Raw genomic sequence first — 288,358 nt, 5'->3', positions numbered from 1 at the left:
CGACTTCCTGTTGGAAATGAAGATGATGTGGTAGAACAAGATGAGAACTGGTCAATTGCTACTGTAGATGAAGCTTGTAATGGCGCTATTAGTTTGGAAATATGGAAACAAGCTGTTCAGGATGATGTAACATTGAAGGAAGTAATTGCACGCTTAACAGCACCATGCAATAACTTCTCTTGGAGCAATTCTGACTTGTAAGAATATAAAACAGTATGGGCTGAACTTTCTTACGATCTTGATATTGGTGTGGTTAGGAGAGCCGATAAACTTGTAGTACCATCTTCCTTACGCAATAAATTACTGGATCTTATGCATGAAGGACATTCAGGCATGTCAGGCATGAAAAGAAGATGTAGGTGTGATTTCTGGTGTCCAGGTATGGACAAGGATGTCAAAAGGTGTGTAAGGAATTGTGCCGCTTGTACATGTAGTGATAAATCTCATGTTTCTCAAGAAACTATGATTACCTCTGTCCCATTTCCTGACAGACCATGGCAGAAATTAGCCATGGATATCTGTGGTCCGTTCAGCGTTGGTAGTATTACTGGGAAGTTTGCCATTGTGTTAATGGATTTTTATAGCAAATGGCCAGAGGTTGCATTTGTCAAGGAAGTTAAAGCTTCCAGTATTGTTAACTTTTGTGAAGAGGTTTTCCATAGGGAAGGTTTTCCTGAGAGCATCACAACTGATAATGGCCCACAGTTCATTGCTTCAGAATTTCAAAGTTACTTGCATTTATGTGGTATAAAACATATTACTACTGCTGTTTATTGCCCTAGGGAGAACGGCATGGTAGAAAGGTTCAACCGTGTTTTAAAGGATTGCATACAATTAGCTGTGACAGGTGGTAATGATTGCAAGGTTGCTGTCAAAAATATGGTTTGGAGTTATAGGAATACTCCACATTCTGCTACCATGGTGTCTCCATTCCATCTTTTAAAGGGGCGTTCTGCTGGTAATAAGGTGACTCCTGCATGGATGCTTAAGATTTCTGCTGGTCGTGATTATAAAGAAAACCTCAACAGTAGAATGAATACTTACCAGAAGAAGTATGTGGACAGGCATAATGACAAAATTATGAAACGCGTAAGTAGTTTTCATGTTGGTGATTTGGTAAGATCTTCTCGCTTTGGGTTATCAAAGGATGGTTCTTCCAGATGGTCTCGTCCCAAGAAGGTGTTAAAAGTATTGGGTAATTGTGTACTGCTGGATGACGGGCAAAAATGGAATTTATGCAATGTTATGTGCAATGATTTGGAACGTGATCTTTGGTTGGAAAAGATGCCTAACAGTTCTCTGAAGGAGTCTGGTTCAAATTCTGCTTCAAATTCTGTTCATTCTCCCCTTGTTCAATCCATGTCATCTGAACTTCCAAAGGAGGATGTTTCTAAGCCAAGAAGATTGTCAGGACGAATTATTGTGAAACCTGTCAAGCTTAAAGTTTATATGCTGTAACTCTGTTTGTATATAGAATGATCTCATATTTCATTATATTGTACATAGTTTTTTTTTATTTGTTTTTTTTATTTAAGAGAAAAGATGTGTTACATTCTCCTGTTTTAATGTTTACTACTGTTCCTTTAATTCTGGTGGAATGTTGGTTACTCCACTGTGTGTACATTGGAATGTAAAGGTCAGTTGGAGCTGGGCTTTTCTTCCAGTGACATCTTAGGGTCTAACTTTACGAATAAACTACTAATCTACATCAGCTTCCTGTACTTCTTACTTGCAAAAGCTGTGTCATTGATAAGGTGCAATCATATCGCGAGTTAACCGTCCAAATGCTGTTACAGTAATCATTCTGTTCCCATTGTCTGACCCCCCAGCCACGAACATCTCACTTACATCTCCCACTGTGCTCAATTTCCAACCTGTTGCCTATTCACCGTGTGCCAGCAGATACACCTGCATAGGCTCCCAGATGTCTCTCTGCCTTGCCGACAGGGGCAGCTCTTCGCATATTCGTTGAGGCAATCTCGACAATACACCAGATCGGTCAGCCAGGCCTTTAAGGCAGGTTGTTTACCCCTCCCCCACGTGATCGCCACCCTCCTAGCAGCCATAAGTAGCGCCAGTCGCACAAACCTGCGATTCGCACCCCTGACATGTGGCACACAACACATAAGAAGTGTGAGAAAACAAGGACCCCCTGGGTATCGGTAATATACAGACTCCTAGGGCAGGGTAATCACCTATATGAGTAAAATATGCTAGGCCATCAGCAAAGTAAGTGAGCAATTAGTCTAGAACCAGTGGCGAAAAGGAAAAACGAAAATGAACTGTATAAAAATATATATTTAATAGATATAAGTAAAAATCATATAGAGATTCAAAAAATCAAACTATATGATAGGATAAAAGTATGGTTCATAAGGAAAACAACAGCAGGCTTTATAAACAATGAGTACAGATCATATAAATTATACATGTTACAATAAAAACACTACATTCACATTAATTAATGACATGAAAAACACTGAAGAATTATTCATAAAAACTCGACGCGCGTTTCGGCAGAAAAAACGCCTTCAGGAGTCTCTGCTGATATTCTGGAAAAATATTTACAAGAGAAACATATATCAGGTCAATGGTTTTGTTTTACATAACTAACAAAAAATGATTATAATACATGAAGAATTTTTACAAAAAAGGACACATAATAAAACAGGTACATATTCTAAAAATCAAATTCGTAAATCTTCGCCAGCTATCAGGTTAATGACTTTAAATTTGGTCACTTATTGTCATATGATAGACAACGGTTACCTAGGTAATGGTGTGCATGAATAGCTACCAGCCTTTTTAAATCAACAGCGCACATCCATTTCTCTACGAATAAAGTTATGGAGAGGTGTGCCTGCTGTTTTTAATGCACTTTTTGATTGTCACTAGCAGACTTCTTCTGCTTCCACTGTTTCATGCACTTCTTGGTTTGTTGTTTTGGACACTTTTTCTTTTCTTCTGAACCGGATGACAACCGATGATTAGACAGGGGCCCTGTCTGGAGATTACATACCAGTTGCCCCGTTGGTGGTGTTTCCGTGAGGTGTCATTCGTTTCTTCACATTTTTTCTTAAGTAGAACTTTGTCTAACCTTATGTGGTGGACACCTGGTACTGATTAAACGTGTCACAGTTGTCTGTTTGTTCTGTGTGACTGTCAAAGAACTTTTGGCCAATTGTTTTTTTTCTTCAGTTTTAAAGAATTTTGGACGGAGTGCAGTGAAGCGTCCCCTTATCAAATGAGAAAATGTTTAGGGAGTATAACAGTTATCATTATTAACAGACTGTTCTGTTATAAAAGTAAAATTAACTGACATAATTCACGTCCTTAAGACAGGGTTTTTGTTGTTGAACTACTGTATTCTGAAACCTGACTGTGTATGAAATTAGGGATTTTCATGTTTTATTAGAATCATGATTAAATGTACTTTTCACAGGCAAGAGAGCGACCATCACAAGAATATTAAACTGTTGCTTTATTACAAATGCTCCTATTCAAGGTTGTATTTAGCTGTTTTAGCAGAATTACACACATTGTAACATGGGCATGGGAAGTTCCATGTTGTAGAATTATGAGAGACTTTCTAAATGTATTTTCTCGCAACTGTTCACTCTGCTTAATTCTGAGTGGCCTAATTTGTGGACACAATGTACAACTATAGTGAATGTATAAAATCTTTTGTTTATAACCCTATAAAAGTGTACTCTTTTTTGATGTGTTAGAAGGCCTTTTCCATACTCATACGTGCCAACAGACCCAATTCAGTTGTGAGATTCCCAATTTGTAAACCCAAAAATAGCTTTATATTCGCTGTTTCCTGCCTAAAATTAGCTTTGCTTCAATATGTCAATGAAGAAAATGTATTCCTCAATTTATTTTCCCCCAAATCTCCCACTTTTCTGTTTTACAGTGTTGGCAGGTATACCTACAGTCCCTTGGAGGTGAATCCATGCCAGATTGCTCTTTCATTTTACACTTTGTATTTTGCTGACCTGGACTTTTCAGGTTCTTTGAATGATTTTGTATACTAATTGAGTTTTGGTCTCTGCTTTATTGATTTTGACTAAAGGCATTGATTCCTGTATGACTTACAGTCTGAAAATACACATTTAGGATGTAAGACCTTTCTGTAATTTTTATAGCAAAAAAATGTGTTCTATTTGCTCAAATGAAATAATTTAGAATGCATTGAAGTTGCACAGGTTCAGGAAGGAAGGAGCACCAAAATTCATAAAGAGATTATCACAGCTCTGAGTCCATCAGTCATGCAAATAGAGCAAGGTGGAGCCTCTAAAAAAGGATCTATCTCACTAAGTTTCTTTACGGCTTGCAAAATTTGATGTTCGCAATTCCTGACCGCATCTTTCAGGCAGTGGAGGCAGAGGTTCGAACTCTTCTCTGGGATGGAGGCACGCCACGGGTCGCTTTAGACTCTAGAGACTCTGACAAGACAGACAATGGATGGGGCATCGTTCTGCCAGACATTCGTCTCTATTATTGGTAGGCTTGCCTGTTGGTGGCTAATGATTGGTCCTATGCAGATGTGTGGGAGCCAGCCTTGATGGCTGAAAGTTAGGAACTGGAGTCGCACAGCTATCTGTGAAGGCTCTGTGGCACGTCGAATCTGACGGCCCTCAGGGAGTCGCCAGCGGTGGTGGTCCGGACCCAGAGACAATCGACACGAAAGTAGTACTGGGCTGGACACACCCCTGTGGGACTCGAGTTTGTTGGCAGAGCTGCTTGTGGTGTCATGGTCCCGGCAATGGGACAAGATTGGTTTCTCAAAAGTGGGAGCGCTATGAGGAGACATACAGAAACAATGTTTACTTCACCTACAGGTCAAGTCTATCCTAACATGATGGATCCCCAAGTCCAGGACTTGGATGAGGAGAGCCCCTCGGAATACTGACTACTGGGTGTCCCATGGGTGCTCTATTGCATAAACATACAATTTCTCAGCATTGTAATTCTTGCCAATAGTCAGGCCCACAATAGAAGCTACGTGATAAATGGTAGGGAACTTGGGCAGACAGACTAGAGTATGATGAATGGGGGTGGCGTGTAGATACCCAGGAGAGGTCACCATCCGGGTGGGGTTCCAGCTGATACAGCTGAAATTGCTGCGCAGGGCATATTTCACATGCATGATGCTTCCTGCCATGGTCTTGATTGACATCGCTCGCTGCCTGAGAGGATGCGGGCTGCGGGGTATACTGCTACATGCACTCTGGGAATGTCTGAGGGAGTGGGTCTTTTGGATGGGAGTATAACACAGACTCTCTGAGGCAGTGGAAAACGCCATGGAGCTCACCCCCTAGGCTGGTCTTTCTGGGCATCTGTGGGGAGGTGACACTGGACAGATATACTTTTCTTCTCTGTAATACAGCACTGATAGTTGCACATCAAGATGTGACAAGGTGTTGGGGTGCTTAAGGACTCCAACATTGAGGGACTGGCATTTTATTTTTCAGTACTCCTCTGCAGGGTCGGGCTGGACTGCCCACAGAGCTGGGGGAGGAGTGGCTGTATTGGGCCAGCCAAACCGTCATGCACACTTGGCATGTTCTCCATCGGGCTGTGCTGTACAGGATGGGTGGAGAACCTGCCCAGGTTCCCAGTCCTAGTCTGAGTGCCGAACCATGGCACTCAGACCAATGTTAAGGGAGTCTGAAAGCCTGGGTTCTTCCTGTTCCTATGTCGATGGAAGAAGAGGAGGACGGAGAAGTGGTAGCCGTCAGGCAAGTTTTACCTTTAATTTCCTTTTATTTTTTCTAACCTTTCCTGCCCTGTAACAGCCAGTCCTGCTTGTCTTACGCATGAATAATATCTTGACTAGATTGGAAGAGTAACATATTCAGTAAGAAGATCTATACAGCAGATTGGATAAAACAAAATCGGATTAAGTTAATTTCCCCACTCCCAATCAGACTCTATTTAGGCGCTTCTCCAATTGCCTTCCTTGTTCCTACCTCGCGGGAAGAAATTATGTCTTGAGTTACCTACTCCTCACCCATTGCAACTATACCTCATCTGTTTACACTCCTTCAGATGCCATTATAACTTTTGCACTGAACACCTGTTTTTAGCCTTATGTGCTTCTCATGCGGTCATTTCTAACCCTTAAACTATTGTATCTGTCACCGCAATGGAGTTGAGTCCTAATGATAGTTATCGGGTATAAAAATGGACACTTGTAACAAATCTCAACTTTTGGATAGATTGATTATGGTATTCTCAAAAACACAATGTTTCTGTTGGAATAGCGGTATATATCTTTCATCCGCCCCTACATTGTAGTTGTGGCAGTTATCATTGAATACCATAAGACGTGCTAGGTGCCTGCCTCATCCAGAGGCTCCTCTGGTCTTGATTTGCAGTGTCCAGAGATCAAAAATAAAGTGAGGTGGAAAATAGTTATAGGGACCCCAAAAAAGTTGATTTAAAATTAGGTCTACACCCAAAATTTTTATTGATGGTGTGGATCTAAAAAATAAAATGAATTGGTACTTATACTAGATCGCGTAACTGGATCTAGAAGTATGGCTTAAAAGGTGGTGTCGAAATGTTTCAGCCCCCTATGGCTCAACGGAGTCTGCAGGGCTTTCGTCAGGACTAAACAAACATACAAACATAGATTAGTTACTTACACCATTTGTGTAGTTACTACGATGGCTATCTGGTTAGTTATTCAGTGGCCATTCATGCTCTTATAATCTGAAAGAGAGGGACAGGAAACAAAGAAAAGCAGTACATATAATGTCGTTTTTGTATGTACTTAGGCACCTGAGTACGTATTAGTCTCTACTTAGGTATGTGAAATTACAGAAATTTTCTGATGTGGAGTTAAAAGAGGGAACATGTTAGGCAGAGAACTGAGAAGTTGGATTGAGCGACTATGATGGTAAATTGGGTCCTGCCTTATCGAAATACTGTTGGCATATCATAATAGCTGTACAACTGAAATGCCCGGGAAAGTGGCGAGGTATCGCTAATGTCTAAACAATACACCGCTATTGAGGTTAATTTAGGTAGTGCGATGATATATAAGACACTGAGTCCTGCTTTGTATGAGCGGACCATTGGAATACTGCCGGCATATCGTTATAGCAGTACAGAAGAAATGCCAAGGAAAGTGGCAAGATATCGCTAGTGTCTATACAATACACCGCTGCAGAGGATAATTCTGGTAGTGCGGTGATTTTAAAGACACTCGAAATGTGAAACATTCATATGTGCTACAGAGAACAGTTAGCAAAAACAACAAGTGATGGACCGAATGAGGATCAATATCACACATTCAACCCAGTCAAAAGATCTGGGTCCTAATCCATCGTTTTTTTGCACCCCACACCACCCTGGGTTAGACAATGGCAATATGCAAATCAGCTCTGACCCTGTGCCCCATGGGAACAGTCCAGTCCGAACTACAAAAGCCATGTCCTTCCCAGAACGGAATCAAGCATCCGAGACCGGACCGGTTTCGAGGTAACACCTCTCATCAGCCCGGCTAGCTTGACTCCAGTGGTGTGGAGAGCCTGGGACCCACGTCTGGGCATCCCCAGTACACTTATAGCGAGTTTGCAAAAACAACAAGTGATGGACCGAATGAGGATCAATATCACACATTCAACCCAGTCAAAAGATCTGGGTCCTAATCCATCGTTTTTTTGCACTCCACACCACCCTGGGTTAGACAATGGCGATATGCAAATCAGCTCTGACCCTGTGCCCCATGGGAACAGTCCAGTCCGAACTACAAAAGCCATGTCCTTCCCAGAACGGAATCAAGCATCCGAGTCAAGCTAGCCGGGCTGATGAGAGGTGTTACCTCGAAACCGGTCCGGTCCTCGGATGCTTGATTCCGTTCTGGGAAGGACATGGCTTTTGTAGTTCGGACTGGACTGTTCCCATGGGGCAACAGGGTCAGAGCTGATTTGCATATCGCCATTGTCTAACCCAGGGTGGTGTGGAGTGCAAAAAAACGATGGATTTGGGCCCAGATCTTTTGACTGGGGGAATGTGTGACATTCATCCACATTCGGTCCATCACTTGTTGTTTTTGCAATTGCCGCCCTAAGTGCGCTGGGGATGCGCAGACGTGGGTCCCAGGCACTCCACACCACTTGGAGTCAAGCTAGCCGGGCTGATGAGAGGTGTTACCTCGAAACCGGTCCGGTCCTCGGATGCTTGATTCCGTTCTGGGAAGGACATGGCTTTTGTAGTTCGGACTGGACTGTTCCCATGGGGCAACAGGGTCAGAGCTGATTTGCATATCGCCATTGTCTAACCCAGGGTGGTGTGGAGTGCAAAAAAACGCTGGATTTGGGCCCAGATCTTTTGACTGGGGGAATGTGTGACATTCATCCACATTCGGTCCATCACTTGTTGTTTTTGCAACAGAGAACAGTTAGGCATGACAGGTAATATAACTCTAGATTACTGGCTTTTATGTTAAGCAGCATATCTTGTATGCGAGTGGTCATGCTGAATGGGACAGCTGTTGTAATATTGCAGTAGTGCGAAGCAAAATACACACATTCCCCTCTGGGTTGAAAAGCTACAACGCGTATCAATTTAAAAATGACAAGCCTGGCGCGCGAGCGCTCTTACCTATTATTAAGTATTAAGAGGCTTCGTCAGGGATACCGGCTATGTTATAGCCACAGAGCTGGGAAAAATGATGAAAAACGAGTTAGTTTGGAGTCACCTTACCGCTAGTTTTTACTGAGAGACAGTGAGGGATAACACTCGTCCGCCGCCATTACCCGCGTGGGAGGAGACTTCCACCTCTTGTGCTGACTCTGCCCCTGGACGCCGGGTAGACGCCAGCGACACGTATTTGTAGTGAAACACGTGATTGTTTAGAATTGAATGTAAAACTTTATAGACAACTCATGGGCTATGTTGGTAAGCTCAAAGACAAAATATATATGGCAAAGAGGATGCCGAGGTAGTTCAATATAGAACGCAGTCTCATGGATCCCATATCAGAGCTGGCCAGAGAGCAATCATAGAGTGCGCTGCTCTGTACTGGTGTTTAATAACCAATGCGGTTATACTGGTTCGCTAGATAGAGTGTTTATGATAATTTAATGTGTGGCAAACTGATGCCAGGGTATATTGTCATTAACTCCCCAGACGTGTGTTCTAAGGCGATTTACCCACCTCTGCTCTTTTTCGTAAAGTTTTTTCTCAGCGTTGTGTATTTTGTCAGTGAGCATCTCAAAGACTGTCCAGCGTATATCCTCACAAGTGTGTCCTGCTTCAATGAAATGGGCAGAAAGTTTTGTGGTGGTTTTTTTTAACCTGATGTTGCTCCTGTGTTCACCAATACGGGTTTTGATTTTACGGCATGTCATCCCAATGTAGATTTTTTCACAAGGGCAGTTTGCCATGTAAATTACGTGGGTAGAGTCACAGTTTGTGTGTTGTCTCTGGGTCCATATGAGATTCTCTGAAAGCTGTAACTGTTTAGAAGGAGTTGTGTACTTGCAGGCTATACAGTTACCACAGGGATAGTGACCTGTAACTGGGGCCATCGTGATGTCTCTTGTTAAATTCGCTTGTTGTCTTTTCCTTGGTCGAGTGTGTACCAAAGTATCACGCAGGTTTTTTGTTCCTTTATTGGCGAACCGGGGTTTAGGCCATTCAAATTTACCGGTCATCAAGATTTTCCAGGTTTTGTTTACCAGTTTTTGCATTTCATAAGTGGCTGGACAAAAAGTTGTTACGCAAGTGACTAGATCTGCCGGGGGTTCTTTTGGATGAATCTGCAGGAGACATGCTCTTGGTTGGTTGTTGGCGCGTTTCATACACCTGCGGATTGTTGCCTGGGTATAGTCACGTGCTTGGAGTTTCTTGCTGAGTACCAGTGCCTGCTCCTTGTAGTCCTCATTTTTGGTACAGTTTCGTTTGATTCTGAGAAACTGACTATAAGGAAGATTGTCTCTTAGTGGTTTGGGATGAAAACTTTTATAAGAGAGTAAACTGTTTTTCGCAGTGGGTTTGGTGTATGTTTTAGTCTGTAAGGTATTGTTCTCAACAAAAATGGTTAAATCCAAAAAGTCAATTGTGGAATCATTTGCTGTATAAGTGAATTTTAACCAGGGGTCACGTTCATTTAACCAATTAATGAAGAGTTTGAGATCATTTTTGATGTCCCATATGAGGAGAATATCATCTATGTATCTCTTCCAGTATAATATACTGGAAGAGTACGGATTGGAATCGTTGAGTACATGTTGGTCCTCAAACTGACTAGCATACAATCCTGCCACCGAAGGGGCAAAGGCACTGCCCATGGAAGTACCATGATTCTGTAAATATAACACTCCTTCATATTCAAAAAAATTCTCTTTAAGCGCTAGTTGATAGCATTGTAAAATAAAGTGTCTTGGGGTGTAGAAACTCCAGTTCTCTTGGAATAGTACGTCTTCAAGCATCTGAAGAGTGTCATCTTGTGACAGACTCGTGTATAATGTTTCTACATCAAGGCCCACCATGAGCATAGAGTTCTGATCAAAGTGAATGTCCGAGATCTGTAAAAGCAAGTCTCTTGTATCTTTTAAATAGGTGGGGTTTATTTGAACTAAGGGCTTCAGGTATTCATCCGCAAATTTTGACAAAGGTTCGAGGAGAGAACCTATACCAGCAACAATTGGTCGTCCTGGTGGAGGGATTTTGTTTTTATGTATTTTTGGGAGTGAATAAAAATATGGTGTCTTAGGTTCTTTTGCCACAAGGTAGTCTGCCTCTTTGCTTGATATCCATCCATTTGTTTCTGCTTCAAAAACCATCATAGAAATGGTGTTTTAGAGTCTCTCAGTAGGGTCTTCAGTGATCTTTGTATAGAACTTGGTGTCTGAAAGAAGGGTTAAACATTGTTGATTGTATCCTTCTTTACTAAGGATAACAAGCCCTCCCCCCTTATCTGCGGGTTTGATTACTATATCCTCATTCTCTTCCAAGGTTTTGAGTGCTTTACGTTCCTTATTACTCAAATTCTGGAAGGGGGTCTTCATCTTTTGATCCATGGTATCTACACCCTTAAGTAGGGCTTGCTCGAAAGTTTGAATCTCGGGCGGGACACTACCAGTAGGTGGATTGAAGGTGGATTTTCTCTTCAGATTAGTGTCTCCTTCAGTAGGTGGTAGTGGGGTACCTGCGAAGAAAGCTTTCAGTTTAAGAACACGGCAGAATTCTGCTCGTTCACATTTGAGTTTGAATGAGTCGAAAGGAGGGGTAGGAACGAATCCTAAGCCTTTGTTGAGAACTTTTATTTGATTGTCTGTAAGTTCTATCTCGGCAAGATTAACTATTAGTGTTTGTTGTTCTTGCTGGTGCTCGGTTGAGCCGTTGCCATACTCCTGGTTAATATGTTTCTTTGTTGGTCTTGCCATGCCAGAGTCTTTTTTCTTCCTCTTAGTTGATTCTTGCCCCGGCCTAAAAAAGGCTGTTGTCGTTGTTGCTGATTTTTATGTTCCGTTGGTTGTTGATTTTCCATTGGAGGCATTTGTTGCATTTGTTGCATTCCATAGTTGTATGGTGCCATCCAGCCACCATATTGCGGCATATAGGGTTGGAAGAAGGGCATATTCATATTAGGGTAATATGGTCTTTGCCACCTATTGCCCCTTCTGGAACGTTGGTATCGGTTAGTACTCCCTCCCCTTCTGGGATTATAATCTTCAGAGCTGCTGACTGAATTATTCGAAGAAGTTCTGCCTAGAGATTCGCTATCTGAACCCAGGTCATTGATGTTATACTCTTCTTTTGAGTATGGGTGCATTTTTTCTTGACTGAATTTCTTGAGGTCCTTGCCAAGTTTTTCTAACTTACTCTGCATAAGGAATTCCTTTGTTTCATCCATCTCTTTATTTAATTCTTCCAGTTTCTTTTTGTGTGTCTGCGGGTTAATGCCTTTTTTGAGTTCAGTTTCCAAAATTTGGATTTCTTGTAGTAGTGCTTCTGACAGTCTTTTTGCTGTTTTGATAATCAGTACAAGGTAATCCAAAGTGCACTTCCATGAAATGGAAGACCAGTCTCTGCGGAATGCCAGATCATGTAGAAAAATTCTTGGTGCGTTGTTGACCCAAAGACCCCTTGGTGCTGTTTTGTGTCGCAAGTACTCGGTCATAATAATGCCATGAATGGCAGTTCGTATTTGTTCTCTTTTCTTTTCTGAGAGAGAATCCCAGTTGTCTGTTTGGGCCAATGCCTCAGTAAGATCTGAATTCTGTAAAAGTGGCTGTGCTGCCAGTATTTCTTCTATATCATTCTCATCAAAACTCAGTCCAGTATTGCCTTCCATTGTTCCACTCCACTATAACCAAAGATAAATATCTTCTTTGAATTATGTGAATCTCCCTCAGCTGCACGCTGCTTTATTTACAAAGTAATCAATGGAATAGGGAGGAGGAATGGGTGTCCATTTGCTTCCCCTGGGTAAGTATGAAAGTTATCAGGTATAAAAATGGACACTTGTAACAAATCTCAACTTTTGGATAGATTGATTATGGTATTCTCAAAAACACAATGTTTCTGTTGGAATAGCGGTATATATCTTTCATCCGCCCCTACATTGTAGTTGTGGCAGTTATCATTGAATACCATAAGACGTGCTAGGTGCCTGCCTCATCCAGAGGCTCCTCTGGTCTTGATTTGCAGTGTCCAGAGATCAAAAATAAAGTGAGGTGGAAAATAAAGTTATAGGGACCCCAAAAAAGTTGATTTAAAATTAGGTCTACACCCAAAATTTTTATTGATGGTGTGGATCTAAAAAATAAAATGAATTGGTACTTATACTAGATCGAGTAACTGGATCTAGAAGTATGGCTTAAAAGGTGGTGTCGACATGTTTCAGCCCCCTATGGCTCAACGGAGTCTGCAGGGCTTTCGTCAGGACTAAACAAACATACAAACATAGATTAGTTACTTACACCATTTGTGTAGTTACTACGATGGCTATCTGGTTAGTTATTCAGTGGCCATTCATGCTCTTATAATCTGAAAGAGAGGGACAGGAAACAAAGAAAATCAGTACATATAATGTCGTTTTTGTATGTACTTAGGCACCTGAGTACGTATTAGTCTCTACTTAGGTATGTGAAATTACAGAAATTTTCTGATGTGGAGTTAAAAGAGGGAACATGTTAGGCAGAGAACTGAGAAGTTGGATTGAGCGACTATGATGGTAAATTGGGTCCTGCCTTATGTGAGCGGACCCTCGAAATACTGTTGGCATATCATAATAGCTGTACAACTGAAATGCCCGGGAAAGTGGCGAGGTATCGCTAATGTCTAAACAATACACCGCTATTGAGGTTAATTTAGGTAGTGCGATGATATAAAAGACACTGGGTCCTGCTTTGTATGAGCGGACCATTGGAATACTGCCGGCATATCGTTATAGCAGTACAGAAGAAATGCCAAGGAAAGTGGCAAGATATCGCTAGTGTCTATACAATACACCGCTGCAGAGGATAATTCTGGTAGTGCGGTGATTTTAAAGACACTCGAAATGTGAAACATTCATATGTGCTACAGAGAACAGTTAGGCATGACAGGTAATATAACTCTAGATTACTGGCTTTTATGTTAAGCAGCATATGTTGTATGCGAGTGCTCATGCTGAATGGGACAGCTGTTGTAATATTGCAGTAGTGCGAAGCAAAATACACACATTCCCCTCTGGGTTGAAAAGCTACAACGCGTATCAATTTAAAAATGACAAGCCTGGCGCGCGAGCGCTCTTACCTATTATTAAGTATTAAGAGGCTTCGTCAGGGATACCGGCTATGTTATAGCCACAGAGCTGGGAAAAATGATGAAAAACAAGTTAGTTTGGAGTCACCTTACCGCTAGTTTTTACTGAGAGACAGTGAGGGATAACACTCGTCCGCCGCCATTACCCGCGTGGGAGGAGACTTCCACCTCTTGTGCTGACTCTGCCCCTGGACGCCGGGTAGACGCCAGCGACACGTATTTGTAGTGAAACACGTGATTGTTTAGAATTGAATGTAAAACTTTATAGACAACTCATGGGCTATGTTGGTAAGCTCAAAGACAAAAATAGATATGGCAAAGAGGATGCCGAGGTAGTTCAATATAGAACGCTGTCTCATGGATCCCATATCAGAGCTGGCCAGAGAGCAATCATAGAGTGCGCTGCTCTGTACTGGTGTTGAATAACCAATGCGGTTATACTGGTTCGCTTGATAGAGTGTTTATGATAATTTAATGTGTGGCAAACTGATGCCAGGGTATATTGTCATTAAGTCCCCAGACGTGTGTTCTAAGGCGATTTACCCACCTCTGCTCTTTTTCGTAAAGTTATTTCTCAGCGTTGTGTATTTTGTCAGTGAGCATCTCAATGACTGTCCAGCGTATATCCTCACAAGTGTGTCCTGCTTCAATGAAATGGGCACAAAGTTTTGTGGTGGTTTTTTTTAGCCTGATGTTGCTCCTGTGTTCACCAATACGGGTTTTGATTTTACGGCATGTCATCCCAATGTAGATTTTTTCACAAGGGCAGTTTGCCATGTAAAGTACGTGGGTGAGTTACAGTTCGTGTGTGGTCTCTGGGTCCATATGAGATTCTCTGAAAGCTGTAACTGTTTAGAAGGAGTGGTGTACTTGCAGGCTATACAGTTACCACAGGGATAGTGACCTGTAACTGGGGCCATCGTGATGTCTCTTGTTAAATTCGCTTGTTGTCTTTTCCTTGGTCGAGTGTGTACCAAAGTATCACACAGGTTTTTTGTTCTTTTATTGGCGAACCGGGGTTTAGGCCATTCAAATTTACCGGTCATCAAGATTTTCCAGTTTTTGTTTACCAGTTTTTGCATTTCATAAGTGGCTGGACAAAAAGTTGTTACGCAAGTGACTAGATCTGCCGGGGGTTCTTTTGGATGAATCTGCAGGAGACATGCTCTTGGTTGGTTGTTGGCGCGTTTCATACACCTGCGGATTGTTGCCTGGGTATAGTCACGTGCTTGGAGTTTCTTGCTGAGTACCAGTGCCTGCTCCTTGTAGTCCTCATTTTTGGTACAGTTTCGTTTGATTCTGAGAAACTGACTATAAGGAAGATTGTCTCTTAGTGGTTTGGGATGAAAACTTTTATAAGAGAGTAAACTGTTTTTCGCAGTGGGTTTGGTGTATGTTTTAGTCTGTAAGGTATTGTTCTCAACAAAAATGGTTAAATCCAAAAAGTCAATTGTGGAATCATTTGCTGTATAAGTGAATTTTAACCAGGGGTCACGTTCATTTAACCAATTAATGAAGAGTTTGAGATCATTTTTGATGTCCCATATGAGGAGAATATCATCTATGTATCTCTTCCAGTATAATATACTGGAAGAGTACGGATTGGAATCGTTGAGTACATGTTGGTCCTCAAACTGACTCACATACAATCCTGCCACCGAAGGGGCAAAGGCACTGCCCATGGAAGTACCATGATTCTGTAAATATAACACTCCTTCATATTCAAAAAAATTCTCTTTAAGCGCTAGTTGACAGCATTGTAAAATAAAGTGTCTTGGGGTGTAGAAACTCCAGTTCTCTTGGAATAGTACGTCTTCAAGCATCTGAAGAGTGTCATCTTGTGGGAGACTTGTGTATAATGTACCAAAGTATCACGCAGGTTTTTTGTTCTTTTATTGGCGAACCGGGGTTTAGGCCATTCAAATTTACCGGTCATCAAGATTTTCCAGTTTTTGCATTTCATAAGTGGCTGGACAAAAAGTTGTTACGCAAGTGACTAGATCTGCCGGGGGTTCTTTTGGATGAATCTGCAGGAGACATGCTGATTATCAAAACAGCAAAAAGATTGTCAGAAGCACTACTACAAGAAATCCAAATTTTGGAAACTGAACTAAAAAAAGGCATTAACCCGCAGACACACAAAAAGAAACTAGAAGAATTAAATAAAGAGATGGATGAAACAAAGGAATTCCTTATGCAGAGTAAGTTAGAAAAACTTGGCAAGGACCTCAAGAAATTCAGTCAAGAAAAAATGCACCCATACTCAAAAGAAGAGTATAACATCAATGACCTGGGTTCAGATAACGAATCTCTAGGCAGAACTTCTTCGAATAATTCAGTCAGCAGCTCTGAAGATTATAATCCCAGAAGGGGAGGGAGTACTAACCGATACCAAAGTTCCAGAAGGGGCAATAGGTGGCAAAGACCATATTACCCTAATATGAATATGCCCTTCTTCCAACCCTATATGCCGCAATATGGTGGCTGGATGGCACCATACAACTATGGAATGCAACAAATGCCTCCAATGGAAAATCAACAACCAACGGAACATCAAAATCAGCAACAACGACAACAGCCTTTTTTAGGCCGGGCCAGAATCAACTAAGAGGAAGAAAAAAGACTCTGGCATGGCAAGACCCACAAAGAAACATATTAACCAGGAGTATGGCAACGGCTCAACCGAGCACCAGCAAGAACAACAAACACTAATAGTTAATCTTGCCGAGATAAAACTTACAGACGATCAAATAAAAGTTCTCAACAAAGGCTTAGGATTTCTTCCTATCCCTCCTTTCGACTCATTCAAACTCAAATGTGAACTAGCAGAATTCTGCCGTGTTCTTAAACTGAAAGCTTTCTTCGCAGGTACCCCACTACCACCTACTGAAGGAGACACCTACTGGTAGTGTCCCGCCCGAGATTCAAACTTTTGAGCAAGCCCTACTTAAGGGTGTAGATACCATGGATCAAAAGATGAAGACCCCCTTCCAGAATTTGAGTAATAAGGAACGTAAAGCACTCAAAACCTTGGAAGAGAATGAGGATATAGTAATCAAACCCGCAGATAAGGGGGGAGGGCTTGTTATCCTTAGTAAAGAAGGGTACAATCAACAATGTTTAACCCTTCTTTCAGACACCAAGTTTTATACAAAGATCACTGAAGACCCTACCGAGAGACTCCAAAACACCATTTCTATGATGGTTTTTGAAGCAGAAACAAATGGATGGATATCAAGCAAAGAGGCAGACTACCTTGTGGCAAAAGAACCTAAGACACCATATTTTTATTCACTCCCAAAAATACATAAAAACAAAATCCCTCCACCAGGACGACCAATTGTTGCTGGTATAGGTTCTCTCCTCGAACCTTTGTCAAAATTTGCGGATGAATACCTGAAGCCCTTAGTTCAAAAAACCCCCACCTATTTAAAAGATACAAGAGACTTGCTTTTACAGATCTCGGACATTCACTTTGATCAGAACTCTATGCTCATGGTGGGCCTTGATGTAGAAGCATTATACACGAGTCTCCCACAAGATGACACTCTTCAGATGCTTGAAGACGTACTATTCCAAGAGAACTGGAGTTTCTACACCCCAAGACACTTTATTTTACAATGCTGTCAACTAGCGCTTAAAGAGAATTTTTTTGAATATGAAGGAGTGTTATATTTACAGAATCATGGTACTTCCATGGGCAGTGCCTTTGCCCCTTCGGTGGCAGGATTGTATGTGAGTCAGTTTGAGGACCAACATGTACTCAACGATATCAATCCGTACTCTTCCAGTATATTATACTGGAAGAGATACAAAGATGATATTCTCCTCATATGGGACATCAAAAATGATCTCAAACTCTTCATTAATTGGTTAAATGAACGTGACCCCTGGTTAAAATTCACTTATACAGCAAATGATTCCACAATTGACTTTTTGGATTTAACCATTTATGTTGAGAACAATACCTTACAGACTAAAACATACACCAAACCCACTGCGAAAAACAGTTTACTCTCTTATAAAAGTTTTCATCCCAAACCACTTAGAGACAATCTTCCTTATAGTCAGTTTCTCAGAATCAAACGGATCTGTACCAAAAATGAGGACTACAAGGAGCAGGCACTGGTACTCAGCAAGAAACTCCAAGCACGTGACTATACCCAGGCAACAATCCGCAGGTGTATGAAACGCGCCAACAACCAACCAAGAGCATGTCTCCTGCAGATTCATCCAAAAGAACCCCCGGCAGATCTAGTCACTTGCGTAACAACTTTTTGTCCAGCCACTTATGAAATGCAAAAACTGGTAAACAAAAACTGGAAAATCTTGATGACCGGTAAATTTGAATGGCCTAAACCCCGGTTCGCCAATAAAAGAACAAAAAACCTGCGTGATACTTTGGTACACACTCGACCAAGGAAAAGACAACAAGCGAATTTAACAAGAGACATCACGATGGCCCCAGTTACAGGTCACTATCCCTGTGGTAACTGTATAGCCTGCAAGTACACAACTCCTAAACAGTTACAGCTTTCAGAGAATCTCATATGGACCCAGAGACAACACACGAACTGTAACTCTACCCACGTAATTTACATGGCAAACTGTTCTTGTGAAAAAATCTACATTGGGATGACATGCCGTAAAATCAAAACCCGTATTGGTGAACACAGGAGCAACATCAGGCTCAAAAAAACCACCACAAAACTTTTGTGCCCATTTCATTGAAGCAGGACACACTTGTGAGGATATACGCTGGACAGTCATTGAGATGCTCACTGACAAAATACACAATGCTGAGAAAAAACTTTACGAAAAAGAGCAGAGGTGGGTAAATCGCCTTAGAACACACGTCTGGGGACTTAATGACAATATACCCTGGCATCAGTTTGCCACACATTAAATTATCATAAACACTCTATCAAGCGAACCAGTATAACCGCATTGGTTATTCAACACCAGTACAGAGCAGCGCACTCTATGATTGCTCTCTGGCCAGCTCTGATATGGGATCCATGAGACAGCGTTCTATATTGAACTACCTCGGCATCCTCTTTGCCATATCTATTTTGTCTTTGAGCTTACCAACATAGCCCATGAGTTGTCTATAAAGTTTTACATTCAATTCTAAACAATCACGTGTTTCACTACAAATACGTGTCGCTGGCGTCTACCCGGCGTCCAGGGGCAGAGTCAGCACAAGAGGTGGAAGTCTCCTCCCACGCGGGTAATGGCGCGGACGAGTGTTATCCCTCACTGTCTCTCAGTAAAAACTAGCGGTAAGGTGACTCCAAACTAACTCGTTTTTCATCATTTTTCCCAGATCTGTGGCTATAACATAGCCGGTATCCCTGACAAAGCCTCTTAATAATAGGTAAGAGCGCTCGCGCGCCAGGCTTGTCATTTTTAAATTGATACGCGTTGTAGCTTTTCAACCCAGAGGGGAATGTGTGTATTTTGCTTCGCACTACTGCAATATTACAACAGCTGTCCCATTCAGCATGAGCACTCGCATACAACATATGCTGCTTAACATAAAAGCCAGTAATCTAGAGTTATATTACCTGTCATGCCTAACTGTTCTCTGTAGCACATATGAATGTTTCACATTTCGAGTGTCTTTAAAATCACCGCACTACCAGAATTATCCTCTGCAGCGGTGTATTGTATAGACACTAGCGATATCTTGCCACTTTCCTTGGCATTTCTTCTGTACTGCTATAACGATATGCCGGCAGTATTCCAATGGTCCGCTCATACAAAGCAGGACCCAGTGTCTTATATATCATCGCACTACCTAAATTAACCTCAATAGCGGTGTATTGTTTAGACATTAGCAATACCTCGCCACTTTCCCGGGCATTTCAGTTGTACAGCTATTATGATATGCCAACAGTATTTCGAGGGTCCGCTCACATAAGGCAGGACCCAATTTACCATCATAGTCGCTCAATCCAACTTCTCAGTTCTCTGCCTAACATGTTCCCTCTTTTAACTCCACATCAGAAAATGTCTGTAATTTCACATACCTAAGTAGAGACTAATACGTACTCAGGTGCCTAAGTACATACAAAAACGACATTATATGTACTGATTTTCTTTGTTTCCTGTCCCTCTCTTTCAGATTATAAGAGCATGAATGGCCACTGAATAACTAACCAGATAGCCATCGTAGTAACTACACAAATGGTGTAAGTAACTAATCTATGTTTGTATGTTTGTTTAGTCCTGACGAAAGCCCTGCAGACTCCGTTGAGCCATAGGGGGCTGAAACATGTCGACACCACCTTTTAAGCCATACTTCTAGATCCAGTTACTCGATCTAGTATAAGTACCAATTCATTTTATTTTTTAGATCCACACCATCAATAAAAATTTTGGGTGTAGACCTAATTTTAAATCAACTTTTTTGGGGTCCCTATAACTTTATTTTCCACCTCACTTTATTTTTGATCTCTGGACACTGCAAATCAAGACCAGAGGAGCCTCTGGATGAGGCAGGCACCTAGCACGTCTTATGGTATTCAATGATAACTGCCACAACTACAATGTAGGGGCGGATGAAAGATATATACCGCTATTCCAACAGAAACATTGTGTTTTTGAATACCATAATCAATCTATCCAAAAGTTGAGATTTGTTACAAGTGTCCATTTTTATACCTGATCACTTTCATACTTACCGGGGGGCGGAGCTAGCCAGCGTCGATGGCGGTTGTGTGAGCTTTCGGCTCCTCGCCTAAGCCCCTAAAATATCCTGATAAACTATCCTATCGCATGCCGACGTAGCTGTGTTCGGTGCCTGGTGACCCCTGGTACCCCCAGACCTGATTGAGCGGTCCGGAGCGGCCGTGGGTGGCGGAGAAAACCGGGAGAAGTCCCGGGAAGGAGAGAGATAGCGGACCAGGCCTGAAGCCGCGGCCTGACTTGCGGAGCAGTCCGCACGACGTCACCCGACGTGCGGCCCCAAACACTGGAGGAGCCGGGGCGAGCGGTGCTGAACTCGGCTCGCTGCCGCCAGGACACACGGGAGGCCCCCACCCCAGCCCCGCCGCACCACCCTAGAGCCACCGCCACAACACCCCCTCTCAGCCACGCCTCAACGGAGAGGGCGAGCTCGGTGCCGACTGAACTCGGGCTGCGGAACCCTGGGAGGCACGCCTTGGTTCGCCTGGGAGCACGCGCTCAGCGACATTACAGCCAGAAGGACACCGTCGCTAGCAAACCCGGAGGGGTTGGCATAAAATCCGCGGACTGCGGGGGCCTACACAAGAAGCTTACCGGAGGGGACGTTCTCGACATAGCCGCCATTTTGGCCCGCATGCTCCTCCAACGCTGGTGTGGAAGCCGGGAGTGGTGAAGGGGTGAGCGAAGCGCCACTCTCACGGCCCTGTATAAACTGCGACGAGGCGTCTCTCAGCGGCAGAGCCCCCCCTTCAACTGGGAAGCCGTCATGGGGAAAAACGATGCGACGCAGGCCAAACTCTCGTTTGAACGCCGGAGGACGAAGGGGACGGAGCCACCAGCACCAGAGGCCTCCCCGAAAGGGGCAGCGGCGACAACGGCACCTGCAGACCTCCGGGACTTGCTGGCGGCGATGGAGAAGGGCATCCAGAACAGCATCGAGGCTGTGGGATCCAAGATAGACGCTTTGTCGTATCGCATGGACCGCATGGCGGAGCGAGTAGACAAACATGCGGAGCGCCTAGATATGGCGGAAAGGCACCTCACGGAGGCCGAGGAGGCGCAGACTGAGTGGGACAAAGACCGTCAACAATTCGGCAGGCTGCTCCAAGTGATCCGTGACAAGGCCGAGGACTTAGAAGCGCGCTCCCGCAGATCGAACATTCGTATAACGGGAGTAGCGGAATCGACTCGGACTGGTAAGATGGAGCTCTATGTGGAGAACATGCTGAAAGTGCTGCTTGGGGAGGAGGCTTTCTCCCCAATGTTTATCGTGGAGAGAGCACATCGCACTTTGGGCCCTCAACCTCAACCTGGCGCGCCTCCCCGACCCATCATAGCAAAGCTCCTGAACTACAGAGACAGGGACACGGCCTTGCGGCTGGCTAGGGAAAAAGGCCAGCTCCAGATGGAAGGCATGAACATATCGCTGTACCCCGACTTCACGGCCAAAGTGCAAGAGGAGCGCCGTCAGTTCGTACCGCATAAGAAACAGCTCCGCGAGCTGGGACTTGACTACGCGATGCTTTACCCGGCCAAGCTGAGGATTAACACTGGAGGGAAATCGTACTTCTTCACAGACCCTAAGGAACTGCAGAAGTCGCTGAAAACGTGGGCCAGGGAACGTAAGGAACATCGACAGCAGCACGGGGAGGACTCGGGGGCAGCATCGAACTTGGAGGAACAGGACTGAAGCGGTGCACCCAGTATGTGTCGCTCCCCACTGCGGATAGTGCCGTCGGACATGCCGCCACAAGGAAACTGCGCGATCCCATAAGGTGAGCTGTCCACCGGAACCATTTTGGAACACTAGATATGAGACGGGAGTAATGTCCATACCGCGAAGTAACCTGTTTTGCAGGGACAGACTACAAGTGCCGGAGTGGCGCTCAAAGTATTGACATTGAGAACGGGTTTGGGGGGAACGGGGGAACTGGGCGAGCTCAGTGTAAGGCATTGGATTACTTTGGGGCTCGGCAGGGGTGCAGAACTGGAGATAAACTTTGGAACCGTTAGTGGTTCTATGCAGTTTTGGCACGCTTTGCCCCTGTGCTTTTGGTTGAGACACTCCCCAGGGAGTTGGGACTTGTACTGCCTAACAATTTGAGGTTCTTGAGTTGATGGGGATTTGCAGGGGGCTCTGTCTGGCCGGGTTGGGGGAGGTCAGCTGTGGGTGGGGAGGGGATAGGGGGGCGGGTTCTGGAACCGGGTTTGGAGGGTTTGTTGTTGTTCGAATGTTGGGAGGTCCGTGGTTTGCTAGGAGCAGCTGGTTTGGAGTGAATGCGTGTGAATGGAGTAACTGTCTGACTGCCTTGGGTACTGGTGCCCTGGGATGTGGCGCGCCACCTGCCTACGGGGTTACTATGATAAGTTATGATCTGCGATGTCGGCTGCTGTAGTGTCTGAGCACCCACAGGCCCGACACGCACTGACCCTGCTGACCTGGAATGTGCGAGGGTTAAACGACCACCGCAAGCTGAGAAAGGTTCTGAGCTTTCTCCACAGACATCATGTGGATGTAGCCCTGCTGCAAGAAACACACCTACCTGTACATAGTAAGATGTTGCAGTCTAGAGGGTTGGCGGGAAATATAGCGGCAGCAGGCTTCACCACCCTCCTCGAGATTGAAACTAACCCCGATACATGTGGACACAGAGGGTAGATATGTGATTGCTAGGTGTACGGGTAAGGGGCTAGACCTGCTATTAGTGAACGTTTATGGTCCCAATCATGATAGTCCGGAGTTTTATGCAACACTGTCTACCATATGTAGGGCACACGCACACTCCAGAACGCTATGGGGGGGGGGACTTCAACTTTGTATTTGACCCTGACAGGGATCGTTCCGCTGGCCCTGCTAGAAGGCCAGTGGCGTCTGCTGTCTACATGAGAGCGGAGATGACAAAACTGGACCTAGTGGATGTGTGGCAGGACAAACACCCTATGCAGGGCGGATTCACGCATTACTCGGCCTATCACAACATCCATACTAGAATTGACTACTGGCTAGCCTCCTCTTCAGTGCTTGGCGGCATCAGCTCGTGTACAGTCCTCCCGCGCACACTATCAGACCATTCCCCAGTCCTGATCAGTCTTTCCACCGCCAGAAAGGGGATCCCACCTTACACTTGGCGTTTCCCGCCCTATGCTCTGCTAGACGACGCCTTTCGCGGGGAGATGGCGGAAGACATAGAACGCTACTTCGCCACCAATCCTGAATCGGTTGATAGCTACTTCACTGTATGGGAAGCCTTCAAAGTGTATATACGAGGAATGGCCATGTCCAAACACTCCAGCGTGCTGCGCTCCATTAGGAGGGACCTCTCTGACTTAGAAAGCAAGCTAGCGGACCTAGAGAAACGACAACTGGCTAACTCTGGGGAAGGCGCTGGACAGGCGCTCCCACCCCTGCTGGCGGAATACAACGCGCTTGCGGACAGAGAGGTCCTTTACATGGGCAAGTACGCCACTGCCCGAGCTTACGGGGAGGGAGAGAGGCCGGGGGCATTGCTGGCCCGCATGGTCAAGGGCTCCCGGAGACCATTAGTGATAGAAGAACTGCAGACCCCGGAGGGTGACAGGGTAGTTGAGGAAGACCAGATACTGGAAACGTTCCGGCGCTATTATACGGAACTTTATCGTTCCAAGGCGGGGGGTACGGAAACGGAAATTGATGATTACTTGGACTACATCTCAATGCAGTTCCTCAAGAACTCAGACAGGGAATTTCTTATGGCCCCCTTCCACGAAGACGAGATCTTAGATGCACTGGGAAGCATGCGGTCGGGGAGCGCCCCAGGCTCTGACGGTCTCACGGTAGGCTTTTACAAGGCATTTAAAGACCTCCTGCTACCGCACCTGATCGCCCTCTTTGATACCATCTGCGAGGATGGAGAGATGCCGCCCTCCATGCGAGAGGCCTTGCTGGTTACGATCCCGAAACCGGGGAAATCTCCGGACCACTGTGGGTCGTACAGGCCGCTCAGCTTGCTGAACGTGGATGCGAAATTGTACGCAAAGGTGCTAGCCAACAGACTGGCTCTACTGGTACCGGACCTGGTGGCTCCGGAGCAATCTGGTTTTGTGCCTAGCCGAAACCTGACTTATAACATCCGTACGATACTGGGTACGATACAGCATGTTAAACAGGAGAATCCAGCGTTGGCGATATTTCTGGATATGGAAAAGGCGTTCGACTCCGTCGAATGGCCGTTCATGATCAGAGTGTTGCGAAAATTGGGACTGGGAGAACCGTTCTTGCAGAGGATAGGGGCACTTTATCACCGCCCCTCGGCCCGACTGCGCCTGGGTGACAGGGTTTCAGACCCGATACACATCAGTAGGGGAACCCGACAGGGATGCCCCTTGTCACCACTGCTGTATGCGCTGGTGGCTGAACCGCTAGCATGCGCAATGCGGGAATACCACAGCCTGGAAGGGGTCAGCTTCCCCACCTACAAGATTGGCATCTCGACATATGCAGATGACACCTTGCTGTATGTCCGGGACCCAGAAACCAATTTGACCTCGATTCTCAGGGAAGTGGTCCGATTTGGAGCGCTTTCTGGACTTAAAGTGAACTGGGACAAGTCCATTGCTTTCCCCCTGACCCCTGTCACGAAGCCTTTCGAGATGGAATACCCCCTACAGTGGACTGACGACTCGGTACGATACTTAGGTATCCGCCTTCACACGGATCCTGAGATCCTGATCAGGGACAACTACGGGGTCGCGTTCAACAAACTGGTGGATGATGTGGATGTCTGGATCAGACTCCCCCTCTCCTTGTTGGGTAGGATTGCCCTCATGAAGATGGTAGTGCTTCCCCGGTTCCTCTTCCTCTTTGTTAACATTCCGGTTGTATTGTCGAGGGTCTTCTTTAAGCGATTGACACAGGTCTTGGTAAGACTCGCCTGGGGCGGGAAACAGCCTCGAGTCAAATGGGCGACGCTGACACTCCCATGCGAAATGGGGGGACTGGGGGCGCCAGACTTGGAGCGCTACTATCGAGTGGCTCAGGCGATACACTTACACTCATGGATCCATGGAGATACACGTACACCACATCTCATCCTAGAGCGGCTGTTCGCTGACCCTCTCCCCCTGCCGGCCACGATCTGTCTTCCGTCGGACCGAGCGGTCGGACAGATGGTCTCGCTCAAGGCGACCAACCATGCATGGCATGCACTGATGAGGGAGCGGGGATGTGAATTGATGTACTCCCCACAGATGCCGGTGGCCTGGGCCCTATGGCTTGACCCGCTCAATGAGAAAGGGGTAACGGGGGCCCTAAAAGCCCTAGGCGTACAGACTATGGAGGACTTGTTCTTGGACGGTACTTTGAAAACCTGGGAACAACTCCCCCCTATCACCCCGGCTCCCTCGCTGCTGCAAAGGTTCCAGTTTCATAGGATCCGATCAGCCTGCTGAGAAATACTGGGCCCTTCGCTACAGGAGCCTGAGGAGGTCCCTGAATTAACGTATATCATTAAGACTAAAACTCCTACTAAACTGGTCTCTATGGTCAACAAACTGGGACCCTCGCACCAGGCGTTGCCTGTCTCTGCTCCTAGAGCGGCGTGGGAAACGGATCTCCAATCCCCTATTGATGACGCTATGTGGCGCTACTGCTGTGCCAACACCCGTAAAGTTTCTCTTAATGGGAGGCACCGGTTGGTGCACTTTAAATTTCTGCAGAGGGTATATTATACCCCTGAACGGCTACACCGCTATGGCTTACGTGGCTCCTCAGAGTGTGAGCGCTGTCGGGCCCGGATTGCTGACTTTTTTCATTTGGCCTGGCTTTGCCCGGGGGTGAGCTCCTTTTGGGAGGAGGTCTTTGCGGAGCTTGGCGGGATTTTGGGGGAACCACTGCAGAGATCTCCAGCGCTCGCGCTGCTGGGCTTCTCCAAACTACTGGCTCCTTCGTTGCGCAGGATTGTGGATGTAGCGTTGCTGCTGGCCAGAAGGGTTGTGGCATCGTGCTGGATGCGCGGGCCACTCCCCACCAAGACGAGATGGCTTAGGGACCTCCAATACTGCTGCACACAAACGGAATTGTACAGCGAGCTGCTGCCGCCCAGGAGCAGGCCGAAATCCTTCTGGGACCTCTACAGGGAACACCTACTAAAGGGGGAGGGGGATGACACTGACTTGGCGCAGGCAGATGAACCTCAGGCCGGGGAGTTGGAGAATGATTTGGACCTGGGACAACTGCCGCAAGGGGAGCTCTGAAGTTTCCTGGCATGACGTGGATACGGGAGGGTGCTGGTGGTACACGGGGAGGGTGGGTTGGGTGAGATAAGAACTAGTGGATGGCTCGGGCGGGGGGTGGGTGCGACACACACTTGGGACACACACGACACCATTCACATAGGACGAATAACAGAGGCTCCAGCAACGTGCTCGATGGCAAACGGGGAGGGCCTTGGGGTTGTTTAGGGGTAGTTTCTTTCTGGTTTTTCATTTTCTTTCCTTTCCCTTTCTTGTTGTTGCAAGACCTCAAAACTACACTTGAATTGTATGTTTGCTGACTGTCTAATTGCTCAGCTGCAGCCTCTCAGGGTACGATAAGATGGGCGTATACTGTTCTGTTACATCACCTTGCGCCGCCGGGCCTCCGGGATGCCGGCACTCAGGCTGTGTATAATGCTCTACAGAATTGCCCACTGGGCCTTCGCGAAGTGTTGTGAACTGCGCTGTTGTAATGCAATGCCACTTTATGCTGACGGTTGGAGCTATCAAAAAAATAAAGGTCTTTTATAATAAAAAAAAAAACTTTCATACTTACCCAGGGGAAGCAAATGGACATCCATTCCTCCTCCCTATTCCATTGATTACTTTGAGTCCTAATGATAGCCTGATATCATAAGCAGACCGTAATGCTCTTAAGATTAAATACCCACCTAACCTATCTTAAAAACACAGTCAAAAACTTCCAACATAAACTATTGTAAAGGAATGCTGAAACACTCCTCTCTGTTTACTTGTTGTGCCAATAAACGATCCATGGTTACTGATTTGATTTCTTCATCAGATGTGAGGCTTATCTAAAGAATGCTTGATGAAATATTCTTGAGGATCAAAAATAGGATGTCTCCATCTCTTCCAAAGGTCTACTTCTCATCTACAGAAACATATCACCTAATCCTTCCCAGGAACAATCTCGCTGTTCCATCAGTGAAACTATTGCCTACCCGCACCAAGGGAGGACCCTTACTCTTCCCCCGGTAGCCCACATATCTGCTCCGCCCCAATCCTTGGCATATAGAAGTAATAATACCCATAAAGTGAATACGGACAACCTTAGCCCGGAGATGATCACAAATACTTAGCTGCCTTCCTCGATCACTAGTCTACCCTATGGTACCTCATCTGCTTCCCAATAATCGGCCCACTCAATCACACAGCTAAATTGGCTTTAATGACCACCCGGCACCATGGGCTCACTGATGATCTTTCCAACCCTCTTCCTATCACCTCCATTGGTAGACCCTCTCTTAACCCTCCTATCATGTCTCCTATCTCACTCCTCTCCTCCCTGTTTCTGGCTGTGCTACTTCTAACACGTCAACCTCCAGCGTATGGGTCTTCCTAGTCTTCTGTGCCTAGATTTCCATAAGCACTGACCACCTCCAAGGATGATAAACTTTCTGATATCAGTCAAAACCTTTAGTTAGTCAAAACCAGTCTTCAGAACCTTATTCATTCCAGCTCACAGATCTTGAAATTCAACCTGACCCCTTGTGGTTAGTGGAGACCCACACACTAAGCAACAGACCTTACCCCAAAACGGATGGGCGAACTTCTCCTGGCACGAGACGTCTTACATCAAAAACTCTCTGAACTTTAACTGGAAAAGTAATTAAATAAAACAAAAAATGTAAGAAAACATGGATGTTTCGGATTTTGTTCTAAGAAACACCCTACTAGAAATAAAAGATTCCTTGAAAAAGGAATATATGTCATTTACAATGATCTAAACAAAAACTCAGAAGCAGAAGCTGCAGAAAGAATTAGGCAAATAGATCAGGAAAATTTGCAAGCAGCCCTCAAAATTATGGACAATGGAATGCAGACACTTTTTTTTAAAAAACCTTTATTGGAAGACAAGCAGGAGACAGCAGTGGCGCATATACAAAGCTTACACAGATTCAGGGACAGTGCAATGCAGCAGTAGACATGAAAAGTCCAGGTGCCATGTCCAGGCATAGTACAGTGTAGACAATTTTGGAAACATAATATCTGCGAGCAATCGGAGTGCAATACATCTGCACAGAACATTCATTGACTGCAGGAGTACGGACCCAAAGCACACACTCGTCAATGAAGGATAACAGCATCAACATAGTGGACGTTTAACCATAGCTCAACATTTGTTTGGTTGAGGGACCCCCAACACCACCACAAAAGAGCAGTTATTGGCCTACCACCCTGCCCCCAGTGACAATACAGTATAACCCACACAAGCAGCATAGCAGTAGAATATAGAAACCTCTCCATTTGCTGCGGTACATGGTGTCTGGTAGGTGTAAGTGGATTTCAGCAAACGTCGCACTGCTAACCAACCCCAACCCGATCCTCACTCTCCGATTCAGAATCCTGCACAGCCCTAGTAAGTAGGTACACCTGCAACGGGCTCCAAAAGTCCCTAGGCCTACAGCGCACAGGCATCATTTCCGCATATACATTGTACTGGTCCTGACAATAAATGACATCACCCAGCCAGTCCTTGAACCGTGGCACCCTGCCCCGCCCCCAACAGCAGGCCACTCGCCGTTTTGCCAACAATAAAGCCACGTCCACAAATCTACGATAAAGTGCCGGCACCTCCTTAGTATATCCTAAAAGCAGGACCACAGGGTTGAACAATACCCCATCCTCAGTCATGACCTGAAGGGCGTCATGGACCTGCACCCAGTACTCTGAAATGGCCCCACACTCCCATGCCAGGTGAAGGAAATCGGCACCCGCCGCCCGGCAACGAGCACATCTATCGTCCTCCGCCAACCAGAATCTAAGTTTCCTGGTTGGAGTGTAATAGAATCTTTGTATGAATTTATAGTATATGATCTTCAAACGGCAACTAGAGGAGATATTGGCAGTCACACCACAACAGTATGCCCATTGCTCATCAGAGATGAAAATTCCGAGCTCAGCGTTCCATTGTTCACGTACCCGACTAGCCGGTGTAACCCGTTGTTTCCTGATGGCGCCATACAATTTAGAAACCAGATGACGCCCATCGGAGACTAACATCACGTTGCGCGGTAAAGCCACGTCCGGCTCCTTGGGGAACTCAGGCAGTAGCGTCCGCAGGCCTTGTCGTAACCGAACATAATAAAACATCTCTAAAGGGGAATACTCCACACCCCCAAAAAACTGTTCCCGGGTACGAAAGGTGCCCTCGCGAAAAAGGCCCCCCCACGTAAGCGTCCCAAGACGCTTGCACATACGCTGGAACCCTGTCTCCCGCAACAAGGACAGGGCAGGATGATATGCTAGAGGCAGTGCAGGTGAGTAGAGGAACGCAAGACCCAGTGCCTTCGCAACACGCTTGCAAGCATCAACCGTGCATGTTACCGTAGTCTGGTGTGTATCCACATCTCCAACATTTCCCATTACCATGCCCTCCAATGGGAGAGGATGAGCAACCCACTGTTCAGCAGCAATCTGAGGCATAAACGGCGTGGGACGCATCCAGTGGTATGCATAGTGCGCTTGAGCGCTCACATAATAAAGTTCAAAATCAGGAACGTCAAAACCTCCATTGACATAGGGCAACGTTAAGGTAGACCACGCCAATCTCGGTTGTTTACCCCCCAGAACAGACGAATCAGCTCCGAGCGGAGACGTTTAAAAAAATACGCCCCAGGGTGATATGGAATATTCTGAAATAAGTACAGGAAGCGGGGTAATACCACCATTTTTATCAGGGACGCTCTACCCGCCATGGACAGAGGTAAAGACATCTATCTCGTAATGTTATCCGCCAGTTTAGTGATAGCGACGCCATAATTAAGCCTAATAGTCTCCTCCTTGTCCAGAGATACCACAATACCAAGATAACATAGCTCTGAATCACACCACTCCAGAGGGTAGTCCAGCGGGAATCGATGAACCGCTGCAGTGAGCGGGAAGAATTGGGATTTCTGCCAATTGATATGTGCTCCAGAAATACCTCCAAAGGCAACAAGCTCTCGCAATAGCGCGTTAAGATTCGCCTGCGGATCTCTCACATATAGCGTAACATCATCCGCATACAAAGAGATCCCTATTTGGCGCTGAAAACAATTAAACGCACTCTGTTGATGTAATTGGCGAATCCTACATGCAAGAGGCTCTATGGCAATGGCAAATATGAGGGGAGAGAGAGGACATCCCTGCCTGGTCCCCCTTGTGATTGGAAATTGGGGGGAAAGCACACCATTCACGACCACCCTCGCCACCGGCTCAGTGTACAGCAATTTGACCCACGAGATAAAGATCCCAGGAAACCCCATTCTACATAAAACATCTATCAGGTAACCCCATTCCACTGAATCAAACGCTTTCGTAGCGTCCAAGAAAACGGCGGCTACCGGGAGCTCCGGCGCTATCGTCGGGATCAGGGAGAATAGTGTTCGAAGATTATGAGATGTCGCCCGGCCAGGTACAAACCCGGACTGATCAGGTAAGACGATAACGGGCATAAGCTCCGAGAGCCGTGCCGCCAACACTTTCACCAATATCTTGACATCACAGTTAAGCAATGAAAGAGGCCTGTAGGACCCCACGTCCAGGGGATCCTTACCTGGTTTAACTAACGAGGTGATAGATACTTCCCTCATAGACCCCGGTAATTTCCCCACCTCAAGGGACTCCTCAAAGACCTCCCGGAGAACTGGAGCCATAATATCCACATAGCATTTATAAAATTCGGCGGGGAGTCCATCCAGCCCCGTCGCCTTCCCGTTATTCAGAGACATGATGGCACTTCTGATCTCCTCCACCTCAAGGGGCCTACCTAGGAACGCCCTATGATCGTCTGATAGCCAGCAGAGCGCCAGATCATCTAGAAATCCCCCATACCTCACATCTCCCGATTGCTGTGTAGTGTATAATTGTGCGTAGTGGTGCATAAATGTCTCCTGGATCTCCTTCGTGTCTCTACAACGTGTGCCATCCGGCAAGACCATTTCCAACACATCCAAACTATACCTCTGATGTCTCGTGAGCGCGGCAAGTACCTTCCCAGGGCTCTTACCCTCGCAGTACCTCCTCGCCGTCCAGTATTTCCCCCTGTGCTTCGCCTCCCTGGCCGCTTCCTCCTCGTACTCTGAAAGTTTACCCCTAAACTGATGCATGAGGTCAGGATCAGAGCCAGCCTGCATTCTGCGTTCCAGCTGTTTTAATTCAGCCTCTAATCCTGGGAGAGTGCGAACAATAGTCCTAAGCACCCCACAGCTCTTGGAGATAGTGACACCCCGAATTGTAACCTTAAATGCCTCCCATATCACCTCCACACTATCTACAGAGCCTCTATTCCTTGGAAAAAAAGCCTCCACTTCTTCGCCAAGTTCCGCCTTGAAAATGGGATCCAACAGGGCAGAAGGGAAGAGCCTCCGGGGTGGCCGCGGTCTGTGCAGCCCCGGCAGCGATAACATAACCTTAACCGGGCAGTGATCAGAGTACGTTCTGGGGAGGTGTACTACATCATGTAACCCTGCCACCAGTCCCCTGGAGAGGAAGACATAGTCCAATCTCGCCCAGGTGCGAGCCTGTGCCGTAAAGTGCGTGCCCTCTCTATCCGTCGGGTGAGCATACCTCCAACTATCAATCAGGCCTGCTTCCTCCACAATGCCCTGTAAGACATCCCTGGCTTGTACATTGTACTGAGAGCTCCCCTCAGACCTATCCTCCAGAGCCCGCACTGCTAAATTGAAGTCGCCCCCCCATACAATGTGTGAGGCTTCCACAGCAAGGACATGACCCCAAAGTGAAAGAAAAAAAGCAGGTGTATCAACATTCGGTGCGTAACAAATCACAAAGAGCACATTGACCTGCCCAAGCCTCCCCCACAATAACACATATCTCCCTTCAGGGTCCACCCGTGTCCCCAGCTCTTGAAATGAGAGTGATTTCTTGATCAGTATAACAGCCCCACGTGCGTACGAGGAGTATGATGAAAACTTCCTCACTGCGGCCCACTTCCCTCCAAACGTAGGTGCAGGCGTACGACGCAGATGCGTTTCCTGAAGTAAAGCTATCTGTATTGCATGTCTATCCAGATAGTGTAGTACACTCCGACATTTCCTGGCATCATTAAGCCCACGCACATTCCAAGACAAGATCGATATCCTATCCAAAACATCAACTGACATCACCCGTGATCAATGTGCAACGGGGCATACGTAAGCATTGCACAATCCCACATCCTCGGGTCAAAGCAGTGGACCGTTCCCGTCGCACACACCATCCCCCTCGCCAACCTCACACCACATTCACCCCTGCCATCTTCCATCCACAGAACCAGACACCCCCCTCCCAGCCCCAAACAACAACAACCGGGCAACAGGCACGCAGTCAGTCCAAAAAACAACGCGCGTCCTACACATCGTGTTCCACCAGCAGAAACAATGATCGTATCAGGGGGAGCTCGCCTTCGTCCAACCCCCCCCTCACAGCAATGGTAACAATGAGCGGGAAATTCAGGCCCCCCTCTATGCACAAGTAAACAATCCAGGCCCGATACGGCCGTGGACGAAGCAGAACAGCAATCCCAGGACATCGCCATGACAGCAGTACAGCCGCATCCAACATTACCCCAACCACAAGTATCAAGTGGAACATGCACCGCCAGCGCAGCGTCCCCCCCCCACCCACCTGACCAACCCCAAACTGTCAGGACCCCCAGTCACCCTCCCCCCCCCTCCCTCCATTTATCCATCCATTCAACTAACAAGTCAGTCGCACAAAGAAACTCAACAATACTGGGGCATTCCCGGTGGGGTGCCCACCAGAGGTGCACATTACCACCCCCTCACACCACGCCGTACTCCTTCCCACAGGGCGTATACACGGCCCAGGTGCAGTGTGGGGGTGGGTGCCCGGAGCGTATCATCATCATCAACCATCGCCCCCTCAGCGACCCTCAATAGCGACCACTCGGACCAAACCGGTGACCCTCACATCTACCCTCAACAGTACAAGGCCGGGAGAGTTCAGGCCCCAAGAGCAGCCATCCAAATGTCCGTGCAAAGCGTGCACCACAGCTTCCGTGCCGAAAGAAATGGATTCAAGCGTCCTCCTCCTCCCCCGCCGAGCGGTGGCCTTCCCGTCCCTCCACATCTTGCCGGTCGTTCGCAGTCCGTTCCCTCCTGAGGCGCTTCACAAAGTCCTCTGCCTGTTGCGGATTCGTGAAAAAATGCTGTTTTGCCTGATGGGTCACCCTCAGCTTCGCAGGGTACAGCAAAGCATAGTCTACCTGCAGTTCTCTAAGTTTTTTCTTAACCGCCAAGAATTTGCGCCGTTGCTCCTGCACCATCGGAGTGAAGTCCGGGTATATGGTGAAGTTGACCCCTTCAAAGGAAAGCGTACGGGTAGTGCGAGCCGCCCGAAGAGCCGCGTCCCTGTCCCGATAGTTCAGGAGGCGCGCAATGATAGGGCCCGGTGCAGCACCTGGGGCCGGCCGCGGCCCAAGGGAGCGGTGTGCCCGTTCCACAATGAATTGCGTAGAGAACGCTTCCGCTCCAATCGCGCCAACCAGGAGTCTCTCTACATACGTCTCCATTTTCCCCACATTCGTCGTCTCCGGCACACCTACCACGCGTACATTATTACGCCGGCTTCTCGCCTCCAACTCCTCATTCTTAGCGGCTATTACCCGCAGGATATTGTCCATTCTCGCCAGTTGAGCAGTATGAGTGGCTGTAGTATCGTCATGATCCGAGATGCGCTGCTCCGCCGTGGTGAGGCGCTCTTCATGCACATCAAGTTTTTGCACAACCGCGTCCATGCGCGAGGATAATTTGTACACTTTATCCACAATGGTGGCAAAGCTTTGCCGCATTTCCTGCATCATCTGCTGGAAGTCCGGGGTGGTAGGCTGCGGAGCAGCATCAGCGACAGGCGGGGGGGGGGATGGCGAACTCCCGGCCTCCTGTGCTAGACGAGAACCCCTCCTGGCTGCCATAGAGTCAAAGGACAGCTTAGGCTGTTTATTGTCCGGTTTCCCCATGTTAACACGCACACAGAGTGCGGCAGCTCCCACAGAAATGTACAAGGAGAAGCAAAGGGACTGCAGGGTCCAATGCCACGGGCTCCAAACGGTGTGTTTCACCAACCAGAATACGCAGCACACCAAAGTCCCAAACCGGGGTGTGGCGATCAGCTAACCGCACAATGTCGTCGCACTCTTCTGAAACCAGCCCCCCCTGGCAGTCTCAAAGGCAGCCGCTCCTGAAGTGGCAGAGGATAGCCCCTACAACAGTAGGCGAAATAAGTTTGAGGGGGCACAACAGTAGCCCAGCATATCATACCATAGCGCAGGAAAGTAAGCGCCACTTAAGAGCTGTACCAAGGGTGGTGCGCATGAACCAGCACCAGCGATGTCTCCCAAATAGCCGATCAGTACACCCAGGGCCATGCAGCATGTGGCGTAAAGCAGGAGGCAACAATCGACAGTCTAGTCAGCTGGACATGGTGCTATTGTACACAAGTAAAGCTGCAGCGCATCAACAGCAAGCGCTATCTATCATGGCCGGCTCCGCCATCCAGCAGCTGCCGCGATGAAAATGGCGCCAATTGATGTCCAGGCGGCCCCTCAGCAGTGCGGCCGGCAACCTCCTTCAGCACCTGCACTTCCCACTGCTCCCACCGCTGCACGTGTCAGCCAGCTCCCCGGCGGACAAAGAAGCACCACAGATGGGGGCACGAGCAGGCGCGGACACCCCGCCACTCCCGCCTGCGCTATGGCCGCCACTTACATCAGACTGCAGACCGGTGTCCTCGTCGCGCTCCACCTCCGCAGCCCGGCGCGGTTCCTGCACCGGCGCTTCACACAAGCCTCTACAGGACACGAGCACCGGCCACAGCCGCCTGCTGCGGCAGAGCGTCCAGCCGCGAAAACTCTCCGAGGGGGAGGAGATAGGGCCTCCACCCCACGTGTGACGCCGCGGTCTAGAGTAGGCAGGGACGCCGGACCACGGAGCACCTGTCCTCCAGCGTGTCTGGCGGGGGAAACTTCAGGCCCCCGTATCTTCGGCCAGCAAGCTCCGCTCACCGCAGGAGTTGGACCGAGTGCGGTCGGCAGCTCACCCAGCTAGAATCCAGGGTCAGAGAAGGGACTGGCGACGGTTGAAAGGATCAGTGGACGGATGAAGGCTCCGGGCTGCAGGAGCCTCACAGCAGTGCGGCCATGCTGCAGTGCGCCCTCTAGCGCCCCTCTGCACACACTTTTTAAAAGGCTGTACTCATTAAACCATATTCTGCCCTCAACATTAGACCTAATAAAAGAGCATCTGGAGTTATTACAACAAGGACAAGCTCAGTTAATAACTATCATTCAATTAAATTGGACATTACAGACACTCAAGTCAGGTTTTGTGCCTTGGCAACTTTTAAACGGAACAGCTATTTTTAAACTGTATAATCTGACACACAGATAACACTATTAAGTAATGAGCAAATGGAAGAAGTACCATTTTCAGTTAGCGATCCACTACATGTGACATGTTTAATACATGGCATCATTTCTCTACCGGTTATGTTTCATTTTCACAGCTGCTAAAAATATTAATCTTTAGGCTGGTATGATACCACATAAACTTGTCCCATTAGTGAAAGCAGATGGCCTTGTATATATTAGTACAGCTATTTGCAGAAAACATCTGGGTCACACCCTGCTGTGTGATACTATTTCATTGCATGGAATATGTAGCCCTATGATGCCTGGGTTAAGTTGTGTCTGTGACCTACACATCATGTACTGAATAATGGTTCTCATCTAGTTTTTTTTTTCTTTTTTTTTAAACAAATGCTACCTCTGTGGCCTGGAACTTGGAAGCCATAAGTGAATATTCAAGTTTCAAAAACAATAAAGAGTTATGGAAGGATATTGTACCTGTCACCTTGAAACATAATTAGATATACCCCTTTGCCTAGTATTAATTTAAAAGACATGCGTTTTGACAACACACGAAGTATTGTCAGTTTTGCTTCAAAAAGAAGTCCCTTTGGCTTCTGCAGCTGAACTATATAATCTGCAGACAGCCAGAACTGCTTCAGAGATTCACAGGCTGTCACACACCCAATATCCAACACTTTTTGCTGATGTTGTGCAAACAATTTTCAATTCGTCTTTGACAACTGGTGTTGTGCATCGTTTTAAGACCATTGGATTTGGTCTGGTGAATGGATTTAAAGCAGTATTTGGACTGATACTATCATTTTGCCACTCTTTGCTCTCCAGTCTGTAGTGAGTCTTGCTGTTAATCAGCTGTGGAATTGTCATCTTTTTTCCAGCCTGTTTGGAGGTTTTCCAACCATCTTACTATTAATCAGCTGTGATATTGTCATCGTTCTCCTGTTCCTACAAGGAAATAAAGAACATGGAGTACATGTATCCAGCTGACTAAAGATGCAGACAGACTCTAGTATATTATTTGTGACATGTTTGGCTTTCTGGTCTCAGCGAAAACCGAGGCTATCCCTTCACAAAAAGGACTAATGCACAAATGAATCCTGTGCTCTGGTGCATAAACTGTCTCGAACAGCCCCAGCGTCTTATCTTGATATGAATGCTATGCTGCAACAACTACAACAGTACTAGAGACAATGTTGAGCAATGCATCTGACCCTCCTACAGGATGCTGACTAGGATACATCAGTCTCACCAGTGACACTTTGACGCAACACTTAATGAATGGCTTAGTTCACTGTTAATGTTCGAGCCTCCAAGGGAAGAAATCCAACATTACCATGTGCCTCAGAATAGCAACCAGTTACTGGTCAATCAAATGTGCGAGATAACAAAAACGCAGTAACCGGTTTCTTTATTGACCACACATATGCTACATGTGCATCTGATGACACGGGCATCTCCTCTTACAAGGAATAACGACCAGAGGCATGTATCTGATTTTTTTCGTATCAGAGACTGCAGAGAAACAACATTATTTATTTTTCATTGCTCAATTAACTTTTTTAAATGTTGCCCCTTTTTTAAAGCTGCAGTATTTTTAATTGCCCAATTTAATATCATGACTGATATGTTTACTCACCAACACGCTTCTCTTTTTTGTCCGCTTTTGTAAGATGCATTTACATCTATACATCTCTTATAAATTGCTTGAAACATGCAAGGCTTATGGAAAAGATTCATGCTTCCCTCATGGCATAGTTTTTCGCTGTGTTATATAACCAAGTATATATTCTCCGAGTAACTCATGACACAGTGTATGCATAAGGTTTTAGATTTAGAATTTGTCTTGATATATTGACAGCACATATTTTCCTATACATTAGATCAGGGATTCTCAAAGTACGGCCCGGGGGCAGTATGCTGCCCTGAGTGCCCTCCTGACTTATATATGTGGCCCCCTGATCCACAGTAGCATTGGGATGCTGTTCGCTTGACTCAGCAAGAACATTAAAACATGTTAAATAATCACGCAAGCCTTTACATAAAGGTTAATTGAAATTGAGAAAAGAAAGTAACTAACTAGATTATCCTGCACCACTTAACTTTAGGAACAACTTCATTTTCAAAGCCATCTTGCAGCAAAAGTGTAAAAATATGATAAGTTCTCCTCAAAATTCAAAAAGTGTATTTCATTAACCTGTTGAGCCTTTTCACCTTAGTATATCAGATTATATCAGTGCATGAGAAGTATTTTATTAAAGTGATAGTTTTAAAATATGAATTTAGAAACATTCATTCTTACCCCCAGACTGACAATGCCAGCAGTGAACTAAGAGGCAAGTCAGTTAAGTGCACTCTTAGGGTGCCCTGGGTACCTATGACACATGAACAATATAGTTTATTACATCAAACAAAGGAGAAGATTTTGTACAGCCCACACCCTGAAGTAAAGTATTTTGAGATCCCCTTATATGTGCTAATGAAGAAGAAGGGAGAGTGAAAAAAACAAGTGCCAAGGATCATACAATTTGGTAGACTGGGGAAGCTGGGAATAATCCCAGGTTTTCTGGTTTCAAAGTGTGCAATTCAGCCACTAGATGTTAATGCTATGTTTCCCTTACACCCCCCTTACCACCCCTTCTCCCACCAGACCACCCTCCTGCTGGCATCAATGCAGCCCTTGGTCACATTGCAGACCAACCTTTGTGGCCCTCTGGAAATTTTTGCAAGTACCCATGCATTAGATAAATCCCTACATGTGGATAAGCCCCTATGATGTCGCAATATATGCCGGAGATGTTGTGAAGTCCATACGACTCAACTCCGTCTTGGGTAAGCCGCGACACCTATTTAAGGCAAACTGAATCTCCATCCTCTCTATTTCTGCAGAACCGTTGTGTCTGCCATTGTCACAAATGTCATCTGACCTCATCTTTCCAAGAATCGTGAAAGTGTCAAGTCATTCAGACAATGACATAGATTAAAAAAACCTGATGTGACATCAGTCTGGGACAAGTGTTTTATTATCACAATGTAAAATAAGAGCAAATACAGATGAACAGGAACAATGTTGTCATCTGAATTAACGTCCATTTACCCTATATGATCATTTTGTTATGTCTATGACACGCACCTTGATGCAAATCTATGTCAGAAATTCCAATCCTTAAAAAGAGATCAAATAAAAGAGCTATTACTTAACTTGTTAGGAGAGGTCCTTTGCCCAGATTATTTCACAAAATACTACCGGAGACGGTTTTGACTGCTTCCAGCGCACCAAGAAGATGCTGCTTCGCACCAGTTGCAGATAACAAGCTGTGGCCAGGAGAAGAGACACTGCTGTGTCATGCGTTTTCCTTTCTCAGGGAACACTGCCTTCAATCCTCTTTGATAACCACAGCTTATGCTGTCAACAGAGTATTTGCAGTGAGTTGCTTCTCCTTAAGAACTCTAAATTGTGAGTTCTACTTTCAATGTCCCCCTAGTGTAGGGCATAGAAGTAGGCTTTAGGGTGTTAGATTTTAAATTACATTTTAATTATGTTAGAAATGCTAATTTTATTCTCGTTGTTCACAACATGCTTATTTGCTGTTTTTATGATACTGAGTGGTTATTTTAGATTTGCTGAGAAACAGTTCACCCTGTTGCAATACATGCTTTTAGTTAAATGTCTATTCTTCTTAGTGTCATTTATGTGTGATGTAAAGAGTGAAATCGTTTTTTTTCCGGTGTCCTGATGCCCCAGATCCCGGTTTAGGGATTTTTTAGTAACACAAAAGCAAGGATTCCACTTCAACAATGCATTGGGTGGAATTCTGCAGATCTACACTAACCTGTCTTTCACATTCATTGAACTACGTTCACCTGTGTCACCCATGGGTGCTAAAGCTAACCCTGTAGGACTACACCAGAGCCGAAGTTTACGCAACACTTAGTCATTAAACCACACATAACATTGAACTATCACTTGACTACCAGGGTAGCAAGGGCAAACAGTTGCATGCTTCTCAGGAAGGGATTGAGAAGGGCAAGAGCTTGGAAGTCAACAGCCAACTAGGGGATGCAATAAAACAATGTCCAACCCAGTGCTTAGCTTTATGAAAAAGAATGTACTTCTTAATCTCACTCCAAAACGTAATACAGTACAATTCAATGTGCATGACAACCGGGTTACAGAACACTGCGTTTTAACAATGAGCCACTTTCACCATACCCTTCTCAGTAATCATCCTGCTGGTGCTAAGATTCCCACTGTTATAGTTTCAATCCCATCTATACGGTTAGGCTCAGGTGCAGTTCTCTTAGACATGCTACCGGTTTCTCATTCCTTGACCTTAGTTCAACAGTTTGGGATCAGATCTTCAAACGTCTGCCACATTACCAGTTTGTTTTCCATTATCAAGGGGTTGTACTACACAGAAGAACATTTCCAATTAAATAATGTGTATATGGACCGTTATGCTAAGGTCTAAGTAAATTTTCAGCAACTTGATGACATAGCAAACAAGCTTTTAAGCACAAGGAGTTTCTTTATTAGTATGAGTCTTAGATGTTATATTGCTTGAAATTATTATTTGTTTGCCAAATAGTAAACAATCTCTTGCGTGAGGAAAGACACATACGTAGGCTGAAATTGTGGTATCTCTTCACATTTTAATTGTCAAAGGATTAATTTTTATCCGAGTTTTAACATTTTGCTGCACCATTTTGACCTTCTTGCTGCTCCAAAGAAACCCTATTATCTTGTGGATGCCAGAGAAGAATTTTAGAGAGCTACTGCAAACAAGATGTCCTTCTTTAGGAGGATGCAGAACTCCATTCTGTCCTTTATCAGGAGTTTGAACGCAAAGGACATGCTAGACGTTCCACCAGTTTATATAAAAGTTTAGCTCTTCATCTAAATTCTGCCCATAAGTCAGCCACCCTCCCCTGCCCTAACAAGACAGCTATTACCCAATGTTATCATTAGATCTGATTGCACAAGGTGGGTTACTTACTGCTCTGATTCTGGAGTATTCTGTCACTCATCTCATGAGTTTGGTGAAACACTACAAGGGCAGTGCCACAAACACTCTCAACCTTTCCTTTGACACTTACCCAGAATATTGCAGTGCATACGGGACAGTATGAGATGAGTCTTTCAAGTTGAGCAAGACCACTCAGCCACCCATCAGAAGTGCATCCCCCAGGAGAGGGATGTCCTCATCTTGAATGTTTGGTTTTTAAGCCATCTACTAACTCCTGGAAACTGAGGAGTGGACGGTGCCCTTGTCCTTTTTTTTTCCACTCGCAAAAGGTAGTTATAAAAGCAACTGGAGTGCAAAACAGTCCTCACTACAGCCCTTTTCATTCACATCTGCTACCTCCTCATGTACGAGAAGGCAATCCTTGCCTAGAAATACCAAAAGCTGCAGTCTCTTATCCTGCCTCTGTGTCTCATAAAATTCTATATGAAAAGCAGTTGCTGACTTAAGTATCACGAAATTGTGCAGACTCTTGTGCTTCTTCCCTGCCATGCAATCCTAGACTGGAATAATCCCTCCATGATCCTTGTAAGGATGGTCAGCAGAGCACACCCCACCTCAACTGGCCTCAGAAAAAACCTTTGGGTGGGTGGAAATCTTGAAACGTGAGCCTTATCCATGCTATGAGAGAGGGCACCCTAAAGAGATAGCCCTGGTGCAGCTTCTAAACAGGCAAGACCACCAGCTCATGGTGTCCCTTAATTAGGAGGGGACCTCTCCTCTTTAAAAACATGGTGCAATCGCTGTATCTGTAAAACTAAAATGGCTGACTGGTCCACCCTAAGAGAATACAGGGGGACGAAAGCAACCAATTGTTTGTTCTCTCTTGAATTGGCCAGTATTTTTGTAAGGATACACACATGTAGAACTTTATAAGGGGAGAGATCTAGCTACACACCATGCCGTTCCTTAAAGTCAGGTTATCAGATGCTCTTGTAGAAGTGACTCCCAGAGTGAAGGAGCAAGATAAGGAAGACTAGAAATGCAAGAAAAAAGATAAGAAACTGGAAGACTGCTCAGAATCTGTGTGCCTTGAAGTGGCTTTGATTAATTAATATTGGAAGTAAGGCCTAATATCCAGGAAGTGAGGCTTGTGAATATATTTTTAATTTAATGGGAGGGTTATAAACTATACTTTGGCATTGTGCAGCGTACAGACCGTGTATCCAGGTTTGTATACTCCAGACTATCTTTAATAGGGCTGTCCTAAGATGGCACCCAGCAGGCTAGACTCCTTGGGGCAGATTTACAAGCCCCTTGCTCCACTTTTGCGTCACTTTTCCCATGTTAAAAGTGACACGAAAGTGGCACAAGGAGCTTGTAAATCTGCCCCCTAATGTTTAAGTGATGTTTATATTCGAACTTGCAAGTTTTATGCTATCAACCCGGATATGGAGAACTATGTATAATGTTTTTCTCCAGGCTTACATCCTCAGATTGCTTTCTACAGTTTACATTGATTGCTATCTTATAAAGCCATCTTCTGCTATACTCCTAAAACTCTGCTTGAAAAAAAACTGAACTTGACTTAATTTCTCTTCATTCCTTCAGGCTTGATTTCTCTAATTTCTTTGTTCAGTGACCCTCTTCTTACCTTCCATCCTCTGTATGCTTTCTATTTCAGAGTATAGCCTTCTCTCAGTCTCATGCCGGTCTGCCTTATTCTCTATTTGTAATTCTGCAAAAGGCCGATGACTTATTTCATAGAACACAACCTCTACTGCTTTAAAACCCTATCCCTGCAACTGTTATATGGCCGTTAGAGTCATTCTCAAATAGGTAAGTTATAATTACTGGAGCCATGATGCTGCTTTTGCGCATATTACTACATGACTTTATTTTGCAAGACTTTGTTTGTGCCTTTCACATGAGAACTGTCTGCTTTCTGCATTTTCTGCTGTTCCTGCAGTTTAGTCTGAACACGATGTGCAAGGTCGATAAACATGCCCCTTGTTATTCTGTTCAGTCCCTAGCACCTAGACAAATCATGCTACACACAGCTGCACTGCTGGAGAGCTCGTGCTTTGATATTACAGGGATGCATGTTGTTCACACACACTTGGAGGGAAAACTTTCCTTGGAGAAGAGCTATGCTGTTCCTATGATGTAAAGCTAACATCTAGGCTCTAAGGTATGGGGCCTGCTGACAAAGCCCAGAGATCTTCCTTTATTTTATAATAAACCTCAACTTACCAAGGGGAGGGTAGTTAGGCCTTATAGTCCTTTGTCCTCTGTCTGTATATGATTACATCCCCCTTCATATTCCATGGTATTGTAACAATGCTAACTGTTCTAGGTTTATGCATTTTGCTGCTGGTAGGGGCTTGTATACTGCATTATAGAGCACAGTAGTTAAAGAAAACATTTTGAACGATACAGTGACTCTGACAATCCTTATTGTGGACTAGTACGCGTGAGCGAGCGAAAAGTTATGTCTTGCTACCGTGATTCCTGAGAGTCGGGAGGGTTGTGTTCTGGGTTGTCTAATCATTTGTAGCTTTGTGATTATATAGGAGAATGAATGAGACACTATAGCTAGTTGGTTTTGGGATTTTGGATACTAAGGTGGTAGGAAGGGGCACCCCCTATGCATAGATGTCCTGTTTTCCTGATGCCGGTGTAGTGCTAATCTTTGTTGTTGAGGCGAATCCAGCATTTCGCTATGAGGTATTTTATTCTTGGGTCACCTTTCCGGCAGTCGATGGGACAATTTGTTTCACAAGTATACTGCGGGAATATAGAGCTAAAAGCTTGGCATCACCAAATATAGTTTAATGGCGCCCTTCCACATCCTATAACACCGGTCCGTTTTGGCCCCTTATCAATTGATGAGACCACTTGGCCCGTTTTGGGTGGGTACACCCCACACCCCACACTCAACTTCTCTCACTGCTACAGTCCTTGAGCTTCGCATATTACAAAAGTCTTTAATAAGTATACATAGAGCTGTTATTCAGTTTATGTCGCGCAACTTCTAGGTGGGACCACCTGGAGATGCTGCGCAACCACCTGCACCTGGTGGTGTGACCGTCAGTCCTTTGATGGTTAATTCCGTAATGGGAAAGCGTCCCCAGGATAAACTTCCTTATTGGCATGTCGAGAAATTTGGGCAACTCAAAGCTGCTTTTCCTAATACCACACCTTTGGAGAAGCACAGGATTTTGACAATAAGTCTACTGAAAAATCTGGTTCCCGAATTAGCTGATTGTAACACTTCCAAAGTAAAGTGTTTGCAGCGGTGTATTCGATGTGTTTCGGCACCCCCTCAATGACCGTTCTACCATCCGTAATCAAGCGTGCTCAGGTCAGGTGGAACATGGGGCAGAAGCGGCCCTGGAGTTTGAAATGGGACTAGTGGGGGTGTTCGACATTGTTTGTGATATGATCCTTGCTAATATTAATAGTGATGCTGTATGCTTACAAATGGCGCAACGCTTGGAGGCTGTGGCAGACGCAGACAAACAACGCGAAATGCTCAAGATTATTGCTAAAGCGTATAAATCCAGAGGGCACAAAATCAAACGCAAACTTAAATTCAACAAAAGGGCCAGACTGATGAAGATGGGTGCCCATACTCTCCTAAAAGGAACTGGAGAAATAAACAAGCATTTGCAATGCAATAGGTCTCGCATTTACGCAAGTTTGAGCTATTGACATTGCAAATGACAATGCCTTTTATTTTTGTTTTCCTTTTTAAGACATAAATAAAAGGCATTGTCATTTACAATGCCGATAGCTTAAACTCGCGTAAATGCAAGACCTATTGCATTGCAAATGCTTGTTTTCCTTTTCATCGCATTGTGGAACTCGAAGTAATGTTGATCCTACTTTAAAATGAGCGGTATAAGTCCTAGAATAAAAAGGGAAAACCTGGACTGGATAAGCCGCTTACAAAAGGACCTGGAAAACACGAGTGTTCCCGTCTGAAGTAGCCTTCGCTGGAGCGTGTTCTGTGGCCTCCAGCAGACTTCTCAAACTTCCCAGGTCCAAGCTTGTGTATTTCATCCCCTCCGGCTTTTGGCTTTCCATTTTGGAATCTATATTGGTATAAATGGGACTACGAATCCCATAATGCACAGCTAAAGCCCAATTAGGATGAGCTCCTTGGCAACTGCAAGCTCTGCAGTGTTTGCAGTGACATGCACCGTCATGGATAGGAAACAATGGCTGCCTCTCACAGTCACTCTTGTCAACCGAAGCCTCACCTCCTCTCTCCTCGTGCTCTCTACATAACCTGACCTTAAACAAGCCAATTACAACTGTTTTGTTTGTACTCACGTGTTTCTAGTATTGATACCAAAACAGTTCCAACAAAGGGTGGGTTCCCATGAACTCTTGGCTTTTATTAGCAGATGGTGCCTATTAGGGAAAAACCAATAAAAGCTGAGTGATAGAGCCGGCGGTGTATTCCTACATGCCGCGTTTCTCACTCAGCCACCCATGTGTTTCAATTTAGCAATCAACCCCTAGAGCCCGCCCGCCAATAAACTGCATTCCATGACTCGCATAGTTCTGATTATTTTGATAAATGTAGCGTTTCATAGATAAAAAGGGCAGGGTCCTGACTTGGTCTGCTGGCAGCTCCCTGGAACCCACTCCCAGGTTTCCACAGCTCTGCTCCTTCGGCGCACTTGCCCCTAGCTGGTGGCGTTTTACAGTGTCCAGCAAAGAGCGAAATTGCTGCTATTTACATTTAAAGAGTTGTGCTCCCGCAATGAAATATTCACCACTGCAGCCCAGGGAGTTTCATCAAGTTCCCGCCGGGCCGCCGCGCTGCCTGCGGCGACCCGGAAGCGGTTGGGCAGCCGGCCAATCGCAGCGCGGCCCCAACCGGGAGTCCCGCCCCCATCGCGGCGCGAGACGAGAGAGAAGCCACTGTCCGAGGAGCCCTCGGGCTCCTGATCGAGTCCCGGTCCGCCCGAACAGGTGAGTGTGTTGCGGAGGAGGAGGGGTGAGTGGGGGTGGGGTGTGCGCGTGTGTCTGTTAAAGGGGGTGCGTGTGTGTGTATGCAGTGTGTGTATGTGCGCATGCGTGCGGGAGCCTTTGTGTGAATGCGAATATCAGGCAGGGTGACGCAACGTGCGCGCTCACGAGCTGCAATCTCCAGGAGGAGAGGCTCGTCACAGTCTGATGTCCACAATATTCCCAGAAAAGCGGCAACATAAGTTGTCTCGCATAGACAGCAAAAGCTTCGCTTTTGCTTTCGTCTAGGCGAGACCTAAAAACAGAGGGAGCAACAACAGAAGCAGGGTTCGCGTGCTGGTTCACCCATACCTGAGTCTTCTGAGCGTACTTATGACTTGTGCGGCCGCACAAAAATTAAGACTCCTGATAGATTTCAACTCCCTGATCAGCGGTCTCTTTGTTCGTTACAGAACAATTCGGGCTCTCAAATCGGTGGTGGAGAACGCCAGGATCGTAGCAAAGGTCAGCCCACACAACAGGGACAAGAACAACCTCAACATATTGACGTTAAAGCCAAACAAGAGGATTTGCCTTCTTTTAGACCCACATATCAGAAGAAGAAAGTTGCAACTTTGACAGCGAAATATGCCTCAGACGGTGAGAACATGACTTCTAGACTGGACATGGGCGGTGACTCTACTTGACAGCGCAGCGGAGGTTACCATAGTGCGGGAGGCCCTGTGTCCCTTTCTGGAGGCGAAAGCAACGGATACATTCATTGCAGTAGAGACAGCAGATACACGAGTAGCCCCCCGATAGACTCTATGAAATAGTCTTCCAAATTGAAGGTGATATACAGCGTACAATCACAGCGGGGAATCCTGCATATCACCGATGAATAATCCTCTTTTTCCGGTATCAAAACCTGACAGATTGTATCGCATTGTCTTAGATTATCTAAATTTGAATAGTCATTGTCATACATTTGCGGTACAAAACACACAGCTCTGCGTTAGTGAACACACTAATTCGTAATAAATACAAAACTACACTGGATATATCCAATGGTTTCTATAGTCACAACATGGCTCCTGAGAGCAGTGACTGGACAGTCTTCAATGCCGTCGGAAATCAGAAAAAATTTACATATTTGACTAGGGAGTATAAGAATAGCCATGGGGCTTTTGCTGCACGTGTTGTGTCTCTGTTTAGCTAGACCCTGATGCGTTCTCGTAAGCTGATGACATTTATTTGACGACGAAGAACTGATGCCACATCTTGTCTTAGTCGACCGCAATATTTTATTGTTTGGCGACTATGGATACAAATTCAGTTTTGCAAAATCACACATCCCACATTTTTGGTGCCCTTTTTGGGCTACGAGCTCAACAATGAAGGTAGGGGGTTAGCCCCCCCCCACTTTCTGGAGAAATGTGCACAATTGCGACCTGCTACACTGAAAAAGCTTCAGTCTCTGGTGGGATTGAATTTTGGGGGGACATACATTCCTGATTATGCCCAGGATATAAAACCGCTATATGTGTTGATACAACCTACATTTTCTTCTGGCCAGCTGGCTCCCGGAACAGACCTTGTTAGAATTGGGGGTCTCTGGTTGGCACAGGTATGCACTTGTGACAAACAGGGACCCTCTCCTCTAGTCAGGGCAAGGGAACTACCCCTTAAGAATAACCCCTGCTCACCCTCTAGGTTGTGTGGCGCAAGCAGTCAAGGCTAATCTTCAGGGCACTAAGTTAGTTAAGCATTTATAATCATACACAGTAAAAACAATGACCCCCCCACAAATGGACACCAGGCTGTATTTTTATAAAAATACGTAGACTTTATGTAAATATAGTTAAGTCTTAGGCAGGTATATCACAAGACCATAAATAACGTTGCAAATAGTACACCATACTATCAGGAATCAAGAGTTCTTGGTAATTATGCTTAGTGTCAGTTCAGTGCGACTCGTACTTTTGGGGCGACTCCTTGGGAGTTAAAAGTGAACAAAAATGAGTCTACTAACGATGTGGACCCTTTGGTCGGGAGCGTACACCCTTTGGTGAGGGGCGTACAGTACCTTGCTTTTGTAGCGTTGCTACACTGAATGCGGGTGCAGGGGCGGCGTCCTAAGAGCGATTATGGCAGCTCCGCTCGTCATGGGGCAGGTCCGGCTCGTGCAGGCGTCTTGGTCCGAGACGTACGAGCGGGAGGCCCTTGAGGAGTGGAGTGGATGATCCTAGGCGGAACGCCTGCAAACGGCGCACTGTTCGAGGCGTACCTTCAGAGTTCGTGTAGAGACTCGAGGCGTACTGTCATAGTACGCGATGCTGTTCGAGTCACACTTGTAGGGCGGGTGCTTCGGGGGAGAGGTGCGGTGCAGGACAACTGGTACGCTCCAAGCGTACGAGTCGCGCTCAGTCCTGCGAGGCGGCAAATCTCCGCCGGCGGCTGGGACACAGCAGCTCTGGGCAGCTCAAAGGGGGAGAAGGGAAAACGCTGTGCGGTGCTGTCTGGCTTTGGATGGCGCGTACTTTGGCTCGAAGGTTGAGCGGAGACACACAGTGTAGGCAGTACGGCACGGACTTGGCAGCGATTTAGGGATCCGGGGCGGCCCAGGAAGTGCGGGTCCTGCGGCGGGTCAACAAAGCAGGCTCTACTAGTTCAGTGAAGGCAGCAGAAGAGCCCAATGGTCCTGGAGCTCAGGTCAGGGTGCCAGCTCACTTCCAGGCCCTTGAAGATTTGCTTTGAAGCACAAGTTTTGTAGAAAATAAAAGCAAAGTCTTTTAAAAGGGGGTTCTTCCTCTCCTTTGGCAGCAAGGTTCCCACTGCAGGCCAGTCCCCCAGGATAGGGACAGTCTTCCTCCTTCAGCTTCCTTGGTTCCTTCTCCTCAGGCAGAGGGGTCATCTTGGTTCACAAGCAGGATCTTATGTTCAGGAGCAGGGCTCCTACTGTTATACAGAGTTTCCTTTGTCTTTTCAGGCCAGGGGGCCTGAGCCTGGTTCAGCCCAGTTTTGGAGCACTTTGTTTACAGGAAGCTGCCTTCTTCTTTCAGGGTGCAGGGCCGGGACATCAGACGCTCCGCAGGAGGTGGAGCCAGCATTGTGGTGACAGAGCACAGCCCTATTCAGAGTCAAGGGGCCCTCCTCCCACCTAGCCTGGCGGTAGTCCCTCCATTCACCACCTGGCAGCCCAGACTGTCCCCAGGAATCCCCCAGCCCTGTCACTCACAGAAACCAGACAGCAGATACACATCCTAGCAGAGGCAGGCTGAAATAGTCAGGTAAGCAAATGCTAGCTTTCTAAAAGTAGCATTTGCAAACACAGGATATTAAAATAAACTTTACTAAAAGAAGTATTTTATTATTCTGAGTTCAGGCATACTAAACTTGACCTTCTACCATGTTCCCTGAGCCTGCTGGGATTATAGAGTGTAATAATTCCAGCAGCCAATTCTGGTCTATGAGAACAGGTACCCTTACAATAGTGAAAAACGAAAATGGCTGAAATTCACTATTAGGACATGCCACACACATCAGGGCTTGTCCTATCTTATGCTTACAATGCACCCTGCCCTAGGGCCTCCCATAGGGGTGCCTCACATGAAGTAAAGGGAAGGTTTAGAGGCTGGCAAGTGTGGGCACTTGCCCAGCCAGCATGACAGTACCAGACTGCACACAGGTTCTGCAATGGCAGACCCTAAACACATTTTAAAAGGCTGCTTCTGTGGGTGGCGCAACCAGCGCTGCAGGCCCACTAGCAGTATTGGTATTTACAAGCCCTGGCACTCCTGGTGCACGTTACTAGGGACTGAAAGTAAATCCAATGAGCCAATCATGAAAATCAATTACAGGTACACTTTACATTGGGAGCACTTGCACTGCGGCACGGATTGGCCGTGGCGCAGTGCCCTGAGCAGCTAACACCAGCAAAACATCTGAGGCACATCAGCAAAAAGTGGAAGGGAGACTCACGCCAAGGTGCCAGGTCTAACAGACCTCAATTCTGCAATCTTTGCAATCAGATTTGCTCGCTACTAACTACTTGTTGACACGTGACAATACCACAAACCTGGTGATACGTATAGTACCGGGATGGTTGGTTTCACTTACTTGACGTTCAATGAGGGTGACACAGTACCTATTGCTTACAAATCCCATTTATAATACGGTTTTCCAATACTGAGAAAGTTTTGACAGTGGTCCAGATGGCAATTCTGAAAGAATGCTCTCTGGCGCAAGGTAAACACAATCGTATGGTCACGCCTCTCCCTGCTTTAGAAGCAGTGACTAAGGCGAAAGTACCAAACTCTAAGGCTTTACATCCCTGTTGGATTCAATGGGCTGCATCTTTGACATCCGCTGATGTCACATTTATTTGTGATCCTGCTCTTCAGACACATGAGTTTTTACAATATGAACATGTTCATCCTCCTCTTCTGTCCTTGCTACCTTTGGATAAATACAAATTTAACATCTACACCGATGGAATAGTGCATAGGCAGGCACTTGGGGATTGTACAGCACAATTTGTGGAGCTGCGTGCTCTTGTTCTTGAGTTTGCTGATCCTAATGTGAATACTCTAATTGTATGCTATTCTTACTACTGTGTCCAGTCTTTTAATGAGAACGTACTCGTTTGGTCACAAAAGGATTATAGAGACTCCAAAGGCAGCGCAATTAAGCATAAATTGCTTTGGGTTTGAGTGGCGGAACTTAAAAACGTCTCCCACTCACACAGGTTGTTCATATTCTTGGCCTTCACCATGTGGGAGCACATGCGGTTGGTAATTCTTTGGCGAATGAAGCAGCCAATTCTGTGGTAGCCACATGTTCCGTAGCATCAATTACATGGTCCATGACTAATTCCATAGTGAAGCGAATGAACCGTGACTTAAAGCAATCTTTGACAGCTAGAAACTTAGGTACTGGAAGGAACTGGCTGGCCCACTTGTATGGGGTTCAACATGCACTTAATAATCTCCCTAGAAGATCTCCGGGTGGGCAGACCCCATACGAAATGCCTTGTGGCATTAAAATGTTTGTGCCAGACCTTGATGGTCTAGACCTTGTGGCAGCTGCCGCAAGCTTTGACGTAGATAATTATTCTACTATGTTACAGGACCTACAAAAGACCAGGGACAGCTATGCAACTGAACATTTACCCTCTTCCAATGATGCAGCACTGCTGATTCCGGTAGCCGGCTGGCTTCCTAAAGTTGGAGATCTAGTACAAGAAAAGCGAGGCAACAAAAAAGAATTTGGGGGCATATTACCAAGGCAGGCGAAATGAAATTATCGCCGCTTTTGCGGCCGTTTTCGGCTGCAAAGCGGCGATAATTTAATCGCCTTATTAGCAAGCTGTCGCTAACATCAGTTAGCGACAGCTTTTAGGTGATAGCGAGCGGTTTGGGGCCCACTTTGCATGTCAGCGATATTTATCGCTAATGACATGCGAAGAGGGCGTACCCAACCTGTTAGCGACTGAAAGCAGTCGCTAACATCGCTATCGCCTATTATCAACGTAGGCGTAGCGATTAAATGATTTGGGCTAAGCGCGAATATCGCTGAAAACTAACGCCTGCTCAGACCACTTCTTAACCTGTATATCCAATGGGAGTTGGATATTCAGGTTAAGACCCTATTGGCGTTAATGCCTGAATATCGCTGGATTCCCCGCGATATTCAGGCATTTCGCCTCTATCGCCGGATATTTTATCGTATTGGAGATAAACGTTGTTGATAGCACGTTATGTCTGCGATAAAATCCGTCGATGCGCAGCGATAAAAAAATGTCGCTAAGCTTATTTAGCGATAAATATCGCTAGTTGTTGATAATATGCCCCTTGGTCCCTCTTATCGTGCACCGGTTCCAGTACTTGAATTGAAAGGTACTCGTACAGTCATTTTGCCACCTTTACCTGGTTGCAAAGACAACAGATACATTTCAGTGGACAAGGTCAAGTTACACCGTCTGGCCGATTCTGAGTAGTGTCACACCTGCTGTTTCTTGCAACGCCATTTCATTGAATGTGCTGACTTCATCCTCTTCCACTGTTGCCCATGTGGGTGAGGGAGTGAATGACACTGCTATTGACCTTTCAACAGTCCTGCCTCCATCTTCCAATGCAGACGTCGAATATACTTACCCCACAGATGAGTCTGTGAGGTGTCAATCAGTCCTCGAAAACATCACGCTGACCCAGCACTATCACCTCTAATTAACAGAACTGCAAGCGGCTACTTTGGAGATCATGCCAGCTTCTCTTCTGACTCGTCCTCTTCCAATCTGACACTTCCACCGACAAAATTGTGTATTTTTATCTCTTGGTTAAAAAAGATGTACATGGTCCCACCCTGGACCTACATCTGGTTGGTACTTATACTGATTTTCCTCTTCATGTCAATTGGATTTGTGATAGTGTTTTTCTTACTGATCAATGGTCATTATTTGCCAGAACGCTCTGCTGTGAACTTGGTCAACGGAGTTCTGGCACCTCATACATCGTCCCATGTCATGAAATGTGATCAAGCTCTTGTTAACATTTCGGCTTTCCCAGTTGCAAATGGCATCGTATGGGACAAAGTAGATTTTGAAGTCCACGGCTAGACGGAGGTCCTTAAGATACTATACGTATTTAACGTCTCCTTAGGAGATGTGTTAACACAGGACATACATTCGGATGATTGAGATGTGCAAGCTGTACATTCAATGTTTTCTGATTTGAAATATTATGCTGCTTTTCATGCTGAAGATTTGCCTTTAAATTCTGCCAATTATGCTGATTTATTCTGTTATCAACATTTATGGGCATCAATACTTACAAAAAACAAGAACATTACGACCTGTCTTTAATTACACTCAATGGTAACATTGTCCAACTCCCATCTAAGGGAGTTCTAAAACACTTCGGGATAAGTTTGCTTATTTTACCAATTATAACACGTCTAATGCAGAATCCTATCATCACGGCCCAAATTTATTCTTACCCATACTAAATTGATCTATTCCACTTCCTTTAGAACTGAATTGGCAAAACAGTTATGATCACTGGACAGATACAATTGATTGAAGATCAATTTGGGGCACTAAAGCTTGGCATTTTCAGGGCACTGAAGCTCTGCAATATGCCTGCCTGATTCGGACTCAAATTTTATTTTGAAATGATACAATACACCAGACCACTTGTTTTGGCTTGGCGACTGCTAAAAATTTGAACATCCCATCCATCTCCTCCTTAGCAGAATATGACAATTGGCGAACACAAACTAATTATACGATCAATGTATTACAAGCTTTGTTTCGCAATGACACTTTTAATGTTTCTGAAATTAACAAATCCATTCGGGCCAACAAGTGCATATGCAGGCCAACTGCGTTTTTATAATCATACACTTGGTTTCACACAGACTAGACCAGATCCTAGTTTTCCAAATTCAAACAGTCACCACATTCTCTGTGGGTAAATTGTGCCAACAATTGTTGGAACATTCCACTTTGTCGTCAGTAAAACAACATTTATCACTCTTGTCGACATTAATTTGGCTGATTTTGTCTTATGTCCTAAAGCGCTTGGAAACAAATTTCTGTAAGCAGCTTACAATGAAATTTGGAAACTTTCGCAGGCAGAAGCAGCTTTACATCTGCGTCAAATAGATTAGGCAAATTTAGAAAAACTTCTTGCTTTGGTCGACAATAGCATCAGTACACTGTCTTCACGCATTTACACCTTGGATAATATTGTTTCATCTGTTATTGATATTGTGCAGAATGATGTATCTTTGTTGTATCATGGTCAAAATCAATTAAGATCAGTAATGCAGTTTGCATGGACGTTACAGTCTCTCAAAATGGGAAAAGTCTTGTGGGATTATTTAAATGCTTCTGCTTTGTTTTCACGTTTTAATTTGACTGATCATAATTTATGTCCATGAAAGACGCTACAGACACACTATTACACATTGAACAGGTTTCTCTTCCAGATCTTCCTTCTCTCGGGTTGTACATAGAGTAGTTTACCTGAATCAATGATATTGAAAGTGATGATGTGATGGTAAGACCAGTTACCTGGGAGGATCGATTCCAGTTGGGTGGAGTCTGCTTTGGAGATTACTAGATCTAGAGTTGAGCCTTTTTCATGAGTGGGGCTGTCAAAAATTTGGGATAGGTTAAGGTCAGTCAAGAAAGCTTTGAGGCTATTGACCTCAGGGTCATCGGGGTTATTCCAGTGGAGGTTGAAGTCCCCTAGGAATATCTGCGAGTTTGGTGTCCAGCATTTGTGGCTAAGATATCCATTAAGTGTTCAATAAAGGTAAGGTTGTTTCCTGGAGGATAGTCAAATGAGTGAAGGGAGCATATTGTGTTGTTATTATTAGAGATTTCTAGACATAAATAATCACAGGAGGAGAAAACCGGTGAGATGAGACATTTCATGGAGAGGTAGTTCCGATGTATGCAGGCAATACCACCTCCAAACCTATCAATTCAATCTAGTCTTGTGATGTGATAGTTAGGGGGGACTAGTATGTTTAGGGTGGGTGAGGATGAATCGTTAAGCCAAGTTTCCGTTAAAATTGTGATGTCAGGTCGGTTGGTTAGTAGGAGGTCAGCTATATCAGCGGCATGACATGCGGCCAACCTACAATTTAGTAGGATATATTTTAGCCGGGTCTTGGTAGGAATAGTGTTGGGCTCTTGTAAGATGGGAACTCTCTTGTGGGTTTTTTAACAATACCTCTGGTAACGTCTCGTGGCTCTATCGGGATTGGGAGGGATGGGTTGGATAGAGGACAGTGTCAGTGTGTTGTCTGTGTGCTCATAGAGGGGGTGGAGTTGGGAGCTCGTAGGAATGCAGTAGAGAGGTTAGTTCTTGCGGTGACAGGGTTTTTTTTTCTGCGCTGGTGGGATAAGGCATTGGGGTCAGGTACTGTTTTCCAGCTAGGGGTTTTCTATCTCGTGGAGCTAGCGTGTGATTGTTAGAAGAATTTTGTGTGTGGTTTTGGTTGTCTCAGATCAGGTCATGAAGAGTTTGGATGTCTACTTTGAATTTAATAACTTCGAGTCTAGGGTCAGGAGTCAGAGTAAACATATTCATCGCCCGGTCTGTGGGTAGGTGAGGGAGGGTTACTAATCTGGGTTCCAGGGGCGATAAATGAAGTGGTCCGTTGAATGGCTGCTTTTCAGTGTGGAGGTTGATTGAAAGGGGAGGGGAGCAGAGGGTGTGTGTGAAGGGGTAATGCTGTGCGCTATTGGGGGAGAGGCGGTGAGGTTCGATGTGAGGGGGGAGGGGGACTGACCTCCCACTTCACTTTGGGGAGCTTATACACCAAATATTTAATGCATATGACACCAAAGGCCTTTCTATTTTTTTTTTTTAAGACTGTGACTTATTTTCAGACGATATTTGGAGTAATACCAGCTTTTATTCATTCTAGCTTTTCTAGCGTCTTCTGAGGGTTTCCTTTGTTACTGGCGCTTGCAGGTGGAATACTGATCCTTCTGCTTCTACTACGCAATGGCTGCTCATCATGTGGTAATGCACAGACCAGGCCAATTGCAACTGTATCATGACCAAATGCAACAACTTTTTGGATGCTTGCCATTAGCGATGCTTAGCGGGAGTTATTGACTTTTCACTTTGCCTTCTTCACTCGAGTGCAACCTGTATTCTGCTGTCAGCTGTGCCCTTTCTATTGGGCTTTGGATTTATGCCATTCCAATACAACATGCACAGTCCCGGATTTTCACCAGTTAATGGGTCCCTTAGAGGCCGATGAGGGGTCTTGTTCTGGGAATGGCAACACGGCGCGTGCTGCTGCACTTGGCATCTTGGCTGAATGGGATATCTGCGCGGCTGCGTAGAACCTCCTACAACGAAGTTTCATTGAATATCATGCAAGTTGCCCGGATATGCTCTTGGAAGCTTCACAATACGAGAAGCATGTCTGTTCCTTCGACAAGCTTAATTGGATGGCATCCCTTTTTTATACTAATGAAAGGGATGACCTATTGGAACGAATTGTATTCTTAAGTTCACGTACTTTCATGGATTTTCCACCTTCTTCTTAAACTCGTTTAAATCAGAAGCGACATTTTAAACAACATCCAATAATTTTATAGTTTTTACAAAAAAAATGTTTTCCTCCTACAATTTGGTTTTTTTCAAGCGTTTTTGGACTCTGCTTAACTTTGATCTGTTTTAGTCTTTACTCTATGGACTTCGACCGTACCACGGGGAGGGTGTTATATGGCCGTAAGGGTCATTCCGACATTGCTAAGTTAGCATAAGCTCTGCTGCCATGATGCAGCTTTTGTGAATGTTACTACATGACTTTATTTGGCAAGACTCTGTTTGTGCCTTTCACATGAGAACTGTCTGCTTTCTGCATTCTCTGCTGTTCCTGGAGTTCAGTCTGAACACGATGTGCAAGGTTGATCAACATGCCACTTGTTGTTCTGGTCAGATCCTAGCACCTAGACAAAACATGCTAAACACAGCTGCACTGCTGGAGAGCTCGTCCTTTGATATTACAGGATGCATGTTGTTCACACACTTGGAGGGAAACCTTTCCTTGGAGAAGAGCTATGCCTTTCCTATTATGTAAAGCTACCATCTAGGCTCTAAGGTATGGGGTCTGCTGACTAAGCCAGAGAACTTCCTTTACATAATAAACCTCAACTTACCAAGGGGAGGGTGGTTAGGCCTTTTAGTCCTTTTTCCACTGTCTGTATATGATGACATGGTATTGTAACAATGCTAACTGTTCTAAGTTTATGCATTTTGCTGCTGGCAATAGTTTGTATACTGCATTATAGAGCACAATAGTATATATAGCGCGAACTAGACCCGAACCGAATGATCAGATCGCTTTACATAGCACCAGTTACGTTACATGAGGACACACATTCATTTTAGGCATGGGGAGATTAAGTGATTTGCCCAGAATCACAGGAGGTTTTTGAGCACAATGGAGAGGAGTTGGCCTAAGGGCTAGGGCGCTCGACCTCGGAATCTGGGTTAGAGTCTCAGCAACAACGCCAAAAAACACCTGTGATTCTGGGCAAATCACTTAATCTCCCCGTGCCTAAAATGAATGTGTGTCCTCATGTAACGTAACTGGTGCTATGTAAAGCGCTCTGATACCCGATTCGGTTCAGGTCTAGTTCGCGCTATATAAAACTCTGCAAAAAAATAATAATACATTGACCCTGACAATCCTTATTGTGGACAAGTACGAGAAGTAAGCTAAAGGGTATGTCTTACTACCGCGATTCCTGAGAGAGTCGGGAGTGTTGTGTTCTGGGTTGTCTAATCAGTAGTAGCTTTGTGATTATATAGGAGAACAAATGAGACACTATAGCTATAGCTAGTCAGTTTTGGGATACTAAGTAGGTAGGAAGGTACAACCCCAAAGCACTGAGGTCCTGTTTTCCTGTGCATAGTTCTGTGTGTGTGCAGAATCCCCGCAACACAACCTAACATTACCTAATCAACCCCAGCCTATATATCTCACCAACCATTCACCTGAAACCACATAGCTCCCATTAATGAACACACCTAACTGGTGTTTTTATAATCTATAACAAAGTAACTGGAGTAAATGCATGCAATGCTTTTTCATGGGAGCACATAACTAATCGCAATAACCAAAATGTAGCCACTGTATTAACCACTATACTTGTGTTCCAGAGTAGCATACTACTTGCAGTAAAGCGCTTCAGCGCCTCGTTAGGGCTAGTAAGTTCTATATAAATGCAATAACACCGGAAAGGAGACTGCAGATTCACATTGCTTGGAGCCCAGATAAGGAACTTGCTGCGAGAGGATATAAAGTTAAAGCCCAATTGGAAGATCTTCATAAAGGCAATTACCTCTAATTCACATGGATACTTCTGATTAGGGATGCTGCAACACTGTAGATACTTACATTGGTTTACTCCGCCAAATGGTGCATATGCACGACAAAATTTGCAATGTGCCCCATACAAATAAATACATGGAAAAGAAACAGCGAGCTTTAAAAACATGCCTGCAAAGTCCACACACATTTGGAAGCCTTTCCCTGACTTTCGCATATGAAGCAGCAAACATTGCCAGAAGTGTCAACTTCATACATAGGTTTCCATCTCATGGATAAGCATACCAATGCAGCTAACGATTCTCTGTGCAGTTCCTTCACCCTAACTATCCCCACAATTTTTATGGCTATTTTTTTCACCACGATGATGGTCGCGCTGCCCAGTTCAGGACTCTCATAACTCTTATTTTGATGTTCTTGGTGGATATCATATTGGAACGGCCCTTTTCCGTGACCAAATGATGTATGGTATACGTCTTTACTTTTGCAGCTTATGTTTTTATTGTCTCCTTTCCTTGAAAACTGCAATACATACTGTTTAAAAGTGCCCTTAATAAAACAATGTTAAAAGAAGATAGCCTGCTCGCCGGAGTGTGTTCCTTTTCATCAGTGTGAACTGGCATATGTTTGCCATCCAAGCTGCCAAAATAACATGGTATGTGTACTTACAGAGGGCACGATTCACTCAGAGGGCATCCTGGCGCTAATAAGATGGGGACTGCGCTAGCCGTGCCTGGGGCCTAGGCACAAAGCCATGTTTTCAGTTTTGTAGAATTGAAGCACTGTAGAGTCAGCCCTGATGTGCAGGGGAAGGTAGTTAAAGGCCTAAAGAGCGAGACAGGGAAAAGTGAAACCTCTGGCTTTGCGTATGCAAGGAATGTGTACAAGCCGGAGGCCTGCCCAGCGGAAGTTTCAGGTTGGGGTGTGGAAATTGATGTGGCTGTTGAGGTAGGACAGGTCTACACTGTGAAAGGTGCAAGTGAATGTTTGAGGAGGGCATTGTTTTGAATAGGGATCCAGTGCAGTTCTTTGAGGTGATGTGTGTTCAAGTTGGCAGCCCAAGTGAGATGTCTGGTTGCCACGTTTTATTTAGTCAGTTGTCATCTGGCCAATTGGGTGGTGATGCAGAGTGGTGTCGTAATCCAGTCTGCTGGTGATGAGGGCTTGATCTGGAGCCATTTGAAAATGTTTCTGAGGATCTGGAAATGTAGAAACAGACGGGAGGCAACTGCGTTCACTTAGTATGTCACTGCAAGTCGGCTGTCCACTGCTATTCCTAGGTTCTTGGCTTGATTGGCTAGGCAGTGTGTAAGCCCGAGATGTACTAGCCACAGGTAGAGCTCCATAGCAAGGTGTCCTTGCTGAACAGTACCACATCAGTTCTGTATGTTTTGAGTTTCAGACAGTTAGTCTTCATCTAGCTGCCAACTTCAGACAGGAAGGCGGTGAATGTGGTCCAGGTGATGGAACTTTCATCGGAAAGAATGAGCTAGGTGTCATCAGAATAAGAGATGATGTTGATTCTGTGAGTTTGGGTGATGTTAGCTGGAGGTACAATGTAGGCATTGAACAGGGCAGGACCGAAGGAAGATCACAGGGAGACTCCGCAGATAAGGGAGTCACTGGTCCAGGTATGGGGGGAGAGGGGATAGGGGGGGGGACAGGCTAACTGATTGGTGTACCCAGTCAGGAAGGAGCAAATCCATCAGACAACGAGTACTTGAATGGCAGCATCATGGAGGCGTAGAATGAGGATGTGGTAGGAGATGTTGGCAAAAGCAGCAGATAATCAGAGTAAGGTAAGGGCATACATGGCATGGACACACACTGGTTTCTATATGAACTATTGTTGGATTTCTTTTTTTCCGTTTGCTTGTAAGAAGGAAGATTGAGCCAATACATCAAATGCAGCACATACTCAATATCTACTTCTGGCATGTAAAGTCTTAAATATTAAGCACACAGAAAAGTTCAGACACTTTTTTACAATGGTGTATTTCTTTATTTGAGGTATTTATTGCATTCCAAAAACTCTGAAGCTCAAGCAAGTCAGACAAGTTGCAAGTCTGTTCTGGTATAGCTACTGGCCAGGTCTATCACGTTCTCAAAACTATGTAGACAGAAGAAAACACCATTGATAAATAAGCAGTTACAGAAGGAATAGTTTATGCTTCCCTATAATACAACGGATTCAGGTGTGTATAATAACAAGAAAAGGGATGATCTGTTATCACACAAGTTTCTATTGCAATTTGCTGTTGAACCTAGTTATTAATTCCACATGGATAACTAAAATTGAAATAACATAATCGAACCAGGGCATTAAAAATTACATAAGGACAGCAAACACCCCTAAGGCTCAGCTCTTCTGTCGTCTAGGGAAAAGCAACAATTGTTGTTTGAATCCAAATCAATTTATAGATCAAAAACGCTCTTCCAGAGCACAAGTTGCCATTGCACAGCTCATAATTTCTTGGCAAAACACAGTGTGGCAGACTAGGTCATTCTGATCAGAGTTTTCAAAGATCCTCGAAACGGACAGTGGTTTGAACATGTATTCTTCATTGAGCCATTTATCTTGCAACCATTTTATAGTATATGAGCACAAAGAAAGGGCCCATCTATGATCCGCAGCCCTTTTTTTTTCATAGGGGATGAAGATCAACAGACATCTCTCCACTTCTGATGCACATTCCAGGTAGTCTTCAGCCACTGGATACCAGCAGCCAAAAGCCATAAACAATATGGACCTGCTGTTATTACCAATGTTCCTGTTTGCTCTACCACTAACACAAGCGTTCAGGATGTTATCGGAAGAAACTTGCTGCTGACTCTCGTGGCCACGGGTTATTCAGTTATACAAAAGGGCCATGAGGCATCTATATAGTAATTGCTACTGACAGGTTCATCACCTGCTGTAGAACTGCTCTTGCATGCCAGCACACAAGCGTATCTCAAATCCCTATCACCAGTCAGAAAATCGAATGTTGGAAAAAAAAAGTACAATCATATTGGGAGATAACTGTGTATAATCTTGACACACAGAGAAATATCACTGCATGGTTTCCCAAGCATTTCCCGTGGTTGAAAAAATCCTCCAGTTTTCATAGATGCAAAACTTCAGCAAAGTTTCAGCACACTTGGAATAATGAACCACTCTCCAATGTAGCAAAAGGGTATGCCGTCGGGGAGGGTGGGAAAATCTACCCCATTTTACTTCGATAAATGTACAGAGTTGCACACTGCGCTACCAGTGTGGTCAGGAAGAGCTCTGAGGTTTTTCCTTGCTAGGGCCCATGAATTCCACACCTTCAATTGGGATGTCCTTCTCCTTAATTGCTTTCTGGAACAAAGCAAAAGCATAAATAAGCATGGTCAACATGGATTACTTCCTGAAAACAATGCACAGAAACAAAAGGCAGAAAGTGGTCCTAGCTTTGTATACCTCAGGCAAAACAACAACCCCCAGATGAAAACCTTTTCAAACCTCAGGCTATAAATATTAAAAGCATCTCTCCACTGTTGCAATTTCCACTTTCGCATCCGGGTTCTTCAGCATCAAATGCCCCCAATACTCCAAATCAAGATATCAGAAGTCAAACACCTGCCAAAAGTTGAAGCAACACAAAAGGCTGGTCTAGTTTATTGGGCAAACCACATTTTCTAGACATGAAAGGCAAACAAATAACATTTTGTCAGTAAGGCAATAGCCAAGAACCTGTAGCCCTAACCGAAAATCACAGGGTCTCTTCTTGTCTCAAATTTACCTATACCGTTAGAAAATAAAAACAAAATTTTAAGTTAAATCAGATCATTGTGTTACGTACTGAAGTCATCCAATATAAGGGTGGCCATCATTCTACCCTAAATTAGCACAAATATGAACGAGCAGAACTTTCCTGATTAAGTAAATATATCAGTTCTGCCCAAGGCCTCTGTTGCTCTGCCCACTTCCAGCGGTACTATTTATATGCACCGGAGAAGTGTCGGGGAACTAGGGAAACTGTGCAAGCTTAAAAAAGAAGAGCAATGTCAGAGCAGAACATTCCCTCTCATGGAGTGCTAAATCACAAATGGTAGAATAAAAAAGAGAAAACGAGTTCCTTGATATTAGCAGTGGAAGGATGCAACTTCACAAATCAAAACCAGAAATGATCCACGGACAGAAGAAACTCAAGAAAAAAATAAAACAAAATCCATTGAAAAACTGGCCTGATGGCTAAGGTGAAAATGAGTGACTGAAAAAAATTACAATGTATATTATAACAGGCAGAGAAGAAGGGGAAAATTCGAGTGATGGGCGTCTATTTTGGAGAAAACGGTGTCTAATGGAGAACTGTTTGTGATCTGGAAGTGGAAAGTGTTTTCTAGCATGCACATGCAATGAAAATGTGTCACATTTAGCTTAGAGTGCATATTATTTATTGATGTTTATTATATACAAGGGAACCCCATACAGTTGAACCTGGGGTAGAAAGATAATTTTGTAGAACAATGGTTCGGAGTAGGCCTTATGTGGTCCTTAAAGGAAAACAGGGTATTAGCGAGTATTTAATAAGTCGCTAGGGAGCATTGGTAGTAGGAAAAAATGGAGTTTTTTATTTTTACTCTTTTCTTATATCAAGACACAAAATATTAAAAATATATATACACTGTATTTCAGGTGCTCAGGTGAATAGTACGGTGCAGGATGTGACATAGGTGATCAAAGTGAACGAACTGTCACACACAACAACAAGGATAAACACACTCAACAATTATATACAATGATACACGTGAAATTCCTTGGGTAGGTCGACGGCGTTTCGATCTATATTATTTTTAGATCTTCATCAGGACAGTTGAGCCTCCTGAAACTTGCCAGTGGAGAAGGCAAGGATGGTCATTCGTGCAGTACAGCTGGGCGCATGTCGCAGCTTTGCAAGGAATATTAAATTAAGTTAGATTCCAAGCTCTAATTGGGGATTCTGGTGGTGGCTGTTTTCTCCAGTGCGTGGGAAATACTTGAGAGGAAAATTAGGTTTTAAACATAATCAATACCGCTGCCAAGGCGCGTTCGCCGCTATGGTAGGGAAAGTTGGTCTGAAAGCAATTTATCGGGGTTCTGACACAGCGCATTCGTCGCTTTTGTTGAAGAAGCCTGAAAATTAATTTTTTCAAGACGGTGCAGCAGGCGGGGGGTCCGTGTACCTCAGCTTTGGTGAGCTGCTAGGAAGAGGTACACGGACCCCCCGCCTGCTGCACCGTCTTGAAAAAATTAATTTTCAGGCTTCTTCAACAAAAGCGACGAATGCGCTGTGTCAGAACCCCGATTAATTGCTTTCAGACCAACTTTCCCTACCATAGCGACGAACGCGCCTTGGCAGCGGTATTGATTATGTTTAAAACCTAATTTTCCTCTCAAGTATTTCCCACGCACTGGAGAAAACAGCCACCACCAGAATCCCCAATTAGAGCTTGGAATCTAACTTAATTTAATATTCCTTGAAAAGCTGCGACATGCGCCCAGCTGTACTGCACGAATGACCATCCTTGCCTTCTCCACTGGCAAGTTTCAGGAGGCTCAACTGTCCTGATGAAGATCTAAAAATAATATAGATCGAAACGCCGTCGACCTACCCAAGGAATTTCACGTGTATCATTGTATATAATTGTTGAGTGTGTTTATCCTTGTTGTTGTGTGTGACAGTTCGTTCACTTTGATCATCTATGTCACGTCCTGCACCGTACTATTCACCTGAGCACCTGAAATACAGTGTATATATATTTTTAATATTTTGTGTCTTGATATAAGAAAAGAGTAAAAATAAAAAACTCCATTTTTTCCTACTACCAATGCTCCCTAGCGACTTATTAAATACTCGCTAATACCCTGTTTTCCTTTAAGGACCACATAAGGCCTACTCCGAACCATTGTTCTACAAAATTATTATTTATTGATAGCCTGGCATGTACTTCTAAACTCAGAGAGTCATGAGGAACTGTGTACTTTCTTAAAAGTCTGACAAGCCTCAGCACGGGAGGCTGTGAATAGCTCAGCATTGCTTACGAAACAGACGGCATGTACACAACCAGTCCGGTACAGGTAGGAGACTGTTGCAAGTAGCCAGAATTGGGGTTTGTGGATGTAGTTAACAACCTCAGTGCAAACACTAATGAAGGAGCTGAATTTACACCTTTTCATATTATGACAGCGCCTTATTCGAAACTAACTTCATAGAGTAAGCAGAAGGAACATCAGCAGTAAACAGGAGAATTGGGAAAATAAATTCAAGTGGGTTATAAACATTTTCATTAGGTGAAAGTTGGTGAACTTTGGATTAAAGTAAGCATTAAGAGGAGTGAAGGCTGTCAAAGCAAAATCATTGATTTCAGTACCAAGGATGGCTGTGAAGGTGCAGAACTAAGTAATATTGGAAAAACGGGTCATCTTGAACAGGTTATTTTGTGCTAAGTGTTTTGGGGTAACGAGATGCAATGGTACCAAGTCAGAGAAGTGGGGAGAGTAGGGTAGACATTAAATCACGAGGTGGAAAGTCAGGTTGGTGATATTGGTGGAAAGAATGAAGATGTTTTACAGGGGAATGAAGAACAGATTGTATGTCAAAGTGTTGTTTCACTTTGTGTTGGTAGTGAGAGTAAAGGTGATGTAAGGGTTGTTGTGGGCAAGTTAACCCCTTAAGTGCTGCCTCGGTGCATTGGCTAACGGCAGCACTACCTCCCCAGTGCTGCGCACGACCATTGAACGTCCATTCAGCACTAGTTCTAATGGACAGCGCAGCACTGGGGAGGAATGTATAATAGCAGCTATGAGGTTAAGGGAAGATGGGTACAATAAATAGATGATTGTGTGAAAAAGACTAGAACGAAGTCTTACAAGGAGAAAGAATGGTGGAATTGGAAAGGTCTGCTAGCAAACAGAAAAAAGGAGTTGCCTGTTGCTTCGCTAGGCAGAGTGAATTCATTTGAATTTCATTATTCCATTTTTTGTTTTAGCAAATGGAATATGTGTAATGTTGTCTCTTACTTCATAAAGAAGGCAAACGTTGTAGGTGATGTACTGCAAACAATCATTTGTTCAGGTTCCCTTATGAACCATCTCTAGAGTATAATAGCTGTATCTGCCAACCCTGGATGTCCAGAGGCTTTACTATTAAAGCACTTTTTTAGGTCAAAGCCTCTAGACCGCACAACTGTCTTGTTTGCTAAAGACATCTTGTGGACATTCAGAAAGCTTTTCTGGGAATTCATTTCACCTGTTGCTTACCATTGGCTTTGTGGTTTGTAGCTCACATTTTCTGGTTATTTGCTGGCTTTGTTTTATGCTGTCCATAGTAAGTTTGTACCTCTCAAGGAGCAAACCCTTTTACACTAGCTCGCCTTGTATTCTTCTGCGAGTACTCCTTTCTGTAAACAGGCCTCTAAATCTTGTTCTTATCTTGTCACAATTGCTGTGCATTCAAAGACAGAGGTCAAATGTCAATCAGTTTTCTGAGGTAGCTTTGGATTTACTTTTCTTTCTCTGACTTCAAAGTGAGAGGATTTATGTGACAATCTTGCTAGATACTTTGGGTAGGTAAGAGTTTTTTTCCTTGCACACAACATTTAAATGAACTGTGCAAGTATTGATAAACTGAATAGTTTTATTAGTAAAACTTTGTCTGTACAAATGTAATGCTTATTTCAATTGAAAATATGTTGTCTGTAATGACAGTGGGCTAAAACACCACGCATTCTCCAATCTACACCACTCCTCTGCACTGTACTCTGTACCACTCCAAGCCACTGCACTCTACTCCACTGCCCTCTACGACACTACTCTGCACTCTATGCCACTCAACTCTGCACTGCTGTATTGTGCCAACACACTATGCCACTGTACTCTGCATCACTCCACTCTATGCCAGTGCACTCTACAGTACTCCGCTCCATGCCACTGCACTCATCTACGCCAAGCCACTCTGCTACTGTACTCTATGCCACTCTGCAACACTGCATTCTACACTGCTGAATTTAATGCTGCTACACTCTACGCCACTGCACTCCAATCCAATCCAATCTAAGTCACCACTACATTCTACAACACTGCATTGTAAGCCGCCGAATTCTGTTGCTGCCCCCTATGCCACTACACTCTGCAACACTCAATGCCAATGCACTGTATGACACTTCACTTCACTCTACTCTACATATTCACCACTCTATGCAGCACTACTCTATGCAGCACTACTCTAAGACACTCTCCACTAACTTTTAGCCATGCCGGTTTACTATATAGATAAAACACATTGGCAAAGCAAATAGCTCTTGCGTAAGACCTATTGGCTTTGCCAATGCCTGTTTAATTTTCTTTAGTGTCTGTAGTCAGAGCAAAAACTACAAAATACAAAGAAAAAGAGGTTATGTAAGCTACAAAAAAATCTGTTTTTAATTAGCAAGTGCAGTCCCTTGTGGCTGGGTGTCAGACCCAGTTTAGAAGGCCACTCAGCAGACAGGGGCTCTGGCTACTGGCCCAACCGTAGTGGTTGATTAAGTTTGCCACTGGAGTCCGACCTCATAAGGCTTTGGAATCCATTCCAGGTTATCTCCTTTCCATATGTTACTGTCAGGGTAGTAAGGTTAAGAAGGCATAGGTTTCACAGGGAGGCAGTGTGGGGGGCAAGATCTCAGAACTCAGTCAACCAACTGACAGAATAATTATGATGCCCTGACCCACTGCATATCTTTTTTTAAAAAACTTTTTTATTGGTATTTCATATGCATAGATTCACATACATCAATAAATATCAATCATCTCCAGTTTTGATTACGTAGCACATTACATGGTCCGCTGCATACATGACAATTTACTTTGATCCATCTGTCGTATAGCCTAACAGGTGACATCATTCCTGCAGTGTCCCTTCCACAGCGTTATGGTCGAGTTTTTAGTGTAATTAGACTACCAGGCCCAGTCTATTCATGGGCTATCTTCAGGGGTTGACGTCTCACGTGGAGGTTCACAGATACTCCCCCGGGATTCATTCCACTTCCCCCATATTCTGGACCATTTTTTGGGACATCCCCTGTGGGTGTAAACCGCTCTTTCGGCCACCATAGCGGCATCCATGTCGTTCCACACTGCTGCTGTGTAGGCACCACCCCGGAGCCCTAGTTCCTGGCTATATTTCGCTTGGCCATCGTCAACCCAAGCGTTGCCCAATTCTGTAGTCCCAGGTTAAGGTCAGTAGGCTGCCAGATATTTAATAGGCAGCATCCAGGATCTCGCTGGACCTCCACCCCACCTACCTCGGAGATCTCACCCAACACCTGTTCCCAGTAGGCTTGTATCTTTGGACATTTCCATATTATATGAAAAAAGGTTCCTATTTGCCCGCACCCCCTGAGGCAGAGTGGATCGAGCGTATGCCAAGCTTACGGAGTGTGGTGCGGGGGTAATATACGTGATGTAGTACTTTCAGTTGTATGAGTTTTAGCCGCGAGGGGATCGCTGCTTCTCTGGCTGACGTTAGTGCGTCCATCCAGTCCGAGTCCTCAATGTCTCCTAATTCTGCTTGCCATTTGTCTTTCAGGACCACCATAGGGTCTGGAAGATTATTCACTAGCTTATAGTAGGTCTGCGATATGGCTTTTTTATCCATGTAATCTGTGAGGAGTTTGTCTTACAGGGGTGAGGAGTCCGCTAATTTGGTGCCTTGGGGGATGGCACCCTGGAGGGCAAGTCTGATTTGGACATAGCGGTATAGTTAGGTTTCTGCCATCCCATATTTTTCTTGCAGAGTTGCAAATGGAAGGATTTCTCCCCTCACCCAAAGATCGCCAATTTTCATAATGCCGATGAGGCCCCATTGCCGGAATCCTTTAGTGTTCGCCAGGGTGCCCAGGCGTCTAGTCTCCCAGAGTGGGGTGGCTAATGTGAGCACTCCCTCCCCACCCAGTGCTCTTTGTGCCAGATTTTAATCCTGTGGGCCGTGGGACCTACCTGTGAGTGCATGTCGCCGCTTGTTAGTGTAGAGGGCCTTCATCAAGCGGTCCACGGGTAGTACAGTTCTGTCTAACCGGAATGCTGGGTGTCTTGTGGGACGTGCAGCCATTGATTTATGATTATCAGTTGTGCGGCCCAGTAGTATAGTTTAACACTGGGCAAGGCTATTCCCCCGTCATACCAGCTACACACTAGTTTATGTTGTGCTATCCAAGCCGGTTTCCCATCCCATTATAAGGAGGAAATTTCTGCGTCAATTGCTTTAAAATAGGAAAGGGGGACCAGAAAAGGGGTATTCTGGAGAGCACAGAGGAACCTGGGGAGTGCAGCATCTTGAATAGCGCTGCTCGTCCCAGAAGCGTCAATGGGAGGGATCTCCAGTGTTGAACGTCTGCTCCAAGTCTCGCTAGGGGTCTCATTAGGTTTTCTTCCATAAATTCAGTGTCTTGTGGGGTAACATATTCCTAAATATTTAAATCCCCTGGTCGCAATTTGCAATGCGCAACCCGGAGGTAGCCTGGGTACAGGGCCATGGAGTACGTAAAGCAAAGATTCCTCCCAGTTGATAGTGTATCCAGATACGGCTCCAAATGCTGTAAGGATGTCCTTTAGGACCTCCATGGACTCTGTCGGGGACGTCATATATATTAGTACATCATCCGCGTAAAGCGAGATGCAGTCCTCCCAGTCTGCCTCCCATTTTATCTCATTGAGCGATGGGTCTTGTCGTATCAATGCCGCTAGTGGTTCTAATATTAAAGCAAAGAGGAGCGGGGACAGTGGGCAGACTTGTCTCGTCCCTCTCCTAATGCGAACTCCCTTGATATGCGTCCATTCGCTACCACGTGCGCAATGTACAATAGTTTGACCCACCCACAAAATTTGGGCCCAAATCCCATCTTCCGGAGTACTGCGAATAGGAATGGCCATTCCACGAGGTCAAACGCCATTGTGGCGTCCAGTGAGAGGATGGCCGAATCTTCTTGAATCATCGGCGTCCGGGCTTTTACACCATAAAGACGCCTTAGGTTAAGGGAGGTGTTTCGCCCAGGCATGAAGCCAGACTGGTCTGGGTGGACCAACGTCCGAAGGTGTGGTTGTAGTTGGAGCGCCAGTGCTTTAGCCAATATCTTGGCCTCTGCGTTGATTAGGGATATCGGGCGATAAGAAGAGGGTGACTCCGGGGGTTACCCAGGTTTGTGTATCGCCATGATCGTAGCTAACCTTTGAACTCTGGGCAGGGCCCCTTGTACCAGACAGTCGTTATACATGCTAAGTAGATGGGGCGTGACTATCCCTGCAGTCTTTTTATATAGCTCTACTGGTAGGCCATTAGGCCCCATTGCCTTCCCTGTGTGAAGGGATGCCAGTGCCTTCCCCACCTCCTCAGCCGTAAAGTCTGCTTCCAGGGTATGCATGTCTTCTAGTGGCAGCGTAATAAGCATTGGTATCTCGTGTAGGAATTGTACGCTTTCATCCACTGTTGCTGTGGCGCACGGTGTGAACACCTTTTCGTAGTATGTTGCCAGCTCCTCCACTATTAGTTGGGGATCTGTGGTGGCAGTATCGTCCGCTAACATTATCTGGGCTATCCATCTATCTGCCTTCTCCCTCTTCTCTAGCCATGCAAGCCTTTTCCCTGTCCTGTCTCGGAGTTCGTATATTCTATGTAGGGTGTCGGTGTGCCTAGTATTTGCCATTTCCTCCGCATAAGCTGTAAATTCTCGGGACGCCAGTGCCAGGGCTTGTGCTGTGGTGTCATTGGGGTACATGGAGTGAGCTACCTCTGCCTTCTGTACTGCTTCTTCTAGGGTATCAAGGATTTGTCTGTGTTCGCGTTTGTGTCGGGTTATGGTCGAGACAGCTTGACCCCTAATTACGGACTTGTACGCCTCCCATAAAATGCACGGGGCGTCTACGGACAGCACATTCTCCGTAAAGTATTGTTCAGTGGCTTTAATTAGGGCCTTGGCAATCTTATGATTCTTTAGGTATCCGGGGTAGAGTGGGTAGATCCTCTGCCTTACGGGGAGCTGTGTTTCGTACGTAAGTTGGATAGGGGAGTGATCCGAGATACCTCTCGGTAAGTGTTCGACCGCACTAATTTGTTCCGGGGTTATCGCTAACGTTAATATGTGGTCTATGCGAGAGAGACTGTTATGGGCCCCTGAGTGAAAAGTATTGGTGTTCAGTAGGGCGCTTAAGTCTCCAAATGTCAGTCAGTCTCATAGCGTCTATGAATTTCCTAAGGGCTTGATTTGATCTTGTCTCCTCTCTGGGCGGTTTACGGTCCATAGTCGCGTCCATTACTGTGTTGAGATCACCACCTAGAATCAAGTCTACCTCGGGGAGGTCAAGTAGGAGTTTCCCAAGGTCTCAGAAGGCAGCCTGGTGAAGCGTCGGGGGGACATACACTGAGACCATGTTATATATTTGTCCCTCCCACTGGCAGGTCATTCCGGTGAATCGGCCCTGGTCGTCTGCCCAAGTTTTCTTAACCACCAACGGAGAGCTCTTATGGATCAGGATGCCGACCCTGCGGGATCCCGATGTGAACTCTGCGTAGGCTACCATTTTGAACCCCCGGCGGTCAAGTGCTTTGCAGGTCGTTCCCGTTAAATGTGTTTCCTGACGTAGAGCAACCGTTGGGCCCTTTTGCTTTAGATATTGCAGGACCAGTCCCCTTTTAATCTTGTGCCCCAGCCCGTTGACGTTCCAAGATATGATGGACAGAGGAGGGCCTAGCAATCGTGACGCCTGGGGACTATTACTTTGGTCTTCACGTCCTGACATATTGTGTGTGGTATGACATCAGCAGTAAGCACGCCCTTCCTGTAGTGTCTAAGTGAGAGTGTGCGTGGATGAATTCCAGCATTAGTAATAACTTCCCTTTATGTGCGTGTACCTTCTGTGTAGTCGTCAGTAATCTTCCCTGGAGAGACTGTGGAACCTCAAGCTCATAACATAACCTAGTAAACTTCCCAATCCCCAAAATCCCTACCCCCCCACCCTTCCTCCCTGCCCGGCGGATCTAGAACCGTCCACCTCCTCAACTGCACTTAAAAACTGCATAACACCCCTACACCAGTGTTAGTCCAAACAGTGCTGCATTAAACTGGATAGATCCTACCTGCGGGTGTCCCCGTTCCCATCTCGGCACCGACCGCCAAGGTTTGCTGCAGTTTATAATCATTCAATCATTGTTCCAACCCACCCTCCTGTCCAGCGCCCCACCTCGGGCCGTGTCCGGTCATCATTGCAATGCACCTGCAAGATATGCTTGGACAGTTTGAACTGCATTGTGAAGATATGTGGTACTGGAAGTTCAGCTATAGTTCTCATTTCTCTGTGTTTCGCCTTTCTCCACCTTGATTGTTGCGTGCCGTGTCTCGGTTCCTGGGTCCTCTAGCCAGTCTCTTGCAGCCCCTGGTGACTCGAAAAACCATATTTTCCCCTCTGACTCAACGCGCAGTCTTGCTGGGAAGATCATGGAGTATTTAATTTCTCTGACGCAGAGTTCCTTCTTTACCTCTGTGAAGCTTCGCCGTTGTTGCGCGTCAGCCGCTGTATAGTCAGGGTAGAAGGTGACTTCAGAGTTGTCAATTTTTATCAGTGGGGCGATTCGTGCGGCCTGCAAGATGGAGTCGAGGTCATGAAAGTTGAAGATTTGCGCCAGAATCGGACACGGCGGAGCCCCCAGGTGCGGCCTACCCCCAGGCACCTGGTGAGCCCGCTCCACCGAAAAGAAGTTGGAGAGGCCTCTCGGTCGGAGCTGGCTCTGGATGAGATCCTCAACAAAGAGGTCATGGGTGGGGCCCCCTGTCGTCTCCGGTACACATACCAGGCGTATGTTATTGCGCCGGGATCGACCTTCTTGCTCGTCAAGCTTGGCCTTCAGCAGGGTATTGTCTTCTTCTAACTTTTGCACTTTATTCCGGAGCTCCGCCGTGTCTGCCGATAGCCCCGTCGTTGTTTTCTCGACATCTAGCAAGTGATCGGACATTTTGGTGAGGTCCGCCAGCATGAGGGAGATGTCGTGGAAATTGTGCCCATGGAGGACTGCATTGTCTTCAAGGCCGCCATTACATCCTGCAGTGTGACCCCTTCGGCAGCATCAGGGTTGTCGGCCGGGCGGGTTGTTGGCGGCATCATGTCCCCCTTGGACAGGTCTGGTGTAGCCTTAGTGTATGCATATTTGTCCAGTCTGGGAGTCTGCTGCGTTCTTGGCCCCCTACCACTCATTGTCTCTTAGTGAAGGCATTCCACACAAGTTGTTGTACGGAGGTTAGTGCGAGATTGGTGTGGCCGCACACCCGTGTGTCTACCCCGCGCCGGTGTTCCGATCTTAGGACCAAGGCACCTCTAAGGCAGTCGGAGCTTCCCGGATAGGGCCTGGGGTGCGGTTGCAGACTCTCTGCTGGGAATCTCTCCAGTTGTTTAGGAGTCAGCCGCTGTCCTGGCCAGTCGGGCCATAGTGCCTCAAGCCCACCTCCGGCCCTCCCTGATCCAGTCACGGTGTGGGCTATGGGGGCTTTGCTTGGCCACCACAGGGGGGATCCGCTGTTGCTCGGCGCCTCTGGTGTTCCATCCCCCCGCAGCCGCACCCTTCTCACCGCTGTTCTGGCGACCTGCAGGTCCACTGTGTGCCCCCTCTCTTGGGCAGTTAGACGATCCCCAGTGGTGCAATCACAGGTCCCCGCTGCCCAGGGGCCTCTTCAAAAGGCCGCCTCTCTCGCCGGGGCTTCGGGCTAGTGATCACCCCCACCGGCTGTCGGGGGTTTGCAGCTGCTCGTAAAGTCTATGTGCGGGGTCCCGCACTAGAGATCCCCCGCTTTGCTTGGCGCCTGCTGATAACAGCGCGGCCGCGTTATCGCCGCTGCTTTCGCCAGGATGTTACACCGATCCGTCCGGTCCGGTAGGTCCGCTGTACATCCCCGCTCCTGATTCGTCTGACGATTCTCGTGGCCACCGCCTGCCGCCCGGGAGCCTGTGCAGGAAGTATCGCCTCCACCGCCGCGTTTTGCCGCCACCGGCCGCAGGAAGAATCTTCAACCGCTGGGAGGTGAGCGGCGTCCCCTCTGTCCCAGTCCCAACTTTTGCCACCGGCAGGTCTCAGCGCTGCACTGGTCCGCGCGGATACGGGTCCAAGCTGCACTTTAGGTCCCGGCTTAAATCCAAACTTTAGGCCCCGGCTCCAGCGTCCTCATCAGGCCGCAGTTTTCACGGGGGCAGAGCGCAGGCTCTCCAGGGGCTACGCGGGTGCGGTTTGATGCGTTACGGAGCGGGGGTTCTCCCGCTTCAGGATTTGCACCGCAAGCACAGTCTTCTGACAGGATAAGTACACGGATATCGCTGGGAAGTCCCCGGTGGTCACAGAGCTCCGTTAAGCTGCGGCCATCTTGGCTGGTCGCTAGCCACGCCCCTCCACTGCATATCTTTTAATTAAAAGAAAGTACTTTATTCTCACAGCAACACAAAATACTACACAGTTCAATAGAGGTCTCAAAGGATTCTAATCTCATCTATGATCCTCTGAGGTGCTACAACCCCTCCAGTGGCATCTCCTGGCTATTGGGGGTTCACTAATACTTAAAGCCCCTACTAGCATGGATATTGGCATTAATTAGGCACTGATACAGTTAATTTTGGATTCACCCATTGGCTAGATGTGTAAATCAGGTTAATGACTTTTACCAAGTCGAGTTCACCTGTGCAAAATTCTCCAGTTCGTAGATCAGATTTCTTTGAGTCTTCAGTCTCTGGTTCCGTTCACAAAATTGTAATGTAATCTATTGTGCAATCTATTTGGGCCTTTTTAGGTCTCGCGAAGCGATCGTCGCTGCGAGACTCTATTGCAATCGTTTTAGCTTACAACGAGGTACAGGGAGCGACAAGAGATGTGCATGCGCCGCCTGCCGTAATCCGATCAGGTCGCGCGCACGTTCAACATCTCCTGTCTCTTTCAGCACGAGCGTGATCGTGGCCTTCCGCCTAAAGAGCCTCACCGCTTCCGATGCGAGCGCCTGTTTCCCCCCCCCCCGCATTTAAACACTCACCGCACCTGTGCCTTTAAACACTCACAGACTGCAAGGGGGGCTCCTCTGACGGCGGCAGGACGTCTGTGGCTCTCGCGACGGGGGCAGGCACCGACAATGTGCCTCGCGCCCCCTCCGCTGTCCAACAATGCTTGTTTTTTTTTTCTCCTATTTTGCTCTCCTCAATTGTTGGCATGTTTGCACTAGCCCGTTCTGTACGTGCTAGTTTGTTTTGTGACATCAGGAGCTCGCTTGCACCCTTGCAGACCCCGGGGGCACGCGTGCGCCTGCAGGCTGGTAGGTGACGTGGGTGGGAGGAGGAAGCCGCCGCATCCGGAGGAAAGCGATGCAAGATGGCGGCGACCACAGGCTCGGGTGAGCGAAATACAGAGGGGCTGCTAATGTATAAAGGGGCACGGGCTAAACGGTGGGTTCTGGCCCAGATATCAGCCTCCCTCCTGCCAGGGGTGTCCGGGTACAACTATAGTTAGAATGAAATGTTCCCAGACAGGCCTGCGAATCGCAGAGGCCTGTAGTACACCCACCTAGTCTCTGCTGGAGTCAGTAACGCATTGACTGGATGCATGTCAACATTTATTTGACTGTGTGAATGTGTCCACGGGGATAGGTGAGGGTTCCTGTCAATAAGACTCTTAGTGCTGAGCAGGGCACGACCTCGCAGGAAATGAGCCTCGTTCAGTCTCATTGAAGCGCTCCGTCTTTTAACGGTACAAGTTTGTTGTTTATGGTGTATGGCGAAGCTGGTCCTCAAAAAGAGCATGTACTTCACATGTTTGTTACGTATACGAGTCACCGAGAATGGAACATGCATGTCAGAGACGCATTCGGGAAAGGTGGTGACACAGGGGCAATTTCTAGACCTTAATTCTCACTAATCAACCAGCTGGTAAATAAATAAGCATATCGGACAGGGCTCTTTACGCTTTCTATACGTCAGTTGGTGCAAAGGCACTGCACTGGAGCTAGTTAGACTATATATTGTCAAAGGTACGAATTTTAACATACTCCTCTGGATGAAACCCCGAGTTATTATTTCGGAATTCAAACCTACAGCTATAAAATATTTTGTGTAGCTAGCGCTCAACCCACTGAGCTGTCTTGCTTTGCCTTGGTCTCCTGATGCAATGTACGGTGGAAAGGGTGTAATGTGAAAATGTCAGCGCAGTCTCCGAATGCCTTCTGTGTTCGCCCAGCTGTGCCCCTCCCCCAAGATGCGAAGTAATACATTTGCTTCTATAGCGCTTAAACGTGAAGGCGCCCAGGCACTTTGTTAACGATCTGTATTGCTTCTGGAGGCACCGCTTTACTGTTTTCTTAATCATTCATCCTGTCACCAGGTTCAGGATATGTTGCGAGTACTGTATAAAGTAACCTTAGTGTCACCATTTGATGGATCGTGCGTTAATGTTCTTAGCCACGGGGAATGGAGTACAGGGTTACCACTAGAATGTTAAAGTCCCCACATTTCCAACCCAGAGGGTGTTACCCCGCTTCTTAGAGAGACCGGTCTAGACAGGCGGGGGACAGAGCCATGGCGACAGCCCGATCTGCCCAGGAGCACACTTGTGGCAACAGGAGTCCAGCGCATGAATGCAGATGTGGCTGGGACTCGGAAGCTTGCGCAACGCTCGAGAGACTTAATGCAACTTATATGAACTTAAGGGAGGAAGAGTGTGCACGGGCGCATGTAGAGATTGCACACATTCACCTTTTTTTGTGGGCAAATATCTGTTGGTCCGGCTATTAAAATGCTTTTGGGAACAGGGTATATTACACTCCGCCGGTGCAGGTGGTGGGGAGGCTAACACCCCCCCCCCCTCCCCTTCCCCCCCCTTGCACCGGTGGAGTGGGAAATTCTGCACAGGGCGTCAAGAGCAAAACATTTGCCTGATCAAAGAATAACCTGATAATTGTATTTTGCACGGACAGTCCTTTGCAATCAAGGGTGCAATTGAGCTCATTCTAAGGTGAAGCGCAATGCATATAACCGAGCGCCTAGACAGAAGGCGCATTACTGGATACATTCAGGCCACAATGACGTCATTTGGCAACAACTGCACTTACTTGTTCCTCGTTATGAATGAGGCAGCTTCGGGGACAGGCAAACGTCAGTAACTCGTTTTTTTTACCCGTTGTGATACTGGGGGGTTTGCTCATATGTTAGGTGCCAAAGGGGTCTTATGTTCACTGTCATTTTCAACAAGTGCCCTGATTGGCTTGCTTCCCTGTGATCCATTCATTATTTCAACCCCCTAACCCCCGCCCCCCTCTACTCCCTCCCACACCACCACTTCATGCTCACGCAAACTGTGTAGGCAGTTACGTACCAGGCCGTTTTCTTAATTGCAAATAAAAAAAGAATTCATGCAAAGCATTGTCATTTACAATGCCAGTAACTCAAACTTTAATGCTGCGAGACCTATTGCATTGTAAATGCTTGTTTTCCAATGTTAACAGAGGGAGTACAGGTAGAAATTGCTACAAAATACTAGCAGCTTCCTCACTAAGGAAGCCAAGTCACAAGTGTGGAGATACAAGGGAATTGCATCTGCTTCAGCGAATACATTCTAGCCATGGAACTAGAACATTTGACATTTAACCCCAGCTTTCACACTTAAATATGCAAGAAATAAACACCATTCTCTGAATCTGGGCAGGGCCTATAACACAGTGACATTTTCCTGGAAAAGGTAGTCTCTTGACCTTGCCATTAGAACCAGAGTTGTGGTTGATTGTTATGATGTATGTATTTGTAAAATGCTGCAAATATCCCAAAAAGCATGGTCCAGGAGCGGTTTGTGCACACCACCGTTCATCACTGCTCTTTAATAGTTATAAGGGAACTTAGCAGAGAGGTGCAGCTACTGCGATCCGCAGTTGGTTCTTTTTCATTACAGGGTGATAAGTAGTTTTACCAGCAAATCTTAAAATAGCAGCGGCCATATGAAATAACCTAAGAGAACTCTTAAAGACCTGACTGTCCTAGGAGTTAGAAGCGGAGAGCCGTATTCAGAGAGAGTCAAATTTGAGAACTCACTCCAATTGCAGCTCCTCTAAAGTTCATGGCCCTCTGAAGCCCCTGTGGGGATTTACTGCCATAAATCGAGTTTTAGATACGTTTATAGTCAGTCCAGAAGAATTGCAGAATGAATGGAACCTTATGTGGAGCGTCTTGATACCCACTGGGGTTTTCGAAATCAATAGTGTGTCAACTGCGAACAATAGCGTTGGAATTTGAGTACCCAAAAGCACCGGGGAATCATTGTCACAGCCCATGAGGAAATCGACACAGCTGTTGATAAAAAAAGAATGAATAAAGTAGGGGCAAGGACGTAGACTTATGTGACTCTGCTGCAGACTTCAAAAAGGTCAGTCGTTTCCCAGTTTGCTCCCCAGTGGATTTTTGAGAAGTTATCGCAATGGAGCAGAGTTTACTTTGGGTAATGGATGGGTTCATAGAAATGAATAATAACCTGTGTATGACATAATGTCAAAGCAGAATGATCATACGATGGAAGCGGAAGAGGTGGCACAATTGTTAACCTGTATGGGGCTAAGTGAAGAGCCCTATGGAACACTACTAGCAGAGAGCTGTAGATTTTGAGTGGAAAAGAGAGAGCATTATAGATTATGTTCTTGAGGATAAGAAAGAACAGAGCCACTTTAGTACATCTTAGCAAATACTGAGTTTTGAAAGGTTGGAAATGAGGACCAGTGGAATAGCTGAGGACTGGTACCATGAGAAACGCTTTTTATTATTTCGAGCCTGGGCAGTGCATGTGCTGCTCAGCGAGCCATTCTGTACAGGAGTGTGTGCTTAAAGCCCCGCCCATATTTGTCATTGGCTTGTGTCACTGTCCTTCAAAAATGCTGGCTTCTGACTCATTATTAGGCTGGTTAGTCCCTCCTTAGTACCACCTTGTCTTCATTTGCAACCTCCCATGAGGACTGGCCCTTTTACTCTGGTTGTTACACGGTATGCCTTCTTTAGTCTGTAATTTCTATTTTCTTTAATGAGTTTCTCTCATTTAACCTCTTCACTGCGGGGCTAATTTCCCTGCGGTGCGGGGGGAGGGGGGCCGCGCACGGCGCCGCTGTGCTCATGACGAGACCAGGCTCGTCATGCAGCACGGTGCTCGTGTGCTCATGACGAGCCTGGGCTCGTCATGAGCCCGCCCGCGCAATGGAACGCTCAGCACAGTGGGGAAATTAGCCCCGCGTGTGAGCATTCCACAGCTCATGACGAGCCCAGGCTTGTCATGAGCACACGAGCACCGTGCTGCATGACGAGCCTGGGCTCGTCATGAGCACTGAAGGGGTTAAGGAGGGCAAGGTGGGTCTCCTGCGCAGTTGTGACCACCCGCTTGTTTATTTAACTCGTAGCAAATGGGGAGCTCTTCAGGGGCCATGAAAGACAGAAGAGGGCAACTCAGCGATGCATTTCCGAGAGCTTAAGCTATTGGCATTGTACATGACAATGCCTTTTATTTATGTTTTAAAAACCAAAACATAAATAAAAGGTATTGTCATTTAGAAAACCAATAGCTCAAACTCACGTAAATACAAGACATATTGCATTGCAGATGCTTGTTTAATGTGGGTCTCCCTATCTGAACCTACAAAATACAATAAGGAAAGAAAGGTACAGTCTTTGGAGCGAGGTGTGTCTTGCAGTCTTAAATCTCCTACTTTAACAAACTTTGTCCTTGGGCAAATGTTATCACCTTGTGCCTCAGTCCACTGGTCTGACAACCCCTCGTATTGGACGCACCCTTCCAACATGGTCACCCACTGCAGATTTGCAGTTTGCACTGGTCCTGAGCAACTCGCTTACAGCAACTCCTGTATTTGCACTGGTCCTGAGCAACTCGCTTACAGCAAATCCTGTATTTCTGCTTACCTGAAACTCCTACCCGCCCTTTCGAAATCCTTCCTACATGTCCCCCACTTTCCCCGGAATCCTCACCTGCACGCACTCGCGGTAACCTCTGAAGAGCTCCCCGCACGGATCCGCTCCCCCTTCGCCCCGCAGAAACCTCTCAGAAAACCACCGATTGAAACACTGGTCGTACTCCCGCTTCATTTCCGTGCACTCTTCGCCCACACTGTTCATTGCCCCTGGTTTTTCAGGTCACCGCAAATCTGACACCTCTGATTTTGGGACACCGTAGAGAAAGCCTTTACTTCCGGTCAGCAGGAGACGTGAAGCATGGTTCCGGGTTCGGAACACCGACCGTGTGACAGCTACCAGAACAAGGTTAACGCGCATGCGTCACAGCGTCCCGCCACTTCCGGGTGCAGGATGCTGGCTCCAGCCCGCTGTCGCTGCGGGATCTCCGGGTCGCTTATCCAGTTATGGACTCTCCGGGGCTCGCCGCTCTCGGGTCGCCCAGCAAGGAGAAGCCTGAGGGTGTCGGCAAAGCAGCTGGAGAGTGGCACAGCTCGGGCTAGCAAGGTATGGATGATCATCGACATAGAAGGGAGACTAAAGCAAGCGAAATAGAAAAAATACTGGAAGTAGCCTGGCCTTTTCTAGAAACAATCTCTAAAGAATACATAAAAGAGAAGAATATTTTTTCTGCAGTGCTGCTCAAGTTAAGTTTTCAGTTCGATATTTCAATTTCTTCAGTGTGTTCTAGTATGCCTTTTGTGTAACACTTGAGTGACACTTTATCACGTAGTCAAAAATAATTTGTAACCTCAGAGCTGCAAATTTTTCAGTTAGCATATGTGTGACATTTCCTATTTTCAGGGTCCTTATGTGAGACATTTCAATGTCTTGCGAGTGACACATTTAGTAATGCGCCATCTCGAATAGGTAAAAAAACATCGATTTACATGTAATGTCAAGCTTACGGAAATTACCATTTTCTGCAATAAAATGATCTAGAAACTGCTATTACCTCCATTGGGTTAATTATGGTTTATAAATTCCCTTTAAAATGCTCACAATGCGAAGTATGCATGACTGAAAAGCCAAGAAGTGCCAAAAGTGATATACATAGTAGACACAAAAGGCTGCTTCACCTCTATTTAAGGGGCGTGTAACTTGCCCTTGCCTCCCTCCTTATTTCCCCCCTCAGTTGCACACCCAATCTCTCTCACATAGAAGAAATTACAAATATTGTAATAGTGCTTTTTTTGACTGATGAATAAAAGGCAGAAAAGTCCCTACCAGATTTTGAACCTCCAGTTTATGAGCAAGGGACCACATTTCTGAGTTACCTCATACTAAACGGGTATAAAAAATTTGTTAGCATTCACACCACGAATTTTCCATTCGATTAAGGACACAGAGGCAGGGATTATTCTTTCGCCTTTTTTACTGACAATTTCTGCAGCCATTAAAAAAAGTTCAACATATTAATGATGCCAAGGTATACATCCACCATTCACAGTCTTACGGCCCATATAACTAGGACCCATTACGAATTGCGAGCCTCTTTCTTTGCATCAAAAACGAGTCATGACACAAACATCTGTAACATTCCAGCGTCTACAGCTCTCCTTGCGACCATCTTCGACTTTAACAATAGTCCAAATGTGAACCAGGACATGATGTGTAAACTTTGACCAGAAACTTCAAGTAGGATCACACCCTTTTTGTTCTGCACCTGAAATAACAAGCATTTGCAATGCAATAGGTCTCGTATTAGGAAAGTTTGAGTTATTGGTATTGTAAATGACACATTTTTTATTTATGTGTTGATTTTGAAAATAGCGAAATTAATAGCTTTGTCATTTACAATGCCAATAGTTATAACTTTCGCAAATGTGACACCTATAGCATTTGTAATGCAATATGTGTTGTATTTCCGTGACTTAGATGTATTGATATTACAAATAACAATGGCTTTTATTTTTTTTATAATTAATACTTAAATAAAAGTTATTTTAATTTATAATGGCAATAGCTTAAACTTTTGTAATTAACTTTTGTGAAGATTATGTTCAGTATATTTTATTATGACGAAAATCCAAGAACAGAAGGGAAATATTAACATCTTTTTGTGACATTTGTAATAAAGCTTGAAACATTGAGAGAACATATTTGAACAAGTTGTTGAATGGTTGCACAGATTGATGCTGTGGTGGTGCTGAGTGATGCTGTGGTGGTGCTGAGTGATGTTGGGGTGGCGACGAGTGATGCTGTTGCGGGGACGAGTGATGCTGTGGTGTTCAGTGATGCTATGGTAGCATATAGTGATGTTGTGGTGCCCCTGATTGATGTTGTGGTGCCCCTGATTGATGTTGTGGTGCCCCTGAGTGATGCTGTCGTGCCCCTGAGTGATGCTGTCGTGCCCCTGAGTGATGCTGTCGTGCCCCTGAGTGATGCTGTTGTGCCCCTGAGTGATGCTGTGGTGGTGCTGAGTGATGTTGTGGTGATGCGATAGATAGAGTGAGTGCGATAGATAGATAGAGTGAGTGAGTGCGATAGATAGATAGAGTGAGTGCGATAGATAGAGTGAGTGCGATAGATAGATCGAGTGAGTGCGATAGATAGATAGAGGGAGGGCGATAGATAGATAGAGGGAGGGCGATAGAGTGAAGGAGATAGATAGATATATAGATAGATGGATAGAGTGAGGGCAATAGATAGACAGGTAGAGTGATTGCGATAGATAGACAGATAGAGTGTGGGCGATAAATAGATAGACAGATAGAGTGAGGCCGATAGATAGATAGAGTGAGGGCGATAGATGGATAGATAGAGGGCGATGGATAGAGGGCGATAGATGGATAGATAGAGGGCGATAGATGGATAGATAGAGGGCGATAGATAGAGGGCGATAGATGGATAGATAGAGGGCGATAGATAGATAGAGGGCGATAGATAGATAGAGTGAGGGCAATAGATAGATAGAGTGAGGGCGATAGATAAATAGATAGAGTGAGGGCGATAGATAGAGTGAGGGCAATAGATAGATAGAGTAAGGCCGATAGACAGAGTGAGGGCGATGTGGAGGGTTAGGAGAGATGTGTAGGAGGCATACAGGGAAGGTTAGGAGAGATGTCTAAGAAAGGCAGACTGGGAGGGTGAGGAGAGATGGAGTAAGAGGCAGACAGGGAGGGTTAGGAGAAATGTGTAAGAGAGGCAGGTGGAGGTGGCTAGGAGAGATGGTGTAAGAGGCAGGCAGGGAGGGTTAGGACAGATGTTATAGAGTGGTAGGCGGGGGAGGGTTAGGAGAGATGTGTAAGAGAGGCAGGCGTGGAGGGTTAGGAGAGGTGTGTAAGAGAGGCAGGTGGGATAGGCCTCATGAGAGGATCTAAGAGAGAATGAAATGAATGAGAGGCATAAAAGGGATGGTCTGGGGGAGTGGCAGGTGTGCGAGAGAGACTGCTTTGAAATAAGGATACACAGTGCTGGTAAAGAATACATTGCCTAGGAGAGTAAGAAGGAGACGAAGAGAGAAAGAGACATTGAGTGACTGAAAGGTTAACGGGGAGATTAAAGAGATGGTCTGAGGGATGGAGAGAGGGAAACAGCAGCAGGGTATGGGATGAACTGAGAAATAAAGAGAGGATGGTGGCATAGGGATACACAAGATGTCCAGAGACAGAAAAGAAGGAGCAGGAAGAGACAACGAGGTTCTGAATAAGGGCACAGTAATGTTTTTTCTCGAGAGACGGGACAAACATGAGAAGGAAGGAAAGGCCACACACACTAAAATAAGAAGCAAGAAAATTAGATTGACATTGCAACCAATAAGCAAGAACAACAATAAGCAATGGACCACTTTAAGTTAATATGTTTGGCAACAGACTGAGTACCCCCACAGAATTCGACCACCAGAAACCCCAAGGATTAAATGGAATTAGCCAGGAAATTCGACCAAACCATCAAGAATCAATGCCCAGTGCACTGGGAAACAAGCACCAAGATGCTAGAACGTTACAGGTCACCTGGAATAAACTTTAAGCTTTTAAAGGCTTGCAAAATACCAAACTATGAAAAAAAGCCACTGCCAAACATATCCATCCTAACACAGATAAAACAAACTCAGAAGATCGAATCTGCCAAAAGTCACCAGGGATAAGTTAAGAAACCTTTGCTTCACTATTGGGTCACTAACAAAGGCTGTCCGAAAACATACTTAAAGCCAAGGAATAAAGACTAATAATAAGAAACTTCACCGTTCTAGCATCTATGCCGAAGACTGCAGGGAATGGAGGGATATAGATATGATTGCGAGAGAGAGAGAGCGTATAAAATATGAAACACGAAATAGCACAAACTTAAAATCACTCCCATCGCGTAGAGCCCTTATAGTTGTGTGTAGTGTTTTTGGCTCTACTTCTGGAAAGCTGTTGCATGCACTTGGAAACCTCTCCAATAATCACAACCGATCTGGTCTCATACTGTGACCTTGATTTCAAAGAACACTTATACATCAGTGGATTGATTTCTGAAACATAGTAAAATGTATCTGAATTCAAGCAAAAGAAGCATCCGTGGAACAGTATATATAACGGATAATACTGACACACTAGTCATCTGTTGAAACATGTATGGTAGCGCATAGAACTGTACTGGACAACTATACCTCGCAATCGCTAATAATGTAATACTAAAAAGGTCTGGAATGTTATACTCATGCTAATAACCTCTATGGGTGTGCTCCGTGACTGGATCACATGCAGCTTGTTTTATGTGAGAGAGCCAGGCGGGGTTTCAAGATGTCACCATGCTACCATTTATAATTATGATTTTTTTTAAAGTCTTACATTTGCTAAAAACAGAAGCAGTTGCAAGCAACTTTCAGCACGTGTAAGCTTTGCAGACATGTGCCTAAACTACAGCCAATTTACATTTAAGTAGTCTTTTGAAAATTGAACACTGGAAGTCCCTGGGCTAGGTTTCTTGCAGCAAAATCCAGACTCTGCAGCAAGGGCACTAACTAAACATCCTTCCTTGTTTTTATAACAAGCGTGTCTCCGTTGTGAGTGTTTTCCTAGGCAACCGTAATATGGCACAGTTAGACCACTCATTATTTTTCTAATTAAGTGACAGACACCAACTACCAATTGTTCTACATCCGACCAAACTTAAGGACCGATTGACATTTACATTATCTTCCAAATGTTCAGAAAGACAATCTCCTTAATCACCATCACTCCCACAATTCAACAATAGATGTAGTAACACATTTCTTTAAGCAACGCCTTCCTAAAATTACTTTAAAAGTTATACAGAACAGTTTTACAGTGACATACATACCTTCCAAGACAGAGCCTTTCCATGACAATAATAAAGCAAACCTTTTGAACACGGTAAAATAGGAGAGACTTTTTTCTGGTCCAAGGGCGATAGAAATCAGAAAAGGGTTTACCGTTTTAGTGCTTTCAATGTTTAGAGCAAAAGAGAAAAATAGTTGAAATCAAACATGATGGGCGTTTTTAAAGGTGCTGGTTAGTCAAACAAAAACACTTGATGTGCTCACCATATGTGATGAAACTAAACGAAACGCTTCGGATATATTACACATGCTACGTCCCGAATATTGACAAAGCCTAAATACACCATTCGTTGTAAACGATGCGTGCAACAAATAATTAGCTTTTTTTTTAATAAACAACACACTAGAATTAAATATGATTAAAACAATGAATACAATGACAAATTCAATGCAGCACATGCCTGGTAATTGCACCCGGTCTGGGTAATTCTGTACCTTGGACTCTGACACGACGCGGACGGTGCGAGATACAGTGCAGCTTACTGCATGTGGCAGCCAGGAGAGTAAGGCACTGAAACTGATTACATGCCCTTCAGATGGAGGCTAAGTAGCGCCCTTGAGGAATGAGAACAGTAGCACTGTCAGAGAAGGGAGGCCCTGCCAAAAGTAGGCTACAGTTCTGCCGGTGCATGGGGGCTACCCTGAGGCTGGCAGTGATCATGAGTAAACGTACTCGCCGTGCGCCTGCCGTGGAGAACCTAGGCGCACAAGGACGGTCTATGGGCGCGCGCACCTGCGAGGCTGAGCTATCAATTAATAATCAAGCCGTGGATGGCTGCGCATCGCATATTTGCATTGATTATTATCACTTAAAAGAATTTCATTTAAGTGTATCCGACTCAAAATGATTCAGACAGAGACGGGGAAAGAAAGTCTACGAGCTCGCCATGGGCAGCTGGAAGATGCAGCCGAGGCAGAGCTGTGCCTTGGAGGAGCTGCAGCCCCTCTTCATGCCACTACTGAAGACGAGAAATACTACAGAGAGAGAACACGTTAATAACACAAAACTTGAAGGAAAAGTATTCAGAGCATTGCAATTAGAGCACCCGACATTACAACAGAAATACAACACAGATGTATTCTGCTGTTTTCATCTAAATTGTAATGAGTCCGACACATGAGTAAAACTATAATTTTTAAATAAGAGAAAATGTACGGCAGCAGTTTTTGATGCAGCACATATTTAAATTCAAATATGTTTGGAGCAGTCCTGTTGCTTTAGAGTGCATAGTTAGCTACTGGAATGAAAAACAACGTGATAACTAATTCCCAAGGTAGCGTCGAGTTTTGCCTTGCTGCGTGTTCTGTAGAAAATGGTGTTGCTCTCTCATGACTGGGAGCAAAATCCCTTTACCCCTAGCTGCCTTTCGATCAATGCAGATTTCAGAAGCTTTGGGAGTCTCAGGAATGTTTGGAACGGAGGGGGAGGGACAGCAGAGAGAGTGGGGTGAAGGAGCGAGGGGAGAGAGATGGCAAGGAAAGCAAAACAAGCTCTTGGCATTGCTGTGGGGAGGGGGAAAGGTGGGAGGAGAAACGCGAGACATGGCCTGGCGGCCGTGAAAGTGAAAGTACGGCCGGGAATAATTAGGGGAGGAGAAATGCCTGAGGCAGAGCGCACAGCTTCAGATGCCTGTGGGAGAGAGGCTGGTGGCTTTGAAGTGCACGCGCTTTTTTCACGGGCAATGCATGCCATCGCCGATGGTTAAGCTCTGGTTAAGCCCCAATATCTCTCGCAAGCTCAATGCGCAAGCGCATTGACAGGCTCGCCCTAAAGAGGGACTAGTATTGTCAGTGGAAAACACCCAGTATATAAGGGCGGATAACAAATCATAACTGTTATGACAATGACAAAATGGATGGGATAATCCTCGCCTCCGTGTCCTTAATAGAATAAAAAATTCTTGGTGCGAATGTTAGCAATTTTTTAAATTCTATTAAAGGATCAGAGGGTTTGGATTATGTTAGTTTCATGCTTATCAAAAACCACAAATGAGATGTCGCCCACAGGTTTGTAATAAAACAGTTTAAAAGTAGATTCAGAAGATCAGTCAGCTGATTTCATTATATCCTGGACATTTGAACCCAACATATACCATTTAGACCCCATTGCGCCTCTACCAGAATGAGTACCAAACAGTTGTGTGTCAATACCAGCCTCTGCCATGATGGATATCAGCCATCTTGCAATTGTGGCATATGTAACAGGCTTAAAAGGCTTTTGTAACGCAATTAACACTCTTGTACAACCCTCCGGACTTACTGGTGGAGTGGATTCTTTCTTATGCCTTTAGACATTAAACTACGCATAATTTCTCATTAGAAGGAAAAGATTATACTTAATGGAACGTGAAAACATTTTAGTTCTAGCAGAAATAGTAAATGAAACCCCTTTTGGGGAGAATACTCTACCCGTCAATTCGAGAACTCTCACATCAGAAACACGTTGACAAGCAGATAAGCATAAGAGCATAGCTAATTTGGCCAACAATTATTTTCTTGATAACTGTGAATTGTCTGCCCACTGTTCAAACAAGGCCAACACCTTGGAAACATCCCATAAAAAGGAATACCTAGCCTTAGGAGGGTTCGCTACCCGAATCCCTATAGGCAGCTAGCATATCAATGGATGCATACCTACCGGTCTGGCCTCTACCTGGATATATCCTGCCGAAATGGTAGATCGAACATTGTTTACAAACCTGTAGGTTTTTCCTTCTGATAAGAGATTAGCCTGCCTCCACAGGATCCACATGACTTTCCAAGCACCAACCCATCCAGCCTCGTCCTGCTAACGACTGCCGCTTCCTGGCGGAAGGAGACCAGGCCTGTCGAATGAAGTCTGGAGCTTGTTTCCAAAATTCCTAGCAATGTTGGCTGAAAGCCTTCAGGCCATCAGGGATAGTTGCCCCGACAGTACCAATGGATGCAGCTCCCCCTGAGGGTCCTGGAGCATCGTTGGAGACCAAGGAAGAAGGAGAGGACAATTGCACTCAAACGCCAACAGCATGAGGAACCAAGGCAGTGCCTTCCAAAGAGGGGTGACCTGTGCTTTGCTTTTCAAATAACAGTTTTTTTTGTACCCTGTCCCAGCGTACAAATTGTTATTGGACTATTGCACGTTTAATTAAAATCATTACAATTGAGGATCCCAGAACAGGGGAAAAATACACAGTTAAATAGGAAGTAAAAAATATAAAATCTGTTATAAAAGACATAAAAACATTATAAATAATGGACTGCTCTTTTCTCTGCAGTCTAAAAGGCTTCCCTTTATCCCCCATCAGCAGCTGTTCTCAGTCCAGATGAGAGCCGGATTGGTTGACAGGCTTACCCAAACCCAGCATATCAATCATTATAAGAGTGTACGATTCAGCGTGGAGGAGGTTCACGGGTCTGGGATAGCAAAAAGTGTGGTTGCAGATTTCATAAATTACATGTAACTGGCTTCTAGTTGGGCTGAATCTCTTCTCAAACAGGCTTCTAAGGAGCCTTGACAGATCCTGGCATTTAAAAATGCACCATACCTGCTGAAGCCAGAACGTCCTTAACGGGAACAACTTGTCACAGATGCAAATCGCATGTGTCAATGATTCCTCTCCCTTCGCTCAAAGGAGAAATTATCATAGTCATCCAGGTTCCTTTGTCCGTACCAGTAGGATTTTAAAGGGATTAATCCAAATCACAAGCCCATTAGCTGACGTCTCATGCTCAAGCGAAAGGGCAGAACAAGATAGGATGGAAGGATTCCTGGCTCTTACAGTATTGAGACCATCCCTCCGTGTGCCAATTTCTTTAGTGCTTGTATGTCATATTCCATTGATATTAGTCTCGCTTGTTTGATCAGAAGTTTGGCAGCCAAGGGCACGCCCCAGCAGGCCGCTCTTCCCAATTTCACTTGCCTCCAGTGCCTCTAGGGAGTGATTTAGGTACTTGTGCCAGTTTGTTGTCGGGTACTTATCACTTCTCAGATTATTTTTTTTATTGTGTGATTCTTTACCTGCTTGGCTTTAAGGCTGTAGTCTACAAACTTCACTTTTAGTATCCAGTGGTGCGAGGCTGACCAAAACTCTTTTCGAATGTGGGCCGTGCAATGTACAATTTGGGAGCAAAAATACTCTTCTATAATAGGAGGACTGTGCCATGTTCAGACAGTTGGCCATTTTGTCTCTGAATAGTAGTTTACAGTATGCAACCTTGCTTCAGGCCTTTATTTGTACAGATTTTGTTTGTGGTGGTCCATCCAGCACTAACTCTTTTCTTTGTCAGTTGTCAGAGTATAGAGCAATAATAGCTTTCTGTAAATTTTGAGGAATGCCCTAGGTATTCAGTTTAGACCAGCGTTTCCATCTTAATACACTGTCGAATGCAGTTGGAAAATTGCTTAGAGGGTCTTGCCCGTTGCAGCCACAGTAGCTTCACTCAAGTGGGAGATACAGATGAGGTTATCTTCGAGGTGACAGCCCTTTTGAAAGCTTGGTTGAGACAGGCGGGTTAATTTCTTTCCCTTTACCCAGGTTTGGAGCGCCTGCTTTAAAATGCTATTGAGGCTCGTCCCTTCCTTCGCAAGAAGCAAAATTAGGGGATAGTTCCCAGGGCATGATCGAGAGCCTTTCTTGTGGACAGTGACTAAGAGTGAACCCCACCATGATTCTGGAATGATTGCCCCCAATAGATATTCTTGGAATAAGGGAGCCATTACTTAGGCCCATCGAGTCAGGACCCAGTATTTCCGAAATAAGGGAGCTAATACTGAGGCCCATCGAGTCTGGGCCCACTTGTATACCGCAGCCAGGATGCCACTTGTTCCTGAGGCACCCCTTGCTCTCATCAACTTGATTGCTGCTTCTACTTGACCTAGACTTATTGATTGCATGTCTGAGGGGGCCAGGCTTAGTGATGTAGGTTGCTTGTTGGATCCAATTTCAGGTGTCTTAAGCTAGCTGCAGTTTGCCAGATGGTCTACTAATAGGCCTTTAATGTAAGAGTCCCATTTCGGGGGGCAGTGTTGGCAACAGGCGCCGGACGATTTGAGGAGGAGCCTTTATTAATCGTTTGGAAAAACAAAAATTTAGGAACATGGATTTCAACTGCACACAAACTGACAATGGAGAGAGAGGAGTTTATCTGGCTATGGATAGACAGTACACTGGGGTGTATAGTAAAAAGGATACTTTATTGGTTAATATAATTATTTGGGATCTAACTTTTTAACATTCATTGTTGATCCAAAGTTCATTCTATTATTGTGCAATTTATCTTTGTTATACATCACAATACATTTAGATTTCAATTCACATATCATACATAAATACAAAACGTGCATGAATTGTACACCAACTGTAATCAATATACAAGGATAAGTGGTATTAATGATAAAGGCATGGCTATACCTTTAGCCATGCCTTGCCTTTATGATTAATACCACTTATCCTTGTATATTGATTACAGTTGGTGTACAATTCATGCACATTTTGTATTTATGTATGATATGTAAATTGAAATCTAAATGTATTGTGATGTATAACAAAGATAAATTGCACAATAATAGAATGAACTTTGGATCAACAATGAATGTTAAAAAGTTAGATCCCAAATAATTATATTCACCAGTAAAATATCCTTTTTACTATACACCCCAGTGTACTGTCTATCCATAGCCAGGTAAACTGCTCTCTCTCCATTGTCAGTTTGTGTCCAGTTGAAATCCATGTTCCTAAATTTTTGTTTTTCCAAACGAATCAATCATCCCGATTTAGGAACTTTAGTCGGGGATACCACCTTTCCTTACACACGGAGCCTTTATTAATCCACAGCCAGAATTTCCTCGGATTCTTGGATTTTATTACCTCATGCAATTCGTTCCATATTTGGGCCTAATTGTTCCTCTTTTGGGCATAAAGATCTTCCCTATATTCTAGTTGTATCACAGCCACCTGGGTTCCCAACCATTTACGCCCCCCTGTAACAGCTAAACTTTTTCAAGACTTTGTTTAAGCTTCTTTTATGGGCTGCTATTTGGTTTTTTAGGTCTCGCCTACGCAGCTCACATGCGTTGCGTAGGAGGACCTTTAGCCGTCGCTCTGCTCTTTTTGGACAAACAATAATGGTTCTGTCGGAAACAGCATTTTAATTTCAAATGTATTTTATTGATTTTGGAAGCAGAAATAGGTATCACAATACAGTGGAAAGGTATTATGCATATAAATCGAGCTAGACAGACAAACATGTAATCTCTGGAGATTGAGTAAAAGGCGAGGTGTATATGCCAGAGCAAGGTTGCAAACCCAAAGATGAAAATGATGAGCAGTACAAGAGGACAGAGTGGTAATAACAAAAACCAGAACTCTCCCCCGAACTCCAACCTACCCTTCCCTCCCCTACCCCAACCAGTGTGCCATGTGCTAGAGACAGTATCAGAGGTAGTCCAATAGTGGATAAAGCAATCAAGCAGAAGAGCAATGAGGTTCAGGCGTAGTGTCAGTAAGGCGCAGAATGCAAAGGTATTTGGGGCATGTGATTTCATTGTATTCTTTGGACAGGAGGGATAGCAACGGAAGCCAAACCTTTTGGAATGCAGTGGTGGTATGCGTAAGTGTTGCCTGAATGCGCTCCATCCCCAAAGTGAACCATAGTTTGTGTCACCATCCCGTATGCGTGGGTTTGGTGGGCGAGCCCCAGAGTGACAAGACATGTTGTGTAGCTGCTTGCATGGCAATCCCCATTTGGCGGCCCCTTATAGATTTGAGGGGAAAAGTGAGTGCGTTGGGGAGGCCCAGGACAGTGTAGGCCGGGAATCTCGGGATTTCGGTATAAAAGGTGGAGTCAATGTCGTTCAGGACCACTTCCCAATAGCTTCAGAGCTCGCGACAGTCCCAAAGGAAGTGGGTTAGTGTGCCTTGTTCCCCGCATCCCCTCCAGCACAGTGCGCTGCGCGTCGGATTCCCTCAATGAAGCCGGGCCGGTGTGAGGTGCCAATACATTGCCAGTTTCACCTCAGTTTCCCTGCCCGCAGTGTTACTTGTGGTGTGTGAGGTCCTGTAGTATATGTAGCTCCATTCTTTAGGTGTTAGTGGCCTACCAAGTTCAGCCTCCCATCGCCTTTGACCCGCTGTTTTTCCTGGGATGGGTGGGGGCGTGAGCATCTTGTAGAGGTCCGAAATAAGATGGGTATCTGTGTCTTTCGTCAGTAACCATTTCTCAAAAACTGTCATCGGTCGTCCCACCAGGGGGGTGGAAACCGGGTTGGTGAGCCAGTGACGGAGTTCGAAGTATTGAAAAAGGTGAGGGTTCGCTATCTCCTAGTCTTGCTTGATGTCCGAGAGGGGAAGGAAGCCCCGCAGGTCTAAGAGATCACCGGCAGAACGGCAGGTGGTACCACGCCGTTGCGAAAAGGCATAAGGGTCGTTGCCCGACAGGAACTCCGGGTTATCCAGGATTGGGGTGAACGGAGAAGGAAATGTCAAGCCCTTCTTGACAGCGACCGAATCCCAGATCCGCAGGGTAGTGCGGGTGATTGGGGAGTTTAAGATGTATCGCGGCCGGTGCTGCCGGGCAAGGAAAGGAACCCTCCAGAGAGGCGTCCGAGCCATAGCTCTATCCTGGAAGAGCCGCCTCTTCTCGGACTCTGGCCTGTACCATTCCACCAGATAGTGGAGCTGGGAGGCTTGGAAATATTGCAGTAGATTGGGGACCCCAAGACCCCCTCGTCCATGCTCCTGTATGCCAGCTGTTTATGTAAGCGCGCCCACTTACCCTCCCAAATGAAATGGTGAAGGGCGGCCTGTAGGTCCGCGAGGACTCCCACGGGGGGCGCGACCGGGAGGGTCTGAAAGAGATATAAGATCTTAGGTAGGACTGACCTCTTTACCGCCACGACTCTCCCTATTAGGGAGAGGGGTTGCTTTGACCAACGCGCGAGATCCGTCCGGATCTGGGTAACGAGGGTCTTGTAGTTAAGTGCTATCGTCGATTCCGCCGCAAGTGAGAGTGACTCCCAGATATGGGAGTTGTGTGGTGACCTGGAGATCGCTCCCATACGTAGAGGCAGACCTGTTAGACTGGACATTTTTGCCTAAAGGTAATATCAGGGATTTCCCCCGATTGATTCGAAAGCCCGGGACAACACCGAAGAAGTCAAGTTCCTCCAAAAGGGCGGGTATCGAGCGGGTTGGGTGGTCAAGAGCGGCTATTATATCATCAGCATAAAGGCTGACTGTGTGGGGTTCCCGGCCAAAGGTGATGCCCTGGATGTCAGGGTTGTCCCGTATCCTCTGCGCTAGGGGCTCTATGTACAGGGCAAACAGGAGGGGGGAAAGGGGGCATCCCTGTCTCGTGCCCCGTTGGATCTCAAACGGGTCTGGTCGAAGGCCACCCAGACGGACCTGAGCTTGGGGGCGATGGTAACAGCAGGCAACCCAAGACTGAAAGCGGTCCCCCAGCCAAAAACGCATCAGGACACGTCGCAGGTAGGTCCAATCGACACGATCGAATGCCTTTTCAGCGTCGATGGCTAACAATGCGGAATCTGAGTCCTGGAAATGGGCCTTGTCTATCAGGTGGAGTACCCGTTTGGTGTTATCGCTACATTGACAGTTAGGCACAAAGCCCGATTGGTCAGGCTCCAAGATCCCAGGTAGGCATGGACCAAGTTGTGCAGCTAGAATGCCGGTGAAGAGTTTCAGGTCAAGGTTTAGCAGCGAAATAGGGTGAAATACAGAACAGTGCGTGGGTGTCTTACCCGGTTTAGGCAGCACCACCACTTCGGCTGCTAGCATATCTGGGGGAATGGAGCTTGGGCCTTCAAAGGAATTGAAGAGCCTGGCGAGGACAGGAGCTAACAGTTGGCTAAAGGTTTTGTAAAAACCAGCCGAAAAGCCGTCCGGGCCCGGAGACTTAAGCGGGCGGAGGCGAGATATAGCGGCTAGCACCTCCTCCAGTCGGATGGGGGCGTCCAAGGCTTCCGTATTTGCCTGAGAGAGTTCGATAATCGCTGACGTATCCAGATATGCATCGACCTCCTCAAGAGACACCGCCTCGGCCCCGTATAGTGAGGCATAATAGGCTCGAAACGCCTCTGCAACCTGGGTCTCCTCAGTGAGGACGACGCCAGAATCATCTGTAAGGCCGGAGATCTTGGAGCGTTGGGTCCTAGCTTTCAAGGCACTGGCAAGTAAGCGGACGGTTTTATTACCCCCAATATAATATGTATGACAAAGGCGTAGCGCAGCGAATTCCGCCCAGTCAGTGTCCAGACTGGCCAGTTGGGCCCTAGCTACCTTCAGCTGTCTCCAGACGCGTGGAGCGCATGTGCGGCTGTTGACTCTCTCCAGCTCAGAAACCTGAGAGGTGAGGGCATCTCTCTTCGCCCTGCGGTCTTTGGCCTCTGCTGCGGGTATTGCAATAAGTTCACCGCGTGCTACCGATTTCAGGGCTCCCCATAGAGCCGACAACGATATCTCATTAATGGCTAGGTAGTCAGTGATTCATTTGTGCAGTCGTTTAGTGACCTCCGGTCTCTGTAGGAGAGTTTCGCGTAGACACCATGACCCGCTGGGACGAGGGGATGCAGGGAGTTGAAGCGATATCTCCACCTCATCATGGTCCGATATGGCTGCAGGCACTATGCAAACCTCGTCAAGGGCTGTAAGCAGCTCAGAGGAGCCCAAGTAATAGTCCAGCCTGGCATATGTGAGGTGTACGTGGGAGTAAAAGGTAAATTGCGTTTCGTCAGGATGCTTGGCCCTACAGAGGTCCACTAGGCCTCTCTCCAGCAGCCACTCCGTTCCAGTCGCCGAGATAGCGCCCGAGTCTCCGTAACGATGCCCTGACCTGTCCTTGTTCGTGTCCATAACTAAGTTCAGGTCCCCACCCATGAGCAGGAGCGAATTAGAGGTCTGAAGTGACTCTGAAGCTGCGCCTTTCAAAAACGCCTCTTGTCCCGTATTTGGGGCATAGACGGAGCCGATCGTCAGGCGCATGTTGCCTATTAGAAAAGTATATGCCAAAAGGCGTCCCTTGACCTCACCAACCTTGTCCCCCACCCTTCCCCGGAAACGCTTAGACACTAAGACGGCCATCCCGGCTTTCTTTGTGGGGAGAGAAGAAAAGAACTGCTGTGGGAAAGCGCGGGAGCGCATTCTATGCCAGTCTTTGGGCAGAAGGTGGGTCTCTTGTATTAGACAAATGTCAGCCCCTGAGTTTTCTAGGTAGGCGATGACAGCCCTTCTCTTGATAGGATTATTCAACCCTTTCACATTAAGGGTTATCACTTTCAAAGTGGAATCAGCCATGGTAGAGGGGGTAGGTGGTGTAACGCAAAATCAAAGGTGTGTATCCGCGGCAGGCATGGATGTAGTGAACTATTTAGCCTGCATGGCAGATAGGAGTGTAATGAGCTAATCCGCTCAAGGGGACCCCTGGGAGCCCCGGTGTCGGAGGAGATAATGCATGAAGCGTCAAATATGGTGGAGGACGTATCCAAAAGTGAGCGGAAAAGAGGCTTCAGTTGAAGAGGCGAGCGTTGCAATGGGAGGCAACTGGAACATATAGCAATGTCATCATTGACAAATTCCCTTTGGCACACTGGTTCCCACCCGCAGACCCACCCGTTGTCCCCAACTAACCCAAACTGAACCTGTGTCCCACCATCCCCCTCCCCGGTCCAACCCCAGGAGCTCAAAACGTGAACCCCAGTCCCCAACCCCAACCAGCCATCCCTCCCCACCCACCACCCATTTCCCAACACCCAAACCACAAGAACACATAGTCCCAGTCCTGCTAGTCCATACAGGGCCGTGGTTAAGTTACAAGTTTGGGTCATGTCCATCGTGGCCCCCCGCCCGGCACCCCCCCCCCCGGCCCGTGAGCATGGTATGCGTTATGACCAGCCCCCCATCGGGCATATAGATCATATTATAGAGGGTGACGTTTCCTTGGCCACCTCCGCCACCGCTGTTGCTCTCTCTTGTGTAATGATGTGGGCCTCGGGTTTCAAACATTGTGACAGGGATCTTCTGCGGCCCACTGTTTGCCATCCATTACTAGAGGACCCCTGCGAGGCCCGCATTGGCGTCGCGTCCTCCTCCCAGTCGAGTCCCAGAAGAGCACACGTGTCTTTGAGCGAACGCAGTTGATGTAGGGCCCCATTCCATTTAAATATCAGCCGGAACGGGTGGCCCCAGCAATATGGAACCCCCTGTTGCCGCAGGAAATCTGTTGCCACTTTAAATGTTTTCCTCTTTTGTAGCGTGATAGCTATAAGATCCTGGTATAGGGCGACAGGGTGACCCCTAAATTGAAGCGGCTGTGCCCGTCTGGCCTCTCGAAGAATCCTCTCTTTAAGTGGGAAATCCGGAAGAAAAGCCAAAATGTCCGACGGCGGGGCGGCAGCCCGCCTGGGAAGCCCCACTCTGTGTGCTCTGTCAATCCGAATGAGAAAGTCCACAGGTTCCCCCAAGATATGCCGGAAGAGGTCCTGTAGGTAGCCAGTGACATCCGCCCCTTCTTCTTTCTGAGGGACTCCCCGGACCCGTATGTTGTTGCGACGGGAGCGGTTTTCAAGGTCTTCCGCATGGGCCTGAAGGTCTAGCTGCTGATCTGTAAGTCGCAGGACTTCCTGCTGGAGCTATTAGATTTCGCTACTCCTGGTCTGATCAGCTTCTTCAATGGCCACAACGCGGTCTCCAAGACCCTCCACGTCCCTCCGGAGCTCCTTTACCTCTCCGGCCACCTCCTGTTTTAGGGACTTGAAATCATCTCTGAGGGAATTGAACAATGTCTCCAGGAAGGACCCGGTGATGGGCACATGGTCTTCGGATGACTCCGGCGGCGGTCTTGTGGCCTCAGGAGATGGTGGTTCTCTGCCAGGTTTGCGTTGAGGTTTGGCCAGCAGCTCCGGGAGGGTCTGAGTCGTTTTTTTCCCCTTGGAGTTAGCCATGTTGTGCCCAATCGCTGGGATGGGTCCGCTCGTAGACCTCCAGGGGGCTGGAGCTGGGGATAAAGGTAGATGTCCGGGGTCGCACGTGTGGAAGCAGCTTATGGTGCAGGGAGGCAGCTCCGTCCACGCGGTCCCAGGGGTCTCAGCAGGGGACAAGGGATCGGCCACGTGAAACCCAGACAGCAGGTAGGGGGGGCCAGCCACTCCGATCGCCGTGGTGTGCTTCTCTGCCAGGCACTAACCCTCTTCGTCTGGAGGGCCCCGGGCGGACAGCCACGCGCAAGGCTGGTGTAGGATGGGACCTCAGCATCCAGGGGCCCCGCCAGAGTGCACGCGGCCCCACCACTACCTCAGCAGCACAATCTGGCCCGTAGGCCCATCCGGGCACTACACCTGGAGCTCGAGTATGCCCCCCGAGATTCTTCTCTAGAGATCCTCCGCTGCACTCCTCACCTTAGTCCGTAGGGTCGCTGCGGCCTCTCAGCTGTGGGGGCGCCTTGGCCACACACCCCCTCGGTTCCGACCTCTCGGCCGCGGCCGCAGATTCCTCAGGTCAACCCACCACCTTTGGACGGGCGCGCTGTCCGGCTCACCCCAACGCTCCGCCGTGGCCGCCACGGGCACCACGCAAAGGATCGTCCAGCCCCGGCTCATACCGAGGCTCGAAGCTGGGGGCTCACAGTCGCGCGCCTCCTGGCCGGCTCGACCCACGCCGCCGGAGGTCGCTCTATGCGCAGGCTGTACCTCAGGGCCATCCCCTCTCCGGGAGCGGTCAGCCAAATCCCGCGGTGCGTCTCAGCTAGGCCCGAGACCGGGGCCTCGATTCTCTCGATGCCCGGCCGGCACCCTCGCACACTCTGCCGGCCGAGTCCCGGCGGCGGCGGCTCGCTCTCTGTCACACCCTCGCACCAGCGTCGCAGTCCACGGAGAGCAATGGCGGGCACTGCAAGCAGCTGCCCGAGCGCTGTACAAATCAGAGGCGGCCCATGGGCAGGAGCGGAGCCGATCACCATCACAGGGCGTCCGCCCTTTCGGGAGTCGGAGTCAGATGGCCGGTTTGCGCCAAGGCAGTATCAGGGGTCCCACAGGTCTAGCAGCGATATCTCGGGGTGACAGATAGCTGTAGTCGCCTGTCGGCCAAGATTGGTGGCATTCGAGGGGGGTCAGGCTATAGTTTAAGGGCTTTTAGGAGGGACCAGGGAAGGGAGCCACAGAGACCTGCGTCCGTTCAGGTCGCCATCTTGGCCACGCCCCGGAAACAGCATTTTAATTAAACATAGTACTTAATACCCAAACGTATTCATATACCCAATGACTGATATCTACCGTTTAAATTAATAAATCAACACTGACCCAAATAAGGAGAAAGTTAATCTTTAGTAATCACCTTTCTTCTAAGCATTAATTCTGCAAAGTTTTAGGTATGCTGTCCAAAATATACAATTACAGCGAATACAAATAGGGCATAAATAGTGATGTTGTGACTGAGTGATATAGGTGAAACAACAAATGTACATGTATAAAGATGAACTTTGTTCAGAAATCCACTGTGAAACACAATAGTCTCAAGAGATTAAATTTGTGTCTTTTGTTCTTTGGGACTTTGTACAGTTGGATGTGTGTCAAAAGTACGTCGACGTTTCGACCCTAGTGTTGATGCGCTGATTTATGAGCATCCGAAGAGGGTCTTTATCAGGACTGGGAGGGTTGGACAGCCTATGAATGTAAAGGATATACTGGCCTATGAAGGGTCAGTGCTACAAATTAGAGAAGGGGGCATCCTTACTTTGCTTACCCTCTTGTTAGGTGTGGGATTCATCTGATATAACACACTACATGGGTCGAAACCATCTGTATCTCCATGATATATACACCCTTTTGATTAAATACGTATGATATAATAGTGTAAACATTTAGGGTTAGATTGCAATGTACCCGTATAATCAGATATTAGACCAAACGTACAATTGCTTTACTGTTTTCCAGCATATAACCAATTCTTTTATACCGAGTCAGACGAGTATAAATGTATATGTTGGGAAATCATTGAATATAAATGAGTAGATATAATAATGTAAAGATTTAACGTAATACACCTATGTCAAACCTAGGTTCATGAATGTTTATGTACGGTGTTAAAATGCTTAAGTAACAATTAGTATCTTACACATTGAGGCTCATTAGCTAGACGTTATCTGTTAACAGAGCGGTGAAAAGCAGTAATATATCCCTACTAAATCAAGCGCCGACCAGCGCGCTAAACCACCATTGCGTTAAAATGTCAATCAACAAGCACGCCACGTTCAGCACAGGTCAAATACGACCAGCTGTAGCGCTCGGGTTGGCATTCACAACCAGGACCCGACGCTGACAGACGTCCTCCTTCCTCGCCTGAGTAAGTAAGAATCCCTGCCCGCTCCTCACCATGCGAGTTGGGACTAGAGAGATAATTGAAAGGATCGCGTACAGTTACATGTTCACCTAGTTACTTATTCTGAACACGCTTTGAAACTTCACAATCGCGTGTTATGAGCAAGAGACAGTCACGTTTCGGATCCGGTATAAATTAGGTTTAACACACAAGGAAACGCTTCCCACGGATCGCGTTTCATTCACAAACTAAGACAGCATCACCGCCCTAGATTAAGCAATGCATGCGTTCATGTTTACAACTAATGATATATGTTTCACTGCATAAGCCCTCACTAATTTTTCAGCCATGCCCACGAGGCCGTTTTAACTGCATAAGCGCTCACCATTACTACAGCCATACCCACGAGGCCTCTTTAAATACAATGCAACTCGGGGTATTCAAGACCATAATACTAGATCAGTAAGCCTCACACGTGATGTCCACCTGGAGCCAGCGCTCTGTGATTATGTTGACATTATCCCTAGTTTGGAGACACACAGCTGGGTAATGTTTTTCATATTTCCTTTAATAATTTCTAAACCAGAACAGGAGTAAATCTCCTTAGTTATTTCTCACGCGCTACTAATCCACAGCATGAGCAATGATGAACTAGCCATACATACCGGTTCAGATTGGATGATAGTAGTTTAATAAACACCAACCCGGACTATACTAACCATACACAACCAGTCACACAATAGTTCATCTTGTCTATATCATGTACATTACTAAGTTCAGACCCATCTCCCCCTAGTCAATTGCCACGGCCACCCAGACCCGTGAAATCTCCCCACCGGCTGGTGTAGAACAACCTACTATATAAGGTAGGAAGAGAATCCTTAACTGTATGGACAATAATAGCAATCTCCAATAATAGTAATCCCTCATTGAGCCATGTTGCGCAAAGGTTTCTTTCATACATTAATTATATAAGCAGTGCATCATCTGCACTACATGTGCCTGTCGGCTGACAAGCACCATCATCATGAAAGGAACAGATGATTCCCACACCTAACAAGAAGGTGAGCAAAGTAAGGATGCCCCCTTCTCTAGTTTGTAGCACTGACCCTTCATAGGCCCTGACAGTATGTCCTTTACATTCATAGGCTGTCCAACCCTCCCAGTCCTGATGAAGACCCGCTTCGGATGCTCATAAATCAGCGCATCAATACTAGGGTCGAAACGTCAATGTACTTTTGACACACATCCAACTGTGCAAAGTCCCAAAGAACAAAAGCCACAAATTTAATATCTTGAGACTATTGTGTTTCACAGTGGATTTCTGAACAAAGTTCATCTTTATATATGTATATTTGTTGTTTCACCGATTATCACTCAGTCACAACATCACTATTTATGCCCTATTTGTATTCGCTGTAATTGTATATTTTGGACAGCATACCTAAAACTTTGCAGAATTAATGCTTCGAAGAAAGGTGATTACTAAAGATTTACTTTCTCCTTATTTGGGTCAGTGTTGATTTATTAATTTAAACGGTAGATATCCATCATTGGATATATGAATGAGTTTGGGTATTAAGTACTATGTTAAATTGAAATGCTCTTTTCGACAGAACCATTATTGCTTGTTTAATTACCCGCCCAGGTTCTGAGGGTTACAGGGTTACCCCATTACTTTTAATGCTGCTTTTTTTGGAAGCACATACTCGTGCTTGTGGCGGCATCCACCTTGCGGGAGCGAGCCGGGCGTGCAACAAGCACGAGTATGTGCTTCCGAAAAGAGCAGACTGCGTGCGCACGCCCACACCACTCCCAGGCTTGTTTGTGCCTGTAGCCCAGTAGATTAACGTAACCTCAACAGGCCTCCATTATGAATTTATTTGACATTTGTTCTTGCTTCTTTTCAGCCCATTACTCTCCAGACTCAAGTGGCGCATTGCCTTTTAAGACTCCAGAACGTGTGATTTTTTTCGTCCACGTTCACTCGCAGGACCCAGGTCGGTGAATACCTGCCCTTAGCCCCTGCACAGTAAATATTTGTAATATCTTTAGTGCTTTTTTGTTTTTTTTAATAGTTTTTGGAGACTAGTCATGGTAGAAGAGAATCTGGAGTCTCTTGTATTAGAATTTCTCTTTTGTTGCCTTCATGCCTCTAGCATCAAGTACCTATGTTTGAGTTCACGTGCGCTGAAGACTAAGGTTACCACAATTATACATTCAAACATTCACCGTTCATCATCTCCTTTTAACACAGTTATGCTGACATTCTTGATCAATACAAAATGATTACAGTAAAAACAAGCATTTGCAATGCAATAGGCCTCGCTTTCACGCGAGTTTGAGCTATTGACATCGCAAATAACAATGCGTTTTATTTTTGTTTTTGTTTTAATAACATAAGTAGAAGGCATTGTCATTTACAATGCCAATAGCTTAAACTCGCGTAAATGCGAGACCTATTGCATTGTAAATGCTTGTGCTATTTGCTGCTGTTTTGGAATGCCCATTAGCCTCACTTTTTTTTAAGCATTCCCAAGTTTCCAAGGTGTTTACTTAGATGGTCAGCCAGAAGACCCCAGAGGTTTGGATTGGTGGTTTTGCAGCTTGCTCGCTGAGCCATGTCCAGAAATCAGTCCACAATTGCCCCTTGCCCGTTGTGATTTGTCACAGACCACTTTATTGTATTAATGGGCTCAGGGCCTTCATTGTCCCCCTAAAAGTCTTGTTTTAGGGGGGATAGGGCATGAAACCTGCGCTTTGCATATAAGGATTGCATGGTCACTGGCCAGGGTTGGAGGGGATTCAAACTTGCTTATGCATTAAAAGTGATACAACCAAGAGTAGCCATCCTAAAGTAGCAGAATGCATGTAGGCTTCAGGTGAGTCTGATGTGAATCTACCATTTAATATTCTCAGACCTAACTGGTTCAGGAAGGAAGCTAGGGCATTGCCTTGTTTATCACACAGTTGGAACTGCTTTTCGATCGGGGAAATGGCCCATGTTTGGTCATCAAGGTCTACAAATGTGCTGTTCAATTTCCCGCACATTAGATTAGCATTGAAGTCTCCCATCATGACCCACATGTCATCTGAATATAAAACTGATAGGTCTTTCAGAATTGTGGGCAACGAGGCCAGCGTTGCCTCCCGTCTTTTTTTAGCAGGTGGAGATTAACGCACCCTAGGATGAGGATGAACAATGACCTTACTTTACTGGACTTAGCCAAGGAAATCTTGAGAAGGATGTAGTCGCCGTTCCCTGTGCGGAGCACCGTGGCAGTTGCCGCCAGTTTGTTTTTCACATAAATAAACACACCGGCAGAGGCATGGTCCCATCCCTGTGAAGTCGTTGTTGAAGCTTTGCAAACTGATGTCGGACCAAGGAGACGAGTTGAGTGCCCAGGTTTCCTGCAGGACAATGATGTCGTTTTTCTTCAGCTTCTTGATGGCTTCCTTCTTGGCTTTAGAATCCATTAAACCTCTTATGTCCTATGAACTAATTTTCAGATGAGACCTTATTGCATGTTTAAAATGTTCAGGTGGCTGCGTGCTACGATTGATAGCTAAGAGTATTTGAGAACCATGCTCAGTCCGTGGTTTTTAACAGCTGTGTAACGCATTTGCGGCCATCCCCTTTGTTTGCTGTTATTATTAGTTCCCCCTCCGCGATTGGTGGAGGATGAATTCCCTTTTTGATACCCCTTAAGGCAGAGCTGTTGGTATATCATGACTTACTAGTGACAAAATTTTTCCTTATGAGGAAGGTGGGGTATTCAGGCACTGTGAGGATGATTACTTCCATTCCTCATTTTTACTGCTGCATATTGTTCATCCTCAGTACATTTACACATGCACAGGGCTGGTAAAGGTAATATCAGTGGATTCATTTGACTTTCCAGTTTCTGGGGGAAGGAAGGCCACTTCGTCGATGTAAGCAGAATTGATTTTATCCAGTCTTGGTGTGTTTGCACAAAGTTTCCCAAAGTTCCCTCTGTTGAGCCTCTTAGGGTCCTGGACTGGTGCCTTTGGAAGGAAATGGCATATACAACGCAGACAGAACTATGCAGTGCCATTACAACGCAGGCACTACAACAAATGTGTTGTTAATAAGCGTTCAAACGACTTGCTTTAGGGAACGCATTGTTGGATTTTAAATCCAACACCTTCCCTACTGTTGCACAAACTGGAGTTGAAATAGTAAAATATACTATTCCAAAGTCCAGTGCTTCCCAAATGCAAGTCGTTGTAACGACTTGCGTTGTAATGGAACGTGAGGTAACAATGCGTTTTTGTATTGCCCGTGTTGTAAAGGCTTGCATTGTAAAAGCATGAATGAATACGTCGTACATCCGCCTTTGGAGGGCTGCCTTGCGGTGTTGGCACCATAAGGTTGCCCATGTTCCCTGTTGTAATGCTGGGCCTTTCTGTTGTTTTCCCTTGTTCTGTATAGTGCCTGTGTGTGACAGCTGCCCCTTCTGGTTCTGTAAGGATTGCTGTTGTGTGCGTTCACACCAAGTAGCTGTCGGGAGCTATTGCTGTATTTTCGCTTGATAGAGTTAAACTTACAGTGGCATATACCGTTGGCGGCGAGCCATCCATTTGTGAGCGTGGCCTTAATTCTTAATTCTAAAAGGCAGCTATACCAGTGGGTGTCACCCTTCCAAACATGAACACATGGGAATGGTCTTTTTGACAGCAACGAAAAAAATGCTTCTTTTTGAAAACAAAGCATCAGACACTAAACAAGGTACAGAATACAATATTGAAAATTTCTAACGTCTGGAAAATAAATCTTGTGCTAGGTAAAAATGCAAATGCACCCACCAAGCAATGCTTTGACCTCTGTGCAGCTCTTCTGTCCTGACCTCCTGGCTGTGCACTATGTGACTTCTGCTGTGCTCACTGGCTAGGAAAAGAGAAGTAAGGGAAAGCCACTTAATGTGATATCGGCTTACCTTCCCCCAGCCCTGGGCAAGGAGGCGCTGGCAGAACTTGGAAAAATATTCGTAGACTTCCCGACGGGAACACTAATAGTAGGGGGACATTTCAATATGACTATGAATGACCAGACAGACAGATATCCTCAACGCCCCCTAACTCGCCCATTGACACAAATGGAGGACTTCACTCGGGCAATGGGCCTGACAGACATGTGGCGCTCCCTACAGCCCGACGCAACGCACTATACACTTTACTCTAATGCACACAAGATTATGTCCCGTATCGACTATTTTCACAATCACCCGACAGACATCAGGCACTTTAAGCACCCACGGTCCTTGCCAAGAGGCATATCGGACCACTCCCCAGTGTGGGTTGAGCTCACTTACTTTCAGCATAAACATCGTCCTAACATAGTCCTTAATCCATGGTTGCTCAGGGTCCCAAACATCAGGGAGAGCCTGATCACCCAGTCTGAACACTACTTCACTAAAAACGTTGGTTCCGTAAACTCACCGCAGATAGTTTGGGAGGCATATAAGGCAGTGATGAAAGGGCATGCACTGGCGTCCAAAGTGGGATATGTCCAAAAGCAGAACCAGCAGACCGAGCTTCATCAGTTAGAAACACAAAATACTTGCTTATCTAGTGGAGCCACCGCACATCAATTAGCCCTCAAACAGCTGGAATACAAAACCCTAGCCAGGGAGAAGAAGCGGGCCCGGCTGTTACAAACGCAACATAAGGTTTAAGAGATGGGTGGGACAGGGCGGGGAAGATGTTAGCCTGGTTAGAGAAACGAGAACAAGGGGAGCGCTGGGTACCCAAACTGATTGTACCTACAACTGAACAGATCACTGACCCGCAGGGCATTGTTGACGCCTTTGCAGACCTCCTCAAGAAGGTATATACCTCCTCAACCACATATACGTCAGAAGACTCACGTCAATTGTTAGCAGATAAACCTCTATCTACCCTAACCGAGGTAGATAGGGAGGCCCTTGAAGCAGACATCACAGAAGAAGAAATTTGCTGGACATTTACTAATATCCGATCAAGGAAGACTATGGGACCCAACGGTATCCCTATTGAATTCCTCAAGACCGAGGCCTCACGAGTTGCCCCGCACCTTAAAAATATGTTTAATGAGAGCTTTGATAAAGGCATTCTACCTGACGATCAGAGAGTGGCATCTATAGTTGTCATCCGGAAACCTGGCAAGCCTGCAGACAGTTGCAGCTCTCATCGACCGATCTCTTTGATCAATGTCGAGGCAAAGGTCTCGGCCAAACTCCTGGCTAACCGTTTTACCCCGATAATCTCATCGTTAGTCCATGCCGACCAATCCGGCTTCATGCATGGATGGAACACATCACTGAATATCCACAGTCTCCACAGTGTTCTGGGGAGGCAACAATATGTGAATGAGAATGCCATGGTGCTGTCTCTCAATGCCGCCATGGCGTTTGACTCAATTGAATGGCCCTATCTCTTTCAAGTGCTGGGGTGTCTGGGGTTTGGACTGAACTTTCAGGGCTTAATTAAACTGCTTTACACGGAACTTCGTGGCCAATTCAAAGTCAATAGTCTCATATCCCGGACGTTTGCACTGAGTAAGGGCACCAGGCAGGGCTGCCCACTATTCCCCCTCATCGTCTCTTTAATCCTGGAACCATTAGCATCCTGGGTGCGAGGTGACGTGCTACTTCGAGGACTGAAATGGAAGGAGGGGTGTGAAGACAGAATATCACTCTATGCACATGATATCCTGTTGTATTTGGCGTCCCCCGTGCGTCCCTACATCGACTCCTAAATATATTCACCAACTTCGGCAAATACTTCGGGTATGCCATTAATTGGGCTAAGTCAGTCTTATTTCTTCTCAAGGGCTCGGCTCCTCGGCTTCCTCCGGGATGCGAACTGGAGGTGGTCACTGATGGTTTTTCGCTACCTTGGGATCTTTATCACCCCCGATCCACAACTTTTCCATGAAAGGAACTTATCTGCCCCACTAGCTAGACTTAGGAATGATGTGGCTCACTGGCGATCCCTGCCACTTTCGTTGCTAGGTCGGGCGGCCCTGTTTAAGATGCTCGCTCTCCCACGGTTCTTGTATGCCCTTCAGAACTGCCCGTACAAGTTTTCAGACTCCAATTTTAACAGTATTGACAATGAGGTCAGAACACTGCTGTGGGACGGGAGGGTGCTCCGTATAACCCTGAATTAACTAACTAAGGGGTGGGATGATGGGGGGATTGCCCTTCCGGATATGCGACTTGATTATTGGGCGTCGCAGTTGGTGGTGGTTAACCACTGGCTGTTTCGTTCTCCGTTGGACTCTGCTTATATGCTTGATTGGTATCATATGTGGATGGAGGGATGCCTCGGTGCCCTATATGCAAAGGTCCAAAAAGGGAGATATCTGGGCCCCATGGCCCGCATGGTGGAAATCTGGCACCAGGCTGCTAAATGTCTAGGCTGGGCTGGCATACTGACCAAGTCCACTCCGCTGTGGTGCACTCAGAAGTTAGGACTTCTGTGCCACCAACCAGGGTTCAACAAGTGGGATGCGATTGGACTTTCCAACATAGGCCACCTTGTCCACAAAGGTAAAATCCTAATGTTCCAGGAGCTACAGGAGAAATGTCAAATGGCTCAAGGGGAGTCGTTCTGGTATTCACAGATCCAATATGCCCTAACGACCGCTATTCCAGATGTGGGTGGTCTTCCGCAGTCATCCCCACTGGAGGACCGGCTGCTCTCTGAACCAGTCCCAAGCAAAGCTATTTCTCTAACGTATCGCAAGCTATGCAATAACTTGCCGGACCCTTTTCAGACTCTCCGGAATCAGTGGCAAGTCAACATCGGAGATATAGATGATGAAGACTGGCAAACTGCACTAATGTCACAGAGAGAGGTGGCCATCTCCCTTTGCTTCCGTCTGATCCAACTAAAAATCTTGAACAGATCATACCTCCCTGGGGCATCGCTGGCAAAAATAGGGACAAGCCAAGATGCTTTTTTCTTGAGGGGGTGTCATCAAGAAGCCACCTTTTATCATAGTATATGGGATTGTCCATCCCTGCGATCCATATGGGAGGGGCAACTGTACACTTGTAAGAGCACTGGTGAAAGAGATCGACCTCACTCCACCACTGGGGCTCCTCAACATCTGGGAGGTGACTGATCTCACAGAAGAGGAAGAGCAATTGGTCACATTAGGGTATACATTGGTAAAAAGAGCAATAGCAATGAAGTGGGGGGTGTTGGAGCGACCATCGACAAATGCCTGGGCGGCTGAACTGGACAAATGCATGATTTCAGAAAAGGAAGTGTTTAAATCTAGGGGATGTCCCGAGAAATGAGATAAAAAGTGGAGTGGGTGGAATCTATACCTAAGAAATCTATGTGTATCTCCGACTGTGGAAATGGAAATGTCTCGAATTACTCATTGTACCTTTGATCCGATTGGTTGAGGTTATAGCTGTTTACAATAATCTGCAACTGATGCTCTACAGTCAAATGTCTGTAAATTACTACATGCAATGATTGGAATTTTTTTTTTTTTAGAAATCTTTTTATTAAATAGAAAAAACAACATAAAATAAAAGCATCAGGCGAGCGAATCATGACAACATGGCAGGGTTAATACTGTCAATCGTGCAAAAAATAAATATATAATTACAGTGTTTTGAACATTAGGGATCACGGTGATTCCATGGTTGCATCATCTCTCAGCGTCTTTGGGGGTGTACATATATTGCTGCAGTGATTATTCCAAGCCCCCCAGACCTTCCCCCATTTCTGAGGACAACCCCTCGCCACGTAAACCGCCATCTCCCAAAACATGATAATTGGAAGTTTTTATTTAATAAAAAAAGAAAGGAAAAGTAAACCACTGCTCTCATCGCTGCAGTCAGTCAGTACCATGCTGCACATGGACAGAATCCCATTTTTCATAAAGGGGACCTAATGAAAAAAATCATAAGGGCCCTCCTCACAATTTCTTACAATTATTTTATTAAAAGTGACAATCTTTAAATATGTCTTGACTTATTTAAACATTGCAGTTACGTTTTTTTACCATTTTAAAAATGCAATTAAATACATGATTGCTAAACATCCTATTTTTCTCAGGCAGTCCTTTATAATGTGTAAAAGTATCCACAGTGTGATTATCAGAAAAGGGGGTCGGGGTTTGAAGCATATTTGGAGTTCCTTCCTTTTGCCATATACTATTAGCTAGGATGTAAATGAGAAAATATGTTAGTGGCACATTACAGAGCGGGCCACTCTGTAAATGGCCACGGACATTAGGGGGGGGCGCAGCATAAAAAAGTTTGAAGACCAGTGCTATGGAGCCTTGCCAGGAGTTGAACTTGCCTTGGGACTGGACGCTGGAGGAGTGCTCTGTATTGTGTAGATGCTCATCTGCTACTTAAAGATGGTCAGAGGGAGAGAGACGGCCTGCGCTAACTGCCGCTTGTTACTTGCCGCGAGGGGAACAGCCTGAGAGACCACTGCACCGCCGTGAGGGGAACGGCCTGGGCGACACTTCCAAACGCCGTGAAGAGAACAGCTCCTCACCTACATCCATTGCCGTGAGGGGAACAGCCTACAATACCCAGCAGCCCCTGCCCAGCGTGGGTAAGCAGCGTCACAACAGCGCCTCCAGCCCCATCAAAAGCGCTGCTGCTTTTCCGCAGTGCGGGACACGCTTACTGGCGCTTGTTACTTGCCGTGAGTGGAACGGCCTGAGAGACCACTGCACTGCCGTGAGGGGAACGGCCTGGGCGACACTTTCAAACGCTGTGAGGGGAATGGCTCCTCACCTACATCCATTTCCTTGAGGGGGAATGGCCTACAATTCCCTGCAGCCCCGGCCCGGCACGGGGAAACAGTGGCACAACAGTGCCTCCAGCCCCATCAAAAGCTCTGCTTCCCTCCCGCAGCCCGGGCCAATGGCGGGCCCGTCATCGCCAGGAAGAGGCAGTGCAGGGCTTTCCCCCTTTCATCTGCGGCTTTGGGCTTTTGTGTAGGACTTGGAGTCTGCTTGCAGGTACTGTTGGCTTCCTGATGTTACCGTCATTCAAGCTGGCTGGCAGCACCGGTGTTCCATTGTTATTTGCATATACCCCTACGTACTATGCTCTAATGGACAAGGTGTGACTAAATCCCTTATTTTATACTCGGCTCAATTAGATACATGGGCCTAGACTTTGTCCTATGATTCAGGATCCTGTACTGCACGTTGCACTTTAGTGTTAATATACTGATTAAATGTTTTTATTATTATTGCTGCTAAATAATGTATAAGCACTAAGCATTTTTTTGCCTAAAAATAAGGTCTTGATTAGTTTTTACATCTGGTATTTTATTAGTTTGTGTCTTAGTACTGTATTGTATTTTACACATTGTACATTGCACTAGGCATTTCGCCTTTAAAGGCGGTTTAGCACTTTATTAGGGACCTGTGTAGATAACTCTGTGTGTACAGAGGTAGTCCACATGAATAAGCAGATGCCAAATCTGGGGAAAAGTGTGGCTGGAACTTTAGATGCCTTCATATTGAGGGCAAAATCTGCCCTCATTAATGAAATAAAATTAACTGAACGTAGGCTATCTCTTGAGCCCCACCCTTTGCAAGGTAGACTCTCCCTAACCCCCACATTTCCTGACTCTTTGGTGGTTTCCAACCAGGATGTATCTCCATCCCGGCTGAGTCAGTCCCCACCTTTTGTAACAGTGACAAACTGTTTCCTGCTCATCTATGGAGCAAGAATCTAGCCCTGTTAAATCTAAAGCTACAACTAGAGGGCAGAAAGCAAAATTGAAATCAACTTGTACGAACAAATCCCCCTCTAGAAAAGAGAAGAGTCTGGGATTACCGAAATCAAATCTGCACAGGGCCCATCTGGCAGAAAACCATTCATTTGCTGTCCCTTCTTCAAGCAGTTGCAAAGAGGGTCCCCCTACTTCCATGAATCGGACTATGTTAGGGCAGTTCACTGATAGCATTCAGGAGGAGAATTTCTGGGGCAGGCTCGAAACCATGTTGTCCACCTTACTGGATCCAATTTTTCTAAAAATAAGTTTAGTAGAAGCCAGGTTATTTAAACTAGAAGGGCTGATTAGTTGCAATCCGCCGGTTACCCTGGCAGCTAGCACAAACACAAGCAAAGAACATACAGCCACTGGGGGTAAAGGAATAGGGGCAGGCCATTTTGTGAGGCCTGCAGTAAATAGCGAGGTGCTAGACAGGAACAGTTCTAATAGCATTAGCCCAGTAGTGTAGATTTTCCAGCAATCACACACCAGTCTTTTATAAGAGCGGTGTCCCCTGTGCCTCACAGGGAAGGGATCAATAACAACAAAGGGTATGGCTTAGAAGCAGCAAGACTGAGCACTTATAAACCAACAACCGCAAGAAAATGCCAATGCTGCTGCTAATTTCAAATCATATAAGAAGAAGATGTGCGGACCAACCATCATTTCATCTTTAAGCTAGTTTGTAGCTTTTTTATTTTATCATATCCATCATGCTTATTTTCCAAAGACCATTGGAGTAACCAAACATATTGCGTGGTGTAAATGGCATGATTTGCAATCAGTTTCTTTTGTAATTATTTTGGGTCAACAAATGAATTTTTTTTTAAAAATTGTACAGTCATCTCTCTCTCTTTTTTTAGTATAAGAAGAACTGTTAAAGCAATATTGTTTGGTTTTTTAGTATGTGAGTGTGCTTTTAATATGTGTATGGAAGGATGAATGTAGAACGAGTGGGATGGTGAGAATGGTGTGAACTATTGGATAATTGTTTCTTCTGAACTGTTGTAATATTTGTGGGTATAGTGTTTATTGTATTGTACATGTTAATTAACTTTTTTCGAAAAATAAACATGATGGAAATGATAAAATAAAAAAGCTACAAACGAGCTTAACGATGAAATGATGGTTGGTCCGCACATCTTTTTCTAATATGATTTGAAATTAGCAGCAGCATTGGCATTTTCTTGTGGTTGTTGGTCACAGGGAAGGGAGGCATAAGGGTAGGGACCTACAGTTAACGAGTCTCCCAACTATTGACCTCCCACCCAAATCCAACCCATATGTAGTGGTGTTGGGGAGTGTTCCCTCCCTCCCCAATGGGGCGAATGAAGATTATGGGCAGCTGATAAATAAATTAACTCATTGGTTCATATAAAATACTACCCTGGGTGCCTGTGTATCTAAAACATCCTCATGGCACGCAGGGTTAGCTAGTTTGAGATCTGACGTAAACGGGGCTCTGGTGATTGCGTTATTGTAAATTTTGATAACCCCTACACTGCGGGCCGTATTTTATCTGGGGACATCAGTCTCACCCCCTTAGTAGGATCTGTCATTAGGGCTTTACCTCTGGATAACTTCTACAAGCCAGTCCCTTATAGTGATATGCCTGAAAATGGCCCCAGGGTACCTCCCCGAGGAGGGTGGTAAAATAAACTAGTACCTAGGCAACAGTAGTACCTAGGCAACAGCCTATTCCTATGGTCTACCCACCTCCTGAATCAGCTAGGCAGTTTGGCACTGTCCACACATTGGCGCTAAACAACAGATTTGCTGCTCTAACTGGTATGGAGGATTGTGATTGACTGAGGGTCCTCATACCCCCTGAGCCAGAGCCAGTTGCACTTTTTCAGTCTCCAGGGGAGGTAGCTTTGAGGCACTCAGATGTGAGGCCCAACAATTTCCTATCTTGGAATATTGCAGGGCTGACAAGCTCCAAGATCCACTGTGGGTGCGTTATGTGAAGCAATTCACGGTAATTAGCCTACAAGAAACTTGGTCAGTGGATTGCGATCTATTTCTGGAAGGTTACAAGGCCTTTTTTGTTCCGGCCACTCCATCTGGGAGTGGAAGACCAAAGGATGGTCTAGTTGTATATATTTATGTGGCTGTTGATTGTAAGTTACAGGTGATGCCAACTACACACCTGGGAATCCTGGCATTGTCAGCCAAAAGGGGGGATATCAGATGGGGAATTGTTAATTTTTACAATTCGGTGGCTTGTCTGCATGAGGCTTGTAACATTACTACCTTGGGAACAATTATAAAACAATTCTTGGGCCTTAGTTTACATAACCTTTTGGTTTCTGGTGATTTTAATATACACCCCTGTGGTAATCCAACAACATCTTGCATCTCGGAGTTGGGCTGCCCCTGCATAAGGGGTTGTCACATTGAACATTATGCTCAGGGGGAACTGCTGAACAACATGTTAAATGAACTGAATATAGTGGCCATGATGTATTTAACTGACCCGCACACTAAGTTTCCTATGCCAACTTTGAAAGGTCGTGGTAGGGGGTCATTTAATGACTTCATTTTAATTTCCTCTTCTTTCAAAGGTTTTAATATTGTGGAGTAAATTCAGTGACCATAATCCATTAACAGTTTACATGATGGGCCCACTATCAGTAAAGATTGGTGATCCTCCAAACAGGGGTGCACTGAGACTGACGGATGGAAAGCGTAGACTAACACGGTCTCAGGTGTCCCCAGATAGATTTTATAACAAGGTAAAAATATTCTGTGCCCATGAATTAACATTATGTATAACTGAGGGGTCTCCTCCTAATGAGATTCTTGGTGCATATGAGTCAATAGCAAGAAATGATATGTGCTCCAGCCAGAGGAAACGCCTCACTTGGTCCCAGATGGTTTGATTCCCATTGCTCCAAAGCAGCTAAGAGGTTGAGGAAAGCTCTGTCAGCTAAACCAAGAATTCAATCTGAGGTTTGTGCCTGTCGAAAGGAATACAAGTTAGCCCTGTCCAAACGGAAGTGTGCCCTGAAGGAAGAAGCCTAGAGGGAGTTGATTGATTCTAGCACTCTTAGGAACAGCTCGAGGTTCTGGAGTGTTGTGAACAGGCCCCTTTTTGACCAGGAAGGTGGGGGGGGCTAGATTCACACATCACAGAGGAGGAGTGGGTACTTCACTTTAAATCTATGTTTGACTGCCCTCTTGAGCTTAATCGCAGCGAAAGCCGGGACATAAAGGACGCTGTAATAACTTTTGAAAGGGGTGAGATCCTGGAAGGTATTATAGGACTTTCTATTAACAAAGCTCCAGGTCCAGATGGGATCCCCCCAGACCTATTCAAGTCGGACCCCTCGTTCTGGGCCCCGATACTAAAGTCAGTATTTAATGCAGTTGCAAAGAATGGCTGTCCCCAGTTTTGGGCCTCTTCTACCATAGTTCCTGTTTTCAAGAAGGGCAATAGAAAATAGTACCCATTTTTAATGGACCGATCTCGCTTACTGATTCAGTGTTTAAAGTGGTAGGGTGCATCCTCTTACAGAGATTATCATCATGGGCAGAGGAGCATAAGATCTTGTCAGATGTCCAGTATGGGGTTCCGGACGGGACTCTCTACCATTGCTCAGTGTCTTAATCTATCCATGATAGTGAGCAAATATACTGTTGCTCGCCCCAGAACCATCCATCTTGCCTTCATGGACTTGTCATCCGCGTTTGACTGTGTAAACAGGGTCAAACTATGGCACTCCATGAGGGCAATGGGGGTGGAGAACAGTATTGTCAATTTTCTCGAGGAACTGCATATATCAACTAAAGCCAATGTCAAGTTTTCAAAGGATTCGCAGGTCACTAGGGACTTTGAGATCAAGAAGGGAGCAAGGCAAGGCTGCATTCTGGCGCCTTTTTTGTTTAATTTTTATATAAATGATCTAGATGGTGCATTAAGGGCAACTGGAGTCGATTATCCCTGTGTAGGACGGCGTGGTATTCCCGCCCTCCTATATGCAGATTCCGCCCTCCTCATATCCAGGATCGAATTGGGTTTGCAATCTCTTTTAACCACTTTCTCTAGATTCATGACTGATCAGGACTTGGCAATTAATAATTCTAAGTCCTACGTCATGAAAGTGGGGCAACAATCTAAAAAGTGTTTTAATTTTAGTGTAGGCCCACCCAAAGATCCCCCGCCCAAATGTATTTTCCTACTTAGGGGTTCTTTTTGATGACCAACATAAATAGGGCCCCCTAATATTGAGGAAAAGAGGGGATCTGGCTCGGGTAAATACAGCAATCTTCAATTTTGCCTCTAAAATAGGGAAGAAACCAGCAGGAGCTATGCTGCAAGTTTATCAAGCCAAAAGCTTGGCCATAGCTACCTATGGTAGTGAAATCTGGGGACATACTGCCACAGATTCTCTCCAAGTAGCAGAGAATGACTTTTTGAAATGCTTATTATGTGTGCCTCGTGGAAACTCTAATGTAGCGATCCACGAATAACTAGGGGTCCCCTATCTAAGTGATGCTCTTGCTTTGCGACCCCTGATCTTCTGGCTGAAGTGTTGCCTGAACAAAGATTCAACTCTCAACCCGTATCCCCTGGCTTAGATATATTAAAAGAAGTTTTGGAGGGGTACGGCGGGGTGATCTATTTTCCAAACCTGATGTCATCACCAAGAAGGATGTGGAATTAACTAAGATAGCCTTTTTGATTGAAAGAAAACGGACAGGGAAGCTAAGGAGGTGCTGAAACCTAGTGTTCGGATGTATTTAATGCTTAAGACAACTCCGATGACTGAACCCTATCTTATGGTGTCTCTGTCAACACATAAGAAGTTTTTGTTAACCAGGTTTCGGATGAACCTCTTCCACCTCTTGCTCGCCAGACCTAAGGGTTTTAACAACGGTCAAGTGCTTGCTCGCTGCGACATACAGTCTCCGCAGGATCTGCTGCACTTCATGTTTGTATGCAGACTATACGAAATTCCCAGTAAGCAATTTCTGGTTCCTATTTTAAAAAGAATGAATTTTAGACAGGTTTGTCCGGCTCTTGTGTATCTTCAGATAGAAACAAAGAGGAGCCCTTTGAAACCAAAAGGATTAGGGCACTATACAGTAAAAAAGGGGAAAAATCCTTTGGATTTAGTCAAACCTTTACATTCACTGTTCATCTATACCATACAACCTAATTAGTGTGTGTTCACCATTCATATATAGTCCCGGTTACACTCAAGAAAAGTATATCATACATCTCCCTCAAAGAGTCGCAAATAGTCGAAATTACAAAAAATATAAATCGATTTATTGATTAAAAATGTCAAACAGATAATAAAAACATGTTAAAAAAACAGGGAGAAAAACCCTATATTTGGCACATACTGGGTATCATAGCATCAAAGCAAATTTATAAATAACAAATCCACTATACAATCACAATTAATGAACAGAATAAAAAATGAAAATCACATAGAAGTACTAAGAGAGTACATAACACAGGCAGATATCGTATGCCCCTTGTTTGTTACATATCTGTATAACAACGCAATTTGTGGTAGAAGTCCTGGCACCCCGTACTCGAAGACCTCCGCCTTTGTTACAGATTATGTATAAAAGTAGGCGTCTACGCGTTTCGATGGTTTAAGATTGTTTCCACACCTTTTTCTAGACAAAACAGTTCGTACTTTCAAAAATTCAATAATTGGCTCGATGGCAAGAGTTTCAATAGTCCCAGTGCCTTGTACAGTAATGCTGCTTTTAGTCTCAGTGCCCTTCAGGTTAGAATAAAATAGAATGTGTCCACTAAGCATCCATTTGATAGTATCATCAGATATTTCTGAAAGTTACAATGGAGACAGTATACATTCCAGGTGTCCTGTAGTTGCCCGTTAAGCTAATAACTTGTCCCCGTTGACAGAAAATCTTGTTACGTGTTCACCGCCATAAATCAGGTTCACGTTAACACGATTATATTTTTTTAATACCGTCACACTTACTGGTGAGGGCTCCAAGAGCCCTCTCATACGCTATACGCCCCTATTGTTCTGTGCACGTCAGTCAATGGGCCAGAAAATAGTTGATACAAGAGAATAACTTTTGTTCCCCAGAGAAGAATGTAAATCCATTTAATTGTGGGTGGTGCCAGCCCAGCACCATACATCACAAAGACTGTATGGTGTTGTGAAGGTCTCCGTGGCGGTTGGAGCCTCGGCACCTGTGCTCACCTGGCCATTCCTGTTATGTTTTCTTGTCCCTCACCCCATCGAAGTCCACTTGAATTATAAATCCTGGTCAGGCCTTCATCATTATCAATCTTAATTGCTGCAGGAAAGTGTTGAACAGTTTTGGTGGTACATAAACATTTAGGTATACTACTTTGGAACCTCTGACAGACCCATTAACCATAATGTATCTTCTTGGTCTGTCCTGCCAACAAGGCTGTTTTAGTTTTTAATGTTTTAGTCCCTTAGAAAGGAAATTGTTTCCTACATAGTATCACTACTCCCTTCGCCACCTGGAAAAAAAGCCTACATTCTGGACCTTCCCAAACCAATATCAGACTAAAAAGTCACATACATTGCCCAGTAAGTGGGTTTCTTGAAACATTACGTCTGGACCATAGAACTTTCTGGTCTGCAGCACCACCCACCTTTTAATTTTGTTTAAGAGCACATTTATATTATCTGTCAGGAAATACATTCTTTCCCTATCTCTGTTGTGTTTCTGCTTAAAATCTGAATCTCCCATTAAGGGACTAAGACCACTGTATTGAATAACATAGCAACTAACATAACAGTGAATAAAAACAAAAAACAGCCCAAGAATTTCAATGAGTGTGGCCTCGCTTATCTACGGGTCTCCTGGGGCAAGATCTGCATCTGAGTGTACTCCGTTATTCCTTACAATGAGCCCCACGGTAGTGACCATGGTGAGCCTCTACTTTCTCTGTCCCTCAATGCTTATGGAGGTCCTTCATTTCCGCCAGCCAGCCCCTTGCAAGCGTGACTTCAAGCTTTGCAGGGTAGAGGAGCATGTATCTCAGACCCATTGCTCGGAGTTTTGCATATATTTAAACAATTTGTACTGTTGCTGTACTAGTTTATTACAGTCTGTTTTTAGGCTCACGTTTCAGTCTTTAGTGTTCAGGATACGGGCTATAATATAAGCAGCTGTGCTGAGGCACCGGATGGAGGTCTAAGGCCAACCGCCTGATGATTTGTTTCAACCAGGAAGCATGAAGAGAGTCTTCCCTCTGGTATAGTCCACCTCAGCCAGTGTAACAAGAACATCTCTGGGCCATTGCCCTCCACACCCTTGACTACAAAACATAGATTGTTGAGTTGGTCCCCACATTTCGCTTCTTTAACCCAGTTCCTTTAAGATGACAGCCAGATGATATACCCTGTTTTTCAGTTTTTTGACCAGGTCCGATATTCGATCTTCTGACTCCGTTACCCTCTCAAATGTATTTCTGAGGTCTTGCTGAAAGAGGACAGCGTCCATTCCCACGTTCCCTATTTTGGTTTTTAGGGCAGTATAAATTAACTGAATCACCTGAAGGATGAGATCATTCGTGGAGACGGTCAGGATGACCAGTATCTGAGTTATTTGAATGTGATGTTGCTCCCTGGGGGCTGGGACTATAATATTGTTTTAGAATTCTTGTCTGTCATACATTGATGCGAGATAAGGCTTGGTTTATCATTAGCCATATGTGCCAATTGAGCAGCGTCTGTCAACTTTGAGGCTTCCTTAGCAATCTGTAGGAGTTGCACTTCTCTTGGGGCACGTTATTTCTCAGCCCCCTCCCATAGACTAACTTGTCTTCCTGGCATGGCATAGTTGTTGGACCTCTCCAGGGTAGCACACTAAATGGTATTGACCTCCCACTCTTCTGGATATTGGCTTTATACTAAATTAGAGAAAATCTATGGTGAGTTGCTTTATAAGTAACAAGGCTGACCACCGTACCATTCTGTGATGTCCCTCTCACAAAAAAGCTTTACATGCCTCTGTTCAATCCCAAATCATTAGGTAATGACCACATGTGCTAATTGACACTACACACACTTCACGCTTTCAGATGTTATGCTCCTCACATCTGTACCAGGCAGCAGTCCTCATTCCACCATTCGTGGCTTTAGGCCCCCAGCAGACACCCAGAAAATGTGATGAGTGACACCTTCTTAGCAGTGTTGGGCTTTACTGAGGTGCTAATCCACTCTTCTCGGGCCAGACCTTTTGCCGTTCTAGGTGTCTGCTTCTCTCCGCATGAACACAGCCTCAGGTGTAGGTTAGTTATATTGCTTGGAGTTCTATCACCACAGAGAGTAGAATAATCAAGTAGCCCTGCAATGTTTGTCCGATTTTGGACGCTAAATGAAGCAGGTTGATGCTATGAGGCAGAAGCCCCAGAAAATCATGTCCACCACATTGGCTGCCAAAGTCATGTCCACCATGTTTTTTAGTATATCACAGTTTTACTCGTTTTGTTTACTCATAAGTTAATTAAGTTACTTTCCCTTTTTTGAATAAGACATTGACTTGACTTTAGTTACTGTGTGTTGTTTACTGTGTCATAATGAATGTTCCTGCTCCTGGAGTAATCATGTACTGCTCACCCTGTATACTCTTAAGAGAGTCAAGTACCTCAAGGGAGTACCATGGCTATCCTATTTGGTATGCACCAGCAAGTGGTAAACATTGGTAGCCACATCAGTTACGCTCCACTAGAAGTAGTACATTTCACTGTGACCATTACAAAGTGTTTAAAAGAAAAAATCCAAGTCACTGTGAGAGAATATACATTTGTTTTTCACTTCATGCCTGAATGTTTTATGTAATTTGTTTTTGTATCCAATACATTTGTTGTGATATATGCACGTTTTATACGTTACAAAACTCACAAGCAGAGGGCAGAGGCTACTTAAAACAGCACACAACAAATTGAATTGTGTCCTAAAGTAACAAAAAGGTGCACGAAACCAGGGAGTACTCCCCTCTATACTCCCCACAACGTGGGACAAAGTCCCACAACAAATTGCACTGCAAAAGGTTTCAGCACTCTTGTACATACATATTACTTTATCATATTACAGTCCACAAGTTATCAGCACAATAAAGAAAAACTGTCCAACTCCTGTGGTATGTATTTTCAAATGCAGTTTTCACTTTATTTTTTCATCAATGGATTCACTCCACAATTCCATAAAGCATAGCCAATGCGTTTCGTCTACTGAGAGACTTCTTCAGGGCTTGAATGTATTTCGAACATTACACTTTAACGTGAGTGACGGGCGGTTATCAGGCTGCTAAGGAATTGTGAAACAATAAAGAAACAATCTTTTCGGGGATAGGAACACCACGAAATGTGATGCAACACTTTTGTCGCCATACATTTATCTTTTTAAAGTAAAAACTGTGGCAGAACCACTGTTTGTTTATCATTTCTCTGCATTGAAAGTTTGACGGAGCCGTATGTCAAACTTTCAAGTTTTTCTACTTTCTAAAATTAAACATCAAAGCGCGATTTTGTTTTTGGAGATATCTCCAATGGCAAAGAGGGCATTTTGAAGCTTTCCCTACAACTTACAACCATGATTTTCCTGGTGGTGACGGGCAGTGAAAACTGACCTGTATGTTCGCCCATCTAAATTAGGTGGGTGGACATACAGATCAACCAATGACAGCCCTTAATTATTTGGGCCAACGAAGAGGTGTAACCACGGTGGAGACATAATAGTCTCTGCAATTGTTACACCAAAGCTCCGCCTGCATTTAAATCTGGCAGGCTGACCATTATGTTGGCGAAAAGTTTATTTCAGCACGGTTGCAATGGAGTACACTTTCCACCAACGTATAAATTAGGCCCTGTGTCTGTAGTATAATCAGAAATGTTCAACATATCCTTCATATCCATTAACACTCTGCAAACTTGATCAATATAATTGCAATCTGCTTCATCGCCATACTGTAACTACTTCAAGTCCACTCTTGTACGAGAGGAAAGAAGTATATACATAATAATGGTAAACCTAATAGGGCACAACCATCTGTGCTTAGTTTTACTGAAATATTTCAGTTTGCTCATGTTAACATGCTATTTTTTTTGTCCATTGCAGATTCCCCAGAACCCAACATGGCAAATGAATGAGAAAATGCAGCCTCTCGAGGTACATAAATAAGAGCTTAATGTGTCTTTGCAAACTAGAGCTATTGCCAAGAGCTAATGTGTAGGTCTTCAAAATGGAATCTTTCCTGTACCTACGTTCAAAAAGTGCTGCATGCACCATGCACATTTGCATGTCCTATTACATAGAAAGTGTGTGAGAAACAAGGACCCCCTGATGAGGATAGAGTTCCTGGGTCAGGGCAATTAATTCATGGAGAATAAAGCACCCAGGCAACATGTGAACACTGGCATAGTTCAGGTAACAAAATAATAACAAAAAAATAATAATAAGGCAATAAGTTAGCACAGAAAATTCAATTTAATAAATTGTGTAAAAATATCACGAGATAATTCATTGATACAGTGATTAAAACACAGTAAAAATGTTTCTTTCAGTAAATAATTGACAGATGTATGTTATTTGATTAGATAATACAATGAAGAGATGGTTTCCGTCTACGCGTTTCAACACGTTCAATGTGTCTTCCTCAGGACACTACCATCTTGTTACTGAAAATAGATAGACAATATTTTAAAAGTGTCTCTGTGCTAGACAGTGCAAAAAGGTTAAATACATTTTACTTGAACATTAAGGCCAGTGATTTGATAAAACATCATGATATACCGCATTACATTAGTTCATTATTTTCTTCTTTATCATAGAAAGACAATTAACAGGACTAAGTCAGGTTACAACAAACAATAGTCATTTCATCACATAAAAACATAATTCGAGACAGGAGGATCAAAAAAAGTTAAGAGAGAAAATGAAAGCAGTGTCTAGGAACTTAGCAGAAAGAAAAGATAGTATGCATTTTCTACAAAGAGAGAACTAGTGTATTTCCAGTCGCTGATCTAAGTTGACATTATTCTAAGATAAACAGGAAATCATTTTTATTTTTGTCTATGTAACTGTACTTAAATGAACCACTCTAAGACTACTAAGGGGCTATGAAAGTGGGATTACATAGAAAGTACATGTTGTAGGGGAGGGCCTACTCAGCAGCGTATATCCCATTCCTCTGTCTTGCAACATAACCAATACCCAGTCCCACCTGTACTTCGCAAGTTATCAAATCTGCTGTTGACAGGCTATCCACCTCTTGGCCAGACTTAAAACAGTCATCCTTGTACAGAAAGTAAACCAGCACCTACTGGTTCTCATTATACTGTATTGATTTACATTTATATAGTGCTTACTACCTCTGAGCTTCAAGGCGTTGAAACACTTTGTCTGGCAGCATGCTGCTCCTAAACCCAAGGGTTGTGATTAATTCAGTGGGTACTAGTTATAGGGATTAATCTTGTGCTCTGAAGGAAACCGTTCCATGCATTTGCTCCAGTTTCTTTGTGACAGATTAAAATGGCTTGGATTTGATATGATCATTATACGGGCTATTCGAGTTCACGCAAATGATTAGTGGGATCATGGTAGACACAAACAAGATTATTGTTAGGTGCTTTGAATAAGCTCAAGAACCTTGTGAATGGTCTGCCCACTGCTAGGCTATTTCGAGACCACCGCTTCGCAAGGACAGCTGATCAGCTCAGGGTTGGAAGTGTAAAGATATGGTTGAACACATATATGGGTAAATATCGAGAGCTTTATCTCAAGCGTGCCCTCATGGGAGAGTACTTTCCCTGTCCTGGGTGTTTCATGTAACGCTTTGATGACTGTATACCATGTTTCATAATTCTGTTTTGTGACCAGAGCTGTTTCTCTGGTGTGACCTTTTTCACTTTGTCAGCGAGAGCATGGTTTACTCGCCCCTCTCGTGTAAAGTTCCGCTGATATGTGAAATAAGGAACCTGGCTCTGATATCCTGTGTGCACTTCGAGTGCGTGTACGGTGAAAATGTAGCATATGTTATGTTATGTTAGTATGAATTTGTAGAGCGCACGTTCACCCTGGGGTTCCTTGGCGCTGTGTACCGCTGGGGAACCCGTCCTGGCTTTCCCTGTGAGATGGTCCCTATTGGGCATCCCCAAGGTGAAGCCAGGCATCCCCGGCAGTGAGGGGACCGTTGTGGAGATTAAGCAAGCTATTGCCTAGAGTTGCAGCGTGGGACCCATGGTTAGAGAGGCACCGAGGCGAGATTTATCGAGCCCGCTGACATTGGTTCCGTACCCTGCCGCGTCGGGGATTGAACCCTGGTCCCGGGCCGACCTCGGCTTCTGGGTCTGCCTCCTCTAACCGGTGAGCCACACTTCACCTCTATGGTAATGTGCGTAAGTTTGTGTACTGAAGTTAGTGGGATCCTTTTGAGTTAATCCTGGCAAACAATGGATGGAGCTTCCCCCAAATAATGGAAGTCTCCCCCTGCAGTCCTGTACCTGGAGGGAAGAGATTCAGGCACTGGATGGGAGAGGATGGGTTTTTAATAATATTTGATTTCAGTAGTAGGCATGGGGGTGTCTTACCTTCTAGAATTCATACACACACATTCATTTTGTCCCTAGAGATTATCATATAACATTTCAGACTTTCCATTTTTCTTTTCAGTTAGGAAGAATTCATACTTTTTTTAGACACATTGGCCATCATTATCAGTGGTTGGAGCGATATTCCTAGAAGGTATGCTGCTCCTGCCCATTCCGAGTAGCATCATGTTTCCAAGCCTAGAATTTCAAAATCTCAAATCTCAGACCCCGCAGTTCCGGTCCTGGAAACGTCAGGCATGGTTTCACCAGGTGTAGATGTTCACCTGGCGATGGCTATGGCCAGGAGGACCACCTGGACTCTGCCCAACACATACAGCACCACAGTGCTCCTCCCAGGCTGACCCTACCTTGCCCTGTCTGACTTGACCCCCAACCGTGTGACTGCCGCCCACGACCCCCATTGCTCTTCCTGCTGAACAGGTGAGAGATGTCAGTGGATTTGTTAACAGAATCTGGGGGAAACCACTGAAAAAGTACCCAATGTTTTCAGACCTATGTGGATATATTCCATTCCAGGAACAGTTCCCTAACTGCTGAATTTTTAGGCAGCTTAGGAAACTTCATCCTACTCATAAACCCGTGGAAAATCCAGCAAATTTATAATGGGGCTATTATGTCATGCCAGGTATTTGCATAGGTTTGTATATTTTAGCAATGTCATGTTCCTCTATTGCCAATTAATCGTTGACCATATGTAAGACAGGCTATTGACACATCCTTGTGATCCATCGGGCGTGTTGACGATTGTGGAGGCAGGCTGACACAAACCATTCATTAAAATCGGCTGCTCTCAACATCAGTACAATGATGGTAGGTCTTGCCTCTCATGTATGTATGTGTATTTTTCACCAGACACCACAGGTAACCTTTGAGCTGATAGACCACTTGGAACGTCTGGCGCTGGTTGATTTTCGAAACCAGGAGGGTGTTGAGCGCCTGGCAAAGGCCATTCAGTTTGCTGATCTGCTTCAGGAGGTCAATACGGAAGGAGTTGAACCAATGGACTCTGTACTAATAGACAGGTAACTAACTATCCTCCATAGAGCACATATCATGTCTGTGTAGGGCACAAATAGCCATATTTTTAGAAAACATAGGGCCTAATGTATTATTCTTCGATCGCAATAAGTCATTGTGCGAGCATAGCGACTGGTTTGTAACCTGAGAATACGTTTGCAGTGTGTAAATGTACAACATCTTTCAAAGCACAAAAATGAAACCATTAATGTTAATAAGGCAGGATTCTGTTTTGCAAATCTTACCTATAGTATTGCAAATGCAAGGATGGAGGCTACAAGGCACAATAGACCTCCATTCTAATCACAAATTGCTGTTTTTTAGGTCTTGCTGAGCCAGCGCATGCGCTGCTCGGAGAGACATTTAGTATGTGAGTTTTCAAAGTGATACAGGCTGACCTAGCGCTTGCCTTCACGCGAGCGTGCACGCGCGCAGCCGCCATCTGTCTCCTCAGTCACGCCTCATTAAGTTGCTTGTTCCTGTCTTTCATGGCTCATTAAGCCTTACAGCATGCTACTCCACCCCCTTGCTCTCTGCCCTTACTACCACCTCCAACTCAGCCCTCCTCCTGTAGCAACCCCCTTCCCTGCCTAACCTTTCCTCACGACCAACACATAAACACACAACCACACACACAACCACACGCACCCACAACCACACCCACAACCTTACACAACCACACACACACACGCAACCATACACACACACAACCACACATACACAACAAACACACAACCACATACACAATCACACACACAAATACACACACAACCACATACAACCACACACAACCACCCACACACACAGAACCACACCCCCACACACAACCACACCCACACAACCACACACAACCACACACACACAACCACACCCATACCCACACCCACAACCACACACACAACATAACCACACACACAGCATAACCACACACAAACACACCCACACAACCACACACACAACACAACCACACACACAACCACACCTACACACACAACCACACTAACAATAACCACACACAACCACACACAACCACACCCACAACCACACGCACACAACCACAACCACACACAACCACATCTACAACCACACACACAACCACACCCACCCACAAACACACACACACACAACCACACACACATCCACAACCACACCCACACAGACACAGCCACAACCACACAACCTCACACACAACCACACACATACACAACCAAACACACAACCACACATACACAACCACACACACAACCACACCCACACACACACCCACAACCACACATACAACATAACCACACACAGCACAACCACACACAAACACACCCACACAACCACACACACAACACAACCACACACACAACCACACCCACACACAACCACACTCACAACAACCACACACAACCACAACCACACGCACACAACCACACACAACCACATCTACAACCACACACAAACACACACACAACCACACCCACCCACAACCACACACACACACAACCACACACAACCATACACACACACAACCACACATACACAACAGACACACAACCACACCCACAACCACACACACAACCACACACACAACCACATACACAATCACACACACAAATACACACACAACCACATACAACCACACACAACCACCCACACACACAGAACCACACCCCCACACACAACCACACCCACACAACCACACACAACCACACACACACAACCACACCCATACCCACACCCACAACCACACACACAACATAACCACACACACAGCATAACCACACACAAACACACCCACACAACCACACACACAACACAACCACACACACAACCACACCTACACACACAACCACACTAACAATAACCACACACAACCACACCCACAACCACACGCACACAACCACAACCACACACAACCACATCTACAACCACACACACAACCACACCCACCCACAAACACACACACACACAACCACACACACATCCACAACCACACCCACACAGACACAGCCACAACCACACAACCACACACATACACAACCAAACACACAACCACACATACACAACCACACCCACACACACAACCACACCCACACACACACCCACAACCACACATACAACATAACCACACACAGCACAACCACACACAAACACACCCACACAACCACACACACAACACAACCACACACACAACCACACCCACACACAACCACACTCACAACAACCACACACAACCACAACCACACGCACACAACCACACACAACCACATCTACAACCACACACAAACACACACACAACCACACCCACAACCACACACACACACAACCACACACAACCACACACACATCCACAACCACACCCACACAGACACAGCCACAACCACACAACCTCACACACAACCACACACATACACAACCAAACACACAACCACACATACACAACCACACATACACAACCACACCCACACACACAACCACACCCACACACAACCACACACACAACACAACCACACACACACAACACAACCACACCCACACACATAACCACACTCACAACAACCACACACAACCACACCCACAACCACACGCACACAACTACAACCACACACAACCACATCTACAACCACATCTACAACCACACACACAAACACACACACAACCACACCCACCCACAACCACACACACAACCACACACATTCAACCACAACCAAACGCACAACCAACCACACACACACATCCACACACAACCCCATCCACACATAACCACAACTACACACACAACCACACAAATGCACAACCACACCCAACCCCACTCCCACACACACATCCACAACCACACCCACACACACACACACACACACACCCACCAACCACATACACACACACAACCACACCAGTACACACATCCACAACCACACCAAGACACACACACAACCACATACACACAACAACCACACACACCCGCACGCATACACAACCACAGACACAAACACACACACACACAGCCACATACTCACAAATCCACACCCACAACCACACACACAACCACACCTACAACAACACAACCACACACACAACCACACGCACAACCAACCACACACACACATCCAAACACACACACAACCACACACACACACACAACCACACACACAACCACAATGACACACACAACCCCACACACAGCCCCCCACACACAACCCCACTTACACAACCACACACAACCACACACACACACACACACACAACCACAACTACACACACAACCACACACAACCCCACAACCACACACATCCACACCCACACAACCACCCACACCCACAACCACACACACACACAACCACACACAACCACACACACATCCACAACCACACCCACACAGACACAGCCACAACCACACAACCTCACACACAACCACACACATACACAACCAAACACACAACCACACATACACAACCACACATACACACCCACACACACACACACAACCACACCCACACACAACCACACACACAACACAACCACACACACAACACAACCACACCCACACACATAACCACACTCACAACAACCACACACAACCACACCCACAACCACACGCACACAACTACAACCACACACAACCACATCTACAACCACATCTACAACCACACACACAAACACACACACAACCACACCCACCCACAACCACACACACAACCACACACATTCAACCACAACCACACACACAACCAACCACACACACACATCCACACACAACCCCATCCACACATAACCACAACTACACACACAACCACACACACAACCACAACTACACACACAACCACACAAATGCACAACCACACCCAACCCCACTCCCACACACACATCCACAACCACACCCACACACACACACACACACACCCACCAACCACATACACACACACAACCACACCAGTACACACATCCACAACCACACCAAGACACACAGACAACCACATACACACAACAACCACACACACCCGCACGCATACACAACCACAGACACAAACACACACACACACAGCCACATACTCACAAATCCACACCCACAACCACACACACAACCACACCTACAACAACACAACCACACACACAACCACACGCACAACCAACCACGCACACACATCCAAACACACACACAACCACACACACACAACCACACACACAACCACAACGACACACACAACCCCACACACAGCCCCACACACACAACCCCACTTACACAACCACACACAACCACACACACACACACACAACCACAACTACACACACAACCACACACAACCCCACAACCACACACATCCACACCCACACAACCACACACACTACCACACACACAACCACAACCAAACGCACAACCACACCCATTCACAACCACACACACACACACAACCCCTCACAACCACAACTATACACACAACCACATACACACACACACAACCACACACACATCCAAAACCACACCCACACAGACACAGCCACAACCACACAACCTCACACACAACCAGACACATACAAACCAAACACACAACCACACATACACAACCACACATACACAACCACACCCACACCCACACACAACCACACACAACCACACACACAACCACACACACAACCACATACACAACCACAAGCACACATAACCACACACACAACCACATACAACCACACACACAACCACATACAACCGCACACACAACCACATACACAGCCACATACACACAACCACACACACAACCACACCCGCACACATAACCACACACATACACAACCACACACAACCACACATACACACCCACACACAACCACACACACGCAACCACACACACAACCACATACACAACCACACACAACCACATACACAACCACACACACAACCACACCCACAACCACACGCACACAACCACACGCACACAACCACATACACAACCACGCATGCTCCTCCACCCCCTTGCTCTCTGCCCTCACTACCCCCTCCCACGCAGCCCTCCTGCACTGTAGCAACCCCCTTCCCTGCCTAGCCTTTCCTCACGACCAACTCATAAACACACAACCACACACACCCACAACCACACACACACAACTACACCCACAACCACACACAACCACACACACACACAAACACACACAACTACTCCCACACACCCACACACACAACCACATACACAACCACACACACACAACCACACACACAACCACACACACAACAACATACAACCACATGCACACAACCACACCCACATACACACAGCCACACACAACCACACAAACAACCACACCCACAACCACACACACAACCACATACAACCACACGTACACAACCACACCCACATACACACAGCCACACACACAACCACACAAACAACCACACCCACAACCACACACACAACCACATACTCGCACACAACCACACACACAACCACACACACAACCAACCACACACACACAACCACACACACACAACCACACACAACTGCACACACAACCACACACAACCACACACACAACCACAACTACACACACAACCACACAAATGCACAACCACACCCAACCCCACTCCCACACACACATCCACAACCACACCCACACACACACACACACACCAACCACATACACACACACAACCACACCAGTACACACATCCACAACCACACCAAGACACACACACAACCACATACACACAACAACCACACACACCCGCACGCATACACAACCACAGACACAAACACACACACACACACACAGCCACATACTCACAAATCCACACCCACAACCACACACACAACCACACCTACAACAACACAACCACACACACAACCACACGCACAACCAACCACACACACACATCCAAACACACACACAACCACACACACAACCACAACGACACACACAACCTCACACACAGCCCCACACACACAACCCCACTTACACAACCCCACACACACACACACACACACAACCACAACTACACACACAACCACACACAACCCCACAACCACACACATCCACACCCACACAACCACACACACTACCACACACACAACCACATACAACCACACGTACACAACCACACCCACATACACACAGCCACACACACAACCACACAAACAACCACAACCACACACACAACCACATACTCGCACACAACCACACACACAACCACACACACAACCAACCACACACACACAACCACACACACACACACAACCACACACAACTGCACACACAACCACACACAACCACACACACAACCACAACTACACACACAACCACACAAATGCACAACCACACCCAACCCCACTCCCACACACACATCCACAACCACACCCACACACACACACACACACCAACCACATACACACACACAACCACACCAGTACACACATCCACAACCACACCAAGACACACACACAACCACATACACACAACAACCACACACACCCGCATGCATACACAACCACAGACACAAACACACACACACACAGCCACATACTCACAAATCCACACCCACAACCACACACACAACCACACCTACAACAACACAACCACACACACAACCACACGCACAACCAACCACACACACACATCCAAACACACACACAACCACACACACAACCACAACGACACACACAACCTCACACACAGCCCCACACACACAACCCCACTTACACAACCACACACAACCACACACACACACACACACAACCACAACTACACACACAACCACATACAACCCCACAACCACACACATCCACACCCACACAACCACACACACTACCACACACACAACCACAACCAAACACACAACCACACCCATTCACAACCACACACACACACACACACACACACACACACAGAACCCCTCACAACCACAACTACACACACAACCACACACACAACCACATACACACACACAGCCACACACACAACCACACACACACAACCACACACACATCCACAACCACACCCACACAGACACAGCCACAACCACACAACCTCACACACAACCACACACATGCAAACCAAACACACAACCACACATACACAACCACACATACACAAGCACACCCACACACAACCACACACAACCACACACACAACCACACACACAACCACATACACAACCACAAGCACACACAACCACACACACAACCACATACAACCACACACACAACCACATACAACCGCACACACAACCACATACACAGCCACATACACACAACCACACACACAACCATACCCACACACATAACCACACACATACACAACCACACACAACCACACATACACACCCACACACAACCACACACACGCAACCACACACACAACCACATACACAACCACATACACAACCACACACAACCACATACACAACCACACACACAACCACACCCACAACCACACGCACACAACCACATACACAACCACGCATGCTCCTCCACCCCCTTGCTCTCTGCCCTCACTACCCCCTCCCACGCAGCCCTCCTGCACTGGAGCAACCCCCTTCCCTGCCTAGCCTTTCCTCACGACCAACTCATAAACACACAACCACACACACCCACAACCACACACACACAACTACACCCACAACCACACACACACACAAACACACACAACTACTCCCACACACCCACACACACAACCACATACACAACCACACACACACAACCACACACACACAACCACACACACAACCCCACACACACAACCACACACACAACAACATACAACCACATGCACACAACCACACCCACATACACACAGCCACACACACAACCACACAAACAACCACACCCACAACCACACACACAACCACATACAACCACACGTACACAACCACACCCACATACACACAGCCACACACACAACCACACAAACAACCACACACACAACCACATACTCGCACACAACCACACACACAACCACACACACAACCAACCACACACACACAACCACACACACACAACCACACACAACTGCACACACAACCACACACAACTGCACACACAACCACACACACACAACCACACACACACAACCAACACCCACACAACCAGACACACACACAACCAGACACACACACAACCACAACCACATCCACAACCGCACACAACTACACAAGCACACACAACCACACATACCAACAACCACACACACACAACCACACACACACAACCACACACAACCACACATACACAACCACACCCCCCGCCCCCACACACACACACACACACACACACACACCCTACCCCCGGCCACTCACTGCCTATCAGCCTCCTCTCAGCCAGGTAGTGTGATCACGATCTGTTTCACTTTCACGCAGTCAGTTTCACTTTCACGGCCGTGTTCGCCGTGAAAGTGTTCACGTTTCTAGTTTTATTCAGCATTCACTCTTGTTTCCTAGAGCGTGACAATCCAATCTCTACAATATTTAAGCAGCCTGCACGTTTCCTGTCAACCATACGACTCCAAGCATTTTCTCAGATCCACATAGATATCAGTGGTACAGACAAAGGTAACCATGTTTCCTATTCCTCCTTCAAGCAATAACCAGAATGCTAAACTGCATTCGTGCCCCACTTAGTTTTAAACAGCAAACAGTTATTCTAATCGGTTTGTTTCACAGAGGTTGTGTCTTAGGAGAAGGGCAGTGGCACTCGCATGGCAATAAACGCTAGTGTGTCCAAAAGAGTTGTTCAAAAAAAAAGGTTTTATGAAAAATTGACTCTTTTAAAAATTCTGATTCCACCAGAATCCGAGTCCTCCACTACATCCTGTTTTTTTGTCTGTCAGCTGTGAAAAGGAGACCAATATTGCCCCCATTTTAATTATTCTGTATCCTCGGTTCAATACTGGGGTGCTTTTTAGGTCGAGCCTTCGCGACGCGCATGCGTTGCAAAGGAAAACGACCTCTTCCAAGCGCTTTGGCTTTTCAGCCTAGCAAGTGAATGTGTTCCATTGCCTTCAATGGCAACGCATGCACATCAGGAGAGTCACTCGCGGGAGCGCTCCACCATCTGGCAGCAATTACCTTTTCCGCAAGTGAATCAGGCCCGCCCGCCTCCCGAGGAGCTCGTGTTTGTTAACCGGCTGATCAGTGTTTCTGTCATTCTCCTAGTGCGTTGCTATGCGATGCGTGCACCAAGCACTGACATACTAAACGCTGTAGCACAAGCAGGTAGGCAGCAGAGGGCGCTATTGGTTCTGTGCTGAAGCAAGGTTCTTTCAACTGCTGGTAACTGGCTGCTTGCCCCTGACAGCTCTGCGAGTTACCCGCCTCGAGCTCGGGTCCATGTTGCAACCCCTGAGGATACCCACCCACCAGAATGGGTTTCCTGTTACTAACAACACGTTGACACGAGAGGAGGCCAGGCACCCCACCCTGGGCAAGAGGACAGTGTCCAACTTCCAAGATTTTGAAATACAAGGTCGTACTGCAAGACTGCTACATTTTAAAGCATACTCTGGTTTATAAAAAAAGCAGGAAGCACCCCTCAACTATTGGCAGATTTTTTTTTTTTTTTTTTTTGAAAACCTTTATTGTGCATAAACAGCAGACAAATACGGGCCTACAACCACCTGGCCGGCCACAAAACTGTGAGCACTGTTGCAAGCAATACGGTACATCGGCAGCGAGGTGACATTATTAAGCAAGCATTTAGTGTTACATTGGACCATGCCATACCGCCGACATACAGGAGGATTGAGGTTAATTTTAAAGTTTATAAAAACACAAAAGCAAAAATTAAGTCCAGGAGAGCCTTAGTCCAGTCCATCACTTTACAGAAGTAATAGGCAACGTTTAGCGGGTGAGTTCCATGAAACACAGGAAAGTTGCAATCAAAATAACAGCATCGCAGAGGTAACGACAGGAGAGGTAAGCAAACACTACTCCGAGATCAAACACGAACCTACCCAAATTCCTGCCAAGCCATAGCCCCAAGGACAAAAAGGACAAGAAAGATAAAAGAAGAAAGAAACAAGGCCCATAGAAACGAAAAAATTACACATATATATCCCCCCACCCTACACGCATGCAGAGGCTACGGCCTACCCCCCCCCCCCCTTGCAGTGTGTCTGTCGCCCATTAGAGTACCCGAAATATAGAGACAAGAGACAAGGAAAAAGAAGAAAGAAACAGGTCTGGAAGGAGATGAATCAGAGCAATGCAGTTAGGACTTATACTGGGCGGCGATCACAAGGAGGAGCAGCAAGCATTATCCATGAGGCAAGCGATCGCACTCAATGTGACCAGGATAGTTAAGAAGCATATCAAATGGCGATCCCCAAACGCTACACATAAGCACCCACTCTCCCCACAGACCCAAGAAAGAAGTAATGAAAGAGCTAGCCAGAAGAATGAGTGTAGAAAGAGAGAAGAGAGAAAGAAAGAAGAAAGAAAGAAAAAGGAGGCCCATAGAAAGAAAAAACCAACAAGAAAATATACCCCCCACCCTACACGCATGCAGAGGCTACGGCCTACCCCCCCCCCTAGCAGTGTGTCTGTCGCCCCAGAAGAGTACCCGAAATATAGATGAAGATGAAGAGAAAGCTAAGGAAAAGAATAGAATGTCACGGTTGATCGGAGGAGGGCCAAGGATTTATGTAAGCAAACGAAATCGATACCCGCGGTCACCCAACCCCAGGCCCCAACCTAACACCCATGCAACTTGTACCTCCAACAATCACAAGTCCCAGTCCCAGTCTTATATGTTCCAGTGTACAACAAGAAAGTCCCCATCCTCAGCCTTGACCCCTTCGAATCCGCAGTCCAATCGAAACCAGCATCAGTGCAGCCAGTGTGGACGAAATGGGCCACCTTGGAGACCACCGTAAAAGTTGGGGTGCAGGAGACAAGGCAAACTGGAGCGTTGCTTGACTGTGAAGAACCAGAGGACGTACCATTGCTAAGCCACGGCTAGAGCAACAGGGAGTAGAACGGTGTATAGGTTTCAAAATAGCAGCCGGCCGGTGCACAGAGAGCAAGTCCAGGAGGGCGCTCGGCAACATGGCACCCAAGAACAAAGGAGATGGGCGAGGCGGCGACGGGGACCCGAGCCCCGACCGCACCAAAGAAGCAATATCGTCAGACTCCTCCAGAGAAGGACCGAGGAGTACCGCCGCGGGTCCTGGGACACGTCCCTCCGCCACCGTTCCGCACCCCAATTCGGGTAATCCACCGACAGTCGGCTTAGGGTATGGCTTAACGCGCCGCACCGGAGAGTCATCCTGGCCATCCAACAGGGCCCCGTCAAGCCGGGCCCCCAATTCGGTAGCAAAATCGCGGAAGGCCAATCGCAGGTCCCCCAGTGCAGCCAGGATGTCGCAGAGCCTCAGCGGTGGATCGAGGATGGAGGGTGCTGCTGTGTCCGCCATCTTAGGTAAACTGCCATTGAGCGCCCAAGGAATCAAGCCCCCGGCACCAGCCATCGATATCAGGCAAATAATGAAACCTCTGTGAGGCCCCGATGTTGCAGGAAACGCGGAGGCAGCCGGACGAGAAGAGGCTGCAAGGCTAGAAGCAACTGTAGCGCAGGGAGACCCACCGGCAAGATCAGGGTGTCCGTTGCAGAAGATGGCGACCGCTGCTACAAACTGCAACAAAGAAACAATCCCGGACCCCTTCTGCCGGGCCAGGATACATGAAGCAGGAGCCGGAAACAATGTTGCGATCGAGTCGCGCTGGGCTGCTGTCAGGGAGAAGGCTGCTGTGAGAGATCCACCAGCGCCGAGCTCCAAGTCCGGTGCCCCGGCTCCTCCCTCTCCGCAGCGGCCGCCGCTGTCGTAGTCGCCTCCGGCCGTCCCCACCAACAATGGCCCGGCTGCTCCCTCTGCAGAAGGCCGGAATGGTGAGCGGGGCTTAACTCCGCCGTGGCAGCTCCGATTCCGACCGGGGACACTGCATCGTGATCAGGAGTGCAGCGCCGGGAGGCGTGATGCCAGGAGGCACAGGATTTCAAACAGGATCTCGGCGAAGGGCGCCAGGGCCGACGGAGCCGAGGAGCTAGGCGGCCATCTCGGCTGCAGGCTAGGCTCCTCCCCAACTATTGGCAGATTTATGGCTCGTAGTAGCCGACAGGAAGGCTGGCACGGTTTCCTGTGACGTAGCGCAGTTTGCCGTCTGAGCTCTGTTCTGTCAGCCTGGCACTGGACTGGGAGAGCAGACCTAGGAGTAGTTACACTGGCGCAGTTCTGGCCCGAATTAGAGCTGTTTTTAAGACATGGGCAAAGTTGTCAATTGCCTTGGGCCCCGTTAAAATGACGGAATGGGGAGGGCCATGAAGGCACATAATATCCATAGCATTAAAAACATATTCATTTTTAAATTGACAGCCGAGTCTATGAAATATAGCGTATATGCCCAGCCAGTCCTACCTTAACAGTCACTCTGAGACTCACTTGACGTCTCCTTCCTTACTGAACCTCACCTGTCTCTACCTTACCGTTTACCTATTCCTACATCTGTGTTCATTTCCTGTCTATTAAACCTGTCAAGGCTCCTCTACTCCACCTCTTAAATGACTGCTCGTTTCTCAATACCCCTTTCACTACTCCATCTCCCTCTTACCCTGTCCCACAACATAACCACTCTCCGTATCAATCTCTGTCCATATCTCTCCATAACTACCCCTTCTCAGTTCCTCACCAAGTCTGCATCTCACTCTTCTGTATGCACCTCACCTTCCAGTATCTCTCTTTCACCTAGTACACCTCTCTCGCTAACTCACCTCTCTATTGCTCTCTCTATCCCTCGCCTGCTGGCCTCTCTCTTGGCACTCTCGATATCTCGCCGCTCTTTACTTCACCTCTCTCTGTCTCTCGCCCTCATCTCACATTTCCCTCACCACCTTACCTATTTCTTGCTAACGTCTCATCAACCTCACCATTCATTTGCTAAATGAACTCTCCAGCGCCTCCAGTCTTAAGGCGTAGTCAGGTCCTCGATAAGGGACGGCGTGGTGATAATGGGGGTTCCTTCCCTACTATCCCGTTAGGGTTATTCATTAAAATGTAAACGCTACAATAATCTATTGGGTGGTCTACGTACCCTGGTTGAGATAATCTACAAGCAGCAGAAAGATGGGATGCAACAGCTTTTACAGTAGTACGAGGGTGCCCAGGAGAAAACACGATTCTTTGTGAATACGGCCTGATAAACTATAAATGAGTTAACTGAGACAATTTTCCTGTGAGGTGGTGGGTTCATTGTGCGGGGAGGGAAAGATGAGTCACATAATGGGTAGGTGGGCAAGAGGTGTTAGGATGCGGTCGGGGAGATGGAACACGTTGGCCGTGCATTAAAAGATGGGGCCTTACCAGTGAGAACCGTCGATTTGCAGGAGAGAGGCCCTCGATTGCAGGAGGGAGGAGTTAGCGTTATGAATGTACTCTGAGGTTTTTCCGAGCACCGTACATTTCAACCCTAACCACTTCACTTATAATTACGATGCACGCCTTTGCAAGTATGGCGACATTGCTCCGCTAAGCCGTTAGTTAGAAGCATTTTTTGCGGGTGGGATTTTTGAATTGTAGTCGCAGTTTTGTCGCTTTTTTTTGTACTGCCCTCTTCTATGTCTTAAAATGTATTGATTGTACTGGATATCAGTCTGCCAGGTGTGACTACTCTGTGTTTCAATTCATCTACCACCTCCCTCAGTTAGTATAGACTGCTTGCTTTGCCAACCCAGAGTGCAATTGGACAACTTAATCCTCAAATTGGGCCAATGTAGATTTGTAGGTTCTGACCTATGAACGCACTTCCACGCAGCAGACAGGGTCAGGTTACCACCTATTGCCCCACAGCACAGAAAAAGGCTTCACAATCTCATTTTAACTTATTGCCCCTATAATGCTCGATATAAAGTGCTCTGGTGTCGTCTCTATGTTAATCGTATTATTCAGCAGCTTGTTCTCTAGCAAACCCACGTTAAATGTTGGGGAGATGATGTAGCCTTATGGCTAGATCGGTCTACCTTGAAGCTGGGGAACAGGGTTCAAGTCTCGGCAACGAAACTCAACATCCTGTGATTCTGGGTAAATCACTTAATCTCCCTTTGCCTATTAAAAAAAATGATCTCCTCTTCTCTCTGTAACTTCTATTTCAACTACCCCCTCTACATCACCGTTCTCTCTACATCTTTCTTTATGCATCTCTACCTCATGTCTTGCTACCTCTCTGCAGCTCGCCCTCTCTCTAATGTGATGGACGATAGCTCTGGTTGTGTATTATTAGATAGTACTCCACATACATTTCTGTAAGCCACACTGACCAGTTCTAGACCCTACATACAATGCCCGTGTGGGGTAAAAATCTTTCAAACTTTTTTCTCTATACCGAATACCACGTTTGGAGTGGACAGCCCTTTAAAAGGCGTCATTGGGGGTGTGTCCAAGATGGCGACCTGATCGGACGCAGGTCTCCGCGGCTCCCTGCCCCAATCTCTCCTGAAGCCCTTAAAAGCATTGCCTACTCTCCCTAACAGCACCGAGCACGCTGATTACTGGGAGCTGAGTTTAGCTGTTGCATCCAGGGACCTGACGCCAACTCGGCGCGACACCGGCGAGGCTCTGCGGGTGGGGGGGCGACCCTGCCGCGGCTTCTAAAATGGCAGCCGCCCGAAGCAGTAACCCACTTGCGCGCTCTCGGCCGGCTGCCTGCCTGCCTGCTGAGCCTACGGAGGCGGCTCACTGCCCCCAGTCCTGAGCCCAACACTCGCACAAGGCGCTGACCGCCGCCATCGCGACCCGGCCGGTTGCGAAGGAGAGCCCGGCCGGGAGTCGCAAGAATCGAGGCCCTGGCTTTGGGCCTGCTGGGCGGAGCGGCTGCGAACTGAGCCACGACTCTGCCGGGTCTCCCTGTGAAGCGGAGGCAGCAATCGAACCACCAAGCAAGACCTGCGGCCCCTGACCCGAGCTGATCGGCTGCACGACTGTCGGACCACATGAGGTCGATGACATCGCAACTCGCTGGCAGGACCCGGCGGAGTTGGCCTAGCGGACTGGCGGACAAGGCCGGAGGCTGGAGCTGCGGCGAGGAGCGGCCTGAACGCACCTGAGCACGCCCGAGTGTGACTGACTGGCTGCGCCAGACCTGTGGGCTGAGGTGAGGAGAGTGGTGGTGGGTGCTCCAGACCATGTTCGGGGGGCATAATCGAGCTCCTGGGGGGAGGATGAGTCGGGCCTATAGCCACGCTGAACCGGCGAGGCGGGGGTGAGACAGCGTCATTTCAGTGGCATTGTCGGACAATCGGACCCCATCCACTGTTCACGGCGGGAGAGAGAGGCCTGCCTCTGCACGCAGCCTACCTGATTGCCTTGGCATACCTGCTGGTGGTCTCGGGCCGGCTCCTTGGTGGGGCGGCCCGTTGCTAAGGCGCCCCTTGGTGTTGCGGGATCCACCGCCACGTCGTTGCACCTTGGGCCCTGGCCGATCCATAGAAGAATAACTTAGACCAAGCGTTGAGGGGAGCGGCGGTTGGCTGCTTTGCTCCTCGTTGGGGCCCCCGACGCTGCACAGAGGGCTTACCCTCCGCACAGCACAGATCGCATCTATTCTTGGAACTGCCGGGCCTCTGAGCATGCCTCCGGCTTCCTACGGGCCGTCGAGCGGACTGATCCAGAGGCCAGCCGCGACATGGCGGGTCTCCGGGGGAAGAAAGCGAACCAGACACTCCGGGAGCTGTTGGCAAAATCCCAACATAGAGCCGGCAAAGACCCACCTTCCCCTGAGATCGCAAGAACATCTCTGAAGCCCTCTGGCGACCAAACGCCCATCACCAGATCCTTTTTAGAAACACTTTTTAACTCCCTCAGGGATGATTTCAAAACCTTGAAGCAGGAGGTGGCAGGAGAGGTCCGGGAATTCAAGCGAGATGTGGAGGGCCTTGGGGAGCGGGTGGTCGCCATTGAGGAGGCGGACCAGGCTAGAAGTAACGAAATCGAACAGCTTCAACAGTAGGTCCTGTGACTCACGGACCAACAACTGGACCTCCAAGCCCAGGCGGAGGACCTTGAAAACCGCTCCCGACGTAACAACATACGGGTCCGGGGGGGTCCCTCAGAAAGCGGAGGGGATGGATGTCGCTGGCTATCTACAGGACCTTTTCCGAAACATCTTGGGGGAGCCTGCTGACTTTACCATTCGCATCGATCGGGCTCACAGAGTCGGGCTTCCTAGACGCGCTTCCGCCCCGCCGCCGGACATCCTGGCCTTTCTCCCTGACTTCCCACTAAAAGAAAGGATCCTCCCGGAGGCTAGACAAGCACAACCTCTTCAGTTTCAAGGCCACCCCATCGCCCTGTACTAAGATCTCTCGGCCATCACCCTACAAAAACGGAAGGGGTTTAAAGTTGCGACGGATTTTCTCTGACAGCAAGAAATTCCATACTCGTGGGGCCACCCGTTTAGGCTGATATTTAAATGGAACGGGTCCCTACATCAAATGCGCTCGCTCAAAGACACTTGTGCTCTCCTAGGACTTGACTTGGAAGAAGACGCCCCTACGGTGAAACTGTTGCAAGTGTCCTCCAGAGGTGACTGGCAAACTGTAGGCCGCAGGCGATCCACGCCGCAACGCTTGAAGCCCGACGTCCACGTCATAACACAGGAGAGGGCAACCGCAGTGGCGGAAGTAGCCAGAGAGACCTCTCCCTCTAAATGATCTTTCCATTGACCGGGAGATGGCTCATAGAACGTACCTTGCCCATGGGCTGGGGGTTGTCGGGTGGGGGGCCGTGGCGGTCGCCATCGGATATGACCCTCGGAAATAACTCTACCACAGCCCTGTGTGGACTGACAGGACTGGGACTATGTGTTCTAATGGTTTGGGGGTTGGGGAGTGGGCGGTGGGTGGGGGGTGCTGACCATTCAGGTTGGATAAACTTTGGGTCTTGGTTCGGGGAAGTTGAATTGGGAGTTGGGGTGCTAGGGGGGGGGAGGTTTCGGAGATAAAAAACTTAGGGATGTGGTTGGACCCCACCCTTAGCTTTGTATGCCACACTAAACGCATTGCGGCCTGCTGCTTTGGCATCCTGCGCAACTTGAGACCTGCACTTAAATTCTTCGATGCCTCGACCAGACAGCTCGTGGTACAGGCAACGGTGTTGTCTCGGCTCGACTATGCCAGCTCCCTTTTTATAGGGATAAATCAGGCCGAACTCACCCGTCTCCAACGTGTGCAAAATGCAGCCGCCAGAGCAGTTGTAGGTTTACCCAGGTTCTGCTCTGTCTCTAACACCTTGCGCTCCCTTCATTGGTTACCAATTAGGCAGAGGATCCATTTCAAAGTGCTTTGTATGTCCTACAAGATCCTTAAAGGTTCCCCTGCCCAGATTCTTCAGAACCTTCTGTCTCTTTACATTCCAGGTCGCTCTCTACGTTCATCAGACCGCGAATTGGCAGTAGTTCCACGTTTTAAACGTAGTCGGGCGGGGGGACGCTCTTTTCGTGTACATGCTGCTGCCCTGTGGAATGCTCTACCATTTGAAATCCGGACCCTTGCTGATCTGCTCTCATTTCGCAAGGCTGTTAAGACCTTTCTGTTCCCTTAGTCTCTTCCCTTTTATTTAGTTGTGTTATGTGGCCTCCTTGTCAGGCGCCAGGACGCACCTTTGCTGGAGCAGCTGTGCGCGCAATAAATGCTCGTAACATAACATAACATAACAGCGGGAGGGACTGTGGGTGGGAACCAGTGTGCCAAAAGGGATTTGTCAATGATGGACTTGCTATAATTTACATGTGTCTCGCATTGCTTAGCCTATTCATTCACCTACTACCTCCCTCCCGCCCACCTCTAGGCGTGTCCTTAGCCATACACGACACTTCATGCATACACCCCTTCGGGGCCTGGGTTTCAGGGAGATCCCTCCTACTGACTAATTCATTACATTCCTATACGCCACGGATGCATGCCTCTGCTTTGCAATATCTCATTTGTCCTCCTTACTATGGCTAATTCACCTTTGAAAGTGCTGACCCTTAATGTGAAAGGGTTGAATAACCCTATCAAATGACGGGCCGTAATTTCCTACCTAGACAACTCCAGGGCCGACATTTGTTTATTACAAGAAACTCATCTTTTGCCCAAAGACTGGCACAGAATGCGCTCCCGTGCCTTCCCACAGCAGTTCTTTTCCTCTCTCCCTACGAAGAGGGTGGGGGTGGCTATTTTGGTCTCTAGGCATTTCCAGGGAAAAGTGGGGGACAAAGCAGGAGAGATCAAGGGTCGCCTCTTGGCCTATACTTTTCTGATAGGTGACAAACACCTGACGATCGGTTCCATCTATGCCCCGAATGCGGGACAGGAGACATTTTTGAAAGGCGCAGTCTCAGAGGCACTTCAGCCCTCTAACTCGCTCCTGCTTATAGGGGGGACCTCAACTTGGTTATGGACACAAACAAATATAGGTCAGGGCGTCAATACGGGGACTCGGGTTCTATCACGGAGACCGGACTGGAATGGCTGAGGGATAGAGGCCTAATGGACCTCTGGAGGTCCAAACACCCTAACGCAATGCAATTCACCTTCTACTCCCATGTGCACCGCACCAACGCCAGGCTAGACCATTTCTTGCGCTCCTCTGAGTTGCTTCCGATCCTCAGTGAAATAGGCGCTGTACCTGTGGCCCTCTCAGACCATGACGCGGTGGAGGTGTCGCTCAAACTCCCTGCGTCCCGTCGTCCCCGGGGGTCATGGCGCCTCCGCGAAACCCTCCTACAGAGGCCAGAGGTCACCAAACAGCTTCACAAATGCCTTGTTGACTACTTAACCATTAATGATACACCGGGAATATCGTTGTCGGCCCTATGGGGGGCCCTGAAATCAGTGGCCCGCGGTGAACTTATTGCGATCTCCGCGGCAGAGGCCAAGGACCGAAAGAAGAAAAGGGACGACCTCACCGCTCAGGCTGCTGAACTAGAGAGAGTCCACAGCCGGACTTGCGCTCCGCGGGTATGGAGACAGTTGAAAGCAGCTAGGGCCCAATTGGCCAGCCTAGATACTGACAGGTCAGAATTTGCGGCGCTCCGCCTTCGTCATGCGTACTATGTTGGGGGTAACAAAACTGGCGGCTTACTTGCCAGTGCTCTGAATGCTAAGATCCAACGCTCCAAAATCACCGGCCTCACGGACGATTCTGGCGTCGTTCTCACTGAGGAGTCTCAGATCACGGTGGCATTTCAAACCTATTATGCCTCACTGTACGGAGACGAGGCGGTGTCCCTCAAGGAGGTTGATGCCTATTTGAGTACTGCAGCGATCACTGAACCAACGCGGACGCTTTAGACTCCCCTATCCGGCTGGAGGAGGTGCTGGCCGCTATATCTCGCCTCCGCCCGCTTAAATCCCCAGGACCGGACGGCTTCTCGGCCGGGTTCTATAAGACCTTTGGTCAGCTGCTGGCTCCTGTCCTCACCCGGCTCTTCAACTCCTTTGAAGGCCCGAGCTCTATTCCCCCGGATATGTTAGCGGCCGAAGTGGTGGTGTTGCCTAAACCGGGTAAAAAACCCACACACTGCTCTGCGTTCCACCCAATTTCATTGCTGAACCTAGACCTGAAACTCTTCACCGGAATTTTACCGGCGCGCCTCGGCCCATGCCTGCCTGGGATCCTGGAGCCTGACCAATCAGGCTTTGTGCCTTACCCGTCAGTGCAGCGACAACACCAAGCGGGTGCTCCACCTGATAGACAAAACACACTTTCAGAACTCAGACTCTCCACTGGTGGCCATCGACGCTGAGAAGGCGTTCGACCGTGTCGATTGGACCTTTCTCCAGCGGGTCATGACGCGTTTTCGGCTGGGGGAGCGCATCCAGTCCTGGATCGCCTGCTGCTACCACCATCCCCAAGCTCAAGTCCGCCTGGGTGGTCTTCGATCGCACCCGTTTGAAATCCAACGCGGCACGAGACAGGGGTGTCCCCTTTCCCCGCTCTTGTTCGCCCTGTACATAGAGCCCCTATCGCAGAAGATCCGGGACAACCCTGATATCCGAGGGATCACCTTCGGCCGAGAACCACATACGGTCAGCCTCTACGCTGACGATATCATCGCCGCTCTCGACCAGCCCGCCCGCTCTATACCCGCTCTCTTGGAGGAGTTAGACTCCTTTGGGGTGGTTTCGGGCTTTCTAATCAATAGAGGGAAATCCCTGATATTACCACTGGGCAAAAACACCCACCCTGACAGGTCTGCCTCTACATATGGGAGCGATCTTCGGTCCACCACACAACTCCCGTATCTGGGAGTCACTCTTACTTCTTCGACAGAGTCAACGATGGCTCTCAACTACAAGACCATCACTGCCCAGATCCGGATGGACCTCGCGCGTTGGTCTAAGCAACCCCTCTCCCTATTAGGTAGAGTTGCAGCGGTGAAAATGTCAGTCTTACCTAAGATCTTATATCTGTTTCAGACCCTCCCGGTCGCGCCCCCCACAGGCACCATCACGGACCTGCAGACCGCCCTCCATCATTTCATTTGGGAAGGGAAACGAGCACGTTTACATAAGCAGTTGGCATACAGGAGCATGGATGAAGGGGGCCTCGGAGTTCCCAACCTATTGCAATATTTCCAAGCCTCTCAACTCCGCTATTTGGTGGAATGGTATAGACCGGAATCCGAGAAGAGATGGCTCTTCCAGGATCGAGCTATGGCTCAGACAACTCTCTGGAGAGTCCCTTTCCTCGCCTGGCAGCACAGGTCGCGATACATCTTGAATTCACCTATCACTCGTACTACCACGCGGGTCTGGGACATGGTCGCTGTCAAGAAAGGCCTGACGACCTTTCCCTCCCCGTTTACTCCCATCCTTGACAACCTCGAGTTCCCGCCGGGCAACGACCCTCATGCCTTTTCTCAATGGCGTGACTCCGCCTGCCGTTCTGCCTGCGACCTTTTCGACCTACAGGGCTTTCTTCCTCTCTGACATCAAGGAGGGCTATAAGGTAGCGAACCCTCATCTTTTCCAATACTTCCAACTCCGTCACTGGCTCACTAACCCGGTCACAGCCACTCAAGCGGGTCGACCGATGACAGCTTTTGAGAAATGGCTATTGACAAAAGATACAGATAAACATCTTATCTCCGACTTCTACAAAATGCTCGCACCTCCACCCATTTCAGGCAAGACAGCGGGTCAGAAACGATGGGAGGCTGAACTTGGCAGGACCCTAACACCTAAAGAATGGAGCCACATTTACTTCAGGGCCTCACGCACTACACGTAACACCGCGGGCAGGAAAGCTGCGGTGAAGGTGGCAATGTATTGGCACCTCACACCGGCCTGACTTCATAAAGGGATCCCGACCTGCAGCGCATTGTGTTGGAGGGGATGTGGGGTGCTAGGCACATTACACATTAATTATGCAAACAAAAGAAGGAGTATCCCCTACGTCAAGTTTTTGAAGAAAACTTTCGGAGGGTGAGTTGTTTGGCAAAAAAAGGAAAAAAGTCAACCTTTTTGTTTGGAAACCCCTCACTCACCACCTAGTGGTGACTTGCTTCATCATCGGGGTCCACCCTGGTGACCTAGCGTCACCAGGATGTGCTTCGACACCTGTATTACAGTGGAGCAGGTTGTGACTGTATGTGCAAAAAAGGTGTTAAAAATTGTCCTGGTTTAACTTAACATAAATTTTTATTTTAAAGTAATCAGAACAATGTTAAAAATCACTGGCGAGATACTGGTAGGTGAGTTACGGCCAAGGTATCTCTATATGTGTCTGTGTGGCTTGGTCGACATGTTTCTACCATCAGGGCAGTAGCCCGGTATTCTTCAGGACCAAAAACAGGTGGATGGGAGGTGTGTGCCCCCTAAAAGGTACACCCTATCCTGATCCCCTGTAAACCAACTGGAAAAATAACCAGTGGTAGATGTGCTCATTCAAAATAATGAGAGCCGTCTGGTTACAAAAAAAGGAAAAGAGACCTGTAGGGAAAAGCAAAAAAGTACTGATTTCAGTCGAATTTTTATACTTTCCTGTTACGTCGTGAAGTGTCTCTGTGATGTGACTAATCATGCCAAGGGGAAGTGCCCTCCGAGTGATCAAGTATCGTGTTCAATACGTGTGGTTGGCAGGGAAATATTATCCGAGTATGCACTCTTATCAATAGGTGCTCGTGTTTGCCATGCAATACATATTTGTTGCCTTCATCAAGATTTACGGGCATGCACTTCATTTCAAATGCATGCATACAAGATTTATCATTCGTCTCATTCAACCACTTATTGTCTTTGTGCCCAGTGAATTTCTATGAGCGCCTTAGATAGGTGTGGCAGGTTGTGGCGTTTCCTCGTATGTGCAATGACACTTAGTTGCGCCAAAAATTACAGATAATAACAAACAAGACACACATACATATAACATGTAGGAGTACACACAGATTCCATGGTTCGAACTGGGGGCTTACTTGTTTTTAGCCTCTAAATTACTTCAACGGGCAGGGGGTAGGTTCTTCTAACCGACAAAACAATTTCTGAAATGGCGCGAAAGATAATAGTGAGGTGAGTATATAGAAGTAGCGCGCACCGAGCGAAGTGCCCGGCAGGAATCAAAGTAATCAATGGTCTTGGATTCCGTCTCTGTTGGGAAAGCGAGGGGCATTAACTTACAGTTTGCGGGAGAAGTAAACGGCCATTCACCTACTGCTATCCTCCTCTGCTCGGCTAGTGGTGCCGTGCGGGAGTCCCAACGTTAAATGGGAATTCCTTCCGGGTTGGGCGTGGTGCCGTGCGCCGGAGGGGGAGGAGTTTCAGGGCGGGACCTGGTGACGCTGTTAGCGCGTATGTTTGTAAACAAAGCGCGTGCCGGTTGCTATTCAGCGTTGAGGTGATTTAGGGATTAGGGTCACTAGCTAATGCTGATGAGTGGACGTCAGTTCTTAATGCAAGGATATTGTTACTAATCCCAGGATAGAAGTGCGTAGAATTATAATGCGCATGGGAAAGTGATATGAATAGAACCCACTGATAGCGGGTGGAGCTAGATGTGGGAAAATAACTTCAGTTATGCAGGTGGGATCGTGATGTGCTGGCCCAGAATTCATGGATCATTTGAGCACATTGGCCCATGGAATGTTATCATTGAGTCCAATTTTGTGCGTGGAAAGTCTGTAAATCCACCTCTGCTCTTTCTCATAGAGGCGTGACTGTATGTTAGGGCCCTGCTGTATTTGCTCAATAACAGTCCACCTCATGTCATTTGGGGTATGCCCCATTGCAAGGAAATGGTCTGTAAGTCTTGTATTGTTTTTCTTGCACCTGATTGTGCTACGATGTTCAGATATCCGTTGCTTCACTTTGCGGGTGGTCATTCCAATGTATGGTTTATCACAGGAACATTTGATCAAGTATACAACGTTTTGGCTATTGCAGTTTGTGTGTGCCCTCTGTTCCCAAGTTTTCCCTTCCTCAAGGTTCAATGTTTTGGTATTGTCAGTCAAATGGCAAACACTGCAATCCCCACATCTTGAATGTCCTGTGACAGGGGGGAGCCCCCATATTTCCGTGATTGTGGGGTTAGTAATGGTCAAGGTTGGTTTAGGTCTAGTGTTCACCAGAGTGTCTTTTAGGCTGCGTGCCTTTTTGTAAGAAAACAGAGGTTTTTCCCATTTGTAGTTGCCTGTATGGAGTATGGACCAGTGTTTCTTTATACTTTTGCTCACCTGATTGGATACAGCATTGTATGTCGTGACGCATGCTAGTGGAACCTCACCCTCGTTTTTGGTTGTGTCTTCCAATAGGGCTTGTCGAGGCTGGTTTCGAGCTCTTTTCTGGCATTTGTTAGTAATTTTCTTGGGATAGCCACGGGAGGAAAGTTTTTGTGTTAGGTCATCTGCCTGGCTCTTGTAATCGGACAATTTACTGCAATTCCTTCTGAGGCGGAGATACTGTCCATAGGGAAGGTTTTCCCTTAGGGGACGAGGATGGAAACTCTCGTATCTTAGTAAGTTGTTCTTTGCCGTAGGTTTGAAATGTGTTTTAGTTATCAGATTCTCATTTTCTCTTTGTATTTCAATGTCCAAGAAGACCATCTTGTTCCTGTCTATGCAGTGGGTAAACCGTAGATTCCTGTCACGGGTGTTCAGCCAGGTTATGAATTCCATAAGAGTTTCTTGTGAGCCTTGCCATATGGAGAAGACGTCATCTATGTATCGCCGCCAAAATTTTATGTGGCTACCAAATGGATTATCCTCTGCCAAGATGTATTTTAGTTCAAAGTCATATACGTAGAGCCCCGCCACACTAGGGGCAAAAACACTGCCCATAGATGTACCCCCTACTTGTAGGTACAGTGTGCCCTCATATTCAAAGTAGTTCCTTTTGAGGGCCAGGGTGGCACATTGTATGATGAACTGTTTTGGTGTGTGGTAGTTCCAGGTGGTGTTTTCCAAGGTTCTTTCCAACACATTGATGGTGGCGTCTTGCGGGATGTTTGTGTAAAGGCTTTCGATGTCAAAGCTGAGGAGAATATAGTCTTGTTCCATTTTGATGTCCTCTAAAGTTCTCAATAGACTTTTGGTGTCACGTAAGTACGTGGATGTTCCCTGTACAATAGGTTTCAGAAAGAAGTCACTGAATCTTGATAACGGTTCAAGAAGTGAGCCGATGCCTGACACAATAGGTCTGCCGGGTGGGGGGATCTTACCCTTGTGCATTTTAGGCACCACATAGAAGTAAGGAATTTTATTATCGGTTTTGCTCAGATAGTCTGCTTCTTGTTTTGAGATGTAACCTCGGGCTTCAGCTGTTTCCACCATGTTGGTGATTTCAATCCTTAAATCTTCAGTTGGATCCCTGGGCAGTATTTGATAGTTTTTTGTATCGCCTAGTAGGCGTCTGCATTCTGCATCGTAGTCATCCTTATTCATCACTACAAGTCCTCCGCCTTTATCTGCCGGTTTTATGATTATGGTTTCATCATTTTTCAGGTCAGATATGGCTTTGTTTTCAGCTCTGGTGTTGTTGTAGAACTGGCCTTTTGCTTCCAATTTTTCTACATCATTGAATACTGCCTGTTCAAAAGTGTTAATCTCGACTGGAACCGAGTGTGGTGGAGGTATGAAGGTCGACCGTAACCTGAGACCTGTTTCATTGGGGGTGTCTGTTGGGTCGTTACTTGTGTTTTCATTGGTTGGGTTCTTTTCGAAGAAGGCTTTCAATTTGAGTTTGCGGAAAAAGGAAGCTAATTCGCAATGTAACTTGAACTTATCTAGGGATGCAGTAGGTACAAAGCCTAGTCCCTTATTAAGCACATTTGATTCTGTGATGGTTAGTGTGCGTGATGATAAGTTCGTGACTAGCTCCTCGCATTGCTGGGGCCGGCCTTGTTCGCTCCTGATTTGCTCCTGGTGATGCTGCCCGTGTTGTCCTCTTCCTCCCAGTGGACGTTGTTCCCGCTTTTGTTGCGTCCCCTTCCGCGCCTGCCTCTGTTGTGAAAAGCAGGACGGAATTGGTTCTGTGGAAAGGGGAATTGCTGGAAGGGTGGTTGCCATCCGTACATTTGGAAATGAGGTGGTATTTGGTATGGGTTTGGTGGTGGTTGTTGGTAGGGGTTCTGGAGGGGATGGCTGTATTGGGGCCATTGGTTGTTCCCTCTGTATCCACCTCTCTGTCCCCTTCTCGGGGTCCCATTACTGGATCCGGTGCTGCTATTTGAGCTGTTGGAGGTGTTGCTCGCGGCGTCAGAGTCTTGATCTTGTGGGCCCGATATTTTGTAGTCCGGGTCTGAATAAGGATAGACCTTCACAAATGAAAATTTTTTCAGATCTTTTTGGAATTTCAATGTTTTTTGTTGTAGTAGGTTTTCTTTGTATTCATTAACTTCCTTGTTTAAGTCATCCAATTTTTGCTTGTAGCCTTTGATGCTGGCTTTTATTTGAGTTTCTGTTACTTGAATCTCTATCTGGATTTTCTCAGACAGACGTATGGCAGTTTTTAGGATCAATATAATCCAGTCATGCGTGCAGTGCCACACAATTAGGGCCCAGTCTTTTCTAAATTCTGGATCATCCAGAAAGATGCGTGGTGCGTTGGTAACTAGCAGGCCCTTAGGAGCTATATTGTTGGTAACATATTCTTTCATGATTGTGCCATGCAGTATGGTTCTGATCCGGTTCCGCTTCATTTCTGTCAGTTTTTCCCACTCAGATGTTTGAGAGATGGTGTTGCTGATGTTTGCGTCTGCAAAAACATTTAAGTCACTCATGATCGAGTCTATTTCTTCCGTGGAATAAGTTAAGCCTGTATTCTCAGCCATGTTGTCCTTATACGTACTCCGTTATGCCACTGTATATGTGTTTGACTCTCACAGCTGTGCGCTGCCAAGGATTTGAGATCAAAAGAGAGAGCAAGGGATATTGTCACTCGGAAGTGAAAAGAGATACCTCCTTTTCCCCTGATAGGAATATTTATGCAAACAAAAGAAAAGAAGGAGTATCCCCTACGTCAAGTTTTTGAAGAAAACTTTCGGAGGGTGAGTTGTTTGGCAAAAAAAGGAAAAAAGTCAACCTTTTTGTTTGGAAACCCCTCACTCACCACCTAGTGGTGACTTGCTTCATCATCGGGGTCCACCCTGGTGACCTAGCGTCACCAGGATGTGCTTCGACACCTGTATTACAGTGGAGCAGGTTGTGACTGTATGTGCAAAAAAAGGTGTTAAAAATTGTCCTGGTTTAACTTAACATAAATTTTTATTTTAAAGTAATCAGAACAATGTTAAAAATCACTGGCGAGATACTGGTAGGTGAGTTACGGCCAAGGTATCTCTATATGTGTCTGTGTGGCTTGGTCGACATGTTTCTACCATCAGGGCAGTAGCCCGGTATTCTTCAGGACCAAAAACAGGTGGATGGGAGGTGTGTGCCCCCTAAAAGGTACACCCTATCCTGATCCCCTGTAAACCAACTGGAAAAATAACCAGTGGTAGATGTGCTCATTCAAAATAATGAGAGCCGTCTGGTTACAAAAAAAGGAAAAGAGACCTGTAGGGAAAAGCAAAAAAGTACTGATTTCAGTCGAATTTTTATACTTTCCTGTTACGTCGTGAAGTGTCTCTGTGATGTGACTAATCATGCCCCACCTGCATAACTGAAGTTATTTTCCCACATCTAGCTCCACCCGCTATCAGTGGGTTCTATTCATATCACTTTCCCATGCGCATTATAATTCTACGCACTTCTATCCTGGGATTAGTAACAATATCCTTGCATTAAGAACTGACGTCCACTCATCAGCATTAGCTAGTGACCCTAATCCCTAAATCACCTCAACGCTGAATAGCAACCGGCACGCGCTTTGTTTACAAACATACGCGCTAACAGCGTCACCAGGTCCCGCCCTGAAACTCCTCCCCCTCCGGCGCACGGCACCACGCCCAACCCGGAAGGAATTCCCATTTAACGTTGGGACTCCCGCACGGCACCACTAGCCGAGCAGAGGAGGATAGCAGTAGGTGAATGGCCGTTTACTTCTCCCGCAAACTGTAAGTTAATGCCCCTCGCTTTCCCAACAGAGACGGAATCCAAGACCATTGATTACTTTGATTCCTGCCGGGCACTTCGCTCGGTGCGCGCTACTTCTATATACTCACCTCACTATTATCTTTCGCGCCATTTCAGAAATTGTTTTGTCGGTTAGAAGAACCTACCCCCTGCCTGTTGAAGTAATTTAGAGGCTAAAAACAAGTAAGCCCCCAGTTCGAACCATGGAATCTGTGTGTACTCCTACATGTTATATGTATGTGTGTCTTGTTTGTTATTATCTGTAATTTTTGGCGCAACTAAGTGTCATTGCACATACGAGGAAACGCCACAACCTGCCACACCTATCTAAGGCGCTCATAGAAATTCACTGGGCACAAAGACAATAAGTGGTTGAATGAGACGAATGATAAATCTTGTATGCATGCATTTGAAATGAAGTGCATGCCCGTAAATCTTGATGAAGGCAACAAATATGTATTGCATGGCAAACACGAGCACCTATTGATAAGAGTGCATACTCGGATAATATTTCCCTGCCAACCACACGTATTGAACACGATACTTGATCACTCGGAGGGCACTTCCCCTTGGCATGATTAGTCACATCACAGAGACACTTCACGACGTAACAGGAAAGTATAAAAATTCGACTGAAATCAGTACTTTTTTGCTTTTCCCTACAGGTCTCTTTTCCTTTTTTTGTAACCAGACGGCTCTCATTATTTTGAATGAGCACATCTACCACTGGTTATTTTTCCAGTTGGTTTACAGGGGATCAGGATAGGGTGTACCTTTTAGGGGGCACACACCTCCCATCCACCTGTTTTTGGTCCTGAAGAATACCGGGCTACTGCCCTGATGGTAGAAACATGTCGACCAAGCCACACAGACACATATAGAGATACCTTGGCCGTAACTCACCTACCAGTATCTCGCCAGTGATTTTTAACATTGTTCTGATTACTTTAAAATAAAAATTTATGTTAAGTTAAACCAGGACAATTTTTAACACCTTTTTTTGCACATACAGTCACAACCTGCTCCACTGTAATACAGGTGTCGAAGCACATCCTGGTGACGCTAGGTCACCAGGGTGGACCCCGATGATGAAGCAAGTCACCACTAGGTGGTGAGTGAGGGGTTTCCAAACAAAAAGGTTGACTTTTTTCCTTTTTTTGCCAAACAACTCACCCTCCGAAAGTTTTCTTCAAAAACTTGACGTAGGGGATACTCCTTCTTTTGTTTGCATAAATATTCCTATCAGGGGAAAAGGAGGTATCTCTTTTCACTTCCGAGTGACAATATCCCTTGCTCTCTCTTTTGATCTCAAAACATTACACATTAACTCATTAACTCATCAGTGGAGAAGTGTGGCTCAATGATTAGAGCGGCAGACCCTGATGCAGAGGTCTAGCCCGGGACCAGGGTTTAATTCCCCGCCTCGGCGGGTCTTGGGCTCAAAATTCCACGGACCTGATAATTCTCATCTCGGTGCCTATTCCAATCATGGAGACCCACTCTGCAACTCTGGGTAATAGCTTGCTTAATCTCCACAACGGCCCCCACAACGCAAAGGAGGCCTGGCCTCCACCTTGGGGGTGCCCAGGAGTGGACGCCTCACTGGGAAAGCCAGGATGGGTTCCACAGCGGTATTCGTACAAGCGCCTTGAGACCCTTGCGGGTGAGTAGTGCGCTATACAAGTATCAATTTACATTTTTACATTTACATCTCCTCTGGGACTGTTGTGAGGTCCGGAGCTACTGGGAAGCAGTTCTGGATGACATTGACTCCACCTTCGACACCGAAATCCAGAGATTCTTTACCTGCACTGTCCTGGGCCTGCCCAATGCACTCACCTTTTCCTTGAAATGTATCCTGGGTCGCCAAATGGGTCTCGCCATGCAAGCAGCTACACAGCATGTCTTATCACTTTGGGGCTCCACCACCAAGCCCACGCACGTGGGATGGCCCCACAAGCTCTGTTTCACTTTGGGGATGGAACTCATCCAGGCTACACTTGAACATACCACTGCTACATTTCCAAAGGTCTGGCTTCCGTTGCTATCCCTTTTGTCCTAAGAATTTAATGAGGTTACTTGTCCCAGGTATATCTTCGTATTCTGCGACTTACTGAAGCTCCGCGCGAACCTCTGTGATCCCATGCATGCTCGCAATATCCACTATTTGATTACTTCTGAAAATGATTCCTCCGAATGGCACACTGGTTGGGGTGGGGGGAAGGGATGGATTGGAAATGGGGCGGGGGGTCTGGTTTTTATTTCTCCAGTTCTGTACTCTTATGCTGCTTATCCTTTATCACCTTGGTATCATATCTCTCTTTTGGCATATGTACTCCGCCTTCTACTCAATTTGCAGGAAAGACGTGCCTGTCTGTCCCGTTCGCCTTATATGCCTGATGCCTCTCCAATGTACTGTGATGCCTATCTCTGCTTTAAAAATTAATAAAACACATTTGAAATTAAAAGGCGTCATTGTGCTTGTGTTTAGCCTTCTGAAGAGCAGACCGTGTGCCACTGGGATCTCGTAATTCTTCTGGCGCCTCGAAGCGGGCGGGGGGGAGGGGGGCCTGAACAGCGCAGTGTAAGAGAAGCGTGCATTTCCCACCTAATGTGAGTGCAGTATTGAATAACTAATATTTGCTCGTGTGCTGCATGCACAGCGCTGTCAGCACAGCCCTAACAAGACCCTCGGCACTGCCATAATTTAGAGAGGCTGAGACAGACACCCAGGCCGTACCAGCCAGACCTACAGCGAGCGAGCACTGAAGGGCCAGGGAGCGCTGGAAACCCTTTGATGTCATTCCTCGTGTGTCCCCCCCTCAACCCCTGGATTACTGGCAGCAAAGTGATCCACACGTATCCAACCAGACCCCCTCGACCAGGTGCGGGGTGCGAGGATTGTCCAAGGCACTCCTACCTCAAGTGATATCTTGAGTCCTGTGCGTGTGCTTATGGTCGAAGAAGTTTCAGCTAGCCCCCCACCCATCTCTCCATTGTCCATGTTGCTTTGCTCCTCCTCCCTCCCGCTATCCGTGTTGGCTTTCCTCCACCCTTTCTCTGTGTTCCCTTCCACCTCCTTCCCACCCTTTGTGTCGCCTTTCCCCCACCATTCACCCTCTCTCCCACCCCCCTCCTGCTCTCGTGTTGCATTTCTCCTCCTTCCTCCTCTCCATGTTGCCTCCTTCCTCCTCTCCATGTTGCCTCCCACCCCACCCCCTAGGGGTGTCTTGCCCCTAACCTTCTGCCAGATGTCCGTGTTGCCTTGCCCCACCCTCTTTCCAGTTGTGCATGTTGCCAAGCCCCCACCCTCCCTCCTTCCGTTGTTCGTGGTGCCCCGCCCTCACCCTTCCTTTTGTTGACCATGTTGTCTTGCTAGTTTCCTCCCTCCGTCCGAGTTGTCTTGCTCTCACCCTCCTTCCTGTTGTCTGTATTGACTTTCTCCTAATAGCCCTCCCTCCTTCTGCTTTCTATATTGCCCCTCACCCGTCTGCGCTCTCTCAGCAGCCGTGTTTCCCCACCCTCCCTTCTGCAGTCCATTTTGTCTTCCCCACCTCTTCTACACTTGTCCAAATTGCCTTGCGCCCTCCCCCTCTACAGTTGTCCATGTTGCCTTTCCCATACCCTTCTTCCATTTGTGCATGTTGCTTTGCTGCCACCCTACCTCCTTCTGTTGCTCGTGGTGCCTTGCCCCCACCCTCCCCTTTGTTGTCCATGTTGACTTGCTAGTACATTCCCTCCCTCCCGTCCGTGTTGTCTTGCTCCCACCCGTTGTCTGTATTGTCTTGCTCGAACCCTGCCTCCTGATGTCCATATTCGATTACTCACACTAGCCCTCCCTCCTTGTGCTACCTATGATGCCCCCTGCCGTAACAAAACAAGCATTGGCATAGTCAATAGGTCTCGCCTTTGGGAACTTAGAAGTGTTTAGCCATGCAACAGTTGATGTTGTTGCACCAAGGATATTGTGCTGCATAACTAAATACTTCTAAGGTCCCAAAAGCGAGACCTATTGGCTATGCCAATGCTTGTTTAACTTGTCTGTAGTTCATTGCGAATTTCACAGTTACTAATTCACATTGTGTTAGCTTTGGCTTATGTGCAATGCAAACTTTATCTCAATAAGTTGCTGTAAGAAGCTGCAAGTCCGCTACAGAAGCACATTAATTTGTTAATTATTTTCCACATAAGGTTGCAAGACCATAAAGTGGAGTTTCCAGGATTTTGAATAGTTTCTTGTTTGAAGATGTTACTTTCTCCTGCGCACCCCACTCCTGTACTAAGGTTACGAGTGACCTGGCACCTGCCTTTCAGAGGTTCTTGCATCCACCCAAGTCTGGCCTGGCACTGGTGCGTCCCAGCCTGGCACACACCCGGGGATGATGTCCGCACCTCCTCCTAGACCCCAGCTCACTACTGTTTGCAGTCTGTCACTCACCCCTCACCTCCCTGGCACTCGCCCTTCACACCTCAGGCCTGGCAGTCACTCCTTGCACCTGGCACTCACCCTTCTCCCTCTCTTGCACTCAGCATTGACTCTCTGTGGCACTCAACTGTCACCTCCCTGACACTCACCCTCGACCCTCCTGGTACTCATACTTCCCCTCCCTGGCACACATCCTCCACCTCCTTGACACTCAACCATGTCCCTCCTGGCATTTACTACTCGCCCCCTTGGCACTCACCCTTCACCTCCATGGCACTAGCCCTTCATCCCCCTGCCTGGCGGCTACCCTTCACCCCTTGCACTCACCCTTCCCCCCCCTGGCACTTACCCTTGACCCTCCTGACTCTTACGAACCACCTCCATGGCACTCAACCTTCATCTCCCTGGCACTCACCCTTCATCCGCCTGACCTGGCACTCAAACTTCATCCCCCTGACCTGGCACTCAACCTTAACCTCCGTGGCACTAGCCCTTCACCCCCTGGCCAGGCAGCTACCCCTCACCCCTGGCACTCATGCTTCCCCTTTTCAGCACACACCCTTCCCCTCCCTGGCACTCACCCTTCCGCTCCCTGGCACTCACCCTTCTCCTCCCTGGCACTCACCCTTAACCCTCCTGACTCTTACGTCTCATCTCCCTGGCACTCGCTCCTCACCTCTCTGACACTCACCCTTCACCCCCATGGCCTGACAGTCACCCTTGTCCCTCCAGGCATTCACTCCTCACTTCCCTGCCACTCACCCTTGACCATCCTGGCACTAGCCCGGTTTCCCCCAAGAACAAAAAATAAAAAGCCTTGGCATAGCCAATAGGTCTCGCCTTTGGGACCTTATAAGTGTTTAGCCACGCAACAGTTGATGTTGTTGCACCAAGGATATTGTGCTGCATAACTAAATACTTAGAAGGTCCCGAAAGCCAGACCTATTGGCTCTGCCAATGCTTGTTTTCTTTTTGATTTCAGCCCTCTTTCCATAAAAGTAATTGGGGCTGCAATAAATAAATACAGGCAAGAGGTGAAGGGCATGGGGGAGTGGCAGTATGCTCCACCTCCAGTGTGTGAGCCCACATTTGCATAATGGAAGCTCTCACTGATCAAAGCTTGGCGACCAGTCTTGGGGTAGAAACGGATTGATGCATACACCTTACCTACCGAATCGTAAGAAGTCACAATGTGTGCATGAGTAGCAATGTGTAGATGGTGACTTCAATGGCATTTTTGAATCTCATTGTACCTTTTGTACATTGTGATTTGGGGCAACGATTTTACAAATTGCATGCTTAGCAACTGCAAAATCTTTTAACACATCGGGTCCATAGTACATTAGTTTATTTTGCATTGTATTTTGCAGTCTGTTGATCAGTCCTGCATTTTGTGGCCTGCCCTGCCTCCACCCTCCAGCCCATTTATAAGTGCTGGACAAGATAAGAGCCAGTCACTTACTTATAAAGCTCTATTTCGGAAAACCCTGTAGGACAATCTGAAGTCTAATCATGTTTAATGCAATTTCATGGCCACCTTACTCCCACCACTAAAGTGTTTGCTATAGGAGTAAGGCATATGACCATGTGGCAAACGTCCCAAGGTGCATAGATGATGGTTTACGTACTCTAACCTCTGTCTTACTTCAGGTGTCTGTACCTCCAGGAAGATACAACGCTGGAAGGAAACTGTGCTGAGGATCTGTTGAAGAATGCCAAACATACTGTAGAAGAGTATTTTGTTGCACCTCCAGGTATGGTATCAGCAGATGTCTCCTGAATCTTGGCATATTATATATCGTTGAAGAGTTCCTCATTAGCTATGAGCTATACATTTACACCCATACTGAACGCAATTGAAATGACCATGCCCTAAAATGTCTCATTGAAACCTGTACTCTGGGACAATGATGGGGAGTGTCCGATGATAGACCAAGACCCGGTTTGGTAAGTGGGTTTGGAAACCAACCTTTTTTTCTTTAACTTAACTGTTTTTGCCAATGCTAGCTTTGAGTAAATATAGATCTGCCCTATCGGGGAGTCTAAGTCTCTAGAAACTCTTTGCATTCCTTCTAAAAGATAAACAAGGCCACCCTAGTGTGAGTCTTTATATTCTCTGTTACTTCAGAATTGCATGTTATATCATGTATTTTGTTGTTAGATTATGTTGCTTGTTTGCATACCACTGCATGCCACCTTAAGGTGCTAAGAGGCGGTAGACGAGATAAAAATAATTAGGAGAGAAAAGAAAGATGAGAACAGGAGGAGACTGAAGGTCAAGTCTTACAAATGGAGTGATCTTTACCAAAAAAGATTGTACCTCATTAGCTGGTTGTGAAGAAGAAGCAGGAGAAGCAAAGAGTAAATCGGAGAGTTAAGGAAGGAACAGGAGAGGAAAGGTGAAAGCAGGAGGAAAAGCAATAGAAGTTAAGGGGGCAGAAATTCAAGTGAGAGGAATTGGGTTCAGATGTAGAGTTAGAAATTATACCAGAGTGCTGTTGAGACAAGCCCGGTATAAGATCCTTGGACATCCAGGAATTGTAGTCTCCTCCATTGCGGCAAATTGTGTTCAGTCAGACCTTTCATGCTGCTTCTCTGTTACCTGTGAACTCACAGCTTCGGAGGGAGGTGGAGGAAGAGAAATCTAGGGCTACTAGGCACATTAATTTTCTTTTCTCTATGTGCACTATTTTGGGAGGGCTTGAGACATTAGGTTTGAATAGGATCCCTGAAGGACAGAACCTGGAACTCGGCTATAGAAGACTAACCAGAGCTAAGCTTACAGTAGATTGTCTTGATGGCTGCCCTAGAAATGCCCCTGTGCTCTTGGCCCTACCTTGTGTCCAGTAAGGGCTTAAACATACTTTTAGGATCCAATAAAGACAAAGAAAGTAAACTGGCTGGACACTAGGCACAGAACCCTCCCTGATTCACCAAAGAATTTCTGGAGCCACAGTGTTGTGGCAGATGTGGGGCTAGAAGGCAAATTGCATGATAGTGGAGATACAGGAAAATAATATTAATAGATGACTGAGGCTCTGCATAGCACAGTGAATTCCTGGCACCCCGAAACGCATACTACACACACAACTCTACGTGGCTACAGCAACATCCTCACTTGCAGTAGACCTCCATTCACCAGGCGCGTGAGCAGTTCCTCGCCTCTTCATGCATCTGAGTGGTGATCATGCATTCTGGCGAGCAATTCACTGATCTCTTTCTCGGTTGCTGGGCCTCTAGGGATAAAGGAATAGAAAGTGAATGACAGAATGGTAAAGAGGCAGGGTACTGATAGTTAAGGACCTTTGGGAGGTCGAGGTCGAGGTCAGGAGTTTGATGTATGCTGCTGCATTTCTCTTCATAGGAGTGCTTGATTATCACTATGGACCGCTAGCCGCACATGGTGGAAGGGAGTGGCCCGCTCAAATGTTATAGAACAAGTATATGAAGATTGCACGTACAGGAAAAGGAGGCAGCTCATTCATGCCAGGCAAGTCTATGAAAGGGCGAAGAAAAGGTTTGGACCGAGTAGTTTTGTAAGCTCTGTTTCTGTGGGAGAGTGTAGGAGTGCTGTTTTGGGGATAGTTTCAGAGTACAGGAGGTAGTCAAAGAACATGGACCTTAGTATAGACAGAACATTATACAGCAGTGTTTGTGTTGTAAAGTGTTTTCCATTGCCCTTCTTTCCAGTATAAGCAATATTTTTTGATTTATATATTACATTTTTTTGTATAGCGCTGTAGCACCCATGGACATTTAACCACTTTACATTTAACCAGAAGAATACACAGAATAAGTAAAGGTAACCAGAACAAGAATAGCAATGCATAAGTAAATATGAAGCAGAGGAGAGAAGAAGGGAGGATGAGGTGGGCAAAAAAGACGTGATGCATCAACAAGGGTTGGGTCGATGCTTAGCGTAGGTGATAAGGTAGGGGTGAAACTACAAAGAAACCTGGGGGTCTAAACAACAAAAGAGACAATCATGTACTCAAAAAGAACCATAAGAATCAAAAAGTCATCAGAGGACTAATTCGAATAACTAAATGGTCTTTTATAAAGTTAATAATCCAACGCATCCAACCACCAGCAAGAGTAGGTGAGACCCAAGATCCAGAGATGGATTACCATCAAAATCTTGTTAGTGATCTTATTTTCTCATCTGGTCATCCACAGGGTTGGACTGGGATGTCTCTAGACCATTGAGACTACTTCCAGATCCACCTGATAGGACTGGGGTCAAGTCCACAATCACTTGTAGACCATGCGTGGGATCACTAAATGGGACCAAGTGCAGTGCAAAGAGTGAAAGTGTAAAGAAAGTGAGGTTAAAATGGAATAGAGAACGAACAGTAAGGTAACTTTAATAGCTGTAAGCCTCTTTCTGTTTAAAAACCAGAACAGCGCAAAACCGCAGTATAAACAAATAACTGCTATTGTGGAAAAAGGTAGGGCTATGACCTTTTTCAAGATTTGCCCGGCGCTAACCGCCTTTGTACCATTCAAATTACCAAGCAATGAGGCAGGCGCCGGAGACCAGAAGGCAGGAAACAGAAGTTTTATTCCGACGGAGCAGAACACATCAGATCAGACAACAAGGTATCGTCTCGAGGTGCTCTAACAGCCTCTCGGAGGCCTGGCCTCTTATACACTGGTTTATGGCATGTGACCTTTCTTTATTACAATCAGAACATTGTGAAGTAAGGAAAAAGACATCCCCGTAATCCTCGTGTCAATCCCACCCCCATATACCTCCACAATAGAGGTCCTCAACCTGCTGATAAGAGGAGGGGGTCATCACGCAGCTGAGTATTCCGCCGAGTCTTAGGATGTGTGCGCCTGATCATATCCCGGGGGGTGGGGAGGCCTTGATCAATAGAGGGTCCTTTGAAGAAGAGTGACTTCATACAATAAGGGGCAGTAAATGATATCTCCCGGCTTAGGCGATGGCCTCGGACCTGTGTGGACAGCTGGACACGGGGGAAGGGGTCATCAAGGGAGTGGTATTCATGCCGCGTGGACAATCGAGCACGGAGGGAAGGTTTATCAATAGAGGGGCATTCATGGGAGGAGAGGAGATGCTGGTCAGGCGCAGGCGTGACTCCCAAGGACAGGGTCATGCAGAAGGGTTATGCTCATGAGAGGGAGGGAGGGGGAGCCAGGGTGCGCGGAGGATGCTTGCTGGGTCAGAGGGGCGCGCTGGCGATCGATCGTGGACAGGAGACCATGATACCTAAAATGGCTGTCGTGCACGTCGTACGTGGGTGACAAGCTGGCGCAGATGATGTTTAGCTCGCAAACTAAAATTCCACAGTCCTCCCTTTTAACATGTCTCGCCAACTTGTCAGTTCGGATTTATCCCCATAAGGCCACGTATTTCTACTTCGTAGAGGGGACTCATGTGCTCAGTTCGGAAGTCCAAAGTCTTTGGGCACATACAGTTAGAAACGAAGCTGCACAAGGAGGGTAGACATTGAATTCCCAAGCAACACCCACATAATATCACAACAGGTATCAGTATGAAGGAATACAACCTCCAACCCCAGTTCCTCAAAGTGTCCCAAAACCAGCTCCCAAGCGACCATCCTTCCTGCTCTTGGTGAACCTCCGAGGTAAGTCTGTGGAGGTGTTCAATGGCTTTGTAGACTGAAGGCGAGTTATCTGGCACGTAGGTGCAGCAGCTGGATCCGATGATGCGGCATGCTCCTCCTCGATCGGCTAGGACCACATCTAGAACAAGGCGGTTTTGAAGGGTCACAAGGCGGACCGCCTGAAGCTCCGCCGTGTTGTTAGCGAGGATGCCAGCCGTGATGTTGATCTTTGTTTCTACTGCCTGGGTCAGGTGTCGGATAGCGCGGCTGTTTGCCATTGGGCCCCACAGGGGAACAAGTCCCTTTGCTGCATCTAGGAACTGTGCTCCAGTGGAGTCGGCTTGTCCAATGTCATCTGCACGCCTCTGCCGGTGATGATTGGCAGGGGCTACATACGTGGGGGGAAGAACGAAGGCAATGTAACAGATACCCTTCCAACCTTTCGGGAGCCAGGTGTAAGCTTTGGTGCCACACACAAAGTACATATTTGGAGAGGCAACAAAGGAAGGGGGGTCAACTGAGTCCAATGTTCTGGTGATTCGGCAGGAACTGTGACCCACCAGCTGCGTTCCCTGGCCTTCTAGGCACACAAGACCTGTGACATTGATAACAGACAGAGCCACAGTCAGAGTGGCGGTGGTTTGTTTTTGCAGATGAGAGAAGGTGGATCTAGCTGGATTGTGGAGTACCTGTACTTCAACACGTTCTTTGGCTGGAATGTCTTTAAGGAAGGTGGCGCCTGTGAGCGCAGGACACAGGGGAGCAGAGGTCTTTCCGGTTTTGTTCAGCCAGAACCCAGAGTAGAAGTGCGACACTGTCTGGCTGGAAGTGGCGTTGTCCTTGTGGCTCTCTTGCATGAGGATCAACCAGGCGAGGCAGGAGCCGTGAACTGAGAAAGGAGAAGGGATGAAGGGGATGGAGTGTCCAGTGGCATGCGGGAGCAACCCGCAGATCCAGCAGTTCGTTGCATTTGCAGCAAGGTTGTGTTGGTGCAACAGTTGCACGAAGGAATTGTTCCAGAATTCCCTGCGCCTTTCTCGGAGCTGAGGCGACAGGGAGATTAGGTGATGCTCTTTCATAGGGGTCGGTCGTGCAGTGGGCAGCAATGCCTCATGAGCCGGTGTGCTTTCTTCCAGAAGCCAGAAGGAGGTCATGAGGAGGAGGCAGAAGAGGAAGACAATAAAGATGGCAATTGTCTTTGATTTGTGCAAATTGTCAGTCTTTGGATTTCTATAGTGGGTATTTCCTGTTGCTTCCATCATCTTCTTATCTGGCGCTTCCATCATCTTCTTATCTGGCGCTTCCATCATTTTCAAGGGGCTCGGTAGCGGGCAGAACCACAGACTTCGTTTAGCTTCTCTCCCGGTAACCCTTGGTTGCGTTTAGGTCACCGTTCTGAGATTCAACTTAGTCCGTGGCCTACTTAGCCGAAGCTCCCTCCTTTCGACGCAGGAAATACCCTTCTCTGGTTGGCACAGTGGGGTCAGAGAATTTTGCAAGTTCAAGTGCCTCAGTATCGGGATAACAGCTCAATGTTGGTCGATCTTTGTTCAGGAGCTCTTCTTGGGTGTTGACGTTGTCTGTCGTGGCCAGGGTCGAGGAGATCTTTCTGCAGTGGTGTGCGTGCAGCCAGTGCCGCTTCCCCTCCACTCGAAGCGCTGTCCGGGTGGTGATAAGCACTTGCCAGGGGCCCGTCCACCGGGGTTCCAGACTCTTGGTCCGTTGGAAATTTCGTATTAGAACGAAATCTCCCGGTTGGATGTCGTGGCCGGGGCCCCTGGAAGCATCGGGGATGGCCTGCTGCACCTGTTGATGAATGACAGACAACGTTTTAGTTAACTTGCACAAATAATCAGACAGTAGGACGTCCGGGACGTCATGAATGGAGGTTGGCTTGGGAGCAGTCCAGAGGTTCATCGGTCGCCCGAATACAACCTCGTAGGGGGTCAAATGGTGTTTGGTGGGAGTAGAGCGCATCGATAGCAAGGCCAAAGGGAGAGCGTCTGGCCATTTAAGTCCGGTGGTTGCCACTATTTTTGACAATTTCAACTTCAGTGTGGCATTATGGCGTTCCACCAGGCCGGCGGATTGGGGGTGGAAGACTGCGTGAAATCTCTGTTTCACCCCCAATCCCTTTAGGATTAGTTGGATAACCTCAGCTATGAAGTGGGGGCCATTGTCGCTCCATAAAATTCGACAAAGGCCATAGCGAGGAAAGAATTCTTTCAGTAGTACTTTGGCAGTAGTCATGGCAGTGTTGTCACGGGTTGGATAGGCCTCTACCCATTTGCTGAAGGCACATACGATGACTAGCACATACTTCAAGCTTTGGCATCTCTCTAGTTGGATGTAGTCCATCTGAAGGACCTCAAAGGGGTGATTGGGGGTCCCAAACCCTCCCCGGGGTACCACAGTTCCTTTCCAGGGGTTGTGTTGCAGACAGATAAGGCACTGTTGGACTAGGCGTCTGGCTGAGTCGGGGATTTTGTCATTGTGCCAGACTTTGGAAATGAGTTTGATCATGGGTGCAGATCCTATGTGTGCGGGGGAATGAGCCATTGTCAGTATGGGGATCAGGTATGAGTCAGGTAGCAACCATTTGTTTGCATCTTTTGTTCGCCAGCAGCCCTCATCATCCTTCAAACCCACCCCGGCCCACTTAGTCAGTTCGTGAGGGGTGCTGGCCGACTGGATGTCTCTGATCATTTCCCTAGTGTCAGTCCATTTCTCTGCTTGTGACCTGGTCACATACATGCGTGTCACCGTCCTATTCTCAGCTGTGGTTCGTGCAGTGATGTCGGCCAGTGCATTCCCTTGTCCGACTAAGTCTGTCACCCTTTTGTGTGCCTGACATTTGATCACCGCTAATCGTTTGGGGAGAAGAAGTGCTTCAATCAGGGCGGAGACTAGATCTCCGTGGAGGATAGGGGTGCCGTGAGACGTCAGGAATCCCCTCTCCCTCCACAGGAGCCCAAAATGGTGAACCACCCCGAAGGCATACTGGCTGTCTGTATATACGTTCGCGGTGGTCCCTGTGGCTATGATGCATGCTCGTGTGAGGGCTATCAGCTCCGCTGCCTGGGCAGACCGTTGTGTGATGCAGGCTGTCTCAACTACTGTTCGGGCTGTCGTTACTGCATAGGCAGCTGAAGTGGTCCCATCTGGGAGTTTGATGCATGAGCCGTCTACCCATAGCTCTCCATCGGGGTCAGTGAAAGCAGTGTCTCGGAGGTCAACTCTACTCCTAGTTTGTTCGTCCGTGAGGGTCACACAGTCGTGTATGGGAGGAACGTCGGGGTCATTTTCAGGCAGGGGCAGTAATGTGGCAGGGTTCAAAGTCGTGCATCTCTTTAGTGTGATGTGGGGTGCAAGTAGCGTCAGTTCGTACCCTGTCAGTCGTGCGCTAGTCAAATGTTGAGTCTTGGTTTGGTTCAGAAGGGTGTCGACAGCATGGGGTACTAACACGGTCAGAGAGTTTGAAAGTACGATTCCTTCGCTCTGACGGATAGAGACGGCAGCGGCAGCTACCGCTCGAAGGCAGGCAGGCAAAGCTCTGGCTACAGGATCAAGAGTGGCGGAGAAGTAGGCACAAGGGCGCTGCTTAGGACCAATTGATTGAGTTAGGACAGACAATGCGCACCCCTCCCTTTCGTGGGTGAAGAGGGAGAAGGGTTTGGAGTAATCCGGGGTTCCTAGGACGGGTGCTGAACAGAGTGCATCTCGTAATTCCTTAAAGGATGCTTGACACTCAGGGGTCCAAGGGAGCGGGAAGGAGGCATCTTTGGTTAATAGGGCAAGTAGGGGTTTTACAATGAGGCTGAAATTGGGTAACCATTGTCTGCAAAAAGAGGTTAGGCCAACCAAAGAGCGGACTTGCTTTTGTGTCTTTGGGACGGGGGTGTCTAGGATGGTTTGGATTCGGTCGGGTTTGAGTTTCCTCCCTTCTTTGGACAGGAGATGGCCTAGGTATGTCACTTGTGGCTGGCAGAACTGTAATTTCTTTTTGGAAACTTTATGGCCATTCTCTGCAAGAAAGTGTAGGAGTTGGACAGTGGCTATGATTGCAAGTGGGGTGGTGTCGGCCGCCAAAAGGATATCATCGACATATTGAATCAACACCACTCCATCTGGTAGCTGGAAAGCATCCAGCTGTCTTTTGAGGGCCTGGCTGTAAATGCTGGGGCTTTCAGTGTACCCCTGGGGAGCTCTACAAAATCGGTACGAGCGGGATTTTAAAGTGAAGCCGAAGAGATAACGGCTGTCTGGATGGATGGGGATAGAGAAAAACGCATTCTTAAGGTCGATAACAGTGAAGGTGGTGGCAGTGGACGGGATGAGGGTCAGAATGATGGTGATATCGGAGACTACGGGGTATTGGGGTACAACCACTTTGTTAATTTCTCGCAGGTCGATGATGAAGCGGTATGCTTTCTCATCTCCTTCGCCTTGCTTCTTAACAATAGGTAGGATTGGGCTGTTGCAGACGTTGCTAACCACCTCTTCAACCACTCCTGCATCTACCAGAGACTGAATGATCGCTACCAGTGCCTTCTCGCCCTCGGGCGATATCCGATATTGTGGGAGTTTCGGGAGCATAGCGTCCTGTCTTACAGTTATATGAATAGGGTCAATCATCATTCGTCCCACATCGGAGTCATTTTTGGCCCATAGGTACGGAGGCAGGGTATCAAGCAAGGACAGGTCCGCATCAGTTATGGAGCACATGTGTCGTGAGGGGCAGGATTTGGGTATGTCTGGGTTGTCGTACAGGATGACTCGGATTCCATCTGGGGAACACCTAATGGTAGCTCGAAAATGTTTCAGTAAGTCAATGCCCATAATGGCGTCAGGGGAGTTGGAGGAGAGCAGAAATGTTGTGTCAGCGGTGTTGCTTTCTAGGTCAAAGGTGATAGGCACGGACAGGGGGTTAGTGGAGGGCGTCCCATCGAAACCTATCGATGTAATGTGTGAGCCAGACAAGGGTGCCCTTGGAATCAGTCGTTTCGATAACACACTACGTGTCGCCCCAATGTCTACCAAAAATGGAGACTCTGTACCCAGGACTTTAGCAGTGACATAAGGACCTTGCTGGTCAACACAGAGCTCGACTGGATCCCTCCCTTGCCCCTGGCAGTCCTATGCAAAATCGGGGGTATTCTCACCGTCGGATAGTTGATACTGGTTCTGTCGGGGGCGGTCAAATGTGTTCGATCTCCCTGATCTGTCATTGTTGGTGTCGTTCGTGTGCCCTCGTCCTTGTCCTCTATTTCTCGGACCACCCGCCACATCTCTGGGGTCCCTATTTCTGTTCATCTCTAGCAGAACCGGACACTGGGATTTCCAATGGCCGAATCCTTTGCAGAAGGCGCATTGGTCATTGTTAATGTCTCTACGTCCAGTGTGGGGTGTTGGGGTATTATCTTTAGGAGGTGAATTTCTGGGGGCGGTCGATTGGTAGTTCCCCCTTTGGTGTTCCCGTCCTACCGCTATACCTTGTATCTGGGCTATCATTACCCTTTCTTTTAAATCTTTCTTCTTTTTCTCGGACGCCCTATCATTCTCATTCTTTTGGTGCTCGTAATACTGAGCCATCTGAAGGATAGCTGCGGGTTTGGAGGCCCCCCAACTACTCTCACTCGTCTGCAGTTTTTGGGAGACCTCTTGTGATAGGCCCTTTACATAATTTTGTACAAACAGGTGCTGTCCGGTTGCGGTGGTCATGTCTTGGCCACTGTAGTCGGAGAACACTGTCTCGAATCGGGAGAAGTATTCTGACACATCTTCCTGGGGTTTCTGTCGACAGGCCGTGACTATCGACCAATCTACCTTTTACTCTGGGATCAGTGTCTTTAACTTCTGAACTAATTTGTCTGGGAGTTCTAATATGTCCTTTACTGGTTTCCTTCCAGGCTCTAGCTGTCTATCTAGTTTACTGAGTTGGTCCCAGGTATGTCCAAACAGATCCGTGTGGTCAGTCTTCCGGATTTGCTTCCACACGTCAGCTGGTAGGCATAACCCGAAAAACAAGTCAATGTCCGCTAAAGTCATTATTGTCGAACCCAAGGCTGTGCCTAATTCGGTATAGAATGCTGTCGGGTTCTTTCTTAAATCGGGCAGAGTTTGTTTAAAGGTTAGGATATCTTGTCGGTCCCATGGTTGGTAAACCCAATTGTACACAACCCTCCCTTTTGCATCTGCGTGATTAATATCATCGCTTGTTCCCAGACCGCGTGGCGGAATCCAATATGGAGCTGCTTCTCTGATGGGCATCATAGTGTTGGCTACTTCTACTGAGGTCGTTTCAGGGACTGTAACCTTGGTTTCTGGTTTTTGCTCCGTGAGGTGGCGGAAGACCTCAAGCGTCTGCATGAAGAGCTCCGTCGCCTCACATTCAGTCCCATCTCCGACATCAATCTTCCTATACAGTGTGGTCAGTTTAGCGGGGCCCTTACTTTGATACCTATCTTCATATGCGTTCAGGGTGTGGTAGCTGAATCGCAAAATGAAATGCCGTCTGTGGCTATCGGCATGCGAGTTATACATGTTCATTGTGTACTCTTCGCTCTCCCTTCGTTCCACTAGTGTCTTTGCTATTTTGTCAATCCCATCCCGTTCATCTTTGCTCAATCTGTTTGATCTGGCTGGTGGGTGCTCGCTAGCCTCGGGGGCATCTGTTGGTGCTGCTAATGTGGCTGGTGCGGAGGCCGTGAGGGCTGGTGCACTAGCGCTAAGGCCGTTCTCGCTCGTACTCAGGGCCTGCAGGTGTTGTTGGCAGGGAGCATATGGAGGGGGCATGTAGAAGATTGGGGGACCTAGCAGTAACTCATCGTTCGCCCGCTGTTTGGAGGGCAATTCAGGTTAGAGCGCAGAGGGGGTCCTAACAGGACATTGACCTGTCGACCCTGATTCTTGGTTTTGTGCAGCTTCTTTTCTTTCTTTTATTTCTTCTTCTAGTTGCTTGGCGGCTAGGTGGGCTGCCTTTCGTAATTCTTTCCCTATTTTTGCTTCTTCTCTTTTCTGTCGTTATTCCGTTTCTTTGCGCCACATGCCAATACTATCGAACATAGTGGGCGTGGTCTTATTTTTCTGGAGCGCTATTTCCAATGTTTTTATTTTATTTTCATCAAAGGAACCTATCAGTGGCCATTGACTTTCAGGGTTCTTCTTTGTATATTTATGCCATAGCTTAGTATAAGCTATAGCGACTAGTCCATGCTTAGTGAACATGTCCTTATTAGGGGTGCCCTCCAGTGGAGCTGGATGGTTCATCTCTAATAAGCGGTCCGGGCTGTACAGGCTACCAATCAGTGGGGAGAAGATAGGCATGACGGGTTACAACGGGGACAAAGGTCTGCACTACCTATCTTATCACGGCGGACAAAGACTAGACAGAATATTTCTATTCTACGTTGTTTGTAGGCCATGAATACCTCAAAAGAACCAATACCGAACACTTAATGTACGGTCAATCAAACAATCAATGGGGAGAATAAGTGGGTACGACGTGTTAAAGTTTCGCGTTACCCACTCTTTCTCTACCTGCAAAGAGAGACCTTGTTCTTCCCTGTTTGCAGACAAAGAATCTCCAGACAACAATCCACGAACGACAGTTCGGGAAAACAGTGGGGGAGGAAGATAGGCACGACGGATTACAATGGGGACAAAAGTCTGCGTTACCTATCCTTCACTGTTTGCAAAGAGAGAGCCTGTTGTTTTCTCCTTTTGCAGACGGTGAATCTCCAGAGGGATCAACCAAGCGTAATACTAGTATTATCCAAAACAAACAATCATTTATCGGTTTGTCGTGTTTACACGACCTTACCCGGACCGCATGGACGGTTTCCTGTCTTCCGAATCCAGCGCCCGATCGTCCTCTCTTCTTCGCGATGTTCGTGGCACTCCTGATGGTTCCCAGTCAGGACCGTAGATCACTCGAGAGAGGTCTGTTCGGAGCTAGTGAAGGTCGGATGATCGGCTGTCAGACGAGGGTCTATCGGACACGAGCTCTCCCGATCGTTGCAGTCGTTCACTCTGTCGTCGGGACCACTCCCACTGGATCCACGTGTCGCTGATGGGCCCCACGCTTTGGGACGCCAATTGTGGAAAAAGGTAGGGCTATGACCTTTTTCAAGATTTGCCCGGCGCTAACCGCCTTTGTACCATTCAAATTACCAAGAAATGAGGCAGGCGCCGGAGACCAGAAGGCAGGAAACAGAAGTTTTATTCCGACGGAGCAGAACACATCAGATCAGACAACAAGGTATCGTCTCGAGGTGCTCTAACAGCCTCTCGGAGGCCTGGCCTCTTATACACTGGTTTATGGCATGTGACCTTTCTTTATTACAATCAGAACATTGTGAAGTAAGGAAAAAGACATCCCCATAATCCTCGTGTCAATCCCACCCCCATATACCTCCCCAATAGAGGTCCTCAACCTGCTGATAAGAGGAGGGGGTCATCACGCAGCTGAGTATTCCGCCGAGTCTTAGGATGTGTGCGCCTGATCATATCCCGGGGGGTGGGGAGGCCTTGATCAATAGAGGGTCCTTTGAAGAAGAGTGACTTCATACAATAAGGGGCAGTAAATGATATCTCCCGGCTTAGGCGATGGCCTCGGACCTGTGTGGACAGCTGGACACGGGGGAAGGGGTCATCAAAGGAGTGGTATTCATGCCGCGTGGACAATCGAGCGCGGAGGGAAGGTTTATCAATAGAGGGGCATTCATGGGAGGAGAGGAGATGCTGGTCAGGCGCAGGCGTGACTCCCAAGGACAGGGTCATGCAGAAGGGTATGCTCATGAGAGGGAGGGAGGGGGAGCCAGGGTGCGCGGAGGATACTTGCTGGGTCAGAGGGGCGCGCTGGCGATCGATCGTGGACAGGGAGACCATGATACCTAAAATGGCTGTCGTGCACGTCGTACGTGGGTGACAAGCTGGCGCAGATGATGTTTAGCTCGCAAACTAAAATTCCACACTATGGGGCCGACATGTTTCTGCCAATCAGGGGGTTAACTCCCTAGGCTTTCTTCAGGGCCTCTGTTCTTAAAAAATCTTTTGCTACTGCTAGTGCAAACCACAATCAAACTTATCAAGGAAACAAATACAGTGGCATCATAAAGGATATATATTTCTATTCCTCCATGTCAGCTAGTGTATCAATCACCTAAAAAAAAAAGAATGCAAAGTGGTATAAGTACATTGGATATTAAGCAATATAAATCTATGATTGTAAAAAGGACCACCGAAGTTCCTTACTCACCCTTCTTGACAGGGGAAATTACCTCACCTCGCCTGGACCAAGCTCAGGGTAAGGGAGGCCACGCTCTAAAGGTAAGAAAAGAAAGGAGGGGGAACTCACATTAAGAGGAAAGAAATGGAGCTATTCCTTTCTATCTACAGTGAGTCCCTTATTAATGTCTTATCTCTAAAGCACATTCTCTTGGGGGAGTGAGGTTCCGTGACGATTTGAACCCGTGTTTTCAACATTGTCGGAAATACATAATATTGGTATCAGCGAACCGCAAATGATCCATTTAGCATATCCTGGTGTTTTCGCTATACTACGAGCAAGAGCACTCCTGTTATGAACACATTTCTGATCTACCCACGGCATCCATCTTAGATCATGGCCGCCATTTTGTGTTTCTTGCCCTCACATACGCAATAACCTCTGATCACTTCATTTCGATTAAGGACACGCAGCCTTAGCCGGAGATTCACCTCTCTAGTGACACGTGCACCCTAAACCAGATCACGCTGTAGCTACGTGACTCGACAAAGGCTGCCTCCTCTGCCTGAGGCCAGCCCACCTGAACTGGTTCTCGTGTCCATTGTCCTGATCACGATTAGGTGGCCGAAGCCGGTGGCCTTGCCCATTTACGACCCACAAACATCTCTTATCCCGCTTTTCTATCTTCCACACCTGGCTCCGTTTCTTTCTTTCTGAATCTTTATTAGGGGGAGGTAACGAAATTTACGATGAGGCGGTCCGGCTCTTGAATGCAATATTGACAAGGGATTGTGATGAACTAGTGGGAACCCCTCTTCGTAGATGTTTTGTAACAGATTTTATCAACGGTTCCTGTGTACGCCAAATATTTATTGTTTGTAACACAAAGGTTTTGGGAATGTACCAACATGTGAAAGAATTCGCCTGAAGGCCAAAAATCAGTATATAAGGAGCAACCCTCTTTGTACAATTTGAACAGGCTCCTAGTTACTGCCCATGCGTAGTTTCTGTGACTTCTGTGTCCCTGCAGTAATAAACCTTTGGTCTTTGACGCCACCATCGAGAAGCCCGTGTTTCTGTTCATTTGCGCACCAAGGCAGGTGGAACTCCGGGGTCTTTGGGTGTTGTTCCCTGACACCTCTGGACGGAACCAAAAAGTCCAGAACTCCAATTGGCGCCCAACGTGGGGCGACGTCATTCGGTACCGGTCCAAAAGCCTGAAGAGTTCGAGAAGCTTCGTGTGAAGATTCCTGAGGGAGGCGCCCCACTTCATCGATCCCGGCATATCGCAAAAGTGGCCCGAAGTTCTCTTCCACGAGGGTTCCCGTTCAGGACGGCTGCAGTGGGCCGTTGCCTTGACCGTCGCCCTGTCTTGGACCCGAGGTGCAGCCCTTAGTACAGCGAAACATGACGGGTTTCTCCTTGGTGACGTCTTCAGTGCCTCAGTTAAGTATTTAGTGGTTGCTAGTTGGTTACTTCGTGAGGGTTGTTAAAATCCTTTTTGGTTCTTGGTTTGGTTTGGTTTCGTAAGATTATTGCTGGTTGTTCTGGTTACGATAATCTATTTGGTTTAGTTTGGGTATCGATACATCAGTTCGTTTTGTAACAGATTTTATCAACGGTTCCTGTGTACGCCAAATATTTATTGTTTGTAACACAAAGGTTTTGGGAATGTACCAACATGTGAAAGAATTCGCCTGAAGGCCAAAAATCAGTATATAAGGAGCAACCCTCTTTGTACAATTTGAACAGGCTCCTAGTTACTGCCCATGCGTAGTTTCTGTGACTTCTGTGTCCCTGCAGTAATAAACCTTTGGTCTTTGACGCCACCATCAAGAAGCCCGTGTTTCTGTTCATTTGCGCACCAAGGCAGGTGGAACTCCGGGGTCTTTGGGTGTTGTTCCCTGACACCTCTGGACGGAACCAAAAAGTCCAGAACTCCAGGAGGCAACGCTCGAAGGGTGAAAGCGTCATATATTGGTTCTGATCCTCATCTATTCCACCTATCAAAACGATCGGGTAGCATCCCGTGTAAGAAAAAGCGCCAATAAGCAGGCGTGTTTGAGCAAGTCACCTGCCCTTGGAACACAGTTATGAATTAACATTACTTATTGGGATTGCTACTGAGGGACAAGTTGTCAACGCTTATGATTTTTAAAGCGATCCCTGCCGAGAAACGATATTAATCGCGGCTCCGCGTAGTCTCGCTGTTTGTTTTGAAACGTGTTATCGCGAGATCACATGAAAACTACCAAACGTGGGCCCGATCATGGGGGATGTAGTCCGCCGCGTTTGGTGGCTAACAGTCCGTCACTAGTATGATTCTAAATCTTTGTAATTGAAAGTTTCACATGCCTGTATCTTAGTCATGCTTCATATATAGAATCGAAACCACAGTTCCCCTACCACAGAAGGTAGGGGTTCCATGGAGTCCACCAAAAAAGAGGCGGAATCAGTGGTATTCAGAAGTTTCCTAAATGAGATAAGTAGGTTGCATTATGACAATTGAGGGTAAAGAGTTCCATGCAGAAATTGCAGCTCCAGAAGAGAAGCTGTTTTGTGCAAAGGAAGTTCTGAATTTCGGAGATGCAAGTCTGCTGTCACCATGGCTACATAAGGTTATTTGCCTTACGAGGTGGGGAAAGGGTAAAGCAGCAGAGTTTGTAGATAATTGCAGATTTTATAGGTAGCCAGTGTAGTTTACCTGGGATAGGTGAAATGTGATTAGATTTTCTTGAAGGCGTTACCAGCTTGGCAGCAGCGTACAATATTATGGTCAGTAAGATTGGGGGGATCCCTGCTAAGAGGGAATTTTCAGAGTCCAGGCGAGAGAAATGTACATAGTTCATAAAATGTAGGAAGTTGTAGGACCTAGTTCACAAACTTGGCGTGGATCACAAAAATGTAGCAAGCCCTAAGTATCTTTGGGCAGGCCTGTGTACCTACCATTTTTCCACCTAGAATTGAGCCCACTTACCCCTTAGCCTCTTGCACTGGAATTTTGGCAATCAGCTTACCCACTTCAAGGTCTGATATAAAAGATAAATGGCATCCCAAAAGAAAATTCATTATTGCAACATAGAATTGAGTTTAAGTCTCCCTATACAATTCTGAGAAAAATTGAAGGTTTATAAATGATTTGACTCTCAGTTGGTGTCCAGATTAACAGTTTTATATAATCAGGTCATCAAGGATTTCCAAGTTCCTTCTGCATTTAAGTGTGGCAATATAGTGATATTCCATAATCCTGGTCAAAATCCTTCCCAATGTGCCTTTTACAGACCAAACAAACTGACTACAAGTTCTGATCAAACATTGATTGATACAGTCTCCTCTATGTTAGTACTTGAGGAACAAGCCAGATTTATTTCTGGCCAGCTGCTTGCTGCCAGTAATCATTTCTTCATTCAAGCCATTGATTTTGCTGAGATGGTGAAGATCCCTTTAGAGCTTTTTAGGTTTCACCTGCACAGCTCTTGCGGTGTGTTTGCAAAATTTCTTATAATGAGATAAAAATCTTTAAAGGGGCTTAGAGCCCGCTCATTACTTACCATTGGTTTTCTACCACGTCATTCTTGTTTTCTGCCTTCCTATTGGTCAGTGACTCCTCCAGGCCTCCACCTTTCTCCTGTGCTTCAGAGTCTTCGTCCATGCTGTGGAGCATGGGCTTCGTACTGCTTTCTGTGGCCAGTGTCCTTCCACAGGTACTCTTATTTTCTTAAGTTTCCGCTTGCACTCTTAAAGAGTGCATGCATCTGCTTCAGCCCCATCCACTCCCCGTGGTTTAACCCAAACCCCCCTTTTCTTGCTCTACTGACTCAAAGGAATTGGAGCGCTTTATATGAGAACCAGTTAAATTACACAAGGACACATACTTTTTTTGTTAGTCAAGGACACATACATTTTCCCCCCGTTTTTTTAGGCATGTGGAGATTGAGTGTGAGAATCAAAGTATGTTGAGCCAATACTGAGATTCAAACCTGGCTCCCCAGCTCCAATGTTGGCAGCTCTAGATTTGCAGGGTTAACTACCAATCTATCTAGAGATTCTAATCCTGGCTACCCCCACTTGTACTCATGGGTGATCCCGAGCAAATAGTTTTACCTCCATTCACTTGGATTCGCTTGACTGACAATGAAATGTCTAAACACCAGTGTGAATCTAGGTATAAATGAATACACATTTAACATTATATGTTAAATTCCTGTTACAAACCAACGTACAATATAGCAACCCTAGCGAGAATGCTCAATGCTGCCTCTGTAACATGATGTCAATAACATATCTGATAACAGGACTGCTCCTTAGGAAAAAGAAGATCGCCAATAAACGTCACGTATAACCAGGGCCAAATTATGCGCCAGGGATGAGTAAATTATGTGGCAAGAAAAATCAAATTATGCAGCACATTTTGGGATAATATTCATTAATTTGTCATATTTAAACTTGGTATGACTGTATGGGCATTAGTTGCAACTCAATAGTTCCAGTTTAACACCAAACACTGCAATAAGCTCCAGAAAGGTGACCAGTAAACCTTTGCAAATGGCCTTCCACTGTGCGGCTACATATGTCAATGCATTTTTAGTAACTTTTTAACCGTTTAAGCTGGAAAAACTATGCAAAAATCACTGCACAATCGCATAATTCCAGTGGCCCTGCGTATAACACACCCCACATACGGTAGAGTTGCAGTCTTACTGGGGACCAGAGAATTGGTCTTCTTCTGCGCACCTAAGCTGATCAAATGCCTGATTTTATTGCAGATAGGAGGGCCAGGGCTTTCTTTTAATGTCAGTAATGGCCACCCCGGCGATCGAGGCCCCACACGAGAGAAACACCCCCAATGCTCCCCACACACAGCTCTGCTTTAGACTTGAGCCCGACAGATGGGAGGGTGAACACAGCCTGCAGCCCCCGCAGTGATGGAGATCCGTGTGAAAATAAGCAGGTTTGACAATCAACCATTTATCCGTTTAAGTGGTATTAAACCTTTGTGAAATTGATGTGCACATAGCTATAAGCAGGAAACATAGGTTGAAGATCTGGGATGGCCTAAGACCATTTTAGAAGTAACCTATTTTACCTTGTCAGTGTTCCGCAGAGGGGCAAGAGCTCATGGCATCTTTCAACTTGGGCCGGTAACAGAAGAACAGGGTAATTTACTGTCTTGCTGTCTTGTGCCAGTTTTTTTTTTTTTTTTAATTTTTTAAAACCTTTATTGCGCATTATCAGCAAACAAATACGGGCCCACAACCATCCGGCCGGCCTCGACATCTTTTAAGCAATTTAGCAAGCCATACAGCAACTCAGTAGCACCTCAATACAAAATAACAATCAGCTTGGGTTACACTGGATATTATCGCACTACCGAGAAACAGGAGAATTTAAGGTTCATTTTAAAAAAAAAAAAAAAAATTTTAAGTATATTTTAAAGTATAGGAACTAAGAAGGATCAGAGTCCATACAATCCACCGAAGACACGAATGGGCAACGTTTACCAGAAAAATCCAACAAGCAGAAAAGCATAATCAGAATGGCGTCATAGTAATAATTCGAAAGGATAAACAATCACAAATTACGTTGCATGCCAGTCCCTACCCCCACACCGAACCACCCTACTGACCCAAAGAAGAAGCAGGAAAAGGAAAGAGTTTAAGAATAAAGGAGAAAAATAAGGCCCATAGAAACTAAAACGGACAAAATAAACTCCCCCCCTATCCCCCACCCTACACGCATGCAGAGGCTACGGCCTACCCCCCCAGCAGTGTGCCTGTCGCCCAAAAAAGAGTACCCGAAATACAGACGTAGAAAGAAAAGGAAGAAAGAAAAGGAATCATATAAAACCGGAGGAGGGCCAAACATATGTGCTCAAGACAACCAACATGTACATTCTCGGCCGCCCACCCCCAGACCCCCGAACCAATATAAAACCAACGTTCAATGCCCCCGTCTATCCTACATCGTCCCAGCAGTGCGAGCAACAGCAATCCAAAAAGAGGGGAGACATCCTCAACCTTGCCCCCTGCGATCCGATGTATCGACGTAGTCCAGCTGCACAGTAGCTATCTTGGATGGGGTAAGCGAACGAGGTGACCACAACAGAGTAGGACGCTGTCCACCAAAGTCTGTCCGACACAAAGCCATATGTTCAGCAACGGTACAAGAAGAAGCAACGCATAGCAGCAATCCTCCAAGGTTGGCTGGCCAAAGCAGTAGCATCCGCTCCAGGATAAGATAGTGATTCACGCCAGAAGACCACAAAGAAGTCGCCGGACATGGTGCCCGGAAACGATTCCCCAGCCATTTCACAGGTCCACGAACACCAGGCCTCTCCAAAACCATTACAGTCGGCACCTCAGCGGTAGCAGGATCCCGCACCTCCAACGCCTCCGTGTACACCTGGGCAGGCAATCCACAGTAGTCAGATACAGGGTGTGACGCAGTGCCCCGCACTCGAGGGCAACCACGGCCAGTTGAGGGCGCGTCAGATGAAATGGCATCCAGTCGGTCCCCCAAATCCTGGGCAGCAATACGTAGGGCAACTCGCAGAGTACCTAGAGCGACCAGAATATCGCCAATCATCAAAGGTGCCTCAGGGAGAAAGGATGCAGCAGTTCCCTGCACACGGGGCTCACGGACGTGTAACAGTCCTCGAAGCTGGCCGCCAACATCTCTTGTGAATAGCCGATCACCCCGCCGGCACTCCTCGTAACACAGCCAGGCCGGGGGCACAGGGGCAGCACACTCCATTCCCACACCCCACACGGTGCCAAAGTGGTGTCGACAGTCGTCCGTACCTTCAGTAGCAGCCCGGGGTCGTCAATTTCAAGTGCCGTGTGCTCGATCTCCAAAATGGCCCCCACCACAGCGCTAGGAGAGACAAAGAAGCGAGCAGGGCCGTCTACGGGCTGGGGAGACGATACAATGTATCACTCGCAGCTGCGGTTTTCCAAACTTGTAGATTAGTGGAGCAAAGTGGATCCCCGCAGCGGAGAACACAGTGCGGCAGCTGCTTTCCACCGGCCGGTTCCGACCCGTCTGCAATGGCCGCTGTTGTTGTGTTCAGGGCCGGCCGTACCCGGGGAACAAAGACCCGGTCACCGCCATGAAGCGCCAGGGAGAAGGCGAGGACGCCCCTTCACTTCCACCGCAGGGAGCGTACAGGAGAACACACCGTTGGAATCGGGTTCGCCTCCCGATTCCGACGACTCAGCTCAAACACAGGATTACTGGCAGGATAAGGCGGAATACGTGAGAAAAGCGAGAAGGTCGGCGAAGCCGAGGAGTTAGGCGGCCATCATGGTTGCGGGCTAGGCTCCTCCCCCTTGTGCCAGCTTTTTAAGAGCATTTTGGGGTATCCCACCGGAGATATATATATATAATATATATTCATTCCAATATCCATACTACTATTATAAAGAGAGAGCTGAAACCTTTGAGGCAGGTAAGCTCAAGAAGTACAGCACCAATCACTACACCCAATACAGCATTGTAAAGGGGAGTTGCAGCAGATGGACATAGTCTATACAGCTGCCCACCATATACATCACAAAGGTGAAAGAAGCTTAGGGGTAAAGTAGTCCCTTGTGGGCGTTGGCGCTGTGCTGTCAGCGATGGGCGTGTCAAAGAAGACTTCACATTTAGTCCTTTGTGGGCGTCAGCGTTGGGCCTGGCTAAAAAACAACAAAAACAAATGGGCGCGGCTTTCACAAGTGCACCATTCACTGGGCGCGCCATTCACGCTCCATTACTTGTGGGCGTCAGCGTTGTCAAAGGGGCCTGGCTAAATAAAAAAAAAATGGGCGCGACTTTCGACATTCGCGCGCCATTACTGCTAGCTGAGGATGAAGCGAGGCAGCGTACCAGCCAAAATAAGAGAGTGCACTATTTGAAATTATTCCGGGACTCAGGCGGGGCATAAAAGCTGTCACAATACTAGCGTCAATTACACACGCCAAGACCTCGCAAGCGTGGCTTTCACAAGCGCACCATTCACTGGGCGCGCCATTCACGCTCCATTACGTGTGGGCGTCTGCGTTGTCAGAGGGGCCTGGCTAAATAAAAAAACAGCCAAAATAAGAGACTTCACGATTTAAAATTATTCAGGGGCTCATGCAGGGCATAAAAGCGGTCACAATACTAGCGTCAATCACACACGCCAAGCCCTCGCAAGCACGCTGTCACGCAGGGCACTGGCAGCATACACAGATTCACGTCTAAGAGAACGATCTTGGGGATTCCATAAGCAAGCCACTCCACAACACCCACAGGCTGCAAAGGTTACCGCTGAAGACGCACCGATCCCGAACGCTCTTCAAATACTGTACAGCTAAGGAGGCACTTATCTCGAAAATGCTCTTACAAACAGTGCAGGCAGAAGAGGACAAACACATTCAACAAACGTTACAAACGTGCAAGATTAATGTTAAACCACGCATAAAATTTAGACTTACGAGAAGAGTGCTTCACTCATGGACAGTTATATGTCGCACTCGCTAGGGCCGGCAATGTGCTAACTCAATTTATTCTCCATCCACATTCAAATGAAACCAAAAATTTTGTATACCGTGAAATATTACAATAAATTGTGATTTACTATTACTAGCATTGCACACATTACATTTCATCCCGGACAACGTCGGGACGGGCTGCTAGTATATATATATATATATATATATATATATATATATATATATATATATATATATATATATATATATATAATACTCTGGTGGGATACCCCAAAATATATGTATATTCCACCAAAGTGATCCTTTGTTTAAGGAACGCTCAACAGCGGGTGCCTGCAACAGGGCCGGACCCTGGCCCAAATTAATTTTAACACAATGAATGCGGCACTCCTGGATGGTTATCAAGCTTCTTTATTCAGCGTTTCCCACCCCACCAACGCGTTTCAGCCACTCTAGGCTTTTTTCACAGTCTGTAAGTCCTTCATTACTTTCTACATTTATACTTTCCCATATGTGCCTTTAAGTGGCATTATGGGATATGTATTTTTTCACAATTCTTCATACTTTATAACCATAACAAAAAGACAATTGCACCACAGAGCTGTGTTGCAGAGTGTTGTAAAAAGGTGCGTCGCCTCTTAATACCTCTCTGCAACGCAGCTCGCTGGTGCATACTGAAGGTACCTAGTTGGCTAGTTGACTCCTAGGGGACCGCAGCATTGAAGAGGAAATAATTACCCAACTTAAAACGCGCCACAGGGCGTGTTTGCACACATATCACTGCACGCCCCGCCCGCTTCCTTAACCATTGTACAAATATTCCTCTAAAGTTGGTCGAACTACGAATTCCGATTTACTCACCTGTTTTCAGGAGAGAACTCAGTGCTGCATCTTTTAGCCCAGCACTGACCCTGAAAAGCAATTCTAAGCGTACTTACCAGTAACTTGTATTTCCTTCCATAGGAATCCATTGTGTGGTTTTCATCAGAAAAGTTTCTAAGTGTCGATTTTTGAAACGTACAAATATTCCTCTAAAATCATCCGAACTACGAATTCCGATTTAGTCGCCTGTTATCAGGAGAGAGTCCAGTGCTGCATCTTTTAGCCCAGCACTGACCCTGAAAAGTAATTCTTAGCGTAATTACCAGTAACTTGGATTTCCTTCCATAGGAATCCATTGTGTGGTTTTCACCAGAAAAGTTTCTGTCTATTTTCACAAACTAAAAATATTCCTTAAAAATTGCCTGTATGACTTAAACACATTCTTTCGACTGTTTACAGGAGATGCACCCGTGCTGGATCCAGGATCCACCACTGAGTTAGAAAAAGTAACGTTAACACTACTTACCTGAATTTCCTCCCATAGGATACCATTGGTGATTCTATGTGAAAAAGTTTCTAAGTGTCAACTTTTAAAATACAATAATATTCCTTAAAAATCACTGCTGTAACCAAAACGTTTTTACTCAACTGTTTACAGGAGATATCCCAAGACTGAATCTAGGATCTAGTCTTGTGGTTAGAAAAGTAATCCAAAAAGTAACTAATTGCATTTAACTAGAAATTCACATTGAGCTCAATATTGCATTGTGTCTGAAATTGTGTTACGCATTACAACAACTGTAACTACTGTACTTAAAAGTCTATTGCCTATTTGCAAAGTATTTAAACTAAAGTAATTCATTCTGAGAAAGTATATTTTGTAATGAAATGTATAATGTAATTTAAAAAATAAAATATCTACAAATAAAGTTTAAAAAAGTAGTAAATCAGTTTTAAAAAATAAATATAAGAATTAATACATTAAGAAATTCTCATTTACAAACCTTTGAAATTCACTGAAAAAAACATAGGTTTCAGACATGTTATAGTTAGGAATTAGCATTTAAAAAACCTTTGAAATTCTCAGAAAAAAACATAGGTTTCAGACATGCTATAGTTAGGAATTAGAATTTAAAAAACCTTGGAAATTCACTGAAAAAAACATAGGTTTTAGGGGTGTTATAGTTAGTTGGACATTTCACTCGTACAAAACCATTGAAATTCCCCTGTTATAGTTAGTTGTATTAACTATAACTCGCGCGCCTGCAATCCACTGCTGATGATGTCACATATTGCATCATTCATGACATGGTCAGTGACATCACTGATGACATCTCAAATGACATCACTGTTGACATCATCCACGTGACAATCTGATACATCTTATCATACACTAGTATAACGTTTCAACACTCATTATAAAATATGGAGTACCATATTTGAAACCATTGACACACCAATAAAGGTTTCTAAAAACCCACTCATTGATTCCTACATCTACACACTTACCTACAGATTCACTCATACATGCTAACAAAGATCAATAGAACACTATTAAATATACTTATACACCTACATCAACATTACACACCAGCATACATCCTATTCACTTATGCAGTCATTCTACTCACTTATGCAAACATTTGATCATACTTATATTTAATAAGCAACACACTTACACAAACACCACGTTATGTATTGATATAGATAGTAACTCATACTTCTGTAGTAGGGGATCTCTGTGTATAGTCATAATCTAGTGAATAGTCCCGCCCATGTGCGTGGACCCCGGCAATCAAAAATAATCTCTTAAGTTGTCAAAATAATGCAGAAACTGCAAAGACACTTAAGAGAGAATTTAAAGACAAATAATGCAGCCTATATCCACAGGCTACACTGTCCAGTACTTCAACTAGAAATTCCACCCAAAAAACACCACACACAGCACAGCCTGCTAGTTTCTACCATAGAGAAACCTGCCTCCCCCAGTCAAAGACACAGGAATGATAGAGAGGAAGGTAGGGACAGACAAGCCCCATAGGCTGCCATTATGTGGCTTAAATAGGATACTGTGCCTTTAAGAGAACTTTCCAGAACTTCTCCCAGTATCCCAGAATGCATAGCAGGTCCCTCTACTTTCAGTTCTTTTTTCCGGCTCCTGCTTACAGGACCCTAGCATTGAGCTCTCCCTTTTTCAAGGGTTTATCGGAATTGTTTTGGCACTTTTGAATTCTAAAAGTGTTGCAGTTTACTTCTTGGTGTTCTCTTCTCCTGTTTTGTGCTGTTTTAGGCGTTTTAGGGCTCTAGAATGCCTGGCCTTTTTGTTAAGTGCCCAGTATGTGAGAGGAAGAAGGCCAAGACTGACCCCCATGATGTCTGCATCGTGTGCCTCCCAGAAGATCATGTCCCTGAGGATTGTGTCATCTGCCAGCAGCTTTCTGCTCGGACTCTGAGGGACAGATTGAAGATCAGGCTGGCTGGCCTGGAGGAGAGGCGTCTGCAGGCTGCAGGTGGGTCTGGGCAGGCTGGGAAGGTTCCCTCTGCCTCTGCTGAGGCCCCTGGGGGGGCTCCCCAGGGGCAGGAAGTCCAGCAAACGGTCCCGGTCTCCGTCGACGTCGATTGCATCGACGACGACGTCGAGAGGGATGACGGCGGTGTGCTCCCCTTCTCCCCGGGGCTCCGGGGCGAGACGGCGTGACGGCTCGACGTCGAAGGAGAAGCCGCCGTTGAAGCTGCCGTCGACGTCATCGTCTTCGTCGACGTCGAGGTCTTCCTACCAACGCCGAAGGCAAAGTGACAGGCATCGGCGCTCGCCGTCGAAGCGGCACCGACGCTCGCCGTCGAGGCGACACCGTCGATCGCCGTCGAGGCGACACCGTCGATCGACGTCGAGGCGACACCGTCGATCGACGTCAAGGCACCGGTCGACCGACGTCGAGAGCATCAAGACGACGGCGACGTTCGTCGTCGAAGATGGAACGCTCGACGTCGAGAAGGCGGCGTGCGACGTCACGGAAGAGGAGATCGACGTCGAGGAGTCGACGGTCGACGCCGAGGAAAAGAGGGTCGACGCCGAGGAGACGGCGATCGACGGCGGAGTCGAGGAAGCGTCGTTCGACGCCGGAGAAGCGTCGTTCTGCGTCCAGCAGACAGCGGTCAGCGTCTAGGAGTCGGTCAGCCTCTCCAAAACGGCGCAAGAGGGATTCTAGTCCCTGGAGTCACGCTGCTTCGAGTGGAGGACGCAAGAGGAAGCGGTCACCTGCTGATGGGACTGGCTCTCCGCACCCTTCGCCGAAAGGGTCACCGGGCTCGGTGTACTCAGAGGTGTACACACCATCTCGGCCCATCTCGGCCCAGGACTCCGACTCCTCCTCCTGTTCCTAAGGAGGATCCTCCATCCAAACCGCCACTGCCTTCAGGAGACCCTCCTCCGCCTCCGGTCCCTCCGCATGGGCCCACCCCGCAGCCGAAGGTTCCTCCCCCGAGGTCCACTTCCCTGCCGTCCCTACCTGTTCCTCCTAAGGGGACCCCAAAACCGAAACCCCGTGAAGAACCGACGAAACCCCGTGAGGAACCGAGGAAGACCCCTCCACGAAAATCGAAGGAGCGGCCACGTGCAGGCAGATCTCGCTCTCGCTCTGGGAGGAAGGAGAGATCGCGACGCAGATCATCCACGAGGTCGGGACACCGCCGTAGGAGGCGCGAGTCTCGCTCACAAACGAGGTCCTCTGGGACCAGGGACTATTCTCCCACCCTATCGGGGTCACCGGACACGAGAGTGTCCCCGATAGATGACCTGGTGGCGTTCCATGACGTCCTTTTACGGGGCGAGGCGAAGTTGGGCATATCCCTGACGGTGCCCACTCCGAAAACATCAGTCATTTTTGAGACTTTACATCAGAAACATCTGTCTCGTCCTCTCCTGCCTTTGGTGCCGGGCCTGGAAGAACCGGCGATGGCCCTGTTTCTCACCCCTGCGGTGACGAAGGCGGCCCCATCAAGATTACTGAAGAAATACCGGGCCCCCGATTCGGATCCGGCCTTTTTAAGAACGGAACCTCCTCCTGACTCGGTCATTGTGACGGCGGCCCGCAAGCAGCATGCCACCACTCCGTCCTCCACGGTTCCCCCGGATAAGGAGTCAAGGTGGATGGATTCGGCGGGGAGGAAAGTCTGCGGCACTTCCGCTACCTCCATGAAAGCGGCGAGTGCCACGGCACTGTTGGGCCGATACGACCGCGCCCTCTGGGACTCCCTCGAGCGCTTTGCGGAGCATTTACCTCGGGAGCAGCGGGAAGACTTCATGGAAGTACTGAGTGAGGGGATGCTGGTGGCCAACCAGATTATCAGTGCGGCAGCGGACTCTTCCCTGTTGGCTGCTCACGGATTTTTCCACGGAGTCAACCAACGGCGCCACGCATGGCTCCGGCTTACGTCCCTGAAGCCGGATGCTCAGCAGAGGGTAGCCAATCTACCGTTCTCCGGTGAGACCCTCTTCGGGAAGCATGCGGACGATGAGATGGCCCGCATGAAGGCGGAGGCCGAGACGCTGACGGCTGTAGGCCTGGAGAAGCCTAAAGAGACCAAGAAGCAGTACCGCCCATTCCAACGGCGGTTCGGCGGACAAGGCCGAGGACGGGGACAGGCTTCGTGGCAATCGCAACAGCAACACCAGTTCCGTAAGCCGTTCCAGAAGCGCCAGAAGGGCAGGGGAGGCCAGCAGTCGGCCCCAGCGCCCAAGGGCCAGGCGGGGTCTAGGCCCTAGGAACCTACTTCCCCCGGATCTGTTACCCACTCCGGTAGGGGGAAGCATTCAATTTTTTCTGGCAGAGTGGAGAAAAATTACTTAGGACAAGTGGGTGCTGAATATTGTTTGCAATGGATACAGTCTTCGGTTCACCAGCCCTCCTCCAGCTATTCCCCCGGTCAGCTCGCAGTTTCAGCTGCGCGAGCTTCAGGCGGAAGCGGATATCCTGTTGAGGAAAAGGGCGATAGAAGACGTACCTCGGTCTCAGAGAGGAAGAGGTCTGTACTCCCGGTTCTTTCTGGTTCGCAAGAAGGACAAGAACGAGTTCAGGCCCATTCTGGATTTGCGACAGGCAAACAAGTGGATTCGCAGAGAAAAGTTTCGCATGCTGTCGTTGCATCAGATTTACCCTCAGTTGCAACAGGGAGACTGGCTATGCGCTATAGACCTACAGGATGCTTACTTCCATGTGCCCATTGCACACAAACACAGGAAGTTCCTGCGGTTCCAAGTCGGCACCAATCACTATCAATACACAGTACTCCCATTCGGACTGAAGTCTGCGCCGAGAACGTTCTCGAAGTGCATGGCGGTGGTAGCAGCGCACCTGAGGAAGCACAAGGTGTTCGTCTACCCGTACTTGGACACACACTTCCAGAAGACGTGCGTTCTCTTGAACAAGCTGGGGCTGCACATCAACATGGCCAAGTCTGTCCCGACTCCGGTCCAATGCATACAGTATTTGGGAGCCTCCATCAATACGCTGTCAGCAAGCGTGTCTCCTTCGGAAGAGCGACGATTATCACTCCTTCGGAAGGCTCAGGCTCTTATGACGACTCCATCTACAACAGTGAGGACGGTGTCTTCTCTACTGGGATCGATGGCCTCTTGTATCTTCCTGACGCCACACGCACGGCTGCACATGAGACCGCTGCAGGAGTGCTTGGAGGACCAGTGGGATCAGAGGAAAGGATCTTGGGACGACAAGATTCGCCTGTCACTGCATGCTCTTCAGTCTCTGAAGTGGTGGTGTTCGGCGGAGAATCTCCTCAGAGGGGTTCCCTTTCACAAGGACATTCCCACGCAGACTGTCGTGACGGATGCGTCTCTTCTGGGATGGGGAGCGCACTCCGGGACTCTACAGATTCAAGGCACGTGGTCACCGATGGAGGCCACGTATCACATCAATTTCCTGGAACTCAGGGCTGTTCACTTGGCGCTGAAGGCCTTTCTTCCGTCCTTCCAGACCAACTCTCTGCTTGTACAGACGGACAATACCACCACGATGTATTACCTCAACAAACAGGGGGGCTCGAGATCGCGCACTCTGTCACAGGAGGCGCAGACGATCTGGCACTGGCTCCTAGCCAGAGGACTGACGATAACGGCCACCCATCTACCAGGTGTGCAGAATGTTCAGGCAGACGCACTGAGCAGACTGCTCCAGGAAAACCACGAATGGGTCATAAACGACTAAGTACTAGGAGAAGTCTTCGCAAGGTGGGGAACTCCAGACGTAGATTTGTTCGCCACCGCCGAAAACAGCAAGTGCAGAGACTTCGCCTCCAGATACTTCCAACAAGGGACTCTGGGGAATGCGTTATGGATCAACTGGACGAACAGCTTTCTGTACGCCTTTCCTCCCATTCCCCTGATACCGGCGGTGCTCATCAAGCTGGCCCGGTCCAGGGCTCGGATGATACTCATCGCCCCGGAGTGGCCCAGGCAGTGGTGGTACACGGACCTACTTCACCGGTCTCTCCTTCCTCACATTCGGTTGCCGTGCAGGCCGGACCTTCTCACGAAGTTCGGTGGTCGGATGTTACACCCCAACCTCTCGTCTTTGAGTTTGGCGGCATGGCTCCTGAGATAGTGCAATATGGCCATCTGAATCTGCCCGATGATTGCATGGACATACTGAAGGAGTCTAAGAGACCTTCCACTCGGACTTCATATGCTTACAAGTGGAAGCGGTTTTGTATCTGGTGCCAGTCTAAGAACCATGATCCTACGACCTGCAAGGAAGACGTCATCCTTCCTTACCTTTTACATTTGGCGCAGTCTGGCCTTAATGTCCATTCCATTAAGGTACATCTTGCTGCATTGACTGCCTACAGGAAATGCCCTTCACAGACTTCCTTTTTCCGGATCCCTGTGATCAAAGGTTTTCTGGAAGGTTTGAAGAAAGTATTCCCTCCTGTCAGGCTTCCCTCGCCTTCATGGGAGTTGAATGTGGTGCTGTCCAGATTGATGAAGGAGCCTTTTGAACCTATTCATAAGGCTTCGTTGCAGCACCTGTCCTGGAAGGCGGCGTTCCTCGTGGCCATTACATCGGCCCGCAGGGTGAGTGAAATTCAGGCGTTGTGTTGTAATGAACCTTATACTGTATTTCATGCTGCTAAGGTTGTTATGCGTACTCACCCTAAATTTCTTCCCAAGGTTATTTCTGATTTTCATGTCAACCAGACTATAACTTTGCCTACGTTTTTTCAGAACCCTTCATCCCCAGCGGAGAGGTCTCTCCATTCCCTGGATGTTAGGAGGGTGTTGAAATTTTATCTGGATAAAACCAAGGATATTCGTAGGTCTGACCAGTTGTTCATCAATTATGGGTCGGTCAGGACGGGTCTTGCGACCTCGAAGCAGTCCATCTCTAGGTGGATTGTGTCCTGCATACAATTGTGTTATCAAAAGGCTAATAAGACCTTAGGAGGTAAGCCTAAGGCTCATTCCACCAGGGGCAAAGCTGCCACGACGGCTCTGCTCCGTAACGTGCCGATTTCTGAAATCTGCAAGGCAGCCACTTGGAAGTCGGTTCATACCTTTGCTAAGCATTACTGCCTGGACACTGACGCCAGGGCAGACGCTCAGGTTGGCCAGGCTTCGCTGCGGAATTTGTTCGCACAGTAGTGGCGTTATGTATTTATTCTCCACCGCCGCTTTGGTGTGGGGATGGGCTTGCCATTCTATTCACTAGATTATGACTATACACAGAGATCCCCTACTACAGAAGGAGTAGTTTCTGTCCTGTAACTCCAGTTCTGTAGTAGGGGTATCTCTGTTATAGTCATAAGCGCCCGCCCTCCTCCCCGGTGGAGATTTTTCATCATGTAAAGAATGCGACAGGTCTGGCGTGCTTCGCCTTCAAAAAGAACTGAAAGTAGAGGGACCTGCTATGCATTCTGGGATACTGGGAGAAGTTCTGGAAAGTTCTCTTAAAGGCACAGTATCCTATTTAAGCCACATAATGGCAGCCTATGGGGCTTGTCTTTCCCTACCTTCCTCTCTATCATTCCTGTGTCTTTGACTGGGGGAGGCAGGTTTCTCTATGGTAGAAACTAGCAGGCTGTGCTGTGTGTGGTGTTTTTTTGGTGGAATTTCTAGTTGAAGTACTGGACAGTGTAGCCTGTGGATATAGGCTGCATTATTTGTCTTTAAATTCTCTCTTAAGTGTCTTTGCAGTTTCTGGATTATTTTGACAACTTAAGAGATTATTTTTGATTGCCGGGGTCCACGCACATGGGCGGGACTATTCACTAGATTATGACTATAACAGAGATACCCCTACTACAGAACTGGAGTTACAGGACAGAAACTACTCCTTATAAAATATTATTATGTTATAAAATCACTATTACAAGTATACAGTTATCCATACGTCACTCATACAATCACTGAGTCTTATGTATAGTTATTTATATACAACAACTGTCACATACATTGCTTTTTATGTTTCTAGTTTCTTGGACATGTATCATTAAGAAATATATTTACTCATCACCACACCCATAAAGAGTTTCACTCACCCAAACAATCAATCAATCAAGAGTATTTGTAGAGCGCGCTACTCACCCGCTAGGGTCTCAAGGCGCTGGGGGGGGCTGCTACTGCTCGAAAAGCCAGGTCTTGAGTTGCTTCCTGAAGGAGAGATGGTCCTGGGTGAGTCGTAGGAGGGTGGGGAGGATGTTCCAGGTCTTGGCCGCCAGGTAGGTGAAGGATCTTCCTCAGGTGGTGGTTTTGCGGATCCGTGGGACGGTGGAGAGGCTGGAGGAGCAGAGCTTGCGGGTTGGCGTGTAGAACGTGAGGCGGTTGTTGAGGTATTCGGGCCCAAGTCGTGGAGAGCCTTGTGTGCGTGGGTGAGGAGTCTGAACGTGATCCTTTTGTTGACGGGGAGCCAGTGCAGGTCCCTCAGGTGGTTGGAGATGTGGCTGTGTCGGGGGATGTCCAAGACGAGTCGTGCTGAGGCGTTTTGGATGTGCTGGAGTCTTTTCTGTAGTTTGGCGATGGTCCCAGCGTAGAGGGCGTTCCCGTAGTCCAGACGGCTGGTGACGAGGGCCTGGGTGATCGTTTTCCTGGTTCCAGTGGGGATCCAGCGGAAGATCTTACGGAGCATGGGAGTGTGTTGAAGCAGGAGGAGGTAACGGCGTTAACTTGCTTGGCCATCGTGAGGGAGGAGTCAAGGATGAAGCCCAGGTTGCGTGCGTGGTCCGTGGGCTTGGGTGGGGGGCCCAGAGTAGGGGGCCACCAGGAATCGTCCCAGGCGGAGATGGATGGGCCGAGGATGAGGACTTCTGTCTTGTCTGAGTTCAGTTTCAGGCGGCTGAGCTTTATCCAGTCTGCAATGTCTTTCATTCCGTCCTGGAAGCTGGCTCTGGCGGAGGTGGGGTCGTTGGTGAGGGAGAGGATCAGTTGGGTATCGTCGGCGTAGGAGATGGTGTTGAGGTTGTGCTTGCGTGCGATGGCTGCGAGGGGGCTCATGTAGACGTTGAAGAGGGTGGGGCTGAGCGAGGAGCCTTGAGGTACGCTGCAGATGATCTTGGTGGCTTCTGCAAGGAAGGGCGGAAGACGGACTCTTTGGGTTCTGTCGGAGAGGAAGGAGGTGATCCATTCCAGGGCCTTTCCTTGGATCCCGGCGTGGCGGAGGCGGGTTGTCAGGGTGCGGTGGCAGACCGTGTCGAACGCAGCCGAAAGGTCGAGCAGGATGAGGGCGGCGGTTTCTCTGTTCTCCAGCAGGGTCCGGATGTCGTCAGTGTCCGCGATGAGGGCGGTCTCGGTGCTGTGGTTCGCTCGGAATCCGGACTGCGATGGGTCGAGGGAGCCGTTCGTCTCCAGGAAGGCTGTCAGCTGTTTGTTGACGGTTTTCTCGATGACTTTTGCAGGGAAGCGGAGGAGCGAGATGGGGCGGAAGTTCTTGAGGTCTGAGGGGTCTGCAGTGGGTTTCTTCAGTAGGGTGCTGATCTCTGCGTGCTTCCAGCTCTCCGGGAAGGTGGCGGATATGAAGGAGTTGTTGATGATGTCCCGAAGTTTGGGTGCGATGATGGAGTCGGCTTTGTTGAAGATGTGGTGTGGGCAGGGATCGGCTGGGGAGCCCGAGTGGATGGCGTTCATTGTGTGGGTGGTATCTTCCGTGCTGACCTGAGTCCAGGCGCACATGGTGGTGGTGGGGGGTGTAGGTTCGGTGCTGGGGTACGTGTTCTTAGCGCAGAGGCTGTTGTGTATGTCGACGATCTTACGGTGAAAAAAGGTGGCCAGAGAGTTGCAGAGGTCTTGAGAAGGCGTGATGTTGTTGTTGCTGGTGTTGGGGTTGGAGAGCTCTTTCACGATGTTGAAGAGTTCCTTGCTGTTGTGGGTGTTGTTGTCCAGTCGTTCTCTGAAGGATGACCTTTTGGTGGTGCGGATCAGCTGGTGGTGTTTGCGGGTGGCGTTCTTGAGGGCTGTCATGTTGTCCGTTGACTGGTTGTGGCCCCAGGCTTTCTCGAGGTCACGGCAGGATTTCTTGGAGTCTTTGAGATTGTTGGTGAACCACGCAGCTTTCTTGCTGTTGAGGTTGCTGGGAGGGTTTTTCAGTGGCACAAGGGTGTCGGCGCAGTCGGTGATCCACTGTGTGAGGTTGCGGGCTCCTTCGTTGGGGTCCGTGGTGTTGGTGGGAGGGTTTAGGCGCACGGAGGTGGTGAGTTGGTCGGTGGTGATCTTGCTCCAGCATCTTCGGGGGGTTTGTTGAGGGCGTTGGTGGGTCGTTGTTTTCCTGAAGTTGAAGTGTACGCAGCTGTGGTCGGTCCAGTGGAGCTCGGTGGTGTGGCTGAAGGAGATGTGGTTGCTGGAGGAGAAGACAGGGTTGAGCGTGTGGCCGGCGTAATGGGTGGGGGTGTTGACCAGTTGCTTGAATCCGAGGTTGGCGAGGTTGTCTAGTAGGGCGGTGGTGTTGTTGTCCTGGTCATTCTCCAGGCGGAAATTGAGGTCTCCTAGGAGGATGTAGTCGGGGGAGGCGAGGGCGAGTGGGCTGATGAAGTCTGCGATGGCCTCGCTGAAGTGTGAGCTTTGTCCCGGGGGTCTGTAGATGAGGGTTCCTCTGAGGGTGGTCTTGGGGTCGGTGTGAATCTGGAAGTGCAGGTGCTCTGCAGTGGCGAGGGTGTCGTCAGTGTTGGTCGTGATGCGGATAGTGTTTCTGTGGGCGATGGCGATGCCTCCTCCGGTCTGGTTGACGCGGTCCCTCCGGATGATCTTGTAGCCGTCCGGGATGGCAATGGCGATGTCGGGGGCTGAGGAGGCGTTCATCCAGGTTTCCGTGAAGAAGGCGACGACTGGTGCCGTTTTGTCCAGGAGGTCCCATAGTTCGACGGCGTGCCTGTGGATGGAGCGGGTGTTGAGCAGGATGCACTTGAGGTGGTTGTTGTTGGTGGCTGTTTTGGCTGGCGCGGTGCAGGACCGGGTGCAGGTGAAGAGCAGGCGTGGCAGGTGAAGGCTCCGTGGGTGCGTTTCGGGGTGGCTTGTTAGCAGGCTGGATGTCGGCAGGTGTTGAGTGCGTGGAGGGTGGCGGCGTCGTAGCTCAGTCGGGTTGGCTGGCTCTTGCGGGGTACAGGGGTTCTGGCGCTGGGCACAGTCCAGACGCGGACGGGCGTAGACGGGCTTCCCTTTGGCGCGCAATCGGCGCGCCCGCTGCGCGTGGCCGCTGAGCGTACTCGCGGTCCCCGCCATTTATGGCGAAGTGGGAGGTAGGAGCAGCTGGGAGGCGGGAGCGGGGCAGCGAATGGGGAGCAGGAGACAGGAGAAGGAGGCGGGGCCACAGGAGAGCAGCAGCGTGGAGCAGCAGGGCGTTGGAAAGAGCGGGAAAGCGGAGCGGAGGAGAGCGAGGGCAAGCCTGGAGAGCGAGGGCAAGCCTGGAGAGCCGGGGCCTTAAGGAGAGGCGGCAGCAAGAGGGCCAAGCAGGCAGCGGCAGCAGAATCCGGGCACACGAGGGCCGTGCAGTAGTGGAGTGACCGGGTCAAGGGTCACAGCTCACTGCCGCGCGGTCCCCGACATTTATGGCCAAGTGGGAGGGAGGAGCTGCTGGGAGGCGGGAGCGGGGCGGCGAATGGGGAGCGAGAGACAGGAGAAGGGGGCGGGGCCGCAGGAGAGCAGCGGCGGGGAGCAGAGGGGGGTTGGAAAGAGCCGGAAAGCGGAGCGGGGGAGAGCGAGGGCAAGCCTGGAGAGCGAGGGCAAGCCTGAACAAGCCTAGAGAGCAGGGACCCTAAGGAGAGGCGGCAGTATGAGGGCCACGCAGGCAGCGGCAGCAGAATCCGGGCACACGGGGGCTGTGCAATAGTGGAGTGACCGGGTCAACTGTTTCCACATACAGTCTTAACCTTATATACCTACTAAATCAACTATTTACACATCTTTGGACAGTCACACACCTCCCACCCAACAACACACACATTCATTCACTATCCCATACAAATACTCACTTAACTAATTAATAACTAATATAGACTTTCACATAGCTAGTAACGAACTTATGTAGTAGTTTACACAACAAGAGATAGAGTGATACAGGTATTCACAAAGTTTAATCACTATCCCATATATTTAGTGAGACACTTTAAATTCGTCACTTAGACAGTCAATCACATTGCTACTAAATCCTCCATTCAGACACTTATACATGCACTCAGTCTTCAAGGCAGATTTATATATATATATATATATATATATATATATATATATATATATATATATATATATATATATACTTATTTAAATATCGAACCCACACCACATTCACTGGATTATGTCATCAGTGATGTCATTTGAGATATCATCAGTGATGTCACTGACCATGTCATGAATGATGTAATATGTGACATCCTCAGCAGTGGATTGCGGGCGCGCGAGTCATAGTTAGTACAACTAACTATAACGTGGGAATTTCAATGGTTTGGTACGAGTGAAATATCCAACTAACTATAACACCCCTAAAACCTATGTTTTTTTCAGTATAAAGATATATATATATATATATATATATATAGCTGTGCAAGTGGCCTTGTGAGTGAGTGGATGTGTGAGTGAGTGTCTGTGTGAGTGACTGAATGGATGAGTGAGTAGCTGTGCGAGCATTTACTAGGGTCTGTGAATGGATATGTGACTGATTGTGTAGGTGTGTTTGTGGGTGTAGGAGAGGTTGTTTGGGGGTATGAGTGGGCGTGATAGTGGTTCTGTGGATGATGTCATTGTCAGTGAAATTGCTCCCCCTCCCTCGCAGCTCCACCATTAAGTGAAGCCTGCCCCTGCACTTGCACGCTCGTGGATCACCTGCTCCTCATCCCTGGTGGTCCAGTGGACCCCTGTTCTCCTCTGCCTCGCTCCGCTCTCCTCTCCTTTTTTTCACTCGTTTTTTTTTCTCCCTCTGTCTTTTTCTGTTTTTTCACTTTTCCTACCTTTTCTAATTTTTAGGTCTCGTCTAAGGCATTGCTTTAGCAATGCTTTGGCCGAGATATTAAGTAGGGGTCTCAGAAATGCTCCCAAAGGCGGATTGCCTACAGTGCATGTGTGTGGGCTTGTGCACATCGCACACCATTTGGTTTGCTTGCAGCCAGCATCAGACTTCAAACACTTCAAAGGAATCCGCTTGGGTGCTCCTACTAACATAAATCAACAAGTCGTCACAAAGCTTCACAGGAAAGACCAGCGACGCCATATGGACAGCAGGCAGCCACAACACATCTTCCCCACTACTCGTTTCCTACCATTTTTTTGTCGCTTTCCAGCTGCTCAACAAGATTTCCAAGTGAACTGCAGTCTTATTTATTATTCTAAAAAAAAAAAGATAGATAGAAACATATCTTGTAAATTGCAATGGGAATAATTGGAGTTTTAGTAACCTTATTTCTCCTCCCATTCGGTTACGCTTCCTGTTCTCTTCTGTTTCATTGTTGCCTTCTCCCCTAATTCTGCCCTCTTTGTTCTCCCGGGTTTTCTATTGAATCTCCTCCACCGATCCTATGTCTTTTTCTTATTCTTCCCCTCTACTTATTCAGATTACTTTTCTCCTTCTTTTCCCCCTCCTTATTATGTTCTCTATCTGCATCTCAATCCATTCTCCCTTCTTTGCTCTCTCTTCACTTTCACCCCGTCCATTTTGTCCAGCTACTTCATTCTAACCCAACGCCCCTATTCTGTACACTGTTATCCTACAACTACATCACAAACTAGGTGCAACCAAACACCAACAAAACCTCACACACAAGGGCATGTCAAGGACTGCCTCGGGGAAGTTTCACCTGATGTGTATGTCTGAGAGCATGCACATATTGTTTCTGTGTGTCTGAGAGCCTTCACCAGTGTATGTGTATTTGAATGTGTGTATGCGTGACACTACTTTAGTCCACACACACTGCACCCACTACCACTCAGTGCCACATAATTGTATGCTGCATAATAACAATGCAACATACACTCCAAACAATACCACTCAGTGCCACATAATTACACGCCACACAATTACACTTCACTCAATGCAACATATACTCCAAATACCACTCATTGCCACATAATTACACTCCACATAATTACACTGCACTCAATGCAACATACACTCCAAATACCACTCAGTGCCACATAATTGCAGGCCACATAATTACACTGCACTCCATGCAACATACACTCCAAGTACCACTCAGTGCCACATAGTTAAACGCCACATAATTACACTGCACTCAATGCAACATACACTCCAAATACCACTTAGTGCCACATAATTACACGCCACATAATTACACTCTACTGAATACAACATACACTCCAGACAATACCACTCAGTTCCACATAATTATATGCTACATATTTACACTGCGCTCAACAACATACCCTCCAAATACCACTCAGTGCCACATAATTGCACGCCACATAATTACACTGCACTCAATGCAACATATACTCCTAATACCACTCAGTGCCACATAATTACACTGCACTCAATGCAACATACACTCCAAATACCACTCAGTGCCACATAATTACACACCATATAATTACACTGCACTCAATGCAACATACACTCCAAATACCACTCAGTGCCACATAATTACATTGCACTCAATGCAACATACACTCCAAACAATACCACTCAGTGCCACATAATTACACGCCACATGTAGGAGAGTAGGGTCTGCGTCCTATGGTCACCCCCACTTTTTGCTGTGATTTTCTGGTTTTTCGACTTTAGTGTGGCTGTGGGCCTGCTAATCAGACCCACAGACCAGCTGTTCTCTTTAAATTAATACCATGTATTTTAGGTACATACCTGATTGGGTATTGGGTCACCTTTGTGAGCCCCTGTATAGTATACCATAGGTACCAAGGGCATGGGTGCATCCAAGGCCTACCAGGGGCTGCAGCATGTATTATGCCACCCCTGGCTGGCCACCCAAACTGACACCACAGGCTGATCACTCAGCTTGGGTAAGGTGGTGTAATCACCCCTTACTTGGATATAGTCTACCTATATCTACCCATATATATATATATATATATATATATATATATAGACACATATGCACCTATAAGTCACTCCTATGGTAGGCCTCGACAATCCTGGAGGCAGAGTGCTTAGTTTTATGTGAGAGGGTGCCCTAGCATGAGCTGAGCCCCTCTGCAGCTTTCTGAACCATCTCCTTATAGCTATTCTATGATATAGCCATACCATATACTCTTAAGTGAATTATAATCCTCGCGGTTAATGCTAACTTTGGTTTGGCTTTATCAAAACATGTCGTGTAAGGTGTCAAACACTTTGGAATACTACCCTCCCCCCGCCAATTCTGGCAGAGGGGGCAGCATTCCAGCATTCCACACTTCTAGAGGGAAAAGACATGTTGGTTACTGCTTTACCCGGTTAACGTTAAACAGAGCCCCAGCATCACAAAATGGATGCTGCTGCCACAGACACGAGTCTGACCTCCTGCTGCTGGGTGAAACTCCAGCAAGGGAGGCCTAAACAATAGGTTTCCTGTCGAAATCTTGCATTTTAGCTCAACGCGTCTTCCCGGCTGCTAGCCAGACAGACTGTAGTGTATTGGGGCAGGGTGGGTTGAATGGAAAGATGCTTTTCCAGACACTGCCTGGGGCACACAAGGTTCTCCATGCATAGCCCGGTTCAAACCAGATGCTGGGGCACTCCAGCCCTGCTCTGGCGCAAAACTGGACAAAGGGAAAGGGGTGGAACCACCCCCTTCCCAGATCCACCCATAGGAGGGACCTAGCAGGTAATCCAGCCCCTAAAATCAGTATAGGAACTGTGTCCCCAGGACTTAAGATTATCCTGATACAGAACTCTTGGACCTTCGGCGTTCTATTTTGACTAGAAGACTGAAGACATCTCCCTTGTGGTCAAGGAGTGACCACCCTGTGCAAACAGGCACCACCAGTAACTTGCCGGTCTGCTTTGTCGACGATCCCGCCGGAACCCGAAGAGTCAGCGACACAGGAACTGGACTTCCAGACTTCTCTGACTCTGACCCACATCCACAGCAAAGCTGAGACCCATGGCGGACACGAGAGACGTGGGACCGGACACCCTGGACATCCTGCATTTTGCTAACAGCTGGACTACCGAGGTACCCTCGCAGTTGTGCATTGGGGTACGAGAAGCCCCAGACCGAGCGCATTTTTTGCACCGAAGTTCAGCCCTCCACAATCCACGAGTGCCGCGTGGGGCCGCTCTTGCATTTTAGCTCAACGTGTCTTCCCGGCTGCTAGCCCGCTGGCTAGTGAGCCCCCTGAAGACAAACCTTTGAAACCAAACTGCTTTCCTGGTGGCTCCAGGCTTGCTCCAGCTTCCCTGCAAATGAGAAGCTCCTCAGACCTTGCTGGTCTGACCCGAAGCCCATCTTCACTTCCTGCGTGGATTGCGTTGGCCAAGGCTTGTTGGGTCCAGTCTGGATACCGACACCGCAGTCAACTAGATCCTTCGTGGGACAGCTCGAATCCAGCTCCTGGTCATCGTCGACACCTCCTAGTCCTCGTGGCTGCAGAGACAAGCTTCACCTCTTCACCTGAGATCATCGCAACATAGCCTGGTTCCTTCCTGGTTCCTTTCTAGTCAGTGGCTAGTGACCCAGACTCTGTCCCCTCTGCTTTCAGGTTCTTCTCTTCATGGATCCAACCTTGAATCCACCCGGACACTTTTCCTCTGGTCGCCTGCAGCACTTCTTTGCAGATCTCCATAGAGAACGACAACGGAACCCGACACGAAAAGACACCTATGCACCCGGCTTCCCCGGGTGAGGTAACACGAGTACTCCGGTGCTCCCATGGGTCTTGACTCTCGAAGTGTCCTAGTCTAAAGGGCTTTTACCGTAGCCCATCCGGAAGTGTCCTTACACAGTAACTTTGTAACTTCTTCGTTCTCCATTATAAGTCAATGGTAACTCGCGACTGTGTTTAGACACTGCACACGTCTCCCGTGGGTCTCCTACTTCCTAACCTTTGGTTGCTTAGTGTAGCCCCAGCGTTTCCCTAGGCCCTAGGCCTACTCACTATTTCTGAAGTGGTTCTTATACCATTTACTTAGTATATGGTTTGTGAGGCCCCTAGGGCATAACTGTATTTGTGCAACTTATTGTATGCTAATTGAGTAACTTGTGATGTCCTTCGATCTCTGACCTCATAAAGAGTGCAGAGGGGTTGTGTTAGAAATAAATACATATATATTTGATACATACCTGGTGTGATGACCTTTCATTTGGTATTCAAGGGATTATAATTGGTAAAACAGCTTGCTTCACATGCTCTCTGAAGTCTTAGCCTATGACTGCTGGTCCATGCTACCACTAGGATAGCTTGTCTATAAGGTTGACTTTACAACCACCATCAATAAGGGTCGTTTTGATGGTGCAAGGTGCCCACTAGAATAGTGGACATCATATGCCAGGCTTACTTCTCACACCACATAATTACACTCTACTGAATACAACATACACTCCAGACAATACCACTCAGTTCCACATAATTATATGCTACATAATTACACTGCCCTCAATGCAACATACACTCCAAATACCACTCAGTGCCACATAGTTACACGCCTTATAATTACGCTGCACTCAATGCAACATGCACTCCAAAAACCACTCAGAGCCACATAATTACATGCCACACAATTACACTCTACCGAATACAACATACACTCCACACAAAACCACTCAGTGCCACATAATTATATGCTACATAATTACACTGCGCTCAACACAACATACACTCCAAATACCACTCAGTGCCACATAATTACCCGCCACATAATGACACTGCACTCAATGCAACATAAACTCCAAATACCACTCAGTGCCACATAATTACATGCCACACAATTACACTCTACTGAATGCAACACACACTCCACACAATTCCACTCAGTGCCACATAATTATATGCTACATAATTACAATGCACTCAATGCAACATACACTCCAAACAATACCACTCAGTGCCACATAATTACATGCCACACAATTACACTCTACTGAATACAACATACACTCCACACAAAACCACTCAGTGCCACATAATTACACGCCACATAATTACACTGCACTCAATGCAACATACACTCCAAATACCAATCAGTGCCACATAATTACACTCTATCGCATAACCACAGCATCACTCAGGGGCACCACAACATGACTAGGCGCTACCACACCATCACTGAACGCCACAGCATCACTCATCGCAACCACAACATCACTCAGCGCCACCACAGCATCAATCTGTGCAACCATTCAACAACAACTGCTTCAAATATGTTCTCTCAATCTTTCAAGCGTTATTAAAAATGTCACAAAAAGATGTTATTTCACTTCTGTTCTTGGATTTTCGTCACAATAAAATACACTGAACATAATCTTCAGAAGTTATTTACAAAAGTTTAAGCTTTTGCCATTATACATTACAATAACAATAAGTATTAATTATAAAAAATTATTAAAAGCAATTGTTATTTGTAATATCAATACATTTAGGTCACATACATACAACACATATTGTATTACGAATGCTATAGGTGTCACATTTGCGAAAGTTAAAAGTATTGGCATTGTAAATGACAAAGCTATTAATTTAGCTATTTTCAAAACCAACACATAAATAAAAAAACTGTAATTTACAATACCAATAGCTCAAACTTTACTAATGCGAGACCTATTGCATTGCAAATGCTTGTTTCACTTTGTCCATATTTCCCTTAGCCTCACTGGTGGTCTGTTCTCCTTTGCCTCGCTCCGATGTCCGCTCCGTTTTTCACTTGTTTTTCACCCTCTTTCAGATCGTTTCTGCATTTTCCTGCTTTCTGCCTTATTTCACTCCCTTTCTTCTCCCCCCCCCTTATTTTTCCTTTCCCGCCCGTTTTTCCCCTCCACTGCTGCCCCCGTGGTCCCTCCCCCACAGCGCGACCAATCCTGCTCCCCTCCCCTCTCCGCTCCCAGCTGTCCAGCCCTCCCCGTCCCCTACTTAATGGCGGCCGCGCCGAAGGCAGGCCCGTCTGTGCCCGTCCACGACCCGACCGCGACCACGCCAGGAACCCTGGACCTTCGCACCGCCAACGCTACGACCCAGCGACGCTCTACGCCCTCAACCCTGGCAGCAACAACAACTGCAAGCTAGCGTCACCGGCCGACTCCCACGGACTCTTCAGCTGTCACCGCAACCAGCACACCTGCAGCACCGCCAAGACCACGCACCCAGCGTAACCCACCCGCAAGAACTCACTCGAACCGAAGACCCTGCAATACATCCTCCTCAACGTCCGATTCCTCCACAGACATGCCACCGAAATCTGGGACCTCCTCGACAGCACCACCCTGGACGTAGCATTCTTCACCAAAACCTGGACCCAACACCTAATCGGGACCAGACATCGCTATCGCCATCCGCCAAGGATACAAGATCTACAGGAAGGACCACCCAAACCGCACGGGAGGAGGAATCGCTATCGTCCACAAATCCACCCTCCGCCTGAGCACACTCCCGACGAGCCCACAGACCTGCTGGAACACCTTCACTTCAAGATACTGGCCAGCCCCACCACCACCCTCCGAGGAACCCTCATCTGCCGACCCCCGGAACCCCACGGACCTTTTTCCGAATCCATCACAGACATCATCTCCCCGCAGGCCATCGCATCCATCAACTACACCCTACTGGGAGATCTCAACTTCCACCTCGACAACCAACTGGACCCCAGCACCGCATCCCTCCTGGAAAACCTCCACAACATTGGACTCCGCCAGATCGTGACCGAACCCACGCACTCAGCAGGAAACACCCTCTACCCCCTCTTCACAACAGGAAATTCCATCACCTTCAGCCACACCACTGAACTCCAATGGACCGACCATCGATGCGTCCACTTCACCTTCAGAACACCCACCATCCCCAGACACCAGCACCTGCTCCCACAAAGAAATTGAACCAGAATCACTAATGACCAGCTAATCTCATCACTCAGCAACTCCACCTCTACCGTTGCGGAAAACGACGACCCCAACGCCGCAGCCCGAACCCTGCAGAGATGGATCACTGACAGCGCCAACACCTTAGCCCCCCTTAAGAAAAAAAACAACACCCACACCAAGAAAGCTAGATGGTTAACCACTGAACTTCGAGAGTCCAGACGCACTTGCCACTGCCACAAAAAGGACTGGAGGAACACCAAATCCACAGAAGTCCACAACAACTTCAGAGCCGCCGACAAAGTCCACCACCAACTCATCAGAAAAACGAGGAAAAAAGCGATCAAAGACAGAATCTCCACCCACGAACACGACAGCAAAGAACTCTTCAACATCATCAAGGAATTCACCCAACCTACCAGTGAATCCACCGACATCCCACCCTCACAAGACCTATGTGACAAACTCAGCACCTTTTTCCACCACAAAATCAAGAGCATCTACGACAATTTCGACAAAGACAACCAACACACTGAACCCTCACCAACCACCCCTGACACCATGAAGCCAACGATCAACCACTGGACAGCCCTCCTCACCGAAGACAAACCGAAGACGATAAACCTAATCCACTCCGGGGCCCCCACAGACCCCTGCCCCCACCACATTTTCAACAGAGCTGTTGACACCATTGCACCCATGCTCCGCCACACCATCAACCGCTCCCTGGCCACCGCATCGTTCTCTGACGACTGGAAACATGCCGAGATCACCCCCTCCTCAAGAAACCCTAGGCGGACCCCCCCACCCCACCCCCCTGACTTCAAAACTACAGACCCATCTCCCTGCTCCCGTTCGCTCGCCATATTCATCGAAGAGCACAACATCCTCAACTCCTCCCAATCCGGCTTCAGAAAAAACCACAGCACGGAAACGCCCTCCTCGCCTCAACAGATGACAACAGCACCCTACTGGACAATGGAGAAACAGCAGCCCTCATTCTCCTCGACCTCTCGGCGGGTAATGTTGTGTGTTCTGCAAAATTCCTTCTGAATGACTTTTAGTGGTAATGGATTTATTTATATTTTTTCACAGGCACTTTTTTGAAACACTGTTTCAGTGGAGTATCTGTTAAAGCATCTATTTTCATCCTGGTCATCGACAACATGGGATTGATTGTTTTGAACACTGTTATTATATTCATTGGTTATTTACTAGAATGAATTTATAGTTTTACTCAATTTTTATATGCCCACTTGGGCATAATTGTGCAAACATTATTCGTTATGGAATGTTATTATTTGTATTTAACACTCATTGGGACAGAAGCGGAATTAATGTATTTAAAATTAAGGAATATTCTGGGAAATTACGTTACAATATGAATTATGTCAAATACTCAATAATATACAAGGATGTAAGCCCACTGGGGCATGATTTGTGATATAATTTGAAGAGCATAACATTTGGGCTATGAAGAAAATGTCTAAAAGACTAGGCAAAGATGGCCGAAATGAAATTTCCAAAGATGGACGATACTTTTTTACAATAATCACGTGGTGTTTTTGTTGGTCACCTTTTCACTGTTTATGATTGTATTTAAATATGGAGTAATGTGAAAAACTTTATTGCCTGTGAGCAAGGCGTAAAGCCGAAACGCGCCGGGATTGTCATTAAATTTGACATATTTTTAAATATCCACGAGCGTCTGGACATTCTTTCTTTGACAGAGTTTGTGCTTGTGATAATTACGGGGTGTCCGGTAACCCTATCCAGACCACCCGCTTCTGACAGCCTCATAACCGAACCTGAACTGTAGCAGAATATATATATATATATGTGTGTGTATATGTTAAACACACCCGATTCAGCGTGCTTAAGCCACTCGTTGCGGCGGGCTCCCGGCGGGATCGCCACCCCCGCAAAATGTAACACTCCTGGTATCACACAAAGTACGTTCCAAGAACCAGACCCGGGGCCCAAATGGTGCTCAATGCGGTATTTATTAGGCACACGAAAAACAAACCTTGCGCGTTTCGAAGTACAAACTTCTTGCTCATATGTGTATATATATATATATATGTAGCACAATCCTCGAACCTCCACGCCAACAGCGCAGCGCGGCGAAAGAAGAAGGCGAAAGAAGAAGGCAGACCCCACGTTTTCAGGCAGGATGATCTTTTTTATTCACGACCCTTCAAGTGACGCGTTTCGAGTACCACGTACTCTTGTTCACACACACTATATATATATGAATCCACAATCCTGAGGTGCCAGCAACCACGCACAGACACGAACCAGGTACAGACCACAAACGTGGATTTAAAAGTGAAATAGAGTGCTTTATTCCATCGATGGGGACGGCAACATGACGCGTTTCGTCCGGGAAACCCGGACTTGATCACATGATATATATATATATTCAGCTCTTTGGGGTCGGAGCAGTATTTCCACTAATTATATTAGCCTGAACTAGTATATCTTGATAGATAGTAAGAAAATCCTAAAAACTGAGGAAGAATCTGCTGATATGAGTTGCAAAAGGCTCTCATCATGCTTTCATTGCACAATTTATTTAACTTTATTTTTTGAAACATATAGTGGCTGTATCGAACTCTGACAGGTACCCCACTTACCATGTCATCTCTAGTGAATTTGTTTTACCCAACGATTTCTCTGTTCCTTGAATTCCCTCACTATCCCGGACATTATCACACACCCACATCCCCATTCGTGATTCCGATTTTATTTTATTTATTAATATACTCTAACCATCACTAACAATAATACATCCAAACCTTCAATTTGTTCGGATGATGATTTATAACTTGAACATTTACTGATGACATGTTCCTTACATAGTCTTTTCACTATGTCCACACGGAACCCTTTACCACGTGGCTCCGTTCCCATAGTTACTGGAGTATTACCAGGAAGCTGTGTAGCCAGCACTCATTTGGCTGGGATCACGCCGGTTTGACCTATACACCGTAGCGTCTTCATTACCGGTAAGCCCCTTTGACTTACGTGGCGTTGTTTTCACCACGCGCTGCCCAGCGTCCCCCGACGAGCACACCAGTAACTTACGCCTTGCCCCTCTTCCTTTTATTTCAGCAGGCGACTCTGAAATGAACATACATCGCCTTGCTATTTGGGAACGATCGCTACTCATTCCCCTTCCCCGGGTAAGCCATCAGGGTGTCATTTTTTTATTTCGTTTTTTGATTTCGGATACTGCTTTCAGTCCTAAGATTAAAAGACCTACTTAGCCCCCTATTATTGTTCCTTCAGACACTTCGTTTGATGAATTCCTGCCCAGCGTTCCCGGGCCATTTTTCCGCTCCAGCCACTCGCATCTAGACTTAAGTTCTTTTAATTTAACACACTGGCCATTTTGAGCTCGTGGTATATATCTTAGCCCCCATTAGACAACACACTGCAATTTGTTTTTAATCCTCTTAGGATTCATTGACAGCGGAATCCACTCTACAGACGAGCCCCGATTAATTGAGGTATGCTCTTCACAGACCGTGTGCCCATGTCAATTATCCATTTTTGGTTTGTATTACATGAGTTAGTAATTTTGTACTCAATTCTTAATACCAATAGGTTGCAAGCCCCCCACCAGTCCTGATGAAGACCCCGCCGCAAGGTTTCTAGTAATTCCTGCCATCCAGATGGTCAAAACGTCGACAACCCTCCATTACACCCCAGCCCCACGTCTGAGACTATGTCAATTATGCAATACATGGGGCATGTGTTTGTTTAAACGGCACTATCTGGATTTATCATTGTCCTTATAATACAATTTACTGATAATTATTTGAGACTGTTGCTTGCTTTTACTGTCACTATCCCCACCTTCACTATCCTCACCATATCACTCCTCCCGTACTCCCCAGGGGCACTGTTCAACCTTTATAAAATGAATAATGTTGGATACTATATCCCTGCTTTATCTACTTTGTGATTAAAACATCGTAGACTCACTATGTGTATTATCTCTAATTAATTTTGGTCAATATGTATGTTTCCTTGCTGGGACCCCTTCCCTCTCAATAGCATTGTAACCCAGGTCCCAGTGACTATTCTTGGGTAAACCCCCCCTTAGCTTCACCCGCAAAAGGCTCTCAGGCATCTCCATAAAATTTCAATTGCAATTAATGTGAAAATAGTCCAGCCTTTTCTCTTTCTACGGTTAGGCTTAATAGAATGGGTGGAAACGCCTCTCTCACTTGTACTCATTGTAATTTGGCTAAAGGGATGTATGATATAGGGCTTTACCAATTTAGTTCTATTCTGGTGACATGTGTTTTAGCAACTTAGCTTTATTTTCCAGAGAGTGGGTGATCACTCTACCTCAAGATAACTAGACTGTATTGATAGGGGACAGAGTAGGATTGCCATGGGAGACCATCGTTCTGACATTATAATTTTTCCGGATGTTATTTGATCGATCTTTAATCGCACAGTTGCAATCGAAGGATTGTCCAAGTGTTGATAGCTTGTGTGTGGAAACAAAAGTATATCATTCTTAAAGAGGAATGAGTTACAAGTGTCAGCTCCTCTTCACAAAATTTCAGAGAAATGGGGGCTGTTTGTACGATTTAAGTACAATGGATTCAAGAAGATCCTGATAAGGACAATGTTTTGGGTTCATTGGAAAGTGTTGTTTTCAATTGTTTACATTGTTTTCATGGTTTGATTTTCCTTTTAGATCATAAAGTTGGCCTTATCGCCCGCTGGACGCTTGGTTTAATAAACAAGAAGTCCCTAAAACATGTTTATAATTAGGGCCATATTTATCTTATATCTACTTAGGCTATAAAGATTTATTAAAGCATTGATCAGATTGGATCAGGAAAACTTTTATTTTATCTCTGTAGCTCATAGTAATCCATGATGGGAGTATCTCTTCTCACGCTGATTACATTATGCTTTATTGATTGCTCCTTGGATATATTCAGACATTTATTGATGATATTATTGTAAAGAAGGTTAACTGGAGATAATGTGAACTATTTTACCCAGAATCTGACAATCTCTGGCGGCTCTAGAAACACTAGAGGCACAAACAATCTTCTGCTAAAACCTCGAAGATTCCGGAAGGAAAAAACTTATACACGCTCCTTCTCAGGAATGGCACCCAGGATCTGGAACTCACTCCCTCCTGAGACCAGACTCATCTCCTCCTTCGCACTTTTTAAGAAAGAAGTAAAAGCTATCCTCATAGCTAAATACACTTGATCTATTAACGTGGATTCTTAAAGTCTCTGCACCGATCTGTATTATCTGTTCGTTCCCTTCGATGATTCGTATTACTTGTATTATTGACTTACCTGACTGTCTATGCTCACACCTACTTGTATTATTTGCATTATTGATGTACCCGTTTTACTATGCTCCCTCATGTACCCACCCCACCCCACTTATTACCTACAACTACGCTATACCTAATGGCCTGTTATTCACTCTCCTGTTTGTATTCCCCACTTTGTGAAGCGCTCTGATATCTGCAAAGATCTTGTTCGCGCTATATAAAACTTTCTAAATAAATAAATAAATAAAAAATCTCTGCTTGCAAAAAAAGCAAATCGGAGATATATGGCTGCGATTTTCATATGGTTACTAATTAATGGAGATACACAAACATCTTAAAGGCTGCTCACCAAAAACGACCGAAATTGCATATTTTTCTGTGTACATTTAACCACAGATGGTGTAGGTCAGAACCTTATTACCATAGCTTTTTATGTTTTGCCCCACCACAAGGATAATATTTTTCATGTGGGCAAATTCCTTAAAAAAATAGGGCTTTTTCTTAATATTTTGCACTCAATTTTCTCAATTATGTTACCATTTTTTGTTAGTAATGGCCTCATTCTGAGTTCCTCAGGATTTTCAAAATTGTTTGCACTTGACTTTAAACAACAGATCCCTGCAAATCTGGGGCAGTCCAGATTGTTTTCGCTTGCACAGATTTCTTTAGCTAAGACCTATGTGGAATTTGTGTATCAAAAACAGTCCAGAAAGGAGACTACTGTGTGCTGGTATTGGTTTCAAAGACTGTTATTTCACATATCTTCCACTGTAAATGGGAACGTTTTAAATTGGTTTTAAAAACTGCTTGCACTGAATCTGGTACAGTGTGTTTTTTGCACACGAGTTGTCCATGTTTTTTCAGAGTGAGGCAGTATGTGTATTTCAGGTATGGAACATCATGTGGAATGTTTGCGAAGACCTAAAGAGATACCTGGTTGTTGGTAGTCACTACTCTACCAATGCCTAATCTGACCACTTTTACTGGGAACTCCCTTGTTCATCATCATAGATTAACCTATGACTGCGGAAAATATTCCAACCATGCTCATGGACTTCCCATACTGGTAAGTTACGTCCACATAATAGTTTTGCAAATCAATCTCTGGCAGTTGTGATTCCACCTGGTAATAAGTGCACACCTAAGTGAATCTTGGGAACATAAAATATTCAGTGAATCAGAGTTCAACTGTTTTTACAGATAACATTGTTTTTATAGGCTGGGTTCCATTATTCAGGTAGAGTTCACAGTCTTTTTTCCATCATAACCAGGTTTCTCTGCATCTTACTGTCTGTGTTCTTCTTGCAGGAAATATTCCACTACCAGGGCGCGAGGAACAGGAGTTACTGTGAATGATTCAAGCTGCCATGGCGCTTAGACAACTGGGTTAAACGAAGATGGAATCCTCAGCAGTGAAAGACTGATATCTAATTTATGTTTTTTACTTCAATGTGAACTTTCAATATGTACAAAAATAAATAAAATCCTACATAAAGTGAAACAAGGGCTATATTGTGATGGCTGGGCTTTAATTAATCATTATAGGTTCATGTAAGTGTGTTCTCTTGGTGCTAGGTTTGATAATCTCTACTTCCCGTTCGATGTGATTCGCTTCACTACCTTGATGTCTGGTGGGACTTCAGACCATTTGAGAATGAGGCAGCGACCTATGGGATTCTCCATAAAACAGCTGCCTGGTTTCTCAGCAATCATTTCGTACCAGTTCCTTCTTTAGTCACCATCAGAAACTAACTTGAAGAACTTTGTGCTGCAGTTCTTTGAACTTCTCTTTTGCAACTGCTGACAGATTTATAATGAACCCTCATGAGCGTTTTTTTCTACTCTGTTTCATTCTTACTGCTGCTGTGTTTAAAATTTCCGTGGAGCAGGCTTCCATTGCTCACCTTCTGCCAGCACGCCGTGTCCTCCTGAGAAACAATTGTTCCTTAAAACGTGTGATCTTTGGCCACATGCAATCAAAACAAAAATACCTCTGTTCTTCTACTTGTTTGAATTGTTGAAGTCTGAGCCACAACCCTGCGTGATTGAGAGTCGGCCCCTCCTCTAAACAGAAACAAGGAAGATTGTGTCCAACTTTCCTCGCATTGCAACCCCAGCTGTCCCTCAGTTTGTTTGTTGATTCTTTTTGTTTCTTAGATCTTTTGTGAGCACTTATTTGCTTCTTGCACCATTTACAGAGTAGTGCAAGGAGAGTGACCTAGCTGTGCAGTCAGAAGTGTAGCTATCCCTGGTCTAGCATGTGTAGTGGCACCGTCACATAGGGACGTAAGAGGTCGGCTTCACATAACTATGACTGGTTTTTTCCTACCCACTCAAGGATGGCGTGGCAAGTGGGCCTATTTTCCTTGCTGGCAGAGGGACCCAGTCCACCTTTGCTACACCACCGTGTACGGTTGAACCAGACCAGCTCAAACATCTCAAAGTTCAACGCCAACCAGTTCATGTGTATTTCTTGTATGGTAGGTATGGCTTGTCATTAAGAGGAGGCCTGATAATTCTGTTGCAGTCGAGGTTGAACCGCTGGTTTGAACTTCTTAGAAGTTTAAGAAAGGCATCTTTAGCTCTACAGTAAACAAATGTGGCTTAGTCGTACATACAGTAAGATTGTCCAAGCAGAACAGTGAACCTATGGGGAGAATGTTGTTTTGTTTGCCTGTTGCCACTAAAATCTTCAAGGCTAGAAGTAATTGTTCTCTAAATGAATAATTCATCAGTCAAGACATGTTACCACAGCAAATGTGCGAAATGTAAGTTTTGTTTTCTTGCTTTGCACTTTCTAATCACAAAACCAAGTACAGATAATGTAAGGAAAATGCTTAAAACACACTAATTGCTAAATCTGACCTGTGTTAAAACTATTAATAGTAAGCAACAACAAAAAAATTCTAGATTTCCCCTGTAAAGATTGGTGCCCGTAAAATGACCAGACACAATCCAGTCATTTGGCACTGAATCAGTTCATAATTCACGGATTATGATCTGAAAGAGACACGTTACTGATAGATTCCTAACCTTGGAATTACCCCCAGGCGTCAGACTGGATCTGGAAAGTTTTCGTCAGCAGTACCCCTGCGCATCGGAAGGTGGTGTTGTGTGGCTCCGCGTCCGTCGTAGGCGTCATGATCACCGGGATGACGTCACGGCTGCTACTTGGACGCCGCCCTCATGCGCTGATGTCAGTTCTTTCTTTTTCTGTGCCAGCAAGCACAGATCCGGAGAAGGCGCTACCCCCAGTCAATTTTTGACTGACTTTTTGGGGACTTTAGTCTCTGTTCTTTTGAGTCTTCGACTCCTGGTGTATAGGGATGCCTGGTTTCAAGTCTTGCGAGGCTTGTCCATGCATGATGTCAGTGACGGAACTGCACCGCAAGTGTTTCTACTGCCTGGGGCGCGATTACGACCCCGCGTTGTGCCCAGACTGTCAGGCCATGGCTCCGAAAACTTTGCGGGAGCGGTCCCGAAAGTTGCTTGAAGCCCGGGAGTCGGCTCCGCGCCGTTCAAGGTCCCAGGCCTGTGGAAGGTTGAGTGACCGGTTGCGGAGCCGCCACCATCGTTCGGAGAAGTCTTCACACTCTGGGTCAGGTAAGATGAAGCACAAGAAGTCGAAGCGACGTCGCTCTTCGCCTTACCCTAGCCCAGTGGTTCCCAAACTTTTTTGTCCTGTGGCTCCCTTGACCTAATCGGCAGTTGGCCGTGGCTCCCCACCATTTTTAGGTCTCGTGGCGTTGAACAGCGCGTGAGCGCTGTCTCGCCAGAGATCTATTGTTGCTGGGTCTGCTTCCCAGGAGACAGCATCTGGCCGCGCGCATCTCCAAAAAGGCGATCGGCGCAGGCCACGCGCGCAAGAACTTGCTCGCTGTGGCTGTGTCCTGGAAAGCTCCAGCGCATGCGCATACACAGAGTCCCCACTGTCTGCTCCCCCCTGTCGCACCGATCGCTCTTCAACCATCAACCACAATTCAGTGCTCCCCCTAGCAACACGCTTCTCCGGGCACAGCAGACTCGCTTGCACCACTGCTTCTTACCTTCCCGTGAGAGCCTGACCTCTGGCGCAGTACTCGGTGTCGAGTTCCTGAGCTCGACGTCCGTCTTGCGGGATCACGGGCTGAAATCCTCCTCCACCTAACAGAAAGAGAGGACAGCGGGGCATCTGTAGGGTCCCCGCCGGACGCTTGCAACCCACAGGGCGCACTCCGGCCGGCATTTTTTCAGCCAAGGTTTACGTGCACTCTACTGGACCCGTCACGGAGCCGCGGGAGGGGGCGTTCTGCGTCGCGCGCGTGAGCTTCTACCGAGACAGCTCACGTCGCGCTCCTCTTAGGTTTCGGTTTCGTTTATCTCTTTCCGTGTGATTGATCATCTTGAAAGCGCTCAGAGCCATCTTCAAGAGTGAGTAACCCAGTGTTTGAACTTACAAAGCCACTTTTGAATTCTCTCTACCTGCCTACCTTCCTCCCTACCCCCACCCGTTGTCCGTGCCTTCCCCGCCCGCCCACCCTCCTGTTATCCGTGTCGTCTCTCCGGCCACCTCCCCCACCCTCTTGTCTGTGCCTTCCAAATACCCCCTCATCCTCCCTCCCGTTGTCCATGCCTTCTCCGCCCGCCCTCCCGTTGTCCATGATGTTATTTCTTTTGCCCCTATTCTGACATTATTAAACTTGTGTTTTTTTGTTTGCTCCTTCGCAACAAGTTAGTAAATGTTTAGTCTCTGCATGATCAGTGCCGCCTTGTCGCTCCGTCAGTCTCCCGGTTTGCACAGGTTTGTTGTAAAATTAAACCTGGTGCTGGAGGTGCAGGGTAGGGGGACATCGGGCTACCATCTGCAGTGACACTCTCCTGATGGTGCTTAATCACTGCTAGTATTTCAGCCCCGCTGGAAGGGAAGGGTTGTCGAACACGTTGGTAGTGCTGGCCGCCAGGTAGGCATTTCCCCACATTGTCTCTGCAGGGTATCTTTAAAGATGCTAACAGGTGATGGCCCCAAATTTTGCATCTACAGGGTATTTGCAGACTAAACCCTAAATTCTTATTTTGAAGCTGCTCACACCAGAGGCTGCAGAGGACTTGGCCTTCGTGTGGCCAGTAAACTACATTTCCCACCGGAACCGTTGCAGGGTTACGTACCTCTTTTCGCATGCCTCTGCGCGCACACAAACCATGGCAGACTGCAAGACAGTAGATTGGGTGTTTCTAGGGGGCCGACAGCATTTTTTCCCCTGCCTTTATGATTACCACTTTATTTGCCTCTGTGCAGCAGCAGCAGCTTTGTCAGATGCACTGCTGCTGACTGAGGTGTTCAGGCACCTGCTGAGTTGCATGATTAGCGATTTAAGGCATTGGGGGATCTCTCTGGTGTGAGAGCTTCATTTTCGGCTGTTGGTTGGAACTGGCGGAGGGTGAGGAAGGGTGGCCGGGTGTTCGCCTGTATCTAGTTTGTGGATGACAACTGCATGCAGTGTCCCTACTCTGAGACCAGTGTTCCCAGCAGAACATTCTATGGAAATGCCAGGCTACGCTTCCTCTAACGTGGGGCAAGCCAGGCAAAGACATTTGGGCCTCCTTTTCCACCAAGTGGAATAAGGAACTTTGTTTGCTGGTAAGTGAGCCATGATAGTGTGCATTTCGTAAATATTTATTTTTGCAAAATTAACACACTGCACTGATCATGGATCAGTTGTTCAGAACATTTCTAAAAACATACTTTTTCTGGTGCTGTCTTCCTGGTTATCTGTCTAATTTTTAAGCATTCCCCTTCTATTGTAACTTTCACTTGAATTGTTGTCCTTGTTTGTACATGAAGCCTGCCCCCATCCATACCAGTATTAAATGGAATACATTACTCATGTTTAATTGTGTACGCTTCACCTTAATTCAAAGGTGTCCGTTCAGGTATTTACAAAAACAAAAATAAAGTTTCAAATACAAATCAAAATGTTTACATCAATATTTACCAGGAAAAATGTACTTTGTATTGTAAATAAAAATTGTATTAATAACTAGCAAAACCAGTTGAAGGTATTCCTACTACATATTGCCTACAAAAATATACTATATAGCCTTATTACTAACAGCCTACACGGAAAAATTATTTAGAAGTACTACAATAGATTGTGAAAAACAATATCAAAAGCAATACCAAAAGCTCTAACTTAAATACCGGAGACCTATTGCATTGCAAATGCTTGTTTTTGCGGGTGAGGGGGGGGATGTAAGCCCGACTTCCTGATGTCTTCTGTAAAGTAATTGGGACGCAACGATGGTTGGAATGCTTGAATTATTAATCTCATCCACTGGCAATCACTTTGGCGGCATCCCAATCCAACGTTTTTTCCCCAATGGAGTGCCTGGTCCCAAACCCTTATTTATGCCAGCTGCTGCTTTCAGTAGCTTTTGGTACTGAGACCCGCTCTGAGAAAATGGAACATTGAGTTTTGTCTGTTGTAATCAGTATCACCATTATTATTTTTTCACTAAAAAGGAGGGCTCCTTATGAGTGGCTTCGCCGACCCAGAGTGACTCATGCAGGTGCAGGACTATGCGTCCCAGTACCTGCGTAAAGGCTTCGCGCAGGCCTTTGCGGAGAAAGCTATTGCCTGGCTTTAGAACTCATTCACCGCTAGCAAGAGAGGAGCTGCAGTGAACCAGGGCAGGCAGCTACATGGAAGTGCAAAAATAATCTATCAAACGTTGTGTGCATGCAGATGTGTGTTTGAAAGTGAGCGAGAGACAGGAGTAAGTGACTGCTTTTGTGACTTAAAACGAGTGAGACTGAGAATGAGGGCAAGTGAGTGAAAGTGATAGTGCATTGCACTGAATCAGTGTGAGAATGGAAGTGAAAAAGAGTGTGAGTAAGTGAGTTTAAAATGAGCATGAGTGAAAGCGTGCTTGTAAGTGTGCTGTAGAGCTTGCGAGCATGGTGCTGACCCTGGCATTCGTGGCGTCAATTTTCGTTGTGTTTCAAGCCGCTGCTACTTTAATGGTGATGTGCACTTTGCTGTGGGTGGTCAGGTGGCACACCTTTCAGTGGGTGGTCAGATGGCGTACTTTGCAGTGGGAGGTCAGGTAGTGCACCTTGCAGTGGGTGGTTCGGTGGCACACCTTGCAGTGGGTGGTCAGGGGCGGTGGGTGCTCAGTCCTCCAGCCTGCACCCTGTGCTTCTCTGGAAAGGATCCCCGTTTACCAGAGGATCACAGAGCTCGTTGAGGTAGAGCTGTGATCTCGGTGATGGAAGCCCCCGCCTACAGGGCCTTGATTTCTAACAAATCAGCTTCGGGTGATGATGCAGAATTATGCGGCGAGTGCGCCCTCTATGTGCCACAAAGGCTGTTACACCAGAGCTGCAGGAAACGCTTGGCTGCCAGCAGCGGCACAAATCCAATGTAAAAGTCTTATGCCCCAGTAGGCCGCCACCGGGTTATCTGAAGCACCGCATCATTGTACACCAAGTCCTGGGATACTGAGGTCACCTGAGAGGCGATGTCTGATCCCACCTCAGAGCAGAAGGAAAGACGTCAGGGAGAGCCAGCCCCTCCCCCACCCCCAGACATTACCTGCACGATGGACATCCCTTCCTACATATTTACGACCCCCCCATCAGCGTCCCCCTTTCAGGAGGGAGCTAAAGGCGGCGCTCTTCTAACAAAAAGGCTCATGTCCTCCACAGCGCATGGGTGTCCGTGTTGGTCTTTAGTGCTCTATATTCTCTTCAAAGACTTTCTCTCACTTCCTGTTTTTGTCCTGATCTCTCTGTTTTTCTGTGTCGTTGTCTCTCTCTCTCTGTCACTCTTACCTATCTCTTGGTGCCTTTTTCTTTCTATTTTCTATCTCTCTCCTTATTCGCTCTCTCTCTCTCTCACAATCTCACCTTATGTGTGTGTCTCACTCCTAACACTTCCTTTTTTTTAGGTTTCGCCTCGCCGAAAGCTGCGCAGCAGACTTTCGCGCAAGGCGAAAACTTTTGTCTACTAGTATGGACAAAAGTCCCGCCTCTCTGTTCCATTGGCTAGCTCCATAAATGGAGGCTAGCCATTGGAAGAGAGAGGCGTCTGTCTTTCAGCGAGGCGATTGGTGGGCGTTCCCGGCGATTTTTCTCATCCTGCCCCTTTGACAACGTCATTGTGGCGGTGGGCGTTTACTTTTTTTTTTTGGCCGCCTTTTATTTTGTCATTTGCCCCGACCTCTGGTGAGTGCTTGCTGCTGTCCTGCCTTCCTCCGTCCCCCCACCCGCTGTCCGTGAGCCCGTTAACCCTCCCGCTGTCCGCCCCCCTCCCGCTGTCCGTAAGCCTGTTCATCCGCCCCCCTCCCGCTGTCCGTGAGCCCGTTAACCCTCCCGCTGTCCGCCCCCCCTCCTGCTGTCCGTGAGCCTGTTCATCCGCCCCTCTCCCGCTGTCCGTGAGCCCGTTCATCCGCCCCCCCCTCCCGCTGTCCGTGTAACTCTTTTAACCCTGATTCGGCTCCGTGGACAGATGTTTTCTCAGTCTGGTTTTAAATACACTTCATCCACTGGATGAATTGTGAAACACTTTCATTGAGACCCCATTTCTAGTGCAGTCCAGCAAACATTGGGCTGAAACACAGGGCAATCGGGAAAAGGTTTGCCCTTTTGGTGCCTGCTTGCCCTCCTTTCTTTACTCTTGTTTCCGTATCCCTTGCCCTCCCTCGCCTACATGCATCAGCTCTCTCCTTTCCTGTCTCCTGCCACTTTCTCCATATCGGGAATTGTAGCCTTCCCTCCTCGTTCTTATCTCCCTTTCAGCACTTCCGCCTTTCTCAGAAGCGATTCTCCACCCACCCCTCCCCCCACCCAAAAGTTTTCGGGTGTCCTGTTCCCTCCCCCTATCTTTCTTGCCAACTGCTCCCCTTTCTCCCTCATCCCTTCCACATCTCCACTATCAGCACCTAAAGTGATTCACAAGATGAAACGCAGCGCTTTAAAAATCATCTACCAAAAGAAACACTCTATCTGATGAATTCTTGGCTTCCCACACTTTGAGACTGGGGATAGGATGTGGCCTCACAGCCAGAGCTGCCGGCTTTGGAGCGGGGCGGAGTCGGCTCCGTGTTCTCTGCTTCTGCCCAAATCACTTTATCTCCCCACGCCAGAAAAAAAAAAATGTGCCCCCTTGTGTAAAGTAAATGGTGCTCTTGTAAAGAGCTCCAATACCTTCAGGTCGAGCACACGCTATATAAAAAAAAACTACCTATCTCTGACTACCCCTGCCGTGTCCTTTTTTCTGCCCTCCTCTTTCACGTCTTCCTTGTTTCTATCTGCCCGACAACCCGCTTCAAGTTATTAGCCCCTCTTCTCGCCTCACTCCCTTCCGCGCCTGTCTTTTGTTTGCTTCTACAGCCCCTGTTTCTCCCTTATCCTCTCTTTGCTCTTGTATCTGCTCCCTCCTCCGCCCTCGGTCCCCCCATCTTCCATCCCCAGCGGTGCTCACGGCCCGAGCTCCGCCATTCACACGGCTGTGCTCAGCGGACTGCTGGAGCAGCGATGATGAACGGCGGCGGGAGGGGCTGCTGTGGGCTTTCAGAGGCCGCTTCCGCAGAGTGCTTAAAGGCTGGAAACTCAAACACCTTTCTCCCTCGTCAGTCGGCGTAATGTAGCATCAAATTGATTAGAGGACTGCGGCAGGAAGGGCAGAATACATGCCACAATCAATAACTGCAGCTTTGGCAGGGTTCGCCTCTAAGCTGGGCCAGCCAACACCAATCACAAATGCTTACCAGTCATTGCTGAAACAAGGCCAAGGCTGGTAGGCCGCGCAGCTTCACGTTTGTGGTGGTGTGCCCACCAGTGACGTAGCACAGGGGCTAGGAGCCCCATGCAAGCTATGTGTGTGTGTAGATCCGTGCACAATAACTGTTACGTCCCAAGAAGCCATTGTGAGCATAAACCATACTTGTAAAGCACAAGCATATCACCCCTGAAGGGTTCAAGGCGCTGGGGGCGGTTAGGAAGATTAACTGTGCTATTGCTCACAGTCCAATGATGATAAGCCTGTTGCTGATCAAACCCTGAGCCCCGTGCTTTGGAGTCAGCCGATCTGGCCCCTGCACCACACCTTTCTAAATCAAGGCGAATGGAGGCCATACCCATAGTTTGGTATTAAAAGACAGACATAAATGGGGTCTAGTCTGCCCCTCATAACCTGGGTCCTGGTGCCACAGAACCTGATGCACTATTGATAGCCCTGCCCTTGGGATACATCAGATGTTTGTTATGTCATATTAATGGCGAATCTACAGTGTGCGTCTTCCGCTGCTTTGACCTCTTTCTGCAGTCCTGCCTTGACTGTGATTTACTTATTTATATTTCACAAAGGTCCTAGGCTTTAGTGATACTTTGAGAAATGATTTTCACAGGCTTGAGATAAGGACTGTGTTTTCCTTCTTCAGTGTCCAGCCGGACCTAGAAGCATTTATTTTGAACACAATTTTTTGAGTATAAACAGGGTAGGGTGAGACAAGTCACACATTAGTAACTGAGCACAAGCCTGTGCCAAGTCAGAGGAAGACAATACATGGGAGCACTCGGCGAACCGCTGCGCAGCAGCGTTCGCGCAGGCGAAAACTTTTGTTTACAAGTATGGGGCTTTGTTCCGCCTCTCTGTTCCATTGGCTAGCTCCATAAATGGAGGCTAGCCATTGGAACAGAGATGCGTCACTCATTCCCCGAGCAGATTCGTGGGCGTTCCGGCGATTTTTACTTATCCCGCCCATTTTCGTGCATCATGCGGCGGTGGGCATAAGTTTTTTTTCTTCGTATCAGCATGTTGGTTTCATTACCAACGTATGCTTTGCAGGGGTGGGCTGCGCGATTTCACTTTCCAAGAGTTGCTAGCAGGTAAGCGGCATATTTTAATACTTTTTTTAATCCCGTTCCCGCCCCCCTCCCTCTGTCCGTGAGCCCGTTCCCGCCCCCCCGCTGTCCTTGTGCCCGCCCCCCCTCCCGCTGTCTGTGTGCCCGTCCCCCCTCCCGCTGTCTGTGTGCCCGTCCTCCCTCCCGTTGTCCGTGAGCCCGTCCCCCCTCCCGCTGTCCGTGAGCCCGTCCCCCCTCCCGCTGTCCGTGTGTCCATCCCCCCTCCCGCTGTCCGTGTATTGTAAAGCCTCTGCTAAATATACCTTCTGTAAAACATAGAATCTCGTGGTGCTGAAAAATGTACTTGTCAGTGGGGCTGTGGAATAAAAGACACCGCATTGTGGTTCGCCTATGTAAAAGGTACCTTTTTGTGGTACTCCGCTGTACACTTTTTCGTCGAAAAAGTGGAGGCCATATATAGGTCGTTTACCACGCCTTTTGTCAGTGAAACCACCAGTGCCCCTCCCGTCTCTAAACCCTTATTAGTCATTCCAGGTCCCACTCAAGAGGAGTTCCTAAATCTGACGGTTAAAGTTAAATCAGGTTCTCCGGAGGACCCGATGAGACCCTTGCAATTTCGTGAGTTCGCAGATTGCTGTTATCCGGCGATGCAGAACCTAATAAATCTTTCTTTCAGAACTGGTAGTGTTCCCACTGCTTGGAAGCGGGCCACTATTCTACCAATCCTAAAAAAAATGTCTCTTGACCCTTCCAAATCGGAGCACTATCGTCCTATTTCCCTCCTTCCTTGGATGGCTAAAATAGCTGAAGCTCACGCTAATAAGATCTTATCCCTCCACCTGCAAGAAGCAAACATACTGGATAACTCCCAGAACGGGTTTCGAGCCGGTCATAGTACCGAGACTGCTATTTTGGCGGTGGTGGAACACATCAGGAACATACTTGACCAAGGTCAGACGGCGGCACTGATCCTATTGGATCTAAGTGCCGCGTTTGACACGGTCTCCCACCACATCCTCCTATATCGCCTCGCTGAGGCAGGAGTCGGAGAACAGGCGCTTGAATGGTTTCGATCATTTCTTACGGGTCGAACCTTTAAAGTTTCTACTCCTCCCTATATCTCCGCCCCTCGCCCCATTCTGCAGGGAGTGCCACAGGGCTCGGCCCTCAGCCCCACCCTTTTTAACTTGTATGTTGCTCCGCTGGCGCAGGTAGCTGCTAGCTTTGGGCTTACAATAGTGTCATACGCCGATGACACACAATTGGCGGTGTCACTCAATGGCGATTCTCATATGAACGCCTCCACCTTTCAGGCAGCCCTCAAAGCGGTCGCCGGTTGGATGGCGAACAATCGCCTACAACTCAATGCCACCAAGACGGAGGTTATTCTCTTCGGTAGAGACAGCGAGCTCTGGGGAGACCAATGGTGGCCTTCTGAATTGGGTCCTGTTCCTACTCCTGTAACCGAAGTTAGAAATTTGGGCGTCTGGCTCGACAATCAATTGTCTTTTATTCCCCACATTAAACGTGTTGCAGGAACCTGTTTCGGCGCTCTTCAAAGCCTACGGCCTATTTTTAAATTTTTTGACTCGGACACCAGGCAGATCATAGTCCAAGCTCTGGTGTTGACCAGATTGGACTATGCCAGTTCTCTGTTTCTGGGTGTTAACCAAGCTGAGCTTGCCCGTCTTCAGCGGGTACAAAATTCGGCGGCTAGGATGCTGGTCGGCCTCCCCAAATTTGTTTCAGCTCGTAGTACTATCCGTGACCTTCACTGGCTCCCAGTAGGCCAAAGAATTAAGTTCAAGGCTTTGTGCCTCACTTTCAAAATTCTCAAACTGGCCTCCCCCCCCCATTCTCTCCCAGACCATCCTCCACTATGTCCCCGCAAGAGCTCTTCGGTCAGCAGGGTCTAATTTGGCCATTGTTCCTCGTTTTAAAAAGTCCAGAATGGGCGGACGCTCTTTTTCGGTGATGGCGGCTACTTTATGGAACTCTTTGCCAGCCTCACTTCGTTCCATCCACGATTTGTTTCAGTTCAGGAAACCACTAAAAACCCATCTATTCTCTGCTGTATAGCACTGTGTTTGGTCATCACTGTTGTGTTATGTCTTCTATCTCCAACAGCGCCGGGACGCCTCTTGGCTGCGGCATCTGCGCGCTATACAAAAAGTTAATAACATAACATAACATAACATACAATGGATTACGCCGTGACACTCGGGTGGAAGATGTACCGCGGTGCGGGATCCCGGTAATTCTAGTCTAGATTGTACCACTTTAGTTAATCCGAGGTGGATTTCTGGAGGTGTCCTTGGACTGCCCCGAGTCCTTGCCAGTGATCCACCTGTGGCACGGATTTCAGGAAGAAGTACTGGCTGTTTCGGCGGACATGACTCGTGCATTGTACACGCAGTGCAGCATTTTTCATCAACTTTGGCACTGCATGTCTATCGCAACACAGCATATTAATACTGTGCACTCTGTGCAGTGTGGCGCACTGGCAGCGGCTCTGCGTCTAGACCAGCATAGGCTGTCCGTGTGCCCGTCCCCCCTCCCGCTGTCCATGTGCCAGTCCCCCCTCCCGCTGTCCATGAGCCTGTCCCCCCCTCCCGCTGTCCGTGATCCCGTCCCCCCTGGAGCAAGGAAGAGCCACGCAGCATACAGGCAGAAGAGCGCTGTGTCCGCAAGAAGCTCCCGGTAAGTGCGGGCGTCTTAGCAGCTTCAGGGGCATTTTGTTTTCAGAGCCCACAAGGCTCTTCCAAAGCGGGGGCATTTCTTTCGAGTCCCTCACGAGGGACTCCCACGACAGGAGGCATTCGTCTTCAGAGCCACGGAACTCGTGGGGGCATATTTGTGCTAGAGCCCATCTCTCTCTCGATCTATCTCCACTATCCTTCTCTGTTTCCATAGATGCTCTCTCTCACACTATACTAAACTGTCTCTTTTTCTCTCTCCCTGTCTCCTTATCTCTCCTCTCTCTACCCATCTCGTCTTTCTTATTTCTTCTCTTTGTGTAGCTTAGTCTGCATTTTTTTTAAATAGCTCTCTTCTGTCTTTCACTGTTTCTCCTCGGTTTCTCTCGCATGCAGCTGCATCCTTCCGTTAGGCCTCGTGATCTTACTGGTCACCCCCACAGTCCTATATAGGGTGACCACCTCACTCCAGGTCATTACGGAAACTACATCCCGTTTTCCGTGTGCCTCTGTGGCCTGCTGCTTGTGCTCCGGTTTTGCGTGTGCCTCTGTTGCCTGCTGCTTGTGCTCCAGTTTTGCATCTGCCTCTGTTGCCTGCTGCTTGTGCTCCGGTTTTGCGTCTGCTTCTGTTGCCTGCTGCTTGTGCTCCGGTTTTGCGTCTGCCTCTGTTGCCTGCTGCTTGTGCTCCGGTTTTGCGTCTGCCTCTGTTGCCTGCTGCTTGTTTATTAAGCATTTAAATTCGTTCCCATTTTACAAAAAATTGGACTGGGTTTTGTTATTTTCTAAAACTCAAACCGATTACATCACCAGCACTATACCAAGGTTAAAAATTCTTAATTACAGATGTTACTCATAATGCCAGCATTTCATATATTTCCTTAGTTCAGGGACGTTTCTTATCAAATTTAGTATATCTCATGGGTAGAAAGTTTCTTTAAGAAGGTCAAGTCCTCTTTATGCATTCTTGAATTAGAATTCTTTGAAACAGAAATAAATAATCTTGCCTATAATCAGTGTATAAGGGGCAAAACAGTATTAAGTGACTTGTGCTTTGTGTGGAAACTTCATCACAGTGATACAGGGGCAAGTCATGTTTCTAGATACTGTGTTGAGGAAAAGCTACCCTATAGTGTATCTTACATAGCCTAAAACCCCTCGCTGTGCTTGCTTCCCTGCCCCCTCGCTGTGCTTGCTTCCCTGCCCCCGGAGTGTGTGTGTGGCTCTGGGTGGGTGTGTGTGGCTCTGGGTGGGTGTGTGTGGCTCTGAGTGTGTGTGTGTGTGTGTGACTCTGGGTGTGTGTGTGGCTCTGGGTGTGTGGGTGTGTGTGTGGCTCTGGGTGTGTGTGTGGCTCTGGGGGTGTGTGTGTGGCTCTGGGGGTGTGTGTGTGGCTCTGGGGGTGTGTGTGTGGCTCTGGGTGTGGATGTATGTGTGTGGCTCTGGGTGTGGATGTATGTGTGTGACTCTGGGTGTGTGTGTGTGTGGCTCTGGGTGTGTGTGTGTGTGGCTTTGGGTGTGTGTGTGTGGCTCTGGGTGTGTGTGTGTGTGTGTGTGACTCTGGGTGTGTGTGTGTGTGTGTGTGGCTCTGGGTGTGTGTGGCTCTGGGTGTGTGTGTGTGTGGCTCTGGTTGTGTGCGTGTGTGCCTCTGTGTGTGTGTGTATGTGTGTGTGGCTCTGGGTGTGTGTGTGTGGCTGGCTCTGGGTGTGTGTGTGTGTGGCTGGCTCTGGGTGTGTTTGTGTGGTAGTAATTGCTGTCTGCTGAGCTCGTCCGTAGGGTGCAATAGGTCTCCCATTTGCGAGACATTAAGCTAATGGCAATGTAAATGACTGCCATTTATTTATCTGTTTCAAAACCAACACATAAATACAAATTTTGTCATTTACAATGCCAATAGCTCAAACTTTTCCAAAGGCGAAACCATTGCATTGTAAATGCTTGTTTGGTCTTTTCTCTTCCCTCACTCTTCTCGACTGGGTTCCATTCAGTCTGAGGCTGGTGCGCGCTCTGTTGGCATTTCCTTTTATCACACGGATTGCCAAAGTGTTCTAAGTGTTATGGATTCCTCTCTGCCTCTCTTCTATTTTAGTCTTCTCTTTCCCTCCTGTGCCGCCCTCCTCTTTCTGCCCCTTCCTGGCTCTTAACTTTTCATTACTTATATCTGAAAATGTAAAGTTTTGGAAGTTTCTCCCAAGCAGCGGCAGACCCCTCCTACCTCCCGACTCCTGCCTGAGCCTTCCAGCCATACCTCCAACAGGCGCACCCTCCATGTACTCACTCATGCTCGCCCGCGCAACACCCATTGGACTGAAAGGGCTTCAGGGCCATAGCTGCCATGGTTTCAGATTGCTTATGTGTGACATTTTCATAACTTCTGTGTAATTATGAGTGACATTTAACGTCTATGAGTGACACCTTCTCACGAGCAATGAAGACGAGGAAAACATAAATATTAGCAATTAAACCCATTTGAGCAAAAGGAAGCCCCAAAATATCTTGATCCTGCTTCAAAACCCTTGAAAATGGAAGGATAAGATAATGATATAAACCTATTATCTGGCCAGAACATATAAAAGTAAATCAATCACCATAAAACCTCTCACATCCCCATGCCATTGCACTTTATTGCACCCTAGCAAGTAAGCATTTGCTACAGGTATGAAAAGAACAGAGGGTAGATATTTTGTTCTTCCCACGGGTTCAAAAAAATCACCTAAAGCTGGTAAATATTTGTTTTATCTGTACATACTTCAAAGAACAAATGTAAATAAAAAGCACTTTTAAATGTGTTCTAGCGCTGATCCATGGCTAATACTTAAAAGTAAACAAGCACAGAAATGGCAAGTTACAAATTAATAAATCTGATTTTGTTTTTAGTTCTATTTGGTATCACATTTAAGCATTTGCAGACTCTTGAAACAACAAGTACACTTATCCTGGAAAGGTGTCCACACTAGGCATGGTGCTTAACTCACCCGACTGCTGCCATTCCAGCGCTTGGGAGCGTGTCTCAAAGCTGAGCGCTTCGCCAGCTAGCTTTATGTACACACAGCCTCGGTGTGTAAATAAAGGTACGTGGGACGAGGTCTCTGTTGGTCTATGCTGGAGTAGCGGGTTATAATAAAGGATGTTGTTGTCCTTTACCAGATGCACATTTTTACTAATTATAAATAAAACTTGTTTAACTTGAGCAGTAATTCGCTCTGTTCCGTTGTATTTAATTCCTGGATTGCTTTCTGGGACCGTCTGACATTGTAGACACGTACATCCTCACGTGCAGCCGTTTTCAATGTATAAAGTATTCATTTGCAGTTAAGAGCACAGCAAGACTGAAGCTAAGTGCAGATTGAATGTGGCGCAGTTTTTCCAGAGCTGTCCTGGTATTTATAGAAATGCGAGCCCCCATGTAAGCACAGTCATTTTCTTTCTGGCACTGTCTTCTTTCTTCTGCTCACTTTCATATCATTTTTATGGCCTCAAGCACATAGGCGCATTTCTGAACTGATTTATGAAGATAATGTGCGTAGCATATTTGATATCAGTGATGAGCAGGTTGGCTTTGAGATTTTTTCCCCCCATTTGTTATCTGCAGCAGCGCTGGTCTAAGCAGAGCTCACACACGAGGGGAAACGAGCACTGGATGGGGAGGCGAGCTGCGGGAAGCAGCTTTGAAAGTGAAAGAATGCCTGAAAGTGCTGATAGCCTCCAGCCCCTTTACTGCCCTTGAGCACAGGATGCATACCGTCCCTCACAGTACCGAGATGTATGTCTGCACGGGCGGGGCGCGCCTTGAAAACCATCCTTCTTGCAGTCCTTGGAACAAAGCTGCCCGGCCGGAACGTCCTGTAGGAAACCAACTTCTGGCCTCCCCTCGGCCGCCCCTCCACCCGTGAGTGGACTGTGGTGTAACATGAAAGCCTGCAGTACACCTTGGCATGGGGCTTTAGCATACATGCCAACATTTCAGAAGAGCAAAGTTGGAGATTGTTTTTTAAAAAATCGGGAGAATGGGTCCGTGAATCGGGTTACTGTCTTCTATGGTTCTTTTCTTACCTTTTAGAAGCATGGAGCGCAATGGCAGGCAGAGAGAGGGCGATGCAAGTGTTGTGCACTGGCCTGGCAGGTTGCTGGCAGTGCATGCACCACAACCAACCCCCCCCCCCCACACACACACACCCCCCCACAGCCCCCTGTGGCAGTCCGGACTGAAAAAGCTTCACTTGCACACACACAGCTGCCCCCCCCCCCCGTACTTCACAGGTCTTTAAAAGACCATTCCCTTGTTAATGACACTTTGTTGGTTTTTCACCCCTTCTACAGCCCCTGCATCGCCACTCTGACTATTGCTGGAAGAATTAGCACTTTATACAATACCAAGCCCTGTCAGCTAAAACCCCTGAGGAATCGTTTTTTTGCCTGCAGGAATCGGGAGGCGGGACACTAGCCTTCAAATCGGTAGTCTCACGCCTGAATCGGGAGGGTTGGCATGTCTGCTTTAGACAGGCTCAGGCCTGAGCCACCGCGGGCCGTGGCAATAATCAAGTTGGCCGCCAAGCTCGCCTCAGTGAAAGCAGTCCAGCCCCCCCCCCTCCCAGTGTCCTGTGTGGCAGCCCGGGCTCAGACGGCTCCCAGGCACACACACAGCCGCACCCGAGCACTTCACAGGTCTTTAAAAGACCTTGTGCATGTTAATGAGGCTTTGATGTTGTTTCACCCCAAGAGGCCCTGCAGCTCCACTCTCCATTTTGCTTAAAGCTCAGCCCCCACCGAAATTTGGCTTTATTTGCGCCCTTGCCTCCAACCACAAGTTACACAGCATTAAACTGTGTCCAAGCCATGCCCGCCGAATGACGGACGGCTGAGGGCCGTTGGTAGCAATTTCCCAAAGCGTGCGCGCGGCGCCCCTGGCACCTCATTACGGCGCACCGGGGTGCCGCGGCGCACAGTTTGGGAATCACTGCCCTAGCCTGTTGCGCGACACGGCTGAGGGTGCGGGTGGTGCCACCCCTGTGGCTCCGGCAGAGCCTACGCAGTTGCTGACGGCCTACCCACCCTTCCCGAATCCGTCGGCGACTCCGGCCCAGCTTCAGGAATTTCTGTCAGCCATGGCCTGCCTCTTTGGCCCATAGGGCCCAACCGGCGCACCTTCGGGCCCCGTGGGTCTGACTGGGGGTCCTCGCCCTTCTTCATCGACGGCTCTGGCCTCGGCGCCGCGAGACCCCCATAGATCCATGCATGAATCCGAGCTGATGTCTGTTGGCCTAGTGCAACCTCAACCGATGTCTACGGCACCGCTGCCGGCCGGCTCCCCGGCCTTTGTCACCCTTGGCTTCCACCCCACCATGGAGACGGTGCCGGACCAGTGTCGATCGACGCCGGTTCCGACGCCGATGTGGAATTTCTATCCTTTTCTCCATCCTCCCTCTTGTCCGCCTGCCCAGCAGGTTAGGGAGGACTGGGAGGGGTCTGAAGACCCTCTCGCAGTCCAATGCGAATTATACCCGGACTGGAAAGAGGATTTGGAGGACGCAGATGGACTGGATTTTTCTCCTGAACATGGCACACTGTCTCCTTCTACTGTGGCTACGGAGGAGGGTGGTACTTATTCAGTGGTGTTGCGTAGGGCAGCTGAGGCTCTCCACCTCGAGCTCCCTACAGTGGCCATCAGGGCAAGCCTCCTGACAGATGTGCTTCGGCCGGCAGCTTCCTCTGCGGTGTCACTGCTGCCCTTCAATGATGCAATTTTGGACGTTCTTTTGGACACCTGGTACAGGCCCAACACAGGGGTACCCGTGGACAGGAACGTGGCCCTACGCCATCGCCCGGCTCCGGGCTACCCCATTTTACTCTCCCAACACCCTACCCCTGAGAGCTTGGTTGTCCAACCTTCTGCACCCCTGAGCACATTCCCTTCCGCATCTCCGGACAGGGAGTCCAAGAAACTGGAGCAGTTTGGGAAGAAGATTTTCTCTTCCACCAGTTCTGGGTTGCGGTCTGTGAACACTGCATGCCTCTTGGGCCATTATTCCCACTGTGGTGGATACAGTGGCGCAGGTGCTGCCTCAGTGTACGGAGGAGGCCCGGACGCTACTCCCGAGCAGCAAGTCCGGGACATTCGGGCTATGATTCTGATCTTTCAGCCCCTGTCCTGGGTTTCAGTCAGGATAGCCTTGAGGCTGCTGGGCCTCATGGCCTTCTGCATCCTGCTGATCCATCATGCCAGGTGGCATATGCAGGCTCTGCAGTGGGACTTGAAGTTCGACTGGGTGCAGCATCAGGGGAGCCTGTCCGGCTACGTCCAGGTCTCGGAGGGCACTGCACAACAATTGCAGTGGTGGCTCACAAACCAGCATTGGGTCAACGGCAGGTCCCTCTTCCTTCCCCAACCGGAGCACACAGTGGTGACGGATGTGTCCCTTCTAGAATGCGGCAGCCACATGGGAGAGGTGGAGATCCGAGGCCTCTGGTCTCCGGTGGAGTCCAGGCTCCATATCAACCTTCTGGAGCTTCGGGCGCTCCTACTTGCACTGAAGGCATTCCTTCCCTGTCTCAAGTGGAAGGTAGTGCAGGTGTTCACAGACAACACCACTGAGATGCGGTACTGCAACAATCAAGGCGGGGTGGGATCGTGGACCCTATGTTGGGAGGCTCTGCGTATCTGGACATGGCTGGAACATCAAGGCATTTCCTTGGTGGTTCAACACTTGGCAGGTTCTTTGAACGCCAGTGCGGACGAACTCACCCACAGGTGCATGTTGGATCACGAATGGCGTCTTCACTCGGAGGTGGTGCAAGGTCTCTTTCAACAGTGGGGAGAGCCTTGGTTAGATCTATTCGCCACCGAAGAGAACGCGCAAAGTCATCAGTCCTGCGCGTTGGAATTTCCAAGGCGGCACTCACTCGGCGACGCTTTTTGTTCCGAGTGGAGTTGCGATCTATTGTACGCCTTTCTGCCTATACCACTTCTACCCAGAGTGCTGAAGAAGATCAGGCACGACCGGGCCCAAGTCATTCTTGTGGCTCCGGACTGGGCTCGAAGAGTTTGGAATCCCGAGCTACTCAGTATGAGCGTGGATCTCCAGATCCGATTGCCTCTTCTGGAGGATCTTCTGTCGCAGCAGATGGGGATGGTCCTCCACCCGTTCCTGTTCAGCCTCCACCTCCTTGCGTGGAGATTGAGCGGCGCAGTTGATTCCTTTTGACTTGCCTCCTGAAGTCTGTGATGTCATTCTGGCAGCCATGCGTCCCTCCACTAAATCGGTATAAGCCTGCAGGTGGAACAAATTTGTGGCATGGTGCACATCAAAGGCTGTGGTCCCCTTTCTGCCCCTCTTGCAGAAGTCCTTTTGTTCCTTCTCTCTTTGGCCCAGCAGTGCTCTGTTCTGGGCACTATTAAGGGCTTTGTAACAATACAAAGAAACTACCGGTCTATACCAATGAGGCAGAGTTAGACAGAAAACACAGTGGGAATTGAGTAAAAAACACAAGCTGTTCAAACATTAGGAAAGAATCCCATCAGCTCACCCAATTGGCAGAACTTCATCATCTGGGATTAGTTGTGAATTACATTCTCAGTACAGCTGGCTCCGTAAAGTAGACGGCTGTCCTGGTATGTAACCCCAGGGACGGATAAGGCCACAACTCGTTGGTAAATGGTGGTGCTGAAAATTTTGCAGTGCTAAAGAATGTAAAGAGTGCAGTTTAAAATTGACTGCTTATGATACCTCAAAACATACACACTATCATAGTGTTAAGCTTAAAAACAGTGTGCTGATAGCTTTGAAAAAACAACTATCGAGATGTGAATTTCCTGGTCGACATGTTTCAGCCACACGGTTAGATTTTAACCTAAGGCTTTCGTCAGGACCAAAATGTAAACACTACTGCAAATGTTGAAAACTGTGCCAAAACAAATGTTAACAACTCAAATTGGTTAGTGCAATGCACCCTACCATACTCTGTTAGATCCAGAATTTAAGACGAGTCTCACAGAAGTCTCGGTTTCATTCCTAGAAAATATTAATACAGAATAGTTAGGAAAAATGACTCTAGGCCCACTGATATCTGACAAACAAATTCTCAAGAAAAACATTTTTGAAAGAGATTTCCAAAACTTGCATAACATACAGCTTTGGATCAGAAAATTAAATAGAAAAAAACTCACCCATCATTAAGTGGGAGCACTCCTCACCTCACCTTGCGACTGCTCAGGGAATGAGGCCCCGCTCTGTATGTGGGTAAAGAGATGGATAGACAGAGTAAATATCCCTATGTCTGTCCCAAAAAACCTTTGTTGCAAATAAAGGCACAAGACCAAAGCCTAAAACAGGCAGTCTCTCAACAGAAAGATGTGCTTATAAATCTCAATATTCAGAAACGGACACCCGAGCGCAATCTGGACCTATATCTTCAATGGTTAGATGTGCATTCACAGACAATGCCTCTTAGGTGGTATTAGGGGCTGAAGTATCTGATCTTTGTTTGTCACAACTCAAACATAAATTATATACATACATATATACATTGCTTCTGAGATAGCCAGAGAAACAATGCCTTACAAACTAGCGACTTTACTGAAAACTAGAGCCTTCTACAATGCATAAATCTTGTGGTATCCATGAAGCACTAAGTTCCTGCAGATGTATACCACACGAAAGTCGTTTGCCCGAAGAGCAACGTATTATCCTCATATATGCGTTGTGATAACTATTAGGCACAAAGGATCAGGGGATATGTGACCCGCATATCTCTATGGGTAAAACATGCTGCCCAAAAAAGAAAGAATAGAAAGAATGGCCTCCAACGACCCACTCACCTGTCCGTCCGTACCTCTGGCTTTGCCTAAGCCGAGGGGGAGATAAACGACCGGACAGGGAGGGCCTCTATAAATATCACCTGATAGAAGCCACGATTGGTGGAAGTAGAGCCGGCCAAACCTCAAATGAGGCGAAAAAGCAAGCGGAATACCGGGCATCAGTAGATGTTTGCCGGGGATCCTGCCGCGCGTCTACTTCCTGGTACGCCTCAGCGCATGCACGCGAGGATGACACTGCCCTAGGAGCGCGGGGAGATCTGGGAGGATAAGTTCTGAATCCTATAGCAAACGAAAGTAAACTGACACGCAATAAAGAGAGACTACTTATATTAAGTCAAAACGAATACAAAAATGCGCAGATATTAAGCGAAATTAAGGGCTACCTTTTTGCAATTTCAGCCCATCGCAGGCTCCCTGATCAACCTTCTCTTTTCAAGTCCCGTTGTAAATAGATTTCTCAAAGGCATTACTCACCTTTTCCCTCTTATTCCTTTTGTGATGCAGCAGTGGGACTTGAATCTGGTTCTTACCTATTTGATGTGCACTCCCTTTGAGACGCTGCACAACTGTCCTCTTTGTTTATTAACTTTGAAAAAACTGCTTTCCTGGCTGCCATCACCTCCGCTAGGCGCTTGAGTGAGCTCCAGGCTCTTTCCTGTAATCCTCCTTTTCTGTCTGTTCATTCGGACAAGGTTTTGCTTCGCACTCGTCCTTCCTTCTTGCCAAAGGTTGTTACTGCCTTCCATATTGGGCAAATTATCACTTTGCCCACTTTCTTTCAGTCTCCACACCCTTCTAGAGAGGAAGAGAGGCTCCGCCACCTGGACCCAAAACGTGCGCTGTCATTTTACCTGAATCTCACACAACAGTTCCGGGTGGATGACCAACTCTTTGTTGGCTACGTAGGAGCCAAGAAAGGCCGAGCTGTACACAAGAGGACTATCTCCCACTTGGTCGTCTTGTTTATAAAAGCCTGGTATTCTCTGGCTAAAAAGGAACCTCCGGTGGGGTTGCGCGCCCATTCTACCAGGGCGACAGCAGCTACTACTGTATTGGGACGTGGTGTCCACCTGCAAGACATCTGTCAGGTAGCCACGTGGGCCTCGCTGCAGACTTTTACTAAGCATTATTTCCTAGACAGTCAAGTCTGGAGAGACGGCTTCTTCGTCCGCTCTGTTCTCTGTGACTTTTTGGTGTGATCTTGGTTCGCAGACCCATCACCTGGGTTGTTATTGCTGGGGCATCTATTCTAAGGTAAGGAATCTATAACTAACGTGTCTCTTTCAAATGCACAAGTTACTTACCTTCGGTAACAATATATCTGTAAGAGACATTGGATAGTGATAGATTCCTTACTGCCCCACCCGTCCTCCCCATAATGCGAACTGATTTCTAGGGTTACGGTCATCCCTTTCAAGGCCCTAGTTTCAATGCACCAGTGGTCAGTATCTTGCATGGCTCTGCGTTCCTGGGGATGAAAGTCATGTACAGAACTGACAGCGCGCGAGGGCGGGGTCTAAGTAGCTGCTGCAACGCCATCCCGGCGATCATGACGCCTACGACTGACGCGGAGCCACACAACGCCACCTTCCGACACGCAGGGGTACTGCTGCCGAAAACTTTCTGAATCCAGTCTGATGCCTGGGGTAATTCTAAGGTAAGGAATCTATCACTAACTAATGTCTCTTACAGATATATCGTTATCGAAGCTAAGTAACTTGTGCGACATGAATAGTGGGCTGTTTTCGATCTTGTTTAAATAAAAAAATGTACAAATTATATATGGCCCAATCCTACATGAAAGCTAGAGAATAAAAGAAAATGCTAGAAATTGCACTTGCATTAAGAATGGAAAAAACGTGAAAGACATAGAAAAAATACTGTCTACAAACTAGTCTCTTTTCCATAAAATTAATTACAAAACACAGTTAACAGCAAAACATGAGGGCATACTTATCAAGATAATGCATCGTCCTTGTGCCATGCAGGGGGATGCAAGGGTGACGCAAAACCTAAATGAGATTTATCATGTCAATCCGGCCACCTTACGTGGCCCTGCAAGGCTTGATAAATCTAGAGCTTGATAAATCTAGAGCAACACAAGGCAGTGCAATATGGCCGGGATGCCCGCCACCCCCTCCCAACACCAATTCCCCATGGGAGGAGACAGACACAAGTTTGAGCTTTTGGAAGGCGGGGGGGAGTTACCCCCCCCGGCCCTATTTATTAGAATATGAAACAAAATTTCAAACTTTAAATTAAAACGTTTCATAAATTATGTACAATTTTACTTTCATTACATTTTGATGAAGACATGTTCTTTGGCTAACCTTAACAGATCTCTAATACAAAGGTTTCCTAGCCGAGTCTAGCATCCTGAAAATGCATAACATTCTAAAATAAATGTGTCAGATCCCTACTACCAAATTCCCGCCATCACGGTGTGAGTGGCGCATGCGCAGAGGACTTTACCCTCGTTGCCAACTGTAACTTCCCTTGTCGTGGGGGCCCCCTTTCACTCGACGCCATCTTAAAGGTCGTCCGAGTTCCCGTGTGAGGTATCTGTAAGAAGGACAGCGTGGACTCCCCCCCTTCCCCACACTCTCTTCCGCCGGCGCGGATATCCGGCCCCCGGGAAATTCGTAGGAGGGGCATATAGCCGTCTCCCCCCTGGGAGGGGCATATAGCCGTCTCCCCCCTGGGAGGGGCCTATGGCCGTCTCCCCCTAGGCGACCCATCTAGTAGTGGGTGCCGCCTCCCTGTGGGAGGGGCCAATGGCCGCCTCCCCCCGGGCGCTCCCATCCATACTGGGTGGCGCCCCCCCTAGGGACCTTGAAATCACTGCTCACCGATCATGACATTACCGCCCGACCAAAATAAATACGACAGTTGTTTACCTACTAAGGAAAGAAAATACACCTAATCTGCCACAGCTTGACAAGTCCTCAACTCTCCTATTTCTACAAAGGGAAAAAAGTCCTAAAGCACAAGACAATTTTATTATTTGATACACTCCTTCACTTTTCTACAAGGGAAAAAAGGCCTACATACATCTATTCAACCAAAGGCATATATCAATGCTGTAAAAATGTGACTGTATCTCTTTAAATGTGACTGCATCTCTTTAATACATTCGAATATCACCAACAATTACTTTATTCAAACAAACATTGCAAAAAGGGGCTGGTGGGTGGGTCAAAATTGCTGCCTGTTCCGTCGAGGGCTCACGAGCAACGAGTGGTGCAGCCTTCCGAGCACTGGAACAAGAGGACGCTTCATTCGATTCCCGCTCTATTTATCCGTCTGCGCGAGGGCGGGGGCCCTCCTCGGGTACGCCCACCTGGGCGCGGTCTTCCGGGCGGGTGTCTAGGACAACCCCTTCTGGGCGGGAAGGGCGTGCTCCGGCCACGCCGCTTTGGGCATACCAGCCGAACCACGCCCCCCGCCCAAAATGGTTTCCCGGGGGGATCGGGGCACCCATCCATACGTTCGGGGGGACCGAGTGGTCTTCCCTTTCCATATGGCCGGGATGCCCGCCACCCCCTCCCAACACCGATTCCCCATGGGAGGAGACAGACACAAGTTTGAGCTTTTGGAAGGCGGGGGGGAGTTACCCCCCCGGCCGTATTTATTAAAATATGAAACAAAATTTAAAACTTTAAATTAAAACGCTTCATAAATTATGTACAATTTTACTTTCATTACATTTTGATGAAGACATGTTCTTTGGCTAACCTTAACAGATCTCTAATACAAAGGTTGCCTAGCCGAGTCTAGCATCCTGAAAATGCATAACATTCTAAAATAAAATTGTACATCCTAGCGTTAAGGGCCAACGGCAAGGTCTTAACCGGTGTCAGATCCCTACTACCAAATTCCCGCCATCACGGTGTGAGTGGCGCATGCGCAGAGGACTTTACCCTCGTTGCCAACTGTAACTTCCCTTGTCGTGGGGGCCCCCTTTCACTCGACGCCATCTTAAAGGTCGTCCGAGTTCCCGTGTGAGGTATCTGTAAGAAGGACAGCGTGGACTCCCCACCCCCCCCCTTCCCCACACTCTCTTCCGCCGTCGCGGATATCCGGCCCCCGGGAAATTCGTAGGAGGGGCATATAGCCGTCTCCCCCCTGGGAGGGGCATATAGCCGTCTCCCCCCTGGGAGGGGCCTATTGCCGTCTCCCCCTAAGCGACCCATCCGTAGTGGGTGCCGCCTCCCTGTGGGAGGGGCCAATGGCCGCCTCCCCCCCGGGCGCTCCCATCCATACTGGGTGGCGCCCCCCCTAGGGACCTTGAAATCACTGCTCACCGATCATTACCTTACAGGGCCGGATAGTTGACCGACTATCCGGCCCCCCCACACCTCCTAAAGGTCATGCCTCCTCAATCCCCTTATCCATGCTATGAAGTCTCCTATGAGTAAATCATTCCCCGCCCTGGACAGGTGAACCCCATCATTCAAGTAATAGTGATCACCCCGAATACACCCATGGGGAATGCTTTGCAAATGCACGGAACAAAACAATTTCCCAATTTTATTGTTGACCCTCTTTACCAAGTGGTTCAACGCTGTTACAGAGAAACCCCCCCGCCAAACTCTCCTGGGGATCATGTGGGACCAGGCAATTGTGCACCCCGGGAGCCTCCTAGCCAACCAGCTGACTGCCGACAATATGTGTTCCACTAACACCCGTCTTCCCAGTCTCACCAAGTCATTGCCCCCCAAGTGCGCTATGATTACAGATGGCGGTGACCTTTGCCGCCCTAAGAGACCTTCCACAAACGATTGAAATTGGTCAAAACAGTGGCCTCCCTTTCCATGGAAGGTCACTCTGAACCCGTATTCCCCAGATGCGTGAGTCGCGTCACCTGCCATGAATACGTCCCCGGCGCGCCTCATGTATGAGTGGCCCACGACCCATACCACTTGCTCTCCAGTCGGTGATCCTTGACCGCTGGTCCTCTGGTGATGGGTTGATCCCAAATTCCGCCCCGCGTCACAGGCTTGCGAAACTGTAATCCAAACAAAAGACAACAAGCATGAGTGCATTTCATCAATCTTTTACAACAAGTGCAGTCGCACATACCTCTTGAAACAGTTCGAGGACCAACGGCCTAACTGTTTCACTTCTTCCGCACCCAGACCCCGAGCCGTAGCCTCAGTAGCGGCCCCTATTCTGAATGAGTGGGTCCCAAAATCGCACGGGTTCATGCCCGCCGCCGCGATTGTAAGTGCCAGCACCCTCTGAAACTGAAATTTCATCAACGGGGTGCCATCCTTGTGTCTCAGCAGGCTCCCCCCCATGTCGCCGGCCTCTGTGCCAGGTAGTCCTCTAAATACCTTATCGGGCAACTGGGGCTCCCTCGAGCGCGCTGCACAACAACACTACTCCCAAAAGCTTCCTGGTCTGTCTTGGACCTTGCTATCGAGATTAGCATAGAATCACCCCGAATTTGAACGTGATCCCTGCATAGGCCTCCCTCCATATCCTTCTTGTTCCTTGCCACGAGTTCACTTACCCGCATGGCCCCATGGAATGCCAATGCGAAAGCCGCTCGGAACAGGACTACCTCGGAAGGGGAGGAGCATGTCTCATCCAGTTTTGCTAGTAGCAGAGACAATTTCTCTAAACCAATCGGGTGCCTTGTATCTTGTCTGCGACCCTCCAGGCGTTGCCAACCGCGGAGTGCCTTCCTGACTAAGAAGGAACCCGTTGGGTCCCGTAAGCCGTGGAGCTGTGCCATGAATGATATGGCCACCCTATGTCTGTTGGCAGTTGCGGCTGATCGGCCTTCTTTATGAAGCGCCACTAAGAACCCTAGGAAGGATTCCTCCTGCCCCCAGCTATGTCTCCCTGCCGGCCCTAAAAAGGCGCAGTATGAATGAAATGCTCCCTCATAGGCTTTCCTCGTCCTGGGCGCTAAGCTGGCTGCCACAAGGTCCTGTAATCCGGGGCACCGATCAGCCATAGTGCTTCGGGGAACGGTGCCGCCACTAGATCCGCTGTAGGTGGATAGCCCCTGAAAGCCTGCATGTGTGAACGAGAGAGTGCATCAGCTGCATTATTCAGTACACCCGGCACATGTTTTGCCCTGAACTGTACATTCAATCTCATGCAACGTAATACAATCTCTTTCAACAGTCTCAAGATCCACTTGCAGCGTGCTGCCTGCTGATTAATGCACTCGACCACTGTCATGTTGTCAGACCAAAACACTACTGAGCGGTCCCTAAAATCATCTGGCCATGCCAACAGAGCCACCCAAATGGGAAATAGCTCCAAGAACCCAATGTTACCTGTTAGGCCACTGGAGTGCCACCACGTCGGCCATAATTGCGCCGACCATCGGTTACCAAAGATTGCGCCAAATCCCACGCTCCCGGCTGAGTCGGTCCATAAACCCAGTTCATCAGACGATGCTGGGGGTTTGTTCCACGCCACCCGACCGTTGAAGTCCGCCAGAAATGCCAACCAAATGCGCATATCCTGGCGAACCTCTGCCGACAGTCTCGTGCTGTGGTGTCCCTCCTTGAGGCCGGCATTAGCCTGTGCAATGGAACGTGAGAAGGGGCGAGCCATCGGTATTACTCTCAAGGCAAAGTTAAGCTGCCCCACTGTTTGTTGCAACTGGTGCAGGGTCACCTTCTCTTTACCCAGGCATTGTATTAAGGAAGCCCTGAACTTGGCCACCTTCTCTATTGGCAGACGGAAGCATCCCTCCACAGAATCGAGCTCAATCCCAAGAAACTCCAGTGAAGTGGATGTCTTACCTGGTGCCAATGGGACCCCAAACTTCTGCATGAGAATGCAGAAGTCCTGCAGTGCTTGTGCACATTTCGTAGAGCCTGCCGGCCCTAAGAACAGGAAGTCGTCTAAATAGTGCATCACCTGTCTATGCCCAGTGGCCTCGGTGAAGGCCCATTCCAAAAAACTGCTGAACATTTCAAAATAAGCACAAGAAATCAAGCAGCCCATGGGCATGCATTTATCCATGTAATACTTCCCCTGGAACGTAAATCCTAGCAAGCGCTGGTCCCGCGGGTGTACCGGGAGCAACCTGAATGCTGATTCGATGTCTGATTTCGCCATCAGAGCACCGGGGCCCAGGTGATTCAGTAGGTCGACGGCATCGTTGAACGATGCGTATCGAACTGAACAGACTTCCGGGTCAATGGCTTCATTCACCGAGGCCCCCCTCGGGGCCGACAGATTGTGAATGAGTCTATACTCCCCTGGGTCTTTCTTCGGAACCACCCCTAGAGGTGAACACACGAAATCCGCCACTGGCGGGCATGGAAAAGGTCCTGCTACCCGTCCCAAGCTAACTTCTTTGGTAATTTTCTTGGCTGCCACTGCTGGGTTGTGTTGAACAGATAGCTGATTCTTACAAGAGGGGCTCCCCCGAAAATTCCCCGCCGGGATGTTGAAGCCATATAGGAAACCATTCCTCAAAATCCCGGCGGATACATGATCAGGGTATTTGTTCAGCCAGGGAGTCAAAGCCATGATGTCGATGGGTGAAGATGATTGCTTCCCAAGCATCACATCAATCCTGCTTGGATCCCCCCTTTCCTCCCGAACTACCGTTCTTGGACCTACAGCTACTTTCTGGGTGTGAGGAGTTCCCACAGCCCGCACAAGCATGCCGGAACCTACATGTTCCCTGGAGCCTGTTACAGTTACCTCTGTTGAAACCCCAACAAACCCCACGCTTGCCCCCAATCCCGCCGGTCTTGGGCTGTGATTCCCCACCGGCGCTTGCTCGAAAGGGCTGCGCCGGTCTTTGTTGAACTGTCCCAGACCCGCTCCCGCCTGGCGAGGACGTACCCGCCGATCCAGGCAAGAGCTGTTTGTGCCATGACACCGTGTCGAGACAATCCCACATTAAAGTCACATCAAACTCTTTAGCTTTTCGAAAGTTAACATCGTAACCCTTCCATTCATTTCCCCCGTACATTGTATAAAAATCCATGATCCTGTTCTGGTAACATGATAGATCGGGCAACACTTCAGGTTTACGTTCCCCCATGACTGCTGTAAATAGAGAAAAGGCCTTCACCCAATTCGCTATGATCTCGTCGACCCTAAATTCCGCCATCTTGGCCCGCCATACGCTGGGGTGCCATAAATCTTTCTGGGTCTTTGCGTACTCTGTCTCACGATGGTCGGTCAACAGTGAAAACATATTAATATACTTGTCCCCCCATATCATTTCCTTTGTGGCCGCCGGAATGTGCTGGGCCAACCATTCCCGCCTCGAAGGCACTGAACTCTCCCCCACCATTGGCAATGGGTTCTTACCGGGTTCAACCGCCGTGTCCGCTGTCTTTTCCCGGCCATCCGTCGTCACTCCCGGTGCCACCTGTGGGGGAACATAAGAAACATTCGCCGTCCCGGCTTCCCTTGACTGCCGTAACTGCTCAATTATCATTCTGGCTTCTTCGGCCGGATCCCCCGCAGCCACTGCCCCCCCAGTTTTCTTCTTTAGCCAGGGTAACACTGCAGCTAACTGAAGGGTCAGTTCTGGGGGCATCTGATCATCCTCAACCGGGGTTATCACAACGGGGATTGGTAAACCCACATCCGGACCTGGTACCGGGCTGTCCACCGGCGCTACTGGGCCAGCTGGGGGCACCTCCGGGACTGGGGCCTCCCCGGAACTCGCCCTCTTCTTACTTCGCTTCCCCCTACCCTCTGGGGCGACGCCCGGCAAGGCCGGTCCTATCACTTTCTTAGGCCGCCCCACGAGGTTGTTCTGGGCTGCTATATGTTTCTTAACCTCTGCTAAGCCCCGACTGATCGAATCCACTTTACCCAGTTTCCGGTCCATAACAGCCATTCGGTTCACTAAGGTGCGTAGCATTTTCTCCATCTCGGAGCTCTTTCCCGCTTTCTTGCCAGACATGCCTTCGGTTACTCCGTCCGATTTGATCGACAAGGTCCTAGATCCTCCACACGCCTGACACTGAAAGAGAAACAACAAAGATTACAAGTTCTCAAAATTGCTGCCTGTTCCGTCGAGGGCTCACGAGCAACGAGTGGTGCAGCCTTCCGAGCACTGGAACAAGAGGACGCTTCATTCGATTCCCGCTCTATTTATCCGTCTGCGGGAGGGCGGGGGCCCTCCTCGGGTACGCCCACCTGGGCGCGGTCTTCCGGGCGGGTGTCTAGGACAACCCCTTCTGGGCGGGAAGGGCGTGCTCCGGCCACGCCGCTTTGGGCATACCAGCCGAACCACGCCCCCGCCCAAAATGGTTTCCCGGGGGGATCGGGGCACCCATCCATACGTTCGGGGGGACCGAGTGGTCTTCCCTTTCCAATCGCTACCTTTCGTTACTCTGCGACAGGGACCTGGTCCATGGGTGAAGTGTGGGTGTTCTCACGCATCCACTCATGAATTCTGACGCATTCCCTGGTTTACCAAAATTGGTAGACCTGGGAATGAGTCAGAGTTGTACACCTCTCCACCAGAGGCACAATAAGGAGAAATATCTTTATTTCTCCTCATTGTTTCCTCTTTCTAAGAGTGTTGCATTCTGCAGCACACGTAGATAGAGGAAAATACCACTGAAGATTGTTTTTGTGCAGGAATGTGTTCCAATGCAACATGACGCAAGGGTGTCTGTGTTGGGGCTAGGCAACCAAAAGTGCGCCAGCGCTATGAAAGGATAGGAACGCTCCGTATAATGGTAAATGCGGTGCATTCCGGCACTTTCACGCAGCAAGGTGACTTGCTGCGTTGCAAGGATTTTTGATAAATATGGCCTGTGGTGTCTGAGCAAATACATAAAAGTCCCACCCAAGGGGGCTCTATTTAGTTCAAATTCATTCTTAGATTCGAATTCAGAGTCCAACATTCATATGTCATCGTAATCCCTAAGGAAGACTAGATATGCAATGACTTCAAAATATAAACGGGTAAATACAACACTGTGTTTCAGTATCTACAAAATCCTACAGAGATAAGAGAGTCTGTAGACAGAACTTACCAGAATTTATTGGTATTGATGTTCAGTCAGTTGATCTGTCTTACTGAGGTCAAGGGGTGCACAGGTCTCCAATTCAGTGTTCTATTCTGCTTCTAATTTGGCTAAGTCCATCTGTCTGTGGCCCCCTCTTGTGCCACAGCTCAAATGTTTTTTTGAGTATATGTTTTTTTTACACTGGCGACATAGTGCTTCCTGTGTATCTCTTCGGTCATGAGTTTTTCAGCACATATACAGTAAAGTCAGACTACATTTGATAAATGTCTTCATCTTACATTTAGTTCTTAACGCCGCATAATGGGGAATTGAGATTTGGAAAACACAGTTGTATACAAGACCCTATATCATAGGAAACCATGAATTGTGGAAAATAGTTAAATGTTACCTGTGAATTGCGCATTTCGTCATCATAATCATAGCCCCAAACCACTCTGCAGAGCACGAACACTGTAAGAGCTACTATGATTAGGAGGCCTGAACGACCAAATTATGTGTAAAAATGTAAACTTATATGGCACATTGTCTAGCAGTATTATTTGCGTAGCAAACACAAGGAGATGATGGACGGAGGGCTAAAACTTTTCAGACACTCACCTCCAGTTACAGATCTGGGTTGAATCCATCATTGTTCTTTAGCTCACTTTGCAACCCCAGTTCAGACCAAGCCATTTGCAAATCAGTCTTGACCCTGTGCCTCATGGGAACAGTCCAGCCCAAACTGCAAAGCCAGGTCTTCCCTGGACTGGAAACAAGCATCCTGGAACCAGTTTTGGGGGTAACACCCCTCATCATACAGGCTACCTTGAATCCTGTGGCAACGTGAGAAGGGACCCACGTCTGAGCATACCCTGCCAACTTAGGGCGAACACAGCAAACACAAGGAGCTGCTGGACGGAGCGCAGAAACTTTTCAGACACTCACCCCCAGTCACAGATCTGGGTTGAATCCATCATCGTTCTTTAGCTCACTTCGCCACCCCAGTTCAGACCCAGCCATATGCCAATCAGTCTTGACCCTGTGCCTCATGGGAACAGTCCAGCCTCAACTTCCATGCCAGGTCTTCCCTAGAGCGGAAAGAAGCATCCTGGGACTGGTTTCGGGGCAACACTCCTCATCAGCCAGGCTAGCTTGAATCCTGTGGCAAAAAGTTTCAGCGCTCCATCCATCATCTCTTTGGGGCAGATTTACAAGCTCCTTGCCACACTTTTGCACCGCTGTTGCGTCACTTTTGTGATGCAGTGGCGGCATAAACAATGCCGCCAATTTACAACGTGATGCATCTAGGGAGATGCGTCACCTTGTAAAGCCCTGCGCCACATTATACCTGCGTCAGGTATAATGTATTCAGGGTGGGTGTTCCCACGTGAGATAGCCTCGCAGAACTGACGCAGTGAAATCTCCAAGATTTCACTGCGCCACTTTTAGGACGCCACTGCGTCAAACCCTACGCCTGCTTGAAGCAGGTGTAAGGAGTGACGCAATGTATTGAGAATATGCCTCTCCATGCATTGCTGGAGTTGCGTCGTGCTTGCGACACAACTCCAGCAATGCTTGACTTTTGCGCCAAGAGATGCGTCAGAATTTCTGACGCATCTGTCAAGCCTTGCGCCATGGTGCGCCGTATTGTAAAAACGCAGTATCCATGGTGGTGCAAGAGTTTCGCTGACTGGCACAATTAAACGGACATCTCTACACAAGCGTCAGTTTATTGTAAAGCTGCCACTTTGTGTTTGCTTCAGTATTATTTGCAGACCATTCGTGCTAGAAACCTCACTTTTGGTGATCTCTGCACATTTTGCTAATTATGTGCCACATTATATGGAAAATACTATAAATCCATTATCATGCAGTAAACGCAGCAACATGATCACTTAAATCCACTTATCTTACTATTGTTTATTATTTTAGCCACAATTTATTTGTGAAATGCGAATATTCAAATTGCAATCAGTGCACATTGTTAGCTGCACTTTGAGGAAAACAGGCGTTTCCAACGAACTACCCCGGCAATACACATACTTGAACTGGTATCATGTTAATATGCGATATATTGCCATCTAATATTTCTGGTGACATTTCCACATTACTTGGCTTTAGGCCTCATGGTCTCTGTGAACCTCAATGGCATTACATATTAAAGATGCACTGTTTTTTTTTACTATATATATATATATATATATATATATATATATATATATATATATATATATTTATTTATTTATATGTGGTGCATGTCCAATTTTCTGCAGTTGTCACAGGGTTCTATATTTAGATCAGTTTAAGACAAGTTTTCAGTTCTATGGCATTTCTAGAAGCACATTGTGGGCATATTTACAAGAAAATGGCAGAGCGCTACAGCAGATTTTGCAGTGCCACGCTCTGCCATTTACAAAATGCATGGATGCACTGTATTAACAACAATACGGCGCACCCCTGTGTTTTCCCTTGCTCTAGTATTAGAATTAGCTGCCTAGCACCAACACAGACACCCTTACGCCATAATGCAAAGGTGTCTGCGTTGCAGGGAATGATTATTTATGTGCAGGAAGGTGTCCCTTCCTGCACACAAACAATAATGGTGATTTGTTACTTCTATGTGTAGCAAATCGTCATTATTTAACCCCTCCCATGCTCGTGACGGAACCGTTCCGTCACGAGCCTCGGGTGGGCTGTGCTGGTGACGGAACGGTTCCGTCACAGCCCGCTCGCCGCGCCTGCGCTGACGTTCGAAAGAGCGGGCGGGGCCATGACGGAACAGTTCCGTCACAAGCACAGCTCACCCACGGGCCGTGACGGAGCGGTTCCGTCAGGAGCACGGGAGCGCCGCGTGGCCCCGCCTCCCCCTTAGCGCTGCGGCGGAATAGCCGCCCCATCAAAGGGGTTAATGATTGTTTAAGTGCAGAAAAGGACACCTTCCTGCACATAAACAATCATTAATGGTGTTTTGCTCTTTCTATGTGTTCCGCAGAATGAAGCACACATGGAAAAAGCAAAAACGAGAAGCAAAAAAAGGTATTTCTCCTCGTTGCGCCATTCTAACACCTGCAGATCCTTGTAAATCTGAGGCATCGTCCAAAAGCAATGAGTGTTGTGCTGGTACCCCCACAGCAACACCCATTGCACTCCTCTTTCACGCAGATACCTATTTACAAAGTGGGGCTAAGCCATAAAAAGTGGCTTAACGCTACGTTGTAAATATGGTACAGGGCACTGCGCCACTGGAACATCGGTAAAAGTGACTCCTGTGGCGCAATACCCTTGTAAATATGGCTCATTGTTGGGTCATGGGTCCTCCTTCCTCCTGTCTGTATGCTACTGCTTAGCCTGGCAGGTGGTTCTGCATTTAGAACGTTAGTGGGTCATACAGTGCTGGGGAAGATGATTACTTCTGTTGCTGGAAGACACTGTGCAAGAACTTGCTTAGCTCTTGTCCAATTGTACCATATTAATTAATATTAGAATATAAAAAATTTGGGAGCTCCATTGAAGACAGTGGTGTGGCTCAGGGCTTATAATGGCTGGTACAGACCTTCTGCTCCAACATTAAAATGTTGATCTTCCAGTTTCGCCCTTTTATATTTACAGCATTCTACAGTCAGTTGGTGTAATATTGTAATAGACTTATATCCCTTCTGCCATGGGCTACAGTGGTTGTTAACAGGCCTCTTGCTGATTTTTTGCCCTTGCCTGCGACTCCGGGCTGTAACTCTGGTTCAGGGCTTTTAACAACCACTATAGCCCTAGGCAACGGTACAATACTGGGGACCCGATGTAGGTAATTCTAAATTACCACTTCTAAAATACCAAATCATACCGATTCGGTATTTAAGAAGTGGTAAATTAGAAGGGGGGAAATATAGGTATTTCAGATTCGGTAAATAACGAATCGTTAAGATTCGGTATTTACCGATTCTGTAAATACCGAATTGGTAAAGCCCATTGATTCCTATGGGCATTGCAGCTCATAGGAATCAATGGTCATTACCGAATCGGTAAATACCGATTTTTGCAAGGGTGCAGGGGGTGTCACTTTGACACCCTCTAGCACCCTGAATTCAGGCACGTGTGCCATGTGGCACACAGACATGCCCTAAGGGCATGCACACCTGTATTTGGTATTTTACCACCCAATTGGATTGGGTGGTAAAATACCGATTCTTAAAGCCCTGTGGCACTCTGACATGTGCCAGCTACATCTGCATTTACAGAATCGGTAAATACAGAATCGGTAAAATACCGATTCTGTAAATGCATGCCCTACATCTGGAAACCGTAATACCGGTCGGAAACGGCCGAATTCGGCCGTTTCCGACCGGTATTAGGGCACCTACATCGGGCCCTAAATGCACATTAAAGTCTGCATATCGCGACAACGGCAACAAACGCAAAACGGCAAATAAGAAAACAAACCGCAGCAAATGAAAGAATTGGATGTCTCACTGGGGTCTTGAGTGGTCAGTCAGCCAGCCCTTAAATACTTTACTGCCTTAATGGTCAGAGACAACTGGCGCTGTTACAGAAAGGTCAAAGACACAGGAGACTCTAGAGATTGCGGACCATCAAGAGATCTCAAGAAGTAGTCTTAGTTTGCTGATAGAGAAGGCTGCCTCAAAAGAAACTGAGGGAATGGATTCTCATGTAGTGTCCCGCAACCAGCTGCAAAACAGCAGAAAGAGTACTGTGTCCGACCATCTGATAAAGGAGAAAGATAAGTCTCTGGCAGAGTGGGCTTTGAAGAACTGATATATATACTGTTACTGCTCCTGGCATTGAATGGTTTTAGGGATTGACTTTGCACTTTGACATGCTGAGAGAGTCATCAAGGAGACAGAAGACATGGAAGAAGAGATCCTGACGAACAAAGAGTTATTAACACAATCAAAGCATTAACTCGTCTAGACAAATCCATAGCTGAGTTTCAAACTATTACACAAAACAAGACGTTGGCTAAACTACAGAAGGACAACACCAAATATAATAAAAGCAAAACCTGCTCTTACCTACCCAAATCTTCACCCAGGCGCTAGTGCAAACTCATTACTGACTGGTGCCGCTACCATTAATACCGGTCAAACGCCCATTATTTTAGAGCAAGGTCGCGGATGAGGCTGTGGGAGTAGCTGCCATTGGGAGGCTTAGTCGGAAAAATGACATACGTCAATTATATTTATGGTGTCACCCCTATCTAATGGTTAGCCCCATGTTTAGCCTATCCATTTATTACTTGAACCCCTACCCAGATCTCTGTCTTGAGTAGGGCATTGTCTTCAGCACTGACTGCTAAGCCTGATTTTTGCAATAGCAAAATGGAATTAAATAAACTCTTCAGAAAACAACAATAGCTTCAACTCTTCAAGCTTAAAGAAAAGTACATTTCCCAGCTCGACACAAGTGCTTGCACTCCCTCTATTTTCTGTACTGTTCTGGCAGAATTGCTTTTGGGCAGGAAGGTAGACTTTCCTGAACAAAAACAATCATTAGAGGCAATTTTCTCTTTTTACTCATGCAAAGAGGAAGTAACAAGGGGAAAGGAAGATATTTCTCTTTGTTACTCCTCTCTCGGGTAGGCACACCAGTCTGACATAAACCCAGGTTCACTGCCCTTTAGTAAATCTAGACTTGTGTCAAAATGCATGGGTAGTTGCATGGGAAAGTCCACGATCCACCCATGTAACGCCTACCTGACGCAATATAATGCAAGGCGCTGCTTGCATTACTTGTTTTTTTTTTTTACAAAGCCATGCACGGCAACGCAAATTTGCCCTAGTGTGGCATTGCAAATCTCAACTAGCATTTTGTGTCATGGCTGCGCCCAAAAAATGGCAGAACCCAACAGAAAATGTTAGTAAATCTGGGACTTTATTTCTATATTGATGTCTGAGATTCCATTGGCTTTAACAAATGCCTATCATGATGAATATGCGAGGCTTACAGCCTTTGTCGTACCTTTAAATAATAAAGAGACAGAGCCTATAGCTTTTGTCATTGGCTTCACATCAGAATATGCTGCATTGAGCATAAGGTTTCCCACAATAGAAAAAGTGCAACACAAAGACTATTTTTCAGTGAAATCACACAACTTCTGCCCACTCAAGTAAATGCTTTACTCATGGGAATCAATGTGTATATGGAGCCAACCCCCTCTTTGATTCTGAAAGCTCTTTTTTCTGTTGATCAGATAAGGTCTGGCAACAGCTGCGTTGCACCATACATAAAATGAACTGGGGCCACATTATTGTTTGCAGGCCATATGTTGGACTTTTTTTCTTTTCAGAATTATTCATTAATATTTGTAAAGGACACAGGCTACACACGAGGTAGTATTGTGGAATGTTCTTCACCAGTAAGAGCGGCTTCCAACAGTCCTTGTCCGTGAATTGGTGCCGACAGGTTGTACAGTTCAGGTAGGTCCATAAGTATAACAATCAGTTAAGCTTAATCCCTAAAACAGATAATGCATCAATCTTAGTCGATGCTGCGAGGTGTTCCTTCCATGCAGTGTGATGTGGTCTTGCAGAAGTGTGTTCTGCATTAGAAATGAGCGCTAAGCCAGGATAAACGACAGAAATAAAGAGTGAGGAGGGAGAGAGAGAGTAAAGGGCAAAGAAAGGCTCAGAAGGGAGTGGAGGTTTAGAAAAGAGTGATGCGCGCCAGTCAGACCTACCCGCACTGGCAGAATGTGTACTCCTTATTCAACGGATGAGGGATTATGGTCTGTTGTAAGTTATTGTTGTCACTGTATAATAATCAATAGGGGTTTGTTTTTCTGTAGTATAAATAAATAAATATATCAAAAATATCCCAAACTTGTATTGAGGCATTTAATGAGAGGTATTTCCATTGGATTAAATTGTTGGAGCCGGGCCTACCACTTGTGGAACAGTAGATTTGCTGTGAACTTTCACAACAGCAAGTTGAATTTAGCACCCAGTGTCAACGATGGTCAATCAGGTGCAGTTCTGCAGGTTTAAAAGTAATGGTAGAATTAAATGCAAAGATCCTTAAAACTACCATGCTACAGTCCAGGGCCATTCGAGTATTGAATTTTTTTTATGAATTCTTGTATTTTTATTCATAGTGTTTTGACATATCTGCAGCTATATAGCATGTGTTCTAGGTCCCCAATTCCTTCTTTGCAAGTCCAACATTGATTAGAATTGAGAAGGCCTACTCCATGTAGCATGTCTGATGTCCACAGTGCTTTATGAATTGTCCATCATCTTGTTTGGGCTATAACCGATAAGGAGCAGTGTAGGTTTAGTAGGAGTATCTCCATTTTCTCTTTATTAAGAGAGTCGACGGATACAGATGTATAGCGGTGATCTCTTACGGCTTCTTCGGATTCTTCTGTGAATACTAACACTTCATTTGCTTAGGCAGCGGGGAAGGGCACCCCTTTAATTTTGTTATTCCTCTTAATGAGATCAGGAGTGGTTCGATTATTAGTAGGGATAGTAGGGGTGAGAGTGAACACCTCCTAATGTGTTCCTTGGGAGAGGCTTTTATTGACTTATGTGTGCCTGGGACTTGGAATATACAGCACGGGTCTGGTGAATAAAATCTCCTAAGTTTAATGTGTCCAGACCAGCCTGCAGAAAGGTTCACAATACCTCGTCAAATGCCTTTTCCGCACCAAATATCCAGGCTTTAGAGAACCTGAGCATTCCCTGGTTATCACTTGTTCAGTACATTCAGCTGCTTGGCTGCCAAAGCTTGGAATACTCTTCCACATACCCTTAAGGGGATAAAGGACATCTTCTCTTTAAACACGTTAAAAACAAACTTATTTGGGTGATCCGCAGGGGGTAGGGAGGTGTTTTTCAGAATGTATTTAGTGCTAAGACCCCAGTGGAAGTCAACACTTGCAGTGGCGGCTCCTTATCAGGGGCTTCAGAGTGCAGCCCTACCTCCTGAGAGGCCCCAAATGTTGCCCCTTACCTCTTCAGACAGTGTGCATTATTTATTTATAGCAATATGTATATAAACACTAGTGTTTTCATGAAAATTGCCAGTGTGCAGGCCACCCTTCTCTGCCCGCCTCCAGGTTCCTGATGAAAGGAAGAGGAGGAGGGGGCTGAAAGACAATACGTCTAAAGAGTGTTGATTAAAAAATAGCACTCTGAGGGTGAATGTCTGGATTGTCCATGTGAGAGGCGTAGTTCAAATACGATCTCTTCAGACAGGCATGTTCCATTTTATCTAGCAGATATACTTCATTTGGCAGCACAGTATATTGTCTCAAATGTGGCTGTCAGGACACGCAATAGTGCCCCTCTGAGGCCAATGAGAAGCCACACAGAGCAGCAAAGGCAGAATTCCCTGCACTGTCCCAGCTTCTCCTAGGGCTGTACTTCCAGTCCTATCAGGAAGCTGGGAGAGGGTTTGAGGTGGGTCTTTCCTTTTACAAACCTGACCCTGCTGCTCTGTTTGGCTCCTCTTTGGGAATCATGGCTTTCTGGTTTCAATGTCTAGTGGGAGATTCCTGCTCTGCTGCTGCCATGGACCCCCTGGGTAGCCAGCAAAGGAAGTAAAAACAAGCATTTACAATGCAATGGTCTCGGCATTGTTAAAGTTAGAGCCATTGGCATTGCTAATGACATTATTTTTATTTATGTTTTTGTTTTGAAAACATAAATAAATGGCATTGTCATTTACAATGCCAATAGCTTAATCGCTCGCAAATGCGAGACCTATTGCATTTGCACCCACACAGAGCCACCAACACAAAGCCACCCACACACACATACAGAGCCACCCACACAGTCAATTCAATTCAATTCAAAATTCCTTTATTCGACTGTATGCAATGCAGTCATAAAAGTACAATAAAAAACATATATATACATAACAATGTTAAAAAGACATTTTATCAAGAGCGAAAAAGTCACAAGAGAGCATACAATTTCTAAAAAATATAAATATACTGTTTGTCTAAAACATATTACCGGGGGGGGGGGATGATTCGAATGATTCGAATAACGATTAACCTTCCATACTTTTTCTACATTTCAGGGCCGTTTTTAAGAAATTACATAGAAACAAGGTGCTTTCACAGTGTAGCATTTGAAGATAAAGTAACGCAGGCCTTATTTGCACAAAGTTCAATTGTTTAAAAAGGGGTTTTAAAAACAGTTTTCGTGGTATCATGTAGTAGGAGCATATAAATAAAAAGTGAGCCAGGTCTTGCGGAGACTTACTGTCGCAGCCGCAAGCTGGCAACTCTTGTCCCCTGTGGGCCCCACTAGGCCCAGCTAGCATCAAATGAAATAAGGTAAAACGAAATCTGGACAACAGGAAACGTTCATATCTAGAGATGGGCCAGGATAGGTAGGGTTCAATTTGCACGCAAGATTTTGTTAAAACATGCCTCCTCACACTACCTTTTTTGAGCTCCAACTCTTCCCTGGCTAGCTGTCGATTCAACAAAAAAGTATCCTTCACATAAGTTACATCTTGTTTGGATACTTGCTGTGGTGCTAGGAAAAGTTCCAACCGACCCAGTTCATGAAGACAGTTTCTGATATATTTTAACCAGGGTATCTTATATTTCCCTTCCCAGTTGAGTGCTTCGAGAAGGATATTTTGGGTAAATGGTATATCATCATTCAACCAGCAGTTTAACCAACACAGCAAGGGGTTGACGGCAATTTTATCCCCTAGGTAAGGCATACCTAATTCTTCGTGAATGGAGAAATTAGCTGTGCCTTTAGGTAGACATAATACTTGTTTTAGGAAATTGTTTTCAAATGTTACCAGGTCACCCACAGGGACAAAGCCCCAAATTTAGCTCCCGTAACAGGCCACAGCGGTGCTTTTGGCTTGATACAGTTTCATCAGAGCAACCGCTGGCGTATTTCCCATTTTACGTGTAAAGTCAATTATTGCAGCATTAGTCCTTGCTGTTTCTCCCTTTTCTTCCTAACCGCAGGACCCCAAGTGAGTTTGTGGTCAAACAATACACCAAGGTATGAGAAAGTCTTTGTTATCGGTATTTTTTCCTCATTAACAGAGAAGGGATAAGACTTTTTTGAACCAGATCCTATCTTCATAACAAATGATTTAGTGTTGTTGATGCTCAGGCCCCGTGATTTCATGAATAAGAAAAAGGAATCACGTAATATTTGAAGGCCCAGTGCAGTTCGGGAGATAAGGACGGTGTTGTCTGCATAAAGCAGAACAGGGGAACAGGTACGCCCTTTCTCCCTATGTGTAGATAATCAGTATTTGTTTTTAAAAGATGCTCCTCGAGGCCATTAATATATAAATTAAAAAGAAATGGCGCTAAAATACAGCCCTGCCTGACCCCCCGATTTATCTTAAAGTCTCTAGTAACTTTCAAGTCTTTTGTATAGCGGACATTTGCTCGAGTGTCACTATGGAGGTCGGCTAAAAAATTAATCAAGTTCTTCTCAACCCCCATTTTGAGTAGGACATCCCAAAGCTTGCTTCTATCAACACAATCAAAGGCCGATGATAAATCCATAAAGGCCATATATACAGTTCCATTTCTGGCCATAGTATACTTGCCACTGATTAAGTATAGATTCAGGCATTGAGTTATTGTTGAGTGCCCTGGTCTGAACCCGTATTGAACGGGGGACATTACATTGTTATTTTAAGCCAACATGGTCAGCCTATTTAAAATTATTCCTCCCACTACTTTGGCAACTGAGTGTATCAGGGAGATGGGCCTGTAACATGCTGCATTGTTTCTGTCACCCTTCTTTTAGACGGGTACTATGGTTGAGGCCCCCCAGGACTTTGGGCTCCCGGTTGCAACTCCAGCATTGACAACCGCAGTAAGGATTGGGGCCCAAAGTGAGATATTTGATTTGAATAAATCTGGAGGAAGGCCGTCTGGGCCCGGGGCCTTATTACTGGTTAAGCCGCGGATCCCCTTTTCGACTTCTTCAACTGTGAAATGCAGGGGAGCTTCTTCTGTGATTTTAATTTCTTGTGTCACCTGTGGATCATCGCTCTTGAAGATTAAACTAAAATGGGAGACCCACTCATTCTCGGGTATATTAGTTCCAAGACTGAAGGCATTGGGGTCATCAAACATCGGCATGTTAATTATGCTCCAAAACTTAGAGCTATTACCCAGAGTTGATGGGTCAAGCAAAGACTCCCAGATGTGTGCTTTTATATCCTTTTTACGGGATGCCAAGGTTGATTTATATTCAGATCGCAAGATTTTAATATGTGCGGAATCCCTTGGCTTTTTCTTGAGGGCCATTTTCAAGTTCCGACTAGCTGCCGAACAAGCGTGGTCAAACCATTTTGGCTGATAAACGTTTGGGCCTTTTATTGGAACAGATAGCAGTTGGTCAATCCTTTGAACTACAACAGCAAAAGCAGATAAGATGGTTTCAGGTGATGTGGACTCAGAGACACAGAGATTAAGTTCCTGTTTGCAACTCGTTTTAACAGACTTATACAAAGTATCACTGTTTATCAAGGACCATTTCAGATGGCGATTTCCATTGATCCACAGTCATTCACATAGAGCCACCCACACACACAGAGCCACCCACACAGAGCCACCTACACAGACAGAGCCACCCACGCACACACAGACAGACAGAGCCACCCACGCGCACACAGACAGAGCCACCCACGTGCACACAGACAGACAGAGCCACCCACGCGCACACAGACAGACAGAGCCACCCACGCGCACACAGTAGCAAGTAAACAAGAGTGCCAATAAAGCCAACCAGAGGTAAGCAATGGGCTGACTCCAAGTCTAAGCCCATTTAAAGTTGTCGGACCGCACGTGGAAAGCAAAGCAAGACTTCATGCTATCTGTTCGGCAAGACTTAGCCCAAGGGAATTCTAACTCTAAACAGGATCACCAGCATGGAGCGAACGAAGCAATGCGGAAGAAGAGGAGTCCGAGTCTGACTTAGTAGCTGAAATTGGCACAACCCCTGAGTATGACTGTCCCTTGCTGGATATACCTGACAGGACATCGGTGCCTAGTCTGTTAACAGCCTTTTCCTTGATCACGAAGGAAAGGCTGCCAGCTCTTCTGAGTCGGGTTAAATCGGGCTCCTCGGCAGACCCGTGTCCACCAGAGGTGTTTAAACTGGCACTGCCAGGTATAGAGGACGAAATGTTGAATTTACTAAATACTTCGTTACAAACAGGCCAAGTCCCGTCTTTTTTTAAGGAAGCTCGGCTGATTCCCCTGCTGAAAAAAGCTGGGGCGGATGTGAAATGCCTAAAAAATTTCAGGCCCATATCTCAGCTGCCGTTTCTGACGAAGGTGGTAGAGCAACACGTACTCACTATCCTGTCGGAACATCTGGAAAATAACAACTTATTTGAGCCAAACCAAGCTGGGTTCCGTGCGAATCACAGCACGGAACTCGTTATGCTGTCTATTCTGGATGATTTGAGGAACAGGGCAGATAAGAAAACTCCAAGCGCCCTGGTGCTGTTAGACCTCTCCGCTGCATTTGATACCGTCTGTCATAAACAACTATTGTCGCGGAAGATTGATTTCGGCATCGAGGGCACAGCACACGCATGGCCTTCTTCCTTTCTTGAAGGGAGGTTCCAGAGAGTACAGCTCGGTGATCTCCTTTCCACCAATACATCGATCGCCTGCGGAGTGCCACAAGGGTCTGCCCTGTCGCCCCTACTCTTTAACATCTATTTACAACCCCTGATCAGACTGCTTAACCAGATTGACTGCTATGTATATAACTATGCGGATGACACCCAATTAGTGATCCAACTCGATCAGGGTCCGGGTGGCCTCGTAAGACTGCAGAACATCCTGAAGCACACAGCCAACTTGTAGCAGGGTTTCCGTTCTCCCACAGAACTGTGCACAGAGATCTAGAACCTGGGTGAGTTAGGGTGACCCAAAACTCACCTTTGTTTCAGAAATCCCCTTACCAAGCTAGCTACAGTGTCTCATCGGTAGTAATAAATTACCAATGACTTAGACAATCCAGAACATGAACTTAGGGTACCTCAGGTATCGTGGAACACATGAACACTCTTTCGTTATATAATCATTCCAAACCGAAACTGGGAGGCAAAGAATACACGTGCAAGTTTGAAATGTTTATTTTTCAATGCAGCATTCTCAAACGCAGTATCTTGTATAATATCAACATACATATTATAAAAATCAGAGTCAGCAGCATAGTCACTAATCCATAGTAAGCAAAAGGTGATAGCATGTTATGATGCAAAAATCTATAGAATTCTGTATCACCTATATTTCGCGCACCCGAATTAGCATATTATATTATATCTAAGAAGGTCTCATCTGGGTTTTAGCAGGGCGGACCCATACCTCTAATTCTCAGTAGGAGGAGATCACATCAACAGCTACCAGCTCTCTGCATGCGAAGCATCAAGTGTGTTGATTCATTCCCTGTAACTGTATCTTAAACCCGCGTAGAGCCCAATGTTGGCAGCAACATTATTTGTGTTATGTCTAACGTGGTGTGAGGATCAGGCCTTCAGCAACCTTGTGTTAGGTTATTCTCAGTGTGTGCAGTTCTCGGTGTACAGACAGTTGTACCAAGTGTACCAAGCACGACTGATACTAGAGCAATAACATATTATTCTCAAATAAATCACATCTTTCGTCTAGGTTGAAAGCTACAATAACAATTAGGTGTCGTGTGCAAACTCAAGCTGAAAGAAAATATTGTGTTTAAACATTTAATAAGCTCATGCTAACTTAACACAATATATAGAAACGTAGTAACCATATGACAAACTGGATGTCCAGGAATTCATTAAAAATCAATCCAGATAAGACCGAGGTACTGCCAATCACAATCGCAGGGAACCCATGGATTGAGGATTTCTGGCCTAGAGAATTAGGGTCACCTCCAGAACCAGCTATTGTGGTCAAGAGTTTGGGCATCCAGGTGGACGGCAGGCTGTCTATGCAAAAACAAGTGAGGACGGTGGTAGGGACCTGCGTTGGCCTCCTTCGACAACTGAGGAAAGTTTCACCTTTGTTGTCCTTTTCTACTCTGAGGCGAGCGGTCTCTGCCACGATCTTGGCCAGGCTTGACTATGGCAATTCGCTATATATAGGACTGCCACAAAAACTTTTGCGTAAGCTGCAGGTTGTCATGAACGATGCTGCCAGGCTTATCTTTAAAAAACCTAGGAATACGCATGCATCTCCTCTTATGCAAGAACTGCACTGGTTGCCGGTTAAGCAAAGGGTGATGTTTAAAGGATTGTGCATTGTTCACAAAGCTCTGTACGGAAAGGCTCCAATGTACATGAAATCTCGCCTCATCCCCTATAGTCCAGCACGGACACTTCGATCTGCTGACGCCTCTCTTCTTATTCAACCACGGTGCAGATTGGCCACAGTAGGTGGACGTGCCTTTTCATATCTGCTCCCAACAGCCTGGAATAAGCTGCCAATCGAATTACGGAAGGAGACTAATTTTTTGGCCTTCCGAAAGAAACTAAAAACAGTGCTTTTCCAGCAAGCATGGGGTAATCTGTAACCTTTTTTATGAACAGTTATCCTCCACAGTACTCGATGTTTGGACCCTGATAAAGCGCTTAGAGACCCCCGGGTTATAACGCGCTATATAAATCGAAATAAATAAATAAATAAATAAATAAATAAATAAATGCAAACTCCATGGAAACATGACAGAAACAATGCAAAAACCAAACACAAAATACACTGGTTTTAACCGCGTATCAATTAGACGGTACTTACAGTGGCAGGGCATGAGGTAACGGCAACAAACAAAAGCAGCAACAGCACCGAGACATTTTCTGCCACAAATCAGATATCTATTTATCAAAATAGTAAGGTCTGTAAAACTGTTCTCTTAATGCATGTTCAACCCTCCATTCACGCTATACTTGATGCAAAGAAGCAAATTACTTACTACACAGTAGGCTTTTTTTCATTAAAATAATCTTTCCTCCTGCGTACATAGTTATTTTTGAAGCACAATCTCTGCTGCACAGATTATCCTCGTTTATACTATATCACTATTCAAATATTTATGAGAGTAAAGCAAACCCTGTAAATCTGTAACTTAATGCTAAGCTAACAACTGCTTATCATCTCAAAGAGTCGGGCCAGGATAGGAGCGGGTACGTTTAAAATGATTCAAACAGTCAACTGCACGGTACAACTATCAGAAGGCTCTGGCGGGCGAGTTTAGGTCAATATAATATCATAGTAAAATGTAAATTCTTATTGCGTTGGTCAGGCTACAAAAACATCTAGCTCTTCTCAGGACTGTGAGGGCAGCGTTGAGTGTCTTATGCTTTCAGATGACCAGAAGCGTGAGAAAGGCCTCTCTTCCGTGAAGCACGACAAGAGAGGCCATTATTCAGAGCAGCCCTTGTCTTCTAACCCCAAGGTTACGGCGTGTTTGCCAAAAAGGAGTAGCTGCAAACATAGGTTTTATTTGGCTCTGGTAGTGGCCTTGGACGCAAACTCAATGTTTCTGTCATCCCCGGTCTAATTTCCAATGAAAGAGTCGGCAAAGATTTAATATATGAGGAAGGAAAGTAAGCGTGGCTTTGAGGTGCCCAGGGGAAAAGAAAAATATAAAAATTTTATTGGGAAGGTGGAATAAACGGAGCTGGCGCTGCAAAACGCGTCCAGAGCTCATGAAGAAAATAAAAAACACCAAAAACAAAGTTCAAACACTAGCCAGGAGGCTGGGGAAGACACGATTTAAAAGGATCTTGGGGAAAAGATACGAGTGTGGGAAAAAGCAAAACGTTTGGCCACGTCTTCGGATCTTCTCGTATAAAGCCAAGAGGGGAAGCTTAGGGAGTATTTTTATGTGTAAGGGGAAAAGAAGGCACCTCATTCAGAAAGGAAGTAATGTATACAATGACCCATGAAACAGCACTGCTGATGAATTCTAATTGAACAGCTTATGGCAGTCATAGATGACTTAAAAAAAAAACAAGCACAACGAACGCGGGGGGCGGGCAGCACAACCAAACGAGGGAGAAAGCATAGCAAGCACAATGAACGCGGGGGGGGGGGTGGGCAGCACAACCAAACGAGGGAGAAGGGACAGCAAGCACAACGAACGTGGGGGGGCGGGCAGCACAACGAAACAAGGGAGATGGGACAGCAAGCACAACGAACGCGGGGGTGGGCAACACAACTAAACGAGGGAGAAGGGACAGCAAGCACAACTAATGCGAGGGAGGTCGGGCAGCACAACTAAACGAGGGAGAAGGGACAGCAAGCACTCACCTGAGGACGACTTCTTCCGGGGGCGGTCGGGGGAAATGGCAAAACAAAAGCGCCACCCAAAAAAAAAAAAAGGAAACGCCCACCTCGGAATGACGTAAAAAAGGGGCGGGGTTTTAAAAAAAGCAAGAAATGCCCACAAGTCTGCTCAAGCCGGCGACAGAACTGAGTGACACACATCTCTTCCAATGGCTAGCCTTCATTTATGAAGCTAGCCAATGAAAGAGAAGGCGGGTTCAAGCCCCAGTACTGGGGAACATAAGATCTCGGCTGCGCAACACTGCTGCGCAGTGTACGCTAGGCCGAGCCCTAAAAATGTTGTTTCTCTGTGCATATGTGTATGTGGTTGTGAGTGTGTTTGGGAGTGATTGACAGACAACAAGATTGAGTGAAAGTGTGTGCGAAGGTTGAGTGTCAATGAGAGTGAAAGTGAGTGAGAATTTGAGTTTGGGACTCTTAATTAGTGAAAGTAAGTGAAGGAGTGTGTGTGTTAGAAGGCATGTGCCATTGGAGATTGTGAGAGGGAGTGGAAGTGAGTCAGGGGTGTAGCACTATTAGTGGTTTTACAGGTGCAGTTGCAACAGGGCCCATATTAAATGAGTGTGAAAGGGGTCCTGCAAAACAAAATCCAGCATGAAACCGATGCACCTTGCACCATGGTGCAAGGGTGCCCACATTGGCGCTAGGCAGCAAATTGTGCATTAGCATAGGGGGAAAGGGCAGGAATCCACAGTATTGCATAAATAAGGTGCATTCCTGCTCTTTCACACTTGCGTAGGCAAACGCAGCTAGAAGACTTGCATCGCTGCCCCATGCGAATTCCACGTAAATTAGGCCCCTAGTTTCTTCTGGTACGTGGTCCCAGATTTCTGGTGCTTAGCAAGAATAAGGATGTTTCAATGTCTTAGATTTTTTCATTACTGCAGTTTCAAGAAGCATGTGAGATTTACTTTTAGTCTCTCTTTAATGTTCGATGGAGTGTAGTTTGTCCTTCATATAGCGGAGGAGGGCAAGATGGAAGGCTTTTGTACATAACACAATATATTGAAGTGAGCCCCAGCTTTAGTAGAAAGCCAGTGCAGGTCATTCTGGATTAGTGTCACATGATCTGATTTTTTGGCACCTTGGACAAGACAAGCTTCGTTATGAAGGGCGGCTTTGAGAGGAGCTAAAGTGGCAGATCAGATAAAGAAATTGTCTCCTCAGATACGACAGTTTCCATCCTCGACATCTGCGGATGATCTCACCATACGGACAATTCCTCCGCCTGAGAAGAAATTGCACACAAGTGAAAGACTATAAGTCACAGGCAATATCCGGACAGGATTATCAATGCTGCCATGAAGAGGACCAGAAACAACAACAGGGAGGCTTTGCTAGAGAACAAGAACCCAGCTGACCAGAGACCCACCAGACCAATATACGTCACCACATATAGCACCCACTCCAACGAAGTGTAAAAAATTGTGAATAAGCACTGGCGTATTCTGACAAGTGGAATGTTGAACATTGAAAAACCTATGTTCGCTCACAAACGAGGAAAGAACCTCAAAGACATATTTGTTCATACTCGCCCAAAACCTCAACCACAACTACAGCTTTTAAAACATGGCCTGGGGGGGCCATTTCCCATGTGGAAATTGCGCTAGTTGTCATCTGACACAGAAGAGCAAAGAGTTGATTTTCGCCAATGGAACCAAATGGGAACAGTGGAAACTGACAAACTGCAACAGCAGAAACGTCATCTACATGATCACCTGCCCCTGTAAACTTGAATACATAGGCATGACCACCAGACCAGTGAAAACACGACTGAATGAAAACAAAAGCAACATCTGTTGCAAAAAAAGTACCACCAAAATGGCTGCACATTTCTTGGAACAACAACACTGTGTCAATGAACTAAAGTGGACAGTAATCGAGCAAATGCCTTAGTAGCAAGGCCTCTTTGAAAAAGAACAAAGATGGGTGTTCCGTCTGGGAACCCACATACGAGGCCTTAATGATGCCATTCCCTGGGGGCAACTCGTGTAGAACTCTTTGAATTGAAACACGATGCAATGCCCCAGATCACTTCCGTAATTTGGCTATATATGACACCAGCACCCCTTATTATGATCCTTAGAGGGGAATTGGGCATTAAACAATGAGCAGTAGCCCATAAATTTGTCACTGGTGAGGTGAATACCATATGAGTATTTAAGAACCAATACCAGCCCTACATTAGAATGAACGAAATGGTGAAATCGATACTGAGTTAACGTTATCTCTCACAACTACACATTAAATAAAGACGAGACTACGTTCTTGATTAATTCAGGTTAAGATGACATTTGTTTTCACTTCTTAATGTATCCCAAGGGGTGATCACCACCCTTCTCAAACGAACTTGCAGTCAGATCTCAGAGAGCAGCACTTGATGTGTTCGACCCGCATGCATGCGCAGTACAGAGACACGCGCTAGATGCATGCGCACCAGCGGGATGCACTACCTCGGAGACGCGAGCAGAACTGACAATAACCCATATAGGGCTATACCGGATACCTTAATTAACAAATCAACTAATTAGTTTGAAGCTGGAAAGGGTATAAAAAGCCCGCCTGACACCGTCCTGGCACTTTCAGCAGAGCCGCAGAAGGGTGGGTCAGGAGATATTACCTTGCAGAACTTGTGAGTATTGATATCCTGAACAGCGCAACCATCACTACGACAATGTAAGTAACTACAAACACTCTAATTAAGCTTCTCTCTCAGGTAGCAGATTAGCACGAGGGACCCCTACGTTTGGACTTTGGCTAATGAGGCAACTGAACCCCTTCAAAATAGTATGTTACATGAATGGAGAGCTATCAAAATGCTTTACTTTCACTCCATTTTTAATAACGGTGGTACAGCCTTATGACCACAACAAATGACACTTTATGAACTCGCCAAAACCTAGTGTGTGTATTTTATGTTAAATGTTTGTGAGTCTGGTCTGTTTTTAACTGTAAGTCACCATAGGCACAATTTGCACCTGTAGTATGATATTTTTGTCCAGTTATGAAAACCGTACCTTGTTACCTGTACCCCCTGGTCACCATACCTGCGTTTATTTGGAAGAAGCGGACCACCACAAATTTTTTTTTATCCTCTTCTCTTTACAGGTCAGCTTTCAAGCGGCGTTTTGTTAGGTACATTGATTTACCTGCACTATATATTTCACTTTTTGTTTAAAAATATTGTCAAAAAGTAGAAAAACGTGAGTAAGGTGGGGATTTGTGTGCCCCAGTCCTGAAGAAGGTTTTTTTTAAACCGAAACATGTTGACACACACAACAAGCATTTACAATGCAATGGTCTCGGCATCATTAAAGGTGGAGCTATTGGCATTGCTCATGACATTTCTTTTTTTTCTTTAAATCATAAATAGATGGCATTGTCATTTACATTGCCAATACACAGCACTCTGCACTCAACAGCACACACCACTCTGCACTCAACAGCACACACCACTCTGCACTCAACAGCACACACCACTCTGCACCTGCACTCACTGCTCTGCACACTCACTCTGCACTCACTACTCTGCATTCCGCACTCACTACTCTGCATTCCGCACTCACTACTCACTACTCTGCATTCCGCACTCACTACTCACTACTCTGCATTCCGCACTCACTACTCACTACTTTGCATTCCGCACTCACTACTCACTACTCTGCACTCACTACTCTGCACTCACTACTCTGCACTCACTACTCTGCACTCACTACTCTGCACTCACTACTCTGCAATCTGCACTCACTACTCTGCAATCTGCACTCACTATTCACTACTCTGCACTTACTACTCACTACTCTGCACTCACTACTCACTACTCTGCACTCACTACTCACTACTCACTACTCACTACTCTGCACTCACTACTCTGCACTCACTACTCTGCACTCACTACTCTGCACTCACTACTCTGCACTCACTACTCTGCACTCACTACTCTGCACTCACTACTCACTACTCTGCACTCACTACTCACTACTCTGCGATCACTACTCACTACTCTGCACTCACTACTCTGCACTCACTACTCACTACTCTGCACTCACTACTCTGCACTCACTACTTTGCACTCACTACTCACTACTTTGCACTCACTACTTTGCACTCACCACTCTGCACTCACTACTCTGCACTCACTACTCTGCACTCACTACTCTGCACTCACTACTCTGCACTCACTACTCTGCACTCACTACTCTGCACTCACTACTCACTACTCTGCACTCACTACTCTGCACTCACTACTCTGCACTCACTACTCTGCACTCACTACTCACTACTCTGCACTCGCTACTCACTACTCTGCACTCACTACTCACTACTCTGCACTCACTACTCTGAACTCACTACTCACTACTTTGCACTCACTACTCACTACTTTGCACTCACTACTCTGCACTCACTACTCACTACTCTGCACTCACTACTCACTACTCTGCACTCACTACTCACTACTCTGCACTCACTACTCTGAACTCACTACTCACTACTCTGAACTCGCTACTCACTACTTTGCACTCACTACTCACTACTCTGCACTCACTACTCTGCACTCACTACTCACTACTCTGCACTCACTACTCTGCACTCACTACTCACTACTCTGCACTCACTACTCACTACTCTGCACTCACTACTCTGAACTCACTACTCTGCACTCACTACTCTGCACTCACTACTCTGCACTCACTACTCTGCACTCACTACTCTGCACTCACTACTCACTACTCTGCACTCACTACTCACTACTCTGCACTCACTACTCTGCACTCACTACTCTGCACTCACTACTCTGCACTCACTACTCACTACTCTGCACTCACTACTCACTACTCTGCACTCACTACTCACTACTCTGCACTCACTACTCTGCACTCACTACTCACTACTCTGCACTCACTACTCTGCACTCACTACTTTGCACTCACTACTCACTACTTTGCACTCACTACTCACTACTCTGCACTCACTACTCACTACTTTGCACTCACTACTTTGCACTCACTACTTTGCACTCACTACTCTGCACTCACTACTCTGCACTCACTACTCTGCACTCACTACTCTGCACTCACTACTTTGCACTCACTACTCACTACTCTGCACTCACTACTCTGCACTCACTACTCACTACTCTGCACTCACTACTCTGCACTCACTACTCTGCACTCACTACTCACTACTCTGCACTCACTACTCTGCACTCACTACTCACTACTATGCACTCACTACTCTGCACTCACTACTCTGCACTCACTACTCTGCACTCACTACTCTGCACTCACTACTCACTACTCTGCACTCACTACTCACTACTCTGCACTCACTACTCACTACTCTGCACTCACTACTCTGCACTCACTACTCACTACTCTGCACTCACTACTCTGCACTCACTACTCACTACTCTGCACTCACTACTCTGCACTCACTACTCACTACTTTGCACTCATTACTCTGCACTCACTACTCTGCACTCACTACTCACTACTCTGCACTCACTACTCACTACTCTGCACTCACTACTCACTACTCTGCACTCACTACTCACTACTCTGCACTCACTACTCTGCACTCGCTACTCACTACTCTGCACTCACTACTCACTACTCTGCACTCACTACTCACTACTCTGCACTCACTACTCTGCACTCACTACTCTGCACTCACTACTCTGCACTCACTACTCTGCACTCACTACTCTGCACTCACTACTCACTACTCACTGCTCTGCACTCACTACTCACTACTCACTGCTCTGCACTCACTACTCACTACTCTGCACTCACTACTCACTACTCTGCACTCACTACTCTGCACTCACTACTCACTACTCTGCACTCACTACTCTGCACTCACTACTCACTACTCTGCACTCACTACTCACTACTCTGCACTCACTACTCTGAACTCACTACTCTGCACTCACTACTCTGCACTCACTACTCTGCACTCACTACTCTGCACTCACTACTCTGCACTCACTACTCACTACTCTGCACTCACTACTCACTACTCTGCACTCACTACTCTGCACTCACTACTCTGCACTCACTACTCTGCACTCACTACTCACTACTCTGCACTCACTACTCACTACTCTGCACTCACTACTCACTACTCTGCACTCACTACTCTGCACTCACTACTCACTACTCTGCACTCACTACTCTGCACTCACTACTTTGCACTCACTACTCACTACTTTGCACTCACTACTCACTACTCTGCACTCACTACTCACTACTTTGCACTCACTACTTTGCACTCACTACTTTGCACTCACTACTCTGCACTCACTACTCTGCACTCACTACTCTGCACTCACTACTCTGCACTCACTACTTTGCACTCACTACTCACTACTCTGCACTCACTACTCTGCACTCACTACTCACTACTCTGCACTCACTACTCTGCACTCACTACTCTGCACTCACTACTCACTACTCTGCACTCACTACTCACTACTCTGCACTCACTACTCACTACTATGCACTCACTACTCTGCACTCACTACTCTGCACTCACTACTCTGCACTCACTACTCTGCACTCACTACTCACTACTCTGCACTCACTACTCACTACTCTGCACTCACTACTCACTACTCTGCACTCACTACTCTGCACTCACTACTCACTACTCTGCACTCACTACTCTGCACTCACTACTCACTACTCTGCACTCACTACTCTGCACTCACTACTCACTACTTTGCACTCATTACTCTGCACTCACTACTCTGCACTCACTACTCACTACTCTGCACTCACTACTCACTACTCTGCACTCACTACTCACTACTCTGCACTCACTACTCACTACTCTGCACTCACTACTCTGCACTCGCTACTCACTACTCTGCACTCACTACTCACTACTCTGCACTCACTACTCACTACTCTGCACTCACTACTCTGCACTCACTACTCTGCACTCACTACTCTGCACTCACTACTCTGCACTCACTACTCTGCACTCACTACTCACTACTCACTGCTCTGCACTCACTACTCACTACTCACTGCTCTGCACTCACTACTCACTACTCTGCACTCACTACTCACTACTCTGCACTCACTACTCTGCACTCACTACTCACTACTCTGCACTCACTACTCTACTCTGCACTCACTACTCTACTCTGCACTCACTACTCTACTTTGCACTCACTACTCTACTTTGCACTCACTACTCACTACTCTGCACTCACTACTCTGCACTCACTACTCTGCACTCACTACTCTACTCTGAACTCACTACTCTACTCTGCACTCACTACTCTACTCTGCACTCACTACTCACTACTCTGCACTCACTACTCTGAACTCACTACTCACTACTCTGCACTCACTACTCTGAACTCACTACTCACTACTCTGCACTCACTACTCTGCACTCACTACTCACTACTCTGCACTCACTACTCTGCACTCACTACTCACTACTCTGCACTCACTACTCTACTCTGCACTCACTACTCTACTCTGCACTCACTACTCTACTCTGCACTCACTACTCTACTCTGCACTCACTACTCTACTCTGCACTAACTACTCTACTCTGCACTCACTACTCACTACTCTGCACTCACTACTCTGAACTCACTACTCTGCACTCATTACTCTGCACTCACTACTCTGCACTCACTACTCTGAACTCACTACTCTGCACTCACTATTCACTACTCTGAACTCACTATTCACTACTCTGAACTCACTACTCTGAACTCACTACTTTGAACTCACTACTCTGAACTCACTACTCTGAACTCACTACTTTGAACTCACTACTCTGCACTCACTATTCACTACTCTGCACTCACTACTCTACTCTGCACTCACTACTCTGCACTCACTACTCTGCACTCACTACTCTGCACTCACTACTCTGCAGTCACTACTCTGCAGTCACTACTCTGCAGTCACTACTCTGCACTCACTACTCACTACTCTGCACTCACTACTCACTACTCTGCACTCACTACTCTGCACTCACTACTCACTACTCTGCACTCACTACTCTGCACTCACTACTCTGCACTCACTACTCTGCACTCACTACTCTGCACTCACTACTCACTACTCTGCACTCACTACTCACTACTCTGCACTCACTACTCACTACTCTGCCTCACTACTCACTACTCTGCACTCACTACTCTGCACTCACTACTCACTACTCTGCACTCACTACTCACTACTCTGCACTCACTACTCACTACTCTGCACTCACTACTCTGCACTCACTACTCTGCACTCACTACTCACTACTCTGCACTCACTACTCTGCACTCACTACTTTGCACTCACTACTCACTACTTTGCACTCACTACTCACTACTCTGCACTCACTACTCACTACTTTGCACTCACTACTTTGCACTCACTACTCTGCACTCACTACTCTGCACTCACTACTCTGCACTCACTACTCTGCACTCACTACTCTGCACTCACTACTCACTACTCTGCACTCACTACTCTGCACTCACTACTCACTACTCTGCACTCACTACTCTGCACTCACTACTCTGCACTCACTACTCTGCACTCACTACTCACTACTCTGCACTCACTACTCTGCACTCACTACTCACTACTCTGCACTCACTACTCACTACTCTGCACTCACTACTCACTACTCTGCACTCACTACTCTGCACTCACTACTCACTACTCTGCACTCACTACTCTGCACTCACTACTCACTACTCTGCACTCACTACTCTGCACTCACTACTCACTACTTTGCACTCACTACTCTGCACTCACTACTCACTACTCTGCACTCACTACTCACTACTCTGCACTCACTACTCACTACTCTGCACTCACTACTCTGCACTCGCTACTCACTACTCTGCACTCGCTACTCACTACTCTGCACTCGCTACTCACTACTCACTACTCTGCACTCACTACTCTGCACTCACCACTCTGCACTCACTACTCTGCACTCACTACTCTGCACTCACTACTCTGCACTCACTACTCTGCACTCACTACTCTGCACTCACTACTCACTACTCTGCACTCACTACTCTGCACTCACTACTCACTACTCTGCACTCACTACTCACTACTCTGCACTCACTACTCACTACTCTGCACTCACTACTCTGCACTCGCTACTCACTACTCTGCACTCGCTACTCACTACTCTGCACTCGCTACTCACTACTCACTACTCTGCACTCACTACTCTGCACTCACTACTCTGCACTCACTACTCTGCACTCACTACTCTGCACTCACTACTCTGCACTCACTACTCACTACTCTGCACTCACTACTCTGCACTCACTACTCTACTCTGCACTCACTACTCTACTCTGCACTCACTACTCTACTCTGCACTCACTACTCTACTCTGCACTCACTACTCACTACTCTGCACTCACTACTCTGCACTCACTACTCTGCACTCACTACTCTGCACTCACTACTCTGCACTCACTACTCTGCACTCACTACTCTGAACTCACTACTCTACTCTGCACTCACTACTCTACTCTGCACTCACTACTCTACTCTGCACTCACTACTCACTACTCTGCACTCACTTCTATGCACTCACTACTCACTACTCTGCACTCACTACTCACTACTCTGCACTCACTACTCTGCACTCACTACTCTACTCTGCACGCACTACTCTACTCTGCACTCACTACTCACTACTCTGAACTCACTACTCACTACTCTGCACTCACTACTCTGAACTCACTACTCACTACTCTGCACTCACTACTCTGCACTCACTACTCTGCACTCACTACTCACTACTCTGCACTCACTACTCTGCACTCACTACTCACTACTCTGCACTCACTACTCTACTCTGCACTCACTACTCTACTCTGCACTCACTACTCTACTCTGCACTCACTACTCTGCACTCACTACTCACTACTCTGCACTCACTACTCTGAACTCACTACTCACTACTCTGCACTCACTACTCACTACTCTGCACTCACTACTCTGCACTCACTACTCACTACTCTGCACTCACTACTCTGCACTCACTACTCTACTCTGCACTCACTACTCTACTCTGCACTCACTACTCTACTCTGCACTCACTACTCACTACTCTGCACTCACTACTCTGAACTCACTACTCTGCACTCACTACTCTGCACTCACTACTCTGCACTCACTACTCTGAACTCACTACTCTGCACTCACTATTCACTACTCTGAACTCACTACTCACTACTCTGAACTCACTACTCACTACTCTGAACTCACTACTTTGAACTCACTACTCTGCACTCACTATTCACTACTCTGCACTCACTACTCTACTCTGCACTCACTACTCTACTCTGCACTCACTACTCTGCACTCACTACTCTGCACTCACTACTCTGCACTCACTACTCACTACTCTGCACTCACTACTCACTACTCTGCACTCACTACTCACTACTCTGCACTCACTACTCACTACTCTGCACTCACTACTCTGCACTCACTACTCTGCACTCACTACTCTGCACTCACTACTCACTACTCTGCACTCACTACTCTGCACTCACTACTCTGCACTCACTACTCACTACTCTGCACTCACTACTCTGCACTCACTACTCTGCACTCACTACTCTGCACTCACTACTCTGCACTCACTACTCTGCACTCACTACTCACTACTCTGCACTCACTACTCTAGCCTCACTACTCACTACTCTAGCCTCACTACTCACTACTCTGCACTCACTACTCTGCACTCACTACTCACTACACTGCACTCACTACTCTGCACTCACTACTCACTACACTGCACTCACTACTCTGAACTCACTACTCACTACTCTGCACTCACTACTCTGCACTCACTACTCTGCACTCACTACTCTGCACTCACTACTCTGCACTCACTACTCACTACTCTGCACTCACTACTCACTACTCTGCACTCAATACTCTGCACTCACTACTCTGCACTCACTACTCTGCACTCACTACTCTGCACTCACTACTCACTACTCTGCACTCACTACTCTGCACTCACTACTCACTACTCTGCACTCACTACTCTGCACTCACTACTCTGCACTCACTACTCTGCACTCACTACTCTGCACTCACTACTCTGCACTCACTACTCACTACTCTGCACTCACTACTCTGCACTCACTACTCTGCACTCACTACTCACTACTCTGCACTCACTACTCTGCACTCACTACTCACTACTCTGCACTCACTACTCACTACTCTGCACTCACTACTCACTACTCTGCACTCACTACTCTGCACTCACTTCTCACTACTCTGCACTCACTACTCTGCACTCACTACTCTGCACTCACTACTCACTACTCTGCACTCACTACTCTGCACTCACTACTCACTACTCTGCACTCACTACTCTGCACTCACTACTCTGCAGTCACTACTCACTACTCTGCACTCACTACTCACTACTCTGCACTCACTACTCACTACTCTGCACTCACTACTCACTACTCTGCACTCACTACTCTGCACTCACTACTCTGCACTCACTACTCTGCACTCACTACTCACTACTCTGCACTCACTACTCTGCACTCACTACTCTGCACTCACTACTCTGCACTCACTACTCTGCACTCACTACTCACTACTCTGCACTCACTACTCACTACTCTAGCCTCACTACTCACTACTCTGCACTCACTACTCACTACTCTGCACTCACTACTTTGCACTCACTACTCACTACTCTGCACTCACTACTCTGCACTCACTACTCTGCACTCACTACTCTGCACTCACTACTCTGCACTCACTACTCTGCACTCACTACTCACTACTCTGCACTCACTACTCTGCACTCACTACTCTGCACTCACTACTCTGCACTCACTACTCTGCACTCACTACTCACTACTCTGCACTCACTACTCTGCACTCACTACTCACTACTCTGCACTCACTACTCTGCACTCACTACTCACTACTCTGCACTCACTACTCACTACTCTGCACTCACTACTCACTACTCTGCACTCACTACTCTGCACTCACTTCTCACTACTCTGCACTCACTACTCTGCACTCACTTCTCACTACTCTGCACTCACTACTCTGCACTCACTACTCCGCACTCACTACTCACTACTCTGCACTCACTACTCTGCACTCACTACTCACTACTCTGCACTCACTACTCTGCACTACTCTGCACTCACTACTCTGCACTCACTACTCACTACTCTGCACTCACTACTCTGCACTCACTACTCACTACTCTGCACTCACTACTCTGCACTCACTACTCTGCACTCACTACTCTGCACTCACTACTCACTACTCTGCACTCACTACTCTACTCTGCACTCACTACTCTGCACTCACTACTCACTACTCTGCACTCACTACTCACTACTCTGCACTCACTACTCTGCACTCACTACTCTGCACTCACTACTCTGCACTCACTACTCACTACTCTGCACTCACTACTCTGCACTCACTACTCTGCACTCACTACTCTGCACTCACTACTCTGCACTCACTACTCTGCACTCACTACTCTGCACTCACTACTCTACTCTGCACTCACTACTCTGCACTCACTACTCACTACTCTGCACTCACTACTCTGCACTCACTACTCTGCACTCACTACTCTGCACTCACTACTCTGCACTCACTACTCACTACTCTGCACTCACTACTCTGCACTCACTACTCTACTCTGCACTCACTACTCTGCACTCACTACTCACTACTCTGCACTCACTACTCTGAACTCACTACTCACTACTCTGCACTCACTACTCTGCACTCACTACTCTGCACTCACTACTCTGCACTCACTACTCTACTCTGCACTCACTACTCTACTCTGCACTCACTACTCTGCACTCACTACTCACTACTCTGCACTCACTACTCTGAACTCACTACTCACTACTCTGCACTCACTACTCTGCACTCACTACTCTGCACTCACTACTCTGCACTCACTACTCACTACTCTGCACTCACTACTCACTACTCTGCACTCACTACTCTGCACTCACTACTCACTACTCTGCACTCACTATTCACTACTCTGCACTCACTACTCTGCACTCACTACTCTGCACTCACTACTCACTACTCTGCACTCACTACTCACTACTCTGCACTCACTACTCACTACTCTGCACTCACTACTCACTACTCTGCACTCACTACTCTGCAATCTGCACTCACTACTCTGCAATCTGCACTCGCTACTCTGCAATCTGCACTCACTACTCTGCAATCTGCACTCACTACTCTGCACTCACTACTCACTACTCTGCACTCACTACTCTGCACTCACTACTCACTACACTGCACTCACTACTCTGCACTCACTAGTCACTACACTGCACTCACTACTCTGAACTCACTACTCACTACTCTGCACTCACTACTCTGCACTCTGCACACTCACTCTGCTCACTCACTACTTCACACTCTGCACTCTGCGCACTCTGAACTGTGCGCACTCTGCACTCACACTATAATAATCCTTATGCAGAATTCCTCTAAAGTATAAGCAGCTTGGGTTTTTCCTATAGGCGCCAAAGAGTCAATGATAGGAAAAGAGGGCAGAGAGTGCTAACCCCATCTCCCCACCCACAGACAACCAAAAATTATCTTCTGCGTTGCTTTGTTCTAATAAATCATGAATAAGGAATTTAAAGTATATGTATGGGCGAGTGGAAGGTGATCTATCGTATTCAATATATTTTAACACAATTGGTGTTCATGGTTACCTTTACAAACGTGAGATGAAGATGATGCTCACTTTTTAGTTATATAAGGATATTTTGTCGAGTACATTCAAGTTCAACCCACTGGCTGTAAGCAACAAGCTGAGGATCAACAGGCTCGAAACAGCGTGGCGGGCGCGCACGAGACGCAGCGTGGGCGTGCACATCAGCTGAAGATCCCCGGAGAAGACACCGAGTCTGCCTGCAGCTATGACTGACCTGCTGCGAGGGAAAGAGCCAGGTGAGTGAGGGTCGAGGGGGGGCGGCAGAGAGGGAGTGGGCAGAGAGGGAGGGTGTGTGTGTGTGTGTGTGTGTGTGTGTGCGTGCGTGAGTGTGTGCTTCCGTGAGTGTGAATGTGGAGCAAGAGATGTGCACGGCTCCAGGAGGCTCGGCGTGCGCGTCCACGAGATGCAATCGGCGCTCGTTCACCGCTCTGGCTCCGTTGAGACTGAACTCCATGACAATAGGTCTCGAAGCCCGAGACCTAAAAAGGAGGTGATGCACATTGTTTTGCATACTTTACTTCCTACACTTAATTTTAATAGCACCAGCTCGGGGGCCCAATACAGTTTTTTGTCAACCCACGAGCCAGGTACTTTTTAATGTCACTCACTTAAAAATAAAACCTCACCATGCACTCACATAGAAAATCCTCACTCACATCACACATAGTCTTTGTAAGTGCTCCCACGTAGTCGTAGGTTGCAGCACGCCGCACCCCGGAGAGGGGTGCGAGGACCCCGATGATGAAGCATGACACCAAGGGGGCTGTTGGTGTGTGAGGGGTATCAAAACAACTAGGGTGTTCCCCACCACTGGAGAATACACCCGCCTTTGAAAGAGTGGATTCTCTTTGTTTAAAAACATTAGCCAAGGGAGAACAAATCCATTTTCGACCTAATTTCTCCCTCTCCCCCCTTTGATATTGATAGATCAGATAATACAGCATTGCCACTGCCTATGTAGGTAAGTACACGAGTTGTTGTAAAGTCTAAAGTCCTAAAGATGTTATTAGGAGTTGGAAGGCTGTGATTTTGGAGTTAGGAGGAGCCATAGTTACCTATTTTGATAAATGAAGAATCTTTGTGGCTAATTTACAAGCCCTCACCGCCACAGGAGTGTCACTTTTTTTGATATTCCGGTGGCGCTGTGCCATATGCCATATTTACAAGATGGCGCAAAGCCACTTTGCATGGCTTAATGCCACCTTGTAAATATGCCCCTTTCTGCCTCAGTCCTCTGCAGCAATGGGGCGTGCAATTGATGTTGCTGTGGGAATACCACTGCAAAACCCATTCTGTTTGACGCTGCCCCAGATTTACAAGGCTGGGGCAGAGTCAAAAACGAATGCCTTAGAATACCAGGAATTAGTATAGTGATATGAGGAGAAATTATTAATTTCTCTTTGTTGTTTGCTCCTTCGATATGTGCTGCATTCTGCAGCACACATAGAAGGTGCAAATCACCATTATTGATTATTTATGTGCAGGAAGGTGTCCCTTCCTGCACATAACAATCGTCCTTGCAGCACAGGCACCCTTGCATTCATTTCTCCTTCCTTTTCCGACTTTGTATGTGTGCTGCACTGTACAGCACACATACAAAGTGGAACAATGTTTAAAGTTAGTCTGAGCGCAGTATTGTACTGGAAGGCTATCCTTTAAGTACAAAACCTATGCTAGACTCATGCAGACACCCTTGCATAATAATGTAAAGGTGTGCGCATGTCGCACAACAGCTAATTTCAGCACCAGCGTTAGAGAGAGTGGGGGAGAGTGCCATATTTCTGTAAAAAATGGCGAACTCCTGCTCTCTTCTTCTCAAGCAATGCAGCTGAGCCTTTTTGTCTGCTGCGCTGCGTTGCAAGAGATTTTAGTAAATCTGCCCCTATATTTTGTCCCTTAATATTTTTGTTTCCGATATTCTGTCTAAACACCGACCGAACTGCAAAGAGTTATTGTGGTTCTTGAAGTCTGTTTTGTCTTTACATGTGGATATCTCATCCAAAAAATGCATGGTTAGACCAAAAAAAGGTAAACCTGCCATTCAGCCGGGTCTTCTAACTACATCTCTCTTTGCCCCAATGATATTGCAAGCTATGTCTGTTTCCACCAGAACTATGTCCCCATTTAGCTTGATAACTCTTGTTTCTTTGTCCTTGTTGCCACAATGATTTTGGCTAGCTTCAAGACATTACTGAGCAACTGTCCCTTAACTTGAGCAACCAACCAGTGGTCATGTGAGCCATCTAGATCGGGATCAGCCAAAGTTCTCTCATAAACCAGTTACATGAACAGGAGAGGCATTTTTCTTCCATTCCCGCTGGCCATCCCATCTCCCAGGTATCTGAGATAAACAGCAACTCCCGGTGGTGACACGCCAGTTTGGGTCTTTTGGGTACTGGGGCTCACAACACATCTCCCAGCAAGAAGCTCACACTTCTTTCAATAACAGTGATCGAGAAACGGAGTAACTCTATGCATTCTGAATAAATTGCATCTGGATGGACCTAATAAACTCAGTAGTGACTGGTGACCGCTCTGAGTGGCGGGGCTGGGGAGGACATAGAGAGGGGGTAACGACTATAACAAACAATAAAATAAATGAACGTACCTGTCCATCCTGCCGCATTGCCGCTCTTCTCCTCACCATCACAGACTCCCAGAATCCCCTGCAGCCAATCCTGATGCTGCTCTCATTCATGAGGGCAGCATCAGGATTGGCCTGAGCGTTGAGGATTTGCGCTCCCAGGGAGACTGTAGCCTGTGACTGCTGTCCAACCAAGCAATGCAGCTGGGGTTGGAGAGAGCTTCGGTGCGCATGGCGTTTTGACCGGGTTGAGACGGCCAGCCAAATCGTCATGATCACAGTGCACACCAATCTTTCTCCGTGACTGCTCCCCCCCCCAGCGATGGCCCCGCTCCTGAGAGTCAACCGGCAGACAAAAATAGAATGATAATAAACCTGGTTTATTATCATTTTATTTTATTTATTTTTTTCTGCTGCTAGTGGGAGGCGGGTGAGGCGTAGGCTTATGACACATTCCCAGGATTATAAAATTACGTAAATCTGGGAATGTATCAAATGTCATGGGTTTTACGTGGGAACATCCACCGTAACGTCCATAGCACACCTTCCTATTGCAGGGCAAAGCAATGCAGCGACTTGAGCTGCATTGCCTAAGTCCATATCTACAAGGCCATAAAAAGCCACTTAGGATGGCTTTACATGGCCTTGTAGATATGGCCTTGCTGTGTGCATCACCAGACCATCACTAAAAGTGGCATTTCAGTAGCGCGGGGCCTTGTAAACGAGGCCCTGCGTAACTACCCAGATTGCCTGCAAATTGCTTCAAAATGGACCTCACTACTATTCTTAGGATGAGAGGGACTCCCTACATTCCTGATCACCTCTGGGTAGACTTTAAGAATAAATATCCACGTTCCTTGGATCTCACATTGGGGTGTGTCCAGCCGCGGCCGGCACGGGTAAACGCGGTAGGGCAGGCGGGGGTGGGAGCGGGGGAAGTCGACAGAAGACGTAACAGGTATAATTAAATAAATAAATAACATCTATTCTGTCGTCCGTCAGCTTAACCCCCTGTCACGCCCTGCCCTGCTTCACCACGCTTACCGGTGCCGGTCGCCGCTGGGTGAGTCTCAAATCTACTTTGCTTAGCATTGATTATCCCTCTACGCTCAAGGAAAAAAAGGAATTTGTGCAAGATCTGCTTTTAAATCTCCTAGGACTTTAGGGCCTGATTTGGATCTTGGTGAACAGTTACTCCGTCACAACGGTAATGGATGTCCTGTCTGCCGAAATATAAATCCCGCAGGATACAATGGAATTAATATTTCAGCGGACGGGATATCGGTCACCGTTGTGATGGAGTAACCCATCCACCAAGACCTAAATCAGGCCGTTAGTGTCACTTTATTTTCCTTTTAAATCACATTAGGTGGGTTTTTGCAAGTACATCCCTATGGTCTGAATAACTTCCTATGCTCCTGGTATATCGCTTTAGGGCCAAGCTTACTAACACTGGACCGTGTAATTCATATGTGGGTGAAATTCATAAACTTGTTTCCAGGAACTTTGGGGCATATCAGCAACAGCCAGCGATAATTATCGCTAAGCGCACTTAGCGCGAGTATAATTATTGCCAGCTATCGCTGGATTATATCGCAGAGATATCGCGTTATCATCAACACTTATCTCCCATGCGATAACAAATCCAGCGAGAGTGGAAAAATGTGGGATTATCGCTGGAAATCCAGCAATAATAACACAGCGGTAGGCAAATCCTTGTAGATAGGGGAGGGCAGGCGTATCCTTACAATCCACCTCCCATAGGATATAATAGCTAAGTAAGATTCAAAGCAGGCGTAATGAAACCTGCGATAAGAGCGGTTAGCACTACTTTTCTCATCACGACGCGGGTTAGCAGCCAGATTGATAATAGGAAAAAGTTTTGTTAGTGACATTTTCCACGTTATTTTAGTAAGGTACGCCCACTTTGCATATCATTAGTGTTGCAAAGCTGGGCGTTAAGAAAAAGGGCGCTGAAGCATGGTATTACCTACTAGCATGTCTTTGCTGATAGTGCGATAAAATTATCGCCGCTTTTTGTCAGAAAACGGACGCTAAAGAGTCAATAATTTAATCACGGGCCCTTGATGATCACGTTCGGGTATGGATAACAGTGTGGCTGGATTGAGGGTGGTGTATCGCTTTAGGGTAATGTGTGGTGCTAAAACGTTGACTGGATTGGAGAGAACTATTACTTCGCTCTGGCGAATTAATACTGCTGCAGCTAGCACAGCACACAGGCACGCTGTCAGTGCTCTGGCTACTGGATCGAGGGTGGCAGAGAAATATGAACAAGGGCGTTGTTTGTGACCAATTGAGTGTGTTAGGACAGACAATGCACATCCCTCCCTCTCGTGCATGTAGAGGAAGAATGGTTTGGAGTAATCTGGGGTTCCTAGGACAGGCGCTGAACAAAGGGCATTACATAGTTCTTTAAAGGCTGACTGGCATTCAGGAATCCAGGGGAGAGGTGAGGGGATGTCTTTAGCTAGGAGGGAGAGAAGGGGTTTGACAATGAGGCTAAAGTTCAGTAACCACTGCCGGCAAAACTAGGTAAGACCTATCAAAGAGTGGACTTGCTTCTGATCTTTGGGGACAGGGGTGACTAGAATTGTCTGGATCCTGTAAGGAATAAGCATCCTTGCTACTTTTGATAAAAGGTGACCCAAATAGGTTACTTGTGATTTACAGAACTGCAATTTCTTTCGGGAGACCTTGTGACCATTCTCAGCAAGAGAATGGAGTAGTTTGATGGTGGCTGTGACTGCTATTTGTATGGTGTCTGCTGCTAGAAGGATGTTGTCTACATATTGTATTAGTGCCACTCCATCTGGCAATTGTATGGCATCCAATTGTCTTTTAAGCGCCTGGATATAAATGCTTGGGCTCTCAGTCTACCCCTGAGGTGCTCTGCAAAATCTGTACGAGCAAGAGGTTAGGGTGAATCCAAATAGATAGCGGCTGTCTGTGTATAGGTATGGAAAAGAATGCGTTTATGAGGTCAATCACAGTGAAGGTGGTGGCAGTGGAGGGGATTAAAGTCAAAATTGTTGTGATGTTGGAAACTACTGAGTATTGTGGCACTACGATTTTGTTTATCTCCCGCAGTTCAATGTTGAAGCAGTAGGATTTTCCGTCTCCCTCTCCCCGTCTCTTTACAATCGGTAGTATGGGACTGCTACAAACGTTGCTCACTACTCCCTCTACCACCCCTGCCTCTACCAAAGAGTGTATGATCTCTGTCAGTCCCTTCTCACCCTCTGGTGATATTTTGTACTGCGGTACTTTCGGTAGGGTTACGTCCTGTCGTATTGTTACGTGTACTGGGTCAATTATCATTCGTCCTACGTCTGAATCAGCCCTAGCCCATAAGTGTGATGGCAAAGTGTCCAGTAGGGATGCGTCAGTCTCAGAGATGGGAAACATGTGCTGAGAAGGGTTCTCTTTATGGCGCTGGGCGTTGTCATACAGGATGACACGCACTCCGTCCGGTGAGCATCTGATAGTCGCATGGAAGTGTTTCAAAAGGTCGAGACCCATAATGGCGTTGGAGTGTTAGAATAGAGGAGGAATGTTGTTTCGACGATATTGTTGTCAAGGTTAAAAAAGATTGGTCGGGACGAAGGGTTGGTGGAGTGCGTACCGTCAAATCCTATTTAGGTCACATTTGAGCCTGAAAAGGGTGCCCTTGGAATCAGTCGTTTGGATAGTGCACTACGTGTTGCTCCTGTGTCTACCTAAAATGGTGACTTTGTGCCCAGGACCTCAGCGGTAACATAAGGACCTTGCTGATCAACATAGAGCTCAAATGGATTCCTCCCGTGCCCCTGGCTGTCCTATGCAAAGTCGTACGTATTGTCATAATCTGTCTGTTGGTACTAATTCTGTTTGGGATGGTCAAATGCATTCACTCTTCCTGGCCTTTCCTCGCTTGCTTCACTCGCGTACCCTCTCCCACGTCCTCTTCCTCTCTGTCCACTTGCTATTTCTCTCACCCCTCTGCCCCTATCAGCCTCTAACAAAGCCGGGCATTGGGATTTCCAGTGTCCATATTCTTTGCAAAATGCACATTGATCCTGTCCTAGGACTTGGCGTCCTCCATATGATGTTGATGAATTGTTTCTAGGAGGCTGTACTCTAGGGGTATTCTGCTGGTATCCTCCCTTATATTGCTCCCTTCCTGTATTCGCCCCCTGGAGTTGTGCTATCATTATTCTTTCCTTCAAGTCCTTCTTTTTCCTTTCTGTAGCCCTGTCATTTTCGTTTTATGGATGCTCATAGTACTGGGCCATTTGGAGGATGGCCGCTGGTTTAGATGCTGCCCAACTACTTTCGCTGGCTTGTCATTTCTGGGATACCTCTGGCAGTAGTCCTTTGACGTAGTTCTGCACAAATAAGTGATGTCTGGTTGCGGTGGACATGTCTTGTCCACTGTAATCGGAGAACACTGTTTCGAATCTGGAGAAATACTCTGAGACATCCTCTTGTGGTTTCTGGCGGCACGCAGATAGTATGGACCAGTCTATCTTTTTCTCTGGGATCAGCGTTTTCACTTTCTGCACTATTTTGTCAGGGAGGTCCAATATTGCTTTACCGGTTTTTGACCAGGGTTCTCCTGTTTATCTAGTGTGTTGAGTTGTTCCCAGGTATAACCAAGCAGTTCGGTATGGTCTACTTTCCTAATCTGTTTCCACACATCTGCTGGCAAACATAACCCGACGAACAAGTCTATGTCGGCAAGTGTCATTATTGTTGATCCCAAAGCGGTACCTAGCTCGGTGTAAAAGGCGGTGGGGTTCTTTCGTAAATCCGGTAAAGATTTACAGAATGTCAAGATGTCCTGTCTGTCCCATGGCTGATACACCCAATTGTAGACCACCCTTCCTCTAGCATCTTGGTGGTTCATATCGTCATGAGTCGCTTGTCCTCTAGGAGGTACCCAATAAGGTGCAGCTTCTTTAATCGGCATTATGCTACCTGGTTTTTCCACCAGGGGTCCTGCTATTTTAGATGCCCTGTCCTTATCTATCCAGCCTTGTTCCAGGGGTGACGGAATACTTCCAGTGTGGATGAAAAGAGTTCTATCACATCGTTGTCGCCTTCATCTCCGGAGTCTACCTTTCTATAGAGAGCCACTAGACGCTCGGCCCTACATCCTGGTACTTCTCTTCATATGCAATAGGAGTGTGGTAACACAGACGTACAATAAAGTATTGTTTGTGGTTTTCGACATAGGAGTTGCATATGTCAGTTACATACTCTTCTATCTCCTTCCTATCCATGAGGGATTTAACTATTTTATCAATGCCTGCTCGCTCCTTTCTACTTAATCGCGGGACCCTTGTCACTCCTTTTTCCTTTCATCCTACTTCTACTACTGTATCCTTTGATGAGGCATTTGGTGTGAGTGACTCGGTGGGATCCGAGGCGGTGGAGAACGAGGCAATCGTGCCATCTCCGGCTATATTTTGGGGGTCCTGGCGTTGTACTACAGGATGAGTAGGGGCGTTGCTTGTATATGATTGGGGGACCTAATAATAACTCATCATCTACCCTTTGTTTCGCCGGTAACTCGGGGTAAAGAGTCGAGGGCGTTCTAACAGGGTATTGACCTGATATTTTTGATCCCTGTTCGTTTTTATCGGTGTCCTTTTCTTTTAGTTCTTCTTCTAACCTTTTACAGGCTTGGTAAGCCGATTTTCGCGTTTCTTTATCTTGTCTAGCTTTGTCTCTTTTCTTTCTTTGAGCTGCCTCTTTTTGCCATAAACCAAAACTGTCAAGCATGGCTGGTCTAGTTTTATTTTTGTGGAGAGCTAATTCTAACGTTTCTATTTTAGCGGGATCGAAAGATCCCGTCAGTGGCCACTGATTTACCCGGTCCTTCCTAGTGTATTTATGCAATAGTTTGCTATAAGCTACGGTGGCTAATCCATACTTTACGTACATGTCCTTGTTAGGGGTGCCTTCCAGCGGCGCCGGCTGACTGACCTCTAACAAATGGTCCGGTCTAAATCAATTACAATCAAACAATCTAGAGAAAACAGGCATGACGTATTTATCGGTCAAACTGAATATCTCAATCAATCAATGTAGTCAAAAAGTCTGCACTACCTGTCCTTGGCTGTCTAAAAAGAGAGAATATTCCTATTCTTCGTAATTTGCAAGCAGGGAATGTCTCAAATAACTCAATTTCAAAAAAAGGAATACTAGCAATCAATGTAAGTAGTTTCTTTTTTCACGACCTTACCCAGACCATATGGGCAGTTCTTCGTCTTCCCCTTCCAGCGCCTGATTGTCCTCTCACTCCAACAATCAATGCGGCATTCCTCTAAGGTCCTTGTCAGGACCGCAGGTCACTCGAGAGAGGTCCGTTCGGAACCGTTGAAGTTCAGTATATCAGCAGCTAGACAAGGGTCTTCTCAGGTAGGTATACCCCAATTGTTTAGTCGTTCACTCCGTCGTTAGGGCCTCTCTACAGGACACACGTGTCGCTGATGGGCCCTCACGTTTGGGCACCAATTTGTAAAAGGCAGCGAGTCTTTTAAGACCCTCAATGCTGCCCGGTGCAGGGTCTCACCTCTAATTCACTTTGGGTCGCTATCAAAATAATGAGGCAAGCGCTGGGAACTGGAAGACAAGAAAAAGGTTTATTTCTCATGAGTAGATCACGTCAACTGCAGACACCGGGATATCTAAGGGTAGGTGTTCTGCTGATAACTCCTTTGGCTCTTCCTTTTATACAGGTTTTACACAATGCATTTGTTTCATCAACATGGTTACACAAGCTTGGAGTCCCTGCCCCGGGCAGGTTGCCACACAAGCCTAACAGTTATTCTCCTCCCACACAGGTCAAACAGACAATCTTATCTTGCAGCTGGACCTTGCTTCAGGGTCTAAAACATGTGAGACCGGCCAGATCTAAGAGTCCGTTCTGTTGATAAAAACAGGTCCCATTGTTGGTAAAAACAAGTCTTGCTGTTTGCAGTGCAATAAATCATGTTTGCAAGGGTCTTTTAGGTATTTGGAACCTGTTTGTGTAACTAGGTGCAATGAGAGGTAGAGTTTCCAAGGGTTTGCCTGCAAACAGAGATGAGAGGAAAAACAAGTTTGTGGCAGTAAGTGGCGCTGAGGTTTGAGGTTTGTCATGGCAATAGAGTTTATAGCCCCAGGCAAACATACCAGGTCAGTCAGAGGGATGCTAGTAAGGGCAGGGTGAAAAAAAGGTGACCAACAGCGTACAAAATGGCTGCAATAGATTAAAATGACTGCAGCTTATGTGCACATAGAAATTTCCACCAGACAAGATGGCGCAGGTAATGTTCACAATTGTCATTTTGCTTTTAACAGTTGGACGGTGTTTCCTGTACAACGCAACAATTCTCCCACAGGGTCAATGTAAATATTGACAAGCAGGGGCACTATGCTTGAGTCACAGCGCCTTGGAACAGTGCTAGCTCTGGATTAGCCTATCTGTACAAACTGGGAGCAGCCAGAGTAGTAAGATGACAACGAGGCCAAGACAGACCACCCATCCCACATATCCATGTGATAGTCATCAGGACAGCCTCATCATCTTCAGAGGCAAATCTTGATGACAAATAAAGAACAAGCAAACAGGCTTCTCCATTATTCAGCATTCACAGGGCCTCGCCCACCACTAATGGTAGCACTAGACTCTGCAGGAGCAAGGATGGAAGATGGCTTTATTATGTTGGAGAAGAGAATGGGTTCAGGGATGACGCTGAAGTTGAGAGCTGGACACTTTTCAAGGGGCTTGCTTGACGAGTCCTTCTGCCGGCATACTACCAGACAAAGTTAAGTGGTCTTGCATAACAGAAGACATTTCAAGTAGTCGAAAATGTATTGCTTACTGATACCACTATGGGAACCACCAAGCAATATGGGAAGATATTGTTGTGTTTATAGGGGATGCCACAACTTTTACTTTTAGTCATATAGCCATTTGTTGAAGGTCATCATGGATCACAAAGGCTCTGTTTCAGGGAAATGACTCCTCGCCCTGCTCGATGGAGCAGTAAATGGGTCTCATCAGTTACAAGAGGTGGAGTACAGGCCCAGAACAGACAATCTCGTAGAGTACTTTGAAGATACAAAATGGCTGGCCACTTTAGTAGAGCAGGTAGAGACAGAAACTACAGAGGAACATGTGAGCTAGATAATAGAAGGCGCGAAGGCACAAAAGAGGAACGGCATTGTGGTTGTCATAGGACAAGATGAGTGACTCCAGCTTATGATGGATCACCAGAAGAACGGATAAAAGTAGTTTCTAAAATCCAACCAACGTACAGCTGAAACTGAACTAAATTTAGGAACATTAATAAACTTTTAAAATGAACTCTCCATATTGACAGAAGGCTTTTTGCTGAGAGGCTACATTGTCTTGCTGAAATTCCTCAAAGCGGGATTTATTCAAGTGATACAGGTGGACACAGAGAAAGCTGAGAAACAGTGGCCCAAATATATGAAAGCATAGGTCCTAGAGGTGACTAACACAGTAGAGGTCTAGGGGCCATATTTACAAGGAAGTAACGCAGGCCATCTGTGCGCGCTGCGCTGTGTTACTTTTAAAACAAAGGGATGTGTCATATTTACAACAATATGATGTATCCCGGGAGCTCTCCCCTGCGCTGGTGCAAAATTGGTTGCCATGTGCCCACAAAGGCACCCTTGCACCATAGTGTATGGGTGCCTGCATTATGGGGATGATTGTTTTTGTGCAGGAATATCTTCCTGCACAAAAACAATCACGAGAGGTGTTTTCCTCTTTCTATGCATTCTGTAGAATGCAGCATGCATAGAAAGAGGAAAAAGCTAGGAGAAATAATAGTATTTCTCCTCATTGTGCCTCCTCACGCCTCCTCTGGGAGGTGTAGAGTTCTGACGCATTCCCAGGTTTGCGAAACATTGTACATCTGGGAATGTGATAGAATCTGTGGGTTTTGCGTGGGAATACCCACAGCAACACCCATGGAAGGCCCCTTTATGCAAAGTGCTGCATGAAAAGGGGCCGTATTTACAAGGAAACGAAATGCCACACAGGGTGGCTTTACGTGTCCTTGTAAATATGGAGCACCACACTGCACCGCCAGTGCGTCAAAAAAAGTGCTGCTCCGGCGGCGCAAGGGGCTTGTAAATATGCCCCATGATGTGTAGGTGCTGGAACTATCATACAGTTGCGAATAAAAGCAGAAGATACCCCTGTCTAAGGAGGAACACAGCTCAAGGCTATACGAGCTCATCAGTGCTGATTTCTGGTAACACTCTCGACTGTCAACATCAGATTTTTCACTACGTAGAATTGCCAGGTATCTTGAAGAGAGACGGTGTGCTCAAGCTTAGTAGAAGTCGCTATCTCATGATTGGAGAAGGTAACAGATTGCCTTTTATGGCTGCTAATTTTTAACAGTAGATAGACAGCTTCAGAATTCACCATCTCAAAGTAATTCAGCACTGGCCACAGGCGAATGGAAAGGCAGAGTGATCCATGCACACCCTCAAGAAATAAAGGGGCAGATTTACAACGAACTGACGCATATGCATAGATGCGTCAGTTTCCTTGAGCCAGCAGCAAATGTCCTTGCGCCACCATGGATGCGCTGTATTTACAATACAGTGCTCCATAGTGCAAGGATTAACAGATGCGTCAGAAATTCTGACGCATCTGTTGGCACAAAAGTGATGCATCGCAAGAGCTGCTCATGAAAGTGACGCAACTCCAGCAATGTGCCACAACAAATAGGTGAGTTCCATTCAAATAGCCCTGCGTCATTTCTTACGCCTGGTCTGAACAGGCATAGGGATTTTGAAGCAGTAAAGGCGTAGAGTGACGCAGTGAAATGTTGTAAATTTCACTACGTCAGTTCTACATGGCTTTTTGCACGGTAATGCACACCCTGCACACATTATACCTGGCGGAGGTATAATGTGACGCAGAGCTCTATGTATATGTAGGATACTTGTAAATAGCACAGCTGCCCATCACCGGTGCGGCCCGGCGCTGTATAACGCTGTGGAACCCTTCCTGGCTCTCCCTGTGAGATGCCCTTCCTGGGCACCCCCAAAGTGAAGCCAGGCATCCCACTGTTGTAGGGGCCGTTGAGGAGATTAAGCAAGCTACTGCCCAGAGTTGCAGCGTGGGACCCCATGATTAGGGTAGGCACCAAGGCGAGAATTATCGAGTCTGCAGACAAATGAGCCCAAGACCCTACCGCGTCGGGAATTGAACCCTGGTCCCAGGCCAGATCTCTGCACCAGGGTCTGCCACTCTAACCATTGAGCCACACTCCTCCACAGGAGGAGTGTGGACTCCACAGGAGGAGGAGTACAACCTGACAGATCTCCCTAGATGCGTGACGGTGTAAATTGGCTGCATCCTTTGCGCCACTGTTGCGTCAAAAAAAGTGAAGCAATGGCAGCACAAGGAGGTGAGGGCTTGTAAATCTGCTCCAAAATCATTAACAGCCAATGAAGATGGGACCTGGGCACTTGGGGCCTCATTTATGAGGCTGTGCGTCACTTTTACGCTGCCGGTGCGTCACTTTTTGTGACGCACTAGGGGTGTAAACAATGCGCCTTTGTAAACCCCTGCGCCACATTATACCTGCGCCAGGTATAATGTATGCATGGGGGCGTATTGACGCAAGAAAGGGTCGTAGAAGTGACGCAGTGAAATCTATGAGATTTCACTGCGCCACTTCTAGGACGCAAATGCATCAATATCTTACGCCTGCTTCACTGCAGGCGTAAGACTGACGCAGGCCCTTTCACATGGGGCTTGCCCCATGTGAAAGGACACATTGCTGAAGTTGCGTCACTTTTATTACACACTCCAGCAATGCGTCACTTTTGCGCCTACAGATACGTCAGAAATACTGACATATCTGTAACTCCTTGCAACATGATGCGTCATACAGTAATTATGACGCATCAATCATGTCGCAAGGAGGGCACGCTGAGAAGTGACGCATCCCTGCTTTGACGCACTGATGCGTCACTTCTCATAAATGAGGCCCTTGGTGTGGTTCATTTTGTGAGAGAATATCAGAACACCCATCATTCTTAAGTCCTTAAATGGGTTCACACTGACCAACCTCCTGCTGGGACATTCGGTGACAGGAACAGCCCTGTTACCAACCCCTGGGAACTAGCAGTCCCATGCCACAGTGAGGTGGAGGGCTTACAAACGCAAAGGAATAAAGGAGTCCTGGGAGGTAACATATGCTTTCCCCAACGAACCTCACCCTTTCATGGTTTTCTGTAGACTTACAATACTCATGAACTATGCATATAAATATGTTGCAAATCAATTAATTGATATGTAATCTGTGTTTCTCGATGCAGTGTGTGTTACTAACCCAAGATGGTCATTTTGGATATTTTTTTTTAAATGCCTTAAAATGTGTTTTAGGTCTGGCTATTGAAAGCTTTAGCTGTTTGCATATAGCCATGTCAGCAGAACATGCAAACAAACATGCAGTATACAGGGCGGGGCTTTGGGTCACTCTTCTTCCCCTCCCCCTCCCCCCCCCCCCCCCCCCCCCCTGGCAGCTATCAGCTAGTTTGGGTGAACCCCCTTCAGCCTCAGGAGACACAAAGAAGTCCCCTGCTCTGTCGAGTGATTTATAGCCTAGGTTGCCCTCTCTACTTCATGCCCGTTGGGTGTGACTCAGTCAGTCTTTCCCTCAGTGTCCACTTCCGAGCCGTGCGACAGGTGCCATCGCCCTGTGTGCAGAGCTCGAGGAGGCACAGTTTGCAAGCAGGCGGTACATTTACCCGGTGAGCTGACGTGTTTGAGCCTATTTTCCTTTCTAGTGAGGCCTCCGTCACCAATCCCCCAAACCCGTCTTCATCACCATTCCCCCAAACCCCTCTCCATCACCATTCCCCCAAACCCCTCCCCAAAACAAACAAAGGGCAGCTGAGGCTGTCGCCTGTGTCCTGGGGTGTGTTTACAGCCTCCAAAGACATTCATAAAACCCTCTCTGTGCAGTGATTTCCAGCACGTTTTCTCTGCCACAATATGAATTTCGGCTCCTCACTGGGCGACCGTGTGAAGAGAGACGAAATCGTGTGAAACACGGTGGCACTAGGGACGGTCCGTAATTTGGATCTCACGTCCGTTGTCCGTGACGATCCCTTTTATGGACGCCTTTTGTACGTAATTTTGGGCATTGGCTTGGGTAACATCACTGTTACCCTGCCAGAAGCCTCAGCTCTCTGATGGGGCCGCCTCGCACTCCTCTGAGCACAAGAGCAGCCTCACCGAATACTTCACAGGTCTTTAACCCCTTGGCTGCGGCGGTAATTCCGCTGCAGCGCTAGGGGGAGGGGGTCCCGCGCGGCGCCACCATGCTTGTGACGGAACAACTCTTTCACGAGCCGCGGTGGCGCTGTGCTTGTGACGGAATGGTTCAGTCACGGCCCCCCGCCTAATAGAACTCTCAGCGCAGGCGCGGAATCAGGGCCGTGACGGAACCATTCTGTCACCAGCACAGCACCACTGTGGCTCGTGACGGGAGCATGCAAGGGGTTAAAAGACCATTTACGTGTTAACAAGGCTTTGTTGTCCCCCACCCCCATCCCCGTAATGTGGCTCTAGTTGCGCCTCTGATTGTGAGTGACAGATGAGGCTTGGCTGTTTAGCTGCAGATGCTGTATGGATGTGCCCTCTGCGGGTGGTAGGTCTGTAAAGAGGTATGAGGTGTGAGGAGATCAGTGTCTGAACATTACAGACAGGAAGAGGCCTGCGAGTGGCAGTGCTGGGAAGAGCAGGCCTGCAGGGTCAAAGCTTTGATCCGTAGCATATGGATGACCGCGTTGGGGGGTAAAGGGCAAGGACAGCACAGGACTCTGGGGGGCATGCCTCTGTGTTGGGGGGACAGGCCCATGGAATGTGGCTCTTGAACCGCAGAGTTGCAATGTGTAGGGCTCTGACGCCAGTGGTGAGTGTATGGCGGCAAAGTGACAGTGTACGGAGGGAGGACTTTTAAAAAGTAGAACTTATGACGTGACCCAGCCAAAGCTGTCGAAAGGTGCCATGCCATGTATGAAACACTAAACCAGTTCTGGCATTTTAGTCAAAAGCAAATTGTAAATATGGGCATCAAAAATCCAGCATAGAGTGTGCTATTGGCTGGAAACAAAAAAGATAAACGAGTCACACTTGCATGGGCCTTCCTGGCAGCTGTGGTACCCAAGGAGGCAACTGCACTACAGTTCAGAGCGACGGGAAATGTCACATACAGTGATTAAGGGCCTCATTTATGAGGCTGAGCGTCACTTTTACGCCGCCAGTTAGTCACTTTATGTGAAGCACCAGTGGCGTAAAAAATGCGCCTTGTTGCTCCATATTTAAAAAGTGACGCATCTAGGTAGATGCCTCACTTTGTAAACCCCTGTGCCACATTATACCTGCGCCAGGTATAATGTATGCAAGGGGGGCGTTTTGACGTAAGAAAGGGTCATAGAAGTGACGCCATGAAATCTATGAGATTTCACTGCGCCACTTCTAGGACACAAATGCGTCAATTTCTTACGCCTGCCTCACAGCAGGCGTAAGACTAACACAGGCCCTTACACATGGGGCTTGCCCCATGTGAAAAGACGCATTGCTAGAGTTGCGTCACTTTTGTGACACACTACAGCAATGCGTCACTTTTGCGCCATACATATACGTCAGAAATACTGACGTATCTGTAACTCCTTGCGCCATGATGCGTCATACTGTAAATATGACGCATCATTGGTGTCGCAAGGAAGGCGCATTGAAAAGTGACGCATTGCTGTTTTCACGCAGCGATGTGTCACTTTTCATAAATGAGGCCCTAAATTCTTTACTTTGCAAAATCCTTGTACAACTAATAAAGGTCATGTGCGGGAATTAACACACTGATGCCTGATACCGGGTAGACCAAACCGTGATCGAGCTTGATGACAAGCCTTCCAGCAAATGACACCATTATGTGACCAACCCAGGAGCAGAGCTAAAATAGTAAGCCACCCTTCATTTCAGTCCAGCCCGAAACCCACCTCAGAGTCATTTCCAGGACTTTTAAATTGACCAAATATGTCATATGTTTGTCCGACATATTTGATATTTATTCTTTTCTAACTGCACTTTTGACATTCCCTAACTTAAGAGGTTGGCGTATGGGAAATTGCCACTATGTGCAGACAAGAGAGGGGACAAACAGAGTAGCCCGAGAGGGCTTGCTATACGGCCTCCAGGCTTTTAAACCCTACACTCCCCGCCTCGTGCCATCCCATAGATGAACCTGGTTATGCAAAGACCCCTGCCTCTCACATGAGCCTCTACTGGTAGCATATGGGAGCAAAGGATAGGTGTAGTGAGGGTGGAGGCTTTAGAAGAGCTGTTTCCTGTCAATGGATAAGAAAGAGAAGCTGTGTGTGGGATCTCCCTTGTGGCAGATTAAAGCCCTTTTAATGTTACTAATGTGAAGGCCCATCACAATGGGAGGGCAGAAGAGGTAGTATGCCCCAGGCCTGTGATTTTTCAGGGCCCTGTGCTGATGGAAGGATGGAAGGCTAAATGAAACAGGAATGGAGCGAGAAAGGGAGGATAGATGGATGGATGACTGAAAGGGTGGAAGAATGAGTGACTGGGTGGATGAATGAGTAAGTGAAAGGATGGCTGGATGGGTGAATGGATGGATGAGTGGAAGAGTGGATGAATGAGTATATGGATGGATAAGGTAAAAGGATGAATTGAGGGATGGATGAGTGAAAGGGTGGATGGAGGGATAGATGAGCGGAATGATGGATGGATGATGCGTTTGCAAGTTGTTAAATATTGATATGGATGGGCCCACAGATGGAAGGACAGAATGAATGGTGAAAGACTTAATGATGGATGAAAGAATTATTACACTTTGTAACCCCCATCATCTTAAGTACATTTCCTATAGATTGACTTTCACATTCATATGAGTCATTGACTATATATATTATGTGTGTGATGTAACTAATTCCTACACCCTGTCCTTCTTACTAGGGATGAGTAGCACTATGAAAGAAATTAAATAAACATGAGAGAGGGTCTATGTGAAGATGAGGGTCACCATTGGAGGGTGGTAGCAAGGCCGGACTGGCTGGACCGGGCATCGGGCGTTTCCCTGGGAGGTTGGAAAGGTGGGAGTGGGGGGAGCGGTTTTGTTACCACAAAAAGACCTGCACATTTGCTCAAAGCTGCGCTCATACTGAAAAACCATGAAGTGCACAATTATCTTAACCTAATATAATATAAAGTTCTTTTCACATGTTGTCTGTTCACTTAGCGTGACCTCTTCTGATGTGTCTGTAAAACGTAACTTTTGTCCTGAATTTTGACATCCTGTCCGGAATTTTTCTCCTGAATTCTTACACTCACCGTCCTGAATTCGCACCCATGCCAGTTGGTCACCCTAGGTGGCATTGAGTGAGCTGGCAGGTCTTCACAAACTACCAATGCACTTGGAAGCTCTTAAACATGCCTCACAGCTCTGCCCGCTCTTCTCCAGCTGTTGCCTGACGCCACGCCACGTGTGCAGAGTGATTGACAGGCGAGGCCATTCACACGGTGTACCTCTCTGACTTTTGGCTGCTTCCAGTCGCGGGAAACCTGAAAGAGTTGCGCAGGAATAATGTATTCCAAAGGTCAGCAGAAAGTCAAGAGGAACTTACGTATGCAACCAGCACATGGGAATGTGACAATTCTCGAAATTGAGAGAGAGAGAGAGTGAGAGAGTCGGAGCAACCGTGAGCCTGATTAATGTGCGCGCTCACCTGTTCTCTCTCAAAACCGGGGCATATCTTTGTTTTAGCAAAAACACCCCGGGACAGTCCGGGCAAATCCGGGTAGTCCGTTCACCCGAGCGAGAGTGTGCACCCGCTGGGGTAACAACGCTTGAAGCTCTAATTTACACTATCATTAACAGTGAACACCATGGAACTGGGCCTTGCAGGAGTGGTTACTGTACTTTATATTGCTAACAATGTATTGCAGCTTCCTTGCCCAAGCCCTCCAAAACGTTGTCATTCAGAGCATATTAAAGGATTTCTAAACTCTTAAAAAAGTTTAACAACTGTGATTGCTCAAAATTACGCACAGTAATTTTGAATTTTGTTCAAAGGCTTCCAATCACAATATAATTGTAATAAGAGTAAATATGCCTGCAACATTTTTTTCACGCACATCAAAAACGGCCTTTTGTTAAAACACATTTAATTTCAGATGTTTATGCACTGTGAAGTGACATTCATCGTGACATTGACCTGATACGATTCTCTAACAGCTATGTCAAGGGTGTCAGTTTTAGGTCCAGGAGAGTTTAGCCCATGCCAGATTTGGAAGATTTCCTCAAAATCCTTCTCGAGGCCACAAAAAAACTGTCAAGCTCCTGTTTCTGGCAAATCAATCCAGGATCCTAGCTTCATTTCTGACTGAACTGTGTGATCCCAGGCAATCACTTGCTTTCCTGTATCCCTCGTGGCAGAAATGACAAATATTTCTAATGTTAACTAAGGTTAAGAAAGGATTATAAAACCACTCAACATTTAATGGCCACTAATTAGGGCTGTATTGTGGCAGCTAAACACAGAGGGCCTCATTTATGAGGCTATGCATCACTTTTACGCCTCCGGTGCGTCACTTTTTGTGATGCACCAGTGGCATGAAAAATGCGCCTTGTTGCGCCATATTTACAAATAGACGCATCTAGGTAGATGCGTCACTTTGTAAACCCCTGCGCCACATTATACCTGCACCAGGTATAATGTATGCAGGGGGGGCGTTCTGACACAAAAAAAGTTGTAGAAGTGACGCAGTGAAATCTATGAGATTTCACTGCGTCACTTCTAGGACGCCGTTGAGTCAAAATCTTGCGCCTGCCTCACAGCAGGCGTAAGACTGACGCAGGCCCTTTCACATGGGGCTTGCCCCATGTGAAAAGACGCATTGCTGGAGTTGCGTCACTTTTGTGACACACTCCAGCAATGCATCACTTTTGTGCTTACAGATACGTCAGAAATACTGACGTATCTGTAATTCCTTGCGCAATGATGCGTCATATTGTAAATATGACGCATCATTGGGGTCGCAAGGAGGGCGCAATGAAAAGTGACGCATCGCTGTTTTCTCGCAGCGATGCGTCACTTTTCATAAATGAGGCCCAGAGTTTATTGGTTATTAATGTTTATAATTCCTTTGCGAGAACCTATAATAATGAACATTTGCACAAGTTTAAAATGTGTTCTTGATACTTATGCTGAGAGTTAGAATTCTGCGATTCTGTTAGGTGATTTTAATGTGCACCTTTGCCCTTCACGTTGTGTAATATAGGACGATTCCTGCCCTGAGCATACCGACAATGTTCTTTTTTAGCATACCCTACGGGGTGAACTCCTTGAGAATATTCTTGCGGATTCTAATTTGCAGCGGATTAACAATGAGTTGGGGTCGGATTTGATCCCATCCTTCAGTGGGAGAGGATGTAATTCAATAATTGATCATGTCCATATGTATATCATCTGCTCTAGTACAATATCTTAGATCTTTTCAGATCACTTGGAGTCAGTTTAGTGACCACAACCCTTTAGTTTGTGATCTCAACTGGGATATAGGGGCGGTAGATGGACCTGTTGTGGGGCCAGGAAAATTGGAAGTAACTACTAAGGATCAGGATCATTGAATAAAATGGAGCAAAATTGAACTGGAAACTTTTTTAGGTAACCTTCTTAGTGAATGTGATGAGGATTTTAAAATTTGATTGGGGGAAGAACCAAGCGACATAGAGATTTTAGATACTTTTAATAGGATATGTCGGCAGGTCACTATAAACCTGAGTCATGAGCACCGGAGCACCCTGGCTCAAATGAGCATGCGCGCCCCCCAGCACAGCAGGGAAATCAGGCCAGGAGCCATGGGGTTAAAAACCTGTCAGACAGTCAAACCTTACTTAATCATAGTACATCACCTCATCATCGTTTTTTGTTGACAAAATTTAGAGGGAATCTTTAAAATTGGTCACTGTAGTACCACATGGGAGACAAGGTGGATGCACTTGGACCTTGCTCTTCTGACAATTTCTCCTCACAAAACATAGTGCACTTTATTATGTTCTGTGATCATTTTAGAATTACATTGTTTTTTTTAGTGATCTGCACTTTAGATTGTATATGTATACTTATGAGAGATGTGTATCATTTTAGAGAATCTTGGAGCATATTATCAAGAGGGTTTATCTCCGCTTTTTTGGCTTTAAAATCCAAGAAAGCGGAGATAAAAGTATCTCCCTATTACCTAGCTGTTGCTAACACCAGTTAGCGACAGCTAGTAGGAGATAGCGACCATCTTGGGCCCCGCTTTGCATGTCAGTGATATTTATCACTAATGACATGCAAAGTGGGCGTACCAAGATGTTAGCGACTGGAAACAGTCGCTAACATCGCTATCTCCTATTACCAACTTTTGGAGATATTCGCGCTAAGCGCGAATGTCTCCAAAAGCTAACACCTGCCCTGAGCAGTTCTTAGCCATGTTATCCAATGGTAGGTGGATAACATGGCTAAGAGCATTAGCTCGGTAATGCATGAATATCGCTGACTTTACAGCGATATTCATGCATTTCGGCAGATTTTTATCGCTTAGGAGATAAACCTTGATAATAGCAAGGCTCCTAAGCGATAAAAATCGCCGCAGCTCGGCGATAAAAATATCGCCGCTAAACCAACATAGCGATAATTATCGCAAGTTGTT

At 47.0% G+C, this 288,358-nt stretch overlaps 2 protein-coding genes across 2 annotated transcripts; one reads left to right on the top strand and one right to left on the bottom strand.

The window, feature by feature from the left end:
- Positions 1 to 59,849: 59,849 nt before the first annotated feature.
- TRIAP1 (TP53 regulated inhibitor of apoptosis 1) lies at positions 59,850 to 79,175 on the bottom strand. The gene is made up of 2 exons (XM_086942866.1): positions 78,878 to 79,175; positions 59,850 to 61,213 (listed from the first exon to the last, which is right to left on the bottom strand). The coding sequence occupies exons 1-2, from the start codon at positions 79,022 to 79,024 to the stop codon at positions 61,130 to 61,132; spliced, it is 231 nt and encodes a 76-aa protein (XP_086798992.1). The 5' UTR covers positions 79,025 to 79,175; the 3' UTR covers positions 59,850 to 61,129.
- Positions 79,114 to 206,149, top strand: GATC (glutamyl-tRNA amidotransferase subunit C). The gene is made up of 5 exons (XM_086942865.1): positions 79,114 to 79,366; positions 119,317 to 119,367; positions 122,661 to 122,830; positions 156,407 to 156,510; positions 205,952 to 206,149. The coding sequence occupies exons 1-5, from the start codon at positions 79,121 to 79,123 to the stop codon at positions 205,993 to 205,995; spliced, it is 615 nt and encodes a 204-aa protein (XP_086798991.1). The 5' UTR covers positions 79,114 to 79,120; the 3' UTR covers positions 205,996 to 206,149.
- Positions 206,150 to 288,358: the final 82,209 nt, after the last annotated feature.

The sequence above is a fragment of the Lissotriton vulgaris genome, chromosome 11 (assembly GCF_964263255.1).
Source record: "Lissotriton vulgaris chromosome 11, aLisVul1.2, whole genome shotgun sequence".
Taxonomy (NCBI): Eukaryota; Metazoa; Chordata; class Amphibia; order Caudata; family Salamandridae; genus Lissotriton; species Lissotriton vulgaris.
Note: the sequence above shows the minus strand (reverse complement) of the source record. Positions and strands in the feature narration are given on the sequence as shown.

Coding starts and splice junctions, on each gene's coding strand:
- TRIAP1 (XM_086942866.1), bottom strand. CDS start 79,024: ATGAACAGTGTGGGCGAAGAGTGCACGGAAATGAAGCGGGAGTACGAC. Junction 61,214..78,877: donor GTTACCGCGAGTGCGTGCAG/GTGAGGATTCCG, acceptor GCTTTGTTCCAG/AAAGCAATTAAGGAGAAGGA.
- GATC (XM_086942865.1), top strand. CDS start 79,121: ATGGTTCCGGGTTCGGAACACCGACCGTGTGACAGCTACCAGAACAAG. Junction 79,367..119,316: donor GCACAGCTCGGGCTAGCAAG/GTATGGATGATC, acceptor TGTCCATTGCAG/ATTCCCCAGAACCCAACATG. Junction 119,368..122,660: donor AGAAAATGCAGCCTCTCGAG/GTACATAAATAA, acceptor ATTTTTCACCAG/ACACCACAGGTAACCTTTGA.